The following is a 220,433-nucleotide window of genomic DNA, read 5'->3' as shown; positions in this document are numbered from 1 at the left end:
ACACTACTGTTGCATGTAGCTGCGGTTTGCTACGTAGCATAGATACCGCAGCCGCCGCACGGGGCCGTGTCGAGCCCGCTGCCAAAGCGCAAGCGGCTCGCTGTGAGCAACCACGTTTGGCGCATCGTAGGTGACAAAAGGAAATTGTAGCGTCTATATGAGCATCCAAAATCAAACTTGAAATGCGCGCCACAGTGACATTCAGTAAGCGGAGCGCTGCGGGAACGCCCCACTATACCGAAGTCTTCGCAGTGCAAGGCACTGAAGAAGAAGCGGGAGCACCGCAAGATGGATCAGAGGCGTGTTTCCCTTGATTGCCAAAAACTCCGCTTCTGCTGAACTCATAGAAATACTTTTCTTGCTGCAAAGTATCGCTGAAATAGGCCAGTTTAACTTCAAGTGCATTTCTCGACTTGATAAAAGCTGTTCCAGGGCACTTTCAAAGTTGCAAAACTGATTTATGAAATGTAAAAGTACTAAACCACGGAAAACACACTGATCACACATTTCGCGACAAATTTCTCCTAGAAACTGCAGATTTATATGCCACGGACAAAGCTTGCGCCACCGGTGGCGCTTGCTGGACTGCACACGGTGCATATAGGCAGTCACAGACACGTATAAATTCGAGGAATCGCAGTCACACAATCGGGGTTCAACAGTGACTCTGTGTCCTTCCCTGCTTGTTTTGATGTATGCATCGTTTCCTTTAAGGTGTATCAAACAAGGGAAAGGTTGCCTTGCTCTTAATCTTCTTATACTAGTTTATGGTTTCTGCCGGAAAATAACAGCCGCCTAACTTATTCCGGCTACAAATGTTTATTTGCGTTTAGCACCATAGAGTTTAACGTCTTCCTTTTTCAAATAACATTGGCCTGTAGACGAGGAAAGCAAAAATATCCAGGCAATTAAAGTCTTACAGAAGAGAACCAATAGGTGATTGATGAATTTTCCGTGCTGAATATATCCTGGCCGGTCACAAATATTATTTCGCTGACAACGCCTCCTCACTTACATTCGTCTTCTCGCAGCTGCACAGGGCGATCCGTCTCGAGCACAGTGGTGAGACCCATGGAGCTTCTGGCCAGCACTCGAAAGCAATGCTCAGAACGCAAGTCCAGATCGCGGATAACGTAGCTGGTGATGTCGGCATCCAGAATGACAACAGGCACCCAGTCCTGGTCGGAAGGGTCCCTCTTCTCGACGATGTACGACAGCGCCCGGATGGCGCCCCGTGCGGGTGGTCCCCAGTGTAGTGTTACAGTATCCGGTGGTATCACGTTGATGCCCCAAGGTTCGTCGTCGGTATCGGTTATGCCAGAGTCTGCAAGGGTCATAGGGGTGGAGGCGTAACCACAATTTCCTGTAAATCCCTGCGCCTTTTTCATGTAGATCTGAGCATTACATTAATAATAAACGCAGCTGTTCTTGATCTCGCAAAAAAAAAAAGAAAACATTATGAGTGACCAACGCCCGTTGCTGTACAAGAATGCCTTAAGCGTGCTTCGGAAGGTAGTTATTTATGGCAATATTTTGCACTATGTGTTATCAGTACCTGCTCTCCGTAACATCGTTTCTTGCCCGTACGCGGGAGCCAACTAGTACTTTGAGCGCCAACTCCTAAAGGACCAGTTCACAACCCCTGTGCAGCGTCTCAAACGGCATCATCTGTGTCGTCGATCAGAGGCGCGAAGTCTCAACGAGAGCGTCTCAAAACGCTGGCTGTCACTAGAGGAGAATACCAGAACGCTCTCATTTTCACCCGACCAACCTGTGGCACCGCACGGTACCACCACATCGTATACCAGTACCCGTGCCAGCGCATCAGACCGGCGCCGTTACCAACGGCGCTACCTTTATCACCGATACCACCTCACAATGGTACCGTAGCACCGTGCGGTTTTTAACGCTGTGTTAAAGTGCGCTATCTTCGGAATCAGGCCACAATAACGCGCTCTATAGTCTCAAGGAATCGCGGTTAGTTTTGAAAGAATGCTAAACACATTAAAACGATATCAGGATGCTCAAATAAGGCCGTCACACTAGAAACCGAAACATGCTAGCACGTTTTTAAAACAGCGTTCTTGCACACCAACACTATTCGCGTTTACAGCACGGATATACGCCGAGCGCAAATGACAAATGAATATGTCTTTTTTTTCTCTGCCTGCCATACGTTACCGCATTGTGTAAAAGCTGCCTTGCAACTTGCTTCGTTTCCTACAGCTCGATAATTCCCTACGATAATTCCCTACAGCTAGATAATTGTAGCACCTTCTCAGCTCAGCTGGGGTGCAAAAAAAGATAGAACAATCAGCAGTCAAATTTTGAAATCGCCCCAACCTCACTCTTCTTGCATATATTGTCGGGAACCACCGCCAGCGAACACGCGGCTGAGAAGAGCATTTGGTGCTTCTTCCATCTCTCTTCTTACCGTGCAAGTCGGCCGATGAGGATGGCTCGGAATGATCCGCCATGTCTGATTTTTCGTCTTCTATGCTCCCGTCGGAGGAGGCTACATCGACGGGACCGTTCTTTGTCAGTTGCATGTTGTTGTCTCGTGCCCTCGAAGCCCAGATGCCCATCCGGCAGCCACCGGAAGCCACATCAGCACTCCGACGTCGTGGCTCCACGCATTCTTTCAACTGAGTTCTCTACTGTGGTCCTATACAAAAAAAAAATTAATTTCAGCAGAGTGACATCCACAGAGGCGTTTATAAATGCGCAAGGAAATGCCCCTGGCGTGCCACATGGCATGATAAACGATTTTTGCGCCAGAACCACACACACAAGAAAGGAGAGAACACGGACAACACGGAGACTAAACGAGTTTTGGTGCAAAAGTAATTTATTATTTCGGATAACCAACTAGCCCAGCGTTTCTCCTCTAAAACACATAACATGCTCGATACAAATCGATCTTAAATCCGCTAGCGTGTCAATGGCTTGTAAACTTAGGACACTGCTTTGAGGCTAAATTATGCAGTAAGTGGGTTGTAATTTCCGTTACCATGATTTCATTTACTGAAAGCTATATTATGTTGCAAATACTCCATGTGCTCAAGGGGCTTTACTTAGAAAACATGTGTTAGGAAACGTACGAGGGAACACTCTCAGGTAACTAAGATGTGCATGCCATCAGTCACAGAAGAAAGCAGTGGAAAGAAAATTTCGAATAATCAGTACCTTATCTCTCCTTCGCTTTACTATCGCAGTTTGCTATGACTAGGGGCACTGCTTACTAAAGTGCTACTTGCAGCTCGTCGGATGAGACAAGCAAATAAACCAAATTTAACGGAGGTCCACATTCAATTCATGATTTCCCAGGCAGAGAATGTTCTTGCACAATATAACGCGTTATCTCCCAGTCGAAAAAGAAAGAAGAAACTAGTGATCTGTTTGATTGGTTGTGTTTGACACTTTCAGACAAATGCGGATCGCAAAAAAAAAGAAATCGTTGGCATATACATATTTATGCTTTTCACGTAATTCTACGAACTGCATGGCGTGGATAATCTCCACAAACGTCGATCATGAAACATTCCTCGTGACGTTTTCGCAATACATCGCTACTCAAGATATTATGTGAACAACACATGGTTAACACGATCTGAAGTGTTCACATGTGTAAAAATCTGCTCCCACATTCCACAAGCACACCCATTTCGGTACCTGTAACATTACGGCCTTAAAAAATGTGGAGAATAAAAATTCGTCAGAACTAATCTCACGATCACTGTCGACGGTAATGCGCTAGCATTGAATCAATATAGCCATACAACGTAGGGCCACCGTCGAAAGGAGTGCGAGTTATGTATGAGGTGTGTATTGCAGCGCTACTCCTCTTTCGCGCTTATTTCTGAACCCGCTGCGCCATCTAGTGAGGCTGCCGAGAACGCCACCGTGACCTCCGAGACGAGAAGCGGGCTGCGCCGGGGCTTGCGAACGGTGAGATTTTTTCCCTCGCTTGCCGCACAGTCAGTGGCGCAGATTCAGTCACACAGGTTGGCGAGACGTTCATGAAGAGCAGTAAATACCCAGTGCAGTCATGGCACAGCTCGCTAAATCGTTGACGTGAAAGGCGTTAATTGAAAACCAGCCTCTACCCAGTGCATTTATAGTGCAGCCTGCTAATGCGTCGAGCTTCTGTCCTTGAGTAGCCCATGGGAGGTGGGTTCTATTTCACTCAACATCAGATAAATTTAAGATATCTTGTTCATCATCGTAGAGGCAGCACATGAATTCGCAGTGGCGTATACCTAGTAACCCAAGGTTGCATTAAAGAGGTTCGCTGAACACCAGCACTGACCGATGCCCCATATCCACTGCTCCAAGTCGGCGTCAAGGAGTTCCTCGGACTGCGATGCCTACACGCTTCCGCGTCTACAGTGACTCATGCCGGCGTCGAAGAGCTTCGTTAAAGAGAGGCATGTATGTATGTACCCAAGTTGATCCGATGGCTAGTTTCGAACCCTGATACCGTAGCACACCAGCCCGATGCTCTTACCATTCGACCATAGGCTACCCAGTGACCCAAGGAAAACGGTTAGATACAAAGATCGATGGACCCCGTAAAGTGATTGTGAAGTACCATAACGATGCTAAAAAGTTAAAATTTTATTCATTACGGTATTGTATTCTATTGGTTATGCTTGCACTGAGGCTTCTGGCGACAATATTCATGAACGAAGGGCACCATCCTGAGGGACCGCTACTAGTCCAGTGCATTCTCCCTCGCGCACTCTCTCCCTCTTTTTCTGACATACAGTGTAGGGTAGGAAACCAGACACTCATCTTGTTGACCTCCCTGCCTTTCCTATCCTTGCTCTCTCTCTCTCCTTCTCTTGTGTGGTGAATTCATTCATTTATTACAGCGGGCCTCATTGGCCCTGCTATAAGTTGGAAATAAACCTAAGCGCGACTCAACAATTTTAGCACAAGTAATTAATACTATATGACATTTGACATACATAATGCGGCAGCACTTCAAGACTGAAAACGCTCGGGTAGTTTAGTGCCGCTCAATTCTGGCACTGTCGCTGATCTAACTGCACTAACCACCAATAAAAAAACAGGCAGACTCAACTCCAGTTGACATCTGCCTCACGCTAAACATTGTTGGTGTGAATGGCTCATTAATCATGTATGTGCAGATATCAAGAGTGGTTTTCGATGTATAAATATTAGTATTAAAGAGCAGCATGCTATACGTAGAAATGATATTATTTGATGTGAACTATAAACAGGCTGAATACTATATCCACTTATTTACATGCAGTGAATCATACATATATTATTTGGCAAAATCTTCAACGGTGATTTATAGTGTCGTGCCGCACTCGTGATGTTTCTGATGCATCAGTTTTATCCAGTGAAAAGTGTGGATCGAAATGCGCCAAGCGTCTCAACGTGGTGGCTTGCAAAGCTGGCTTGCTACGCCGCCTGTCGAAACATGCGTCCATGGCACGGTGCAGTCAATGGAGTTTCGGCGTTGCACGCCAGGTACATATGAAACATTGCCTGGAACTCGTCAAGAAAGCTTCACTTTAGAAAAAATGGCCAATGCTTTTTTTTTAGATTTTGATTGCGCCTTGAGTACGCGATTTCAGTTTATGCTGCTGCCTCAGCAAATGGCATATCAGTTCTGCAGAAAGCCGCAATGTGGAGGAAATTTATTTTTCTGAAAAACCCGTGTGGGTTTCCTTCGCAGCTTGGTGCTACAGTCGGGTGGATGACATTTTTTTTTTCTTTCAGACCTTAGCATATAAATGATGAAACGAAAACAACGGAGCCAAAAAAAAAAAAAGAAACGCTTTCTCTGAGCATACATTATTGTTCTAAAAGCGAACCACCACTCTAAGGCTGATCCATCTGGTGCTATTTATCCCTGGTTGTCGAGTTTTCCGGTTAAACACGAGCTCGCGCATTCGATATCCGGCCACGAGTGCCGCGTTTCAACATCAGCGGGATACAGAAACGCTTGTGTACACTGCTTCGGATGCAGGTTAAAGAACGGTGTCGAAGTGGTTGAAATTGGAACGAGGCTCTTACTAGGACGTATCGTACCACCCAACCTAGCTTTGGGATGGTAAACCATTTTCTTTAATTTCCCCATCCTACATTTTTACCGGAGCAGACGCCACACCTATTCGGAAAGTGCAAACTCGTTTCCCGCTACCGACATTATGCACCCTTTACAAAACGTTTCCCCAAGTCCCCACTGCTCACATTGCCAGGGCTATCCTAATACAGACCATTAACTGTGGCCTTGCTCCTAGACTCATCACCCACTACAGGACATATATACTGCCCTCCGAGTCCGACTCCACGCCTTGAGCAAATGGATCGCTCTGCATGCGAGCTCACGACCATTACAGAGGAGCCTTCTTGACCAGGAATACTCCACCACTATGTAGACTCCGAACCTGGAGCAAAACAAATATTTCTCTTTCTTTCTCTAAGTTATGGTGCAGGAAATCTGTTGTTAAAGTTGTATTAAAGAAATTCTTGTAGTGTATGAAGAAATCGCATTTCAATTCCATATTATAATACGAAGAGATAAGCAAAAGCTGCAGCCTCCAAAATAAGAATTCGGAGCAATAAGTGGACCATTTGGAGAGCAACTTCTGTTACTTTATCGCTGACTTAAGCTTACAAACCTACAGCGCGCAGAACGGAAGTCCTTGCACGATTTATTTTGACTGACGTTGTCCTGGAGGCGACCTAGAATCAAATATAACCGCGCGACTTCCGGGATAGTGCTCGAAAAGTCGTGCACTCACTCGTTTGTATCACTAGCGTTAGGCATCGTTTGACACTTCGCGCTTTCGGAAGACACATTGAAGATGAGGAATACTGTGACATGCCAACGTCAAGAAATTCAATTTTTATGAAAGCGCTCTATTTGAATTCGACTGTCAAGTCGCAGTGCACGGATTATGCATGGACTTTTTTTCACCAGGAAAAGAATGACAATTAGATGTGCAGGCGAGAAACTTTTACTGTATACTGCCATCGCCTACAAAAGTAGGCTATCATCAAGTTACGGGCTCCACACTGCTCCTTTGGTCTTTTTGAAAAAAATTACAACAGCCATTTCGGTATGGAGGCTGCAACAAACTTCCGATCCTTCTGCAACTGCGGCTGGCTACAGCATCTCCTATTATCGGCGTGTAGTAACGGGTTATATTATGTCAAAGTTAATTTATGCAGTCGTATTTTCGGGAAACGACTACATAAACTACCGAGCTGAGCCATAACTGCCGTCCCCTTTCTGTGTGGCCGCAGAATACTTGTCAGGAATTTCTCTCGCAGTTATTGATAGAGTAAATGTTACTCGCATATACTGAAAAAAAAATTTTTTTTTGCCCAGAAGTGCTCCTCAGAGGCCTTCATAAGGAAAAGACAGCAGAGCAAAAGGTGACTTACCCCGCGGTTAAGCCGGCGTCTCCGGGTCACATAAAAAAAAGAAGCAATTCGCCAGGCCGAGTCGGGGACCATGTGTTTGGGGCGTGGACTGTGACGCTCAGAGTCACATGGGTCCCAAACGCTAGCGACGTAACGGTCACGTGACCGCACCCTTTCTCGACCGCAGGGAGGGTTTCTATTTTTGAAAACAAGCCGGGTCTCGGATTTTGAGAGACGCGGCGAGGCAGGCAGGAGGCAACCGAGCTTGGACCCCGAGGAGCTTGGCTGCTCGTCGACGCCGCTGCAGAGTCGACAAGTCGCGGGTGAAAAAAGCGAAAGTCGGCAAGGAAGCATCGCTCCTCCGGGAGCTGGATGTATTTTGGGCGCCGGCCAGAGTCCGTCCTCGACCCCATTCCGGGTCGCGACGAGCGGTTCGCCACTGGCGCAACCATTGTATTTCGCCCTCGCTCAGTCGCGTACAGCCTTCCGGCTGAATGGAATGACGCAGACTCGTATAGCTCGAGCAAGACTTTTACGCAAGCGCATCGACTTAAGGACGAAGCGATGGACAAAGTCAAGGCCTGTCTCTCAAGGTTTAGGCCAGACGTGCCGTAGAGCACAAAACGGGAATTTAAATAAACCTGGGAAGTACTTCCGCGCCACTCGGGACAACCGATGAAACTTCAGCCGTTGCAGATGATTTAAGATACCAAGCGCTACCTCAAAAAAGAAAACAACAAAAAATAGTCAGAGAAAGAAATTGAGCAGCACTTTGGTATGCTTAGTATCCAAGGAAGCTTAAGCGTAATGCCGCATTGGTGCTGTACCCCTACAGGCAGTGATTCCTTTAAGCCATTTTACGTCGTTCAGGTTCCCAAGTGCTCAACGCCTTGCTAGGGATAGACCAAGAGAAGAGTGCCCAAGGGTAAATCAAAGCAAGAAGCACAGAAATTGTGTACTTCGCGCCGCTAACGTAGCACTACCTGTAACTTCCGAGCCTTTGGTTCTGTTTGCTCAGTTCACGACTCCACTGGTGAATGGCGACCTTCAATGCCATTATAAAGAGCTAATCATCACCGCAGCGAGCGAATAAGGTCTGATTCTAGCCAACAGACTGCGCTCGAATATCGTGAAATAAGGTACAGCGGAGTTGAATGTTCTCGGCCACTGTTACAGGCCTGCCACCAACCAGGTTTCAAGATATTACGAAAAGCAAGGAATGTAAATAAGAGCAAAGGACAAGATGCGACAAACTCGGGGTGACACGTTTTAATTATGCCACAACTATTGGCGAATACAATAAATAAATAAATAAATAAATAAATGGAAGAAAGAGGTTGAGCAGAACAAAAAATGCGGTTTGCGTCCCTACACTGGGGGAATGAAAAGCCAGGAAGCTAAGAATATAGACACACCTACGCACATATACCAAGCACTTGAAAACGATCACAGCACAGGATAACAATAAACACTGGTAATTGCTAAAATCGCTTGTGCAAGTTTGCTGGCCCTAAGAATTGTAAGAACACTTTCGAAGCCCTCTGTTGGAATGGATATAACAAGGCTGATTTTGATGGCTGCGGTCACGCGGAGACATTTGAGCCCGTTTTGTGCCATTCTCCTCGGTACAGTGTACAGAGGCGATTGCTCGCAGATACGCTAGTTTGCATTGATGACAGACCATTGTCAGAAGATCTCATTTTGGAATGCTTACCTCAAAACGGAGAACTTCGAATATCGCAATTGTAGCTGAGCTGTAACTGTAGCTGTAACAACCATGAACGTTCACCAACTAGCCCCCTTCATTGCTTTACTAAAAGCTATAGCTAGCTTGTGAACGCAGACAGTATGGCAGGCAAACAGGCAACGATCATACACGCGCTCTGGGAATAACAGGTTACAATGTCGGCTAAAGCTAGTGTTTCTGAATGTAACTACATTTGAGCCGCTCCTTGCATCGTGCTACATGTACCATGCTTACACACTGTGATAAAATGCAGCGACTACAACTCCTAAATGCACAATAGTCAAATAGTCATGACAAGCAGCCCCTTCGTACTAAAAATGAGCGGTTATGAGACAGACTTTTGCACTTATTTGGTCAAATACACGCATTGTAAATGAACAAAACACACGCAGAACACCAGTTCTTTGTGACCGCGGCTAAGAACACAGCCAAGTCAACTGACCATACAAGCACTATTTGATGATAAGTCTTGTCTGGCAGAGGAATTCACATCTGTACATCAGTTCTAAGCGAGAAGAGCTAACAGTAAAGACCTTGGCTCGACGTGGAGATTGGGCTTATTAGGTCGGCATAGGTGTTCGGACGCACTATTTCTTGACGCGCGCTCTACGGGCCACGAACGGACGTCGAGGCACCCGCGGGAGTGGCGGCCTGTCCACGTACTCTTCGGCGTCCTCGGCAACGTCCGCAGGCTCGAGAAAGTCGCTGCCGCGGCCGCTGCGCTCCAAGGAGCCGGCGTGAGTCGGAACAGCGACAGGCAGCCGGGGGTCGGCCTTCTGGGAGGCGTTGCGCGCAGCAAGTGCCGCAACAGCTGCCGCCTCAGGTCGGTGGGTCGTGGCGTCGAGTTCCGCCGAGACACGACGCACTTCGAACATCGCCCCGATGATGAAGAGGAAGCAAAACAGCGTCATGCCGATGGCGCCACGACGACTGAACGACGGCACGATGCCATCCAGGTCTTCGGACACGAGGAAGAACGTCCACTCGCCGAGCATGATTTCGTCAACCTTTAGACTTCCGTCTCGCAGTGTTTGTGCCGTGTTCTAGATGGCTCTTAAAGATGATGGTGCTGATGATGATCATGCATTCGGCCTCATCTTTTCCGCATACAGTGAGGACTGAATTGATTGATTGACTGAAAACTTTATTATTCCACCGAGCTGGGGTGCCCGCATCTTACCCTACACGCAGGTAGTGGGGGAGGACGAAGGACGGGGAGTCATCGCGGCTTCAACGGCAAGAAGGACTGCTCGACGCTGGTCGTCTTCAGCCTCGCTCTGGAGCAAGGCCTCCCAGGATTCTCTACTGTCAATCTTTTCCTTGGCCCCTGGGGACTAAAGCCACTTTACCGCGTGACTGACTCAGCATCAGTCTATTTTATGTGAAATTCAGTTCAGAGCGGCCTGAGCTTGTTGTTGCTGTTGTTGCCTCAAAACATGGCTTGCACCCACGATGGGGATTGGCCGCACTGGATGGAATGAAACGTACACCGAACAACATACTAAAAAGGGAAAAGGCGAACACTCAGAACGAAGCATTTGGCAATTAACAGGTAACACAGACTTTGAAATTACCTATACATAAACTATTTTTGTTCTATGTTTATTTAAACTCAAAAACTAAGAAATAATATTAATAATAATACAAAATGTCCCAGAGTCGGCACCATAGCAGAGTAACTTTCCGGATGCCTGAATGAACTTGTGCAGAGTACTAATCATCGAACCATGACATGTGCCTATTTGGCGGGCACTGAAAGACAATATGTCTGGTGTTGTAAGTGCTAAACCCAGTTTACTAGTTGGAAATATGAGGAACATTCTGCTGAGGGAGGAGAAGCGGCGGCGAGAAAAAAAAAAAGAAATGGTCAATAGTTTCTGGTTCATTGAAGCAGAGGTTAGTTATGGGTAAACCAGATCTATGACGGTAAAAATTTACGTGGGGAACTCTACAGCGTAAGCTTGATAACGTCACCTCGCATTGGCGTGAAAGGCATTTGCTCGTGTTCCACCGAAATTTTAGATGTCGAAAATAATCTGCGGAAAGTATGTAGGATTCATTACAATTCAAGAATAACAGGCGTTTAAACGAAGCCCTTGTTATAAAAGAGAAATCAGAGAGAGACAGAGAGAGAGAGAGAGAGAGAGAAAATTCATTGTCAAGGTTGAGTCGAGTTTTTTTTTTCCCAGCGGTGTGGGCTAGCATGGCGTCTGCATCGCTGCGACGCTATCAGCCCATTCCGCCAACCGTATCTGGTCTTCCGGGTTGGAAGTTTTCCTCTTCATCTCTCACTCTTCGTGTGAAGGAGCTCGCCTAAAGAGTTATCGCGAGGGAGGCTTCTTTTGGCATCCCCACAAGATGTGACCTTGGTCCGCCAAGGGGCAGTTACAATGTGAAGAACATTTAAGAGCGGACCATTTAGCGATGACGATGCGAGCGAGTGAACTGACTCATTTAAGAAGATTCCACTATGCCGGGGACCCAGACAAAGCGCACTTCAGACAAATTGTCTGGTACAAAAGTCGAAAATAATGAAACGGATTGAGATATAAGGTCAAATGGGACCGTCTTTACTCTGTAGAATATATGGCCGGTACAACCAGAACGTAAGGTTCGCCCCACTACGTCGTCTCTTTCGTCTTCTTGGTGATCGTCGCCTTTGTCCCTCTCGTGACACCGTGACATTATACTCAGCAGGTGTGACCGATTATCAGAAGTTAAATGCGTACAGACCGAAAACGCGCCTCAAACCATTATTTCTTTAAATTTATGTGGACCCAATTTTCGGATGGCAGAATAATTGCCAAGAATTCAGCAAGGCACATTGGAGTGCAGTCAGTGAGACGGAGAGCAAAATACCAGAATTCAAGCGGGTTATAAAATATGCTAACATCGGCCTTCTCTAAATTTTGTGTGGCGTCCGCAGAAATTATCAAGTGAGAGGGAAACTGATTACGATGGTATTGAAGGAGACCTGTCCTGTCCTGTCCTGTCCTGCCTAATCTTCTTCCACCTTTGACAGCATGTTTTATGCCCTGCATTTATTTTCTCGATAGTGGGCTATACAGGAAATATAATTGGCTGGCGAACGATAAAAGTCTCATTCTTGAACTTACGAAACAGAATCACTAACTGTAAGTAGCTAAAGGCGAGCGCTACCAATAATCACAACTGCCTTTGCATCGTGTTCAACAAACAGTTTGTGAGCCAAAGCTGTTCGTAATAGCAACAACCACACAATTGTCGCAACAAACCTAATATTAGTGTAGATGACTGGCCAATGAAATGGTCTGCGTACACTCAACAGCTTATTGCATTCGATCCCTGACTTCATTGTGTGTGTGGGGGACTGTGTGAATATTTTTTCATTCGCTGTCGGCTTCTTAAGTTGGTGTTCGTATAAAACATCATAGCACATTTTTCGGTAGAAAAAGTAAGAAAAAAAATGGCGACGCAATCAACCTTGCAGATGATTGGTAACGTCAACGCGATTAACATTCTTTCTTACGATTGGTGCGTAATTAGCTATCATACGTGATGAGGACTCTTATGATGATGGCACTAACGACACAGATACAAAATTCGGCAATACGTTCAAGTGCAGTGTGTTTATTCGTGCCTGAGTTGGGCTTTCTTGACTTGCTTGCAGCAGTGGCCAGTTAGTACACTCCGCACAGCGCATCAAAGCCGCGTTGGCGCTCTCCGGTAAGTGCCTTCTTCGGTCAAGGCATGCCCGGCCTTCGCCGCGGGGACTGCACGGCGTGACGCTTGCTTGCTTGATTGCTCATCCGTCCACGGCGCTTACCCACGGCAGAGGAGTGGCCAAAAAGCCGGTGGTTAATATGAAGGAAGGAGGGCAGAAAAAACTCAGGAGAACGTGAAGGCTCGGTAACATAGGAGTCTTTTGAAATAATGAGGAAAGAGACTAGTTTTAGACACTGAAATAAAGGTTTAAAAATATTTTGATGTAACGCGCATATTTGGCGGTTTTAGAACAAATGTGAATATATGATTGGCAATTCGGTGAATTATCCAATTGTCGATTCAGTAGAATCAACATGGTATCCTCTTTGTATCACAGAGGTATTCGTAAATGGTCCTGCAGGCATTCCCGCGGCCCAATACTAAAGCCCCGAAAGAGAGAATGTTTTGAAAATTTAGAGGAATACCTAATTAACGGCATGAACGTTCGAAATGCTTTTACTTGCAACTTGGACTGTTCTTCCTCTTCGAGCTGACGCTGATGCTTGCGGGTAGAGTCATCTTCTACCTCTATAAGTTCCCACTGCTGCTTGCGGCAGTGGCCAGTTTGGCCAATGTACACTTAGTACAGCGGAGCAGAATCTCGTAGATTTCTTATGGGGCATAGCAAATGAATGTGAATATGTGTTACGCTAATCGCATTACCACCGAGAGTCGTCTTTTTCCTCTTCAATCTCCCACTGCTGCTTGCGGGACCTAAGTTGAGGTAAAGAGATTGATTGAAGTGCGTCACATACCCAGTGTCACATACCTAGTGTCCCGAGTTGGTCCGACGATGGATTTCGAACCCGGTTCCCTGATCGTAACAGCGCGATGTTCACCCCATCAGTGACCCTAGTTGACTGAAAATCGGTTAGAGACGTAGACACCAGAAAGTGCGTGCAGTACCCCAAGATTGCTGATCTCATTAAAATTAACCTGGAGAATGCCACTACGACGCCCCTCGTAGCCCACTACACAGGTTCGAGACGTCAAGCCATACAATTTTTAAAGAGCAAAAGCAAACGCATATTTCTTGGAGAAATTTGGAGGACGCTCAAGCTTCGCCTTTAAGAGTGGAACGTGCTAAATTTCAAAGGCTGCTTGTCACGCTTCCCGGCAACCGCAGCTTTCTTGTGGTTGCGCGGAGGCGAGCGCGATAGCGTCGTTGCAAGGAACCGAGCGGGCCGCGCCGCTCGGAAAAGGGGTTTGTGTTTGAGTTTCTGCGTAACAGAATTATGTTTTCTGGTATATTCAAATTGAACTCTGACGATATCATGTCTGTAGGTTGCGTTTAGGTCGTACTTTACGATTTTTCTGGCGTATTTTACTTTGAGGAGTTCAATGAGTTCAGTAACGCCTCCGCGCCACGCGGAGGGCCTGCGTGGTTGTGGTTCGGAATGATTTTACGGCAAGCGATGTCCGATGCCGACATTTGATTTTTTTCCTTTTTCTTTTTTTGCTACGCAGGGCCCTTAACGCTATCATGTTAATATATTCATTGGAGGAAAAAGAATCAAGCTCGAGGCCCTCATGCTCACGCACCGCACGCCTGTTCGGTGCTCGCGCAGCTCAAGCAGGACGTGCGCATTCGTTTTGCCGAGCCTTGCTTGCGTCGAGCATTACAGCGTCCAGATACGCGCAGAATGTCTTCGTCGCAGAAGGTCAGCTCGAGTTCCGTGAAGAAACACGCCTGTGCCGCGGCGAAGGAGGCTCCCGCGTGGACCGATGCTTCGAGGATACAGCTCGGCTCTGTCAAGATCTGCTGCTTGTTGTTAGTCCTAACAGTAATGACTGTGGCGCTGTACTTGGTCACAATGCCACCTTCAGATAGGCAGGTAAGCGCCTCCGAGTTGTCTGCGAGCTAGTGTTAAATGAAAGAAAAGGTTATTTATGCAGTAACGGACAAAGTAACCTGAGCTGCAGTTTGGCAGCAGTTCCACTTGCACACCTATCAACGCTGAAGCGTGTTTTCGCCCAGCTTCGAGTGCAGGGAAACCGCACCTTACTGTACGAGCAAGTAGGGCAATACTTGTTTACTGCTGACGCTTTTAGCATTTTTTATGTATATAAGTATATTGACGTTCTTACTTCACAAAGTGCTGCCTTAGAATTAACTAGAAGGCCTCTATAATTGTGGTACCTTTGAGGCAGGGTCTTCCGATGGAGTCTTACCGTGTTACCACGAGTTCCCTATCGGCTTGCTGTCCCTGGTGTTTGTGAATTCATGTTTGAATCCCCACAAGTTCTTTGATGCTACCTTGCTCTGCTGATACTACATTCGCTAACTCACTCACTCACTCACTCACTCACTCACTCACTCACTCACTCACTCACTCACTCACTCACTCACTCACTCACTCACTCACTCACTCACTCACTCACTCACTCACTCACTCACTCACTCACTCACTCACTCACTCACTCACTCACTCACTCACTCACTCACTCACTCACTCACTCACTCACTCACTCACTCAGTCGCACGACCTTTCAATCGCCCACTCTCCCTGTCACGCACTCACTAGACATTTCTGCAGGCAGGCTGCGCGGCATTGCCGGCTGCAGCGTTCTCGTAACGTCCTAGGCCCTTTGCAATTTGCGGGCACCGCAGCAGCACGCTCATTTGCAGGATCGCGCGATAGCCACGCTGATTGACGAGGACGACGAAGCAGTCAGCAAGGACAGGGGCAGCGTGAAGTTGCGGCCCGCGATACGTAGTCCTCCGCCAGCCAGAGACGAGCGGCCGGCATCGACCAGGCGCATTTCCACCATCGAGGCCGCGGAATCCGAAACTAGCAGCGACGTCGGCGTGGCCGATAATGCAACGGAGCGGATGGATGCACCACAGATTATTATCCAGGCGAAGGTGGGCCGCGTTTCTCTGACGCGGAGACAATAGTACGACTTGAGCTTCTTGTCATTTGTTTTGAATGGACTGCACTTTTTTCGCGTTCAAACAATCACGTTAGATGTCAACGTGGGAGTTCTGTTGGAGCCCATTAATTGTTCGCTGGAATGCATTTCTTTTTCTTGTAGAAAACTTGCAGGGCAAGAAGCAATTACTGAACTAGCGCATGTAATCATAGGACAACTATTCTTGACTGAAAGAGGGCATGAAAGCTATAGGAAAAGCAGACAAAGGGATCAGCGCTGGCCCAACAAGAGAAGCCCTATCTTAACCGCAACTCTTAATCGAAGTGAGGTTGCGACTGCGTGATAGTAAGACCGATTTATGTAAGGAGAACGTATACACACGGGTTTCCGCTAGAGAATGTACGTTGGCAATCGTTTTCTTTTGCAGCCGCATGGCCCCTGCACGGAAAAGGCCCAGTTTGGCTTGTGCACGAATGAGAACCACCACGAATTTTTCTTTGACACCGAGAAGCGAAAGTGCCGTTCCAAAGCCCGGCAGCTGCCTCCCTCTTGCCTTGCTGGTCAGAACCGGTTCAAGTCCTTCAGAGATTGCAGGCTCGCTTGCCTGGACCAGGTACGGACGGATCCGTGGGCTTTGCCATTTTTATCATCGTTGCAGCCGATTCATAGCTCTTCATCATCCTCATGGCAAGGGAGAGAAAACATTTTTCCCACGAGGATGTTAGTGAAAATACATTTTTACTTTCACGCAGTGAATGTGCATATGGAGAGGACGCTGGGTATTTTTCATAACGTTTCAGTGTTACGTTTGCTGCTGTTGCAGTTGCAATTTTCACCACAGTCTATATGCGCTGTAGTACGGCGGCACCACAACACGTACTCCGGCGGCGGGAATGTTTGTTTTTGTTAAAGGGAAGCCTAACAGGAATTTGTTGAGTCTGCTGTTTTATGCGCTTTAGAGTTACGGAAACCAACAAAATGCCTTGCGCGCAGCGTAACCCATATTCACGAACAGCTGTAATCTGCGTCTTAGAAATTGTATTGCGTTCATGTATTAGTTTCCGACCTCTCGCATAAAAAAAAATTAATATCGCCCCGAGTCTATCGGCCAAGCAAATAATGAAAATCTAGAAAAGATTCGTGCCGTCTCTACTAGGTATTAGCAAGAGATCATCATTGTTTTTGTTTCCTGGTGCAACCAAACATTTTCCCTGCGCTCTGCTTTCTTCTTATGCAAACTCAACTGACGTACTCTGCTGCGTTCGTTTCCGTAATCTTCCGCTTGTAACCAGGTGCAAATTATAAGAAGCGAGCTACTATATGTAATACCTGCTGAAATATATCACGTGGCCCTCCGTTTACTATAGCCTTAAGGAAGCTTTATTGCCCTAAACTGTCACGTACACATGCACAGGCCTACTTCAACCTCTGTACACTATTCTCGCATACAACTTATGTTAGCTCACAGCACAGACTGCGCAGAATCATTCTCCATTCTCCATATTAGTGACATAACCCTAAAGCTTCCACTAGCCAGCCACATTGTATAGTGGAAGTTGGCCCCCATCCAAAATATCCCGCACAAAAATCGCCGAAAGCTCAAGAATGTGCCTATATTTCAGGTGCCCGAACAAAAGTGCACCGCTGAGCCGGTGTATCAGAGGTGCACCGCAGAGGACATCGCGCGGCAGTGGTGGTACCTCAAGGATGGGAGGTGTCATTCGTGGAAGTTCCCGAATTCCAACTGCGTGTCGCCCAGGTATGACGAGCACGCACGTATACTATCGCGCCGAGACGAACGACGCGAAGGGAGCAAAATAATAGAATCTTTCAATGGGATCTTCCATCTCACATTTGCTCGCGTTTTCGGTGGTGTCACTTCTTCAGAAAGGCTGTTTTGCTGCCGGTGCGCATGTAGCCGCTTCTTGTGCCATGATCGCAGATTGTATTTCCTAATGATATTGAGCGTCAGACACGCTTATTACCTCTCGATAAAAAACAAAAGTAAACAGTGGTGAACACAGTATACAAGGAAAAAGAAAACGACGTAACAAAGCTGAATATTTACACCTTTGTTTATCATGTTCACCGCTGTTCTCAGTTTTTTTAAGCATGGGCCAACTGGCTCTGCTCTCTACGCTATTATCTCTCGTCCGCTTTTTATTTAATTTCTTATAGAGTATACCATAATGGATTTCGTAAAACGTTAAAAATCATAAAAATAAACTCTGGCTTAAACGAAAAAACCAGTCAAAAACACAAAGGACAAGAGGAGAGATTCACACCACAACGACTCGTTGTGGTGTGAACCTCTCCTCTTGGCCTTTGTGTTTTTGACTGGTTTTTTTCGTTCAAGTATGTACCAACTGGCCCAGATCTCAACCCTTCTGTAAACACTGGCGTTCAGCGTGGCAGAACTCCGATATGATTATGAGGCGCGCCGTAGTGCGGGACTCTGGATTAATTTTGAACAGCTGGGCTTAACTTGCACGCAATGCAAGGTATACTAGAGCGTTTATTGCACTTCGCCCCCTCGAAACGTCATTGCCACGCCGGGATTCGATCCCGCGCCCTCGGGCTTAGTAGCGCATAACCAAAGCCAGTACGCCACCACGGCGGGTCACGTAACAAAGTATTAATGTCACATAAATGTGAATGCCAATAACACCGCGCGAACTGATAAGGTCACAAATGTTAGGGTTTTGTATGCTTGATTTATACGGTAACGTCTCTCACATTTTATCATTTGATTGCAATGTTACTAAAACAAAAAGACGCCATGCCTCACCAGCTAGCGGCTTACTAATCGCGTGGTGTAACATTTCCAACGTGATGTCTCTGTTTTCGCAGCTTGTAGATAGCCAGTAGGAAAGAACGAGCATTTTTTTTTTTTCGTTTCAGCAGGCGATAATGTGGTTATTGCGTTCCGCTTGGTTTATAATTAGCTCTCTTTTTTTACTGTTTCTCATTTCATAGTGCATCAGGTATAGAGGGCAAAGCTTCAGTGAGGCCACTTTATGTTCGATTCTTCAGCAGTTGGCTGTTTAGGCGTCGTACCCATTCTCACAGTATGCACAGTGCAGCCTTCATTGAGATGACTTCGAACGATGTATTAAGTGTGTGTACCGAATGCTCTGGTGACGATTTCAGCTAAGTGTGCAGTAGAGGTAAATAAATTACTTTGCTGGTGACAAAATGCTTGCTGTCCGGCACAACATATTATGCGATAATTCGTACTCAATCAAGATTCACTAAAATATTTTAATTACATTACGGAATATGTTGCAATTGTGGAATTAAACACAGTTTGTGCTGAATACATGTCCACTTAGCAGATGTCCCGAGATTATCACAATGCGGAGAGTTCAATATACTAAACGAAGTCAATTGTGCAGTAACAGCCATTGCCTTATACTGTCAATAACGTAAAAGAGTTGGAGTGCATTGCAGTGGAATACCTAATTGTTACAGCAGAATATGGACAGTCCGCCATGCTAGCTTAGTAACAATGGCGTTGCGCCGCGGAGATTGAGGTCGGTGTTTTGATCCCGGCCAACGCAGCCGCATAACAGGGGGAGGGGAGGGGGGGGGGGAGCGAAATGAAAAAACGCGCGCGTACTTAGATTCAAGTCAACGTTAAAGAATTCCAGGTAGTCAAATTAATCCGGAGTCCGCCACTACGGTATACCTCATACTCAGACCATTGTTCTGGCGCATAATACCCCAGCACTTAAATTTCAGATTATCTATAGGCCTGCATTCACAAAAAAAAGTTCTTACGAGCCGTACTTATGCGAGTAAATTTTACTCATTCGTGGTTTCCGGCGAGAGAGCTGACCGGCGAATGCTAAACAGCACTCGTGAACAAAAATTTTCGTGAATCCGTTCCCTAATGTGTGCCAGCAATACTGTGTCGCCGTTGAACTATCTCGTTACCTCTTTTCCACGCTTGCGAAGGACTTGTTGAAGCGCACGGCACCGTATTCGCGCGGCAACCCAAACGGGAGATGATTAGCTAGCCGCGCGCATGTCTCGTAGCACTGTAATCTCTACATTCCATTTCGGCAGGCTGGCACTGTTCGAGCGCCAGGAGGACTGCCACAACCTGTGCGTAGCGGGGAAGCCCATCGCTCGACACCCGTCCTGCAGCGAGACGCCCGTGCAGCACGTCTGCACCGCGCTCCATATGGTCTACCCGGTGCTGGCTAGGTCCACCCACAAAAGGTTTGCAGGCTTGCTCGTGCCATTTCTATACGCGCAGATCGTTCGACGCACGCGCCACTGGTGTCGGCCTTGCCGAGTGCGCTCGAGGAGGAGGCAGCCATCCACCGTAAAGTTATGCGTCGCTGCTCGTGTGTCTCTGATCCACGCTTTCGGAGGGAAATAAGCAACAGCTGTCATATGTACGGGGTGGCCGAACCCTCAAGGCACGTCGAAAAAAAGAAATAATTGTGTGATGGGGCGCGCAAACACTTGCAAGGACTCGCCGGCGACACGCTTTTACTCAATCCCCGCGAGGCCTTATGCGCGGGTGCGATGGCAGCAATGGATCGCCGCCGATCGGCGGGAAACTTGTTCCCACACGCTTTCTTGCTGACGCCACTGTGTTAGTTGCACTCGATGACGTTTACATGGGTAAGCGACGAAGTTTTATTACGGCACACCCATGTTTTGGTTCGGTTTGTCCGCCGCGCATCATCCAGGTTAAAGGCATTTGACTTATATGTCCCGAATACAACTTGCCGCTTCTACCATATTTCGCTTCTTTGCTGCGTTGTGTGTTGAAAGTGCTGAGGCTTGCAAGCACCGGTTTTGTTGGTTTTATGCGACCCGTTAAATCGTCGCACCAGCTGTCACCCAGTGCAGGTTCTCGGTGGTATGCGTGGCTTCGCGCATGTTGCAATGTTGCTAGTTGCCTTATGCAAAACAGTTGTTGTGAACTGAAGGCACCGGCCACGGTGCTGCTGAAACTTGAGGAAGACAAGCAGCGTTTGCTCGCCCGCTTCGCTATGGCTTGTTTAGTCCTACCGATGCAAAGCTACATCAGTTCATTTATTTTCACTACGAGATTTATGTCTCGCCTCTTTGTAGTGCGATTAAGTCCCGATTTGTTTTATCAGAATGGCTACAGGCAAGTGCTTTTTTTAACAATTTGATTCTTTTCGCCCGCTGACATCTTCGCTATTGTAAATACTTAAAGAATGTTTCCTACAATTTGTATAGCTCAGGACGAGAATTGCTGTTAGATGCTGCATATATGGTATTGCTGTTCGATTTTCTCAGATAAGTTTTCTCCATGTGTGCTGCATGAGCACACTTACTACGCAGAGTGCTTTGTTTGTGTCACAACTAAGTCTCTTTTTCGTGTGCGTTTTGTAATCATTAAAATTTTTTTAGATGTATTTTCCGGTGGAAGAGGCTAAACGCTATATGATTACGAGGCACGCCGTATAGTGGGGGACTCTGGATTAATTTTGACAACCTGGGATTTTTTTACCGCGCAGCCAGTGCACGGTACACGGGCGTTGCTGCATTTAGCTCCCATCGAAATGCGGCCGCCATGGCCGGGATTCGATTTCATGCTCTCGGGCTTGGCAGGGCAATGCTAAATGTTGCCATGCAGCCTGCATGCAAGCGCTAGTTTTAGGTTTCTTTAAATGAAGCGGGTGAAACGTTTATTGTTCAGTAATGACTCCATTGACTAAATATAAAGATAGTATTATGTAGGTGTATGTGGGCGGGGATAGCTTAAGTATATTAAGACGTGGTAATCGACGCGGCACATTCACAAATGCTAGCTTTACGTTTACTCAGGCTAAGTACTCAGGCAAGAAAACTCAGGCTACATACTGATGCATGTGTCTTACAAACGCATGTCTTAGGCTGGTCTAGTCTATATTGCACGTTCTTTCAACGGCGATTTGACGATTTTATAGAACGCTACAAAAACGTCACCAATGCCCATAAACATGCGACAATCACATATTTATGTGATTTCCACCTATCAAGTTGCAGTTAGCACCATTGGTAACATCTGTAGCAAGGAAGCGGACTATTTTCGTGTTGGCAGAGTTGCCTTCTGTGAGAAAAATTAATGTTTCAGGACTTCTTCCCGATACGACATGTGGAAAACAGGCGGTAAATTCACAAAGCGCTTCGTTTCTAAAACTGTTCGTGAAGCTGCTTTCGCTTATGTTATCTGTTGCGATTGACCGATGCATGTTCTCTAGAACACTAGTTTGTTCATAACTTGAAAACTGAGTTTGTGCAGTGAAAGTATCAAGACATAACTTAGCACAACTATTTAATTTTGGTATCGTCGAACCAGCTTTTATACATGCAGACTTGTTATCCACATCGGGGATTACCATTCGGAAACTGTATTTCTTTACCGCTAATATTTACACACTTTCCAGGAACAATCTGCCGACTAGCCCGTGAACGAATTCTGTTTCGGAACAGTTTCTAGAACACAGAATACGTGATTTCTAGCCTCGTGAATTCGACCCCTAAAGCCTTGCTCAGCACCATTTGGTAGCACGCCTGTAGAATTCCGCGGACTTGACGTTAAGAGCTAGATTGGAGTTACGAGAGGTGAGCCCTGTTTCATGTATGCGGATCCAAGATGTCAGCTTGCATTACAGTGCGTGAAACGTTAATTCATCCCTGCAGGCTCACCTGCGTCCAGACGGACCACTCGGAACCGAAGTGCCTGACGGGGCCCAATCGGTTCGAAACCAAGGAGGACTGCCAGAAAGCATGCCTGCAGGCGTGACCTTCTTGCTACGTCCGACTTCACTGATAAACTTTTTTGCGCGCTAAAGCTTTGAGCATATTGAACGAACTTTGACTGCCGAGTCTGTTGATTTTATACTTTAATCTTCGTTTATTTTTACGCGAGCTGACTGTCTAGGTTGCGCGTGTTCTGCAGCTGAGCCCAACCGGTAACTTGAACCGATCGTTTTGGTTGCACAAGTAGAACTCGTTTGGCGCGGTGGCGCTCAGCGTAGCCACGTCGATAGCAGTGGTGAGTTCGCTCACCCTACACTAAGGTGTATTACGCGTAATAATGTGAGGGCTGTTTAGCGCAACACATGATTGAAGTGCACGTTGCCGGATAGGCGATTTGCCATGAATCCACGACGGTGAGAATCGGTAAATTCCAGAGAAAATTCGAAGACTTTGCAAGTCTTCGTTTGAAGTATTGTGGAACAGAATGGCGAAAGTTCCATGCATCATTGCAATTCATTATTTCTGTAGCTTGGTTAACTGAAGAACAATATGATTAAAGAACACCACCCGTGCCTGTACTGCACAAAATCATCTCGCGCCATTTCCGTTGTCGCCTACCTCCCTGAACATTTGCCGATTTCATCAATACATTTCTTTTATAACCCCTTCTTGTATTTCCCTTTTCCTAAAATAACGAACACCGATTTCCTGCTCTTGGTCTATTCTCAGTCTATTTTTTATTCTCCATTTGCTTTTCTCAATTTAAGCTATAGAATACTATTTTGTGTTTTCTTTCCAATTCAGCATGCCTTTTCGCTTACCATTTGCATTTTCATTGTTCCTTGGGCTCAAGTCAAACGAGTCTGGTCAAATAATAAAGTTTATTCTCTCCCTCGTGTTGGCGCTGTCCGCAGTTCATGGGCACCGCTAATGAGGTAAAGTCGCTCTTACGAAGTGCTTGTGGTGAAATCCACCCGCATACAGGGCGCCCCATACGAGCCCCTGAAGAGCTCGACTTGGGACGGCGGTGGCATGCCGACACAAACGACACGAGTGTGGAAAAATTTAGCTTTATTTGCTCTTCATGACACTATTTGTAACAGTGAAGTCTCGCAGATGACAACGTGCTTATCGTCTCGCAAGTACAAAATATATAAAGCTACTCTTCCACTCGGCTCATCAAAACGCTCTACGGAAAACTCAACACAGCGACGTCACAAATGCACGACTTTGTTCACGCACACACATACACACGCACACAGCAGCGGCGCATCGTTAGTCCTCCGCCCCTACCCAGAGATGAGAATTAAACATCGTGTTGGCCGTTGTCTTGCTTCGTGGTGCGCGCGGTGGAAGCCATTATTTCCTTGTTTCTTTCCCCCGTCTTGGTTCGCAACATGGCACGTATAAGTACTCGTACGTTCGTCTTAAAAAGTGTGACCGGTATAAAAAAGCCTTTGGTGGTGAACACTATAGACGAAGCGAAAAAGCATGATTCTGGTGAAAAAAAAAAAAAAACTAGCTAGAAGGTAAATACGTGTTTGACGTAATGGTCTGTTTGTGACTCGTATTGTCTTGTCGCGTTTGTTCGAACGAAAGAGCGCGAGTAAAAGAAAAAAGAAAGGTGAAAATTGATGGTTGATGTTCACTAGCAGGACGCCACGAGGGAGTAGGGCACAGAGTTGCTGTTTTCTGTAAAGTAAGAACAGAAAAAGTACAGCAAATGTCAGTAGGGTAAGGCCAACACTTTGCATACACACGCTTTGCTAATGTACCTGGTGGTTATACGATGCTCAACTTTGCTTCCATTGGCAATAAATGAAGAGGCACAGTGAATCCACATTTTCACAGTGAACCCTCTTTTATTCAGCATGAAAGCTAATTGCCTTAGCAGGTAGTTAGCACAGGTTCGCCACTAGAGCAGGTGCTACGTGTATAGTGCTAGCTTTCAGTGTTTTCATTTTGTTACTGATTATCACGAAGCTAATAGTCTGTGGCACTTTTGCCTTACACCTTGAAACACTTTGCTGCACCACATCACGATTAATGTGATAATTACAAGTTACACGAGTATATGAAGCCTTTCTGCAATAGCAAGCCTGCATCGACACACTACAAATAATAAGTATACTCCTGATAGCATAACATCGGATTCGGATTCCAATATAAGTTCTCTGTCTCTCTCGTAATAGCAGGACAATAAGATAGAAAATGAAAAGGTAGTTAAGAAAAGAAAATATAGCGTCCCAATTTATTACGTGAGGTGTTCGCATATGACATATTCGTACATGCCTCACAAATTTGGTTCAGTGCACTTACCTTGCTCATAATAGTCGTAGACTTTAACTGTAGCGGGCTTGGCGTCTTCAATGGCAAACTCGCGGTGAAGGCGTACGTCGAAGCACTTGTTTTCTGACGTTATCTGAAAGAAATCATGTCATTTCTCAAAAATATTCTTTAGCATTCAAGGGTATAGTTTAAGTGGTACAGTCATTCCTGACTAATTGAGCATGGTGATGGCTACATTGTGGGAGGTCACGGTGAGCTGTCGTCTTATTCCATGTAGCCGATTAAATGTATATCAGAAAACTGGAAAGCTACTGAGATTAAAATAACCATACGTCCCGAGTATTCGTTCCGTTTTCTGTGTAATATGCGATAGAAACTAATCATCGATATACAAGCCGTTATCGTAATATAGTTATACTAGTTTATGTGAAGAGCGTTTTCTTTTGTAATACACCGATAGTTTTTCTTTCTTTTCAATAGTGTACAACAGGTAAGCCTCCTTACTGCTTTTTCTTTTCACCAAAATGTTACTAAGGCAAGAAATGTTGCCGACACATTTTTTTAACTTGCATATATTCATCTAAAGTGTAGAACTTACTTCTTCAAAGTAGAAGTTCACTTGATTCTTCTCAACTTCGTGCCTCTTCAGCTTGACGTCTTTCTCTCGGTATAGCTGCAGGGAAAACGATATCACGTTAGCGCGCTAAGCAGCGTTATTGCGTCACTAAGCAGCGTTATTGCGTCAGGTGGGGCGCCGAAATAACTACCGGGCCATAGAACTATTGCGAATCGCAGCCTTCTCAAGAGTTTGTTCAAATGTCGGAGGAGAATAAGAAGCTGTTCGAAACAGGCCCCTTTTTCTCTCGCCGAATGCCGTGTGCGGTGTTGTAGCTGTATCATTGAGGCATGACGCATAAATGATCCTTAGAACTTTTATTTCAAGAGTAAAAAGTTGGAGTGCGCGAACATCTGAATTTTCACATACAAATGGAACATTCTTCGCTATTTGATTCATATTCCATTCGATAATTCACATCTCGATACTGTCCAATGTTCGTTCCGTTCGAATACTCAACAGAAAAAAGCATTTCTAGTCTGCAGGGGGAAAGGCTGCTGCCGGAAAACCTTGGTTATTTCGCAGACAAACCAGTTTCTGAACAGATGCATGGAGGAGACTGCTTATACGCAATTCTTCCCAGTTGGTAAATAAGCATGTCTCGCCTTAAGCAGCTACACATTTCCTTTCTCGGTTTGGGCAAAGAAATTAACCATTTGGTCAGCACCAAATCATTTTGGCCGCTATAGCATTGGGCTGCTAAGCACGAGGTCGCGGGATCAAACCTTGGCCGCGGTGGTCGCATGTCGATGAGCACAAAGTGCAAAAATCCTCGTGTGCCGTGCGTTGGGTTCACGTTAAGGGTCCGCAACTGGTCGAAATTTCCCGAGTGACCCGCTACAGTGTGCCTCATAAGATCGTCGTTTTGGCACGTAAACCTCCAGAATCTGATAATACAAATAATTTGGTAGGCCTCGTCACGTTTGTGTTCCTAAAAATATAGTGCAGTGCATGCTTTAGTATTGTACTTAGCTCCTTTAACGAGCACGACACTATATTACATGCGTGTGGTGGCGTGTAGCTTTTGTTATTAGTGTCATTACAATGGTGCTCCAGATACCACACCTTTCCTTTGTTTCTCATTTACAAGTTTATCAGTTGAGTAATACAGCAGATAAGTGCATTAGATGTATCAAGTAACGTAAAGTTACGCAGATCAATCGCAAATGTTGGAATCTCTGTGAAGCGAAGCTTCTGTAGAGTGGTTACTGAAATGCTACAGAGCTAAATGTTATCCTTACACTTCCTCTTTATTGTAATCTATGCAAAGTGTAAATAATGCGCGTGGTTTACGTTTATGCACCGTACAGGCCTCAACTGAAATCTCGTGCAACGTTTATATTCATGTGCTACAGCGTCCACAAGCTAGGCCCAGTGCAAAGAGCAGTTTATGCGAATGCAGACTCTGAGCCGTCGACGTCTTGATGTCACTAGGACTAAGGTGACCTTTCTTGGTGGATGAATGGTGAAGACAGATCTATGAAAGAATTACGACGCGAAAGACTGGGATAAGGTTGAGCACTACTGTTCCCGTTTTATTTCTGCATCCACTTCATAGCCTAAAGGAAGCTGGCACGCGTGGTCATCCATGCTCTAGCGCGAACGCGGTCTTGTGAGCACGTGCTATGCGACGTGAGGCACGTGCCTATTGGGAAAGAGAGCAGCCACGCTCAGGAAAGTTTGGGAGGGTTCGCCGAGAATGCTTCGTTTCAATAAGGCCTTTGTCGCCCAAGAGACTACACGAAACATTCATATTTAAGGTTGTTTAGAAATTACAAATACCGGTATTCGACTCAATATTCGCAGGTCGTTTTCCAAAATTTTTGTATTCGATTCGATAAAAAAAAAATTTCGCTATTCGAATACCCCTAATAAGAAGTTGAGCATATACCATGCTCTCTCACTGTGCCATTGGGATACACACTATAAATGCGTACTGACGTCAATATGGCGTTTTCAATTTGTTTCATAGAATATTACGCACGCTGTCAATAATTAGCGATTCCGACTCAATATTCCCAAACGGCCACAAAATTAAGTTAGTGTTCTATATTTCCTAGATAACTGTTCGCTTTTCAAGTATGCTTTACCTTAACGCATGCTACAACGAAGCGACGTCAAGTGTATTTGTTTTTTGGCTCTTGAAGCGAAATCCGTCAACCAAGCTCCTATGACGTGCGCGAGTCGCAAAGTTACCAGCAACTGTAGTTCAGCTCAAAGAAGAAAGGGGTGGAGGGGAGCGGGAGGCATACATTGTTCTTGCTGCTGCTGGCTATTTGTTTGCTGCAGAAGTAGTGCGAGTGACGTGGAACCACCCACACGTGGTGTGTCATCTCAGTCCTAGCCTGAGTGGATCCTTTGACGAGAAGAGCTCGCGTGCCTTTGTTTTAATTCTCAGCTGTTCTCGTGGGACTCGGCCCACTGACCAAGCGCGAAAAGGAATAGAATTGGAATAGAATCGTCACAGTATCCCGAACCAGAGGACAACACGAATTCGCCCAAGGTGTCTCCATCACTGCTGCACGTTCAAGGTACATTAAGCAAGTGCAAATACTTACGCTGTAAATGTGGTCCTCATCAGGGATGTAGCCGGACACAAGCTTGAGCTCCAGTACTGCCATGTTAGAGGGCTGCTCGCCATCGTACCTGAGAAAAAAAAATTATAAAAGGTTCATCAAGCAAAATTGCCATGTTTTGGCGGAAGGCGTTTCATTGCGCGGGCAAGAGAAGAAAATGAATAAATTTGAATACAAGTAGCTATTGATAACTAAAACTTTATTTATTTTTATCCTTTAAATGGAAAGTCCATGTAGTGGCAATAATCCTACCTGAGGCAAATTTTGAGTTTGTGGTCGTTGCAGTCTGATGCCTCCTGGGTCGGAGTGGCAGTAAGTTCAAAGCCTTCGCTCTTGGGTGGAGTGTGGACGTTGTACTTCAGTGTAGTCTGGAAAGGGGCAAAAGCCAACAGAAAATGTAAGTGCGTTAGACCATGTAGCATTGAAGTTAGCTCTGGAAAACTGACAGTTTTACAGAGCCTAATCTAATCTACAACTGCAAAACAAACTTATATTTTTTTGTTTCGATCGTAATAACGATTTGACTACTACTAATGCCATCGCTAGCTGTTTGCGTCTTTCGCTACTCGGATACTTTTGAAGCGAACCGAGTTTTGCGTTTTCGCTGGTATACCAGCACTCAGCGACCTTTGCTTGCTGAATAACATCGACCACTACAGTTATCCACAAGTATTACGAACGCATGTGGATGAGTTCATATGTACTGATGGCGTGCTGCTTTTTCGACGCCGATATAAAAAAATAAGAAAACTGAAAATGGGCAAACTGTTATTGCCTTTCGTACACATTTTATGGGCCTCTGTACTAGACCAGTTCTTTGGTAGACTTGCAATATTTTGCTATTGTAAGTTTTGGTAAGCAAGAGAACGTTATTCTAAGTAGACTGTAACTGTTCATTCCCAGCTATTCTGTCAAGCAATATTGTTAGTAAAACGTGGTCTGGAAACGTACCGCATTGTTTTGATTTTACTGCGCATTTTAATGTGCAACTGAAAAGGCTCCGTAACGTAACAAAGCACTAGAAAGTTCTCAGGCGGACAGACATAGAACGATGATCTGACTCACCGACACCAAAGCGCATCCGGGGCCCGTCGCTTCGGAAGTAAGCTTGTTGGGCAAGTTCACGACCTTCTTCTCCTGTACAACCAGCTTGGTGTCCTCCTTCAGGTCGTAGGACTCGCTAACGTCATTGCCATCGACTTTAACTGTGATGTCCACGGGGTCCTTGCTGACAAAAGTGGCGAACGCAGAGAGAGCCTGGAGACCGAGGACCGTGTCCTGGAATGCCCAAAACATGTCTATGCTGAAACCTTGCTCCCACTGTCAGACGCTGATATACTCCACAGACAATAAGTGCGGTAACGAGCACGCGATATTATGTGAAATTAAATACGAACGTACTACGGCTAGGATATATGACGAAGATAGATCCTTAAAGCGCCTACATCTTGAGCGCAGCCCAAAGGGATAGAGAGTAACTAACGTCAAGTGACATGTAATCGGCTCTCATGGTCTCGCGTTAAGAGAGTTAATTCTGATGCCATTCGGCTGTAGAAATACATCATCATCATCATCATCACCATCATCATCATCATCATCATCATCAGCCTGGTTAAGCCCACTGCAGGGCAGAGGCCTCTCCCATACTTCTCCAACTACCCCGGTCATGTACTAATTGTGTCCATGTCGTCCCTGCAAACTTCTTAATCTTCCCTCCTCATTACATGTCCTGCCCATGCCCATTTCTTTTTCTTGATTTCAACTAAGATGTCATTAACTCGCGTTTGTTCCCTCACCCAATCTGCTCTTTTCTTATCCCTTAACGTTACACCCATCATTCTTATTTCCATAGCTCGTTGCGTCGTCCTTAATTTAAGTAGAACCCTTTCCGTAAGCCTCCAGCTTTCTGCTTCGTACGTGAGCACTGGTAAGACACAGCTGTTATACACTTTTCTCTTGAGGGATAATGGCAACCTGCTGTTCATGATCATTCTACATTCATACATTCATATGTTCTACATTCATATGAATATGAATGTAGAACTACATACTGTCGTAAAAAATGATAAATATTCCGATAAGGTTACTCATCTATATTTGCAAATTATGGATTACAAGGTACGGAGAAACAATACGTAAAACACGACAACACACACTATAGTGTTGTGCTTTTCATATGTAGTCTCTTTCCGCGTCGCCCCAAAACAATGTATACTAAACATCACCAATATGCCCAGCGACAAGCCCTTTCGAGCAATAACTGCAAATTTTACGTAAAGCCAATTCATATTGGAGTGGTCTCGAAGACAGCCAGCCCTTGCACACAGTTGGTGAGCTGGGCGCCTAGCTGCAATGGCATGTTGTAGGTTTATCGATAGTTGCTCCCAGAACCGTAGCACTCTCTTTGATTGAACGCGAACAGCAACAATCCGCAATATCGCAACTCTATGTATCTCAGTCCCAAGAAGAACCCATCTCTTGAAGGTACATTGGACCTTACGCGAAAGTCCGCAGGAGCAAGAATACCACGCACTTCAATCAATATACCCAAGGCAGAGTTCGAAGGGCTGCGGAATGTAAATTTTGCATGCCAGCCACTACGGTATGTCTCCTTTGTTCTTAAAATCGAGGTGGTTGCAAATCTTGGTTTTACCACCGATGCATGTGTGCCGAAACGTTCTTGCAATCTATTTCGTGAGCTCCACTCGCGCCCTTATTACAGCCTTAAAGAGAACATCCAGTGTAAGTCAGCGGAGCAGGTGCCCCCAGTGATCGCTTTCAATCCTTTTCGTGTTTCCTGTAGTTTCACATGAAACGAAATAAATCGATAGCATAGTGAACAGGAGAGGCGAAAGGCGGATACCTGCGTAGACGGGAAGCCTCCGCGGCTGTTTCTCTTGGTTGCCATCCAGCGAACAATCGGTTGCGCCTTGTTAAGGTTCTCTTGAGGGTTGAGCTTGAGGTACGCGAGCACCGCGTACGCCGCCGTCTCCACATCGGCCGACACTGAAGGGCCCTTCTTGCCGGCGTTGCTCCAGTATGTGAGACCACCTGCGTAACGAAAGACGTGTGATTTATTCGTCACAGCAACAAAGACCCGCTACGTAATTAGACAGCTGCACGTAACACTGACCTAAGTGGTCCAATACGGCACAGATTACTTCTAGAATCCGCGCAGTAGACGACACATGGAACATATATTGAACGTTATTAATTTATAAAGCCATTTCTATAAAAGAAGGAGTGCATTTGATTGATATATACCCTGTTTCATCAACGCTATTAGTGACACACGTAAACTGTGTCCGGTGTTTTAAATCCAACTTGCAACCTTTATAAGAGTAAGTGCATGAAATTCCACGCGTTATCTTTTATGATACCAGATTATTTGATCAGGAGAAAACAAAGTGAAATATGAAGGGAAGGGAATGACGATACTCGCCTGAGTCATCAGGCTCACTACTCTGCTCATGCTTTGAGTCAGAAACACAATGGAAATTAAAAGCTGGCAAAACGCCTGCCTTCCCAAATGTTTGTTCAGCTCAAAGTTAATCTTTGAACACGAACTCACCCTTATGAACAGCAATAGATTCCAGCTTTTCCAGGTACTCCTTGGCAGACTCGTGTCCCGCCAGAGCAGCGGCGTAGGCAGAGAGCGCCAGGTTATGGGCGCTCGGGTCGCGTTGAGCGCTGATGCAGCGAAGCGCAGACTCCACGACCTGTGCGTCGGCAAGGCCGCCCTCTAGCAGAGCTGTCAATACGTACGCCGTAAGTGCACCTGGAGCAGTCGAGTTCACCTTGCCCTGCGCCAGAAGTGTGAAAAACGATAGAAAAAACGTTACAGGTGCACCTCTTTCGCACATGAAATCAGTTCTCACAAAGTTTAATAGAATTCGCAAGTACCACCCTACCCCTCTCGTTTTTTTTGTTTGTTTCCTGTTACTTACGCTGACGGGCGAAAAAAGATTGTTACAGGTGCCTTCATAGTTTACACATTTGAGTACGCCTGAGGAAAACTGAAGCTTGAGTCACTCGGTGTTTGGCGCGATATAGCTGAACCGTTAGTTCATTAAAGAAAAGAAGCACCCTTAAAAAGTAGAGGTGTCAATCGCGGTTTGTGTTTTAGCAGTGTTGCACTGTTAGTAGCTATCACTCAAGAACTACGAGGCCTTTCAAGCTAGAGTAAAAAAAGATGTGAAAGGGTAAACTTTGATGTTAAGGAACGTCCTTTTTTTTTCTTTCTTTGGCGATGTGAATATCATTTTGCGACACCATTTTTTGGTCTACCTGTTTTCATTTATCGTGCTGTGTTTGATGACAGTTTCGAAGGGGGCACTAAATACAGGAATAATTAGGTTGGTCATAACATCTACGACGAGCCTCATGCGGCACTTCACCATGATCTCGCGCTTTACCATTCGAATTCGTTCGACGTAAATCATAAGATGGCACAGCTGCCTTAGCTAAGCCTTTCTCACTTCGCGTTGCCGCCAGTATCAAATTTCGCTGTCTCGAAGGCCTTCGTAGTGTTGTTCTCATAACAAGCTGTCGTGTTCTCATTTACAATTTCTCATTTGACTATCTATCAGGCTACTGCTCCTCTCCCGCCTCCCCCTACTTTCTACCATCGCTACATGCTGGGCTATTCTCGCTGCGGAAGATGCTAACCAAGCCCGCCTGTCTAAAGTCAACAAACCTCTCTGCGAGTGGCAAATGGCAATGGACGAAGTAAGGCAAATACAGAAGCTGAGAATAGAAAACCAAAGTAGACGCCGATGGTATTGCTCTTGGTAAGCTAGGCGCCGGATCATCAGCCGTATATGAGAGACGTAGTTTATGAATATATGTATAAGCAGACTGCGTTCAGTGTAGACGTGTGCGGAAACAGACGATGCGGATGCAGCTTTTCCGTTCTGTCATAATGCCTACGCAAGAAAAGCTGGAGTGCTGACGAGGCGATACTTAGTGTAGCCGTGTGCGGAAACAGACGACGCGGATGCAGCTGTTCCGCTCTGTCATATGCCTACGTAAGAAAAGCTGGGGTGCTAACGGGACGATACGTCGCTCTTGTATATTTCGAAGGAAGAGAAACGCCGCTAAGTTGACGTCACTGCCCCGAAAGGCACAGCAGATTTTCTCTATTTGCGAACAACAAATTTCACAAGACATCTCAGTACGTGTGGAGAGTCGTATCGATCTTACCTTGAGGCCAGAGCTGAGAACAGTGCCGACGTTCTGGAAGCAGCCGTTGGTCTTCTGTTTAGTGATAATCCACTTAATGCTCTCGTTGAGGTTTCCGGCGTCAATAGATATGTAGTTCTCGGCCTGCTTGAATGATTTCACCACGAACGCCGTAAGGAACATGCTGCCAGATGAATCACTGTTTCCAAAGGCACTGTACGAGCCGTCATAATGCTTGTATTTCTGCTGGCGTTGATAACCTGAAGAAAGAGAATTCTCATTCGCTGGGTGCGGGAGGTGGTGTCAGCTAAATTCATATTCGGCGAAAATACCGCAGGTGTACTAGAACCTCCCATAATACACCACACTGCCATCTAAGCCTAAACGATGACATATACATATTTGTATCAACTGCCGAGTCATAACTTTCAGCTGAGTCACAAGGCAGAACATGTAGCGGCCAAGCTTGCCAGGCCTGAACAGACGTCACCATGACTACAAATCACTTTCCACTAATCAAACACTGCTCTGGATCAAATTGAGGCGACAGTTTAAACAAAGATTTTTGCAAAAAACATAATCAAACACGCCTTCCTTGTGAATTCCTCAAGGTTGTATTTTGCCAGTCTTTGCTATAAAACTAATTAACACTCCGCTATTACGACTGCCATCTCATCTTAATGAACGCGACCAAAATATTAAAATATTAGCATGAACCACTCAAGCTTCGCAGTAAAGCAGTTTTCCTTTTACCCCTAATGCTACGGACGTCACAGACACTGTCATGCTGCTAGAGTAAATATATCTCTAACACGGAAATACCATTCAGTTTACAGTTCATAGCATACTTAATCTCGTGAAGGATCGAGTGTAGCTCTATACGCTAAAAACGTACCAGTTAAGTAATAAAAGTACAATACGTTAAAAAGAGCTTATTACCTGTCTTGAGGTTGTTCACGGCTTTCCTCTCGATCTCTTTCTGGTTCTTTCCGGTAGCCTTCAGATAGTCGAGTACGTAGACGTTGGGCGTGAACTTCACCATGTTCTGCTCTCCGCATCCTGTGGGCACTTGCACCAGCGAGTCCAGGTTCTTAATGGCAGGACCCATAATGTCTCCTGCCGTTTCGAAAACGAAGTACTGAGCATTAGAAGTGTGGATATATTGCTTTTCAACACATGGAGCAATGTGTGTCTCTTGGAGAACTAGAATTTAGGATAAAGGAAGATTTGAAGCTTTGTGTTTGTAAACGCTCGCCAACTGCTTTAGACCCATGTACTTACGCAGGGCATCAACAGTGCAGCACACAGTGCAGCAAGTGAGGCCAGTCGCTGGCGCAAAATTTACAGCCATCGCGTCAGTTGCTGCCCTGTAAGTTTATTAGACGTTGTGTAATACGTTAAAATGGATTTTCGGTCATACGCGGCGCGTTTCAAAGCACTACAGACACCGCGTGCAAACGAATAGTCATGCGTATTCTTTTCCCCATATTTTGCTGGCTTAGTGAATAACACCGAAACAATTATTGCGTAAGAAGTAAACTTAAAAATTGTTGAATCGAACTTGTTCTACGATGCTCTACAAGTTTATTTGGTAGTTTTCTCTATACTTAAGGGTTGCTAAAACGATTAACTACTCTTTACTAATTGCGCAATGAAAAACAACACAAAAATAGTATGACTTGCTCTATATAGTCGTCATGAACATAGCTTTAGTCGCGTGCTTCCATAGTGCGCATAAATACTCTATAATAGTGACTATACAGTTAGCCAAGACACTATATATAAGCTGCGGCCGTAGTCTCAGTTGACCAATTTTATGAAGACTTCCGCTTTTGGAATAACGCTACATCTGGAGGCTACGTTTCATCGGAGTGACGGACATGCTGCCTACTGGCTTAGCCAATACACGGAAAGCAATATGCCCGAAAGTGATAAATGCAGAACACTGGCGCGTGAAATGCTGTAACATAAAATTATTAAAATCTGTCTTCATTAAAATCTCCTGACGTCAAATTTACGTAACCGCCGACGTAAGCATCGAGCGGTAACCGGCAACGCTTTTTGAACAACCCAATCAAACGCTCTCCTTGTTCGTAGGAGGTCACCTTTGTTTTATTTCAAAGCGAATAGCGTTGCCTACCTTCACAGGTGTTTTTTTATCTAATTGGCTGACAAGAGGCGAGGAGCACGCACAAATGGAGAGCATTTCGGTGGGGCCGAGCGACCGCAGTGAAAGCAGATAAACGAATGAGGAGCGTGGTGCCCGCGTCCGCGATTTGCCTGCTTCCGCGTGCTAGGCTTGCAGTGGCTGGTTGAAAACAATGCCGCTAAAATGATCCTCAGCGAAGAGGAGTAGACAAAGTAATGTCGTATACGTGCCAAAGGGAATCGACAACGTTATATTGCCACGTAAAAAAATTGTACGCAAATAAATCCGTTTTTCCCAGCAACTCCAAGCAGCCAGTGTCCAAGCGATGAGTAAGCAGACGATTCCTTTCGGAATGGGGCAGTCTTCGGCCATTCCTAAAGAAGTTTAGTTTTGTTCTGCATATTAATGCATCCTAATGCGCTCACGTCGCTTTGACGTGGTGAGGTTTCGTGATTTTGTGATGTTGAGTGACAGAAAGGTGAAGTGGGCGCAGCCCGAACACTCTTGACCAATAGCTGAAGGCTAATAGCGGAAAAAAAAAACCGTCGCGTAGGAAATAAATATTTTCTTTTTGTTCGGTTAATACATGCATAACCAGTGTGCATATGTCATATCAGATGAGGAGTTTTCGCGGTTTTCGTAACATCGCATTACAGGCTAGAGCACTGCACGGGCCCGATTTTCCAGCCTGGGCATGGCCCGGGCTCGCTTTATGAAGCCCGAGCCCAGCCCGGGCCTGGCCCGGGCCCGGGCCGATAATTCCAAGCCTTGGCCCACCCCGGGCCCATGTTACTTAGCCCGGACCCGGCCGGGCTTACGGCCCGGGCCGGGCGTTCATTACTAAGCTTAGCCAGGGCTCGCGTCTACATGATCAGGCCAGGCCTGTAAGTAAAAAAATATCTTTTTTTGCTTACATGTTGTACCGCATGTGTCAGCCTTAGCTTCTCGGAGTCTAATCAGCTGCAGTGTATAAGTAATAAAGGCCGACATTTTTCTTTCTCCGATGGGAACATCAGTGATCTGTTCTGTTGCCTGCGCTGTTATTCTTGCGCTGGCGCACATGCATTTAACTGGTCGTATGATATGATACCTGTGAGGTCATTTAGCATGCGAATAAATATGTATAGCTATACAAACAGGCGAATTCACGAGCATACAGCATAAAATAAACGCGCATGTAGAAAGAGTCACGCCTTGCGTTAGCGCTAAATTAACGTAATAGTAACGAGAGTTGTAATAGTGCAATCGCAAAAGCGGTAAGAGTGAAATGGTATGAAGAGCCAGTTTTGGATAATTAGTTTTTCCATATGCGGAAACACTGTTAGAGTTTGTGGAAAAGAAATAAATTGGAGCTTGTACGTTTTTCTACTTTCTTTGCTAATGTATACAAGAGCCAGCTCTTTGCATAAGTGACCAGCTTGGCACCGAATGCCTTAGACCATGCAATGCATAATGTTCGCCTGTACTCGAAGGCACGACTTATACCCTTTAATGAGCGTGCCCGAGTCCAGTCTGGGCCCGTGGCTTCAAGCCCGATGCCGGCCCTGGCCCGCCGAAAAAACGCTTCGGACGACCCGGGCCCGAGCAGTGCTCTATTACAGACAGACGAAGCGGCGTTAGCCCAAAACATTTTTGACCACTTATGTAGGGTTGATTGCATAAATGGAATAAAAAAGTTTGAAATAGCTTTACGGTATAGCACCCCTGTCTGCGCTAAGACGACATTTAAGCAGCGGGAAGGACCATTAGCTCTGCATACCAAGAAGAATAAATTGTAAATAAAACAAAGAAGGGTTGATTGGAAGACTGAATTTTTTTAGATAGAACCCAGACAGAAAAGCAATACTATTCCTCATAGGTGAAGTACTTGTGGGATTAAGCGGGGAATAGCTTCTAGCCACAACGCCACAAGTACGAGCAATGGTTTTGGGTGATTTATGTGAGGTAAGACAATCTCGCGGCACCGTGACATACAGCCCATTCAGATTAGCTGTTTAGATATTTTTCCGCAGAGGAAGCAGTCGCAGCACACGATACATTGAGAACACAGAGCACAACAGAGCTTCCTTTTCTCACCTGTCACAGAAACGTAGGCGCGGGCCGATCCCTCCACTAAATCTTCAGGAAGGACCAAGTCAAACTCGTTCTTCGCGCCCTCTTCTCCAGCATCTGCACAAGAGTGAATCGGATTGTAGAATTAAAGCTAATGCACCGTAACTTTCTACTTCGTTCTTTCATGCGCCTTCGCAAAATCAGCATTGAAAGCACAGGGTTCCTGCAATAGTTTTCAAACATGACACATTACCTTCTTGGTCAATGGATATCTCTAGCTCGGACATCTAGGCCAAATATTGTCAATGTACTCGTGTCTGAAGGGTTATATCAGGAACGCTCGATTAAAACGCATGATTGAGCGTTTTATGAAGTGGCTGTCACTGTAGTTTTGTTTAAAGCAACGCGTTTGCTTCTTGGAATACCAGCCACTTTGCGTGTCTAGTATTATGCGCTTATAAAAACGAACGCTCGTGTCTTCATGACTGAGCGGTACCTCAAAACACAGAAAAAATATCATTCTCTGATTGGGAGCCTGCATGCAAGCATTTACATGGTGGCGAAAAATGATACCATGGGACTTCGATTTCCCGTTTGCACCACGCCACCTGGTCTCGAAGTCATGCCGATACGAACGCTATACCAGCTCAGCCCGATTATGTATACAGCTTGGTGCCCGTCGTTCCGAGTATGGGCACAACACCGAGTGCAGTTCGACTAAAAGTGCAGCGGCTGCACCATACACCCGCACGGCGCAGGACATGAGGCTGGCAATAACAGAAACTTCTCGGCTCGACCACCGATCTCAGGATAAGCCTATCACTTGTAGGCTCAGCAGCAAATCCTGGTCAGACCTGGCGTTGATTGTGTATGATAATAAATGGTAACTCCTCCATCGTCAACAGCGTAGCAATTGCAGCAATTGATTGCCGATGACATCGTTCATGCAAAACGCATTAAATACATTTTCTTGAAAGAGATTCGTGAGGAGGTACCATTTATGATTATACAGAATCAACACGTTTCAATAAATGTCTTGCAGAAACCTTTCAATATATCAAGAAAAATGAAAGAAAAAGAAGTCTCACCTTTAGGGCATACGAAGACACTCTGAGTCTCTTCCTTCTCGAAACCTTCAGCCTACACAAGAGAAAGAAAGTTTTCTAATTATTCTGAATGTCTACTAGAACATAAACAAGATGCACAAGAATGATGTGCCCTGAAGGCAACGGACAAACAGTTTTCGTACTCATTTCCGTATCAAGCTCTCTCTGATAATAAATGTCTCTGGGCCGTCCGGCAAGCCGAAGATGCCGCTCGAGTCCAAGGACTTCGAGCTGTCACCTGAGGCCACCACAGCAAGAACTGCCGGACTATTCTTTAATAAAGTTTCTTCTTCTTCTAAGTAACTAAGTGCTGTAAAGGCGAAACTAACATTATTTGCTACTATTTTCCAATTCCTATCAAGCGAATTATGTAAGCCAGTTTTTAGCGACAGTCGCGATGCCAGATATGCAGATATAAGTGTCTAGCAATCAGGACGCTACATTGACAAATCACCATATAAGTCGTCACCATAAGAATCAGTTATTTAAGTCCTCTACGTCTCACCTCAGCGCTTTAGCAATGCGTGTACAATAATGTGATGGCAATTCAGCGAGGACGACGTTCGGACGAATAATTTAGCGATCCTTAAGTCAACGTCAAGACAGGTCCCATCATCATTAGGAGCTTGAGCTCATCTTGCAGAACTCTAGCACGAACATAAATAAATTAAGCACGTATGCGCAACACAAACAGGAAGGACCAATTCAACAAACTTGTTTGAACATATATAACGACCGTAAAGACCGTGCCGGTTATTAAACACTACTCTGTAAATCTATAGCAGTGGCGCCGCGCTCAGCTTGGTACCTCACGTGAAGAAAGAAAGAAAAGAAAAGAAACAGCGAAAAAATAAGCAATTAAGCAGCATTTTGGTAGTAGTAATGGCCGATACACACCTCACATATTGTACCCTTTATGCACTTAAACTTTTTTATCTAACGTTATTCTCGCGTGAAACTATCGTCCTACGTATTTACCTTCAATTAGCAAAGTTGTTGAAAAGTTATTACTTAACCGCAGTAAAAGCTACCTTAACAAATCTAGCTTGCTGAAATCTTGTCAGTTCGGTTTTCGATCAGGAAGCCCGACTAACTTGGCTTTGCTAAGATTAACTGATTATACTAAACCTTCACGTGATCTAGGATACTTTATTGGCTCGGTCTTTATAGACTTTACTAAAGCCTTTAATACAGTAAACAAAAGTGTTTTGTTCACTAAACTGCAGTTTACTTAAATTTCTGAACGAGCACCTAATATGTTAAAAAGCTATCTATTTAATCGTGAATAAACAGTTTGCACAGGCGGGGTTCTCTCTGAAAGCAAAATTATTAAAAATGCGTTCGATTTTCGGTACACTATTATTTTGCACTTATAAGAATGATTACGCGAATGCGTTAATTATACACTACCTATAAGCATGTAGACGATACGACTGTCGCCCTCTCAGATAAATCATTACTTTCACTGACTTTGGAACTAAACAGTGACCTGTCTAAAATTACAGATTGGTGTAACGCCAATTTCCTAATTATAAACACTACGAAAACGCAATTCATGATATTTAAGTCATCGCAGAGACATTTTACCTTGCTCTCCGACCATAAACCTCAGTGGGTGTGATATTCCTGTCTCCACTTGTGTCTCCTTCTTCGCCATTAAATTAGATCCCCATCTTAAGTTTACTAACCGCATTGCGCACATCAAACTAAACACAACATTTGGCATCAGAGCACTACTCAAATCCCGTGCATTTTTTTCCCCAAAGATGCATGATTATCTTTATACTTTGCTTTCATTCATAGTCATAACATTTATGGTATCACTTCATGGGGCCATACTTATCAGTGTCATCTTTCATCCATTCAGCACCTTCAATGTCAGGCTATTCGCATTATAACCCGAAGCTATTTACAGCATCCTCAAAACTACGAAGAGGGGGGGGGGGAGGAAAGAAAAGCAGAAGGCAGGGAGGTTAACTAGTATAACGTCTGGTTGGCTACCCTACACCGGGGGAATGGGAAAGGGGAAAGCAAAGATGACAGGGAGAGAGAGGAGGGAAGGAAAACTATGAAAAAACAGCATTCTTCAAGTTACAGTTACAGTTAAACTATCATTAGCGATATTATATTTCAAGTTACTAACTAAACAAATTTCCTACAACTTTATTAGTTCTGATCTACTTCTTAATCCTAATAACACAAGATTTGCAGCACAAGGAAGTTTCCTGTTACCTTTATCTCATACTAATTACGGAAAGATGGCTTCTTCTTTTTGTGCACTTAGACTTTGGCACAGGTTACCATATGCCATTAAATTGTCATCTAACTTGTACTCATTTAAAAACCAACGTAAGAATTATTTGCTGTCTGATTAAAGTTGTATAATGATATATTGCTAATCTGTAGCTGTGTAATTAGCTATGATTGTGTATGCCTCCTATTGAATTGATTTCCTATGTGTCCTCATTCAGTTTCTCGCTTATTCTTTCTTGCGTATTCACTTTTTTGTTTCCTTGCTCTGTAACCCGCTTTATTTTTTTTTATGCGCCAATTAATCTAGGGGCCCAGTAGAGTCTCTCACTATGGGACCCTTGTCTGTACATAATTTCTGGTAACTAGTTGTATGAACAAATAACAAACAAACTGAAAGCCCCTACTCTCTCTTTCGATGGATATATTTATGAACATAGTTTATACGCATGGTATGTGTATACCTGAGTAGAATCAGTGGACCATTCTTGATATACATATATTTGATTATAACAGTTCTAGTTATCGTCAAATAACACAACCAGAACGAAGCACATAGCCACAGGGAACAATACGTGAGACCAAGGTAGCCGTAAGAAACGGCGATATCGTACTTTCACCGGCACACCAATTCCTTTTGAATTGCTTGAGGTAGTGGGGAAAGAGAAAAACAACAAATAAATACAGAGGTGATAAGGGGGTACTTTTGATGCAAAACACATGTTCCACGCGTATTCTTCGGGTTTATTATGGTATCTCACTCTTGTTGACTGTTACGTTATATCCGTTTCATGTCCTTACGATGAAGTCTTTCCAGCTTCGACAACCCGCAGACTGAGAAGTGACCGGCACTTGCCTCAATGATGAGCGGCCTGGTGACGGCATCCCTGGCCACCACCTTCTCCGTGGGCTGCTCTCCGCAGGTGGTGTCGCTGTTCGATCCGGCCGCCGACACAGTCAGGTTCACCTCTCCGATGGTCTGCGGCCTGATCTGGAACTTGTGCACCTGGCTCTTGCTGCCGCACACACAGAGGGTTGTCTCCGACTCGCCCTCGATGTGGTAGTCAGCGGACTCGGCCAACTTCAGGTCAACCTACCGAGGAGATGGAGAAAGCAGCATGTGAGGCTAGTAATGTAGCCATCAATATCTTGTTAACATTGATAAGCCTGTTGCTTCATTATATTCGCTGACAACGTATTTTGGTTACTGCGGCGTTAATTCAATCTAGTACAACGTACGTAAACCCAGTTTAAATACCAGTTCCGGCAACTTTAGAAGCTGTTGCATTGGCGCCTGCTAAAAAACATTTATCGGTGCCGAAATGCTCGTGTACATGTCTAGTGTTATTTGCTGTGCGCCTGCGTCGGTGTTGAAGTTCTGCACGATATGTACTTTAAAGCTCATGTCCAGGGGTGCTTGGAGAACAACACCCAGTGATATTTTTGATTTCTTCGCGTAGGCATCAGTCAAGCACCGCAAAAGCACCAAGTGTAGTTAAGTTGGCCTTAAAAATGTGAGTGATATAGAGGCACTCACGAACAGCACATTCACATCGCCCATTCAAGAAAGAGCCTATTCTTTCACGAAAAAAATAAAAAGCAAATGCAGTTCTGCCCATAATGCAAAGGGATGACGCTATAGCGGGCGATACATAATACGTAGTAAGCCTTACACTGTTTCGTGCAGTGTTGGAGCGAACATGAGCATGTGCGAGCGAGTAATATCATTTCAAGAAGTAAAATAAATTTGAGTGGTATTCCCTGGTGAAAGTTGCGCTTCCCAGTGGTGAAGTGGAAAAACTCGGCTTTCTTCTGTCGTCTTACCAATCCAGTCTTAGCCGCTAGTGGCTACTAAAACAACTCTTTAGTTTCTTATTGCTGCATTCATTCGCCTTTTATAAAATTATATTTCGGCTTTCACATTAATAAGCCTCACGCTATCCTTGAGTAAAAGAAGACGACGTCTGCGCCATCCAGTAAGCGTGAGAACAAGCCGAGCGCTAGAAGATGACTAATGAAGACGAAGCAGACGTGCTCAATTTGCCGTTAAATAAAGAAGAAAACTTCACTTAGGACCGCTTCCACAACTGGGAATGTGCGGTGCTATAGTACACGAAGAAGCAGATCACAAAAACGCGATTTTGTAACGATGCCTTGCGCTCCATTCTATGCCACTCTTATCATCCACAGTTCACGGCTGGCCGATCCTATTGATAATGCGGGCAGAGCGTCGCTTTGACCACTGATGAAAGGCGAAAAGTGCGACAAGGAATAGCACCGGAAAAGGCATCGCTACACAATCGCAATCCTGCTATATCCACTGCACAGAAGTAGAGCAGGCGTTAGCCAATCACGGCAGCTGCTGGCACGACCTCGCTCTCCAGGGTCAATATTCTCCGCAGCCGTAGTATAGGTGTGAGGTAGAATTCTGGACTGCCGGGATTGTCCAGAACGCCGCTTAGGGATGCTGCACGCGAGGTCATTTGCATTAAGACGACAGCTGTTATAACATGGCTAATTACATGCGGCATTACTTTGTTGCACGCCTAATACTGGCTCAGGAAGGTTCGTTTAATAGGATCGAAACAATTAAATAACTCGGTCACCTCTTCTGGAGCCTACTATAGCGGGAATGCAAATTGCGCGATGACTTGCAGACACATTCTCGGCAAGCAACGTGCTTCGCGAACAATGAATGGCAATGCACGCGTAAGTGTCACGCGCAGACCCAAGGGGTGTGTGTATCTTTGATTGCCAATGCGTACGTAGACAAATAGTTGTTCTCGATACTCCCTATAGTGAGGTGGCTTTCGGGGCGCGATACATGCCAGCTGCACTCACCGGTAGGCACTTTTCGAGGTAGTTGAACACGGAAACCTTGACGGGCACAAGCTCCCCGCGCACCACTGAATATGGCAGGTTGAAGGAAGCGAAGAAAGGCTGGAACGCCTTGATCTTTGCCGGGTCCGAGACGCCGATGCCATCCTCAGAGTTGATGCACACGGTGCTGCCCACCCACTCGGTGATGGTGTGCGGAATCTTCTCCTTGAAGCTCAGTTCGCCGTGCTCGCTGCAAAAGTGCAACGAGTTTCTTGAACACAGCGGTAGAGGAGGACAGTATAGGTCTGTGCGCAAAATAAGTACGTCAATGCCTAGTACAGCCTCTTCATGCGCCAATTAATTATGTCCACAAGGAAGTCCACTGCATCTTCAGAATTACGAGAAACGTACAGATGGGGAAGGGATTAATAATTTTCAGGTTGTTCAGTGAGTTTAATCAAGTTTACAGAATCTGGGCATCTCGCGAAAAATCTTTCAGGCGCGTCAGACATGAGAACGTTAAATATTTCATGTATAGCGTAATTGGAAAGCACCCATCCGGCCACTTGACAAATATGTCTGATGCGAAAAATTGTGAGAAAAGAAAAAAAATATAAACCCACTAGATGCCGACATGCTGTCATCGAGAGTAGCCCCCCTGCCGCCACTTTGAAACTCGTTTCACTAGAACAGTTCGCACATAATAGTCGAGCTTGCGACATGTTTTAAACGTGATCATATTCATTAGCGCTATTGCTTTTGATGCACTATCTTGGCGTGTACATTTGTGCACACGGCGCTTGAAGAAGATAGACTAGTTGTTTTTTTTTTTTTGCACAGGCACGTTCATTAGTAGAACAAAATAAGAAGAAAGCGATTCAAATCTTTGTTTTCATTCATAAATTAGTATTTGTGTCGTGCGTGTTTGCGCTGTCATATGCGCCAACCTGCGCACATGCCAGTGATATTCCATACATACCAACATTTTCGCAGCCAGTGCAATATGTATTCGCATTATTACAAGTCCCCAGAACAGAATGAATACAGGATAAATGCATTTTCCTGCGTCGTATATGGCCACCTACATGAAACGACCACATTAGAGCGAACCCTCCGAGTATAAGCCCAGTGGCAACCGGGCGGTTGCGCGGCTGACCTCGAGATCGTGGGTTCAAATAATTTATCCTGGTCCTTAGATGAATTTACTACGAATTTACGGCAGCACGAAAACTCGCTTACACAGCGTCGTTATCTTTGATGTATCACTTGCTGAAATTGCCATACATATATACGTAGATTTTTTTTTCTTAATATTATTGCTGCTACCTGAAAAGGACTAGTCATCACCAGTATTGGTCACCACATCCATTTGTTTTATTTCTATTTTAATGAAAAAAATAAAGAAATAACAATAGGGAGGGTAAACAGACGGGGACTCACTCGAGTTCCTTGAGTTCCCACAGCCAAGTCTCCGGAAAGTAGGTGCGCACCTCCACTGCCGACTTTGCCGGGATGTTGCCCGACGGAGCACTCTGCGCCACGGAGTCCAAGGCGACGGGAACACCGGGCAAGCCACCTACAACGCGATTGGAAAAGCCGACCGCGGATGGAGGCAGAGGACCCGCCGCAAATGCAAGCGGCCTCGGCGCGGGCCCTACGCGACGGGCAACGAGTACGCGCAGCCCCCGTTTCGACGAGGGACACAGAGAGAGAGAGAAAGGAAGAAACGGAAGGAGGGGGGGTGGAACAAAAGAGAACAAAACGAGAACCCAGTCAGCACAGCCAGCCAATGGCCGCGCGACGCCCAGACAGACACTTAGGGAGGTGCTCGGGTCTATTCATTACAGGCAAAGCACACCGCTCAGCAATTTAGGCCTAAGCGTTGTGACGTCGACTGCAATCTTAGGAGCATTTGTGCCCATGGGAGGGCTTTCCAGAAAACTTTTAAAACGGAATGGAAGATCTTCGATATTCGAGGTCTTTGTTGTGAGTTACGCGTCGTGCTTTTTTCCTTAGTTCTCGTTAAATTGCTATGTAATAATTTAATTCATTCATTCATTGCTTTTCCGTGTTCAAGCGTCCGACATTCTGCGATGCAGCAAATGTTTCAGCCAACTCACAAATGTTATCACCTTCTCTCCAGTCCAATGTGTCTTTGAATATTTGATTAGATGATGTGAGCTGTAAGAAAAGTAAATTACAGCACTAACTACTAACTCGAGTTTAGGCAGCGCAGTTACTACAAAAAATAATATATTGAACATGAGCATTTGCTGCAAATTATTAGCGAAGTTTAACCGCAAGTAGGCCTACGATCGAACTAGCTAGCAGTGCTTACGCTTCATGTATTGTGCTTAAAAACTACGGCCTAACAAATTTCGTCGACCTACAGTACGCTGGCCAATAATGGAGCTTTCGCTTACTTAGTTTGCAAAAATCAGCTGCCATTTCTTGAAAGAAAACGTCACAGCTCTTCCTCATTGAGCATTAGGACTTGCTCGTTCCTTCTTTTTTCTTTTCAATCCTGTGCGCTCACTTTCTTCTTTTTTTTTTCACACCCACGCGATCGAACTTTGTTTCTGTTTTGTTCGCACTAAATTTCTTTACTTAGGCTAGGGTTGTTAGATACACAGTTTGTGTATAACGTTTACTTCTTTTTTGCAGCACCGTCATTCTTTCGCTAAGTCGGTCCACGCGTGTTAGCGTGAGTCGGACAGAGCAGATGCCACCAGGAAAACTGGAAGGTAAACAAACACCACCTGAAACACTTAACAGCCTGATCGGCCCTGGGTTTCTATGCGAGAGCACCTCCCTAAACGAGGCCGCGCGTCGCGCGGCGCTCTACAGAATCGTGTATCCACTCAAATGCTTGCGTGTTAGCCGCGGGAACCGGGGGGACCTGCGGTACCAGCCACCTGAGGACAGGAGAAGACAGACCAGAAAAGATGGCGCGACGAATGCTACGTCGCCACCTTTTTTTTTTTTTTTTACAGTGCGTGGCGAAGGAGACGCCGGCATACTGGCCGCGACACACGCAACGAGGTCCCACGATACCGGGTGTTAGGCAAGGCCAGCAGTGCAAACAGCAGGCAAGGTCGCGACGTGTGTATACGGGCAGTTATACGGTTGTTTAGTATATATGTGCTTATGATCATTCACCTTTCTGCGTAGCCCTGAATGGGACAGCTGTCGGCACTAGAGGTCGTTGCCACGGGTGAAGGGAGAAGCAAGAAAAAAAAGGACGAGAGCTAAATTCGTTATCTTAATTTTTTTTTTCTTGATTGGCTTTTAAAAAAGTTGCAGACGTGAATACAAGTGTTTGACAAGCACGGGCAAAAAAAAAAAAAAAAAAGATAACCACCACCACCGTCTCCACCTGTGTATTAAATTCAAAGCTTTCACCTGTGGTCGTTAGAGGCCAGGGAGTGCTTGTCGCCATTGCTTGAAGAAAAAGAGAGGTAGTGTGAACGTACGCCTACCGTTAAGCTGCCGCAGTTTCCACACAAAGCAATGTTTACTTGCTACGTAACTAATTTCGTATTAGCTTTACTGGAGCGTTTGTCAGTAGCTATTAATTTATTTTCTTTTTTTTAAATGAAAATGATACTGAGGGCGCTACAGGAACCTACGTGTAATGACATTGTCCGCAGTGCTTCAAACTGCGTATTGTGTAAATATGGTATGCATGTTAAGCGAAGCATTTTGCTCCCGCTCTTGCGTAAGCTAAGCAAAGCTCAGCGGAAGCTAGTTTTAGTTTTCCATTATATTGCAAGGACAATCTTTTGTCACCTCTATGGCGGGCTCCGCTACTCCGCAGGACTGATGACATTGCAAAGAGGAGAAAAAAGTAGAAGAACATATTGTTGACTGAAACGCTTTACGAATGCTCATAGCGCATCACAATAAATAGCCTTGCGCACTGATATTCGTCGAAGGGCACTTTCCCTGACACTTTTTTTTCTTTACGCTGCAGTTTAGAATTCTCTAAAGATGTATATAAAACATAAATACAGAGCTATCAACTTTTTGCGTATCCGTCCACATTTGGCACCTCAATCGCGCAATCGGTATTCCGAAGTGAGCTCAACTCCAGATTTAGAGAAGGAAGAATACTAGGTATATAATGTAAAACCTTGTTCATTGAAAATGGAAGGACAGGGCTGTAAAAATGAAAAGAAATTAGATTAGGCGTGAAATGCTTAGATGTGCATGACGACTTAGTCGCCAACCTCAACGACAATATTGTAGGCTTAAATATTTTGTTGTCTTGTTTACGCTACATTTGTTTGGCTTGCTGGCTCAATAATAATTTCAGCTGTAATTGAGGAGTCTTTATGATCACGGTTTTTCTCACTGATGCTTATTTGACAGCTATAAGCGCCGTCCCATGACACACATCATGTTTAAGTGCAATATTTCCTCTATTCCGATTAGTGACGACAAAATAAACATCTCATCGTCATATAAAAATAAGCTGAACCTTCTGTTTAACATAAGCGACATCATAAGTCGCTTAAAAAATGAATTATGCGAAACAGTGGTATTTCGCAAATATATATATATATATATATATATATATATATATATATATATAACCTTTAAGGCATCCAGAGTCGTCGGTCATAACTCATGACTGAAATGAATAAGGAAGCGTCCGGATGTTGATGTTTGAGGTGTCGGGTCATTGACCTGTCATCACTCCTCACCTGCTATGTCTAGCTGCTCATCGTCGTACTCCTCGGCATCCTGGACACCTATAGGAAAGTTGCTACGATTTACATATCTTCTACAAATGTAAGGCGAAAGCTCTAGAAGCCGCTAACTTCAGCCATCCAGCAGTACAGCTTCTACGCGTATTATTTTCTATCGAAGCAGTAGCTGGCTCGCAGCAGTAGCTTGCATCATGCGGTTCGGCAACGTCATTCACTTCTCCCGAGTACTTGATGTCATGGATATTAAGTAACAGAAACAGGACAATAACGTTCACACGGCTAAGAGCACATGTGGATTTCGAGCACTGGTGGGTTCGAATCGTTTTCAGTGGTGCAGATTTCTTATTTCTTTCGATTTCTCTCTCTTTCTCTCTCACTTTCTCATCTCTTTCTTATTGTAATGCGGTTAGCATTATTCGGATGCTTCACGCATTTTCTGGGATCATTGTCTGTAACCGTTTCGCAGTCAGCTTGGGTCACTGATTAGTCCATAGTCTAATGGACTATGGTCTTCGAGTATGTTACACTCGGTATGTGGTGCTTTTCAATGACAAAAGAAAAAAGTACTTTGGAATTTCTCTGCTGCAGGGCAGAAGTAAATCCGCGTCATGTGTATTTAGATAATCTTGTACATTTAGAGACCCGCCACTCGCCGTACTTCACGGTGGTGCCGCCAGAAGGCGCAGCGTGTCCGAAGGGATGCGCTGGAGAGCAGCCCGGCTGCACACACTCTTCATCAATGACGCGTTCCAGCGGTGGCAACACCGTGTGTCACTACGTTCCTTCAGTGCTAATCGCATTAACCTCGACATTCATCGTGAGACAGGTACTGCCGATTTTTTTTTCTTCTGCGTGTGTGTGTCCAGGATGTAACGCTTTTCTAAAAATGATTCCGAATATCATTCTGCTAATAGTTAATGTCGTGCCTATCGAGCGCGCACATAAGCATTTCATGCTTAAAGTAAAGTGGTACACCTCCAGTTTCTAGAAAAAAAAAAAGAAAGAAAGTTCGCTGTAGACTGTTTACGGACGGTCGCTGATTCTTATAGTCAAGGGAGACGGCAAACAGTTACGCATGGGAAAGTGTTCGGTAGAAATATGCGCAAACGCTACCGCAAGCTGTAAAAAACGCGTCAGGGAGGGGGGTCTAGATGCTACTGTGGAGCTGACGAGCAGATTTTAAAAAAGACTTGTGGGCGGGCAAGTTGCTGCGGTTTACTGTACGCTCTTCTCAACAGCGCGAAGCGCACTACACATAGATAACGGAACACCCACACAAGCGCCCGTTCCATGCGTGTTGTCATGCTTTCCCCGGTTGAAGAGAATGAGCAGCGGTTCACAAGCAGACAAAGCTGTCAAGAGGAAAAGCAGCTTTGCGACAAGGATTGGCTGCAGAGGAGATGACGGGGACAGATAGATGAAAGAGCAGAAAGGAACCACAGAAAGATAGGCTTGATGAGAAAAACCTGCTTGAAACAACGAGTAGTCTGAATCAACAGGGGCAGAATTTTTCGACCGTATCGGGAGTTAAGTGAGCCTGCCCCACATGGACTGGCGTCTAGTTGCAACATACATGGATTGTTGTTGTTTCCGGCAAGTTTCCTCGAGAATCACAGAAGATGATGGGCATAAGAGAGAGAAAAAAAAGGATGTGCTACTAACCAGAGTAGGCAACTTCGTAGGAATGGTAGGAGACCCGCACTAAATGAACCAAGACCAGGAAACGATAAGGAAGGGATTAGGGGAAGACATGCAAGAAAAAAAAAAAGAAAAAGATGTTGTCAGTGACTGAGGGTTGTGAACGCTGTAAGGCAGCTGAGAAAAAGAAATCGGTCACTAAAACAGGAGGAAAGTGAAATTGGTGATCACGTGCTGCTCCAGGGGAAAAAGCGTGCTTGCTAGTAAAGCGAAAGTAATCGGAAAGGGACCTACTCGCTGGCGCTGCGAGGGCATATGGTGGTCTGTCGTAGATGTTCTTTCTGCACGGCCTTGTTTCGAGCGTCAGATCTGACATGACCACCACTCCAGATTCCTGGAATGCAAGAGACGCGGCAAAAGAATTCTCGCTTTAGAAGTCTGACAAGTAATGCTCGCATAAGGTTCGCGCTGTCTGTTTTAAAAACACTTGACATCACACATTGATGCAAGAACATTACATCGTATAGAACTTCAATCCTTGCAAAAGCGACTAAGAACGCGCTACCAAGAGTTGTGCAATTTCGCCTCATGCGTTAGCGCTGCACATTAGCAGTAATTAGACTTACGTCAAAAGCTGTGATGGAATCGACGTATTCAACATTCGAAGACCTCGGTCCGTTCCAGATGTTCCGCTTGTATTGCTGTGGGTTCTTCGCCACTGAATAACAAAAGAAACAATGACACTGCAGTGAAAAACTGTTTCATTCTTTAATTCAGTGGTTTACAATACATAAATCACCCGCCATGGTGGCTTAACGGCTTTGGTGTTGCGCTGCTAAACACGAGGTCGTGGGATCGAATCCCGGCCGCGGCGACCGCATTTCGATGGGGGTGAAATGCAAAAACGCCCGTGTCCTGTGAATTGGGGCAGATTAAAGATCCCCAGGCAGTCAAAATGAACCCAGTATTACCCGCTACGGCGTGCTCTAATGGGGGATTCCAAATCATCGTTTTGGCACGTAAAACCCAAGAATTCATTGATTGAATACATAAATCATAGCGTGATATAGTAAACTGCATAGCTTCGAAATGTGCCGCTGGCCCTGATAAATTCACACTGTATGAAATTACTCGCGTGTAAACTCACCCGCAGACCTCAATGCGAACATATTTACTGTTGTTAATTGGTGTCATAGTGGACAGTACGCACGTGACGAAACGTTTTATGTGTTTCTTGCGACGTTTTTTTAGCGCTCCGCCCATGTTCTAAAAATAGTCGAATCAGTTTTCCTTTCTTTAATAATTTCTTCGTCTAAAACAAGATACCTCTTTCTTCCAGTCTGTGGTATATTTTCTAATGAAGATAGCTTGAAGAAAATGAGCGCTGCAGGTCAGACTTCTTATTTATCGTGGCTAAATGCGCTGCTTAAAGACGTAACAAGGGACAGGTTAACGACAAGAATAAAGACAAGGTGAAGCATGGTTTAGCAATGGTACTAATTTAGTAGGTGCTAAATTCTCAATAACGTTGTGTATCACGACTTACGTTGCTTTCGGCAATAGTCGTAGGACGCCTGCTTCGGCCACGTGTATCGGGTGATGTCCAAACGCTTCAAGATGTCGTATACCTAGGTACATGTGGAAAATATTCACTAGTTACACGCATTGCCACGCCAAAAGGCGCAGTGTGGCACTTTAGCAAGACAGATTACGCCGAGCACACATTTTATTGCCATTCCGTGCGCACCATTAGTTAAATGGTGTCCAGAGAATACGCCAGAGCGCCCGTAACTTGGTGCGATTGACCTTGTGACATGTAGTTGTGACACGCACTTTGAAGCGACGCCTTCAGTTGTACTTTTGCATATTTTGCAAATGCATCAGGAAGAAGTCCCTGAAGAATATGCTTCGTGTGCATGTTACAGCTAGCAGCCGGTTTATTTTGTTTTTTCGTTCTTTTCCAGAAAGCCTCCTGCACTTTACTACTAAAAAGTAAACGAAAATCACGCACATTGCAAGCAACATTCAGACTTTGCAAGATTACGGTAGCGATAAATGAAAGCCATTAGCAGTGGCTTTTTTATGTAGAGTTACTGCTTATTGCAGTAAAGACCCTCCCAAAACTTGTGAAATGACGAAAAAAAAAGAATAAATAGAGGCTGGAGTCAACCAGGTTCACACTGCTGGTGTTCCCAAATGATTACTCACTTTGTCCTTGGTCAGTTGATTATCCTGCTTCAGAAGGTGAACACTCTTGTCTACGACGCCCACACCGCAATAGGAACGGGGAGAGCCATTCACGTGGATCGCGGCAGAAGTCGCTGGTTGGACTGTGTCTGAGCCGAATCTCATAGTTACCTGTCGGGAAAGATAACATCGACCAGTCGCGAAAGTTGCCCCGCATAAAACACCTACAGTTGGGTAAGAAAAGTTGTTTTATGGTCATATGTATTTAAGCGAAGCTTCTGTGCTTTGTCCGGAGATTGGCTTTGTTACAGTAAAGAAAAGATTGCAGAAAAAAAGAACATTAAATGCCATGCGCAGGCATATAGTTAAGTGACAAGTAAAAAAGGGAGTAAAACCGAGTTTAGTACGAAAACGAATGACATACAAAGGAGTAACAAGATAAAAGAAAGAATAATAAAATAATCTAGAGAAAATATAGGCTATTATTACAACTTCATCAATATTATTATGAATGCCTAAGTTGATTTTGTTACATGAGCAACTAAATGGAAGTGATTCTAGAACGTCATAACATTATGCGTCTGCTTTGAGGATGAAGCTCGCTTTGGTGAATAGAAGCTTGGTGCTAAGAGCCTCACTATAGTACTTAGTTTCACCACTGACTATAAGTCCGGTATAAGAAAGCCTTGACGGAGACTAACGTTGTTCTGGAGGCACTTTTCCACTTCGAACTGCTCGGCGTCCGCGATGACTTCAGCGTCGGGACGAATGTAGAAAACCAGCACTTTAACTCGCGGTACGTAGCTGAAGTCCGGTTCGAGTTCAAACTCGAAGCTGCCAGTTGACGCGGAGCCCTCTGCCATATTGCTGGGAAGGGTCTCGTTCAAGTCTTCCTCCACCAAGAAGCTGGCGTCAACTGGAACCACCTCGTCGGGCTTGAAGGCGACATCCTCGACCTTGTCCTTGAGTATCTTGCCGCGAGCCATGACCTGCGGAACAAGAAGCAGTTTTGTCTCGCATCGAGTCGTGTGGTCGCGCCAAGGATCAGTTGCGTTCAGCCCATTCAAGAAATGTGATAAAAAATATATATATATCACGCAGATCTAACCCACATGGCGGAATCTGAGAAGCAAAGCTTTCGTGAAGCGGTTAAACAAATGCCCCATGCAACTGATCTTATTCTGCACAACGTATTGCACCATAGCAATCATCTGCCTGCCAATGAAGACGACAAGACGCGTAGAACGCCCAGCACGTGACCCACATGAACGCGTATTATACTGTCTCCGAGATTGCCCCCCTCCCCCCCCCCCCTTTGCCATGACTCTGCATATAGGGTCGGTGCGCCGGCTAGAGCGGGCCGATCCTAGAGACAGTGCAACAGTAAACTGCGCTTTACTAGGGGACAGCCCAACGAAGCTGACGCGCGAAAACTCGAACCTTAAGAAATTAAGCACCCAAACGTTTGCTTTATCAAAGGAATTGCGCGCTTGATGACGTATACTTGTTGCAATGAGGATAGTTAGTTATCATTTGTTTCATAACTGAGTAATACCGTAGAAAGGACACTTGAAATGGTTGTACAGATTGTAGTAGTATCTTGCGTGCGAACTATTCGGCAGGGCAGCAGTAACTAGCTGCGGTCAGAAGGGTCCGGGAGGGTTCACCAATAAAACTTAGCTTTACAAAGAAAGAAGCTTACACAAGTAAACATATTCCGCTGTTAACGCTTGGAAAGGATACGTCTTACTCCTTGGCACCGCTCAGACACCCCAAGGCATGAGGAATATTCACGACTGCGGCAATATCCACATCCACAACGCCGTTGCGTTCGCGTTTTACTTATACCTGTTTTGCCCCCGGTGGTTCAAGTGTGAACTGTGTTAGCGTTAAGCTACAACTTGCACAATCATACAATCACACACAGTCACACTTGAACTCAACAGTGTTATTGTAACTGTAAGCCCTGAGGAAGCACTGAGGAGATTTTGGCACTTTGCAATATATTCTTTTTTCATCCCAACCTGAATTCACACAACACGAACACGCAGTTCTGCAATAATACAAACACTTCACATTTCATAAACACGAGGGTGAGCACTCTGACGCGAAGATCGTCGGCTAAGAAGAGCAAGAGAGGCCGTCTCGACAGCCAGACATCTCCAAAAGAAGAAAAATTGAGATGAATCAAACATATAAAATATCGTGGCAACAGCAAACAAGAAAAAAACATGTCAAAAAGAAAGATAGAAAGCAAGCAAAGAGAGAGAAAATAACTAAAAACGACGCAAACACAGAGAAGAAGGCAGGTCTCCGATATCAGAGTTGTAGAGCTTGAGCACTGGCTCAAAGTCCCAGAAAAACATTAATTTCCGACGAAGACGTGCTGCCGTCAAGCCTCCACTCATTTTGTTTTTTTTCTTTATGTCTTTAAAAGTCACGGCTCCCATCGCACAGAGTTTTCGGGGTACGAAGCACGTAGCGCGCATTGCTATTGCGCTTCTACCTGCTCGAAAGAGTCTTTTGCCTCACCTGGAAGTGGAACTGCTTCTGGGTGTCGGGTTCGCCCGTGTATCGCAGGCGCACGGAGTATTTTCCCGCGCAGGGAATGGGGCCCTTGGACGGCTCGACCTGGATGAAGTTGTTGCTCGCCGAGTACCAGGCCTGGAGGTAGAGCGTGCTCTTGGGCTGGTTGATCTTCACGCCGTACGTGTCGTACTTCACAGTCTCGTAGTTCATCGCCACCGCCTGCGCGAAGCAATGAAGAGAAGTTAAAGGTGGGGAGAAGTGTACGTGGCATGAAGGTAATAATGAGGTGACACGAAAACCTCGTGTGCGAGCGTTGGGCACGTAGGCCGCTCATCGCGAGAGAAGTGGGCTACCCATTCAAATATATATATATATATATATATATATATATATATATATATATATCGTCCGAATTTCGGAAATTTGTGAACCGGCGTCTCACTCGGTACTTCTGCAGACAATTGCTTCTGACCCGCAGCTAGTGTGGTCGTCAACCGATGATCTCTCTGAACTGTCTTGTCATTACATGAGTGTCTGCGGACCGTAGCTTGCGAAAACCTAATATAATGTAGGTTGTGAAAAGCTTAGTGCTCCTATATGAGGCAGCACGCAGGATGCCCTGTTAACGAAGTGAATCATTGCCGCGAACTACTCAACATATCAAAACGATCAATGCAACTAGCACTTCTTGGTTTTCGGCATGTCAAAACAAAAGGGTTTATCATATCTGTCGCAATATCTGAGCAGACATACACTCATATGAATATGAGTCATCACGACGCAGCTGTGAAGCTAGCGCTTTGTTTCTGGCGCCACATACCGTTTTATGGCTTATGGAAAGCCGGTTGATAATCTAATCGGATAACAAATATAGGGTGGACGGTTGGCAACCGACCTCGACGCTGATGGTGACCACGCTGGCCTTGAGCGGCGGAATGGTGAACTTGATGATGCCAGACTCGTCCGAGGTGTAGTTCTTGCAGCTGAGTCGGCGGTCCGTGCGCCACCAGCGCGGCTTAATCTCCTCAGACTGTGACAGCAAACAAAGCTGCACGAGCTCTCCGCCCACAGGAACGCCGTCGGGCTTCTTCACTAGAAGCTGCGAACACGGAAAGCGAGATGGTTACATTAATGCAAAACGGTCCCCAAGCACTCTGCGGGGTGACTGCAGACAGCGTCTACAAGACGCTCAAGAAAATAAACGCGAACACTATGGCAGGAAATATCTCGAAGAGCATAACACTCTAGCCGCGATATCTGGCTGCAAAAATGCGCTCTTAGACTTTGTTTCCACGCATGTCTTGTCCATCTAAAGTAAGCCTTATAACGGCAAAGCATGAGGTTCCGAGCCCACCTTCGTGATGGGCAAGATGAAGGAAAGCGTGCATTCACTGCAACAAACTCGTCTTCCCACACATTCCGTGCGCATCAATGCATATGAGTATACAATGGTTATTGATCTTGAGATAAGGAGTACCCGACAGTGTATTCGCACGCCAATATCTCGTTGTCATGTCGAAAATAAAACTAAAGAGCACTAAATAAACACTCCGCGCGCTCGGAAGGTAATGTGAACCATGAAAAAATTAGGTGAATCAATAAAAGATTAGGTAGAGAAAGGGAGAGGTGGGGCCCATTGGTTCCGAGAGACTTGTATACATAATAGTTTGTCTTTCCTTCGCTTTCCATCATTTATTACTCCCCGATATGTACACATCCACCTCTCTCTCTGCACCTTCTAGATTATTTTACCTCAAATGACGTTATATGGTAGAGCACATGAAAACACCCCATTTCTTATTTATATCTTGTGCTGGTAAGTCACCGACAGACAGGCAATATTTATCGCCAGGTATTTCAATAGCTCGCTTCGTGCTTTGCAAATGCACCCAGATTTAGCGCAGAATGTCCAGGTGATAGCATCACTCAGCCACTTTGCAACACGCCAAAGCAAGTGCACCAATGCAGGCAAGTCTTGCAGACGAACGACGTAACCCTTACCAAGAAAACTTGGACAAAACGACGGTAATTGTTCGGCTTTCGCAAAAACGTACAAGCGTTCCCACCAATAACTAAATATAACTGAAGCACTCTGCAACGAACGACGTCCATTACACCGTGAAACGAATGTCTTACGCGTAACTTATATGCTTAAGGATTTGAACTTATATAATGAGCATGATATCACTGGACAGTTTGCCTATCAGTCCACTGTAAGACATCCCGCTGAGGCACTCACCCTGCCGTAGAAGGGCATGGTAGGCTTGAAGTAATTCTTTCCGTGTTCTCCTTCCAAAAAGTTGAGCTCGAGAGGGTTGAAACTGCGACTGATGAAGTTCGTCTTGTTCATCGTCACACCAGTTCCGGTCTCATTCACTTGTGCCACGAGCGAGATGCGCTTGTAGATCTCGTAGTTCTCGTTGAAACGAAGTAGCGTCGTGTTAACCGTCATGTCGTAGCAGCCGTTGATCTGCACCACGTGGCAAAATTCAATAAATAAACAAATAAATAAATAAACATAACCGTATATCACAGTTAGGAAGCAATTACGCGATCATTCTTGCAATGCGCGCGGCCGCTTACAATCACGCGGGAACATGAACACGAAGCACTCAGCATTTCTCCCATGTCATACACGTGACCATCTTCTTTAACGATTTATTGAATGACGCGAGGCTCATCAGCAGAGTGTTCGATTTGTTTAACATCTATCGAGAGGTTAGGCAGCGTTCGTATTCTACGGCATCGTGAGGGTAGGTAGATGTTGACGACACTGTTGACAACAGCTGGCTACCTACTTACCTCACTCGCCATCCCAGAGAATGTTTAGCATAAAGGTAACACTCATCTTTCATTTAAGTTTGCGTGCGTATTCGTAACGCGAGCAGGTGCACGCATTATGAGAGCACCTCGAGTCATGTGCTAGCAGTAGTGCTTGCATGCGCACGCTCTACACTCTCCACTATGCACTGTCTTGGAAAATGGTCTATATACGTCCATGCAACCGTAGGCATGTATTGTAAGTAACCTTACCTACTAAAACTGACTTGAACGTAAATCAACAAGATGGCGGTGTCGAATCTACTTGATTCTCAATTTCGGTGCGGTGTGCATCACTTTCACAGAGAAGTGGTTCTTGTGGGGAAAGGAGGAAAGGCTGGCACTATCTTCTGCAACCCTTGCGGGATCACGGCTCAGCGCCAGCAGGGGGATGGATATGGGAGTGAAGGAGATAGAAGGAGGGAGAGCAGATTCGACTCACGCCTCCTATTTCGTTTCTACCTGGCTAGCTCAAAGCATTGAAGCAACTTACGGGTCCCGTGTGGTTGATCTTGGGGTAATCGTCCTTCTCCCAGCTGTAGCGCTCATACGTCACGTTCACTGTCAACGTCCCATCGACAGGCTGGCCAAAGGTGTAGCTGTGAGGCAAAAAAAAACGTGCTCAATTAATTCAAAGTAATTATCTAATGAACGCAATAGTGTAACCCTATGTGTTAGGTTCACCATTGCCGTCCTGAGTATGCTTTCCCGCAGTACAAAAGTTGCTATTTTTCCTTGTCGTTGTTAGTACGCTAATTAGTATTAGTATGATCTATTACTATTAGCAATAGTATTAGAATATTAGAGTATTAGTATGATCTATTAAGGAGTTATGCTGCATTTTGGCTACTTTTATTATGCTTCACCACAAAACGCAATTTGTTCTAACTGCATCGCCGTTATGCAGCTTTGTACTGCGGCAAAGGACACTCGGCATTGCAGAACGCATACAACATTTTTGCCAAAAGTCCCGTCAAACTTCACTCGTTTTTTCTTCCTTTCTTTTTCAGCTGTAACTTTCGTTCAATGTGTAAATAGTCCAGATGTCCAAAGGAAACGAGCAAGTAAAACCAAAGCGAATAAAAAAGCTCGAGCAGTTCATAAACAGTTCGCCACATTTCGATAGCTCCCAGATATTTATTGCCTTTCCCATAAGTATGGCAGCAGCTTCAAAGTTACAAGACAACAGTGGATACCTTCGGTTATCGTTCCATGCACTATTATGCTGTTACCTCCATCAGAATGTCCATTCACAGTTTGATAGAAGGCCGACCTAAGATACCAAACTTTCAGAAATATTGCTGCTGTGAAGGCGTCATGAAAACTCGAGAATCAAAGAATCATTTTCCGCGTTATCTGGTGATAACAGCCGATCTCTTGCGAGGCTGTGGCGATACTGTTGCGTAGCTTTACCGGCTCACGAAATGACGTTGAGATTCGCATATTATAAAGCAATGTTTTTGGGAATGCGATGGCATATATAGTTTCTGGAATATAACCGCTTTAGGGGAAAGCAAAAGAAGAGAAAAGAAAAACCTGCGAGATAACAAGCTTTTTCACTCAAGTCTGAAAGACGAATGACGAAGCTGTTGTGTACTAACGCGGCTGCTTCCGCAGCAACTTGCCTTTTCCCATTAGACTTTCACTTTTTACGAGCGCGGCGCAGTTCGCCAGTGAGCCTTAGCGGCCCGTGTTGTTCCAGAATTTGCATAGAAATTGAATGCCGCGAACGAAGCGAATGCAATTCGTGGGTGGCCGCGCTACAAGACCTGTCTTTGTGCGAATACTTATTGTCTGCGTGCATTGTGCGTATTCGGCAATAATTTGCATGTTCAAGCTACCATGAATCTTCTTTCGCTTGCGCTTACTTCCTGTTGCTGCATTTTTTTACAGTTCCTACATTCTTCGTCGCCTACGTTTCGGTATTTCGTCTTTATAGGATACGAAGTCGTAAGTCAGAGTAACGGATTTCTTAGTGTGTTTGCAGAACCAGCAATTTTTGCCTATTTTACTCGGTTACACGGGTACAACGAGAAACGTGGATTCTACAAACTCCGTTACTGGAACAACGTAGATAATTGGATATGAATTTAAAGAAAAGCGTGAGCGAACGATGGTTCTTTATTAATTATGAACAGCTGCATTACTCAGGAGCTTATTTCAATCAAGCCTCAACAAAACAAAAAATTAATTACAGGTCCTCGCTTCTTTGAGGAATTTCACACAGTGCATTATTCCGAGGTTGCTGAGTTTAACATATTGGATGCGAATTACTTCGGTATGTGCTGTTAAATCTCCGAACTAGAAGTGCAGTGTTTACATGGTGTCCATTAAACGTGTCGAATAATCTGGCAGCGCTTGCAGATTTGGTCACATATTAAATTAAAGAGTCGTGAACGCCACATTCAGCCTTCGCATGAGGTGATTGGAAGAGACCGCAAGGCGTCACCCAAAATTCCCGTGACACTGTCAGCGCCATCTATATGGAAGTATAAATAACTGATTTGTGCGCCTGCATTATTTCTCGAGAGATGGCCATGGCACGCCGCTTTAAAGTTGCACCCGAAGGGCTGGATCTACATTTCTTCAACCCCACAAAGCGTTTAGTCAGGTGGTTAGCGCTTTATAAATATTTCAAAATCTGTCATATCAAATGTAAAGCGCGTTCTTTAAACTGCCAAAAAAATCACGTCATTGGGAGCGTAATACAACTCATGCTGCGAGTGACGACTTACGATAAGCCGAACGCCATTACAACAAACACGTTTACAACTTACTAAAAGACTTGTGCAATGAAGGAGACAACATGGGGCCTGGCCAGCTCTGTGGCCGCCAGCATAATGAATAATGTTGCCTGTTCAACGAAATTATCTGCTCGTACCTGGATAATTTTGGTCCTTTTAGAGCGAAGTTTGCTCCAACGCACCCACACGGCCTCTGTTTCAACTTGGCGCTAGATATTCTGACAGACATGCAAGTCTATATACAGTTAGTCAGTGATTCGAAGAATAATGACAAGAATTGCTTTGTAAAGAATCAGTGATCGCGATTCGAGGTGCTTTTGTGGCATTCGACCCCGTTCAGCTGTTTGCGCCATTGTCTGGAGTAAACACTGAGCGCAATTCCGCCTTCGACAATATCAGGTTGGCGTTCTAAAAAAAGAAAAAAAAAATGAATCTGATTTCTATTTTAGAAACACTTACTACAGTATGTATCGGCAGCTTTATTTCGCCTCATTTCGTGTAATTGAAGCGATATTTATAACGAAATGACCTGTATAACGAAGAATATTCCGGGTCCCGCTTTAGTCGTTCGAAAGGCGCGTTTGACAACTTCAGAAGAAAAGAAAAAGAAAGATAAGCATTTCTTCTGATCAGAATAATGTCATAAAAATGTCCTCATCGCCTGCCCCATCATGTAAGTTGAAGTTTACTATTTTACTAATGCCGCCGTTCATCGCCGAAACAACCACTCTGAACGTGACGTTCCGCTTATAGCACTGGAAATGGAAAACCGAAGCTTCAGAATTTTCCAGGCGACTAAGCTGATCCTATAGCTTGTAACTGAAACTCTGAACAGCTTACCGTCCCCACCGATCATCGGCTCAGAAAGCAGTGAAGGCACTTTTGTGCTTTCTAAGAACCTGTGGTTTGTACGAGCGCCTTTGACTCTGGAGTACTGTTCGTTAACGTCTCTGTATCCACCCTCTCTCCCCTTCTCTTCCCCTTCTCCCTTCCCCCAGCGTAGGGAAACCAACCGGAATATTGACTGGTTAACATCCCGGACTTTCTTATATGCCTCTCTCTCTCTCTCTCTCTCTGTGAACAGCTTGACTGTCATATTATGTGCCCGCGAAAATAAAACTCGCACCCCAAGTTCTAACGTGCCTCTCTAATAGATGCATAGAATACACATAATGTAATAATTAGCACGTCGCTTTTGGTCGCAGCTCAGAAGTTAAGAAGAATAGTGTAGGCCATATCTTGGGAAGTATATGCAGTAAACGGCAATGTCAAGCAGTGACGATTCGACTTTGCCGTGGAATAATTGATGCGTCACTTTAAGTGACAAAATCACGTGTCTGCAGCCTCCTGTTTTATCAACCATTACGTCTTACCACACTGCTCCTATGATAATCTAAGCCCGCCCTCAGTGTCACTAAAGAGAAGAACCTGTGCTGGACGAGTACGCTTTCGGTATAATTGATAAGAAATGCACGTCTTTATATTACTTCGAACGACAAAAAAAAAATAATAGTAACAGCGCGGCATCCATTCTAAACTTGTGGTACTGAGAATTCAAACGGAAGAACATAATAAGCGGACTCACTGGGCGCAAATCTTCCACGTGATTTCCTTGGCATCAGCGAGAACGTAGGATGGCGGCTTTATGGTGACCTCGAACTTTGGCAACACTGCAATAAAATTGAATATTGTAGATTACGTTTTAACCACTCTCTAATGAGCAACAGTTAAACACAGAAGAAAAAGAAACACTTTACGGTGGGTAGAAGCGCGCAACAAAAGCTCATCGAGCGTCGACTGGGCACGATCGAATACTGTTGTCACTCCCCCCCCCCCCTCCCCACACTTATAGATATATATACATATATATATAAACGAGAAGAAAGGGAGTTAAGCGAGGGGCATGATGAAAATTCATTTCCATTAATTTATCGTTTCTTTATTTCATTTATTAAGCACAAGTAATTTCCCCTATGTTGTACCTGGTGTCAGTGTTTGTTGGCTTCTTATGATATGACTATATATATATATATATATATATATATATATATATATATATATGTAGTTGGTAAATGAATTAAATATCGCCGGGAAAGGGCATGCATGTGTTTGTGGCTGTTACGTAAGTGGTCAACATGTACTGGGACTCACCGTATTCGTTAACTTCGAAGTGCTGTCTCACAGTTTGTGTGGGAAGTTCGACGACGATCTGCCACAGACCCAACTCAGGCTCTTCTGTGAGCTGGAAATCTCGCTGAACGATGCCTATGTAAAGAAGAAATATGATACGTATGTAATGGTCTCTAAGCAGCATTGAGTTTTGGACTAGCACCACGTAGCAAAGATGACTTGAACGAGAACGCACGAAACGCGAAAGGTATATTTTGACAAAGATAGAAAGAAAGATAAAAATAAGAGCAAGAGAATGGTGGGAACAAAAACGCATAAATAATAGTGCACGACACAATATTACATAACTGAAAACATAGCTTTCAGTTGTTTTTGTTGCTATTGGTGTTGTTCTTGCTGCTGTCGCTGTTGTTTAATACCGCTTTTGTCTTTTAATACTACTCACAATGTATTGCGCGATAATAATTGAGACGATCATGATACTGACAGAAACTTTAGCGCCAAGAAAGGAAGAAAGCACTTTCTGACTGTTGCTGCAACACACACACAGAAAGAAAGGGTCGAATCACAAGAATTGCGCAAAGTAACGTGGATGATTCACATAGACTTCTACTGATGACGCGGAGAGCACTGTTCCCCAACAGTGCACAAAGATGTAGCCTTATTTGACACAGATATTTTGTATCGTCTTCATAAACATCATCAAAGGTTTTGGCTGTTGGTTGTTGAAATCTGAATCATCAAATGACATGCGTCTTTTCTCTAGTGTGCATGTTCTTCCTTCTATTGTGTTGATGCTGCTATCATCACATCAACTCCCCAAAAAAGCTTAAAGTGTACCAGGATCTCAACAACATCAGCTCCGCTTACCTTTTTCAAAAGAGACATCGTTCCACTGAGCTATCCTAACGTCGCTGGGGCTCGTGACATAAATGGTAGCCTAAAGGGAGAAAGAAAGCAGAATACACGATTGAACGTTTTCCTTTTTGTCTGTTTTTACCAAAGTGCTAACTTAGGGAAAAAAAGTCCTTCCTAAAGAATTGTGCCACAGACAAGAAATTACTACCGCTAGCTAAAAGAAAGCGTTCCATATAGGGGTGCATGAATTATAATATTCTAGCGCTTACCTTGACATCCGTGACAGGCTTCAGCTCGTTATTGATAGGCAGGACACGGAATTGAACTGAAAGGCAAATTTCATCGTTAGATTATGTAACTGTTTTTTCCCCGCGCCAAGACAGCTGGAAATTAATCAAGCTCCACACGCGCGGTTTGCACATCACCCTGTAATAGATGCGTCTGTAATATTATACTTAGAAATATGCGCTCACCAAATTTCAAAAAAAAAAGAGATCACATCTTCGAGTGGACTAAAAACTGCACAAACATGAACAACTACGCAATCAGGATATTAGTGCTCGCGAATTCCTGCACTGAATATTGAAGGTTCCACAACGCAAAATACATAGCAGCTTTAAACTACCAAAAGTTCAGCTATCGTACGCCAAAACGGCAGAATTTTCTTTTGGATACATTTATAGTAAAGATGAAGGTACAGCCACCATTTAGCATATATACGGAAGCTCTTTAACTGTGTATCCCGAAGCGCAACTTCAAGCCCAACCAGCTTATAAGAAAACTGCATGAGCGTTTAACATCACACCGCATTATGTGCGCCTTTATCAGAACGTACTTCGTGAACACGAAAGCTTTACTATCTGTACAATGACAGCAGCATTCTCCTCAGCAGCTAGGCATAGGAACCAAGCCGAATGCCCTAATATAAGACACTATGGTCAGAAGTAAAAATAAACACATTAACAAAAAAGGCAGGCACATAGGGAAAAAACACTGCTCTTACCTTTCTGCCCCGGTTTGTATAGTGCCTTATCCGACTGAACAAGAACAGTGTTTTTGGACTTCTGGAAGTCAATCTCCTTCCGGTCGCCGAAGACATAGCTTCCGAAAGTTCCATTTACTTCTATCTTTGCTTGACTGTCGAGATGCTCGGGCACTCGGAACGGTAGAAAGGCACTTTCACCTGCACACAACAAGATTTGGCGGAGCATGTTTCAGACGGTGTTGTCGTGGGTGAGCGTGTCTTGAGTGTGAAAACAGTATATACTTCTTTGACGTGCAATATGGCTACTACCGTGTTCCCCTGTAGTATAGCTATAATGTAGACGGAGAAAATCGTGCAGCAGGCACGTCGCGGTGAAAGGGTCTCGACGCAGGAGAGCACTTTCCGGGAATGGAATTCACGTGTCGGATATTCAGCGGGACAGGAAATATCGAATCTGTCGCTGCGGCGTGCCTTGGCTTATAGGCGACATCTATAGCCTGTGAGTAAACCGGCTCAAAATTCCCGTGAAACATCACAGTCATGAACGTAAGTGACGTAGCTATACCTGGAAAGTACTGGTTACTTAGTTTTAAGAGTATATTAATACACAGGTTTGGGCCTTTAGGGCTTCATAATAAGATCATCCTGGGAATGTGAGGTACCGGTACTAACGTTATGCATTTAAGAAATTTCGGTGTGAAGCATTCCCTAAAAACGCTCGAAAAGTCGCAATTCCATGTTCTAATAGTGTATTCACCTTATCATAAGTAATGGTTGACAGTGCAAGCAGCACTCGCCGTTGAGACTAACAGTTATTTCTGAGCATTATTTCCGTTTATTCGTTGACGTTGCCGCTCTGCGACAAACCGAAAATGCTATTGCATCAGCTTGCTACGGCTGCAAGCATATTGCCTTCGTCTTTTTTTCTTTTTAATACATCATTAAAGCGCACAGAAATGCCACCTCACCGCAGTCACAAAAACCAGCCAAAGCCAACCAGAGGTGGCAAAGGCCAATCAAAGAATGCGCGGATGACTTCCACAAGTGCCTGCTCACACTGCTTAACCTTTTTCGAATTTACCAACATACTTGCCAACACATTAGCCATCATATTGGTCAACATACGCTGTTAGAAACAAAAAGAGATGTTGCTGGCTGTGACTGGTTGCAGCTACAAGAACAATCGACAGTGTGCTGGCGATAAGTTTAGCCGGGCTTTCCTGTCGTTGAATTCCTTCGTTTTCCCTTTCTTCTTTCCTCTTTGCAATGCACCTGTTCGAACCTGTGCTATGAAGTAATCTACCGGTTCTGTTGCTCTGTTTCAATACAGAGACAAGCAAAATCGGCGCAGCATGTCAGCTCGCGCGACTTCTGGCTGCTCATTACCTTTCGCTGACGAGCTCGCGAAGCGATTGAAATAGGGAACACCGCGTGCATTTAACCGGATTCTCTACAACAGCTTCTAACATGAGAAAATTCTGAATTGTGCGTCGAGAACATGCGGCAGGCGTGTCTATATATTGTACAGCGCATTGGTGCTACTAGCGAATCCTACGTCTATCCCCGGTGAAGCCGCATCTACCCTATTGCCTCACGCATCACCCCGTGACCAGCGAGGACGTCTGTCATTCAATCACTTGCGTCATAAGAGGGACTCTAAACGCAAGTACTAAGTCGACTTGGATTGTTCAAATACAATTACAGAAACCTCGCAGTGCTTGTTTTGTGTCAAGAATAGATTTAGTTTAAGGGTAAAATTCCGTCTGAAGGGTCCGCCTGCCTTTAGCGCAATTCAAATATCCTTCCCCCGATCGGCGAGTGGTGATGTCGCATACGCCATCGCCGCCCTTTACTCCCGTCGGTGAGTAAAACGGTGCCCGACAGACGGCGCTACCATCTTTTATTTATTTATTTATTTATTTATTTTTTTGCGCAGAACACCACTGAGAAACCGGGCCAAGACCAAGGCTCCGATTCGCAGCCACAGCTGCTCTATTTGGAGTGGCGTGGACCATTCGGGAATCTCGCGACGTCACATGGACGCGGTATTCTCTTCCACTTGCAGTCTGTACGAGTTTCGCGAACCAGCAAAACTAGTGCAGCACCGTGCGATAACGAAACTATGGATACGCGAGAGGACGGGCGACGCAGACAGGAGAAAACAAAACCTCAAGACCGCCCGCGTCGTTGTCAAGAGTAAATTCAATCAGCTTTCTTTATTGAAATAGAATTGTACAAGTAGCATTTTCTTTCGTCTTATAATGCAATACAATTATCTTTATATTAGGAGTGTTAGAGTACTAGTGAAAGAAACATAATAAGGAGTGTCTTCGTCACCGGCTAGTACTTGAATGTCCCGGGGGAGTCTCTATTGGTACCTTGCATTTACCTCAATTTCTCAGTTACAAAGGCTCTGGCCACGATAATATTGACTCCTTAGGTTTTCCCGAGCACTAATCTATCATTTTAGCTTGACTTAATATTTGCCTTTAGTGTCGCTCTAATGCTTTGCGATTGTAGAGGGCCTTAGCGACAAAAAAGTGCAATTGGATCAATGCGATCAGCTGCCGCTTCGAGTTGCACCCACCATGTTTCTTTAGGGCGACATATTGTTGTTCGAACTGTTGGCCAATAAATCGTCGATATTTTTCTCGCAACCAAAGTTTGTCTTTTGGTGGGACAGTGCCACCGACAGAACGTTTCTGGTGAGGTTGTGGACTGTGTTGGTCAGTTTTATTGCTCATTGTGTAATGTTTCTAAATGATTTATTGCATTAATGTGGTGGATGCGCACGTACCTATATTTATGCACACTTCCTATAAGGAATAAACAGCAATAACTAAGAATTGTGAAATATCTGTTACCACGTGCATGCCTGGAATAGATATAGATGACAGCGAAAACAGCCTGTAATTTTGTATGTGTTATCAGCTGTAAAAAGACAATATTTTCGAACATTATTGAGTACCTAAAGAAAAAAAAAACTAGTACATAGCGTCCATCGCAGCGTGTATGACAAGCTTAAGAAATATTCACGTCTTTGTTCTATCTTTCTATAAGTGCCGACTACTAAGCTTTTGCTTTTTTTGCCATGCCGGCGGAACGTCCGGTCACCAGAGAATCCTGAGAGATTAATGCTTGCATAGTGAATACTTCCTGAAGCCTCGCTTCATAGCGGCGTGAATAAAAGCAGGTGTACCGTGCATCAAACGAGCTACCAGAAAGAGATGGATTAATGTGGACGTTCTGCTGACGCTGACACTAATAGATTCACCAAAATGCGCTTAAGCAGTCGGCAATAACAACAGCGTTTTGTGAAAAAAGAAAAGAAAGGATAAGTAAGGTGAGTACCCAATAAAATAATTTCTGACATACTAACACTTCTTAACATAATGCTTCCGAACCTAATGAATGCCAAACTTCAGACGAGCCAGTCAACAAGAAAGAAAGAAAGAGAAGAGACGTGACTACACAAAAAGGAGCATGTCATAAAAGCACCCTCTTACTCATTATAAAATTTATTTGCATATTGCTGTGCGCACCAGCAGTAAGCCTTTTTCAGAGTTTTTTTTTCCATTACTGGGGAATGTATTTTTAATCTCTTACAAAGGCTGGCTAAAACGAGCACTAAGCCCTCAGTGCCTCGGCGAATATATGGGTGTTCCGACGAGCCAGATTAAATCTCCTAAAAAGAAACCTACAACATCTAAAGATAATAAAGAGACGGGCTTCCTTGCGCCAGCCATAGTTTATGCAGTAGGTGAAATATCGCCCACGCCAGCCTTGTACCTCCGAAAGCCCATCCCTTCCCTGTCTCTCTCTTTCCGTCCTGAACCATACGTAAGTTTACTCTCTTGCTTCGGAGTAGGATCATCGTTTATTAAAACTGCTGCCGTAGTTCAGGCGCTTGATATATTTCGGGGCAAGCTTCTGTGGCGTAATTGAGATGTAGGCGAGGTCGCATGGGAGAAAGTGTCGGCTCGCTGTACGGGTTGCAACATGTAGAGTCGTCGTATACGTAAGATATTGTGTGACAAAGTCTCGTTTCTATCCGGTTATTCGTCTTCAAGTTTACCGGATCTTCTGCACGACATTTCGTTGTTTAGGATGTCGCGTTAACCAGTAACTTGCGGCATTAAGCATTCCCTAAGATACTACAAATGAAAAATTCCGCGATGCGCACAGGTGTGGAGGGTACAGGAGCCGCTGCTGCTTTTTCAAAACACGTTTGTTTAGTAAAGTACGCGTAAAAAGAAAAGAAAAGAAGAAGAAAGAATACTCTCTAATACAGCATCAGCGTCGCAGATGTTTGGCATGATAAATTAAGGGAGAAGACAAAGGGCCCAGCACACAGTTGGACCAGAGTAGCAAGCTGGGGAAAGCCCGTAGTGCTTTGAGGACAAGGCGATTCCTGCTTCGGTCTCCGTGCGGGAAGCAGAGAGTGCCCGCAAACGTGGGCGCTCGAGGTGTCCAATTTTTCCTCCGGAATGTGCAAAGCGGCGTCCGTGTTCTTTCCGCAGACCTGTACGTCGACATGATTTAGAGGAGAAACGGATATATTATACCGTAATTTCCGCACTACAGCCCACAGCAGGAAATTGAGGCCAGCAAAAAATATTCGTCGTCCTGCTCCATTTCTTCTGCGCATCATACGTACCACACAATAGGGAAATTTTCTTTCCTGTAGGGTAGAATGAAAGAAAGAACGAATTTTGAAAGTCCAGGTTCTCTCCAACCTTATAGCTAGCGATATTGAAACCCAAAAGATACTGAGCTGTAGTCTGCTCCAGTAGATATGCCGCGGCCTGTAATTCGAAAAATACGGTAGTTGGAGTATCTTGGTGATGTAAGCACTTTTAGGCACGGTTGACGATTGCGTTGGGTCCTGTTTTTGAAGCCACCTCCGCTTTTAGTCTGCAGCGCTAATGTATTTTTTTTAGACAATACTAAGATAGTGTAATTGAGACCTAAGCGGCAACCATGTTATACTGGGGGCGCAAATGTGAAAGATAAAGAGTAATAAATTTTCAAACAAACAGTTACTGTTAACGGAACAGGAATGCGAGTTGATTATTCGTGGCGTGCTAAGTACTTGTCGCGTGCAAGAAAGTAGTACGTGGCCTTTTTCTTTCCATTTTAAGAAGAAAGCAGTTACATTACTTTTTCTATAGTGGTGTAGAACTCAAACTGCTTCATTTCACATTGATCAATCAAGTACAAGACGTTTTGCGTTCTGTTGTTGACGAGTTATTGGTGACGACGGTCTGCGCAGTGAAGCAATTCTCGGGAGTCTGTCCAAAGCCATCTTGTGTAAAAGTTCCCGAAACCTTCTAGTTATTCCGCAAAACGACGTAGCACCAGAACCGACTTCGTCAAGGAAAAAGCAGACCGCGCTTTTATCAAACACTTCTTACACGCTCAGTGCTTATCCAGCCAGCCTTCTTTATTTGCTGTTGTATTATTTCTTTAAATAAAGGTAGGTTTTAAAGGCAGGGGGTTGGGGGAGGGGGAAGAGGAGTACCAAAATCCGACACCTGACAACAAAGGCGATTATAGCTCGTCCATAAATTGAAAAAAAAAAAGAAAATTAAACACAGAAAGGAAAGACATGGTACGCATTAATCCTATCATCTCCGCGTTTGTAGTGGACCGAAGAGGCGTAATAGGTGCCAAGCAAGCAGCATTTTGAGTACTCCGAAGAAAAAAACAACACAGAAAAAAAAGAAAAAAAAAAACAAGGCACGGAGGGGCTGTTTGGAGTAAACGCTGGAGAATCACACAAAGACGGCACTCGAGTTCATCGCTGCGTTCCGCAAAGTAGAGCCACTTCAGAGGAAGCTTCTCGGTAATCAGGAAGCGGAGCAAAGCGAACTTGTGAGGACCGAGGCAGTGCGTGACACAAAGAATTCCGCCAGTCCGCCGTTTTCTGAGCGTTGTCTTCGCATTTATTGTTTGCTTGCCTTCTTTCGTGCGCGCGAGTGGGCTTATATCCCGATAATTTTGGTTCAGACAGACATTTGTTTGTTAGTTCAACGTAATTAGACCACACACACTACTCGCAATACACGCTCTTTCGTTATGTCACGTGGCGCCATCTCTTGAACCTTCTTGTAACACACGCAACTGATTGTTACAGCGTACCTCGCACAGTGACTTCTGCTCTGCAAAGCGAACGTGAACAGGCGCATGCGGCCTGGTAAATCTATAGCTAACTCTCCCAACTGAAAACCGATGGTTCTCTCACGTTCTCGGAGGAATTCTCGTAATTCGAGGCACAAGGATCACAAGGACGTCTCTTATTTGCCGCTTGTCTCGATGACACACTATATTGCCGTCGCAAACACACACGCCTGACAAACACTTCTTGCTCAACGCTAAGACAGAATGAAAGAAAACAAAAAGAAAAGCAATGAAACGAGATCCTGGCCTTTCCGAAAACGCAACATCGCTTCAGTCTGGAGCGCAAATGTGCTCTGTGCCACAGACATATCCGGGCAAAGCATCGTATTATGCGATATACTCCGCTTAAAGAGAACCCGAAGAGACCGAAAGCAGATTTCCGTTTATCAGAAATATCGCTGACGCGAAGGACGCAAAAATCAGGAAAAACCATATTGTTTCAAAAGCGTCGAGTGTTTTAATCTCACTGCGGCGAGAAAATAAAAAGACATTGTTGTATTCTTATTTTAATATCAGAGCTTCTTTCTCACACGGTATTTGTGCATACAATCTCGCTTTTTGGCTATCGCCATCTAGACGCAGAAAGAAGGCGAAATCTAGGCAACATGAACGCCGCAAAGCTGCCACCAATGCCGCGACAGCGCAACTATCTGATGGATTAGATTTCATTGACTATTTGGCATCACCATTTGACCTGTTTGTACACCTACGCTTGTGTCATATGACCTACGACGGCCGATGAGGTAGCTGCAATTATGAGCCTAAATGTTATGGGTCTAGGGGTTTAAGGGGTGTTCACAAAAAGAAGCGTATCATTTAAAGGAAGTTTCATAACATTGCTCCTATGGGTGGCCAACCAAATTTGGCACTTTAGTCCCGTGTATCCGGTCTTTTTGTTTAAACGAGTTTCGTTTAACCGTAGTCCACTTTGTAAAACAAACGAAGAAGCGATGTCTGTGTCGTTTTAGACAGTATGTACATAATATAGCTTTCTCTCTCTCAATGAATCTGGTGCAATATGCAGCCTGTAGAAAAGGACACATATAATAAATGTAGGCTTAACTAACGTTCCAACCGAGTCATAACCTTTATTAGTGTAAGAGAATGGTAAATCCAGTCAAGTTGGCTTACATTTCACGGAGAACGTAACGAGAGATTACAGGAAAGGTGCGGTACAATAAACTGCTGAATACGTCATACTGAGGAAAATTTTCATTTGCGCGAAATCTGAAATCACAGGCTCAAATACCAGTGTCAGTACAGATCCACGAATTTTGGACATTACCTCTTCGGCTATCCGTCAAACTCCACGGTATTGCACCAGCGTAGTTAAGTCAATGGGCAACATTTTCAAGAAAAATAAATTTGATGTGGCTGGGCAAAGTTCAAGAAATTTCAGTTAGCAACGTCGAAAATGCACGCCTTTTTATTAACATGTGTATTTGCGACACTTTGCCATAACGCCTTTGCTATGTTAGAGCAGAATTTTGGTCAGGATTAAAACGCTGCCACAACACAGCAGGAAAGTTAAGAATAAGTGCTGTAAATACGCATGTTATTAGAAGGGCGTACTCTGTCGATGTGGCCAACTAAACGTTGTTGAATTCTGGTGGCGTCTTGAAATATCATTTTTAAAAATGATGCGCTAGTGCATTGTGGTGAAGTTTGAGAAATGGTTGGATGGGCAACGTCCAAAATTTCTGGGCATGAAGCGATAGTTTTGATGAGGCGAGCGCCGATGGAAATTCAAGTTATAGTGGGTGAAAGTTGCAGGAGATAATAAAAAGAATAAACAATTGAAAAGATACCACTGAAAGCAAACAGTGCCAGAACACTAAAAGAATACATGTGGTAATGTTATGGCTTCGAATAGGTTGCCTTTAAATGATATAAATTTAAAATCAAGCGCGTATAACTTCCGCTGGAGAGAGGTGGAGTGGGAGTACGGGGATGAGCTGTTTTTGGTTGTATTTATTTATTTATTTATTTATTTATTTATTTATTTATTTATTCATTCATTCATTCATTCATTCTGCAGCCCTGTTATAGGGCTATAACAGGAGTGAGAAAGAAGTAGAGGACCGTGACTTAGCATAAAGAAGGCAAATACAAAAAAATAAGTGAAGCTTAGTTAATATAAGCAAGCGATCACATTAAAAAAAAATGCAGGTAAAGTCAATGACATGTTTGAATTGTACTGTCCTATGTTTAATAAAAACTTATTTAATGACAAGGAACGAAGGAGTACAAGACGCGGAATTACAATGTTCTAGAGTGCGCGGGAAAAAAAGGAAAGAGAAAATATTTTTGAACGAGTCAGTGTGAGATAAAAAAAGGAGAGCATCAGGTTCATAGGATAAAAACTGTGAGTACAACTTTCTTTAGCAAGTATGGACATGACTGCAATCGCAAAATACAGAAACGGAGTTTACGGCGACATGCAGAAACTTTAGAAATTCAATATTATAAAGCGACAAAAGTGGCTCGATGTTGAGGGACTGCAGTGCCTGTCAAAAAACTACGACCGTAATTACGGCAGATGAAACAAATAGGCTTTCTTGTTACAAATTACCTTGTACACGCATTGATGCGAAACACTTGGAACGTCCTTTTTCTTTTCTGCGAGACTGTAGTTTTTATAGACGTGAACCCCCATGAGGAAAGTATAAGAGACTGCACTAGCAAGAATAAGACAAGCATGGCATAGCACTGTGATGGAAAGGGTAATCGAGCGCACCGTTCTTGATGTCGTACTCTTGTTCCGCCAGGACGACGCTGTCGTTATTGTACTTGAGGAGCCGGACGGTGACCTTGCCATCTTCTTTGACGTCGGTGAGCGTTAGTCGAAACAGGGCGTCCGTTTCGCTACGCAATATTTTAGGCGCCGTGAAGATGTAGCCGCTGTTTAAGGAAAGAGAGAGAGAGAGAGAGAGAATGAAAGAAAAAGAAAAAGAAAGAAAGCGGTTCATTCAGCTAATTAAAAGCAGGTGACACGTACAAAACAGATTTAGTAACTATCGGCATTACATTGACACATAATAGGTATTTTCTTCAATTATTAAGGTCAGTTTTGGATGTATATTTGATAGTTGAGTCTGGACCAATCCTTCTGTTTTTCTGTCGAGACATTGTGTTACTGTGTTTCTGCTTTTTTATCTTTCATCTTCAGTGGCGATCTTCAGTGGCGATCAGTGGTGCAAAAAGAAGGCATTTGCATTGGTTGTTGTAATGCACCGTTCTTAAGCGATATATGTTTAGCCTATACTGACAAGCGTATTGCATCATCTCTCGACACTGCTATGCTTGCAAATATATTTAGACACGTTGATGATTACTTTGTTTTGCTAAAAAAAACGTGCCACATATAAGGAGGGAGGGGGGGTTAGAGCAAAAAATTATGCCCTTCACATGTTTGCGACTTGTGGTGAAAATCTCGAATTCACATCTAAGATGCCAAGTGAGGGTCGCTTGCAGTTTCTGGATCTGCATGTTGTATTAAATGATCAATTTTGCTGGCAATACCGACGTCGCTCGAAAAAACCCAATACTTAGTTACAATTCGGCTCATTCAAAAATTGTAAACAGAGGAAAGAGGAACGTTAAGGACCTTGTTTACGTACCTTCACTACTGCAATCCTTAGTTGAGCTCAAAGAACGCATTAGTTCTGCAGTGCAGACAATTGACAGGACTATGCTACAAAATGTATGGAATGAGCTCGATTATCGTCTGGACGTGTGTCGTGTCACCAAAGGGGCACGTATTGAACATTTATAGAGGGTGTATAAACTTGGTGAGTTTGTGGTTCTCTTCATATATGTTTTGTGTGTGTACGTGTAATACGTTTGAAAATATAGCCTTTTCAAAACGAATGACTCAGTTATGCTAGCCCTGTCACTTATTTATCGACATAGTGCGTGATTCTACATCCACTTCACTGTCATTTCTTTAACAAAATGCAGTTCCCATTGCCAAGCAATGTTCACACATATCTGCATAATACGGCGCGGGGTGCTTACTTCAACAAGAAATTAAATGAAGTTACTTTGCTGATGGGTACGTCTTCGTAAAAAGTGTAATGCCAATGATGGTTTCTCCTGATTTAACACCAATGTACTCAACATTAGGGCTTCGGAGAAAAGTGTTATGTTAACGCACCCCCCTCTCTGCCTGCCCACACAAAGGCACGTAGAAACGAACGAACGCTAAAATAATGACACTCTCTATTTCTTACTGTTCCTACAGAAACAGAAGGGATAATCGCGCTCCCGAACACAGAAGCGCCATCGTTGCCTCTGAGCATCAAATGAGCTATGGAGTTACACAGTGCCTATTTCCTCTTCGTGACACAGCTTACTGTGAAACGAGTGTCGACTCCTCCAGGTTGTTACTTCTGCATTATGAAACGGGTGAGCATACATTACATTCAGTGAGCCCAACAATGTTTAGGTACTTCACCGAAAAAGCCTTCATTGCGCTTCACGTATGATGGGTGCCACATTCCATTCAATAATCACAAGCGTCAAGTAATACAGTAGTAATGAGCTTGTTTGTTGGATGCGTGGCGGAGCTCCTCGTCAAGTTTATCGTAGTGCTTACCCATCAGCAAGATGCGACGCAACCGCGCCGAGGAATAAAACCAAGGCGCCCCACTGCATTTCTGGCTTTGGAGTCCTTCAGCTGCCGTCACCTGCGAAGATTAAGAAGAGAAGGAGTTATTGTTGGGCTTAGTGCTGTACATCACACATATACTCGGCCATTAGGTGTCACATACTGGAGTATATGCTGCCCACTGGCATTTGCCCGATTAAAGGCATCAACGAGCCACTCGAACGCCATAGCTCAGTTTCTGTAACGCTCCTAGTCAAGCCAATATTTTCTTCGTACATTTGTCCAACTCGGTCACGGAAGGTAACGGCGTATGGGTTAGTTGCCGCTCTATCGACGGGGTCCACAATGTTAGGCGATACGCGGTTTTTTTTACATTGAAGTGGGAAATGGGCTATTGGCCTGAGAGGGCCACTGGATGCGGCAATAGCGAGCAATGGGTCCAGGACGGCTGCAGCTGAAACAGATAGGCTTATCGTCGGCTGTTCTCCATTCTGACGGATTTCTGGAACCATGAACGGCGTACGGTCCGCTACAAGGCCTGTCCGCGGAGGCTAGGGGGCCGTCAAGAGTGTTCATGGCGCACATAGTAGAGAGGAGGCTAAGGTACGCAAATCCCTGGCGAACAACAACCTGGACCAAGGAAACAGCTGGCATCAAGGTGTCGGATACCGTGGCATACCGTGGGTTTATACGAAGCTGGATAGGCAGCCTCGAGTTGTCGGGGGACGATGCCCGTCACGTTGTCTGATGTGGATGGTTAACGAGGAATTGCCTCGCAGGACGAAGTTGCGGTGGCATCGGTAGACGCTCGAACTGAGGCGAGATGCGCCGGCATTTCGCTTGCTCTAGGCGACAGCACTTTTTGATTATACTCTCAACGGTGGTCACGTTGGTGAAGAAGAGCAGATTGAACACGTCGTCTGCAATACCATTCAAAATGCGGGCGACCTTGTCAGCCTCGGATATCTCTGGTCAGGTCGCACACATAAGGCCAGCCCGTCCTGTATGTACAAGTAAGGCTCAGTGGGTGGACGTCTGGGCACATACTGCCAGTTGTTTATTGGCGGCAAGCTGTGGACCAAACGGGTTGCCGAAAAGGTCGCGGGGCTGCTGCTTGAAAGTGTCCCAGCAGGGGATATCGTCCTCGTGGGTCCGAAACCAGTCGCGAGGGGTTCCGCCTAGGTGAGTGAGTGAGTGAAACAACTTTATTTGGTCCACTATAGACGTAAGCAAACTCAACGTCACCTGGCTAGGCCCACTCGGGGACCATCAGGTGAAACCTGACGGCCCTCTCGCGAGCCCTCTGGACTGCCAGGATTTGAGAGGTCTGATCCTGGGCCCTAATTAGCTTCATCATCTCCTCTTGGGTGAAAGGAGGACCGGCAGAGGCGCAGCCCCACAGGACATGTTCGAAGTCCGCATAATCACCACACAGAACGCAGTCTGGGCTTGGGAACCGTTCGGGGTACATTGTGTGTAGCGCCGCGGGGCTCGGGTAAGTGCTTGTTTGCAGAAGTCGGAGAGTGACTGCCTGGCCCCTGCAAAGCGAGGAGTGCGGCAAAGGCAGGAGCAGGAGGCCTAGGTAAAAAATTCTTTTTCCAACTAATAAATGGTCACTACAATATCGACACGTCTCACATTATCACCTATACAATAGGTTACGCTACCAGACAGCGACACTCACTAGTTGTAACTCCATTTACAACACTTGTCAACTGCTTAAAATCTTCATTTTTTCCTACAACTATAGTAGATTGGAATAATCTGGCCGATAAAACTGTAACACAGGTCTCATTATCACTTTTCGAGACATATCATTAATAAAAAATTTTTTTTTTTTTGCATTTGCTGAGATCGTTAGTGATGGCACTGTTTGACTGTATGATTGGGAAAGATCGCTGAAGTAACCTTGAAGCGCCTGTTCTGGCGCTGGCGCCTGTTTTTTGCGCTTGTGTGAAGCGCTTGTGTGAAGAATTTTTTTAGTGCAGTTCCCCATTTTTTTATTTATTTTGTTTTGTAAACTTACTCGTGTACCATGCTGCTAAGATCTTGTTTAAGATCGCAGTATTTATAAATAAATAAATAGAATATGACGTTGGCCAGCATAATAGTTGGATCCCAGCTATTCTATTTGCTGACGCGCTCGTACAAGGTGAGCCACTCATCCACGTCAACGCTGTTTGCCCATTACAAGGTCCCGGGACCGCGGGTCTCTGAGAGGGCGATCAACTGGGTGGTGGTGGTAGACGTAGCTGCCGGCGACGTGTCATCAACTGGCGGCATGGTGATAGATTCGATGTGGCGTCCGCTGCGAAGCTCTGTCATCGGAAATGCCCAGTACACCACACACAAAAAAAAAATGTTACGTGGAAGCAGATCAGATAAACTATTTTCACGTTGTATTTACAAGGGGTAGCAATCACTGGTCAACATAGAAGCCAGCATGAAGCAAGGCACGTCGGGGTCCTCAGATCCGCCAGAGGTTGCTTATGGCTACGGCCCATTAAATCTAACTGAACACATCATCTTCTTCGAATAGCGCGTATCAACATTGTGTTGAATAAAGGCGCTTGTTCTCTGGACAGTTAAGTGCAGTTTTGTGTGCTTTAAGATAATGCGCTTATAGTTTTGGGACGGCATTAATGGGAAGGAGGAAAATACTACTTTTCACAGACAACGCGAAGTGGGCTATCTGAAATCACTCAGCGATGTTATAGACGCAAAAATGAAGGGTACAGTGGAAAATACCCACATAATCAGGGTCAGAAAATAGGATTATGTTCTTCCTGGCCGTGTGAACCCATGCGCAAAAAAAATTTCGCTGAACGACTTGCAGGCTCCTCAATACCAAAAAATGAAAAAAAAACACAAGAAAAAAAAACAGGAGGAACTGGCTATAACCTCAAAGGCACTTCGCACCAGCGGTGGCGAGCGGACTTAGAAATCTAATTTATAACGCTCTGTCGCGGCGTGTGTAGGTGCGGTTGCCGGGCACCTCGGCGTCAAATCCTGTTTCCGTATTGCGCTCGGGTGACAAAGCCCTTGTAAACCCCTGGAAAGCAATGGGTAGCTGCTGCGGCTAAAGAAGCACTGTAGGAGCCTCCTTTGTGGCGCCTGGACAGAGGATGAAACCAGCCGTGACAAAAACAAAGGTGGCAGGAAGTGTCGGCGCCGTTGTTCATTGCGTATCTACACGTTTTTCGAAGAGCATTGGAAGCGGATGCTATAGCCCGTACCATCGTCGCTCTTTCAACATCGTCCCATAGGCGCCTGGCCTGATTACATTGCTGTACCTGCATGACAGCGTAAAGCTGTGGCCGGAAGAAAAGAAAAAAAAACATGACGCGAAGGGCGGTTGCATTAGCGAGCCATCTTTGCTCGGCGCAGGTCACTAATGGCCCGCCTTGTTCTGTATGGCTACGTGCCCGACTGGATTGATCATCGACACACCTGTGATAATGGCTGGTCGCGCTGTTTGCGCGTATATACGCTACAATGAGACGACACTGTAATGGATGGAAGGTGAAAACAAAGAAGGGGTCAGCTTGAATAGAATTCCTTATGTGTCCATGCTATAAGATCTGACGGGTGCTGAACACGCCTTTAACACTCAGTTTTACATCCCTGTTCTTCGTTTCGTTGCTTTGCGATTCGTTGTGTATCCCTCCCTCTCTCTGTCTATTTGGCTCGAGTGAATGGTGCTAAAACTCGGGTGACTAGTTCGCCTGCATACGATGGCAGGTTAGCCTTTACTTCATGCAGCCTATTAATACTACGAATGAAGATATTTCTTCGAAAATATCAATACCTTAGGTTTATATTACATTTTACTGCTCTCTGACAGATATATCTGTCATGTAATTCTAAGCTTGTTATATTTGGCCAGTGGTTCTGTAGTATACGCTATGTATGCGTACTTTTGCCTCGTCCAGTCGTCTTCGAAGCTGGGAATTTCCGACAATTTTAAGTATTTTTATTCACTTACGTAACTGACCTGTGGGGATGGGGGGTAGATGAGAGGGATGGAGGGGGAAGGTAGAGGGGTATATAGTTATATTCTGTGGATTCATGGACTCAACTGCAGAACCTTGTAAAAATAATGTCTGGCTGCATTTCGACACATTTTGTGGCAGCATTTTGTTTGGCAAACGACGAGGAACAACCGGCGCCATAAAGCCTCGAACCACTACTATTACATCATGTCATTAAAGAAAATTTGCGGCCTCTCGCAGACAGCAACTTTTTGTATTGTCTGCATGTTTATTTAGCACAGTGAAGGCGTGTTTGCTACGTGTCAAACAGCCCGCGGCAGCAATTTCCCAGCCAGCTATAGTGTAGTCATCTATTCAACTCAAGCTTTAACTGTGGTAAAGCTCGTTTCTTGAATGGTGGTACAGCTCTTATACGAAAAACTAACACGTTCTCATGTAAAAAGCTTAGTTAACTCGAAACTTAAGAATAAGAAAATTATAACCATTCCGCTGTGTCAACATGGAATGGCAGCGAAAGCTGACAACAATCAGAGCTCTCAAACGAAAAGCAAAGTGCCTTCACTGCCATTCCATTTTCACAGAGTGGAATGGTTGTCATTTGTTCGTTCAGCATCGTGGGAACGTTCTTCGTTTGTGGTCGTTTCGCGCCGACGTCGTTTACATTGTCGTTGCTGTTCCCTCCAGCGCTCCTCGTACGCATGTTGTTCTTTGGATGTACGAACTATACGTGTCCGCCCCATCGATTCCGATGCCTCTGGTGCTTATATACTGCGGTAACCTTGACAAAACGCTATTTTCCACGGCGTGTGTTCTAATCTGTACCGCATTTCGAGATCTGCGCCGCCGCACTGCACCCGTACGTGATCACACACAAAGCAAACAATGAAACCCATTGTGTATGAGTTTGTTAGAAATCGTTAAGTCCTTTCCTGCTGCCAGACGCCAAAAAAACTACGGTAGGTTAGTCATGTGCAGCTTTCGCTGTAAAACTTTATTCACTGATGCCTTCAGTCAGGCTCACACAGCCCACTTATATACAGAAGTGCCGAACTGGCCAGACGGAGTATATATTTCAATACTGAGCAAAGAGGGCCATCGGCTATACAAAAGATTGATTAACTCTCAGACCTCGTCGAGGAGAGCAGGTGAAAGGTTCAGTGCGAATACATATCACCAAGTGGACGCCTGCCAATACAGGCTGAAAAACCACTGCAAGCCAAATGAGGAAAGATGGCAAAAAGGTAGACATAATTTTCTGAATGATTTGTCGCGAAAAGACTCACGGCTACCCGCTGACGCTAAAATTGCATTTTTCTACAGCAAAGCTTGTTGGGCGAGTTAGGGCTCAGATTGCATGGAACAGACGGCGCGTAGAAAGTGGACAAAAGCAAAAGCAGAGCGCGAACAAACGCCGAATGGTTTATTTTGAGCGAAAAAACGTTATATTTTTACAAAAGTATGCGCATGCGCATCTTCCATACGAGAAATGACGTGACATGACGCGGTGTCGAATTACAGATACGACAAAAAATTTAAAAAATAATAAAAAATAATAAAAATAAAAAAAACATATTTCGCGGCATACAAACACTTTTGTTCGTGCCTGTTAGTGTTCTTGTCCTGTTTTTCCGCACCGGCAAAGTCCACGGCCGGATTTTTTTTTCTCATTACGGGAAAGTTTCTCGCCTGTGTATGGATGCACGAAACCACTTTCCATCCTTTACGGACACAGTAGGATCGTTTTTTGATCGCGTCGGCCGGTCGCCATGGAAACCGTGCCTCCAATAGAAGGCCGTCCAACGAGTACAATCGAGAGTCTCAACGTCTACGCACAAAAACAAAGGAATCGCCCAGCGTCGACCTATGTCCCGCAGGCCTCTAACGATTCGTGCATTGGCGCGATTCGGTGCAGCTGCGCGCCCACATTTCCTGTATACAGAGCGGGCGCGACGCCATGCTACCCGCCGGCTGTGCGGCAAAAGACCCGCGAAAGAAGAGAGCAAATCAGCCAAATAAGAGGAGGAAAGCGATGTGTCGGAGTAAAGGGCGACCGAGCTCTTAATTATGCACGTCCCTTCGTGGCGATCCTGCAACATTTCCGTTCCGGCCTGCGGCGATGCGATGGGTCCCTAACTCGCCCATCAGCCTTTCGGAAGTGGAAACCGCACCGCAGTGCAGAAAGAGGGCGGGTGAGGGAGAGGTACTTTCGTCCATGCATGCATGAGGTGACGAGCAGAGAAGGCAGGAAGCCGGGAACGGGCAGGGGAAAAACAAAATATGTGTGTCAAAGCTTCACAGGTAGATTTTGTGGTTCTCGAGCGCTCGACGATTTGTTTGCTTATCGCTTACTCGCACGACCAGCTCCGCCCGAGAGTTCTTTTTTTCCCTCTCCTTTGAAGTAGGGAGGAGTCGGTTTTCCTATTCGCAAGGCCTTGGGGCGACAGGTGCTGAACTAGGGGTTTAGGGAAAAAAGAACCATAGCGCGGAACGGGAGCGTTGTGTGTTGGGCAGAAATTAAGTTGGAGTTCCTTTCAAAGTTTTCAAAATAAAACATGTTTCGTGGTGCGATATTCTTTAACCGTACTGTTGTAAATTTTCATATGGCGACAAAATAGACCATGCTTTCAAACAGCCTCTGGCCATTCCAACACGCTCTCTTCAACGGTATGTCGGTTGTTTATTGTTCAGCAAGAATAACAATACAAAATAGGGGTCACTATACAATATGTGAGTGGGCTTTAACTTCCCAAATCAATTCTGGTGCTATAGGAGACGTTGCAGTGCAAAGCTAAGGGTTGAATTTGATCACCTCGAGTTCATTAAAGGACCCCGAATCTACGTATACAAATGTTGTATATCACCTCCATCGAAATGCTGTCGCCGAGGTCGGGAACCCAACCCGCGACTTCGTGCTCGGGTTCTGAACACTACGGTCGCGTGAGCCACCGCGGTTAGTGGAGAACGCAGATCCTGAAATATGAAATGCTCGGGATGTCTACTGGCAAAAAAATAAAAAAAGGGGGGGAGGGGGGAAGAATGGTTTCCGCGCCCACGTTTTATAGGCAGAAATTGTATTCTATAGAGGTACTAGTAATAAAGCTTCATCTGGGAAGCATGGCCGAGTTCCTTTGTGGTTGATATTTATTATGGTGTAAAGCGGGAAAGCTTTGCCTCTTGGGCGGATGTGGCTCATGGTAAATGCTTATTTCCGTGCTAATATTAAGGCTAGCTGGTGGAAAAGATGGAAGAGAGAGAGAGAGAGAAACAACTTCATGTAGTCGCCTGCAGAACGACACCATGACTAAATGGCACCGTGACGCGGGCCCTGACGTCTTCTCAGCGGGTGGTCTCTACTCAACTCCAGCGCGTGTTAGTCCCGCGGTCGGTCGCCCTGAGGGGCAACGATGGAAGAAGTTGCCCGCCATTACGCCATTCCCCCTACACACACGAACAAGAACCCAACACAATACCGCGGTTAGTTCATGCCAAAAACGTGAAAGCGAAGGAGCTGACACTCCATGAACGACTAAGAGTGACTAAAATTTAAAAATGCCTACGAAAGGACGACGAAAAGGAGACAAAAAAAAAGAAGAAGAGAGGTGAAGGTGAAGACATATAAACACTGGCTTTGGCGCAGGCCTCTCATTTGAATATTACAAACATTCAAACACATTTGCGCGCTTCTTCTGAAGTGGGCACCTATGTTAATTCCCAAGATATTCTTGCTGCCAGGAGCAATCTTGCAGAAACAGAACACCCCGTTCCTGTCAACCTCATTGGCCCAAAGCTTAAGCAAAATGTTGGCCCATGCATAGAAAATAATACCTACGAAGGCCTCCTGACTGCCGCCACTCTCGGCTCGGACATTTTCTGTATGTCATTACCGAAAAGTGACCTAAGAGCTTCCCTCTCAGGAAAAAAAAAAGGAAACTAAAATATAAGAGTTGTGTACAATATGCACAAGCAAAGAAAGAACTGGGAACAGTAGAGTGGACAGCGAACGTAAAAAACTGTACAAAAGAAAATATTCACTTCGTCCTTACCCCCACAGTGCCATCTTCAAAACGCACTGCTCTAGGCGCCTGGACACATTACACTAGCGCAAAGGGGCAAGCGCAACACTGCATAGAAAACCCAATTAGCCGGAGATGCAAGGTGGCCCGTCGAGCGAGCCCTCAGCTCGCGTCCTTATGCTATTTGCCCTCCAACGCAATTACGAGCTCAGGCTTCGCAAGGAAGCGGTGCCCCCTTATCCAAGGAAAAAAAGAAAGCAAAAGCAAGGCGAGATGCATATTTCTACCTGCCTCTTCAAAGGGAGAAGTAGGGTTCCCTGAAGTGCTCCTCCGCACACGTACTAGGTGCATACAATCACCTGCATGCACTGAGAGGTGCTCGTTTCTTTTGAAAGCTAGTAAAAGGCGAAACGCCTTTCTTTACCGGGCGGAATTATACCGAACGCGTATACATTACATCACCAAAGCGGCGAACACAGTATCTAAGGCATTCTGTGCTGGCGTGGAAACAGCGAAGCCAACACGCGAGAAGCGTGCACCCCAGAGGTCAGCGGACTGGTGCCGATTGATAAAGAGCGTGCATTGTTTTTTTTCTATTTTTTTTTTTCATCCGGAGTGATGCGATACGAGTTTCTGACCCATGGCCTTTAATATGCCTCGGTTACTCCCGCACTTATCACTGTTTGTCGGCGAACTCGTCATACACGCCATTAGCCTCTCTTTTCCTCTTTCATTATGGAGCAGGCAAGTCTAGAAGCTTTCGCAAGACGTTTGACAATGACCCCCCCCCATCCGATTTCAAGGACTTCCCTTTCTTACACAACCCGATCATTCTTCCCGCGGGCAGGTCAAGCGAACCTGACCCCTTTGATGTTGCCTAACGACGTCTTTTTTTCCTCTCTTTCTTTTCGTTTTCTTCTTGTGCTTTTTTTTTTGTCTTTTTGAACTTCAACAGTAAACACACTAAACGCGGTAACAATAATTCCGGTATACGAGAGAAGACAAAACGGAAGCATCGTGAAACTACCACTAGCGCGAATCAAAGTTCGTCACTGAAGGCACCGCCAGACGGCGTATCACTGGAGTGGGCCCTCTTGTTATGCAAAGTGCGTGCGCCCCTTCAAGTACTAGCTAGCAGATCGACGTTATAGAGTCGTTTCGCAACTTCCTTCCGCAATGGCTACAGCTATGGTAGGAAGTGCGGAAGCACACTTCATTTTTTATCTTTTCTTTCGCTTTCTTTCTTTTCCTTCTTTTGCTAGTTCGTATTGTTCCCTTCTACGTCGAGAACCTCCCGTACCTCAGCGATATTGAATATTCGAAGCATCTGCGCGCATAACGGATACTGTTTCGTCAATGGTCGCAAAAGAACACTGTATTAAGGCAGTCAATGCACTTACATGGCAACCTGGACGATGCCCGTCAAAGTGAGAGAGAGAGAGGGAGGTGAAAGGCATGGTGGCGATCTATATTGCTACGAATATAGGCTATCCATGCAGAGCAAACATGTTTACTTGATTTCCTCGTCTTTCTCTTTTAGCCACCGAGCGGATAGCACAGGAAACGAATCAGACTTCCCTCGTAGAATATATCAACAATTACAGCTTCTAGTGCGCTTCTTACTGCACCTCCTAGTTAAAAAACCATTCCCATTCCCCTCCCCCTAGATGGAGACGAAACTACCGATAGAGGATGGAGCATCCGTATGTAAAATATAAGACATTTTCACACCCACTTCCGCCCCACAAGCAAGTGGGTGAGGTTGGGGCGTGGTTTACAAGTGCTCTTAAGAAAAACCGCGGGGCATTGCGTCCTAGCAAAGTACTATCACCACGACTAAAGTTGCAACATTTCACCTGCACCACACTCTTAGGTGCTATTTAATACCAAATGATCGCAACACCGATGATTAAACTTACATATGTTATGCAATGCATTATGTTTTTTTACCATATTTTCAAAATTCTAAACGATATCTGCTGGAATGATTAAGTATTCGTTGTGGCAGACGCACCCTCTGCGTGGTAATGAAATAAAAATTAAAAGGAAGGTAGAAGTGGCTGAGCTTTGACGCGCGCGCATGCAGTAACTTGATGTGACAAAGAAGGCTTAGGAACAGCAAGAACACGCTTCTTTGACCTCGTTCGTATTTAGTCGTATAAAGCGATTAAAACGCGAGCGTGTGAATATTTAGATCGTTCAATATTCACACCCTTGCAACACAAATGTGCCGAAAGAAACAGTTCTTTTCTTTTTTTCTCTCGCATAACTCGCGCAGCGAGAGAACAGAGATGCACGAAAAAAAAAAAATTACGGCGGTACCCACCTCACGATGAATGCCGACGTTAACGCAATTAGTATTGGAGCAATGTAGCGACACACCCTATTGCCAAATTCTTCACTTCTGTGTTGCCGACTTCTTCAGTCTTCTGTTACCGACAGCTTCTTCACTGCTGTGTAGCCAACATTGCTCGCTTAATGTACGCTCTGGTCTTATTCTGTTCACTACACTTCTTCCTTCACACGTGCTGCTTTTGATGCCGACTTTCTCACTTCTCTGCAGCTAGCTTCTTCACTTCTTGTCCCTTGTTCTGATAGTATATCCGGGCCCCCTACCTACTGGCACCTTCCGAGTTGCACACAGTCAGTGGCGTAAGCTGTTTGTTCTTGCACCTGTGGTGGTGGTGGTAGGCTGTACCAACAGGCTGGTTTAGCCTGGCGATCAAAGCCAGCAGTCGCTCCGCCCTGGTGTATCTTATAACACCCGGTTGTGGCACCATGCACCAAGAAAGAGAGAAATTATACTTTTTTTTTACCCCTAGAGATAACGCGCTTTGATAAATAACTGAGATTCCCGAAAAAAGTGGGTGACGGAAAAGTCCTGCACCCTATTTAAATAGCATATCTTAGGCCGAGAACAGAACGAAAAGCTTCCCAAATTGCGAATACGAAATCGTCGCGCTTACCCATCGTTATCTCCAGTAATGCGACAATGTAGCTAGCTGCACTGCATTATATTTATTTATTTATTTATTTATTTATTTATTTATTTATTTATTTATTTATTTTTGCGTGTTCCTCATTGCAACGGGCGTAACATCGTATGCTAGCATAACACAGACACAAGACAATACATCACAGTTATATGGCTTAAGAACGACTCGGAAATAACTAATACTATAAGTATTAATTACATAAATTAACACCACAGAGAGGAAGTCACTGAGCATGTGCTGATGGGCTAGTTGGTTAAGCATGATTACAAAGACGGCACCGTGTTGTTTTATTCGGCGCCGTCTTTGTAATTACCACAGAGAGAATGAAAAGCGGGCTATCAGTTGTCTCCTAAAAGCGGCACCCCAACCAGTCGCTTTTAGAGGACTTAAGAAAGGAAGAGAGAACGAAGACGTTGATAAAACAAGAAAAATAAGAGAGAGGAAGGAACAGCGCATCACACACTCACACACTGACACGCCGAGTACGAGCACTAGAGACGAGTATCTAGCCCCGTAGTTGACAAAGATCCCAGCACAGCTATGCGAGCCTCATACAAAGTTGACGCACGGCCTTTCAGAAAAACTATATAATTAAGCGCTGTTCGGGCAAATTTACGCAGTTGGAACTTCCTCAGCAGCACACAGCAACAAATGTGGGAAGTGGGACATTCCAACAGCAAGAGCTTAAGCGTTTCGCTGTGGCGTCCACAAGACAGGTATGAAGGGCTCGGCGCACCTTCGTGTCGTTCGAGGTGATGTGCGACACTAACACACTCGATTCGTAACTCCAGCACTAGAGACCCCTGGTCGTGTCTTAAGGACGATGCGTTTAACTACTGAAGCATTCAGGTAAATAAAACTATAGCCTATAGCTGGTTCCTTATGCAGTATTCTTTTTCTTCCAGTGTATGTTCACTTTTGAGCTCTTTTGCGCTTTCCTAACCGCTTTGTTGCCCGCCGATGGCTGCCTTCCTGAATTGTTTCTCATAAGCCCCTAACGCAATGGCTGTTCACTAGTACGATAGTACTTTGTTGGAGCCGGAACTGAGTGCTAATAACGACGCCAATCTTTCATTTTTTCTTCTTTTCTTATCTCATTCGAGTTCAATCTCTTAGCAGGCAGTTTCTAAATGGATGTCAATTAGCATGCACGCAGCGATATTGTATTGTTCTGAAAACCCGTGCGCTACATATCGCTCTATTTCTTTTTTTTTCCCCGCGTGCGTATCAACCTCACGACCGCTTTTCTTTATTTTTTTTTACGCTCTTCGTTTCTGTCTCTCTTGTCTCGACAGGCAAGTACGCTGCATCCTCTCGCACCACTGATTTTTGCCCGGGTGGCTCGCGCGCATTGTCTCTTGCCAGAGTTCATACAGAAGAGCGTTCCCTTTGTTATTTCGGATCCCCTGGAGATACGCCTCCGGGATCAGATTGCGCGAAAAGAGAGCACTTTGCGCCTTCGATTTTAATGCACAGTATGTACATTTACTTATATTTCTGCAAACCGCATTCGTATTCCGCGAGAAATACAGCGCAAAAAGAAATATTCGTTATCATTTTTCTTTTTCTATTTCTTTTTTGTAAACGAGTCTCCGTCCCTCGAGTACACGTGCCTCGCAACAATGAAGCGACTGCGATTTTAATTTGACTCTCGTTCACTTAACAATGGCGCGAATTTGATTTAATAAGACCGTGCCGGCCAAAATGCACGCGACGACGCCAGCAGTAACACTTAATTACGCAAAGTACAATCGCTCGTGCGAATGCAAGTGACAGCCGGGTGAAACGGAAAGGAGGCTGCCGCCGTACAGTGGTTCTCGAATCTTCAACTGACAAGCGAGCGAATGAGTGCTAGTGCAGATAACAGACCTTCGGACTATACAAATTATCCGATGCCCATTAATGGCCTCCACTGCAACAACAGTCGCGTACTCGCAGAACACGATGGATAATAACGAGCATCAGTCTCGCCAAACTTTACCGCTAAAAGAAGAGCTGCTTTCGTGCCTCCAGCTCTTCTATTTTTAATCGTAAGACAAAGAAAATGACTTGGTGCAACTACAGTCATTGTTTACATTTAAAGTCACTAGGTAAATTACAGGGCACACACTTCGCGGTCCTCGTTGAACGCCGACGCCACGATCCCTCGAACGCTTAAACGCAGCGAAGGAAGGTGCATTCATACTAAAAGTTGCCTTCCGAAAAAAAGAAAAATTGAAACTTTTTTTTTTTTTCCGTCGCGAGAAAACTAACGCGGCGCAATTACCTGAGATCCCCAAGTGTACGCGTTAGCAATTTTATTGCCTTCCCTCACGCCTTGAAAACTCCACGCTGCGCACGCGAAAGGTATTTGGGTAGTGTAAACAAAGGAAAAGTAAATGGGAAAAGAAATGTCTTCGGCGAAGCCGTTAACGCAAAGCCTTGTTGAGCGTTCTGTAATATGTTTGCACGAATGTTGGGTGCTGCCTTGAGGCGAGCGCCCTGGGCGAAAAAGGAATCCGCACGTTTTTTGAAATGTGTGAAATCCTTCTTCGATTGAAATATTTTCAACCATGCGCGCCTGAGCGCTTTCGCCCGCCTTGAAGGCCGGTTGCGTGCGTGTTGCGAGAGAATAACGCAGAAATCCAAACTAGGTCAAAAATGCCGTCATTGCGGCTTGAAAGCCAGGACAGAGTGTGCTGTAGAAAAAAGAAAAACAAGAAATTAAGACAGAAGAAGGATGACGTGGGAAAAGCAGCGGGAAGCCAGCTATTCACGGCAAGGGTGAAGGTGTAGGCTGTTTGGATGTCGTTTGCTCAACGGGGCCGCATCACGCCGTACGTAGACGCGCGGAGCAGTGGAGACTTTCCACAAAGAAGACAAAGAACGTCGATCAAGCGGAAAATCAGAGAGATTGAGATAATCTCATGGTTCGCGGCAATGGAAAAGAGACCGGCTATGAGTAACTAGTTAATAGGAAAAAAATAGAAACAGTTTATGATAACTCAAAGGGAAGCAAGATCAAGATGCACTAGAATGCCAACTTACTCGCGTTGATACAGATACAGCGAGACACAGCAAGGGAGAAGAAGCATGTGCTTGCTCTGTGGTAAAGCTAGGGAAACGATGGAGCATGTTTTATTAGAATGTGAAGATATCTACCCAGCGGTCGATTTAGGCACCTCTGGCCTCCTTGGAGCCCTTGCGTTCAGCGAGAGCAGGGGGAAATTAAACATGTCCGCACTAGAGATGAGTAAGAGGCGATTTTCTTTTTTTTTAACATAGGTAGGACATTAGACAATATAATAAGAAAAGCTTGGTGGCGCAACCCACCGCCTTTAAAGGTTACGCTGATAGCATAGCATAGCATAGCATCCGTCCGTCCGTCCGTCCGTCCGTCCGTCCGTCCGTCCATCCATCCATCCATCCATCAGATGCACCTGCTCAGAAACAGCACTAAATTGGAAGAAGTAAGACGGAACAGTGGGACTGCAAAAATTGCCACGTTGAATATGGAGAAGTACTTGACGTCGCTCGTTAAATCAGGAAGTTCGGAAAATCGAGTAAGGGATCTTTTGGTCCGTCGAAATATAAAATTGTTACGCAGCGACACCCAAAAGGTCCCGCGGCATTGTAGTTACCGTTAACCCACGCCTGCGCGTGTAAACATTCCTCGATGGCGGACCAACTACGCCGCCCTTAGCGCCATCTGGTACGTGAGAACGCTAGCGACTGCTGAGTCCGTTGTTCCGTGCGTAGGGGCGGCGTGCAGCCTCGTCAAAATAACGCTAGGGCCGTGGCTTCGATGGTCAGATGTTTTAACACGATATCGTTAGAACCAAATGCATTACTTCGATACGGGAGTGGTATTAAAGTAAGCTTTCTCGCTTTCTTTTTACCACCGGTCAGCCGTAATGTTCATCATGGACTCAATGTTGCTGATAACAATAAGCGTACGAACTTATGCAGTTATGAGCGTGCATCAGGCATGGGTCTGCATCATATAAATCAATGTCTCACTATTTCTCTCTCACACTATTATGTTGCAATATATGACGTATGTATTAGATGAAAGGCGTCGTGTATTTGAATCTACTTGGCAGGGAACGACCGGGGTGGCACGTTCCTGCGACTAGCGCCCACGGCGTTTACCACAGGCGGCCGCGACCCAAATATAGCAAACGTCGCATACCAAACGCACAAAGATGCACAAATATTACGTGTTATTTGACCTAATATTACGTCCACAAGTTGTAGTTGTAATATATGACGTAGTTATCCCATGGAAGCTTCGCAGATATAGAAAGAGAAAAGAAAAATTTAGAAGAACAAGCAAGTCGTTTCAAAATGCACTAAGCAAGACTTCTACGACCCAACTGCTTGCTGAGCGTTGCTTGCTAAGTATGAAACGCAGCACAGGCTCTCAATGTTATCCGCAGAAACGGCACAACGTTATGCGAAACTGCGAATAAAGCGACCGCGCGCTCTCGCCGCAGCAGAGTCCAATCTGCACACTCTCGACTCGGAGCTCCGGAAAATATTTTTGCTCCGGAAGAAGCCGAAACCACCGAGCAGCGAGAAAAACTGGACGCACAGCCGCTGTCAAAGCTGATTTGTTGTTTCGAAAGTGCGGCGCCCGCTGATATGAGGGAGTAAAACGCAGAAAGCAAACCAAAGGCGGGCGTATACCCCGGGTCTCGCCAATAGGAACATCGGTCCCAGAACAGAACATCGGTCCAATTTCGGGGGAAGAGAAAGAAGCGAGGCGTGTACGTTTCGGTCTAACGTCCCGGCAGTCTTTTGTCTTTTTTGAGCTCGCCAAACTCACGTCATAGTGCAGGACAAACTCACTGGACAGGATGAGATTTCGAATATAACTACGTCTGTCCTGCGGCTGTGTCCATCTTCTTGCTGTTCTTTCTCGTTTTGTTTGCTTTCTTTACAAGACTGACACGGTGCAGCGGCCGAGAAGACGACCCAAAGCGTGGGGACAAATATCCAAACACCGGCGAAGCATGTGTTCCCTGCGTAGCGTCCTTTCTCAATACCGAGCGTGGCGACCGAATGATAAGTCGCCAGAACCTCTATCGTTCCTGGTCGCCGCAACAAGCCCTGGTAAAGTGCTTTCGTTGCTTTTGCCGTTCGTTTTGTCTATACGGCAACGCGTCCTAGCGAAGTCACTGCTATATAAAACGGCACTCGCGGACCGTGCGCCATCGGTGCGTGCAGGCCTCATTGAAATACAATTGTTCGCGGATCACGGAAGGCACTGGCCGAAGGCTTCGGTCATGCGCAACAACGCATCCGGGGCACTTGTAAAAGGAAAGTACGAAAATGGCGCGCGATTTCTTCGTAAGGAGCTATCGTTGCACAAGATTACGCTTGTGCGGTAATTCTGGTCCCACTGGCCCCATTAGTGGTTTGTCCGTGATATGCATAGGCACACTTGAGAAACAAAACACGAGTTGCTCGTACGTGCTTTTTTGTGTATTCGCCAGTTATTGGAAACTCGTCGTGGGAAGATCGCCCATATTTTCTGCAAACAATGTGCCTTGACTTCCTTTTATCAACTTTTAACCATTCTCAATAACATCTTCCTAAAACGTCTATATATAGCAACTTTGGTAAGCCCTTGGCTTTCTGCCTTTGTGTGATTAGCGTTTGTGTTTTCTTTGAAAGATTATTTGTGAGACTCACGCGAAGTAAACAAATTCATAAAAGCTGCATCCCGCGGGCTCACCATCTATAACGACAAGGCCGGACAGTAGTTTGCGCAAGTTGAAGAATATTTACCTAACACTTCAGAATATATTTCAATACCCTATTCATGTCAGTAGTCAAAAACTTCCCATCGTGCACAGGAAGCACGACATTGTGCACCGTTCCTGAAATTATGGTGCATGAGTTTTATTTTTGTTTGCTCTCTACAACATTGTCTCAGTATTAATACCCTTTATACAGCGTCCATTAAAGCTATATGAACAGTGTCAAATTTTAATAACATAATAGCAGTAAGTCGAATCTCTCCGCGGTGGCTAGAATTAGAGTCATCAGCTTTGAATGCTTTAATAACCTTCTTTACTGAAAGTTATATTGTATCTATGTATTAACACTTAGTATGTTCTTGTGTGTTGGTTTGTTTATTTTGTATTATTCTATTTAGTTTTATTTACCGGTGTTCAATTGCAGAAAGTGCAGAATGCATGCCGCTTTGTCACAGATTGTTGGATACTGAGTGTTTGGGCATGTTTAGAAAATGTGCTTTATTGCAGGAATGTTTCGTCATATTACGGTCCAAAGTCGCTCGCTCGCTCACTCGCTCCCTCACTCACTCACTCACTCACTCACTCACTCACTCACTCACTCACTCACTCACTCACTCACTCACTCACTCACTCACTCACTCACTCACTCACTCACTCACTCACTCACTCAAACTAGAATGGAAGGAGCAGGGAATAGCTACCGACACAAACAAGCACCGCTGCGATCCGCACAGCGACGTTTACCTGCACCCCATAAGTGTGCTGAAGAAGAGGAAGAACCAGAAACTCATTACTTAAGATGTCTTCCTTAAAGTTTTCAAAGCTAGTCTTATAGGATCATCGTTCCGTGAAGCTCGTCAAGTTAAGCTATATACCAACAAACCAACTACAGCTCATCCGTTGCGGGTGGTTGAAACGCGGCAGCAGTATACAAGCCGGTTCTAACTCTATCTCCATTCAGCTAACGCCGGCAAAACTTGCTTTGTGGCCATCGAATTGATTGCGGCACCTGCCTGCTGGTATTTCAGAATAAATGCAGAAAATAAAATGGCAAGGAAGCACAAGACTCAGTCACCGGTCTTTTACGTACACAACGAAAAAAAAAAATCTGGAATAGCGCACCTTTTTCATATTTATTTTGTTTGTCCGCTTTTTCGTACCTTTTTCTATTCTGTCCCCGACGGCCTCCGCGATGCGGCAGCCTTTCGCGAAACCACGAGAGTAGCCAATGGTGAAAAACTAGGACAGTATAAAGAAGCAGAATGGAACAAGCGCCAAGTCGAATCCCCAAGAACACTAACGTCCACTTTTCTTTTGTTCTTTTTTTCCTTCCCCGAAATGTCCAGGCCGCCGTCTCGCACTGTGCCCGTTCGTTCGAAAGACAGTCGAACACCGCTTTATACGTCTTGCTTCGCTTCTTCATTGCTTGCTCCCTGCACCAAAGAATCCACTTAAGTGGTCTTTACAGCTTCGAGCAAGGAGAAAAAAATGTCCATGTGATGCACATGTACCTCACTATCTTTCTCTCTGCGCTCTAGAACCTATGTTCCGTTATCCTTTTATCTGATTCAGGGACCACTTCAATGCGCATAGGACTTTAAAACGCACGCGCAAATATAACGGAGAGCTCATATTATACGCCCCAAAACATTTAAAATTCGCGCTTCGGTCGTGCATGTCGCAAAGGAAAGAAATGAGGAGAACAGAGCGCAGGAGCGCGTCACGTGTTCTGAATCGCTTCTCAATACAGCATGGCTAATAGTGGCACTGTGGAACGCCGCAAAATTAAAGGAAGAAAAAAAAAAACAGGAGTGGAGGGACGGTTCGAGATCAGAATCCGGTAGCTTCCACATGATCATAACCGTATACGTGCGTCTTAGCCGCATTTAGATCTTACCACGAGTGATTTCCCCCTGCGATGAGGCAGAAAAGGAGAAACGCAAAACAGCGCTAGAGCAGAAGTTGTTTAAAGAACCCGAATCCTTCTAAACGTGGTCGTCGCAATATATATATATATATATATATATATATATATATATATATATATATATATATATATATATATATATATATATATATGTGTGTGTGTATATATATATTGTGGGGTCTTGGGGTCTCACTGGAGTACCCCGACCACCGCGGGTTCGAGCTTAGCGAGCCACAGGGCCGCGTCAGCCGTCAGCCTCTAGCGCCGCTGCGCGCGAGCTCAGGCCACCAGGGGCTACCGAGCGACGCACGCAAGAACACAGTATTGCCCTAAATTGACGGAAACTGTTTATTGTCTCCAACGGCACCCAACACTGCACGAACGCCCGGTCCCGGGACGGCGGGGAACCAAAGGGGTCCCGCACCAAGGGCGAAAAATACAGTTAGGGGCGCCTGTAGCACGTCGCTGCGAGAGCACAGGCTCAAGCTGGGACGCGCCGCTAGGAAAAGTCCCGGCGGCTATGCTACTCGCTCTCGCGATAACCGATGGGTCAACTCGGGAGAGCTCGGGCAATCTCCTTCGGCTTGGGCCTCCGATGAGTGCGGCTCGGCGTGGTACGACCTCGCGCGAGCACTAGGCACCCGTTCTTCGGCTTAGCGTCTGGATAGGAACAACACGAGGTACGCGCTCCCCGCACGGGCAAAGGCACCGTGCGTGAGCTCAGTCCTAGTCACAAAGGTGTCGGCGGACGAGAGGAAGCATGTACGTACCGGGCGCTGTCCCAAGGAGCAAGAGGGTCGCTACCGTCACGGCAGTAGCCACCAGGGGCCGCTCCGTGACGTCACTAGCTCCGCCCTCACCGCGAACCACCGCAAGTGGAGCGCCACCGCCAAAACTGGTTCGGAGCAAGGACGACGTGGCAAAAAGGATTGCAGACATGGGTGAAATGCGCCCGCGCAATGGCGCGTCGAATTCCCCAAATCCCCACATCCTCCTCTCCTTAATTGCCCCCCTACCAGTCTGGCGAAGAAACTGGTAGGGGCTAATGCACCAAAGACAACTGAGCCTTTCATGCACTAGCTAATTGCTACCTCAGCCCAGCAAGCACTATGCGTACAAAAAAACATACATACAATGATAATGGAAAAATAATAAATAAAAGATCATACACTCTAAAATACAAGAAAATGACGCCGCGAAGGGGGGAAGGAATATTAACAAAAGAGTCTGCTGCTAGCGCGGGGCAATGTCCAGGGGTGCGAAGAGAACGCGGCGCGTATAGTTCTGTGGCTAGGGCGGTGGCCGAAGTCGCGGGAGCTGCGAGCGTAGGCTTGATTGCAGGCCACGTTAACGCAGGAACGGGCTTACCGTTGTTCCGTCGAAGTTGCCGGCGAGCCCGATGAGTGCCGCTTTCGTGGTGGTGGTGGTCCCGAACTCCACGTGGACGGGGCAGGACACTGCCAGGTCAGCTGGCCACGCCGCCGTATGCAGGATGGATGAGCAGCCACAGCGGCGGTTGCAGGGCGTTCGCACGGCGTCGGCGACTGCAGAGAGCCGAGCTCCTGGCGTGATGTCATAGGGTCCCGTCCACCATCGGTATCCGCGGCGATCCGTTGGAGTTGGTGCGGCAACGAGCAACGGCCTCCACGCACGCACGCACGCACGCACGCACGCACGCACGCACACACACACACACACACACACACACACACACACGCGCACACTCTCCTCGTGGTACCGCGCATCACTCCTCAACGTCCGCCATGCCGCCCGTTGTTCGCAACGCGCCGCGCCGATCCAGGGCAACGTGACCATTGCCACCCCCCGCGCTGCACGACACGCCAATTACACACGACACGACACAACATGACCCCCTTCTTGGCAAAAAAAGGTAAAAAAAAAAGCGAAAACGAGAAGAGAGAAAAAAAAAACACAGAAGAAAACAAGAATGGTCAAAGTCCATGTACAAGTTACAAAACAAAATGAACTATACAACTGGACACTTAGAACATTAACACAATAATTACACTCAGCATGCGTACCCAAAAATAAAAATAAAAATGCACACTGCTACAACACACTGCTAACAACATTAGCAGAAAGCTGGGCTGGGGCCAGCTTCTTTTCGTGCACTGGCCGCAAAGAAGCTAACCCACTGAGGCTAAGCAATATTACTGAGGGCCTTCGGCGGCGGAAAGAGTCCGCCGTCAGACGCGATATCACACAGGTGACCGTTTCCTCAGGTTGTACCGGTGCGTGGTCCGAATGCGGTCCTTCGCGCCGGGTGTGCCCTGTTGCTTGCGCGTGGTGCCACTGGGCACCGGCGCGAGCTCGTCGGACCGCGACGCAAAGGCTTTCAGGTCGGCGATATGGGCACGGCTGAGTTTTCCCGAAGGGGAATCCTTCAGCAAGTACGCGAGCGGGGACCAAACTTTCTCTACTCGGTACGGACCAAGCCACTTAGGAGCGAGTGAGGCTGAGAACCCCTTGCTCGCGTCGCTAAGAGCGTGGTTGCGCTTCAGGACTAAATCACCTACCTTAAATGAAAGATGGCGATGCTTCCGGTCGTACTGAGCCTTCTGCTGGGCCCTGGCCGAAGTCAAACTCTGCCTTGCTCTACAGAGAGCCCGACAAAGCCTGTCCCGAAGTGCTGAAGCGTACGCAGAACAGTCTGCCGGCGCCTCCTCATCCCCGAGCTGACATTGAATGACACTGGTCACCGGATTTGCCAGCTCCCTTCCAAAATTGAGGAAAGCGGGAGAGAAACCAGTCGAGCGATTCTCGGCGGTTCGGATTGCGAACGCGAGCTCACTCAAGTGGTCTGCCCAATCCTTTTGACTTACGGCAAAGGCCGCCAACATTGGTTTGAGGGTTCTATTGACCCTCTCCGTCAAATTGGACTGGGGATGGTAGGGCGACGTGGTGCAGTGATTAATTCCCAGGGAACGGCACGTAGCACCAAACACCCGAGCAGTGAAATAGGACGCGTTGTCCGTAATTAGTCTTTTCGGAAAGCCGAACCGACAAAAAACTTCCTGTAGCCTCTCCAGCACCGCTCGCGCGGTCACTTTTCGAAGCGGAAACAACTCCACCCACTTCGAAAAATGATCGACGACTACCATCAGGTGTGTGAACCCCCGCTTACTCCTGGGGAAAGGCCCCATAAGATCGCAGGTGGCCACTTGCCACGGACGCTCACTGTCAATTGGTTTCATCAACCCGGGCGGCTTGCCACCCCTTGATTTCACCGTTTGACAGACATGGCAGGAACGGCAATAGCGAAAAATGTCACGCTTGATGCCAGACCAGGTCACAGTTTGGCTTAGTTTCGCAAAAACTTTGGAGCCACTCAAATGACCGGCCAAGGGTTCGTCATGAGATGATCGCAACAGTGCGCTTCTCAGACTCTTGGGGATAACCACCTTAAACGGGTCCACAGCCTCGTCATCGGTGGCTATGTATTTCAGCAGGAGCCCATCGGGATCTAGCAAATATGAATCCGCGGGGGACCCAGCGACACACGCTGGTTCCGGTCCCCCTGCGCCCGCCGCACTACCAGCAGCGTCTCGGCGCTCCGTCTCCCTGAGACCGTCACTCACTCCGCGACAAAACGGATCAATTTGCTGGGCCTTCAGTAGCTCTTGCCTGCTGAATGCGATTCCAATTCTCCCAAAGGGGAGTCTGGTCTCGTCCCCACTCAGGACTGCAGCCAACGGCGTCGTGGGTTCGCTTTCGAGAAGCTCCCCCGCTCGCTCGTTTTGCGGCGCGCTGCTTGCCTGGAGAGCGGAATGACAGGTTTGCCCGCTTGCGGACTCACCTCCCTCTGCGCTCGTTGCGCCCCCGACGCTTGCTGGCGCAAAGGCACCGGCAGTGGCTGTAACACCTGGAGGAATGCTCTTGGTGGACAATGGGGCACGGGATAGCGCGTCAGCTACCACGTTCGTGCTCCCCTTTCGATACTGCACTGAAAAGTCATAATGCTGTATCAGGAGAGCCCAACGCGCCAGCCGGCCCGCAGGCTCACGGAGCCGCATCAGCCAACTGAGCGCACTGTGGTCCGTCTGCACTACGAATTTCGTCCCATCAAGGTAAACATAACATCGAACTTACGTAGTGCAAACACGATAGCGAGGCACTCCTTCTCGGTCACGGAATAGTTCCTCTCTGCCGGAATCAAGGAGCGGCTGGCAAAGGCCAACGGCTGCAACACACCATCGTATTCCTGTAGGAGGACTGCTCCTAAACCCAGATCGCTCGCGTCGGTCTGGACAACGAACGGTCTGGTCAGGTCGGGGAGTCTGAGCTGCGCTGTCTCCGCAATGGCGCTAGACAGTTGGCGAAAGGCCTGCTGCTGCTCAGGTCCCCACTGCCACGCGGCCGACTTACCCAAGAGCTTGCTCAAGGGTGCCTGCACTCGGGCACAGGACGGAATGAATGACCGGTAAAAGTTGGCCATTCCCAAAAAGCGGCGAAGGCCACGTACGTCCTTGGGCGCAGGGAAATCGAGGATTGCGCGAAGTTTCTCCCGGTCCGGCTCAATGGAGCCTCCGCCCAGCGTAAACCCCAGTAACTGAACTCGGGTTTGCGCTAGTTGGGCTTTCGCAGGATTCAAAGTCATCCCGGCGGCCCTCACCCTCTCGAGCACATCGGCAACATGGGCCAAGTGTTCTTCGAAGGTTCGTGAATAAATCACGATGTCGTCGAGGTAGCACATGCAGTATGACCACTTTGCTTCCCCGAGGACGCGGTCCATGAGTCTCTGAAAGGTCGCAGGACCGTTGCATAGACCAAAGGGCATACGAGTAAACTCAAATAACCCTCTGTGGGACGTGAACGCGGTCTTGCACCGGTCACGCTGATCCATCCGGACCTGTAGGTAACCTTTGGAGGCATCCAGCGTAGTAAAGTACCTCGCACTGCCCAAGGTTCCTACGATGGAGTTAATCGTGGGGAGCGGATAGGCATCCTTACGAGTCACTCCGTGCAGACGGCGGTAGTCTACGCACAGGCGATGACTGCCATCTTTCTTAGGCACCAACACAATTGGAGACGCCCAGGCGCTGTACGAGCGGCGGATAATGTCGGCCGATAGCATCTCGTCCAGCAAGCCATCGATCACCTGCCTCTTGGCCAGGCTGACGGGCCGGGGGTTACACTTCAAAGGAAGCGCGTCTCCAGTTTCGATCGCGTGGCTCGCCAAATCGGTACAGCCAGGTTGATCGGTGAAGAGCTCTTCGTGCTGGCATAACAGTGCCGACAAACGAGCCTTCTGTGTATCATCCAAATGAACCGCACAGGCGGCCAGAGGATGTGGTGCCCCTTCATGCCGTGTCGCTCGCTCCCTATGGGGACTTTGAGTCGACAAGCGCATAGCGCAGGGGCCTGCCCCCGAATTCTGCGCGCGACGCGGTTCGTGCCGTGCCTCTCGTTCCCAAAGGGGAGTCTTAGCAGGCGAGCGCACAGCTCGAGGGCTTGCCCCCGAACTCGGCGCGCGGCACGTTTCCGACGCCCCATCTGCACAGGCAAGATCGGACGCCGGCGGGCTGATGAACGGCTTTAGCAACGTGAACGGTCCGTCGCGATAGCCGCCATTCGCAATGTCCACAACGATTCCTGTTTTAAGGAGAAAGTCCCTTCCGAGAATCACCGGAACACTGAGCCCGGGGAGATGAACGAAACGCGTGCGTCTCATTCGCTCTCCCCACCTGACAGTCAGCCTTGCGGCGCCCGCCGAATGGGCCACGCCTTTCGCAAGATTGAATGTCGTTCGGCAGTCCCGCAAGCGCACTGAGTGCTTCTGCAAGTGGGATAACACCTGTTCGCCGAACAACGAAGTGCTTGCGCCCGTGTCCAGCAGCGCAGGAAATTCGCGGCCGACAATGGTCACCGGAATAAAGGGCGCGTGCGCCCCAGCAACACAACCTGCTCGGTACGTCGAGGGGACAAGCAAGGTTTCGGTCACTCGTGCCTTCACGAGCGACCCGCGCTCCCGTTTCCCGACCTCGCAGGAGGCCTGGGCGCGGTGCAGTCCCTTGCTATATGCCCTCGTTGTTGGCAGCGAAAACAGCGCACTCCGCCGCGGTACCTTTCCCGAGACGGAGCGGCCTCAGCTCCCTGCCGGGGTCGACTCGCTGCATGACCAAAGGGCCTGTTGTCACGAGCGTCCGCATCTGCGATGCGTTGGGTCGAAGAGCGTCCCTGCGCATGCATTTCGGGTAGTGCTGCAGCACAGGCTGCCCGCCTCCCGTACGTGTAGGGATCTAGAGCGCGCGCGCTCAGCTCCCATGCACACCCGCTTATAGCCGCAAAGGCAGCTTGGCCGGGCTGTTGCCGTTGGGGGAGGGGCACAGGCCCTCCCCACGCGCAGCGTGGCTCAAGGGCCTCGCTGGCGGGCGGCGGTGGGCGATAGGCTCGCGCGGCGAGAATGTCGCCTTGTGTGCGCTTTGCCTCGGCGGCCAATTCTTCTAAATCTCGGAAGCGGCCGCCGCGCAGGTACGCCGAAAAGGTCGGATGTGCCTGCCTGATCACCCGTTCGACGCGTTCCTCGTTCGAAGCTTTGGGCTCGGCGACTAAGAACAGGTCTTGCATCGCGCGTACGTACTCCTGAAGCGACTCGTCAGGAGCTTGTGTACGTAGCTCAAGCTCTCGCCGCATCCTACTCTGGTAGTCAGCGGGTAGGAATTCGCGCAGGAATGCCACGCGGAACTCCTCGAGGGTTGTTGCACGGTATCCGGAAAGCCGGTACCACCTAGCCGCCGTGTCAGTAAGTGCTACGGGAACGACGCGTTCCAGCACCTCCTGATCCTCCAAACGATTTGCCATCTGGTAGCGTACCAGGGAGTCACAATAATCCCTGGCACTGAGCAGGTCACCGTATCCGCTGTAAGTCGGGACTGCCAACCGTACAGCGGGGTGCGCGCATTTCGGTACAGCCGAAAGCGCCTTAACTGCCCCCGAGAGTGACTGAATCATTTCAGCGGCGTTTTGCAACAGCGTCTGTGCGCCTGCTCCAAAGGGAACCGTTGGCGCGTTAGCGGCGTGGCCGAGCAAGGGTGAACAGTCGTCCAGCTCGATTAGCGGCGCGGTTTCCACAGGGATACCGGCCGCGGCGCCGCCAGCCCCAGAGCAAAACGGGCTCCTAGCGGGGTGCGCCTGCTGTCGTTCACAGCCGCCACTTAAGGCAGCTATACGTGAATTGCTTAAGCCGCTTGCAGCCAGCGTCGACAAAACAGGTGCGCGCTTGAAGGTTGCGCCACTGGGCACAACCGAATGCACTACAAAGGGAGACGAGTGAGCGAAATTCGTGGCTGCAGCATTGTAATCCCCACAGGGGGCCGTGGCAGGCCACTGGTTTTGGCTGCTCATTTGAGGAGCAGCCACCAGGCAAACATCGGAGAGGGCTAAGGCCCCGTTTCCGTGCTGCGCTCCGTAAACTCCACAGGGAGCCGATCGAGAGCGCTGCGACATCGCACTGCCCTGCATTCCGAAGGGAATCGTGGCAGACGAATGTGCTGGTGTGCACTGTTCGGGGAGGGCTCTGGCCCCGTTCCCAAACAACGCTACTGCTCCAATGGGAGCTGGTACGTAGCGCCTCGTGTTGTCGTCCCCACAGGGGGCTGCGACAGGTGAGGGTGCATAAGTTCGCTGCTCAAGGGGAGCACTGGCCCCGTTATCGAGCAACGCGGCGTCTGCTCGCGGTAACAAAGGGCAAAAGTCACCTAACAAATGACAAAGGTCACTAGGCCTAGCAGACATAACGCGGCGAGTACAATATGCAAAGGCGTACTGACTCGGCTAAGCACAGACAAAAGCTTAATGAGCCTTTGAATACGCGTTGGGCGCCAGTGTGGGGTCTTAGGGTCTCGCAGGAGTACCGACCACCGCGGGTTCGAGCTTAGCGAGCCACAGGGCCGCGTCAGCCGTCAGCCTCTAGCGCCGCTGCGCGCGAGCTCAGGCCACCAGGGGCTACCGAGCGACGCACGCAAGAACACAGTATTGCCCTAAATTGACGGAAACTGTTTATTGTCTCCAACGGCACCCAACACTGCACGAACGCCCGGTCCCGGGACGGCGGGGAACCAAAGGGGTCCCGCACCAAGGGCGAAAAATACAGTTAGGGGCGCCTGTAGCACGTCGCTGCGAGAGCACAGGCTCAAGCTGGGACGCGCCGCTAGGAAAAGTCCCGGCGGCTATGCTACTCGCTCTCGCGATAACCGATGGGTCAACTCGGGAGAGCTCGGGCAATCTCCTTCGGCTTGGGCCTCCGATGAGTGCGGCTCGGCGTGGTACGACCTCGCGCGAGCACTAGGCACCCGTTCTTCGGCTTAGCGTCTGGATAGGAACAACACGAGGTACGCGCTCCCCGCACGGGCAAAGGCACCGTGCGTGAGCTCAGTCCTAGTCACAAAGGTGTCGGCGGACGAGAGGAAGCATGTACGTACCGGGCGCTGTCCCAAGGAGCAAGAGGGTCGCTACCGTCACGGCAGTAGCCACCAGGGGCCGCTCCGTGACGTCACTAGCTCCGCCCTCACCGCGAACCACCGCAAGTGGAGCGCCACCGCCAAAACTGGTTCGGAGCAAGGACGACGTGGCAAAAAGGATTGCAGACATGGGTGAAATGCGCCCGCGCAATGGCGCGTCGAATTCCCCAAATCCCCATAATATATTTATAGTGAAAGAAGAAAGGACAAATAGTCTAATCACAAGCCATTCCCTTTACAGCAAGAAAGAAAACTTGGTGCGCAAACCTTTCTTTTTTTGCCTGCAGGAGAAAACATGGTCGACTCGAATGAAGCAAGGCGCGAGGTGCACAAGATAAGGTTTTTTACGACGTCGTCAGAGTGCGGATATTCAACTGTGCCCCCGAGATGCGAAGAATTAAAAGCTCTTGGGCCACGCTCGAACCAACCAGCCTTCCAGCAGTCTGTCTATTTGAACGAACATATGACGGCTTGTCGTCGACGATGCTGCCTCTAGCGTCTGAGTGAAAAAAATCGCAGTTCCGCGCGAAAGAAGTGCAGATTGCGATAGCAACAAAGTAGATAGCTGTACGAAGCCAGGATAATAGTTCTGTCGGCCGTATAAACTCGTAAACAATTGCTTACTATCTAAATTAACAATGATAGAATGTGTAAGCGGGACTCAAAGACGACGTAGAAAGAAACAGACACACATAGACAGCGTTGTCTTTGTGTGCCTGCTTCTTTCGTGTACGTCCTTGTTCAGTCGCGCTTACATATTCTATCATGGATTCAAACCAACTAGCCTGTCAACGTGTTTTGACTATATCAACCAGCATGGTGTCACTCGCGCACATGTAAACATGAACAAATCTCGCTCAGTGACAGCGCAAACTGTCTGTGAAAACGCTGGAGTTAGGAATCGTGGCAGCAGCCTCTAGCCAATTGACCTCCGTGCATCTGTCGCTTCAACGCGAACGAAACGTCGAAAGCACAGCACGTGCTACCGGCACTACGCGCGCTCTGCAAACAACGCAGATCGCTTTGAAGATGGGGGCCGCGTGGGCGCGCACTTTTGGCATGTCGCAGATTGCTTTCAAGACACACGAGTGCCGGCAACGCGTCCCTACGGCGTCCGCCAAAGGCGTCTACTACGGCGTCCGCGATTAGCGTGGCCAACACCGTAGTAGATGCCGCGGTTGTCTCCACTCTGTACAGAGTGGCAGGCGAGGAGGACATCGAGCCATCCTGGCCGCCGCCGTAGATGAACGCCCCTCCCTTCTCGCCTGAGCCCCCCTGCCTCGCGCGCCACAGGAGAGGGCACGCATCCGGGCCGCATTCCTTGCTCGCGCACGCGAGATTTAACCACGTTCGCCGGCTCACCCTCACATGCTTTCACCCATACGGAACCTCACGGCGACGGCGACGGCCGAAATGTGCTTGGAGTGTCCATATAATTGCTATCGCAATAAAGACAAATGAGATGGCGCATTGATGAGCATGCATTCTACGAGAATTAACCATTGGAACTTTGTTGACGTTAGTACATAGAACCAGCGGTGTCCTACACCACGGGCATCTTTCTTGTGCGCACGCGCGTTTGTGTGTGTGTGTGTGTGTGTGTGTGTTTGTGTGAATTCGTCACCTCTATTTTTCTTCTTTATTTCTTTCTCGTATTCATCCTAGTCTGTCTGCCACTTCTTTCTTTTTTCCCTTGAATGTCCCTCATTTTATCATTTCTGTCTCGTAATAAGCTCTCTTCAAGACTGCAAGTATTACTGTAGGCTTTATGCCCAGTCGTAATGCTGGCGAGGGCTTACTGTCAGGAACTATAAAAGGTCACGTTCTTTCAATCAGGCATCATGAGGCAATGAGGTACAAACGAATGCTTTCCATATCAGATCTCGGTTATTGATAGCTGTTTAGAAGCAGCTGAGTTTCGCGCGGTATTCCCGCCTTATGCCGGGCGCATGCACTGCTACTTTTCTATAGTGGTGGAAAGCGACATTTTATCATATGCAAAAGAAAAAGAGGCGTTTTCATATACTCTAGTTAAAGCAATGTGCTACAAATAAAAACTATAGACACGGTTAGTAATTCTCATGGATATCTCTTCTTCTGCTGGTTTCTCTTGCACCCTGGAGACAGTTACTGCGTTTCACGAAGTCCTAATAGTCCAAAAATTGCATATTCCACGTTCCGGAAATTAACGGCACAAAACAGACATGAACATGGGTTTATGGTTTTTTATGTTTTGACGCACTTGTGTTTTCCACGCAATGACGCACTGATGTTTTCCACGTGTGTTTCTACAAGTCGACAGGATGGCTCCTAATGCTCATGCACAATCGTTTAGTTCACATGTTGGCCTGTGTATATAAATGTGACTTTCCTCAAAATAAACTTCAATTGCAAGTCAGCGCCAGTGACGTGTTCTTCTTTTCCTTCGTTCGTGTCTGTTTTGCGCTGTTAATTTCCGAAACATGAATCACCACAAGCTCGCCCAAGTTTCTCTTCTAATGCATATTCCACGCAATTTTTTTATGCACCCGGTCACCGCAGCGAAATTTAAAGGTACCTTCCTGGGAATTCCTCAATGTGCGGTTTGTCTGGCGCTTTCACCTTCTGTGCCGTCATCATAACAGTGGAGTTTTTCCGTTTTAGAAGCTGGACTTTGCACGCGACTTTGACTACGTGGTTACACTAGCGCTTTTGTTTGTTCTTCCTTGGAGCACAAGGTGGTAGCGGTAAGGTATATTGCATGCAAATCGAACAAACCTCTGCTTACTGCACTTGGAGTTCGCTTTTAGAAGTTGATGTATATAGGTTACATTCCAGCTGTTGCCGTCCTCACTAAGTCTTGCCAGGCACAGTCTGTCACTCTTCATAATGTTATAAAGCTAGGTACAGCAAAACTTTGCACGAATGATCCAACGAAAACGTAGCACGGCACCCTTCCAGTTCGAGCCTGGTGACCTCCCTTATGGAGCCACGATCTCAGCACTGGCTGCGCGTGCTCGGACACGTCCTCCACACCTCGCGGCACCAGCATGCTGTGCAAGCATTGAATTATGTGGTATTACGGAAGGTAGTGATTACGATAACGAAAGTACCCGCCGTGGTTGCTCAGTGGCTATGGTGTTAGGCTGCTGAGCACGAGGTCGCGGGATGGTATCCCGGCCACGGCGGCCGCATTTCGGTGGGGGCGAAATGCGAAAGCACCCGTGTACTTAGATTTAGGTGCACGTTAAAGAACCCCAGGTGGTCAAAATTTCCAGAGACTTCCACTACGGCGTGCCTCATAATCAGAAAGTGGTTTTGGCACGTAAAACCCCGTAATTTGAGTTTTTTTTTTTTTTTTTTTTTACGATAACGAAAGATAAGAAGGCCCGTCCCACTCAAGAATAGTGGGAGGAGACAAGAAAGAAGAGCCCGTTGCGCTTTCAGGACGCGAACAATTACGACGGTTGTCATACCCGACTATCCACTCTCTATATGAAGCGGCCGAAGTCGGCGATACGCGGGCAGCTCATGCCGCTTGACTGTTAATTAGCGAGGTGATTGCGTCAGGCTCAGGTAACGTGGCAAAGCCATACAAAGTATTAAAGAAAGAAAAAAGCGAATCGGGCAGTAGCCCTTTTATGCCCCTTCTGAACAAGTCGCATGTTTCACTCGGCAAAATGTATGTTTTCGCAGGAGCAATACATAAACGCTACATGGCTTAAGCGTTAATCGACTAGCCTTCTTAAAGCGCTCCGGTAGATAGACAAAATTCAGAGGCGGCTAGATGCATTAAATGTTTCGTACAATACATTCAGAAAGATGAGCTAAGGGTTACGCTTCGGAAGGAAACGCCAGAAACACGAAGGAAAAAATCCTTTCTGCCCTTCGCGAAAGAACGACGTGGGCAATTGCAATAAATGAAAGCCGGCGCACTTGGGATCTAAGAAAGAGGAAGAAAAAGCTATTGTTTCTTGAGGCCCACAATTTCTCTATACAACAATTTATGGCCCCATTAAGGTAACAATCGATTACCGAAACGCTGGCGGCTGTTTACGCCGACGGCCGCGGACGTGGCGCAAAGTCGATCGTCGCGCTTTCGCAGCACTACGCAACACTCTGTGCTCTTACACGTCCGGTATTACTTCCATGGAAATCTTCAATTATCCGGATGAACTGGTCTTTCGAATTAAAGGTACTTAGGAGACTTGCAGGCGCCTCTTCGCAAACATTCGTGTTCAGTAGCGCAACCGTAGTTTTCGAGAAACATCGTCCTCAGTGACCGATTTATAACACTACGGTGTGTCCTGCTCTGTGTGCTGCTGCGTGCGCGCAGTGTTCATTATCTTTTTCTGACCCTGTTTTCCTCTTTTTACTCCCCTTTCGAATACCCCCACTGCAGGGTAGCAAACCGCACGCTCGTCTGGCTCATCTTCCTGCCTTTGCTTTCCTTGCTCTCTCTCTCTCTCTCTCGTGTTCAGTAATTTTAAGCATGTAACTTTTCTGTAATTAGGACAGGCTGGTTTAGCGCTGGTTTTAATGTTGTGTTCAACCAACAGTTTTCTCGATACCTGCAGTTTATTCTTTATCGAGGCCGAACCAACGTTAGTAACCAAATCAAACTGATCATATTGTTCCGGAACCATTTGTAAAACGGGACCGTGCGCGGGAAAATGATGAAGCAGTGACACACCATTTTCTAGAGCGGCTTTCGTATCACCTTGCACGTCTGCCACTGCACCTTTACATGTAAATACTTTCTATATACATTTGGGCCATACGATTTCTTCCCGCGACAATATCAACGGAATGTTGCGTTGTCGTGAAAAACGATGTGAACTCAACGAGGCTGTGGGTAAGAAGTTCTCTTCTCAGAAACAGTAAGACAATTTTCGAAATTCCCACTTTCCAATGCAGCGCCAGTGCATTGCTTCTTCCTCTTTCGCGCTGTCCTTTATATGAAAGTATTGAAGGACGTTTGTTCGCTGTCATTATAACATGATAATACAATAAAACAACAAGTCATTTAGCACATGTGAAGCACGAAGTGAACTCTTCAGTTCACTTAAGCGAACATCGAAAGTAGGCCTCCAGCGGACAGTGCCCGTTTCTGACCATGCGTTACCTTCTTTTTTTTTTCCTGCTCTCGTGCGCACCCAGACACATTTCACGAGGATATGCAAAATAGGAGTTTGTATGCAGTCGGTCTCAACCCGCACGAAGATGTGTAAATGCAAATGCGAACTGACATTTCCTTTGACATTTTGCCAGAGGGGAAAAGCGAAAGAAAAAATAAAAGGTACGAGTGGACCCCAAGACAGAGCATGCAAATAAAAAGAAAGAATCCATCTAAGAAATAGGTCACGCTTTCTCTCCTCTGTTGACTGTCATTCTTGAATATATTAAGCCAGTACGCAAATCCATGAGTTTACTTCACCACGCCATAACATATCCGGATATGATAAAAAAATAAAAATACAAGACATCCGGACTTGGGAATGCGCAACCTACAGACGCTATTTGTTTCTTCGGTGTTCCTTTGTCTTTTACAAAATCGGAATGCTAGACAAAATATATATATATATATATATATATATATTTTGCTCGCATTGCTAATATTGCTCGGCTTGGGCCTATTACGTATAGAAGCGCTACGCTTCCCTTTGTCGTGGCTGCTTACGGGCAAATTTGTCATAATGATTCCTCCAACATTCAGTATGAAGCAGCTTTGTCGATTTACGGCATATATCTGTACTGATGCATGTTGTGTTGTGCCAGCAGGAAGATATGTTTCACTTTAGTTTATCATGACGCTTATAAGGACACGATGCCATAACTTTACGCTGAGATAGGCATCTACAAAGGCTTGCCACTCAAACAAAAAAAAAACAAAAAAAAACGAAAGGACCCGTGATCAAAATAAACTTGTTCTATCATACTGAGCTTCAATAGTGGCACAAAGTATAGAAATAGATGCACAGAATCAACGAAAGAAAGGCGCGGCCAATGCATTTTGCAAAGGCGGTGTTGCGCCCTTTAAACTTAAGCAGGATGTTCAATTAACTCTTTAGGTAAGAGCCAGTTTTTGGAGTCCTGCTACTTTCAGTAACAATGCCCATTCCTTTCCCATTTCCGAGGGTTAGCTGCGTTGTGGTCGTTCTTTAGCTACGCTGACATTTTTGCGCATAAATCTATATTACCTTTCCATGCACCAATTGAACGTTTACACACTTATGGTCCACGCATGCCCAGTGGCATTTAGATGAACGCGAAATGCAAGAACTCTCGTGTACTTAGATTTATGCGCACGCTAAATATCCCCAAGTGGTCAAATCTAAACCAGAGTCATCTACCACTGTACAGTGTGCCTCACATTCATATCGTACCTTTGGCACAAAAAACCTAGAATTCACTTATTTTTTTTTTTTTCAGCCGTACACGCACGCTTGCGACGTGCGAAATGCATTACTTTATTTTTAAAATTTTCATGTCGCTTTAAGTATACCTGCGGGGGTTGCAGGACTCGGACGACGCCTCTTCTGGCTCGGAATGTAACAGTTCTTACCAGGAAGACATTTTCAACCGGCAATGGAGGCAACGCAGTAAGTTGGTTAGCAGTGAGTTCAGCGCTCGATTCCTATTTGAGAAGCTAAACAGAAATATCAGGCTACCGAATTACAGTTCAAAAAAAGCTTTAAACGGTTGGTTGTGAAGAAACATAACTTAAGCATGCTGCTCTTGACACTCTCATCGGACAAAAGTGCTCCTTTCGTTACTGAACGGCGGTTCAGACTGGACGCAAAGCCAAGACCAAAATTGCTGACGTAATTCTGCGCGGGACGCAACATGGCGCAGAGGGTAACATATGAAAATCAGATGCGTTGATGCAATTATTCTAGCAGCATTAAAAGTTATGCACTGTTGTGGACAGCAGTGAACAGAAATATGGCTGCAACGTCCGTTAGAGTCTCAACTTCGTCGCCGTAGAAAAAGAAAAACTTGCATTCTATTATTGGTTCGCGACCATATATTCTTTTTTTAAGAAAACGAAATACCGCGTGGATTCTGGCAGGCATGCCTGGGTCGTGTTACACTTACAAATCTGGTATGGCATCACGTCGAATACCTCAATGATGCTGCCACTGTATAAGACTATGGTTCTCTGACGAGTAGTATGAGTATTCTCAACCACGGAACAACATTTACCTTTCACCAAGTTGCGTCTTAATGAGCAAGATGTGCCGTGGCGCGGTGTCGCAAGTGGTTACAGACATTAATTGGCGGAAACGAGCTCTGGTCGCAACGTGGGAATTGTCTAGGACCACAACTCTGAACAACTTGACTGCATAGAGCCCTGACGCTGACACGAGCTCGTTCGTGATCGCGGATCACCGATTGTCTTCATGGTGGTTGCCGATTGGCGGTACGGCCCATCGAAGTGTGGAAAGCCCTGCCGAGGATTCCACCGAATGACAGTGCGATCTGTGCGCGGGCCGTCTGTCGAACGCATCTGAAGTTACGGACGATGGAAGAACATTATGTGCGGCTGACGTACATGACTTTGATGCGTAAACTAATATATAGGATAAAGCCTTACATGGCCCACACGTTAGAACCATCACCTGTCAAGAGCTAGCTGCCTGAGACGAATTAATAAAGTTAAAGAGCTCAAAGTCTCCACTTCGCCATCTTTAAATCATAGCTCTTTAATGACGTTTTCTGTATTCTTTTTTTTTTGTTAGAGTTCCCGCTAGCTTCGTGTTAATGTTAAAGAAAAGAATGAGATGGCTGTTAATTAATTGGTTCTGCTACAGGAAAACTTCGTTTCTTGCCTAACATATGTCGCACTCCAAATGAAGATGAGACAGCTGAAGTAAGCGCGGCGCGCTTGCTTCAGCTGTCTTGATGATAATTATAAGGAGCGTCAACACCATAACGATTACATGGGATGCGACCCTCCAATACGAACCCAGAGCACGGCATGATAAAGCTCCTCTACTTCGAATAGGCGGACAGTTTCACTTATACTTGTTGGCTCTCGCACCTTGTTTACATAAAGTCAGCATATATACGAGCGCCACACGGCGAAGAGATGCGAAGCGAGCAATCGTTACCAGGGACAAACTATGCAAGACACCTCTGTGCGTCGCGCTACCAACGAGATACGATACGTAGGGAAGCACGCGCGCGTTCCGGCATGGACCACCATTAAAGGTTTTTCGCATTGGCTGCCGTAATTTCGGTAGGCGGTATAGCATGGGAGGCACGCCATATAGTGCTCCCTCACGAATGAATGCCTAACGACCGCCGGAGACGGGAAGTCGTTCGTGTATTCCTCACTGTTTTATTCATAGCCGCAATCTCGCCTTTGCGCGCTCGCGTCCTAATTAGCTGCGAGCCCCGTAGCGGGATCACAGTGCGATCCCGCGCCGTCTTCTATGTCTGCCGAACAACGCAGTGCCGGCACTCTCGCATTGTGAAATAGCCGGCGGCACGTAAAACCCGAAAAGTGGTTCTGGGCGACCGCCGGCAACTTTTGCCCGCAGATGTGTGGCAGCGTGACCGATGTCAAATGTTTGTAATGTTGACCAACCACCTATTTATGCGCCAGAAGGGATAGCCCTGGCACAGTTTTTCTTCCGGTGGCAAAATGAGTGTTGTATATGAACTCGCCCCTTTCGACATTAATACGGCTGTGGAACCAGCTACCAAATAAGAGTAGTTGCAATCTCAAATCAGGCAAAGCTTCGTAGTGATGTTGAGCAATACATGATCGCGCGACGAATGTTTTGCGCTTTCTAAATAAGTCAATAGGGCTTGCTAACAATATTTACCCTTTGTTTTTGATAGAGGCTTGTATCCATTCTTTGTTACGTTTTGCTCATGCATCTCGAGCGTAGGCAACGAACTTTTGACCATTAAAATAATCGTAAATGACGACGATGACGACGACGACGACGACGACGACGACGACGACGACGACGACGACGACGACGACGACGATGATGATGATGATGATGATGATGATGATGATGATGATGCAATAGGGTAACGACGAGGAGCAGGCTGCGGACCGTAACCGAGTGAGGGAGGAGGAATGATCCGATTTGCAATGCCAAAAAAAAAAAGAAAGCGTAGTTACCTAATCAGCGTTCCACTCGGATGATAATCTTCAAATATAGGAAACAAGCTCTAGGGAACTAGACGCAAAGGAGGCACGGAGCGGGCATTAGCAAGCAAATAACATTTTATTGAAATCAAAAAAGAAGAAAAGGTGTACGTCCGACGGGGACGAAAACTTTGCTGGAGGGGAGTGCAAGATTAAAGGGCCGAAGAAAAGAGTTAATTGCAAAGCCGCGTTCGTCCACCGCCGCCAGCTGCGCGTTGTCACTGATTTATCGTCTACTTTCCTTCTGCACGCTTTAACAAAAGGATCGAGTGGGGCGGAGGGAATAGAAACCCTCACTTCTACCAGGCGCTCACTCTCATACACTGTGTCGCATTTTTATTTCATTTCTTTTGCCCTCTGACTATTCGGCCATTTTTCTAAACGGAACATTTCGTGGAGAATATATAGCGGGAGAGTTTTCTGTTGTGACGTTGCAGTGTTGTAAGACAAATCATGTGACATGAGTGAGTGAGTGAGTGAGTGAATAAACTTTATTGTAGGTCCGGCGAGGACGCGAACTCGTCGCGCACCCGGCTAGTCCCACGTCGGGACCGGCAGGTCTAGCCCACCGGCCCGGTCGCGGGCACGCTGGACGGCCAGGATTTGCTTTTCTAGAGCGGGGCTACGCAAAAGCGAGTCCCACTCCTCCTTGATGAACTTGGGGTATGTCGACCCACACTCCCACAGCATGTGCGCTAGAGTAGAGGTCTGCCCGCAGGAGGGGCAGGCGTCGTCGCGATACACGTCCGGGTAAGCCTCGTGGAGAACGGACAGACACGGATACGTACTGGTCTGCAGAAGCCTAAGCGAAACGGCTTGCGCGCTATTCAACTTGGGGTGAGGGGGTGGAAAGACCCTTCTAGACATGTAGAAGAATTTAATAAGCTCGTTGTGAGTAGCGGGAGCGTCCCTGTGGCCGTAGGGAGGAGGGGAGTCGGTGCTTCTTGAAGAGGAAGCGCGGTCGGTGAGGTCACGCGCAGCCTCGTGAGCAGACTCATTGAGGTTCGGGGGAGCACCCTCGACCGACCCTACGTGAGCTGGAAACCAGTGGATGGAATGATGCGTGAGAGCATCTCGGCTCGAGCTGCTAAGAAGACGAGCAGCTTGCTTGGCGATGCAACCCTTCTGAAAAGCCCTAACTGCAGTTTTGGAATCGCTATATATCTCGGATCCACGACCGTCTAGCAGGGCGAGGGCGATGGCGGCTTGCTCGGCGACACCGGGGTCTGAAGTGCGAATGGAGGCGCAGTTGGAAATCTTGCCGCTGGAGTCGACCACAACGATGGCAAAGGTCTTCCCATCGCTGTACTCCGCGGCGTCGACGAAGCCTGCTCTAATGTCTCGTTGCTTGATCTGTTTGAAGATGGCTGCTGCTCTGGCCTTGCGTCTGCCCTCGTTATGGACGGGATGGACGTTTCGGGGCACAGGGGCCACTTCGAGCTTGTCTCGAATGCACCTGGGGATCGGGGTACTGACCATCGGGAATCCCGCAGGTTGGTAACCCAGCTCTTCGAGGATGTGTCTACCTGCCGCTGTGGTGCTCAAGCGAGTGAGTTGCGCGCGTTCTTGGGCTTCGGCAATCTCCTCGGCAGTGTTATGCACCCCCAGCCTAAGAAGATCCTCGGTATGGGTCCTGATGGGTAGCCCGAGAGCCCTCTTGACCACTTTGCGGATGAGAGCGTTGAGTTTGTCTCGCTCCGCTCTGAGCCAGTTATGCATAGAAATTGTGTACGTAAAGTGACATAGTACGAATGCATTGATAAGCCTGAGGAGATTGTTTTCCTTCATTCCTCGGTGCCGGTTTGCTTTTCTGCGAACGAGGCGGAAAGCGTTGTCCGTCTTTGCGATGATCTTGCGGAGAGCCGTTCCGTTCCCGCCGTTGAATTCGACAAACATGCCCAGGACCCGAATAACGTCAACCCTGGGTATCACCCCCCCGTCACAAGTGCGAAGACTGATGCTGCTTTCGGAGACTGGCTTCCAATCTTTGGGTCTGCCTCCCTTCTCTTTTCTGTAAAGCAGAAGCTCCGACTTGGCGGGGGAGCATCGAAGTCCGGTGGGGCGGAGATACTCCTCGATCACGTCTATCGCCTCCTGCATGGATTCTTCGACTCTGCCCTCGCAGCCGCTGGAGCACCATAAGGTGATGTCGTCGGCGTATATGGTGTGCTTGACGCCCTCTACGCGTGCCAACCTCTCGGAAAGACCAATCATACAGATGTTGAACAGGGTGAGTGAGATGACGGCGCCCTGAGGAGTGCCCCGCCCTCCGAGGGGCAAATCGTTGGAGCGGAAGTCCCCAATGCGAAGCTTGGCCTTCCTGTCCGTTAGGAAAGAGCTGACGTAGCTATGGAATCTGGAGCCGAGACCCAGATCTGAAATGGTCTTTACGATGAAGCTGTGGAGCACGTTGTCGAAAGCTTTCTCCAGGTCCAGACCGAGCAAAGCCTTGACGTCTCTGGAACGGCCATCCACAATCTGATGCTTTATTAGGCGCATTGCATCCTGCGTCGAGAGTCCGGCGCGGAAGCCGATCATGTTGTACGTGTAAACCTCGTTGTCTTCGAGGTACCCGTTCACCCTGTTGAGGACGACGCGCTCCATGACCTTGCCGACGCAGGAGGTTAGAGAAATCGGCCTGAGGTTCTCGATGTTCGGGGCCTTGCCGGGCTTGGGAATGAGCACCGTGCAGGCCATCTTCCATTCTGCAGGAACAACGCCGCTATTCCAGGACTCGTTGATTTTGTCGGTCAGGAAGACGATCGACGTGTCCTCGAGGTTTCTCAACATTCTGTTAGTGACTCCGTCTGGACCCGGCGCAGACTTGCGGTTGAGCGCGAAAATGGCCTGTCTAACCTCGGCAATGGAGAAGTCTTCGTCGAGCTCGGGGCGTGGAGGGCCTCGGTAGTCTGGGAGTTGGGTCACTGGATCTCCGTCGCGACGGACGGGCAAGTACTTCTGTACCAGTTTTGCGACGAGCTCATCGACCGTGTGAGACCTGGTGGCCTCGTGAAGGGCCCTGGCCAACGTATGCCTCTGATTTGACTTTGAACCGCTTTCGTCGAGAAGGTGCTTCAGCATACCCCAGGATTTGCCGTTGCGCATCTGTCCGTCGATGGATTCGCAGAGCTCGTCCCACTGCTGCTGGCATAGCGCCTTGCAGTGGTCATCGATGACCTTGTTGAGCTCCGAGATCTTTTTTCGGAGTCTGCGATTGAGCCTTTGACCCTTCCATCGGCGGAGCAGGGCGTTTTTGGCCTCGATCAGGTGGGCAAGTCTGCTGTCCGTCCGCTCGACGTCGAGATCGGTTTCCACTTTCTTGGTAGCCGCGGAAGCGTCGTTCCGGACGCCTTCGCACCATTCTTCGAGGGTGGCGGGTGCCCTGGCTCTGCTGGGTTCTTCGCGAATCTTGCGAAAGTGGTCCCAATCGATGAACGTGAATTCCTTGATCCTACTCCGAGACACCTTGAAGTTGGTCTCGAGAATGTAGTGGTCGCTGCCGAACTCCATGGCGGTGTTCTCCCAGCCCACGTCCTCAACGTTCCTGACGAACGCTAGGTCAGGTGTCGAGTCCCGGGTGACGGAGTTGCCGATGCGAGTAGGAAAATTCTTGTCAGTGACCAGAGTGAGGTCCATCTCGTTGGCGTCTTGCCACAGGTTGCGCCCCTTGGTAGTGTCGTAGACGTAACCCCAGATGCCGTACGGTGCGTTGAAGTCACCGACGACGACCAAGGGTCGAGGGCCGGCCAAGTCGGTCGCTTTCTTGAGGATGGTCTTGAACTGCTGACGCGAGTCCCTGGGGTTGCTGTAGATATTGAGGACGAACACGCTGTTTCTGCGCTGATTCTGGTGTGGAACGTCGAGCAGGATCTCAACCATGACATATTCAATTCTACCACACCCCAGCTTGAGGTCGTGGGTGAGATGAGTCAGCCTTTTATCAATCAAGGTGCAAATCCCTCGCCCCCCGGGCAGGCCCGACACGGCCCTGTAGCCCTGGAGCGAGGCGGCGGAGACTAATGTTTCCTGGAGAGCAATGACTTGAGGTTTGACAGCGAAGGACCTGAAGAACTGCTGCAGAGGGGATTTTTTGTTAGAATATCCCCTGCAGTTCCATTGCCAAATGCGAAAACTCTCTTTGGACCTATCCATTATGGCGGACCGGATGGACCACCACCTAACGGGGCAGTTAGGGCTGTGCAAAGACTGGGACCTCCTGACGCCGCCCTGGTTGGATATTGAAGTCTAGCTTCCTTTAGTATGGCGGGAACGGTGAGCGGTTGTACGGCGGAGGCGGGTGTAGCCATTCGCGCCTCAATGGCGTCTATGCGATCAGCGAGAGCTCCGAGGCCCCTGTTGGGGTCTCCGAGTGCAACCTGAATTTGACGAACGTTATCGGTGAGACAATTGACGCTAGCAGTCACCTGTTTGAGGCCATCTGCCAGCCCAAAGAGAGATTGCTTAATCTCGCTGACTTCTGAGGACATCGCTCCCGATTCACCTGTTTGTTTTACTACTGCTCTGCGTTTGGAGGACGTCGCAGTACCGTCTACTGGGGCTGGGATTGGAGTCTCTGTGGCCCTGTCTGGCGCACCGTTATCAGACGCATTCGTAACGAGTTTCCGAATCTCTGCCATTTCGTTAACTAGCCTCTTGATCATGCTCTTGAGGTCGTCGTTCTCTTTTCGTAAGCGAATGACTTCCGCGTCCCTAGCTCGCTCTGGGTGTGCGTCGTTACGAGGTGCCTGAGCAGCTTCTATATTGGCACCGGGCTTGGGACGTGCCAGATCGGCCCAAAGGAGGGTCGGCTGCTTCCCCAAACGTGTGGAGGCCGGCTGAGGTCCAGATGCTGGCTGGGTTCTGCAACCTGGGCGGCCCCTAGAGCCGGATCTGGATCGTGATCGGACTCTGGATCTTGACATCGACCTGGCCCTGGAGACGGAGCGGCTCCTGGTGCGACCCCTGGAGCGGCCACGAGACTTGGATCTCCCCCTGGACCGGGAGCGGATGCGACCGTATTGGCGTTCAGGCGATGCTTGCCGGGCTTGATTCGCGCCCTCCATGGGCGGGAAATGTTCGGCGTTGAGGGCGCGGGAGCGTTCCCCCCGTCTGCGCCTGACGAGATATGGCGTCTGAAATCGTCGCTTGCACTCCTTGGCGGCGGTAAGGTGGTCGCCACCGCACAGCTTGCATTTGGGATCGCACCTATGCTGGGCGTCAGGGTTTGCTTCTCCGCATCGTCTGCAGATGGCGTCGTTGGGCGAAGGGCAGACGTCGGAGCGGTGCCCGAGCCTGCCGCAGCTGTAACACACGTCCATTTGCTTGCGAAATAAAGTGCACCTGACGATAGTGCCGCCGTAGGAGACAAAATTTGGCACTCGGTACCCCTCGAACAGGACCACCACGGTGCCGGTGTTCTTGATTCTTTTGGCGCCCAGCGCCGTGGGATTTCTCGGGTTTACGAGTTTTTTGTCGAGCACCGCGGGCCCGTCGGTAAGGGAGACGCCTCGGATGACGCCCTTGCACGTGTAGTGGGGGGCGGCCTCGTAGGCGCTCACCTCGAAACGTTGACCGGCGACGGAGATGCCTTCGATGCCGACGTAGCGTGCAGCGTTGTCCCGGTTTGGTGTGCTGATCACCATTATGTTTTGTTGAAAGTTGGGACACATCGTGTCCGTGTCTCGCGACGCCGGATCGAGCCCGGCAGCCTGCCATATGGCGTCGGCGACCGCGGTAGGTCCACACTTGCTGATACACAGGCCTCCCCTGGGCCGCACGACGATCTTTGCCTCTTCTTTGGGCAGCGGAGGCATCCTGGCCCCTCGAATTATCTTACTTTTAATGCCCGCGCGGTCGGCGGGACGCCGAGCGTTGGAACCGGCGTTATGCTGAACGTCGGCCGCACTGGCATTCGCCGCATTTCTCTTGCTCCTTAAAGAACGTCTGGCGGCAACGAGCTGCCACCCGGAGTCTTTAGTGAAATCCTCGGGGGATAAAAACTGCCCTTCCACCTCACACTCCATCACAAATTCCGTGGAAAAAGCCTCTGACGAGAAGAGGTGGGCGAGCGATGCCTCGCCTCGCGAACCCTAACACGGTTAGGCTCAGCACACAGTGATGGCGTAGTCGAAAGAAAAACGGGAATAAATGTCACAAAAGTCCACCCACCCACAAAAGTCGGGTATCGGCGTGTTCCTCGTGACTTCACAGATCCGGAAATGTGGAAAGTTCAGGGGTACACACTCGAAAAACATCCGAAAACGATGGCAAAAAGCGGGAGCCGAGCGAACCACGTCAGGTGTGGCTCAAACCCACTGCTCAAAACCCATCATGTGACATGCCAATGACAAAGTCTTTCAGAAGCTTATAGGAACGTTCTGTGTGCGCCGGTAGACAGCAGTTGCAACTTGAGATACGGAGGAATGCAGCGGAAAAGAAAACAAAAACCAGTCATGAATGTTCGTTTTTAGGTTCTTATATTTCGAAGTAACATATGATAGCTTTGTAAGCAAATAACTTGATATTTTGAAAAGATGTATTAACAAAACTTAACAGAATTTTTAAAACGTGCCTGTGACGCCCTGGTTTAGTCGAGCACTGGATTACTCGGAGAGGGCACATTACTTAGACTTGATTCAAAACGCATAAGTGACTAATCAGCAAACTGTTACTGATTAATTTGAGAACTAATTACTTCAGGAGGTTGTTTGCAATTTACGAACTGGAGCCGTTGCGTTCGCGTGGCATATTCAATTAGAAAGAATTCTGAAGTTGGCATTAGTTTCCTTATATGAGCGTCTCCTGTGATTCATTACAGGATATTTATAATCGAGCTCACTTAGTAAATAATGCCTTTGACGCAAACGTCCAGTCATTCTCTGCAATCTACTATATATACGCAATAATAAAAAAAATAATACATGGCTAGCTATTAAAAACAATGGACAGGAAATCAGCGCAAGTTACCTTTGGTGCTACTGTACTTCTGCGCAAGCCAGCCTTGTACGGGTTATGCAGGACTTGGCAGGACCTGTTGAAAGAACATAATCATGGTTCCGATTAGAAAATAGGGACATCAGACTGGTAGCATTGCGTAAAAAATAAGATGCGGAAACCGAATAAATGCCGAGGAAACTATTGTTATACTACCACTCGCGCGTGACTTTACGGATCCGTTTAACACTCTCGTAAAGAAGATGCTTTCCACGACGAATATTATTGAGGCCTCAAAAGTCTAATAAATTTTATGCCTCGCTTCTCAAAGACTCTTTCTCAGAGGAACCTCAGACAATAGCACTATGAATTCACACCATAGTAAGCTCAAGGGAATGTAGTGTCCCTTTAACACTACTGAACTGATAGTAAGTGAGGATTATGAGATGTTTTACATGTAAACTTTAGAGTAAGTTTTAGCTGACGAGCTTAACAAAGATCAGAAAGACCAGTCTTGTGTTTACACACTAGCGCTTTTAAAGCAATTGGATCCGACGTCGCCTGGGAACAGGGTCCGAAAATTTTGGTTCCCCTAAGGGCACGCTTGTCAGTCTTCTCGAGCGGGGTTCTGAGGACTTTTCGTTTGTTCGCTGAACCGCGAAAATTTTCTCATGCGGCTAACTGATGACAATAAGTTTTTTTCCGCATGGACAACACCAGGCGCCAATGCCGAGAAGTAAAGCGTGAACGTCTCAAGCACACTGCTGTGTTAACATGAGAGAAAGACAAACAAGCTCGACGAGAGCAAAATACCGGGACGCTGAACGTACATAGTCGATGCGGATGTGAAAAAACACAAAGGAAAGCGCACACAGAGAACGACGCTTGTAGTGTTGAGCAAACAGAACAAGTGTTTGCGCCTCTTGCCGGAAACAAGAGGGGAAGAACGCAGAACAGCCCCTTTCGCTTCCTAACACGGAAATAATATTTACACGCGCACAAGAACGGAGTCAGAGAGCGAAGGCGACGGCGAAGAGTTCCTCTTCGGTGTGGCTGTCAGTGCATTTGTAAGCTTTGTAATCATCGTCGAAATTTTCCCGGGAAATGGACTTCCTCTCGAGGCATTAGGAGCAGCATCTGCGGGTTTATTATCCTCTTGCTTTTATTTCGAGAAAGATGTGGGCGTTGCCAGGAAAGGACGTCAAACAATATGTGAATGAAAGTCTAAATTTTGTGCATAGTCACAAAGATCAGCCGCTAAAATGACCTATTAAAAGGTACACCACGTGATGATGATCACAGCGCAGATCACGGTAAATTAGCAAGCAGCCGAGCAATATCGGAAGAGAAAGTTAGCTACAGTACAACGTTGCGTTTATCAGTGGCACGCAACTGAATAGCAAGGAAATTTAAAAGAAACCAGCTCTTTGCAAGATGCAGCCCTGTAACTCTTATCTCCACAGTGTGCAACGTATGACGGAAAGAAACCGTTTATAATAAAAAACATCAGCAAGGGCACAAAGTAAAGGAACGATTAACGAAGATTCAGCGTTGTAGAAATAGAAAAAATATACCAACAGAAAAATATGAGCAGTCCTTATTTAGCATCGTGCCTCCGACGAGGTGCGTCTACCATGGAGACGGATTTCGCGCAATATACACTCGCACAAATAATGGCGCATAATTTCCCTAAAACTGTGGGCAAGCATTGGGAAGACCGTTCCTACCAAGATCGCTTTGTAAGAACCAATGCCGTATAGAATCAGTCGGGTTAGCGAACAAATTCTGCCTGTCATTATAATTTAAATGCAGGTTATCTGAATTCAAGTGCTATATCAGACACTTGCTGGCAGCTAGGAGCTTGTCAGCACGCTGCTAGAGGTTCTGGACAGATGGACAGACAGACAGGATTACGCGTCTACACAGATGTACCCTTCTATGCAAAGGTATAAGGGTTTCCCATCCCCTGCCGTCTCTGGCTTTGACCTCGGTATATGCGACCTCGTATATGTGACAAAGACGCCTTCGTTGTTAGTGCTCGAGGCGTACGACTGAATCTTAAGCACGAATTACGTCGAATGATTCCAAGACGCGGTTCGAAAAATTCTGGAGGTGTGTGTTACTTCTGCACGTGGCAGGACATCCGATGTATACGGAGAGATATCTACGGAGAAGACAAAATCCTGGAAAAAGAAGAACATGCACGCTGAAGTATTTGTCGCTTTTGACGGCAGCACATCACCCATTTGTGTGCGTTAGAGAGAGGGAGAGAGAAAGGAGATAAAGACAACGGGAGGGTTTCTTTTATGCCATCAAGCAGCGCAGCCTGTCATCAGGTTTCCGCGTTCTTGATTGTTTTGCACCAGGCACGCACAAGGTAGACGTACACGCGGATGAGCTTTCACGCGCAGCTTGCTGGAAATTCTAGTTGGGAAGGTTCGGCCGTAAAAGCTAAGGCACGTTGGAGTTTCTCTCTCGTTCTGCTTATCTCAAGATTCCTCGAAATCGCAGCTTTCTGAATCTATCTTTTTCGTTTATTTTGCCTTTTGCGATAGCATTTATATGGACACTCCAGGTGCATTTTGCCGTCGCCGTCGCCGTAATGTTCTGTATAAAGTCCAATGGCAATAACACCGTCGCCGCGCGTCTTATGCTGTATGTGCGAGTCAAAGCACGCGAGGGAAGTCGACGATCGTGGCTCAATCAGGCACGCGCGAAAGAAGAAAACGAAGAGCAAACGCGCCGTCTTCCGTCGCGCGAAAGGCAGGCCGTGGAGGGATGGGAGGGAGGGAGGGAGGGGGGGCGCATTATGCTACGGCAGCAAGTGCGCATTTGCGACCGGGCGCAAGAAGAACTGACGATCGCGGCTCAATCTCGCGCGCGATATATGGATGAGAGCGGGGAGGCAGCGCGAGAGGGAGGCGGGGGGGGGGGGGGGCGGCGTCGACTTCGCCAATAAGCGCGTGCATTGCCCGGCCGCATTCGGTCGCCCGCGCCGTTTCTTGAAAGGGTTCTGCCGACGGCACGTACCTTTTTCCGCGCTGTGTTCTCGCCACTCTTGCGTTGAAGCGATAGACCGCACGAAGATCAGTTCGCTCGCTGCTGCTGCCTCGCTTGCTCACACCAGTGGTTTGACAGCGAGTGTCCGCGCTCATGGAATGTGATGTACTCCTGTTTGCTTGTGCGCGCTGACACCATGCTCATTAATTCAGTTAGTAAGCGAATGTTTCCAAGTTTATACGGCTGATAAAACTGCTATCCTTACTTCGTGTAGCTGTCTACTAATTTGCACTCGTAATCGATCCATCGTATTTCGGGCGATACTGCGACTTTTTATTTGTCTGGCGAATGTACACGCCGAAGATTCTGCGATGGAGCAAACGATGAACAAGTCTATTTTAATGCTTTGTCACGCTCCTTAATTTTTTTCCTCATGAGAAATGTTTTTCATCATCATCAGCAGCAGCAGCCCATTTTATGTCCGCTGCAGGACGAAGGCCTCTCCCTGCGATTTCCAATTACCCCGGTCCTGCGCCAACCGATTCCAGCTAGCGCCCGCGAATTTCCTAATTTTATCGCCCCACCTAGACTTCTGCCACTCTCGACTACGCTTCCCTTCTCTTGACACCCATTCTAAAACCCTAATGGTCCAACGGTTATCTAACCTGCGCATTACATGACCTGCCCAGCTCCATTATTTATCTCTTAATGTCAATTAGAACATCGGCTATACCCGTTTTCTCTCTGATCCAAACCGCTCTCTTTCTGTCTCTTGCCGTTATGCTTGCATTGTTCGTTTCATCGCTCTTTGCGCGGTCCTTATATTGTTCAGAAGTTTCTTTATCAGCCTCCTAGTCTCTACCCCTTATGTTAACACCAGTAAAGTGCCCTGATTGTACACCTTTCTTTTCAATGATAATGATAAGCTTGCAGTCAAGAGTTGCCAATGTCTGCCGAAAGCTCTCCAACCCATTTTATTCTTCTGTAAATTTTCTTCTCATGATCAAGGTTCCTTGTGAGTAATTGACTTAGGTAAACGTACTCTTTCACAGAATCTAGAGGCTGACTGACGATCCTGAACTCTCGTTCCCTTGTCCGGCTATTCTTTGTTATCTTTGTCTTCTGCATATTAATCTGCAACCCCGCTCTTACACTCTCTCTATTAAGGTCATCAATCATTTGTGGTAACTCGTCTCCAGTGTTGCAGAGCACGACAATGTCATCTGCAAACCGAAGGTTGCTCAGATATTCGCCGTTTATCCTTACTAGCCTTCCCAGTTTAATAGCTTGAATACTTGTTAGAAGCACGCATTGAATAGCATTGGAAAGACTATCTCCTTGTCTGACCCTTTTCTTTATAGGTATCTTCCTACTTTTCTTGTGTAGAATTAAGGTACCTGTAAAATTTCTGTAGATATTTTCCAAGATATTTACCTAAGCGGCCTGTACTCCTTGATTACGTAATGCCTCTATGACTGCTGGTATCTGTACTGAATCAAATTAATTTTCGTAATGTATGAAAGCCATATAGAGAGGCTGATTGTATTCTATGGATTTTTCGATTACCTGATTAATGACATGGACGTGATCCATTGTAGAGTACGCCTTCCTGAAGCCAGCATATTCCCTTGGTTGACTTAAGTCCAGTGTTTCCCTTATTCTATTGAAAGTTATCTTAGGGAATATTTTATTTAATACTGAGAGTATGCTAATTGGCCTATAATTTTTCATTTCTTGAACGTCTCCCTTTTTGTGGATTAGTATGGTGTTTGTATTCTTCCAGTTCTCTGGGACCCTTGAAGTCGATAGACTCTTCATGTAGAGAGCCGCCAATTTTCAAACATTATGTCTCGTCCATATTTGATTAAATCGAGTGTTGTTTCATCTTCTCCTGTCACTTTTTCTCGTCTTATGTCTTGCAAAGGCCTTCTAACCTCGTCGCTAGTTATAGGAGGAGCCTTTGTAGCCTGTTCATTACTACTTCCAATGGAGGCATTGTGGCTGCTCTGGATATCGTACAGGACATGTAGTGCAGAATTCTTCCGCTGTTTCTACTATATCTTCGAAATCGCTGATGATGTTACCCTGCTTATCTTTCAGTAGATTCATTTTTCCGAACAATCTTTCCCTTTCTTTTTTTCTTTTCTTTTTTCCCTCAGCACTATTCGAGAACGGGAGCGCCCAACCTCTTGACGAAACTGGTTGTGGGGACGAATATTGATTCTTGAAACTTACATTCAACCAATTCGTCGTTAAGAAAGGAAACTTCGCTTAAAATTAGTTACGCGTCACATAAGACGATTAGACTGACAGAATGATTGATAGGACTTCTTTCTCATTTTCACAAGCTTTATCACTGCAGGTCGCCTTTCAGCGCATGCCACATTGGGCCCGTCCATCGTATTTTCCCGCACCTTGATCATCCTTTTAAAGTGCAGCCAGTTCTGGCGCGCACTAATTTCTTGAGTCGCTCGCCCATCTTTCTCGTGATATATCACTGGAGTGTGCTTCCAAATGAAATCGTATCCACTCTAAGTCATGATGATTTCCTGGCAAAACTAAAACACTATTTTAATGTACTCACGTTGCATTCTCTTGCTCATTCATTATAGGCATCACTGTGTTCTAGGGCTCTTTTTCTTATTTTACGTTTCTTTCCTCACCATATTTTGATGATTCTTACACAAATGGCTTTGTTTAGGTTAGCACCAAGTTCATTGTACTGAATAAATTTTCTCTGGTTTTGTTCTTTCATTGTTACATGGAGTATATTACTAGCATGTGTACCTATATTAGCAAGCTTTTTTCTTGTTTGAAGTAACCAAGTAACGTTGATTTTGTATAACACCGATTTTAATGCTATAGGTATCTTCAACGTTTAGGATGTGTCATTGTAGCGCTGTTCCTGTTTTCTTTTTCTCCCTTGTTTGTCCAATTGTGTTCTTGTCTTTATTTTAACATGCATTATTTGTATAAATGTTTGTACTGTAACTATCACTGATTTATTGTAACATCTCTATGCAATGCCCGTATATGCCTTTAGAGTAATATAATAAAAATAAGCAATGACGAAGAAGACGCGCATATTCGTGTTTTTTTTCTTTTTTCATATATAGGGACACTAAAACAATACTGACAGAAATACTGAGAATACTAACCATGACGGCGTCTTTCATTTTTCAACGGGGTTAGAAAAAAAAGAACAGCTATCACGTTCTGCCACACACACACACACACACACACACACACACACACACACACACACACACACACACACGCACACACACACGCACACGCACACACACACACACACGCACACGCACACGCACCCACACACGCACACGCACGCGCAAGCTGACAATATATTCTGGTTAATGTGCACGCAGTTGATATACAGCATGTAAATAGCAGCGCTGCAACATACTATTGCACTTTGCAGCACCATGCATATAGCATAACACCTGTCGTCACCAAGTCGTCATTTCTTTTCTAGGAATCTGAGGCCTACATTTTTCCTCATTCTGCGCGGGCTCAAACAGCTTTCGAAAAGAAAACAAATAAAAGAATCATGCATTATCCTTTCCAGCTTCTAGTAATACGGTTGTCCCAGACAGAGATTTCCCATGCCGCAGAATGGTGATTTAAACCCGAACCGCTCCCTGCCTTTTTCTTCTTCCCTTTTCTTTCTCTCTCTACATCCGAACCCGACTGCCATATCTATGTATGTGCGCATGCATTATGCACACAGCACGGTGCATGACATGTCTATACTGCACTCTTAACGCCACAGGAAGCATGAAATGGCCTTCTGAGCTTTGTACCAGTGATAGTGATATACTCAGAACACGGCCGGCACCTTTATGGCCAACGTGCTCTGAATATCACGCGCTCTAAAGATTCGATTCTCTCGTCTATTGTGGGGTCGGGTGTTACCGCAGCCCACCGTGAGGAGAGCGACGATGAGAAAGCGTCCGCAGTCATCCGTAACGCCGAGTACCCCCGGGCTTCTATAAGAAAACTAATCAACGCGACAACTTGTTATTGGCCTAGTTGGTTGATACTTGATGAAGACAATGTATCGCAACTAAATATGAACACAAAGAACAGACCGAACACCACGGGCGCTATACGCGATGCAGGCTGCAGCTCATGCAAGCGACGACATTGAGCCTGGTGCGACATCATGCAAGGGTTCGGGATACCTCCGCACTATAGCTCAGTGGCTACGCACACGCATATACAATCGCCGGTCCTGTCTTGCAGTGTATACACTGTGCGTGCACAGTCCATGCGTTCGTTTGCGCGAGGCGCATGACACGTTTGTGGTAAACGCAGTCAGTTAGAGGACGCAGGGAACACGGGGAGAAATGATACAGCCGAAACGGAGTCTTTGAGCCGTGAGCGAGATGACAACGAAATCCTTCGCCTTGAAACAAACGGGACAGTATACAGCGTCGCCCTAACAAGGCTATTGTTCTCACTTCGTGCCTCTACCGTACGCCGCTGCCAGACGCGCCGATAGCGACGCATTAGGAAGCGCTAACGACTCCTTCGGGCAGCGTTGCGACGCCGAGGCCGGCGGAACTGCCCCGGGATCACGTCCGGCGTCTTCGGCGCATCGCGTCCGCCACCGCAGCTGGAACCGATGGATCCGCCAGTGATTCATGACGAAGAAATAGCCGCCTGCCGGGCAATCGGAGCGTGCGAAGGAAATTGCGTAGCGCGGTCAGATCTGCAGCCCCGAAGCCAACCCGAGAACAGGCACGCCAGCAACGCTCGTTAGCCGGCGCAAAAAAAAAGAAAGAAAAAAAAAAGGCGCGACATGTCTTTCTGCGCTGCTTTTCTTTGGCCCGGTTCTAGGCGCACTCGTATACGCTTATACTATGGCCCACGCGCGCAATGTCGCAAGCATTACAATAGCTAGTGGTGATTTGTTATATTGTAAGAGAATCATATAGGAATTAAATAAGCTTGAGGTCACGGGTTCGACCCTTGCCGCCGCACCCATACACCCATAAGGTCGTAATGCAAGAACGTTAGTGTACCGTGTAATGAGCGTACGCTAAGGAATCCCAAGTGGTCGAAATTAATCTGGAGTCCCCTACTACAGCGTGACTCACAGTGAGATTGCTGTTTTGGAAGTTAAAGTCCAGGAACTTAATAATTAATTGAAATAATGTCAAATCTGTATGTAATGTGCTGCCGAAGTACGTCTTTGAATTTATTCATGTGACTGGCACAAAATCCTATCCCCTCGCCTTTTTTGCTTGTATTTAAATCACATAAATATTGAGGGAGCAAAAGAAGGAGATTGTATATTGAATCATGTCGCAACAACAACCAAAACAACTATCTCGTACAAACAGCCGCTTATATAAGGCGTCTACATGAAGCTTGGTCGCAGCTATAACAACTATAGCGGCAGCTATATAATACGAAAATTGTTTTCCGCAAGCACGTCGACATTTTTTTTCCAGGCACATACGGATCACCTCACGCCACCCATGAAAACGCAGGGAAACGGCGCTGCAAACGAAACTGCTGAGCATGGAGGGACAAATGCCCGGCTCTGAAAGCTAAGGCTGCTACCCTCAAAGGAGCTATATAACATGAGATGACCTGCTCTAAAATTCTAGTTGTGGAAACTGTCTTAATAAATAAAACAGCAAAACTGACTCTGGATGTCGTTATTCACATGACGCGCTAGACGAGGAAGCACTCACTCAAAAAGAGCCGAAAGGCTAGTTGGTAAAGGGAAACTAGAATCGAGAAGACTTTACGTCCAGCGTCTGGCGTCATCTCCCGACATAGAGCAATGGGACATAATAAACTACTCGAACCCGACCCCAACCTCCACCCCACTGGAAACCATGCGCACCGTATTGCTTCGCTGTATATTTATTGTACCTGTAGCCGGAAGACCAGACAGTCAGGACGGTCAGACGTTCGAAGGACAAGACCAGACGTCACTGTATAAGGACATGTTTTTATGGCAATGCGAAACCCATCTCCTGCCAATTCTTCCGCGCATTCGAAGCGTCGAGCTCACGCAAGCTCCAATTGAAAAGAAGAAATTCGAGTACAACAATGCCAGAATGGGAGTGGGACGAAGCAAGTATAAGCAGTCCAGGATTGTGCCAGATACTAACAACGCGCACAAAAAGCCATAGTCAGCACATAAACAGGCCCGATGCGCAACGGTTATCACTTTATCGCGCGCATCGTCGCCACGCCCATCATCTCTCGCGTCCTCGGGTCAGTATGTGTTTGCGCGAATCTCTCTCTCTCTCTCTCTCTCTCTCTATATATATATATATATATATATATATATATATGTCGGGCCCTAGACTGCCAAACCTGATAAATGAAAGACAGCGTGCCGAAAAATAGAGATAGAAACACAGTTGTTGCCAGCTAGCTGCGTCAAAGTTTTCTTTATCAGTTTTCTCTGCTGAGTTTGCAGGAAGCCGAGCAGTCGTCGTGATTCTTCTGTTACCTATATAAGCAGCGCTCTCCTCACGCCTTCCTCATCACACCCCACCACTTCGTGCGTTCCTCAGGATTGCAGCCAATGCCACAATACCGCGCCCCCTTTCTCCCTCTATCTGAGCCGCTCCAGCGACGACTTTTGCTGTTCGGTGCGTTCTGCGCGAACCTATAATCTCTACTGTGCCTGAACTGTTATAGCTATTCTACTTTCGCGTCAGCGCGCAGATTCCTCGCAAAAGGTATACAGGCACGAAGTAAAATATATAGATAGAAAAGGGGAAAAAAAGAAGGAACATCAAATAGAGGCAGTGTATTGATTCGATTCGAGGAAGCGGGTGCGGAGATGAAACGCCAATAACAGAAAACGCGCCTGTGACGGAAGTCCATCTGCAGAAAGAGAAATGGCACCGGTTCCGCGGTCAATATTTCTATTTCCCACCTCCGCAGCACAGCGAACGCTGTTTGGCAGCCCTATACCACCTCCTATAAATTTCTTTACTTTTCCCTCCACCTGGCTGCTTGCAAGACGAGATAGCTCTCATGGGCCCGTTTGCTTTATTCATAAACCGCATACCTGGCTTTGTTTTCTTTATGTTTGTTTTCACATACACGAACTTCGATAATGAAGCCCTCTGTATTTCGCTTTCATGAAAGCTGAACGCGAAATCACGTAGGCGCTCAAAATATCGTCTGTATTTGTTTGTAATGGCGCTCCAGATTTTCATCCAAGAGATCAATGACGTAATTACGAGGATGAACGCACTTATTACTTTTGAAGCATTCATTTTTGTTCAGTAAGTACACTCTTTGCCCCGTGTTTAGCCCTTACGCGAGTTTTTCGTGATGGTTACGATGAACCCAGTGATGGCGTAACCGATCCAACCTTCCTGCAATATTGCTGTCGGGTACTGGAAATACGAATAAGTCAATAAGTGTGCTTTCGATGCACGAAGTATTTTTTGAAAAATGTCTCAGGCCTGTATGTAATTTAGAGCCCAGCTCTTAGGCACCCGTTTCTGCAGCAAGCGTCGGCGTCGGCGTTGTCCCTCGGCGTCCTCGTAACCGAGCGAACGAGCACGGCGAACGATGAGAAAGCGAACGCGGAGCGCAGCGGGGGATGAAATACGAAGCTTCTTGAACTGAGCAGTTCGTTAAGATAATGCTCAGTCAAGTGTTCTTCAACTATACATATATCTGGTAACGGCTTTCGAAGCTTCGTAAACTGCACTGGAGATAACAGGAACAGCTTATTAACACCACGGACCAATCAGAGACACAAAGTAACTGGTCTGTACCAGCTATATAACATAAATGAAGGTAAACGATGTGACTATAGAAATGACTCCACGCAGATGGTGAAAGCAAACGCAGAAGGCGCATGAGAATAGCCTCGAATTTTTTACTTGTTCTGAAGCCCGCATGCACCTGCTACAGATCTGTTAGTGAGAGTGCAGTCACGGTTGGACAGAATTGCTGAATTACCGCGGAGACATTCCGGTAATAATGAAGAGAAAAAAAGGCTACCATCAGCTTTGTTGTTTCGTTATTTGTGAACGTGCGTATGCGCTTGTCTGTATTCTAGTATGTGAAGCTTACACATGTGCTGTGGGTTAATATTGCACCTACAAGCTGTCGCACGCACTGAAAACAATAAAAATGAAGCCAGCGTAGCAAGCCCCCCTGCGGTCACAAGCCATAAAGAACAATAATAATCATTAAAAAGAAAGCATAGACAGCAGAAAGTGATTGAAGCAGCCCCCGGATGGCATATACACGGGCGAGTGTATAGATGGCGGAGGCGATTGAAGCACCCCGTGATCTGCAGAAGCGATCCTAAAGTACACGATCAGGAAGGGCCGGAACTGTCCTCCTTTCGGCCGCTCCCGCGAGAAGCAGAGCGCCGCGCACCAGAAATCTTTGTCGGTGCGTCGCTGAGTGGCCCGCCCCGCGCGGACATTAAGCGGATAGCAGCAGTACGGCATTTAGGAGCACACCGTCCTGCCGGGCGACATTCGGGGCGACGGACTGAGGCAAGAGAGAGCGGCGCATTATTCATTTCCCGCGCGCACCCGCGCACTTAGCGAAGAGAAAGAGCTTCGCAAATTGAATAATCTCCGCCGCCGTATCCCGATGGAGCCCGGCAGCACCAAAACAAAGCCCTAAAGAATGGGCCCTTATTTTTCTTTCTTTTATTTTTCTTGTCTTCTCCCTCACCCGCATGGTGGCGACGATTTATTTACCGCCTCGGACCGAGCCAGCAGAGACCGTTTGTCCCCGACGGCCGGCGCTATACTGAATGTAGAGTGGTATAAATGGCGCTCTATTTATACGCCCTCTGTGCGCGCACTGCCGAATAAGTACTGGCTCGATCTGCACGTCTACACGCAGGACGCATGGGCCATATTTGGGCCCGTTCGGGGTAGCGACGGCCCGCGAGACGAAACGAATAATGCCAGCGGTGGGCGTGTAAACAAACGGAAGTGTATCGACGTGCTTCCTGTGGCAGTGGGCGTTCCCCAGCGTTTAGTGTTTTCCTTTCGTTATATAGTGTGTACACAGTGAAGTCAAGGAACCGAGCGTGCGCTTGGTATAGGAAGCGAATGCGGCAATATGGCTCTGTAGAAGACAACACTTCAGCTGAGAGACTACGGCGTGAAGGATCTGCTATAATAAGGCCTCCATCGATCGGGTATGCGCATGCAATAAACAGCGCGGGCTGGGACGGTTGTGAATCGACACTAGAGAGCATACATATTTGGGCTATAAATAGGATAAGTCGTTAATCAGCCCACTGAAGGGAAGTGGTGGCCGCACTACCTGGATATTGAAAGAATATAGGCCCACGGCTTGCGCTAACCGTGGCGCCCGTGTCCTGCGACGTTGGGAGTTTCAAGAAAGTTTTAAGGTGGGATTATTGTCGGTTGACAGAATAGGAACGGTTAACGGCAGGATGACACAGTGTTCCCTGGAGACGTTTGAAATGAGCGGTAGCTCTGCACGCGTATTATGGCGCTGGCATACTTATAGACAGATTAAGTAAGGCCAGGGAGCGTTTAATCTTACAGTGGCGAGTGCTGCTTTACGACGGGAGAGACGAAGAGATATATAAGCTCGAGAATTAAGACCACGCAATAAGATTGCGAGCGCTGTTAAGTAGAAAAAGAAATGCTTTTTACTTTTAGATATATATTCAGTACGATTTGTTTACCTCTTTTTTCAATTACTAGATTGTTAGATGACTGTGAATGGTCGGAATAAAAATACCTGGAAATTGAAATATTACACACCTGTGAATGAGGGTGCTAGTCACATTTGACAAACCAGATCACCATGGCGTCCTTAAGAACGTGTGTTTTGTTTCATGCCCCTCCTTATCCTTAAGGGTGTAATTCTAATGCACATGTTCGTCATGATCTGTGGGGCCTCCTCACAATGTAATAAAACCAGGATTTGGGCGTACGCAATCTGAGAAAACTGCCTCATTCAGGGAAATTATACGTGAAGCCAACGCTGAGCTTTAGGGCAATAATACCATGAGCGTACCATGGTAGCGACAGAACTCTCGAAAGCGAAATGTTGTAGTCCTTACAGAAGACACACCAGTATTTCAGATTGATGCGTTGGCGGTGTCCCATGTTATGCTCTAACGTAAGAAGTGAGACAGCGACGCGCTTCACTTGTACTCGGCGACAACACACAGAAGGTCATTCGACGATGCCGCTCAGTATACATATATAAAGCCTCCGTTTACATCCATGTTTGCGAGGGATATTTACGAACGCTGTCCAGCTCAGGCCTCTCAGTTTTGATATATACCAGTGCTCTACTTTGCCACAAAGCGAGACGACACGAAACGAGGCAACTACTAATGGAGTTTTCGCTTCCTCTAAGCCTCCGTATTCCAGATCTCCTTGGTGTAGAACGCGATCCGTTTGCAAGCGATGGGAATGAAAACACTACAAGTCGGGAAAAAAAGCTCGACGAAGCCACGATACTCGTCCGCTTTAGATGGCGCATCGTGCTCCGTTCTGCAGATGGACGCTTTCACGCAGAGAGCGCCTTAGACTGTTGGCACACATGCCAACGAGAGTTTCTATCTTCAATGACCCTCAATATCTTAACCTGAGAAAAGGGACATTTCATCGCTCTTTTATAGCCCGAGCGCTGCTCTGCCGATTCGTCCCAGACGAGGAGTAACTTTCTTTGCGTGTGTGTTAGCTGTATACGATGCAGTCTTTCCTAACTTCCCTCTTTTCAAACGACACAAATGTCAACTTGCTCGTTTCTTTTTCCACATTTTTTTTTCTTTCCGTGTAGTCTATGACTCGCTAAGGAGTTTTTAGAAATCGACATCTCGCTTTATTTTGCAGTCTGTTGCATTCTGCCTTTCTGCCCTTCGTCCACTTTCGTGAAGGCGGCCGCTTCCGCCGCGAGGGGGAATTAGTAAGGCTGCATTATTAGATTTACTCTAGGCAAAATACGACTTCCAGCTTCCCCATGTGCCCATATCATCATCACGCGTAAATCTTTCTCGTCCGTAAAGACCACCTACGGTGCGCGTATAGCGCATTCTTTGCCGGCAGAACTCGAGCTCAGCGAGAATAAGTCTCTTCCTTTTAGAAGCTGCAGACGCCACCACCACTTCATGCGCGTCCTACAATGTAAATCAAACTTATCTAGAGCCGTCAAGCCGGCCAACTTGGTCAGCGTCACTCGCGAGAAAAAGGGCAAGCCGACGCCGCGACATGGCCATGCACGCATGCGCTCTCCTAGGGTTCGTAATTAACGCATCTTGAACGGCCAGCATGTATACCACTAAAGGCGACGCCTGCGTGCTTGACAACCCTTACAAAAATTTTTCTAGAAAGTCTATAGACAGTCTAAAGACGTCTATAACTGTCTGTAGACTTTCTATAAAAATTTTTGTAAGTGATAATTATAGAGCGAAAAGAAAAAAAGAAACACAGCACGAAAGAAAAATGGGGTGGAAATGGGACAAGTGCTGGCGTAGTCGGCAGCCTGCCGCTAAAGAACTCTATAAACTCTATTACTCTATAGACTCTATAAACAAGTGTGATTCACACTCCACAAGAAAGAGAGAGAAAGAGAGAATAAACTTTTTACAGAACCACACGAGATATTCTAGTTGTTGTCTTCAGTCACGCTAATCTCCGCTTTGTCTCCACATAACGCGGATATAGACACCGGTAGCTCAGGTATTACGTGTCATTTTACTGCAACGTCAGTTAAACGCTTAAAATTGGCTTTGCTATGTTAGTCCGTGCTCTCCGGTTGGTCGTCTTCTTCTCCTGGTGCGTATAGCCACGGCGGTGTCGTGATGCTTCGGCACTTGGCAATTTGCGCGGATTTTCTGTACATCACACAGTCTGTAAGAGTAGTGACGTATTAGCATTTACTTAGCAGGCCGCATCAGGCAATACTGCACCGGACAAACTCGATGTTTCATGCATCACAAAGAAGTTGTTCTTGGGATTATAGCAATGTCTGCTGTACAGAGTCTGCTGCTGGTCCCACTAGATGTGTTTTCAGCCACGGGAATCGCTCAAGGCTGTCATCTAGAAGAAATAATATTTCGCAGAGCACGCCAGCAAAAACAGACACGTTACCGACAACCTCATTCTCGAAATTCCTTCTCTAGCTCGGCGCAAATCTTGTTTTTTGCGCCGTGTTCGGCGAGACTCGCAGCGAGAGGACGCGGTACACCGGGAATGCGCACCTTCTAATATTGATCTTGCATTCTCGCGTTTGAGCCTTCGCATTGCTCAATATACTTGGAAGCTTAAGTGTACAAATTCTTCTTCGTTCGAGTGAGTACTGTATAAATCGGTCGTGTTGTCATGTATTCGAGACCTGTGTCCCGGCTTCCAACGTAAAGTGGCTTCGATCGCTTTGCGTTTTGCTGCATTATGACGTGCTAGCTGTGAGGTACTGCGTATTTCAGCTAAGCCATTTTATAACTAAAAAGAAAGCAGGAATTTTCGCTTTAACGTCCTGAAGCGCCGCACCGAGTTATCAGCAATGACGTAGTGGAGAGCTCAGGGACGGGGGTTCCCTAACGTGCATCTAATTATCTAATTATCAGTACACGAGCGTTTTTTGACCCAATCAAATGCGGCCGCCGCAGACGAGCTCGAACCCGCGACACCGAGCTCACCAGCGCTACGCCACATCCATTAAGCTATACAGAGGCAGGTAATGGGCCACAAATGTTATCCATATAGCCATAAGGTAACGCACACCGCGACTCCGGTTCGCTATGCGTATAGCTGTAGAATGTAATTTGAAGCTTCTACACGCATCATTACAGCCACCATTGCGCTTAGCCAGAACAACAAACACACATCTATATAACCGCTCAACTTTATCAGACGTAGGCTGCGAGGAGCAAATATTTAATGCTTTAGTAGAGACACCTGAAGCTATAGCGCATTGAAGCCACCCTTACCACAAATATCCAGCAACCTCCGCAGGAGAAAAGAAAATGGCTTGTAAGGCATGTTCGTGTTTAACATATACCTTCTACTTTCGGTGGCTGGAATTCAACAAAACACCCACACATAAAAAAAAAAAATGTTCCAACACCGCGAACCACTCATGATACACGTTACACATTACCGTCATTGGTAATTGACTGACGTCAACTTTGACATTACTTGCTGTCTAGCTTCTTCATCAAAATCGACTCTGAACAGGAATTGTCCTGTGTAATTCGCTTATCTATTATTTGTGCCTGCTTCATTGTGTTGCACTTGTGTCGTTAATATATTGACTGCACTAATTATTAGGCTAATTTCTGTATCCAATAAGAAATTACTGTGTTTCTGCTCCTGCTGCATTGGCATAGGGTGCCGAGACCCTTGTCAAGCTGTGCTCCCCTCTTGTCTTATTTCCTCTCATAGAATAAATAAATTTGAATGTACTGTAGGAATACCCTTAGAAGAAACTTCTCGCACTTCAAAAGAGTATGCGTCCCAAGTAATCAACTGTGGGGTTCCTCTTATTGATTCGTTTTCCTCCTCAAATGTCGTTCATCTCACATCATTTGTTCTCTAATGTCTCCAGAATCGACTTTTTTTTTTCATTCATCAGCATCGGTGTTACTTAAACTCCTGCAACGCTTTGAAGTGCGTATATTTTTGCTCGCATTACATAATGGTCGCGCACGCGTGTGCTTTGGTCCGCACCAGTCAGTCAACTGTGCGTAACCGACAGAAGCACTTCGGGTGTTCCGACGAGCTCGCTAAACCTCGAGAAGCCTGGCGCGTTTCGCGCCCGAGTCACCGCACACAAATCGAAAGCCATTTGCTCCCCATGCCACGCTTGTTCGCTCCGATCCGCACATTGCCCATTCGAGACGGTGCGCCGAGGAAGGCTTACCGTGCTACAACTGGCAGCGCAATCGAAGTTAGCCAACGCCAAAAGCTTGCCGTGACCGCACTTTGATGGAAATGCATCTCGCTCGCCGGTGTGTTCCCTGAGGACGATAACGGCACGGCGCCGAGGCGCAGAATCGGCATCTTGGCTCCGCAGATGCGGGCCAACAGCGCACACGATAGAAAAATACAACAGAGAATGAGGAGCAAGGAAAGCGAACCTGCGAGCGCGCCTAGGGATGTAGCTATATAACGCCGCGTCCAGCAAAACCGTGCAATGAGCTGGAAGCTGGAGCGAGCTTTGAGCCATCTGAAGGCCTAATTTGGAGAGCTTGTCTGAGTTGTAGCACCGCCTGATTCGTCAATTCGTCATTCACGACAGCGAAGGATACGTAAGCATAAGGCGCTTCCCAGTAACTAAGCGCTAAGAATTGAGCGCACTTGTGCATCATTCGACTCTGGATTGGTTGAAGAAGGACCGGCTTGCGCAGTACTGCACGGTATTAGGAATGCGGAGTGCAGCGTCCGCAAAGCGTGTGCTTGCGAGAAAGAAACGCAAAAAAAGGGGGCCAGGGTGCGCGAGCGGGGCACTGGAAACCAGTGGAGGAGGGCGCTTGGGAAGGGGGCGATGCTAGAAGGTACCAGAAGCAAACTGGCCGTAAGAACAATTCTTGGTCAGCAGCTCGAGCAGAAACAAGAACGAAGCGACGCCGGCTGCCGCTGCCTCTCTTTTTCCGATTGCCTCAATCAATCTGTGCGTGCGCGGCTACGGACAGAGCCGGCACGCAGGCGGCGCGCAAGACAAACAACCGAACGACGGTGGAGTACAGGGCGCGCTGCGCGCCGATGGTCGCAGTTGCAGATCTCGCTTCGAGGCAGCCCGCCGGCAAGGCGTATGTGTGTGGGCGCGAGTTGGTGCTGCCCCGCCGTCTGGCGGCCAAGCTGACCGGCGGGTGGGGGGTGGGTGATGTTGGTATTGTCTGCTGCTTGTCTCGGCGTGCGTGAGTTTCTATACGTGCTGTTTCTGCTACAGAACGAAGAATAAAAGAAACAACGAATAAGGTACTGAGAGGGGTGGAGGAATCCTTCGCACCGTACGGCACTGCGCCGATATAGAATGAGCGCCGTGGAAGGAGAGGGGGCAGAAAAGAGACAGCAGTAAGACCGACAATAAAAACTGCCTTGCTTGGAAGAGCCAGGGAAAACGCACGCCGACGCCCGACGGTCCGCGCCGGCGAGAAAGAGAAAACAGAAGCCTGACAGATCGTGTACTTGCGTTTCTTTCCCTGCCGCCGCCGCTGCTGGTGCCGCCTTCTGCGGAGTCGACCGGTTCTCACGGCGATCTCGGCAGCCCATGACTTCATTCCCGCACGTTTTTTTTATTAGTTTTCTTCCGCTCATTTGTTGCACGGTTGCCTCTTCTTATCTCCATCAAGAACCTCCTAGCTATCCTATCACTTCGTCAAGCTACGACGTGTTACCTGCTCGCGCAGCCTTGTTTATATCTTCGAAAATGACGGAGTGCAGGACCCCAAGACCTTTCAAAGAAGGAGTGAAGTAAGGAAAACGAGTGAAATATTTAACTAATGCAGCATGCGTATGTATTTGACTGATGAAATGGATTTTCCGTACAAGCTACCTGTCATTACGCCTCCAGTGACCACGAAAACCCTCTGGGAGCCAGCTGCTATTTGTCTATAGAGGCGAAAGAAAGTAAAGAGGCACGTGCTCCCATAATTTCCCGTTAGGTATATCGAACATATGTCACAAGAAAACACCGCGTGTCGCAAGTGGATCGGTTTATAACGGATTAATACATCTGACAGATTCTCTGGGTTCTTGTGGGGACAACAGACGTAATTTCAAGTCAATTCAACCTCACACCCTATCTAAAGGTTAGTTCTACGAATATAAGCTTTTGAGTTTCTCTCTTTGTTTCTATAGTACAACCACTGCATGGATACCTGGTAAGAAGGGTATCGCTCACTGGAATACGAGGGTCTGCTGCCGCTGCGTTCGCGGGTTAGTATTCACGCTTTCGAATCATTTCGCAAACGGCATGCGTCTTTCATGGATCTCCCTGTATCTCTAAACAACAAACAAATACGAAAGCCAACTGCACCTTAAGCAGCAGCATCAGGAAACTTCGGCAGACTGAGCCGAGCACGTCAGAGAGACACCAATTCGCGGCTGTTGCAGGCTTCAGCCCGAAATAAAAGCGAGGACAAGCCGAATCACTTCAGAACGACGGCGAAGATGGGACGACGGCGCAGGGAAACGATGCCAGAGTTCAAGCGTTTCCAAAATTGCGCAGCGCAAAAACCGCGTGCTCCCTTCGGTCCCATTCAGTCGCTGCAGCGCCGACCGTTTGTGATAACCGTTTCTATTTGTTTTTTCCTTTCAAAGAAATCGGCAAAGCAGGACTGCCAAACTCCATGGCGTCGCCGCCGCGACAGAGGGAAATAGATTGCTGGATTCTATGCGCCATGGCTTGCACGATACTTGGCGCTTCTTATGTCCTAAAGGTCTCCGCAACACTCTTTGCGCTTGATCATTCTAGGCCCCCCTTTTTTTTTGAGGCATTCCCGCGATTCGCCGAAGTGTGATCGAACAAACTTTCACTCCTTCGCGTCTCGAGTTACTCTTGCATTCGGAGTCACAAGCCCTGAAGAAAGTTTGACTATGATGGATTTGCAGGCCGAGAAAAGGGGACCAGAAAAGCGTCGCAGACTTGTTTGCTCTTCGAAGGCTGGTGGACTTTCTCGCTTTATTTTGCAGCCTCTCTAAGTTGCACTATTCGGCTGCGCCGAGTATGCGGCGCGGGAGCTGGTTGCAACGAACGGAGGAATTTCTCTCGCGGAAAGTGGAAAGTTTTAAGGAACGCGAGAAGGCACCGCGATCGTTTGCCACGAAACATAAACAGTGTCCAAACAGAAAGGAATGATACTGTTTTCAAAAGACAAAAAGAAAGAAAAAAAAAATAAAAGGCGAAAGGCAGGGAACGATGCGTCGCTGAAAAAATTGATATACGGGTTATAAGGTGTCATTGTGAGCACTTCTACGCAGTCATGTATATATGATCTGCGTTGGCATTCTTTCATTGAAATCCAAAGGTATGCATTGATATCGCGATCTTTCAGCAAGTTCTCCTCCTCCTTTATTTTTCTTTTTTTTGTGGTGTCTGTACCGTTGTTGTAAAGGATTGCTTGTTGTGCGCTGCTTTTCCTTCACTTTACCATTTCCTTGCTTCTTCCTGGCGTAAGCATCAGAATAACGTATTGAGCTATGCGGCTCAATTCTATAACAGAGTGAGCGCAACATAACGGACTGCTGAGGTACAACAAATCGGGTTTCGTGTCGTCATACTGTCGTCGTCACCTTGATGCACGCACGCACGCACGCACACACACACACACACACACACGCACGCACGCACGCACACACACACACACACGCACGCACGCACACGCACGCACGCACACGCACGCACACACGCACACACACACGCACGCACACACGCACACACACACACACGCACACTCGCACACACACACACGCACACACGCACGCACACACACACGCACACACACGCGCGCGCACACACACACACACGCACACACGCACACACGCACACACACACACGTCCTTGTTGAAGAGATTCAGTGATCGCGTATGTGAGAGGCAAGTGCTACTTACAGGAACCTCCCGGTAAAATAGGTACACACGCGCTCCCGATCTTGTGCTCTGCCATTACGGGACCTCAAAGCTTGGAAAGGGATGTTGGTCCCCAACCCAAAGGCGTCCCCGCCTCTACATGTGCATTTGGGGCACCACATTGGAAATTGCCGCTATGGGAGTGCCCCAAACCTTCTTTACTTGTGCTCACGAGGATTTCGACGGAAATTCAGGGCGCAGGCTCCTTTCCCAAGCGTATCACCGTGAAGAAAGCCGAACACCAGGCCGGGGTACACTTGTGCCATTTGCCCTGCGGCGGTGGGAATCGAAACCACAACCTCCCGCAGCCGAGGTGGGTGCTCTACGACTAGGCCACAGCTGCGGTCGCACACACACCTGCTAGCCTTACACAAACACGTAGCGAGAATTGGGAGAGTTGGAATATGTGGGTGATAATGTTAACAAACATTTTCGTCAATCTGGTAACGTCTTGGAGGGCCACAAACTATGCTGGATAGCCAGCTACGCATAATATGCTTCGCATAACTACGATAGCATCCGCACAGGAACTTATCCGCGACCATTCCATATATAACTGCGTTCGCCAGTTTTCAGTACATCATAAGTTCACTCTCTTTAATATCTTAGGATGCTTGTCACAAACTAAAATAGGAAACAAAGTCAAAGCGTTTCGTGTGTGTGTGATCTGACGCACTGCGTTTTCAAGGGACGCAACTTTATCTATCAGCGCTCGTTTTCGCACACAGTATTTGACTTGACGAGACAAGAAACGAAAGGACGAACGTCATGCGTACAGTGATAGAGAAAGATCTCCTGTTCTCCCCTCAGCCATAACCCCATAGGCATGCAAGCACCGAACGATGCTCCCAGTCGGGCTCTACAGTTCCCAGACTCCAGACAAAAGGGAGCGCGTCTCTGTCGGCGACGGAAGAGAAAAAAAAGTTGGACGAAAATAGCGCACGAGAAAGCAGGAATATTACGAGCAAGCGTGTGCCTCAGCGACAGCATTGTTTCGCTCGTGACGGGCCGCGCCTTCCGTTGACAGCTATGCGGCGGCATATCTCGCGTATACGCGCACTCCTGCCCAGATCCGACGCGACTGCTTTGTTCGAATGCATCGGCAGCCAGCCGTTTCCATGGTAAAGCGGAGAATGGGGAAGGGACGCGTTTCCTCAAAGGAACAATATGACAGCCTCCTTTTTTTTTGCTTTTTTTATGCGACGATCAGCTAAATCTATCCGACTGGTGCGCCGACTTCGAGGTTTGAAGTTACTAGCGGCGCACAGTTGGTACATTCGCAGGCTGAATGTCGTATAAAACTAATGCTCGCACAAAAACTCAGTAAGCATTTAGTGTGATGAAACTTTCACTGACTATAGCGGTTATGCACTGACGTCATTGAAGTCGCCATATTGCAGATCAGGCAGCACGGTGAAAAGCTGTGCCTTGACTATACCTCTTATCTCCAGCAGCACAGTGGAATGGAAGCTGTGCATAGGGCCGTATAACATAAAGCTGTTCCATTCTGACTTTATTCCAGTCTCCTGGCTTCAAATTTAGCATCGGGCGGTGATCCGCAGCGTTGTTTGAACAGTCCAATCAAAGGCTCTCCTCGTTTATATATGGTCACTTTTGTTTGCTTTGAAAGCAAATAGCATTGCCTACCGTGACAGGTTTTTCTTATCGAGTTGTCTTACGAGAGGTGAGGAGCGCGCAAAAGTGAATGGGGTTTCGGTAGGTCAAACTTAGTGTTCTAGCGCTGCGAAAGTAGATAATTGCTCGAGGAGTGCCATGCTGGCATCTGTGATTGGTCTGTCTCTCCTTGCTTAGCTAGTGGTAGTTGTGAAATCACGGCGGCGTGGAACGGAAGGTTAAAAATATACCACAAACGCGGATCCTCAGTGAAGAAGAGTTGGCATAGCGATATCGTACATCTGCCTAAAGAGCTCGACAACGTTATAATGGCACCGAAAATTATTTATTATTATTATAGCCGAGAAATCAATCCTCCACGGCAGCTCCGGGTAGCTAGCGCCAGAGCGATCTGTGGGTATCCATTTTCTGTTCCTTTCGGAACGGGGCAGTCTATCTGTTCCGGAAAAACATCAGTTTTGTTAGGCATATTAATAAATCGTTAGTGCATACAGGTCAGTTGCTACAACACTTTTGTGACTTCGCGTGGCAGACAGGCGATGTGGGCGCAGTCCGACAACTTCTAACCATTAGGGTAGGGGTCATGGTGAAAAAGGCGCGGAATCGTAAGGCATTTTCTAAAATTTTGTTTGGCCTAAGCGTTCATAATAATGTGTATGCGTCATATTAGATGAGGAATTTTCTCGGTTTTCATGACACTGCACTACAGACAGGCGTAGTGTGGGTGGCCAGAAACATTTTGACCACTCGTGGAGGGCTAGTGACAGAAATAGAATAGAAACAGATTGGAATAGTTTTACTGTATCGCGCCCTAGAACTGCAAAATGACGTGCATGACGCCATGTGAATACTCCGTATACATTTCGGGCACCGCATTCCTAAAATAAATCGCGAAATCTGTTTGTAATTTTTCAGCTAATTCTGACATTTATCTAACGCTATCATTACGCAGGGAAAGCGCCAGTTGTTGGTAGCAGCTCTTTCGCGGAAATGGCTTTGGGCATCTTTGAGAGCTCGGACTACTCACAAACGCAAGAACAGTGCGCAAAACACCACAGTGATACTATAAGAGACGCTCAGCCGGAGCAATTGCCGGCCTTGATCGCCAGGCTAAACCCACCTGTTGGTACAACTCATCACCAACACGACCAGATCTGGCACCGGGTGTGACAGTGAAAGCGCGAGCGTGACCGAATGATATCCCCAGTGGACTTTCTCCTCTTCTTTTAATCTTTCCGTCCCCTTTTCCTTTTCCCCAGTGTAGAGTAACCAACCGGGCTCAGTCCTGCTTAACCTCCCTACCTTTCATTTATCATTTGCTCTCTCTCTTGAAACTGATATCAGCATCATAGTTTCTACTTTTATTCTTGTGCTTTTTGCAACGTTTTGTGCATATCTATCAATTTCACAGAAGATGAGCAGTCGGCGCAACTAACACGCGATTTCAAGTAAGTCAACAATAGTAAAAAAATAATTACACTTTGCAACATAACAGTTGAGTTAATTTGATCCGCCGTGGTTGCTTAGTGGCTATGGCGTTGTGCTGCTAAGCATGAGGCTGCGGGATGGGATCCCGGCCGTGGCGGCCGCATTTCGATGGGGGAAAAGCAACAAACGCGTGTGTACCGTGCATAGGGTGCACGTTAAAGAACACCAGGTGGCCGAAATTAATCCGGACTCCCACACTACAGCGTGCCCCATAATCAGATCGCGGTTTTGGAACAGAGACTCCATAATAATAATAATAATAATAATAATAATAATAATAATAATAATAATAATAATAATAATAATAATAATAATAACTTCCGTTAATTTGTGAATGAACGCATGTACCGCATTGGCAGCTGCGCCACATTATAACCATTGAGATAATTATGAGAAGTAGCAATCACACTTCTGAAATAACAACCTAAGTGAAGAAAAAAAGAATCTTTCAGAAAGTGTCGATGGCAACCTCCAGTAAATGTGCTCGTTTCGGTTACTCGAAGTTTCGAATTTAGAACCCAGCGATAAAAATTTTCCTCTCCTTCTCGTCTAATATACTCGTAACTTTAGTTTTTATGGTCCTGCGAACGGTCGCACACCCTTGCATCATAAGTAACAGGTAAAAAATAAACCACCTAAACAAACGGCCTCCCGAAAGCATGCAAAGCTCGCATAGTTTAGAGCACTCCCAAATCAAAGTGAGTCCTGATTACTCGCTCATATTTCCTTCCGCCTCTGTAAGTTCCATGAAGCAAACGCAGCAGAACAAGCGCAATACGAAAAAGAAAAGCGAAAATTGCGGCAAATTTTTCTGAAAAAGCGACACAACAAGAAGAAGCGCGCATTTTCTCTTTACAGGAAGCGGGGAATAGGATAAACGAGTTATCAACTTTGCGCCATTGCCTCTGAGCTCGCGCGACCCTCGTCGCAAAAAAGAAGAAAAAGATCACGTTGATGACGCCCAGCCTAACGGGCAGAACACTCTGCTGCTATGCTGCATGCGACACGCAGGCGGCGCAAGAGCACCTACAGACAGCGTCCTCGATCAAGGCGCAACGACAGGCGTTTAAAGAAAAAGAGACGAATTTTGGAAATAACGCCCATCCCCTCTTTCCCACTACACTTTCTTTTGGCAAACATGCACTTGATTCGAGGAATGCAAACAGATCGTTAGATTCTCTTTCTTCCTTTCTTTCTTTCTTTCTTTCTTTCTTTCTTTCTTATTGCTGGTGTTGCTGGGTTTGATATCTCATTTCATACCGAAAGCTCCTGCGCACCAACAAAAACCGTATTGCCTTTCCAGGGTTTCACGTGCCTCTTATTTTTACGTTGAATCTCGATAGATTATGGGCCTTTGTACGAGGTCCCACACTTTATTTTTACGCACAGGGCATGTTTATTTTTTTATTATTGTTGATTTCTTTCTGTCTCCATGTGTGCCTCTCATTCGAAATGTATAGGAAAATAGCGAATCATTGCGAATACACTGATGGCAAACCTCGTTTGAGATATGCCTTTGAAGTGAAGCGTCTCAATTCGGAGATTAATTTCGAGGGTTGCAAAACTCGTCTTTCACATACCACTGCGTTTCGTTCTCGCAATATGCGTTTTTAGCCGGCGCTTTAACCATCTTCCTGGCTGGATGCCTTAAAGAGTCTCGCTAAAATACTCGTACTTTATATTTTCATGCTAGTGTCATTGATTTGCTTTCACTTTGCGGGTGCCTTTCTTTTTTTTTTATTTCGCATACATGCTCGCTCTCATACATCCTTCATCGTATATGTCACCTGAGTAGCATGAACATGTAACGCCCGTATGGGCTTATCGCTGCATAACATGATACATAATGTTACAGAGACGTAAGGGAATCTCTCCATAACGTTGTGACGTAGGTGCGCTTATAATGCTAATCTATACGGTTTCACAACTTACAGTGAACGCTGGAAGCCTAAAAACCTAAAATGAGCGCAGTTTGTTGCTTGTTTATGCAGCATATTAATGTCGCAAGGAACCCGGAGTTTCTGGTTCCTCATTTCATTCGGCTCTGATCTATGCCTGCTACCGTGGGCCTTTAAGTAAGAACTTCGCCAAACTGTGCTCTCTCTATCTCATCTATCTTTCTTAATCCCCTTACCCCTTCCCCTAGTGCAGGGTAGCAAACTGGACGTGCGTCTGGTTAACATCCCTGCCTTTCCTGCCTTCTATTTCTCTTTCTCTCTCTAGCACACCTACTTTAATCCAGTAAAGCACTTTTCAAGGAAGTCCCGCTTTCCTCAAAAAAGAAACAGCATATATTCATCAGGGTACTCCGCCAGGTCATTCGTCCCAGAAAACGCGGCCATACCCGCGGGCTGCGCCAATGCAACGTCGCCTTCAGGAATTGAATGCCGATAGCATTAATTATCTTCATGCCGGGAACACGGGCCGTGAACACCGCATCGCGAGAGCATGACGTGTGTGGATCGGCGTGCAGCCAACTCCGCGGCGGCGGCGGCGATGGCAAGGCGCGTCCCGCCAGATGCTAATGGCTTCCGATTAGCCGCCGGGTCACGCGAAGCGGGCGTAGAATTTAATGAGGTTTCAAAAGTTGATGCACGGCGACGGTTGAGCTAGCCGATGACCCTAGGCATTAGCCTGTCTTTGTCGCAGTATTGCTTCAGCCGTTTGCCAAACGTGGTGCTATAACACGGCATACTGTACGTGCTTACCTGCGCTGAATTTACACACTGCAATGAATTTTCGGCCTTCTGGTCGGGAGGAATTAGAATTTTATGTCGTCAATAAGAGAACTTTTTTTTTATCGATTCGTCCAGGTCTGTCGCCGTTCGGGAACCTTTGAGAAGCTGGCCAGATTTGCTCTGATAGGTAAACGCGGATCGTGTCGGTTCTGACCAGTTGACCTCGTAAACTGAGAGATCGTGCCCTGGCTTGAACAGCGCTTACAATAAGCAAATATGACGCCTTAATATGCGCTACAATTATTTATATAGGGCAAATCTGGATATGAGCTCACGCATGCACGTTATTTTGTAAAACCAAACAGTCTTCGCTAACCTAGTGCAAATTCGAAAAGGTTGGAACAAGAAATGGCAGACAGTGGTTGGGTTAAAGACAGCCAACAAACAAACCAAGTAAATGAAATTCGCTGAGCAGGAAACTGTATGAAGCTGTGTCATCGTTGCCGTGAGTAAATGTTTCTGGTTTTCCCGTGTGGTCAGGGTGTCTTATGTGCAGTTCATTACAGGCACGATTACTGCCGCTAGAAAGCAGCGAAACTATGAAGAAACGCACGCGCGCTCGTCGTGCTGCCTGCGTGCTTTCTTGTTGTCCTAAACTCTCTCATGGTCTGCACCTTCTGAGGAAATTTTCATCATCAATAGAGAGAGCATCGTGGCGCGGAGGCAGTGACCGGAATGGGGCACATCAGTCATGCCTGCAAAATTATTCGAGCATGCTGGGGCCGCCAGCTACAATGCGGAACGCCGCATGCCGGCACTTCCTGAAGTACTACAGCGGAGCAAGCTGCAATGTGGACGCGAAATAATGGAGAAATATTGAATCTCCCTTTTTCATCGTGAATTGAGCATGCTGTTGAAACAGATCTCCTGTCATTTCAGCAAAATAACCTATCTATCTATCTTCCGGTTAACCTACCTGACTTTCGTACCTCATTTATCTTTCTCTCACACCTTGCTTGATCAGCTCTCTGAGTGCGTAAAATTTATTTATTTATTTATTTATTTATTTATTTATTTATTTGTTAAACTGGGCAATATTCCTGTCCCATCGTCCACGGCTTCTTGTACTCGTGTGCGTAATTTTTTATACGTCTTTATGCTTTTTGACTGTTTTAACTGTCGCTCTATAATTTTCGAGAAGAAAGGGGGTTAACCAAGGGGCCCGATTTTTATTAGCCATATCATAAGCAGCCGACAAACACTGACACCAAGGACAGCATAGGGGAAATTGCTTGTACTTAATAAATGAAATAAAGAAACGATAAACCAATGGAAATGAAAGTGGATGAAAAGACAACTCGCCACGGGTGGGGAACGCAGGTGGGAAACCGCAGGTGGGGAGCGAAGGTTGTGGGATCGCTCCCCACCTGCGGCGAGTTGTTTTTTCATCCACTTTCATTTCCATTAATTTATCGTTTCTTTATTTCATTCATTAAGCACAAGTAATTTCCCCTATGTTGTCCTTGGTGTCAGTGTTTGTCGGCTTCTTATGTTATGGCTCTATATTTTGTGGTTTCAGTTTGTTTCCCGTGCAACGTGTTTCCCGGTCCATCTACAATCGCTAGCCACTCCTTCAAGATGATGTCCAAAATACCTTGCTGCAAAGTAATCCCGCACGTGAACTAATAACGCACGCATTCTGCATCAGATCGGCCTGTGTAAATATTTGCCAGTTGTCGAAAAATGTCCATAAACTCTCTTGCCTATACCTGTGTCGCGTGGCTTGTTCTTAAGCGTGGCCTGCATTTTCGGCGCATCGAAATTGCGTTTCGAAGCTCGAGGCTGGGTTTTCACTAGACTCAAAACGATCTTAGCAAATGCGCGCCGCTTCGACACTCGCGACTGGTCCAGGTAGCCTCACACGTACACACATCAGCGTTCGCAAATAGTTAGTAAGAAGCGTCTGGCACGAACGATGGTTGCCGCTGCGTCTCGAAAAGTTGTGCTGATAACGAAACACGACGAAGAGAAAAAAATGTTGAAGTATATGAAAACAAGTTCAAAGCACGTGCTGCGCCTTGCAATTGAGCGCACACAATGGCTGTGGCGGATGCACATTTCCGCTCTCAGGTACGCACAGTTTTGCACACGGTTTCATGACCAGTTACATGGTCTGGCGCGAGATCATTTGTATAGTGCGCGCCCTGGACGTGCTGCCCACAAACGAAAACTTAAACATATTGCTGGTACGGCCGTTTAATCAGGAAGCATGGCGAGAGTTGCAATAATAATGCACCCACGCAAATAAAAAAATAGTGTTCAACATTGTACAAGGCTGTTGCCAAGACGTCTGACAATTTTATCTCAATTCTCCTTATTTAAATTATTTTTTTAACATAAGTTCACTCTGCCGGGAACACGAAACCCGAGAAAAAAACGTAATTATAGCTGAGTCGCTTTCCTAGCCACGAATGCGCTTTTTGGTTTGCCGATTTCTTGCCATGTACTTTGCGGCGCTTGCCGTGATTTTTACGAAGCGCATTTCCTGTACTGTACATAAGCAGCTCGCACGTCACCAACTTTCAGTGCTGTTTTGGTGGAATGCAAAGTCTCGTGCATTTGACTTCTTCCAGTGAAGGTGTTATTCGCGGTTCTCTCAAAACGGCGCCTCGGTGTTTTTGCGCAGCTTAGGGGTCTAAAGGGGTCATTTACCCATCAAGAAGTAAGATGGAATAAATCTCCATTAACTACGTCAAAGAAACGTTCTCTCCTTTTTTTTTTCTTTCTCTTTTCCCCTGTGGGCTGGCAGACAGAGGGAGAGAAAATCAGAAAACATCAGAAGCAGCTATAGATCGTATAAGCAGCTCGCTTATTTGTCTTGGTGTTTCAGGCGGACCCTCGGCTTAGCGACCGCGGTTCCACTTTTCGGCGTATCTCAGTTTTCCGTGGCGAAGAGGTGCCAGTCGTAACGGCCGTTTATCACACACGAGCACCAACGACTTCCGCCTGCAAGGCCGGAAGTGGCGAGTGGACTTTTCCGGACCAGAGTGTCTGTAATGCGGTCGCTGCATAGACGACGCCTTGACCCGTTAATGTCTCTGCTTCTTGGAATATAGGCGTACACAGAGGGGGCAGAAGAATTACGGCGGCGTTAGTAATCGCCATGCGAACTAAGTATCAGGGGAGAGAAGTGCAAGAATATATCGCCTGACATAAATTTCCTTCTGTTCTGCTCTGTTAGCCACGAAAGCTTTTTTTTTTATTATTTGATGGTTGCCTTTGCCGCTTATCAGAACTATGGCACAATCGTGCGATCCCCGTTGTTTGCTTCCGACGTTACAGGCTTAAATAGAGAGAGATGCTGGCTTTAAAAAGAAACTGAAAGTGTTAGCCATGTCATGTTACTCCAGGTGCTTGGTAAAAATTATAGTATATATACACATTAGTCAGATAAGCAGCACATGTGGTTCAACTCCATAACGCACTGTTCCTGGGTCTCCTACGCTACAGCTTGCCTGTATGAGGTGGGACCGGTAAGACCAACCTCCGAGCCCTCCATTCTGTACAAGCTCAACCTCTCCGAATTTGTCTAGGCCTTCCCAGGTCTGCATCAACGGCAGTAACAATAGCCATCGCGCATGACCACCCAATTAATACATATATTCATGTCGACTCTTTAAATATGCACATCAGGCCCTTCGCCCGACTTCCATCGCATCATCTCGCCTCCCTTCCTGCCGTTCGACCTCATTCATCGTTTAGCAGAATTATTGCCGCCAACCATGGAAGTTTACCGCCAAACTTCACACCTGCAGCACGACCATCTCTACCGCTGTGGTGCCTGCATCCACTCCAGGCCCTTCTTGGCATCGCTGGGATCAAAAAGAAAACGGAGATGTCATCTTTCGCCCTAAAACAACCCGTGCTTTCATTCCTACATGACAAATACAACGAACGCACCCACGTTTACACGGACGGTTCTGTATCTTTCAAAAGTTCAGCTGCAGCAATGGTACATCCTGTTCAATTTGTCACGATCAAATTCAAGACGTCTCACGTTGCATCATCGAAGGCTGCAGAACTCGCAGCTATCCGTGCTACTCTGGACTTTATTGGTCCCAAATCACCACATTCACGGTCCATCTTTTGTGATTCAAAGGCAGCTCTCCAGTGTCTGCTGTCCCCTTTAAACCATGGACCTAATGTGCAATTAGTCGCAGACATCCGACTACTCCACCATTACGCAATCGACAAGAGACACAACATCATCTACCAGTGGATACCGGGTCACTGCGGAATTTCGGGAAATCACAGTGCGGATGACGCTGCCCGGTCGGCCCACGATAGTGCCCAAATTATACCCATGCCGCTGTCAAGAACAGATGCAACCACAAGTCTTCGCTCCCTCGCACGCGAGCTTACGCAAACTCTGTGGAACACCAGTGAATTCACGAACGCACGTCTTCACAAATTGTATCCAAGTTTGTAACTCCGTCTTCCACCAGGGTTGCCACGAGCGGAAGCAACACTTTTATGCCGCCTATGACTCGGCGTGGCATTCACGAACTCCTATTTCTTCCGCATTGCAATGGCCGCCAGGCCTGCTTGCGACACCTGCGGCTGCGACGAGACAATCGCGCACCTCCTCTGTGACTGTTCACGTTACAATGTGCCAAGAAAAGTGCTCGTGACCACGCTCGAAAAACTGGTTAATCGCCCCTTCACAGAAGAGAAAGTTCTAGGACACTGGTCCAGACGGGTTTCGGCACTCAAGGCCTTAAGGACTTTCCTGATATTTTTAAGGGCCTGTGAATTGCGCGACCGCCTTTGACTATTGTTGCGCGTAACATCGCGTTACTGCGTTAATTTTCTTGTTTCTTTTTCTCTTCTTTCTCCTTTTATTCCCTTTACCCCTTTCCCGAGCACAGGGTAGCCAGCTAGTATTTACACTGGCTAACCTCCCTGTCTTTCCTTCCCTTTTGTATCCCTCTCTCTAAGCAGCACATGCACCCACAAATACGCAAGTTCGCAATGAATGTATTCACAAAGTTTTCTTAAACTCTAGAAGGACCATTATGAGCGAATTATATTGAGCTGCATTTGTTAGTTGCGTTTCTGCAATACTCAACCATCACCCCCAGCCCCCGTCACACCTCCCCCCCCCCACCCCTCCCCAAAAAATAAAGAAAGTCACTCTAGCCATTTGCTTCGATTGATAAGCAAGAAAAAAGAAAAAAAACGAAACGCGAGAACGAAATACGAGTGTCGACGACGCTTCAAAGTTCCTGCACCAGCTCGTTGTGACGTGATGAACTTTAACAGCGTATAGTCTGGCCTAGTTCATCCTTCAGCGCTAAAGATGGACTGCATTGCATTCTAAAAGAGCCAAACACTGAGTTATAGGAAAGCTTTATGAACACTTAGAAATTCCTTTCTTATTGTCGCTGAGGTTTCGGCGCGATAGTGAACAATGTGATGCTATGCTTTCATTGTCAGGCTCTTCTAATAATTGCGATAATGCGAGAAATGAACGAGAATAAATTTTTGAACAAAAACTTAAACACATGAAAATGATCTCGTGTTTCTCTTTAGTTTCCCCTTAAATGGTCGTGCTACGAGCTAGTTATGTTTTTATTTGAATTAAGTTTATCTGGTTTGCTTTCCTTGTTTGGCTTCGTTATGTTTGTTTCTGACCAAAAATAACAGCGCAAGTGCGGGAAAGTGGCTTTCCGCATCGAAAAACAGTCGCGCAAACGTGAAATTGTGACGTAGCCTTTCAGCCCTTACTCCAATAACAGATCAATACTCCAGGGACGTTACTCGTCTTGAGTCTTGACATGAAAAAGTACAGCGTCAGCAGGTTGCCCCCACGGCCGACACGCATCTGCATATATCACCGCATGAACGACTGAACGCAAAAGCGCAACTTCAATGCTCAAGTTGGAAAAAAATGAGGAAAAAAGAAACTGAATCATTCTCAATAACTTTGCAGTCATGGCGAATTTTGCAGAGAAAGAGAAACGTCTGGTCAGCGCATACAAGGATGTCAAAGGTGACCCTGCGCACGCACGACCCTTTAGTTCTACGACCCTTTCATTCGTTTCCCTTGCCTATACAACGAAAATGGCTGCTGTCTTGAAAAATAAAGCAAAGAAAGATTTTGGGTGGGGGATAAGACATCGGGAAGAGGATGGCAAGAAGGGGAGCAAAAAAAAAAAAAAAATAGAGGCGCGTCCAACTCACCGCGCATATTGCGGCAACAACAATCCCCCCGACAAACCTCAACGCTTCCTTCTGGTCTCGTCGGCCCTTGCGCCCTCTTCACGGTCATAGCTGCTGCACTTTCGCGGTGCACGGGTTTTGAGTCATCTTTATTTCGCGCGAGCTTCAGCTTATTTCCTGCCCTTTATGCTCGGTCCGTCTATGCCATTCCCACCGCGCACGAATACGTTTCCAACAGCGCGCACTGCGTGATCGCGAGCCTCCCAGTTATAGGAAGCGTCGGCTCTGGGGGCGCGACCAGAATACGTGAACGCGCGTCGATGCCCGGTGGCGAGGGACACGAAGCTGCCACGCTCTGCTCAAAACTCCTCTCCTCGCGTCTCGACGAGTTCACCGAACGCTATATGCGCGGCGACGACGACGTGCAACCCGGTCGGTATAGTCTCGGCCGGGGCGCCGGACTTTCGACCCTAGCAGCTTGCGGGGAAGTACCGGCCTGCGTGCAAACGGCGGGGGGAGGAGGAGCAGCGAGAGACCACGCGTTTCCCAGGCACGTTCTATGCAAATTCGTCGGGCTTACCTTGGCAAACACTCAGACGCCAACTCCCCCAACGCATCCCCCCCGCCCCCCTTTCCCGAAATCCAAGTCCTTCTTTCTATCCAGAAGTACGCGCAAACGTTAACGATAGACGCACACATACGCACACACCGAGCAAGCGCGTACGCACGCATGCATGCACGCAATCTGTCTCCCTCTCAGGCATCCCTTCCCCGCCCCGGCTTCTGTATTGCTACCGACTTGAATTTTCTCACGAAATCACCACGCCGACAATTGGCAATTGGAACAACATGTAATGTCGACAAATAGAAAGAAGAAAGTGCGCAGTGATTAGCTATTGCGGGCAATTTGTTCGTTGTTCTGCTAACAGGATAAGCTTTTTCCGGCCCCTTTCTTAACTTCTTTCTTTGCTTTAGTCAAGCTCGAGAAGTGTTGAGCCGTGTCTGCAAATTTGCAAACAGCTTTGAGGGAGAGCACGGGCGAACAGGTCACTTAACATGCGTCGCACGATGTGTCCTCGTTCGCCTAGCTGTAGTTGTGAAAAAAGCTCGAGGTATTCAAATGACTTTGCCTCCGTCAGTGCAACCACATCACTTAAGGATGAACAAGAAAAGAAAAGAAAAGCTAAACAGCTGGATCACACTGATGACTTCTTCCACAAAACGTGCAACTGTAAGCGGAAAAGTACGCAAGGATGTGACTCTTAGATAAACTGGAAAATACCATCGGAAGAAAGGCGCATTTACTGGGTTCATTCAGAAACGCGGTTTATATTCAGCTCATCATACTGCGTTTATGCATGGTTGTTAAGGCTTCCTGCTCCTTTTTCAAAGCTAAAGTTAACGAACTATGTTATAAATAGTTACAAAGTACTTTTTTTCTTGAGGAATAAACTTGCGCTAGGAACGCGTCGACATTGTTGATTTTCTATCGTTCAACGCGATCAATAGTGTTAATATATGTTGAGCGCTGGTTCAGATCAATGAAAAACGCATGAAACTGCATACATATTGAAGAAAGTATCTCAGGCCATATGCGTAGCACCAAGGTAAGAACCACGCTTTTACTTATCGCTAGGTTTGAATTCGTTAACCTATACTTAGGGTTCCTTGTTTTTGTAAAAGAAAGTATAAAGGAATATATATATATATATATATATATATATATATACATATATATATATATATATATATATAGATAGATAGATAGAGAGAGAGAGAGAGAGAGAGAGAGAGAGAGAGATAAATGAAGGAAGGAGGCAGGAAGAATAACACGAGCATATATCATTTGCTTAGCAAATTTGGTAAAGTGGAAAGAGAAGTAAGTTGAGAAAACAGAAAGAAAGGAGAATGTGTAAATGAACAAACTAAGCCTGTGCGGGCTTTGCGCCACAGTCTATCAAGGCGCCAAATGACATGACGTGCAGTGGCAGTGGCAGATGCAGACACCTAGAGGTACGACGTCACACAGGGTAGGCTGGTGTCCACATAATTTTGGCTATATATAGAGAGATAAGGATAAATACTTCGTTATATCGGATGAATGGAAAAGCAGGTTGGTTGACCAGTGGTAGTTATGGTTAACTAACGCGCCCGAGGTGAGTGGTTGGGAGAGTAGAAAAAGAAAGGGGAAGAGCACGAAGAATGTAAAACGCACATTAAGTCATGCAGATATCGAGGGGACGCTCGCTTCTATATATATATATATATATATATATATATTGTCGCCTTTAATTGGCGCCGGCTACTCCTTTTCCCACATGGATTCAAAAAAGCAGAATCAATCATAACAAAAACATCGAAATTATAACATAAATTCCGGTAACATAAGTACACTAATGTCAAACTATAACTCAAAGACAACGCCAAATAAAAAAAATACAAAGTCCAGTCACGTAGGTAGAGTAATGCCACACTAAAACTGAAAGTCAACTCAGAAGCACAGCAACACAAGTCCAGTCACATATGCGCACTAAAGTAAACACAAAGTCCGGTCATTTAGCTCACTTTCTGGCATGTCCATGGACAGTGTCCAGGGACAATTGCCACACTAAAGAAAGGGCATGGAGCTGCACCAAAACTCAGAGACTGGCTTTCTAAATGTGGACAATAAATTCCTTTAAAAAGTTCTGCTGTTTCTGCACAAAAAATTGCCTACGTGCATGAATTTATGTATTTTGTGCTCTGTAACAACCCTTGCTTAAGAATAAGTTTTAAGAGAACATAAAATTTGCAACCAAAATTACGAGCAGCCCATAATTGTGTAGTTTTTCAAATAATCGTACAACGAACCCCTTGTTTCTTGCCAAATGCGCATTGTTGCCCTCTTCTACATCCAGCATGTAGTTTTGCGTCTCGTGAGAACCTTCTACCTCTAGCATATCTCTAGCGAAAGCCTGAAGCTTGTTCTGTGAATTTGTAGCAATACCTGTTATTGTAAAAAAAAAGAGAAAACGTCTTTTATGTGTGATTTCAGAGCTTTTTTTAGTTTTGAACGCTTACACAAAATAACTATCAAGATACGTGGTACGTTGAAAAAAACATATTCGCTGTTAATAGCTCGGTTACAGTTGTCATATTGGATCTAAGAAGCAACGTCCAAAATATTACTGTAGGTGTAAATGCGTGTAAGCATATGACGTGTATCTGCATCGGTCTGCGATTCCTGTATTTAAATTTTCGCTAAATGTTACAAAACACTACTTTCTTCTCTCGCCCCCCCCTCTCTCTCTCTCTCTTAGCGCTGATCTTAGTGGCATGGATGATGGACTAACGCGTCCTGTGCGTCCCGAGCTACAAAGGTGATTTAGCTTTTCAGCCAGAGACTCCGTCTCAACAAGATATTTTACTTAATTCTGTGTGTCGCGTGTTTTGTGTGTGTTATGTGTCTGTGTTAGTTCCACTGCGAATAATTTTATTCATTGTCGCATTCACAGGGAGCAGCATGCTAGGCGTACCACGAGCGAAACAGCTCCAGTTTTAAATAAAGAGCCTCTCTGGCCTTCTTTTGTTATTTAATTCCTGGCCTGATTCTGTCATGTTTATTTTTTATACCTTTACTTCTTTACTGGGTAGCCATATTATATTACAATGGCTCAACTACGTGTCTTTCCATCATTTTACCTCCTTCTCCTTGAAAAAGTAGTTCGCCACTTTCGTCTCATTGTTAATTTCTCGTTTCGTATGCTGCGCACAGCTTTACGGTACTGAAATTGTATTTAAAGAACACCCAGATACATGCAACATTCCACGTTACATACGAAGACTGCGTCATGATGTTTCGCAAATTCGGGTTATCTGAGCTGGGCGCCCACATTGCTATACAGGCCTAAACAGCTAACCGGCTATTTCCCCATCCCTTTGGCAGCCTGTTTTGTCTGCAGCTCCGATGCCCAACTCTCGTTTCCATCGTCGAGCGTGAAAACAGGCTCTATAGAGTCGACCGTTGCCCATATATGACGCGAGCAGCAGAAGGGCGCGAACGCGTCATCGGACATCGATCTGCGGACACGGCGTCCGGCAAAAGCAATCTGATGATTGCTAAGGCTTTACCTCATTCTTTTTCTTTTATTTTGTTGTATTCTGAACAGAAGCACATCGCTTTGGGGAGATTAAATTAGTTGTTTAAGGAGTACAAACTTGCGAACTAGTTGCACCTACACTGCACCATCTGAAAGGCACGCAAAGGAAATGAGCAGCTAACAACAAACATAGAAACTTCCTTTTTTTCATTTCTACGAGCAACGGATGGAAACTTTTTGTACAGTCAAAGAGCAACGCGTAAGGAGAAAAAAAAAACGGAAGAAGTGCTTCATTTTAACGTCCAAGGTTACAGCTGCGACCTGGCTTCTAGCTGGTTACAGCACGAAAGCTCCTCATTATTTCGGTCGTGTGGCCCTTCAAGAAAAAGAGAGGCGATGTGCACGCATGTAGCTCTATTCGAAATCCGGGTGAACCACCTGGTGACCAGAACCGCAATATTAGATTCTACGACAGCGTGACTGTTATACCGAGACCGCGGCATCTCGGGCATGGAAGAGAAGAGGCGGTGAAAGTAAATGCCGCAACGAAAAAAGAAAAAAAAAAGAAAACGCTCGTTCTTCCGTGAAACACCAAATTAAAAGACTCATTTCTGCGTGATTTGGTTTCTAAATGTAAATTAACCCCTTTCCCCAAAGCTAAATTCTTTGGCGCACGCCACAGTGTGCACGAATAAAAGCAACTGCACTTTCCGGTTTGACGTGGCATGGTCACGAAATGAAGCCCGAAAAAAGGAGTTCGAATGGGCTGACAAAATTTAACTCGGAAAACGATGTCCTTGCCCCGTCCTGGCGTTTGGTTATCATCGCTGCCAACGGTAAAATCAAACCTTTCGTGTGGTTTGATCACACACGCCCGACAATGCGTCGATAATATGTTTACGTCAAAGTTTTTCCCGCCAACTTGCTGATGCGCGCTTCGTATACAGCGGATAGGCAGGTTGAGCGGCAATCTACCTACCGTGGCTCGGGATGCGGATCACATATTTAGGGATTTAGATGCCCTCTCGCAATTGACGAAAGCAAGTAAAGGTGGTGTGCTCGAATGTAGGCCTGTTAATTCGGCGTGTTATAGAAGAACTGCTTGCTTTTTAGTACATGCGACGCATGCGACTCAAGCTGCCGCAGGATATAATCATTACAGTGCGTGACCGTTCATGTTTATACGATCGTTAGAATAGACTGTAAGCGGTGTTTAGTTCCTAAAAATTGCAAGTACTAATCTGAAGGCCGTGTTCTTATCCCGAGTTAGTTTCAGCTCCTTATATATATATATATATATTGACGCCGGCTGTTCTTTTTTACATAGAAATGCATTCAATTGAAGGGTACAGCTGCGAAAATATTACATAAGAACACACTCAAACCTGAAGTCAGCTCCTATAAATATGTCAGAAACTGTCTTCAACTCATGCATTATAATAATAATAACAATAATAATAATAATAATAATAATAATAATAATAATAATAGGTTGTCGTATATTATTGTCCAACTTCATTTATGAAATTCATCCATACTCTTAATTTCGTTTCTTTTTCTTTTCTTGCTGTAGAACGCACAGAAATGAACTAGCTGAAATATTTTCTGCCTCAGTCACTCCAAAGCAACCGATCTGTAAAAACATAGAAGATTTCGAGTTAAAAAAAAAGTGTGCGTAGTTGGTGCCCAGCGTCACCGCTGCAACACTGAACGCTTCTCGAAATGCCAAAACCGTTACCCACGAATCTAATTTACAAGCAAACAACATCCACCGGACGCGTCAATAAACCGCATGAGTCGCTATTGGTTTTACGACTCTTATAACGCCACGTAAAATTTTTACAGACTGCGGCTAAAACCAGCCGTTAGGGCTACGAAACGGCGCGATGAACCACGAGGCCGCACGTTTCCCTCGCTTCAATACGTGCTCACTGACTCAGCAGGCGCAGTTGTTAATCGTGCGAGCGCGCGGTTTTATTAGTTTTGCGCCCACTCCTGCCCTGACATCTCTCCGATTTGCTTCGTATCGCCACTCCAGCCTTCTTCTCATACAATTCAGACATCTACGCAGCACTAGAGGGTTTCGTAGGAAGACGCATGAATATGTTGCTTGCTGAAGCAGGCTCATTTTCTTCATCTGTTTCCCTTGGGTCAACATATCAGTGCTCCTGCGTAATATCACCCTAAGTCGGTTCGATCTCCACTCCTCACGGCGTCTTACTTTGGTAAACCCGAGCGTGACAATCAGCGAAATTAAAATTTGACGGCGATCGAAGGGAACCACGACACATCCAGGTCTAAATACGATGTTTTATGTTCAGGCCTACAACTGTGACCCCTTTGACAGCAGCACTGACATTATCAGTTCATAAAGGAAACGTGGTGACTGTACAAAGCCCGAGAACGCTGTCAAGGATGAGTAACTTAAGTTTATGTCTCGAAATTTCACGTAACCAACGAGGTACAATGCTGTTTTGTGGCGCCAAATTTCCGAAGAACGCCCAGCGCCAACTTCAGAAGGCCTAATAACAACCCTAAGTGCAGCTCGCAAAGCTTAAGGTGAACTCTGAAATAAATGCAAACGAATATTTAAGAAAGTATCCTATTAGAACAGCGAGGAATAGCTGTTTGTTGAGAGACATTGAGTGACAAACCGTGATAAACTTGTGCATGGAAATTTTAATTCTTGACTTGCTCCTTTCTTCATAATTGAGCTGTGACACCGCGTTCACCAAACGTATGTGATATCACCTTTGAATACATATTTTGGCGTTCCTTTCTGCTTTCTATCTCTATATTGCTTCTCGCAATGACCGACCTCTGCCACGAAAATTCTAGATTATAGCGTGCCGCTTTAATTCGCTCTCCTATAAGTCTCAACATTTTACTCCATCACTCAGATATGAAACTGCTCGACAATTCTTCACTTCCCCCTTCCATTTACTATATACCGATCTTGCACCTGTCGTTCCCATTGGCGAGCGCAGACCACCCGCGAGTCTCTAGCGCTAACCACGTTTCCAGTTGCCATGTCAAGGAAGAAGACCGAGCGGATGAAAAGAAAAGAAAAGAAAGAAAGAAAGAAAGAAAGAAAGAAAGAAAGAAAGAAAGACCAATAGACGAAGCCTTGTGTACACGGCAAAAGCTGCACGACAGAAAGACCGACGCCGTTGCTCACTCGAGTTCCCTGCGTGTCGCAAACGTCGCCCTCTCGGCTTTTTCTAATGGAACGGTGGCTCCTGGCATCAGCAGCAACGGGACACCGGGCGCGAAAGACAAATGAATGATTGACACGCGAGAGGAAAGTGCATTAGGAGCTCGCAACCCTCTTTATGCCCTTGCTCTTCTTCTCCCACTCTGTACCCGTACGTGCGTGCCGAGTTTCCGAAATGGCCCGAGTGGGCAATAGAAACAAAACGACCACTCTGAGAAGGCAGCGGGCGGGCACCGAGCAAGCTCAACTGCGCGAAGACAGCCTGCCGGCCTTACTGACGGAGAGAAACGATAAATGCCTTCCTCATCCGTTACAGGTTGCCTAAAGGCTTAGAGGACGTGTATGTGCGTCTCTAAGAGAGAGAGAGAGCGAGAGCAAGCACGTGTGCGAGAGCTGTCGTATACGAAGAGGCGACGAAACGTAAAGAAAAAGTTGCTGCGCTGCAGCGATGTCCGGTTGTCAGCCTTACCAAAGGAGACGGGAGCATTGTCCTATATATGTACTGGCGACGTGTCTTGCGAGCAGACAGGCCTCGTACATGGGAAGTCAGTGCAGCTTATGCGGTTTGTCGGGTTTGTCGGTCACTAATCTTACACAGCTGTTGACGAGTCCCGCTTGCCAATTTCCGTAACAACGCTTACCGATTCCCGTACCGTTCGCGCCAAAATTGTTTTACTCGCTACAATCTCGTCTCGCCACGATCCCCGCGCCCTTTCTGTAGCACGTATACTATAGTGTGCCATGCATGCAGTGTTCGCAGGTGTTTTTCGTGCCTTTAGTTCTGCTAGTCTTGCTAAGAGAAGTACCCGGTGCCAATAAAGGCACGCTCCTGCCCTTTAACATATCAATATAAAAAAAAGGAGTGAGGAAGGGTGGAGATCACTCGTGACTGAAACCATGGCGCAAAGATTCAGGGGAACTCCCGTCTTCATCGCTGCTTTCGCTCGCCTGTGTGGTGAGCAGCGTAATACTCCGGATATACCGTAGAGTCCCTGCATAGATGCCTCGTATCCACAAAGCCCCTAAGGGCCCGAGCAGGCGATATGTATGCTGCGCCGGCGCGTAGTAGATATTTATATACAACCGGGTATGCGCGAGATGAGCTGATGCCGCAGCGCTAACGACCTTGCGCGTTTTCGAGACCCGCTAGCTCCCGGAAGGCGTGCTTTCTCTCGCGCGCTGTGGGACCGGCATAACGAGAAAAAGCGCCTTTGTTTTCGCCGCAAGAGGTTTGCTTTGTCTCAAGTGAGGAAATTGGCTTTCCTCTTTCTTCGCTCGAAGCACAAAGCGAAGTTACGCTAGGGAGGTGCAGAAGCGCCGTGGATCGTCTGGGAGTGAATATTAGATGCACTCGGAATCATGCATAAAGTAAGTGGATAGGCGTACATGCGCGGTGCTTATATACAACATACATAGACAGCAAGTAACGTGGGTACAATGTGGGGAAATTGCACTACGGCATAGTTGTGTGGAAAAAAAAGTAGATAGGTATAACAAATAAATCTAGAATTGTAGGACGCCTCTCTGCTGAAATAGTAGGCGTTTCAAAGAGTGCCGCATACTCATGAGTAAGCCCGTATGACTGCGAACTAAAAACATCATTCTGAAGGAAATGGCCAAAGGCGCCAATGAAATTACCCTTGCCAACGTAACAAAAGCTTTTTAAAGCTTTATTCACCATTGTTTCAACGTGGTGTTGAAGACGGATCTAATATAGACACCTGAAATAAGCATCTCCGCGATCCCCTTTCTTCTGATTAGGCAGGCAGGAATACGGAAATTGCAAACGCCCTGACATTTCGAACAATGAACCCTTGTAATCACGAAATAATTTTTATTTACTGGTGAAATTGCTGCTAAGCTGGCTTACCTGCTTTCAGACACTCACGTGCGTGTTCCTTCGAGCAAAATAAAAAGAGAATAGAAGGTTCGATTGGTTTCCATGTGTAATAGTAGACAATATACATGTAGGTGGCCATGCAAGAAATATTTTATCACGTCTGTCTCAGGTCTCACCAACAACGGCGCATTCTTTGAGACCAAGAACTGCGTGATAGCGATAAATAAATAAATAAATAAATAAATAAATAAATAAATATGGTTTGAGGCCGGCTTTGATATAAAATTAACTTCTGCTAATCCATCTCTACCATAACTGGTTGCAACATAACAGGTTGCTTAGGAACACTTGTATCGTCACTTTCTTTCCATATTTTTGAATTCCACACTAATTTCTTTGAAGACAGGCTGCACCCACGAACTTTACATCCTCAAATTCAGGCGATATCCATGACCTCTGATAAAGCGTACATTGCACGACAACTTCTATACAGAAAGCTGAGACAAGCTTTTGCGAAAGGAAGCAACAAAGGCCAGACTCGCCGAACCTTTGGGACGCACCAAACCCAATTGTCTGCCGTGGTTTGACCGTGGTTTGTTTCTTCCAGTCTACAGCAGACACTGTGCAAAAAACATCACCTGTGACTGCCCCGAGTATGTGGCCTGGAACCCTCTTTCCGGACAGCGCGCCCTGCTTCTTTTATGGTACCCTTGTTTTTGTGGCTTGTATGCGTCTAGCTGTGCACAGGTGCAAAACAAGAATGCTGCGGTATCACTTTCAATCAAGCAGGGGGCTCTCGCGCCCTTGCTTGTACATTAGTGATCTCTTGCGCTTCGCGGTGTTGTATAGCAAGGAATCTATTGTGAGGATTGTTATCCTCTGCGACCGGTAGAAATGCGCATGTAAAGCAATCGTAAAAGTTTATGCTTTTTGTTTTCATGGTCTTCCACAAAGAAAAGCTCATTATTTTCCCGTCAGTTCTCGATTGTAATTATTGTCTTCTTTGTCCAGGCTAGTGAGAAATTGTCCTTTGATAAGTGCGTGAAATGCAACACTTAACTCCTTTTTGCACAGTATATTTACTGAGCCACTTAGAACAGCTACACTTCCTGCCGATCGGTTATGCGCAAAAGTGACCCCCATTCATAAAGAAGGAAAGAAGCCGGCCCATATCAATAACAAGTTACTGTTGCAAACTGATGGAGCACGTCATTAGCAAAGCAATCACGACTTATTTAGAACGAAATAACCTGTTATATTCAATGCAACACTGCTTTAGAAAAGGACTTTCGGCTGCAACCCAACTTTTCTCGAAGGCATATTATCGCGTCGTACATCCCAAGCTAATTGAGAAGCTTGGGTCCATTTGTATAGACACGAAAGTAATAACATGGATGAGTGCGTATCTGTCGAATCATACGCCTTCTCTCACCAATAATAACATTAAATCAGGTTTGCTTGACGTGTACTCAGCTGTACCACAGGGGTCAGTACAGCGCCGTTGTGTTTCTCATATGTGTCAACGATGTTGCTAGCGTTGAGTATGGCGTCATAGTGCGGCTATTTGCCTGCGATATCGTGTTCTACACCTGTGTGCGCGGTACAGATGACCAGAGGCAACTAAACTCCTCACTACATAATATCGCTTGATGGCGCGAAATGTGGGGTACGAAAATTAACATCACTAAAACAAATTACGTGAGCTAAGCCATAAGAGTTCGTTGATCACACTTGATTATACCTTGATGTATTCTGATATAAATCGAACAGACGCTATAACATATTTAGGTACAACCATTACACATACGCCAAATAGGGACGTTCACATAGAAAATATGTGCGCAAAGGCTTTGATAACATTCGGGTTTTTGCGAAGCAAGTTTGCTGCGCGGCACCTGTTTCTGTCAAGCTAACAGCCTACAAAACTTTAGTGCGAGCAATCCTAGAGAAATGTAATTTAGTTTGGAACCCTCATGAAGTACACCTTGTGGATAGCATCCAAAATAAATCACTACGATTAGTTTATTCTAAGTATTCTCACCAAGATAGCGTGAGTGTTCTTCGGAATGTAGCAGGAATACCTACACTTGCTTGTCGACGACATGGGGCTGCAATAAAGTTAATTTTCATGCTTCATCACGGCTAGGTCAACATCGATAAACACGAGCACCTAAAACCACCCCATCATCACTCCAGTAGAAACTACCATGGTAACCAACTGAGGCCATACGTCAAACGCTGCAACACATTGAAATTCTCTTTCTCATTTTGTTTTGTTTTCCGGGAAGTCTCCGCTGGACCTTACAGGGTACCGGCCGACTGCATTTGCGAGTTGCATGGGTAAGGTGATGGAGAGGATGTTGCTGACAGGTATATATAATGGTACCTCGAGTACTATAATATATACCGTTAGGCTATGGCTCGTTTTCGGCGTGGACGGTCTTCAATTGACAGCGTCATCGATCTCGTGACCTCCGTGCAGCAACAAAAAGTTATGAAGCGCCTCTCTGTGGCGCTCTTCTTAGACGTAAAAGGTGCCTACGACAACGTAACCCATGAAGCCATTCTTCAAGCTCTTGAAGCTGCAGAACTCGGAGGCCACTTCTTTAGGTGAATTAGGAGGTATCTCTCACGGAGATCTGTGTTTGTCCTTAGAGAAGAATGCCCGACAAATAGACATACCTTCAGCTGTGGTGTCACACAAGGCGGGGTGTTGAGCCCCACTCTTTTCAATCTCGTTCTAGTGGGACTCGCCAAAACGCTGCCACAGGCTGCTAATGTCTCGCTATACGCTGACCATGCTTGCATCTGGACGTCGGGCGTGACAAGGCCACAAGTGCGCGACAGAATACAAAAAGCGGCAACCCTCACAGCGACATACTTTCGCCGACAAGGTCTGAAGATTTCTACAAAAAATGTGCACTAGTGGCATTTACACGAAAAACGATGTATTTCTACCCTGTGTGCATTGAGGGCCGGTCAATTGCGTGCAAGAAAGCTCATAGGTTCTTAGGCGTTATTGTGGATTGTGACCTCACCTGGAATCCCCCATGACGCATACATGAAGAAAAAACTAATTTGTATTGCGAATGTATTCATATTCATAGCTGGAAGATCGTGGGTAACGTGCGTTAGCTCCCTGTTGCACGGCACTTTCTCTCGGATTTTTGCGATACAGTCTTCCTGTTTTGTCCAACACATGCAAGATTAATCTCCTTGTGCTACGGAGCATACAAACCCAAGGACTTCGGAGATGTCCTGGGCTCTCGAAATGTTCTTCGACAACTGCAACAATTGTCATTGCAGAGGAGCACCCAATCACTACTCATATCGTCGGTGAGACGCTAAGAACGCACATTCCACACCTTTCACGGTTATCATCCCACCATTTAGCCGATTTGCCAAGACCACAGGCTACATTATGTGGTATTGTGGCGAGACACCATGACTCGATACCATCTGGCTTCAAGCCTGCGAAATGTCAAACATTGGCATTGTGGTGTCTCCGGCAAATTCACGTGTTCCACTCAATTCCAGGGATTGCTAAGAAGGCAGACTTGTCACCGCTATACCAGAAGCAATTGTCTCTGCTTGTCGCCAACGAGTTATCTTGACTACATACAGATTTACGGGGATGGTTCCACCAATTCCAACAGCTCTACGGCAGCAGTAGTTATTGCATCGGGCAACGTCCCTTTGCAATTTAAAATAGGCACAATACCACATCTACAGCAGCAGAACTTGCTGCTCTTCAAGGTACACTCAATGAAGGAGTCCAGCATCCATAAATCATTAGGCCATTTTCTGCGATTCTAAAGCAGCCCTACAAACACTGCAGTTTGATTGACGTCATGGGTTACACGAGCAGCTATAGTGCATGAAATAAGGCACGCTCGTCATGACGCGTTTGAGAATGGCCACGACATTATTTGAATGGTTGCCGAGCCATTGCGGAATTGTTGGCAATGACAGCGCAGATGAAGCTGCGCATTCGGCCCACCAAAAACATCAGCGGTTTCCTATACCACATTCAAAAACTGATGCTGCGCGGCAGCTTCAATCACTTGTTTGCCACATTGCCACATCACGCTCCTACGATAGAATTCAGCGGGTTTCACCGACTCACGCTTGCATTTTCTCGGCCCTAACTTTACTGTGTCGCATGTGGTTGGGCATCGCATTTTCCAATGCCGATTTCTTCCTAATAGGGATGGCCAGCAGTGTGGCCTGCAACCTGTGCGGGTGCGATGAGACTCTAGAACACCTTCTGCGTCACTGCTCATCCTTTGACTCTCAACGACGTACTCTACAAGGTGAACTCAAGCTGCTAGATAATAGAACATTCTAGGAAGAGAAGATCCTTGGACCATGGCCTATGCATTCTTGCATGCAGAAAGCCGGAAAAGCCCTTGTGCACTTCGTGAAGGATACTCGATTGTACGAACACCTGTGACAGCCAACGCACCTCAGCGACTGACTCTGAATGACTGACAATTGTTTTTCTTTTCTCTATTCATCATGCTTTCCCTTCCCCCTCCCGAATTGCAGGGTAGCCAACCTGGCACGCACCTTATTAACCTCCCTACCTTTCCCTATTCGTTTCTCTTTCTCTCTCTCTTTTCTCGGAGATATATAGATATACGGAACGCAATGCCGCGGGACGTTCTCGAAAGGGACTCTGTATACAACTTCGTGGCTAAAGCAGAATCTTACTTCCTCCCATAGTAAGAATAGTGATATGTACTGTTTTACTTGTATGTTTAGTAAGCATGATAGTAAGTGCCTGTATCTTGTCACAATTTGACGTTCATTGTTCAGTTACCGTAGCTTACTGATTTATTTATTATACATGTTGTTTGTTGTTGTTGTGTTATACAAATATGTGTGCCATCTGTGCTTCTGTGTTCACTTTACATCCCACTTCCTGTAACAACCTGTGCAAAGCTGACAGTATCTGTAAAATAATAAAAATAAATAAACCAGACAACAAATATACAAAGGCAGAAAGCACAAGAACATTTCTTGCGATTTCAGTTTTACATACGCGGATGAATGCAACGAAGCTTTAATCAATATTGCTAAACCGTACGTGCTCATGTAAAAAAGAAAGAAAGAAAAATCTTTTCGCATTGACTCATAAAGAACTAAAAGAGGTTCTAAATATAGCAGGTCATTAGGTCGCCTTCTGTGAGGAACTTAATTTATGCTTCCCGCAGCGACTGCCCCATCTTGATGAGGGCGAAATGCAGAAATGATCTCTCATTGCGATATCTGCGCTTAGGTAACTCCTGAGAAGGTTCGACGGCAATTAAGATCCACTCCATCGAGCGTGCTTAATGGCATAGTTAAACAAAACAAGCTTGTGCTTATAAAAAAAAGGAAAAAAAGAAAGAAAGTTCATTTTAATGCCTCAAACAGGCATATAATTGAATGCCGTGGAGACTCATCATGAATTGCGAACTCCGGAGCGCACTGCCGAAATGCCATAAAATGGCAGCTGTTTTGCATTGTCAGTGTATTCCTTTCGTTCGTGAGCCAGCAATAAAGCGTACGACACGATCTGGAGCTTCACTTTTCGAAGTTATTTTTGTCATCTGTATTTTTTTTTTTTTCATATAGTCCACAAGAGCTTTTCATATATGAACAAATGCGCCACCGTTTGAAACGAACTCTGAGTATGAATTCGACTTTTGCTGCACGTAAAAAGAAAAGATTCTCTTGCCTCGGTGCATCAGTGGGTCGGCGCGTGTGTTAGCGCTTGCATAATAAAACGTGGAAACAGCTGAGGATGCAGTTATTCGAAGCTGATGTGCCTGCTGAGCCTGCACTGTAGAGTATTTCATCCTTCACAGCGCACGCTCCATTCCAACCCGCCCACTTTAACGGGAGAACAGTGACCACCGAACGAACAGGCCGGAGAAAGCAATAGTTAAGAAGCAGCGTCGAGGAAATAAAGCAGCTGGCATCTCTTTCTCCTCATCTGATAAGAGAATACAGGGTAAAACAACGTAACCCAAACGAGAGACTGGTGAAGCCACCTTCCGCAAAACATCATAATGGCGCGCACGCTCGTGCGCGGCGCATCGTCAAGGCGCGTCGGGAGACGAGCTCGCTTTTGAGCGAGGAAAGGAATTTCCCTCCAAATGAATTTGAGCGCATACGGCGGGTGCAGCGCAAGGAAAGCGGGAAGCAATCTGTGGCACAGTGAAGGAAGAGGGCGAGCCTTTAGGTGAGAATGATTATAAGAGAGAAGGGCAAGGGAGGTTGAATGGCGTGCTTTCCACGGCCGCGGGATAGTTTAATTGCGAGCCCCTGCTCGGAAAGAATCCTGCAAACAACGCGGTGCGGGAGGACGAAGAGCTTGGCAACCGCACAACAAGCCTGCTGTGCAGTGAAAGCCGCTAGCCCGCATTGGGAGACGACGCGCTACCGGGTTCCAGCCTCCTCCCCCCTCCACTCCCCTGTATCCCCTCCCCCCATCTCACCCTGAGCAGCAGTTAGGCATCCTCTTGCGTCGAATGTGAATGTGGGAAATGCCGTCGCGGAGTGGACGGATGACCATCGCCACATGCGAAGATCGCGCGCCATTTCGACATTGTACCTTTAGTGCAACTGCGCCAAGCGCTAGACGTAAGGAGTCGAACAGTTTACACAACCCAACAAAACGACGCATACTAGGTTGCGTTTGTACGCACCGATTCATTACGGTCTCAGTTGTTGTACGTTAGGTGATGTTAGTACCGTAGGAAAATAGGCCACCGAAAGGTAGGCTATCCCGAACATTAAAAATAAACTCCAGAGACCAAGGAAGGCAAGATAAAACAAAACAAACGAAATAAATCCTTTCAGCGCAACAATGCGTTAAGGTGTTCCACCAACCAGCCCAACGTCAAGCTATTCTGAGTGAAGTACCGAAACTGCAGGAGCATACCTTACCTCTATGGTTCTTTGTCAGTGCCAGAAAATTTAGTATTCCGTAGGTTCACAACCAAAATTTGCCTCGAGCTGTGAAGCGTTCTCAGCCCGAGGAGGAACACTACCTGCGTGCTGCTTGCAATAAATGCGCTACTCGTTGATTTTCTTTCTTCTGGGGGAAAGAAGGAGGAGAGAGGGGGACACTGGATTCAAAACCCGCTACTAGTATTAACGTGTATGTGTTTGTTCTTCATAGTTCTGTGTTTTTTGCCGACAGGGTGTGTTTGTTCGCGTATATAGTTTTAGATACAGACTCGCTTGCGATAGTCCCATAACCAGGCTCCGACATCTGCAGCTTCCATAAAGAAGCACAGCACCAGAGAGAGAGAGAGAGAAAGAGAGACGAAATAAAACAGAAGGGCAGCGCGGTCATCCAAAACGAAGAATCCGGCTTGCATACTGGTTAACGGTGGTGGGGAAATTAGATAAGGAGAAAGCAAGGAAGAGATGAGAGCACAGATAGACAGAGAGAGAAAGGCAAAGGAAAGACAGGGAGGTTAACCAGAGATTATCTCCGGTTGGCTACCCTGTACTGAGGGAGGGGCAAGGGGAGAGCACAGACAAGCGATCAAGTCAATTACGATCGCCGCAGACTATCCCAGCACAAGATCCCACGCAGCACAGTGAAAACCAGTTCAGGTTAAAGCCGTTTGTGCAGGCCTGTAGTCCTAAATAAACTGTCGCAGTGCCTTCGTCACCCTCAGCATGCGATTTCTTACGGCATCACTATTCCAAAATTGTTTAGTATGATGATGGTCTGTGATCAAAGAGAGCTGACACGGTTGCGAGTGAACGCCTCTGTACGCTGTAATGAGCACATGCAGTCATACAGAACGTTTAGAAAGGCCTCCTCGCGACGAGTAACGGCACGGTGCGTTAGCAGAGTATCAGAGAGAGCGATATGCGCGTGCGAATCGTGGTTCAGCAAGGAGAATACTACGGGTGCGCTGCCCTGTCCGGCTTTTCCAACTGAAGTATCTTCAAAGAGGGTCACCGATATTTATCCTTGCTTCACAAATGCAAAGTCACTCGTTAACGTTTCGTGTCTTTCTTGTTCAGGGTGAATAGCAAAACAGACACTACGTATGGTGAACACGACGTTCATAAGGAATGCTCGATCACCCAAGTTCTTCAACGCTGCAAACACTTCGCGCTGTAAACAATTAGCGCAGCCCTGTTTAACGAATCAGCACTAATCATATCGAAGTAATCCGGTCTTCCATCTCTTAATTAGCCTGAGAAAAGTTGGCAGCCACCGTTCCTTTCCCGTTCGAGAAAAAAAAAGGCAGTAATAACGTAGGACATAGACCGTGAAAAGGACAGTCTTTTCTAGGCCACTTCAATACGGCTTCGCAAAATTCTACGTTTGTGCCTGCAATGCGAGGCCTGCGCACGTTCCAAGCCCTCGTCTACAGACATGCGTGTGCCGATATGAGCGCAGTAGAAAGCGGGGCGTATGAGCATTACACCGCAATACCTCGCAGGGCCCTCGACGGTTCAAAAAGCGTGCGGCCGCCGTCATCGCGTGGACAACCTTCGCCGCCTCGGTATTGTGTGGCCGCAGCGAAGAGCGCGAGCCATCGCGGCGCTTTCTCTAGTTTCGCCTTCATTAAGGAGGCATTCGCGGCGCGAAGGCCTGCATCTTTCATGGGCGCTGGCACAAAGACGGAGCTCCTGCAGTGGCAGCGACAAAGCGAGGCGGAAACCGCAAAGCGCCCCGCGCCATCTACGCCCGCCGTGCCGTGCAAGAGCGACCGGCCCGCCGGAGAACGACATTACAGCGTCGTTTGCAAGGAAATAGGGGCTATGGGAGAGAGAGGGAAGGCGCCGGTCCTGCAGAAAACGAAGATAACGAAGACAAAGAAATTGACGATATAAAGAATTAGAGAAGAAAGTACAAGAAATGACGCCTTTCACGCACGCACCCGCACACAGACAGACAGATACACACGCACAAAAAAAAAAAAAAAAAAGAAAAGGAAACCTTTATCGAACTACAGATGAAAGCAAAATAAGCCTTTGAGGGCGTCCAGCGTCAAGTAAAAAAATTAATAAAAATAAGAACGAAGCCTATAAGGAGAACGTTGGAGAAAGATGTGAACAACGACTTGTTCATTAAGTGCTTTTAAGTAGCTTGGTGGGAAAAGAAGACTGCGCGTATAAAGGACGCCCGCTAAAGCATTCGAGAAAAGAGACGTTGCTGGCTGTGTAGACAGAATTGAGGAAGATTAAGAAATAAAAAAAAAACAATGATAAGAACTAAACGTACTGTTAGGGAGGATCGCGCCAATTTTAACACAGAGAGCGGTGAACGTAGAAAAAAAGAAAGGTAAATTTGATGAAAACACGAATCGGCGAGCCGTCTGCACATGGCTCGGTCCGTTCCGTAAAAGAAAAGAACAATGCCTTAGAAACAAAGGACAAAGATTAGTGCGAGAGCTTAAGAACTCCGGAAAGAATGACACAGTGGATCCAGACCCCGCAAAAAGAAAAATGGCGTTGCCCTCCTTGTTAAGAGATAAAAAAAATGAAAATAAGATAAGAAGAATGCCCAGGAACACGAAAGTGTCCGCGTACACAAAACTGAGCGTGTAATCGGGCGTACCAGCCGCCGACCGTGACAAGGGCCGGTCAAGTGACTAACTAAATGAATGGCCGTCCTCGGGAATTGTCGTGGTCAGTGTATCAGGTTAAAACGGCCGAAGATGACAATCAATTCAAAAAGCTCGCGGAGGCTCAGATTAGAATGTGGAAACGATAAAGCGACGCTACATATTATAAAGCAAATAATAAACGAGACAAAGAAAGAACTCTTAACAATCTCTGCATGCCTCGTGCCCACAGTCATGCTCCTTGACTAATTATTTACATTAATTTCTCTAATCATAACTATAAACTAGCTGCGCTACATATTGTTTTTCTTTCCTTCTTTCTTTCTTTCTTTCTTTCTTTCTTGGGGAACTGACTCAAGGAAATAATGGGCGTCATTTATTGTGCCGTACGAATAGAGTTTCAAGGACATAGTGTCTTACATATTCAGTTAACGCACTTCTGTGCCTTTGGCCATTATCTTGACACTGACGGCGCTTTATGTGTACTCCTTGACATTCCAGTAAAGTGCTGGCTGGATCTCTACGAGGATAGCGAAACTCCGCCAGCAGTTAATGTAAAAGGACATGCAACTCCTGTCGTTTACATTCCTCCTTCATGGTGACTGTAGGCTGGACCATTCCGGTTAGGCTGTGATTGCTGCCGCTCTTGCTTCACCAGGTCTAAGTAAAGATTGAAGCATAGTTTCTCATAGCATGCTTGCATATAAGCGCAAGAGGGGCCCCGTTTTCGAAACGAAAGGTGCAAAGCAAAGGTTCCCTGCAATAATCCTTGCACTCTTCTGTTCTCTCTCCTTCTATATAGGTCTTCTTCTCCAGCCAAGAGGTCGTAAGCAGCAGGCCTGAGTGTCTTAAGCCATATATTTACGAAGCTGGATGTTACATGCCGTGATATGTTACGTATATTTGAATAAAGAGACGTTCACATTCAACCGCGTAAATATCTCATCTGAACCACGGTTTTCTGTGCACTCCGTGCTTTCACGCATGATACCGTTGCTGAAAACCTGCCGGCCATTCCTTATACAGGAAGTGTTGATCTTGCTTGCGGTTGCGTAGTTTTCTTCGTGGCATTGTCACTGTGACCAAGACACAAAAGGACGGTGCGAAGCCAAAGTCTCTACACCACAGTCACTTCTCTCTCCTTTCTCCTTTGACCAGGTATACGGCTTTCAATAAAATTGCTGCTTAATGTGCCAGCCAACGTTGGCTAAGCGCAGTGCACAAGGAAATGGTCAGAAAAAGGCCAGCGTTGCAAGCACCACTCTCGTTAGCCACGCTGGGCGACTAGCAGGCGTACATCAGTCTGACGGTAATTTATATGATCTTGTGAAACACTGTTTGCCCTAAGCTGCCGGAACATTCCGTTCGATCCATAGAGACGATTCAAATCACACTGTGGTGCATTATAGTTATCTTGCTGCTGACAAATAACTTTTCAAACATTTCACCCTAAAAAAAATTTTTCCGCTCAAAACAGTTTGTGTGGCGGGGAGATCTAAAGCTACTTTCACATAATTTGCTGCCAGCGGAGGAATTTGAAGGCATATTACAAAAATCTGAAACTAGCTCAGCTAGCACGCCTTCCACTTCTCTTTCTGATACTCGTTCTCTCTCTCTTTTGAGCGAAAAAGACAAAAACTTTTGACCTCGCATTCGCGTTTTCTTTTTCACGGCATGTCTGTTGACATGGCGAAATCTCATAACTTATGCTGCCATCCTAAAGAGCTGGTATTGAAGAAGCGAAGCTTCAAATTTGTGAGCCTGAAGTATGGCATTCGGGCAGTTTAAGAGTGCTTTCCTGCCTATTTAAAGAAACGAGTGCAGTAAAAAGCTTCAAAAAAAGAAAGGACTGACTCGATCCTTGTGTTCGCACTTTAGGTGGGCTGTAATGAGCGCAGCCAAGTAATGATCGCCACAGCGGGATCCGAGGGTGGAAGCGCTCTTCCACCACATCTATTAAAAGCTAAATGCTGTGTCGTTTACTCTGATCAGCGTCGGCGACAGCACTGCGAAAGACTGAAATCTAGCGGGGCCCTTTTGTAGCAGGAGCTCTGACTGAACTAACATCAACATCCATACAGTTGTTCTTAAGCGCAAACACGCACAAATGGGAGCTCCGAGAGACAGAACACGCAGTGAGCAGAGACAAAGCAGTGGCACGGTATGCGAGCCCTATGCGTTGCGGTTGGCTCCAGGGGATCGTCACTAAGCTGCCTCTGCCGCGTACTGCACACAACCAGCGCGATAATAATCAAGCCCCTGCGCAGATCCCCTAACGCGTGCCGCGCGAGGCCCTTTCTTCCGAGGGCCGACATAGAGAAGAGAGCGGGAAAGAGCGAGAGAACAACTAAGCCGACGTCGGGTGCTTCCTAGCTGCCGACACCGCAAGGCCGAAAGAGCAGCCAGCTGTCGCCATATCCGCAGCGGCTCGCCGCCGAGCTTCTTTGATTAAAGGCCGCCAGGGCCATGGAGCTGCACCCGGTGTAGTCCATATAAGCGCATGTTTTGACTCTCGCCAGAGAGAAGAGGAGGGTTACAAGAACGGCAAAGGGAACCAGTAGATGAGGAAGGATGCCACGGTGGAGCATCGTCCTCGGGCTCGCGTTGGTATACGGAGGCGCACGCCACAGGAACGACACGGGGAGAGAGAGAGAGAGAGCAGAGGAGAATGGCAAATAGACGAGCTTGCGCGAGTCTTCCCGTGGGTACCGAGAGACGTGTGCGCAAGCGTGTCTGCAACACACAAACACCGAGCCGGCTAAATTACACGCTTCAGCGAAGAAAGGAAGTGCCGTGTAAGAGCGAGCACGTTGTACGGTTCCAAGCAGTGCGCGCGACACCCGCTTCTGTCGCGCTGTCCCCTGGAGAGGCAACGTACTGCGCCGGCGTTGGAAGCGCTTTGTGTGTCGTTTAGACGAAAGCTACTGCTGCTGCTGGTGGTAAATTTAATTTGGGGCGCTGGAAAAGCGGAAGGGATGAGTGAGGCGTCGGTGGTGCTTCCCGTGTAATTGCGGAGACGGTGAGCGATTTTTCAAGAAAGGTCACGAAGCAAAGGGCTGTGCGTAGCAAATGAACATAAAATGCATAGGAAGGCTTTCAAGAAAAGTACAGGAGTCACAGAGAAAGACCGTTTCACGAGTGAACGGAATGTGCACTAGTGCCAGCACAGCTGAACAGATGCCCCGAGCAACGGGTAAGCATGCCACTGCCCTTCTCTTTTCGTGCGCAGCGCTGACAGTTAATGGGGAAAGAGCGCCCCGAGCGCGTGTTGATACACTGAGCGAGCGGGATGTATGGGAAGAAAAATGGGAGTTGAAGCACATCCCGGCTCGCCCGCCTGACACCCACAGTTCCCCTTCGGAATGACTGTGGAGTGCTGCCCTGCAGGGCACGTGCGTTATCTCTGTGTGTGTTATTTTAATTGCTTTCTTTCGTCTGACACTCTTTGTCGTCGCTCGACTTCATCTGTTCCTCCCCTGTTGAGTCGCAGTGTCTTCAGTTTAATCGACTTTGGAACGGCATCACACTCGAGACAGAGCCCGTACAGCGCGTGGGAGCATAATTGCGCCGCCAAATCAGTCACTGCGTCACTCGTGTCTTTTTTTTCTGTCTTTCTTTCTTTTGTGTCTCGATAAGGAAAGCAGGGGCCGTGTACATGAAGCTTTTCCTATACCGAGATGTGAAGGCCTTAGTGGCTTTTACCCACTAGCCTATGACGTGGTGCCCAATTTCTATGGACCACCAAACAATTTCATGCACAACATCTCACCGATTCCTAGGCGTTATTATTGACAGGGACCTTTCATGGAGCCCCCACATTTCATACCTGAAGAAGAGGCTTACCTCTATCGCCTATATATACTACGGTTTCTTGCCGGTAAAACGTGGGGCACATCCGTAGCATCTCCGCTTCAACTATACAGGACGATCTCTCTAGGATACTTGGGATATAGCACACCAGTGCTATGCAATGCTAACAGACCTAACATCCGTGTCCTACAGAGAATTCAAGGCCAAGCCCTTCAATATGCATGTCTAGGGCTAACTGAATGTGCTTCGATCGCAGCAACAATTGAACTCGCGAGAGACGACCAAAAAAGACTTATATTGACCCTTTTCGCCGAGCAGGTTGTTCTATAGAAACGAGATGGCGCTTTCGGCGGCGCACCGCACGTCGCCTCAGCGACAGCGCGCGAATACGAAACCATTACTGCTTCCATCTTGCTTCTGTGCGATCAGCTGTCGGAAATGCAACTTAGTTTTCGCTAACGTACTGTGCTCCAATCATGCTGAATTGAATCATGTGGATTGAAGACATGTGCAGTAGTTGGCTGCAAAAATAGTGACTGGCATATTAAGAAATGGGATGAATCTGTGTAGCCAAGTTCGCGGGCCGTTGCTGCAACTGTCCGTACGTGTTACTGGCACTTCGAAATGCACGACGTTATTCGAGGATACAGAAGTATGCTCATCCGCCAGCGTTATATGGTTAACCTTCAAAGAAAATGCTTCAGTCCCGGAATGTCGGCAGGAGTGAGTACCGCTGGTTAAACAATGACAAAGGGAGTAGAGCCGCTTCCTGTCACTGTACATTTCGCGCACAGTATCCATACACATCTACCCCAATTGGCACGGGAACTTACGCCCACTCTATCGCCTACGTGTCATTAAGTGAATTGGCGCACACTTGAATACATGCACACCATAAACTCACAAGATATGACAGATTACACGGAGAGCGCACGAATGGTCGAAGCTGAATGTTTTGTGACAGTCCACAAGAGTAATCGAGTTACAAGCGATAATACATTTTTGCTACCAGGTATTACAATGTACGAAACCGCCACGTTTCAAGCCTTGCGCGCAGCAAGAACAAATCTATCGGAACTAAGCACACCCGCGAGCGATTAGGCAGGAATAATTAGATAGTGACCGCACCAAGGAAATTTTCTGAGTGAAAAATGTGACAACCCGCTGCTTCAAAATATTTGCTAAATAAAGAACGAAGTGCAATACACACTAATCCTGAATCAATTACTGAGCGGGAAGTTTGGATAGCTGGGAATACATATTCAGCCTCGCTTTTAAAACAAGCACCATGTACGCTGCTCGCGCCGTTTGGACATAGCTTAATCAGCTTCCAAAGCACTTTTGCATATTCTCTGAAGCTGTGGCCAAAGCTTCGTGTCGTTCTCCAAATCACCGTGTACGATATCTCCCTAAACAGAAATTTCCTAAGCCGCACCTGCGTTATCCACGCCAATTGCAAACGCGGAGCCTACGGAGGCAGTTGAGGTAAACAATGGACGCGTCACGACATGATCAAACATGGCAGCACCCACGGGATCGCTGCGACAAGGGTCAATAGCTATCGACGCACTCTGTCCGCATGTTCGCCATATATCCCAAGTTTCTGACCATCATCTCGCTCACTTGCCTTAGAAAAGACACAAGGAAGCATTTTCCAGCTCAGTTGCGGCATACCTGCACTTTTTGTCATTGGGATACTCGTCCACAACAATAACGCCATCCCCTCTGCGGAGCTTGAAAAAGCTTCCTACGTGCCTTGTTGTTCCAGGAATTGCGAAGAAGAATATCCTGATTACCGCAGCTCTCAAGCAGATCGCATAAGCACTTTCGCATTGTTCGTACGCTAACCGAATCCGTGTTTACACGGACGGTTCGGTCTCGAAAAGTTCGACGGTTGCCATTGTTACACCATCTCAATCGGTCGTCATCAAGTTTAAAACTTGACACGTCACGACGTCTACATGCTCCGAACTGGCCGCTCCTCGCGCTGCCGCGGAATACGTTGAAAAAGAACCGCCCATCACATGGGCCATACTTTGTGATGCTAAAGCAGCCCTACAAAGCTTGTGAGGTTTACGACGTTGTAATTATGACCAGCTGGTGACCCATGTGAACGAAATTTGCCATTGCGCTTCTGAAACAGGACATGATATAGTATTTCAGCGGCTTCCGGGGCATTGTGGCATCGTTGATAATCATCTTGCCGATGAAGCTCCCCGAAATGCCCAGGCTGGAGCACCGACACTACTTATATCTTTACCGAGAGTACACGCTGCAAGAGAGCTTCGAACTCTCGCGCGTACCATCACGTTGAGTTACTGACATACACAGCAGAACTCTAACCGTCGATTATACAGCCTCAACCCATCACTGAAACTGAAATTACCAGCAAACCTTTCACGAGCAACGCTGCTGTGTCGGCTGTGGGCAGGAGTAGCATTCGCTAACTCCTACAACTATCGTATGGGAATGGCGTACTCAACGATATGCGTTAAGTGCAAGTGCAAGAGACTATCAATCATCTTCTGTGCAAATGATCTCGCTTCTATAATCAACGTCAGACTCTCCAGTGTGCCTTAAATAGACTAGAGGATATGCCATTTACACATTTACAGAAGTGGGTTGACTTCTGTAAATAAGGTTGACCAGACGTGGCCTACGTTCAACCTTTCTACGCCAAAGAGTGGTTTTCTGTGCCAAAGCGTGGTTTCTCTCCGTGTTCCTTTGTGTGAGTTGACCCGACGTGGACTACGTTCACCCTTTCTACGCCAAAGAGCGGTTTGTCTCCGTGTTCTTCTGTGGGGGTTGACCCGACATGTCCTGAGAAGGCCTGCTACCATGGAGCAAGAGAGACTGAGGTTGCCCGGATGGTGGAGGGTATACAAGAAGGCCAGCTAGACGCCACCTGGAGACACATCATCTCTGCCCTTGCGTGCAGGAGCACGCGCGCTGGACGTTTCTGTTCTTTTTGTCCCAGAGCGCACCCCTCACCCGTAACGATGTACCAAAGCTCTGTTATTATGTTTAAATTACATCGTCTTCCCTTCCAAACTCCCTCCGGTGGTCAACCTGGTTTGAGCTCCAAGCATACACTGTTGAAGGTCGTCGAAACCCCATCCCCGTAACAACTGGTGGATGCCACAACACTCGCTATAGCCTCCCTGTACACTGTGGGCAGGATTGATCATATACAAGAACACAAACGTTAGCAGCAGTTAAATCAAATCTTGCCTTCGTAACGGCCACTGCAAAGCTAATTTAGCTTGCATATCCGCGTTCGTTCAGTCGGCGTAACTTTGTTTTCGTGTTTATGCGCTTGGGAATCTCTTTCTGTCCTTTCTTTTTTTCTTTTAACCCCAACCCCTCCTTCTTTTTTGCATCTCTACCTGTGCTATACACCGGCAGCCGCATATAACGTGCATGGATAGAACCACGACTCCAAGTATCATTAAAGCCTAGCTCACTTTCTCGTTTCATTCCGACGAACAAGGCGCTTCTAAATCTCTTTTAAGGGTGGCACCTATTGTTAGAAACAGTGTGTCTCTCACCTTGGGTCAGAGAGACAGCTTCCTACCATGGGAAGCAAGAGAAGAGAAATTCTTAACTCGCCGCAAAGCGTCAGTTGTATACAACAAAGACGCGCGACGCAAGCGCGCCTGAACCCGGCCTTTTTTAGGGAGATTTGACTTAAAGCTGCGCAGAAGTGCTACCATCGTGCTTCGATATAGCAAAAAAGAAAGAACAAGGAAGTACCAGTGAGACTGGCTAGTATCCTTCGTGACACACACACAAAAACAGAAAAAACAAAGTTGAAGCTAAAGAGTTGACCGCAGAACTTAGTTGTAGAGTTTCGTGCCTGTCCCAGCTGACCACTCTTCCTCTCAGGCGGGCGGCAGGAGACGTAGCGGAAGGGACGCGTCGTTTGGAAAGTTTTGGCGCGCTTCAAAGAAAAAAGACAACAAATAGTAAAAAAAATAAAAAGGCAGACTTTACTGAACTTAGAGCTGCCAAGGGACGGAAGGGGAAAGAAGGCAAGTACTATAGAGCGGTATATTAGGAACGCGTAGGGAAGAATTTGCTCTTTCGTTTTTCTTTTTCTTTCTGCCATGCCATTCCAGTAGAAAAGGCAGCGAAGCAACCGTTCTTCCTTTCAAGTCTTCCCTTCGTTTTTAATACTTTAGGGTGCGGCAGGTCGTGCGCAGCGTGAAGTCAGCCAGTCGGTTGGCTGCGTCGTCTACGCCGCGCTAATAGGACGCGCGTCCATGGCAGGCAGTGTACATGGCGCGGCGTCGCGCCGGAGCATTATATGCGGGACTGGAAAGGAGGCAGCGCTAGCGCGACAGCTCATATAATTAGGCCTAACGAAAAGCGTTGGTGGTTGTCTGGCATTGGCTCGTTGGTCTTTTGTTCTACGCTTCTCGCGTACCTCGGCGTGAAGCGTGCCGCGGCTGTTCTCTAAACTTTTGGAGAAGGACTCTGGTTCGGAAAATGGAGAAACCGCGCTATCTTGAGTTGAACGCGGTCCCCTAGTTTCTTTTCCCCCCCTCTGTCTACTGATTGAACTGAATATGGAAAGAGCAATCTTGCAGAGGCACAGCACTGGCCCCGGAATGCGGAGGAGCTCTGGAGGGCTGTCCAAGATTACTTTGCATATAGGTTCATGCTGTACTTTAGCGTGTACCAGGGAGCAAACTCTTATGACTCGATTTCATGATGCCCAAATGGGTGCCTTAACCGGGTACAATCCAACTTTAGAAACTTGTGTTATGCGCAGCCCCAATTTTTCCGAAATAAACTTGACTTGCCTGGAGATGACGGGTAGAATAGATTGCACTGTACGTGAAGGCTCCCATTGACCTACGCGCCTCTGCCAAACGTGAAAACTCGACAACCTAGGCGTGCTAAAAATCAAAACAAACCCTCCGCGTTGAAAAAAAAAAATAAGCAAGAAAACCTTACTCAGCACGAATTACGCCCGAATCCGTTGTCACGTGAGTCATTTCGTTTCTTCTTTTTTTTACAACTAATTGTCACACTGCGAAGAGAATATCGAAGGTATAGGCACTTATGTGTGCCACCATCATCTTTAATATGCTTGTCAATAGGAGAAAAAGAGGAGAGGGAGTCGTAATGACATGGAAGCGTTCCCTTAGTGTCTCCGGAGCATGCAGGCAGTGTTATTCATCAAGAAAATGAAAAGCCTTCTTCATAAATGAAAAATATTTTGTCTCGCCATCCTTTTCCGGTGTACATTCGCTCCGTCAAAGCCAAGCTGGCAAAATAATGTCCATACCGGGAATTGAAAGAAGCGCCTCCCCAAGTGTAGGGTAGCCAACCGGGCACGTCCTTGGTTAACCACCCTACCTTTCCTTTTTCGTTTCTCTCTCTCTTTAAGTTCATCGCTCACACTTGCTGGCGGTCCGCCGTACTGTTTGCCTCTGTACACGATGCCCACTGCAGCTTGATCTTGTAACGCTATCTACATACCAAGTTATCTTTTTTCCCCAATTCGTTATTGCTGCTGGGACAAAAAAAAAAAAAAAAAAAATCCGAGGACACTTAAGCACTTCTTACGAGTTAAAAAAAAATTAAATTATGGGGTTTTACGTGCCAAAACCACTTTCTGATTATGAGGCACGCCGTAGTGGGGGACTCCGGAAATTTCGACCACCTGAGGTTCTTTAACGTGCACCTAAATCTAAGTACACGGGTGTTTTCGCATTTCGCCCCCATCGAAATGCGGCCGCCGTGGCCGGGATTCGATCCCGCGACCTCGTGCTCAGCAGCCCAACACCATAGCCACTGAGCAACCACGGCGGGTTTCTTACGAGTTGTGAATGCGAAAGCATTAATGTCCAATTGAACAGCGCTGAGCGGCCTTTCGAGTTATGAACCCTTTGCGGGGTAAGCGAGCGCGTTGAGACGCTTGTTCATCGCCTCCTTGATATCGCAAGGATTGCGCATTTCAATCCGTGACGTCATGCTACCTTGCTCGACTTCTATAGTATCTAATGGGGACGCTGCTGAGCAAGCTGCAGTGATTTTGACGTCACCGCTTTCGCCTCACCGGGCTTGGCAATGAAAATTTCGGTCCAAGTCGCATGATGTTATAAAGCAGAGAGCACGGGCCTGCCATCTGTGAGGCCCTGCTTTAGCTCAGTGGGTAAGACGCTCGGCTTCCGAGGGTGGGGCCATAGGTTCGGAATTCTCCTACCGCCAACGTTTTCCCTTTCGAATTTAGTCTCTTTCTTGAACATTTATTTCTTTATACTGATTACCGAGGCGAAGCTAGAACGCAGGCGAGAGCGCGCGCAGACGAGGATTGCGAGGGTGACGTGGCGTCGCGGTGATGCTTCCTCCTCCCCTCACGCAACATCTGGAGCGGCAGCAGCTGTTTCCTTTCGCCCACTATGCTCGATTCAGGCGCACGTGATGTAGCGCCGCAGCCAATGGGAATTTAAGCGTCGTTTCGCTGCTACAGACGGCGGCTTTCTTGCTCAATGGACCATATTTGATGCTTTCGTATCAAAAGATAATCCTGACAGAAAGTGTAGCTGCTTTCAGTCTTTTCTCTTCGAGCAATACGTTCCAGGTGTTGCACAACAACATAAACCGGCAGTTTTGCTGCTTATTTGTGAAAAGGCTTTAGAAATACAGCTCTGTACAACTGAAGCGTGAAACGCACAGATATGCCTCATGTTTTCCCGCACATGAATCTCGGCACATGGGCAATCGACGACAGTGTTGTTCTTCGGGTACGCGCAGTGCGGGCTCCAGGAAAAACTTCGGTCGATTATGACACCCAAAAGTCGATGAGTGTTTTCACAGTTAATATTGTCTCTATTCATGGAGACTAGGCCAACGAGAATTCGCATAAAGTTATACAGCTGTTAATTACTTTATTACCACAGCTGCGAGTGATAGAAATGCTCCTCTATAATGTAGACGCGTTAGTTCTTTATGGAAGCGTGTGTTTACGTCGAAAATAAAGTGCCTACCCAATGCACCTCGAAAAGTAAGGGAAATTTGAGTTTTACGAAATAAAACGTGCCGAGAGGGTTATATGAATGGGCCATAGCCACTTCACATTATTGTATGCCGTGCCAGGAAAGGCACTGGGGAGTATTTGTTACTTACAGGTGTAAAAACAATTTCTACATACTTTGTTATTTCTTTTCGAGAAAATTTATGAATTAGGAGAAGAAGCGTAGCCAGCGCCATCTAACAGGCACTAACATTTGATTGACAACAACTAACAATAAGAAAAGACACTGAGGTCACCATGAATCCCGTAAATAATTGTTTGTGCGATTGCGGTAAATGTCAGATATAAATATATCATTCATTCATTCATTCATTCATTCATTCATTCATTATTCAAGACACTTTATGCAAATTGCCTTGGGAGGCTGTTATGCTGGAAAAACCTGCTGTCTTTTCAATTAAATTTTCTGTCCGCTAAAGAAGGGCTCGTAAAATTTGCTTGACAAGCCATCAAGTCTCCGCTAATGTGTCATTACTTGAACTAGGAAGGAACAGCGCCAATTAAGACAATCACGAGAGGGAGAACGACACAGGACAGCGGCATTACTCGTAACATGTTTTCTGCCTGAGTCATTCATGATAATTTTAGGTGTATTCAATGTTTATTGATGCACATGATCCGCGTACATTGATCCCTCTTCGCAGCAACATGCACGTCTGTCCAACACGAATGGGCCAGAGAATGCGAAACTACATGCATTCCCAGGCAAGGGGACCGAGCGACTTCTGACACAAATCTCGTTGTCACAGCACCGAGTTATATAGACGTCCTTGGTCCATTATCGGCGCTCGAGAGGAAGAAAGAAAGAGAGAGAGAGAGAGAGAGAGAAAAGGACAGAGACAACGACAAGCTATGCGATTTGTAAAGTTGCGTGTTCTCTCTCTAGCTCAAACATGCATCTATAATAAGACATGCGTCTTGTGTAATAAGGATACATAGTCGCAAGCAATGTACCGGATTTGGCGGCTCAATCGAAAGCTTTCGGGCCGTCCGGCTGACCGCTGCTCATGGTCACGGTGCATTGCTCACTAATTTGGTACCGCAATAATCAGCCGATAGCCGGAACTAATCCTCCCGCGCAATGTGGGGCCTCGCTGGATTCGGCCTTAGAGAAGTTAATCTTCTAAGGGGGCAGAAACCTTGATGAGGCAAGTGCCGAAGAAAGGCTACTCCCACGAAGGGAGCAAAGTAAAAATTACATTAAAAAAAAAGGAAAGGATGAAAGGAAAGCTGCGCTGTCAGGAACGACTTCGGCCGAGGCTGCGGAGAGAAGCAAAACCGACGTGGCCCACATTGTGCAACCGATTCTCCAGCCCGCGCGATACGGGAGCGTCAGGCGGCGGAAATCCAGGCAAAGCGGTCGAGGCACGCGCTCGTGTCACATGTGGAAACTCGAAGGCTCGTCCAGCTAATGGGATCCGAGGGATTCGCGGGAAATCCCGCGAGCCGACGCAACCACGTCCCGTGGCTCAAGCGGAATGGAATCGAAAAGCCAGCGCCAGAAGAATAGACAAGAGAGCTGCCGCCGCCGCCGCTAGCTGTGCAATACCGCGTTGCAGTTGGCTGGAAGGCAAACCGAACGGCAGGAGGGCGTTCGCGAAAGACTCCAAATTCGGGCCCGCTCTTGATCCTGGGCCTTTCTGTTACCGGCGCGCCGATCCCCCCGCGTCTGGTTTCCCACTTTCTTTAGAAGAGTGGCGTTCTATACCGCCTAACTAATTGGTATATACCGCACGTACGTCTTTTTCACTGCGCTGCCAGCCCTGCGCGCCTTTTTTTCGCTCCCTGTTTCCCTCTTGCTGTACGGTACGAATCCAATTCACGAAACAGCCATGCGAAAGATCAAAGTTCGCGTCGAGGATGCGAAGGCCTTCCTTGTACGCACGCTACCTCTTCTTTCTTTTACCAAGTGATACTTACCCTTTGTAATAAATAAAAATGATAGAACACGAGCCCCCGCAATGGGGTACCAAGTGCGCTATCTCCATTTCTCCGGTTTCTTTGAACACGGGAAAGAAAGAATCACGCCGTCCTAAAGGTCACGTGCCAGAGCGTGGGCACCAGAGAAGTGACGTAATAACAAGCCATCTGTACGTAGACGATATTAATTAGATCACTTAAGCGTTGCCATCTCGATCTCCTAAACGTGAAAACGAGTTCTATTGAGCACTGTGCAGCAAAGTGCGCCGCAAGAGCACGTCTACAAGCAGCAAAGTAGTTGAACAACACGTTGTGGTGAGGCTATGTATACCAACGCTGTGACTTAAAATGACTGCGTTCATCAATGAGAACACGTCCTCGCTAATAGCGCTAAGTTTGAAACACGGCGTGCTTATAATCGGAACGGATATGGTATGTTTACAAAAGGCGCGAACTGTTTACGTGGAAGAAAAGATATGAATCGATATAGAAGCTTCCCGCAGTATCGATGCAGGCACTACGGAGTGCCTGGGGATACTGTTTGGACGGCGAGATTAGGTGCCTTGGGGGAAACAACGATATCGATAATTCAGCGGCCGTCGTCGTCTGAGAGCCCAAAATTAGGAAGATCACGCAGCGGCTGTTACGAAGTAAGTGTGCGGCGCGCGTAATGACATGATGGCGAGTAACGGCGCAATCAACGAGTGACGCATATGTATCTATATATGTACGACGAGTGGTTGTTCTTATCAAAGTGGCCTTCGTGAAGCCAAATATAGGCCTCGGGACTCTAACCTGTGGGGAATCTTCGCTCGCATGCTTTACGACTGTGCGCATGAAATCTCTCGCACTTTTTCTCCCGTGAGACTTCATTGAACATGACGTTTCAAGCACCAAAAATACCTAGCGATGTTTAACCAAAAGTGACGTGGTAAGACCTAAAATACGGGATAACGAATGAAGGAGAATGAAATACTTTCAATGAAATGTAGTAGCCGCTTCATGCTACTCTGGAAAGGGTATAGCGAACAGAAATGCCATACAAGGAAGAGAGCGGGAAAAGCAAAGTAAAAGGCATGAAAATATATGACCATTGTAGCAGCTGAGTAAAATGTGATGGTGTTGATGTAAATAGGCTAGAGCTTGCCAATTAAGAGAGAGAAAGAAATATATATATATATATATATATATATATATATATATATATATATATATATATATATATATATAAAATGAATTCTGGAGAGATTTATTTTGAGGCATGGCTGAGGAGTTGACGTCTTGAAGGAATGAGAAACGTATATATAAAGCTTCAGGAACCAGCGTGCCTGAATAAGCTGGAATGTTTCAGTGACTGCGGAGTTTGCTGCTGAATGCTATGGAAATCTAATTATTCACGGCCGCTGCGCCCCGTGTTCTGATGGGATAATGGAACATTTCTGACACCGAAATATTAAGAAGCAACTTATTACAATGGGCAAGTAGGTGATAAATGCGGCGCGATTCATTTACTTAGTTCTGCTTCATTACAGAAGCCCAGCAGCCACGTCAAAAGTGCGAATCTGAGATGGAGCAGCTAGCTACCCGACAACCAAACTCAAGTCTTGATCCGCCCACAGCATAAACGCCGAAAAGTAAAATTTAGTTATATTTAACTCTGCGCCGACCGTTTTTGAAATGCAAATGCCGATACTATACGAAGCGAGCAGCATGAATTTGAAGTAAAGCAGTTGTCGCTGGTTAGATGGACGCTAGCTGGTCCTAGCTGCAATCGGAACATCGTTGTATGCTAAGAGCATAGCATAACGCGGCTGTTTGATTTGATCTAACGCAGCTGGCGCTTCGCCTTAATCAGATGCCACAGGCGAGATAAGTTATCGCACCAATAATTTGGCGTGCCGTGTGTGCGAAACGCATCTATATCTTCTCGTATACCGAGCCTGTGTCTTTAATCCGTCGCATAAGAGCTTCCTGTCCTCGTGGCGGCTGCTATCCTAAAGCTGGCGCAGGTGAACGAACGGCGACCGCACGCATTCCGCAGAGAGGCTCTCGGACATGAAGGCGAGGAGCGTGCAAGATGCTCGATTACGATGGAGAAGCTGGCTTCAAGCTTGACCGCAAGAAACCGGACAGCCGATGCTCAATGTCACCCTCTTATCGGGCGCCGACGGTTAAAAGAAGCCCAGCGCAGGTTCTATGCAGGGTGGCCAAAACTGGTCCCTCGAGAACAACCTACCTGAGACGAAGATAAATAACAACTGCGCCGACTAAGCGTGCAACGTGCTCTGGCATTGAAGCAACGAAAAGTTAACTTTGTACGTAAAAAAAAAAGACAACGCAGAGAAAGAGAGAGAAGAAGCGGAGAACTGGCTTCAAGCAAAAGAGAGAAAGATTGAGAGGCAAGCAGACGGGCGCTTAGGAAACGCAACACTGGTACGTCGTTGATATAGGGGGCCACCAAGACGAGAGCATCGTGTAACCTCTATCAATGGAAGCGCCTTGGCGACTTGAAGGAGGAGGGAGCGGGGTACGTTACCCCAGGGATCGGGGCCAGCGTCGGCGGCGGCCTTCGTGGCTGCGCTGCGCGTCTCCTATCGCCCGAGAGGGAGGAGGAGAGAAGACGCCTCGTGCGATGCGGAGAAGGGATGACGGGCTGCACTGCAGCACCCCGGGGGTTTACCGTGGGCCTCTCTCTCCCTTCCTCTGCAACCCGCCTTTGCGAAAGCGATAGGAGCGCGCACGACGATAGATCCGGCCTGTTTTTCGGCGGCCCTTTTCCTTCGACTCTTTTTCTCGTTCCAAGTCTCGGTCTTGAAGTGCCCCTTGCGTGAGAAGACGTCGCCGCGAAATGTGTTTTTGGTTGAACAGAAAAAAAGGAGAGAGAATTTTTTGAAAGTGAACTAAGGAAAGACATGAGGACGAGGACGATTGATGCTTGCTTTTCTCATCCTCAGCGCACGCATAACCCTGACTCGCAAAGCGTTCGGTGCGACCGTGTATGCAACGAAGGTGATTCGCAAGGAAGAAACCTTCAAGATACAGGGAAGAAAAAAAAAAAGAAAGAAGAGTTCTTGAAAGACGTCGTGCTCAAAACTTCAAACGAACGGACAATTCTCTGCAGATGGAGGTCCGGGGACAAAGAGAACGCAACACGAAAGGATATGTGTTGGGACCCAATGCTGATGGATCTAGGATGTCGTAGTAATCTCTTTTTCTTTCTTTCTTTTCTTAGAGGGGGAGGGGGCATGCGGTTGGCAACGTGGGGCAGTACTAACGTATATCGGTAGCCATAAGTCGACGAAATATGCAAAAGGGCCAGCGCGAACTATCAGGGTCATGGAAAGCACATGTGACTGCAGAGGTATTATGTATATATCACACCCCAACTTTGCACAACAATGAAACTAACCGAAATTTAAAAACAAGCAAGCCCATGCTTACTTAAGTGAGAACTGGTCACCTGTTAGCTTGAGCTCAATGATCTTAATTTTACGTGCCAATTACTTTTGATTATAGCCGTGAAGCGGCCAATTGCGGGAGGATTATCAACGCAGGCGGAGTGTTTTTAATTGAGTGGATGCTATTAGCTTTGCTGATATTTGATTAAAAAAGTGGCGTGGTAGCTAGATACTAGACTTGTGGGGTACTTGAAAGCACACATCTGCAAAACTCTCAACCCTTTGCTTATAGTAACGATTCTAACTAACGCAGTATTGTAATTCAGACATTCTTAGGTGATGTCATTCCAAATTGAAAAAGTGAAAAACGACGAGCTGTGCTGTCTTGGCAGGCAGGCTTCACCTCAATACGCACCCAGCTCTGTGGGGAAGCCTAGTATACGGCGACGATAACGGAGAGTAGTCATTTGCAGTGAGAAAGTATGAGAACTCTTCCAGAGAGTGAGATAACCTGTGCTGTACTTGAAAAGGTTTACATGTACATGCATTATCCTAACTAAACAGCACTAACGCGTTGTTAATGATTGTTTCACGCCGCTTTCTTGTGACAACCCCGCAGCCGCTGCCAAGCACAACGCTTTGCTTATCACACTTCAAGAAAACTCAGCCTGTTAGTTCTTTGCGGAAAAAAAGTTTATTGCATTTTGTATATTCTTTGAATATTTACCTGATAATTTTTTTCAAAGCAGATAACAGATAAACTAAAAGCACTGGACGACACGGATTTGCGGGTATCTTTCTGTTCGTCTTTTGCTGGAGATGTTCACAAGGTAAAAAAGAAGGCAGTCTTTCTATAAAAATATTACGTGAGCGAGATTAAGCGGGTGTCCAGCTGAATGTGATGTCTCAATCATCAATTCAAAGTACAAGCTTGACTATTGGGGCTCTGCATAGAAGTTGCTTGCAGAGTTTTAAACATTTGAGCAGCATAATTATTTGGCAATTTCTCCTTAAATCAAATTTATCTCTTAAAGTTATCCACAGTGGTTGCTTTTTGTAGTCAATAAAGTAGCTGACTTGCACCCGGCAACTTATTCTACTGTTCCTTTCCGGAGCGCCTTCGGCACTCGTGACACTTTCCGAAACACGAGTGGCCTCAAAGGGGTTAAAGCAACAACAACAAAATGAAAGGTTAATGGTCTTCTTCGAAAGAAAACCCAAGAGATATAACTGAAAAGCAAAGGCTGCAACAAAACACTTTAACACAACGAAACGCTATTGCACTAAGCTGTATGCGTGCTTACGCGTCTCTCTACAGCCTTTATTTTTTCTGCGCCGTTTGGTGCTTGGGCTCCCGTAAGCTCTGTGCGCATAAGGAAAAGAACTCCACAAGGGAACTGCATTCGCGATTTTTTCTTTCTAGTGTATCAAGTTTACTTAAAAGGAGTGTAGTAAGCGCCTGTTGCAAGTGCCAACATCTGTTGACAATCACCTAAAAGGATGCGTCAGTCTATATTGCTGTCAAACACAAGTGTGGACAGTCGTAAACAGCGCGAATGCCTCACAGCTAGCAATCTCCGGATCCTTCCCACATGAACGCGACCAACAGTCAAGGGGTGCGCATCCAGCGGCACGTCGAAAACTTTCTCGAAGATCCACTGCGAACGTAGGCGACCGCGCGGAATAACGCCTCCACCGGCGCAGCCTTTCCGCGACGACGACCACGTGCGCGCATATTTTGATTGCAGCCCGGCCGGCCACGCGCGCGAACGCAAAGCAGCGCCCACGCTCCCCCACTCCTCTCACCGGCGCTGGGCCGCGGAAACAACACCCTCTCGAAAAGCTTGCGGGGACGAGCCACGGCCAAGTAGAGTTTCGAAAGAAAGGCTTTCAGAATGACAACACTTACGGCTCGATTCTTGGCCGTTGTGGCCCGGAAAGGTTCTTTTCTCTCCGAAGGTCTCGCAGCACGCGCCGGAAAAGAAGAAACACACACAACACGCGCGTGCTCTCGGCGGCGCTGGCGGTGCTTGCGAAAAAAGTCCTCCGACGAGTCTACGGCGGGGGTTTTCTCCGTCAGGTCGCGTGAACAGCCCAGGCCCGCACTGATCCGGCGTCTGCTCGCCGGTTGACTGTAATAACAAGCAGGCCGGATGCGAGAGAGAGTTGAGAAGGGGGGGACGAATAGAGTCACGTGACCCCCTCCGGCGGCACCAATGGCGGCCGTCCTGCAATCGACCGCTGACGTCACGCCGACCGTCGTCGTCGTCGGTGGCGGTAGAGCGTAGTGGCGGGGCGTTTGTGAAGCCAAGAAAGGGTAAAAAAATTGAAAAGCCAAGACACGTTGCGGGGGTGGGGGGGGGGGGGGGGGGGGGGCGACTCTTGCCTACTTTGGCGTGCAACTACATCGGAGAAGTAGAGACGGTACGCTTCCAAGGAGGCAGTACAAGCTGAGGGTGACGTTATCGGCTCGAAACTTTCATTTCACTTCGTGGACTGGTTCGAGAAGTTGTAGAAACTTGGGCGCAAGATCTCCCTTCTTCCTTTTCATTTATTCAGGAGTTTAGTTCCCTTGTTTCAATACCGGCTTCAGGTCTGTTGGTAGGCCGCTTTCACGGAGTCGCCTTTACTCATTATGCTTGTTGTTAGAAGCATATGCGCAAATGGCATCGTCTTCTTAAAAAAAAAATTATTAATAATGTATTCTTTCCAAACAGACATTCGCCAAGCATTCCGAGATCTTAAAGATAACTGCAGACGACAGTTATGAATGCGTATCAACGGTCGATAGGAAACCTACGATAGTGGTGCATCAGTGCTTGTCACTGTGTTGTTACATAGACAGGCCTGTCACTGGGATTCCCCCGGCGTTCTTTTATTTTTTTATTTATGCAACAAGCCTATAAAAAATTCGGGTGGACGTTTATCTTTAACGAAAGATTTGCGGGAGAGATTTCGGTGCGAAATTGACATGCGCAAGGTAACATAGCTATTCGTTACTCCATTAGTTACGCATTGCGCTTCCTCATTCAATACTTTTTACTTCGTGACGCTTCAGGTGAAGTCCTCAGCAGTGAACTGTTCTTACATCCAGAAAACCGCATTAATGAACTTCTGGGGTTTTACGTGCCACAATGACGACCTGATCATAAGGCACGCCATAGTGGAGAACTACAGATTATCTTTGACTACCCGGGGTTCTTTAACGTGCATCCAATGCACGATACCCAAACGTTTCCACATTCAGTCCAGATCGGGATGTGGCAGCGGCAGCCGGTAACGAGAACGCGATCCCGTGTTCAGTAGCGCAGGCAGAACTTACAAATGCAAGTTGTTATTTGATAGGGAGATGCTACAGGAAGGGCGTCTCGACAGGTGTGGTAGAGAATGAACTGCTCATTAGTATTATCACATAAAATTCTGTCAATAAGTGCTCATCAACAGCATTTTAGAAGAACGATTTAGATTGCATTACTTTTGAAACATCGTCGTTAAGAACATAGCTTAGAATACACAATATATTGCAGTATTTATCACGTAGAACACGACCCCGTCTTGAAATCTGGTGGTTATCTGACGGCATGGTGAAAACAGCGGGTCACAAGGTCCCGAATGTTAAGAGAAGATTGTTGCTGCACTATGCAATTACACGCAGCTGTGAAAAGCACGAGAGTTCGTAGTCAGAAAGGGAGATAAATAACTAAGCATTTGCATGATAATCGACCAGAGGCTGAACTTTGGTAGGCACAACCACATGCAGCTAATACACAGTGAAGCCAAGGAATGTATAGAGAAAACTTCATGTGGCTTTAAGTAAAATATAAAAATCATAAGGAAAAGGAAGACGAAAGTCGAGGCAAAAAACAATTTGCCGCTGGTAGTTAGACGCCCTTACGATAGTCCTGATATACGTAACCAGTCATTAATTGAGAATGATTCTTCATATATATTAACCAGTACGTACACACCTGTTATTGTCAGGAAGTCGTTTTATAAGGTCCAAATTTTAAGTGATCAGATCTGTCGTTTATGGAGAAATTAAATTCATTCAAGATTTTTTTTCGGAGAGAATGGCCGCATAATAATTTCAGTAGCGCCGTTGACACACGCACCAGTGCAGTACAGTCCAATGCGAGCAAAGCATTGGCCGTTACTGTTGCTAATCGTAATGAAGCAGTCTTGACTTCCTTAATGCTGCAGTGTTGCGTAAACTAAATATTGACAATATGGAGTCGTCAGGCAAATCATCGTACTGGTAAGCTCGACGCTAATAATGGAAAATGCGGCCGTATCTTGTTATGGGTCTTTTTTATTTCCCATGCCATTTGCCCTTCATTGTTGGTGTGCAGGAAACCGGCGTTTCAGTATCGCCGGGGTAGTTCGACTGGTGGCACCAAGGATGCCAACAAAGTTGGGGGAAAGTAGGCTGGAAATTTCCGGACATTGCAAACATACATGCGCGGTTCGTAGGTACGCTGAAATCATCGTAACAGCTGAAGTTTCAAACAGAAGACCGAGCGTCCTTACTCTCGAGGGTGCCGCTCTACCAGCAATGCAGACAGTCAACGTCACTCGCACAAATGTCGCTACGCCAAACGCACTGCTTGCGCCGTTATTAACCATGGTATCTAATTTCGGCAAATTATCCGATGTGGAACGCGCTATGGTAGTGCCCCATCGGTAATGCGCCAGGTTTCAAAAAAAAAAAAAAAATGGAAGAAGGGAAGAAAAAATAAAAGAAGGTGGGTCTCGTGACGTGAACTTGACGTGCTCCCACGGGTCTAGTATGGGAGAAGGCAGCAGCGAAGGAATGGGGGTGCTTGCGGACACTAGTCAAGGCAGAGAGAGAGTGCGTGTGTCTTTGCAGTGACTCTCGCCTCCTGGCAGTATGGCGAGGCGCCATTTCAATTTTAAAACCAAAGCTTATTTTTGCAAACCTCGCCGGGTTTCGGGACCATGGGCGCTTCGGCCTGGCTGTTCTCTCGCCGAATAGGCCATCCAATCACAGCGGAGTACGCGAGCCGCGCGCTCCCCGCTGTGTTCCTTGCAGCACCAGTAGGTGGCGCCCACCTCCACGCATCGGCAGCAGTACGATGTAGATAGGGAAGATGTCAAAGATATTTATGCAAGAATGCTAGAAGGAAGAGCATTGATTGCATACCTGAGTAACTGAAACAGGCTAGATGACGATTTGACCTACCCTGTTTCGAAGGGGATGCCAATAAATAGTCATCAGTCATCATCACCGCGGCGGGCGACAGAGAAAGAGAGAGAGAAAGCAAATAAACTTTTATTATCGAGGTTTAGTGGAGTGTTCTTTCCCAGTATAGTGGGCTAGCGTGGCGTCTGCTTCGCCGCGACGCTGTCAGCCAACTCCGCCAACTGTATCTAGTCTAACGGGTTGTCGGTTTTTCAATCAATCAATCAATCAATCAATCAATCAATCAATCAATCAATCAATCAATCAATCAATCAATCAATCAATCAATCAATCAATCAATCAATCAATCAATTTTTATTTTCGTCTTTCATCATCACTTCACCGCCGTCAATATAATTTTTGTCTTCATCTCCCACTCTTCTGGTGTAGGAGCTCGCCTAAAGAGTTCTTTCGGGGGAGGGTTCGTTTGGTATCGCCATAGGATGTGATCTCGGTCTGCCATGGGGCAGTTACAATGTTTGCAGTTTGGTGGATATTCACTACCGGTCTTTGCAGTTAGTCTTTTTCGGACTAAGTACAGATCCAGTCTGTACTCTCCTGAGGTTAGTGGCCTGTATTCTTATCAGTGTCACACGCGGGGATGAATATATTCGCCTCGATTCACGGTAATAGCTGGCCATTTAGTTAAAGGTGTTAGCACCTTTATGGAAAAAAAATAATAAACCGCCGGAAAGCTCTCCTTCGCGCATACGCCGCTGCACGGTAGAGACGAAATAAGCGCTTCTTGCCGATAGAATGGATTCGAATGGCGCTACGTACGTATGCGCATGCTGCCTCTGAAACTTAGAACGATAGAAAGTTGAGCTAGTTGGTAAGGATTCATTATGCAAAAAAAGAGGTGAGGCGTGCAGACAGGACACAAGAGTAAAGAAGTAGACAACACGAACGCCGACTATCAACTGAAGGGAGCACTGAGGCGAAAAAAGAAAGTAGACACAAAACTCATCTGCGCAAGCTCAGGAATGGTATCACCACGTTTCAGCCGGGTACATGTGTCGGTCTACGTGAGAGATAACTGTCAAGGCACTTAATCTCTTCCTTATGTAAGGTGATCGAAGGCTGACTCACGCACGCACTTCCACCTTTATAGATTTGCCATGCCTCTACCATAAGACGCGTATCTTCATTCCTATGCCTGTACAATATTGACGCGAATGGTGTGGAACTTTGTGGAAGGCACGCGGGTCCCAACGATTAGTCTGGAACATTCGACGATTCTGTATAAAAGCCGACGCGCTTGACCCGCTGATCAGATTTTCGACGATCGCCGACTGTGTTCGCCGCTTTCGTTGTGCTATAAGTGTAGCCTGTTTTGTGGGCACAGGTTCGCCCAATAAAATCTAGTTTTGCCTTTCACAGTATTGCCACTGTGTTCTTAACGTCACCACCACGTGACATCTGGTGGAGGTGCTTTTCGTTCATGTACCGGACGCCCCCGACAAGCCGTGATCCAAGCCCGGACCGCAAAGAGCACACCAACGTAGTCCCGGAGCATCGAGCAAGCCGCCGTCTTCAACAGCTGCCCCCGGAGCACGGACTTCTACCTGAGAAGACCAAGAAGATTGTGGACAAGGCAACCCCAATGGCAGCCCCAGCGTCCCCCATCGTGCTGCAGCAGCCCAGGGAACCTCCGACGTTCCGCGGATCAACATTTGAGGACCCGGAAACCTGGCTCGAGACGTATGAGAGGGTCGCTAGGTTTAACACTTGGGACAGCGACGACAAGCTGCGGCATGTCTATTTCGCACTGGAAGACGCCGCCAGGACCTGGTTCGAAAATCGAGAAGCCACCTTAACGACGTGGGACCTGTTCCGAAGCGGCTTCTTGCAAACGTTTACAAGCGTCGTGCGAAAAGAGCGAGCCCAAGCACTACTAGAAACCAGAGTGCAGCTGCCAAACGAGACGATCGCGATCTTCACGGAAGAGATGGCCCGTCTTTTCCGGCACGCCGACCCGGAAATGTCAGAAGAGAAAAAAGTCCGCTTCCTGATGCGGGGCGTCAAGCAAGAACTTTTCGCAGGACTTATTCGTAACCCGCCGAAGACCGTAGCTGAGTTTTCGGCAGAGGCATCGACGATCGAGAAAACTCTGGAGATGCGCACCCGGCAATATAACCGCCAGGGGCTCACGCCGCAGTACGCCATCCAAGGACTGGATTCCGGCGACCTTCAGGAGACCATCAGGGCCATTGTGCGCGAAGAACTGCGCAAGGTCCTGCCTTCGTCGCAGCCCCAAGTGGCTTCGATCGCCGACATCGTCAAAGAAGAGGTGCACCGATCGCTTGGAGTTCCCGAGCTGCAACCACAATTACCGCAGCCCCAGCCAGAAGCGATGACATACGCCGCCGTCGCACGCCGTCAAGGTCCCCCTCCGCGATCACGCCAGGGCCCTGCAACGACTCAATTCCGTCGTCCGCCGCCACCGCCGCCAGCACGCCCACCCGTCGCCCAGCGTACCTACGCGAGGAAGACGGACATTTGGCGAGCCCCCGACCACCGCCCGCTCTGCTATCACTGCGGAGAAGCCGGCCATGTGTACCGCCGATGCCCATACCGCGACCTGGGATTGCGAGGGTTCGCCGTCGACGCACCGCGCCCTCGGGAAGGTCAACGCCCTCGTGACATCGCCGACTACCTCGCCGCTACTCAGTGGAGCCCTCGACTACCGTCCCGTTCGCCGTCACCAGGCCGCTACTTGTCGCCACAGCGCCGACCATACACTGGCCCAGCCCGGGGTCGGTCCGTCAGCCCATATCCGGAAAACTAAAAGCAGCAACCGATGGAGGTGCGGTTGCTGTTCGTCGAACTGACGAAGATCCTCCGCCGCCGACGAAGACGCCGAAAAGACTACCTCGACGACATAACAACGACGTCACACCGCCGTCCCGACGAAGTCTGGCAGGAAAGAACACGCCGACGAAAGACCACTTGACGACGCCACGTACCAACCACAGGTCAACTCGACGCAGCCGTGATCCGACGCTGAGGCCTAACTGTAACGCAAGACAAAGAACCACCGACCTCGACGTGCTTCTCGACGGCCACGCAGTTACCGCCTTAGTAGACACAGGAGCCGATTACTCCGTCACGAGTGGACCCATCGCAGCCCAATTGAAGAAAGTTAAGACTGCATGGGAAGGCCCGTTAATTCGGACCGCTGGAGGACACCTCATCACGCCGAGTGGAATCTGCACGGCAAGAATTACCATTCATGACCGGACTTACCCCGCCACCTTCGTTATCCTGCAACAGTGTTCACGAGACGTCATTCTCGGCATGGACTTCCTGAACCAACACGGCGCAATCATCGACCTGAAGTCGAAGTCAATAACGCTGTCGGAAGATCAAGCGATACCGCCGGAGAGCCCTCGTAGTCGCCACGCCTTGAGTGTGCTCGAAGATCAAGTGAGCATCCCGCCTCGCTCCAGCATTGTTATTTCGGTCGGCACCGAAACACCCACTGACGTAGAAGGCGTCATCGAAGGCGACCAACGTTTGCTGCTCGACCGTGAAATTTGCGTCGCAAGAGGGATCGCTCGCCTGCACGGAGGAAACACGAAAGTGTTGCTGACAAACTTCAGCCAGGAGTTCAAGCACATCAACAAGGGCACGGCGATCGCATACATCGAGGAAATTCAGGAAACCAGCGATGGCTTTGTCATCTCGGATTCTGTTGCATCTACCCCGACGACCGTGGTTCCCGAGCCAGACTTCGACATAAATCCAAGTCTCCCCGTGATTAAGCAGCAACAGCTCAGAAGTCTGCTTCGACGATACAAAGACTGCTTTTCGACGTCATCGAGGATTCGACAAACACCAGTCGCAAAGCATCGCATAATAACCGAAGAGTGCGCTCGACCACTACGCCAGAGCCCTTACCGAGTTTCGACGCGAGAACGCGAAGCTATACGACAACAAGTCGACGAAATGCTGCGCGACGACATCATCCAGCCGTCGAAAAGCCCGTGGGCGTCTCCAGTTGTTTTAGTGAAGAAAAAGGACGGAACCCTACGCTTCTGCGTCGATTATCGTCGACTGAACAAAATCACGAAGAAAGACGTATACCCCCTCCCACGGATAGACGACACATTGGATCGGCTCTGCAGTGCTAAATACTTCTCATCGATGGACCTCAAGTCTGGCTACTGGCAAATAGAAGTCGACGAAAGGGATCGCGAAAAGACCGCCTTCATCACGCCAGACGGCCTCTATGAATTCAAGGTTATGCCATTTGGACTGTGCTCGGCGCCTGCAACGTTCCAGCGCGTGATGGACACGGTGTTAGCAGGATTGAAGTGGCAGACGTGTCTTGTTTACTTGGATGACGTCGTTGTCTTCGCCGGAAATTTCGACGATCACCTTAAGCGGCTCGCGACGGTATTAGAGGCAATCAAGTCATCAGGGCTCACTCTGAAGCCGGAAAAGTGTCGCTTCGCTTACGATGAGCTTCTATTCCTAGGCCACGTCATCAGCAAATCTGGAGTACGCCCTGACCCGCAGAAGACAGCTGCCATCGCAAAGTTCCCGCAGCCAATCGACAAGAAGGCAGTGCGCAGATTTCTTGGCATGTGTGCCTACTATAGGCGCTTTGTCAAGGACTTTTCACGTATCGCTGAGCCACTGACACAGCTAACTAAATGTGACGTCGAGTTCAAGTGGGAAACGCCGCAGGCCGACGCATTTCAAGAACTCAAACGACGCATGCAGTCGCCGCCCGTACTTGCGCACTTCGACGAGCACGCCGATACCGAAATCCACACTGACGCCAGTAGCCTAGGCCTCGGTGCCGTGCTAGTCCAGAGAAAAGATGGTCATGAACACGTGATAGCTTACGCTAGCCGATCGTTGTCAAAAGCGGAAGGCAATTATTCTACGACTGAAAAGGAATGCCTCGCCATCATTTGGGCTACAGCAAAATTTCGCCCTTACCTCTATGGCAGGCCATTCAAAGTCGTCAGCGACCATCACGCGTTGTGTTGGTTAGCTAACTTAAAGGACCCTTCAGGACGGCTGGCCCGGTGGAGCCTCAGACTACAAGAATATGACGTCACGGTAATATACAAGTCCGGAAGAAAACACTCCGACGCCGACTGCTTATCACGTGCCCCCATCGATCCCCCGCCGCAAGACGACGAGGACGACGACGCCTTTCTTGGAATAATAAGCGCGGAAGACTTCACTAAACAGCAGCGAGCAGACCCGGAGTTAAAAGGCCTCGTCGAATACTTGGAAGGGAACACCGACGTTATCCCTAGGGCATTTAAGCGCGGGTTGTCTTCGTTCACGCTACAAAACAACCTGCTCGTGAAGAAGAACTTCTCACCAGTCCGCGCCAGCTACCTTCTTGTTGTACCGTCAGCGCTGCGTCCAGAAGTACTGCACGCCCTACACGACGACCCAACCGCTGGGCACCTCGGATTCTCCCGGACGCTGTCGAGGATACAGGAAAGGTATTACTGGCCGCGTCTGACCGCCGACGTCGCCCGTTACGTCAAGACATGCCGAGACTGTCAGCGGCGCAAGACACCACCGACAAGGCCAGCAGGGTTACTACAGCCGATCGAACCTCCTCATCGACCATTCCAGCAGATTGGGATGGATTTGTTGGGGCCGTTTCCGACGTCAACATCCGGGAATAAGTGGATCGTCGTGGCGACGGACTATCTCACCCGCTTTGCTGAAACTAAAGCTCTACCGAAAGGCAGCGCAGCCGAAGTGGCGAAATTTTTCGTCGAGAACATCCTGCTGCGACATGGTGCCCCAGAAATCCTCATCACCGACAGAGGAACGGCTTTTACTGCAGAGCTCACCCAAGCCATTCTGCAGTACAGCCAGACAAGTCATAGGAGGACAACTGCCTACCATCCGCAGACGAATGGTCTCACGGAGCGCCTGAACAAGACCCTCGCCGACATGCTAGCAATGTACGTCGACGTCGAACACAAGACCTGGGATGCCGTCCTGCCATACGTAACATTCGCTTACAACACGGCGGTGCAAGAAACAACACAGATCACGCCGTTTAAGCTGGTTTACGGCAGGAATCCGACGACGACGCTCGACGCCATGCTGCCGCACGTCACTGACGAGGAAAATCTTGACGTCGCTAGCTATCTCCAGCGCGCCGAAGAAGCCCGACAGCTCGCCCGCCTGCGGATCAAGAACAAGCAGAGGACCGACAGCCGACACTACAACCTCCGACGACGCTTTGTCGAGTACCAGCCCGGTGACCGCGTTTGGGTTTGGACCCCTATACGCCGACGAGGACTGAGCGAGAAGCTCTTGCGTCGCTATTTCGGACCGTACAAGATCATCCGACGTATTGGCGCACTGGACTATGAGGTCGTGCCAGACGGCATTTCGCTGTCACAGCGACGCCGCTCACGACCTGAAGTTGTCCACGTTGTGCGACTCAAGCCGTACCACCAGCGTTGACGAACTTTGGGACTTCGCGTAACTGACCTTTGGACTTGCTTTATTTTCGTTGTTTTGTTAATTATGTTTAATAAGTGTCCTTTTGTGTTTCGCTCTTATATTTGTAGCATCGGGACGATGCTTTTTAAGAGGGGGGTATTGACACGTGTACTTATATTTATCGGGTGACCACGTTTCGCCGTCTAACAAATCTTATCGCACAGCGCGGGACGCGCTTACATGTATCCGAAGTTTCTGGAAAGTTATCGATGCTTCTATCCGCAGTCTGTTGTCGCGGAACCTTGTGTTATCTGATTTATTCGCCTGACGCGAATGGTGTAGAACTTTGTGGAAGGCACGCGGGTCCCAACGATTAGTCTGGAACATTCGACGATTCTGTATAAAAGCCGACGCGCTTGACCCGCTGATCAGATTTTCGACGATCGCCGACTGTGTTCGCCGCTTTCGTTGTGCTATAAGTGTAGCCTGTTTTGTGGGCACAGGTTCGCCCAATAAAATCTAGTTTTGCCTTTCACAGTATTGCCACTGTGTTCTTAACGTCACCACCACGTGACAATATCACGCATTCATCTAACTCTGGCGTGCAGTTACAATCTTGGCAATGCAGGGAAAGATTAGAAGGCGATCCACCGGTTAACGACATATTATGCTGCATTAGCCTTTGATTCATACACCGCCCCTTTTGCCTTACGTAGAACTGGCCCCAGCTAAGGGGAATTTTATAAACCACACCCATACGACAGTCAGTAAACCTGTTGTTCTTATTGTGCTTCACTGGACAGATATCTGTTCTTTTTTTACCTTTTACCTGCTCCCTTTTCCTCTGCGTGGCAGCGCATATCTTACCTAGCTTATTGGGAGCAGTGAAAGCAACATTAACACCATATCTACTTGCAACTTTTTTAAGCCTGTGTGACACTGAATGAATGTACGGAATATCCACTACTCTTTTTTTTTGCTATTACTGCTTTCTGTAATCACGTCCGTCCCCCTCGAAACCGACTTCTTTAGGCGCTCAGCCACAGTGGCCACTGCTACACTGGGATAACCTGCTTCTAATAGGCGCCGGACCTACGCATTAAAACTGGCGCTCATTTTGTGCATGCAGGATCTGGTGAAATAAGACTTAAGGCACGACATGGCAATTCCGTTTTTGACTACATTGGAATGCTTGGATTGAAAGTTTAGCAACGGCTTCGAAGGTCTTGTGGAGTACTGCCAACAAACGTGATTTTGTTCGAAGACCAAGGAAATGTCAAGAAACCAAATCGCGCGTCGCTCAGGAAATTCCTTGGTAAACTTTAATCCTCCTCCATAAAGTTACTTACTGGGGTAGCAGCGGAATCGCTCACTTACTCACTTACTGGGGTAGCAGCGGAATCGAACTTTTCCCTATTGCAGAAAATCAGGTAATCGTCAACGTAACGAAATATCTTGATAACGCTATCACCTAAGGCTTTCTCTAAGCAGCTGTCAACTTTACTCAGGTAAATATTGCTAAGAATAGCGGCAGCCTTTGAGCCAATACAAATGCCTGATTTCTGCAGAAAAACGCCATCTCTCCACCCAATCATCGTCGACTTCAAGTACATTGAAAGAATTTCTAGAAAAGCTCCCGTGGAAACACCGCATCTGTCCGTTGCGCGGCCCTGGGAGACGGACGCCATTGGAACCGCCCCTACGCCGTTTGGAATAGGTTAGCCGTGCAACACGCGGACTTCCTGTGGAGGATGAAACTTCCGAAGCTTCAACAAAGTAAGAGGAAACACCTTTCTCATAATTCACCGTCGAATAACGTACTGGTCCTTGGAGACGCCACCGTAAGTGATACCCATAGAAAAACCACTGCTTTGGGTCCTAAGCACTGTATTAAGCCTAACATAAAACCCGCTGACGTTTTAAGCATGCCGCGCTGCATAACGAGGTTCGTCCCGGAGGAAGAACGCTCGCGCTGTATTTCAGATTGCATTGCTAGCATTGAACAATCAAATTCTCACTTTAAGACGTTTGACCATGTCCGCCCGTTAGTTAATTACCTTGTGGAGCATAAAATTCGACCAGTAATATCTGACAAGGAAGGTTATTTCGTAATTATGCCAGATGACATGTTTTCAGAGAAGGCGATTTCAGCCATAGAAAAGTGTTTACAGCCAGTAGAACTTAAGCCTTCGGCAGTTAGCAACGTGCGGTTGACCTCCTGTCAAGACATAATTTTGATAGGGTAGTCTCTAATGTCAAGATAGCAAAATCCCTCACATTAGAACTGTTTTTTTTCGGCGAAGACTCATAAGCAAGAAATTCCGTTTCGTCATAGAAAGGGACGTGGCAGGTCTGTGTCGCTAGTTACCTACAGAACTGCTTAGCTTTACTAGTTTTTTCAGACCCCTTTTGCTTGCGGAATTCTCAGGCACTAGTTCAGTATTTAAGAGAGGAAAATCCTGGTGATTGTACAGCTTTTAGTATGGATATCGAAGAGCTGTATTATTCCTTGCCGCATGACGGGTTGCTAAATTCCGTAACTGAGTGCATTAAAGAACAAGTGCAAGAGTCGGCTTTTATTCACAGATGCGGTGTTTCCACGGGAGCTTTTCTAGAAATTCTTTCAATGTACTTAAGTCCACGCTGATTGGGTAGAGAGATGGCGTTTTTCCGCAGAAATGAGGCATTTGTATTGGCTCAAAGGTTGCCCCAATTCTTAGCAATATTTACCTGAGTAAGGTTGACAGCTGCTTAGAGAAAGCCTTAGGTGATAGCTTTATCAAGATACTTCGTTGCGTTGATCATTACCTGATTTTCTGCAACAGGCAAGAATTTGATTCCGCTGCTACCTCAGTAAGTGAGCAATTTAAACTTTATAGAGGAGGATTAAAGTTTACCAAGGAATTTCCTGAGCGACGCGTGATTCAGTTTCTGGACATTTCCTTGGTCTTCGAACAAAATCACGTTTGTTGGCAGTACTCCCCAAGACCTTCGAAGCCGTTGCTAAACTTTCAATCCAAGCATTCCAAAGTAGTCAAAAACGGAATTTCCATGTCGTAACTTAAGTCTTCTCTCACCGGATCCTGCATGCACAAAATCAGCGCCAGTTTTAATGCGCAGGTCCAGCGGCTATTACAAGCAGGTTATCCTAGTGTAGCAGTGGCCACGGTGGCTGAGCGCCTAAAGAAGTCGGTTTCTAGGGGGACGGACGTGATTACAGAAAGCAGTAATAGCAAAAAAAGAGTAGTGGCTACTCCGTACATTCATTCAGCGTCGCACAGGCTTAAAAAAGTTGCAAGTAGATATGATGTTAATGTTGCTTTCACTGCTCCCAATAAGCTAGGTAAGATATGCGCTGCCGCGCAGAGGAAAAAGGAGCAGGTAAAAGGCAAAAAAAGAACAGATATTTGTCCAGTGAAGCACCATAAGAACAACAGGTTTACTGACTGTCGTATGGGTGTGGTTTATAAAATCCCCCATAGCTGTGGCCAGTTCTACGTAGGGCAAGCGGGGCGGTGTATAAATCAGAGGCTAATGGAGCATAAAAGGTCGTTAAGTGGTGGATCGCCTTCTAATCTTTCCCTGCATTGCCAAGATTGTAAATGCACGCCAGAGTTATATGAATGCGTGACATTGTACAGGCATAGGAATGAAGATACGCGTCTTATGGTAGAGGCATGGCATAACTATAAAGGTGGAAGTGCGTGCGTGAGTCAGCCTTGGATTACCTTACATAAGGAAGAGATTAAGTGCCTTAACAGTTATCTCTCACGTAGACGACGCACCTGTACCCGACTGACACGTGGTGTTACCATTCCTGAGCTTGCGCAGATGAGTTTTGTGTGTTCTTTGTTTTTTCGCCTCACTGCTCCCTTCAAATTATAGTTGGCATTCGTGTTGTCCACATCTCCACTCTTGTGTCCTGTCTGCACGCCTCACCTCTTTTTCTGCCTCTGAAACCATAATGCGCTTGAGGCGTCCATCGTACTCGCTTGTCGTCAGCAACGCCGCTTAACAAAAGGCTCGGTATAATTTGTGTGTGCCCGGGCTTTCGCGTGCGTGTTGTGTGCACTTCTTTCGACTCGTTATGCACCCACAGAAAGCTTCACTCTGTGTTCGTAGATTCCAACTCGTTGGATCTGCTGCATTTGTTTTCTATCTGCTCTAACAATGCACCATGCAATTTGCAAATTTATTTTGGTAAAATACTCCCTAGAAGCTTTGCTTACAAGTTTCAGCGCACTAGCTCAGGTCGACCTCTCTGTCTTTCCTATCAACAAATTTTATTCTATAATATTCTATATAATAACCAAATTTCCAATTGGGCTTGGTGAAGCGTCCTTTAAGAGGCGCGTGCAATGGCTTGGGCCATCTCGAGCAGACCGCCTTCGTCATCGCGACGCTGCAAGCACTATACACTACACTACGCACGATTTCCAAGACATTTCGAGGCCCGCTGCGCCGCACTCTATCGGAGTTTTTTTTTTTTTTTTTTTTTTTTACGGAAAGCACTTCCTACAGTTTTACCTGTATTTATCGAAAATTTGTGCATCCAATAACATTGCGCTCGTCGCCGATGTCAGAAAAGAAACACAAGACACAATGAAGAGGACACCAACGCAATTTGCGCTTCTCCAGCCGTTTCGTATGCCTACTGTGCTAAGCCAAGTTTTCTGTCAAGACCATTTACCTACTATCCTGTCCTCTATACGCAGCGCTTTCGCTATTCGGGAAAAAACACACGGCGACGTTACAGTGTTGCGCGCACAACACTGTCGCGCAACGACAGACGAGTATTCCTGCGACGCGCGGCTGAGTTCAGGGACATCAGCTGGTTTTTGCTGAGCGCCGGTGAAGCGGAACCCTCCCGCCCCGAGCGCAGTATGACGCGCCGCTCGTGAAATCAGCCGGTGCGAGAGGGCGACGAAGTGAGAACGCGTGGAGGGTTGAGAGGGCGACCCGGAACGACCGGCGTGGCGTGAGCGTCAGCGACGTTGAGATGACCTACGTCACGTGTTTTGCTACGTGTCGCGTCTGGTTTTTTGGTCGTCCCTCGCTTTGGGATGCAACAGACTGCTCCGCGAAGCCGGTCCGGTGGGAAACGTCACGCGGTTGCGCCAAGGGTGCCCTCAAAAGAGTTCGCGACGTTCCAAATCTACGCAAAAGGGGCGGAGTCGCCGGATGCGATTGCGTTCTCGCCCGCTGAGGACTGACTTCATCATCGTAACGGTCGCGGTGCAACGCGGGGACGGTATAGAGTAGAAAACATGTGGCCGCAGCGAGATGCAACGCGGTGTCAGTCGGCGACGGCGCCACCTTCTGATACGCGAGTACGTACGCATTTGCTGGTACTGATCAGAGTGAACCATTGTTGGCCTGCAGTTGCTCTAAATGAGAGCAACTTGTTTAGGCACTCTTGTTTCCTCATTGCCAAGTGACTGATGTTCTGCGGAAATGCATGGCGGGGCTTCCTTAAGGGTGAACTACTGTTCCCCAAAGATGCGTTCGCAGGGCGGTCTTCTGACCTTCGTCGTTACTATACATTTTTCCAGGAGGTCTGCTTTCAGACATAGGAAAAAAAAACATTATAAATAGGAATGTAGCATCGCATCGTGCAGTAAGCCCAGTAAGGCTCTATAATGTGAGTCATCTTCTATAATGTGAGTCTTCCGGATGTGTACCCGCGGACGAAGCTCCTTGCTTGCTCACCTCTAACGAAAGCTGCCTTCTGCTCTTCTTACCCAAATATCAGTCCGTATGGGATAAATTTAGCGGGCTGTCAGCTTGAAATAACGTAACCCTCACGTAAGAAGCATCAAGGCCATAGTGACCCGCACCCTTATCTACTTTACGATAGATGCGCTACGCTTCCATAGGTTCCGCAACCGTTTAGTTGGCAACCACATCGCAGCTCACACGTAAAATGATTAAAAGAAGGGCATGGCCTCCGGTTACGCTGGCAAGACACTCTATCTACTACTCTGGTCTATGGGAATCTTTAAAGCGCTTTGAATTTAACATTTCACATTTCATTCATTCAATGCTTGTAGTATTTTATCTCTTTCTTTCTTTTTCCCGCTTCTTTTTCTTTTAACGAAGTAGGTAGAGCCACTGATCAAACTAAATAGAAGTCACTATATTTGGCTCTATACGGTTTTGATAAAGACCCAGCTTTTTCAACTTCGCCCTCTGTGCGGTTGTTACTCACAACACTGTGGGTAACCACGTGCGCTGCCCCACAACGTCCAACTTCGCGAAACAAAGCACAACTATCTCAAGAAAATGAATCGAATCGTGGGAAATATTATAAAGGCAAAATACAAGAAAAAAAAATTGGCAATACTCCTTTAACAGATTTAAAACAATAAAATTAACTACACATGCGGCCAATCTTGTGACACCGCTGCTCAGTATCCACCTCCACCAGCGCATTTATTAAGACGAAAGCCTTAAGTGGCTCGTACCCCCGATTTTCTGGAAAATGCGGCGTGCGGTACAGAAAGTCATGTGAGCTCGGCTCGCGCAGACAGGCGCTCGTGCCACTGCTCGCACGTTCGTCTTCTTCTTCTTCCATAGCTGGTTCAGATGGTGCTAATCATGCCAAAATAAGGTGAAGTTAATTAGGATAGAGTTAATTCAGGCACTCGAACCCACGAGCTTTAGTGTTAAGGCGAAGGTATTTAAGGCACAGTTAAATAATATATAGTTAATTAAGGCACTCGGACCCACGACTGTATGGATTAACTAGGGCGAAGTTAATTAAGGCAGAGTTAATGAAGATAACTTCTGTAAAGGCACTGTAACTCACTGCCTTTGGTGGAAGAAAACAAGTGATAAGCAGCAACAATGGATTCGAATGAGAATGTCAAGCAATTTAATGAATCTCACTTGAGCGCCAAGGCTTTCACGTTCACCCTCTTTGGCGTATGCTAAAGTGCCTGCCCACTTAATGAAAATAAATTTATCGGGGGGAGGGGAGCGCGGTGCTTTTTCACTGCCGCTATGGACATGGCAGTCGATTATAACACATCTGACCCAGCTGCGAATGCCACCAGCCATGGCCAGCAAATCGGCATTTGTTTCTTCAGATTGTCGCAGGTGACGAACACATATGACGCACATTCAGCGCTGAAAGATTGAATGGCGCAGTTACCGACCGTTCCAATACCCCCTCCTGATATTTCGCTTCTTTAGTGACAGCTGACGTGGCATCCGGAAGGACAGCCTCTCATTTTTGTAAATGAAGATGATGTGATTGGCAGCCATTGTCAGCCGGAAGTTATGAGAAAATGAGATGTTTGCTTGACAGCATTCATTGAACAGCTGCAACGTTTCTAGCTTGGCTTGGTCTTCTTACGATCACCTTAAAATTGACCCTAATTTTGCGTCTTGTAATGTTGCCATCATGAATGACATTGTTTTGGACGTTCTTGCAGCCGTCAGAGGGTTGCAAGGTGCAAGTGCAGCTTTTGCGCAGTAATACCGGTGCAAATAAGAAATATGACGCGTTTACCACGTGTTATGAGTTCCCCCAGGTTTGAGCACTTCTGTTCAAAGGAGACAGGGCTTTGCTGACATTTTAATGTGCTACATATGCCTCCATCTGCCTAGTTCAAGTTGCGTTGTTGCTGGATCGCACGTTACTGAAGCGACTTATTGTTGTTGGATCCTTATTATACCTCAAACATGTCTACAGATGTAGTAGTGGCCTGGAAGAGCATTGGTTCGAATAAATTATAACAAAACTACAGTTGGACACCGTGTGGTAGAATTCATAGGGCAATGTAGCAAATAAAAAATAGATGTTTCAGGATAGGTACAAACCCACATTGCGTTGTGATCCTAAGATGCATTTAGACGTACTTCGACTTATAACATATGGCTATATAAAGCACTTTGGTGAAATTATCCTGTATTCTGTTAATTATGCTTGCTGGGTCTCGGTAACGATGAGTCATCTTCCAAATGCATTCTTGCTTACCGGCTCGCTCCGGGATGACGGCTTGAGTCTTGTCTCAGTTTACACCGTACATGGCTTGGAGTTTCTGCGCTTTCTTTAGGGGGCATCGCCGTCTACAGCTGTTTATATTTCATACCATATCTTGTAATACCAGACACCGCGGTAAAGGAACATGTACAGGTCGCGAATCATAACTGGTTTTTATACTGCTCATGCAGATCCCTGTATATAAGCCAGAATATAAGAGGCAGCTGGACGAACCGTTCCATTATTAACTTTTCCATCGATGGTGACAGCTCAATCATGTCATGCCTGGGCCACTGCCGACAGCGCTATAAATGTTTACAATGGTTTATTTAAAAAACTAATAATTATAGGAGCACAAACCTAACGAAAAAATTAAAAGACAGGGCACCATCGGGGGCGTCGTGAAAAACTTGTAACAAGGCAATTCACCAATCATTAGAAACCATCCCATCCTTTATATGACGGCGCATCTCGTCGGGCGTATGTACGACAGAATCGCCTAACGATCTCAGAAAGTGTATAGGCTATGCGCTCGAAACCAGTGTTTCAGGTGAGTTCAGAGGAAGCGAAAGCTTTTTTCAACCTGGTGATCAACGAGAGCGAGAGTGAAGCCATCACAACTCACGCTTAAGTGCATGGGAACCATAGGTGCCACCATGTTTGACAACGCTACTTACTTCGCGCACGTTTACGTATGTGAAACTCGCCAAATAGCGAATACCTTAACAGCGCGTACGTACAAAGACATGATAATGTACGAAGCCTGCTCACTAAGGACACTGCTATTATTCTGCGCACGTAATGCGTTGAAGTTTTCTTGCAAACGCTGTTGCAAAACGGTCTATTACTCACAACAGCAGTTATATGCTCCAAAGTGGGTATTGTCTCTCTGGCCGGCCTTTTCCTGTACAGCGACGACGATGGCGGCCCTGGTTGTCACCATGTTGTCACCGTTATGGCGTCCTTGTCAGGCCAGATCTTCATCCCCAGCTTTAACCTGGTTATAGGGCGAAGCAATAAAAAAAAGAAACATTGATTACTGCCGCAACTGCATGTCTCACACTGCAGACGATGAAAGCCATAGCAAATCGGCCAACAGAGCACGGCATTTAGAGTCACAAAGAATGCTCGGTGAGTGGAACTCTGTCCTACACAAATATACAGGGTGTTTCAGCTAATTTTAGCCTGAGTTTAAAAGTATGCCGATGCACTCAAAGACGACACGACCATATGCATGTTGCTCACTTTTGTATGTAGTGGGTCATGCATTCTTTTGTATTTTGCTTAATTAGATAATTAGTCAAGATTAATTACCTTCTGAAGCAACGAAGCTAGGAAAAAAAATTCCAGTTAGAAAGTTGCAGTGCGGTTTGCAAATCATCCGAATAAACAGTTTCTGTCTTTCTATCTATTAGGTATTAGTGCTTTTCAGCTTACTGCGGATGCGCGCGAAATACAAGAACACCACATTATATGACCGCAAGCGAGCATAGCATTTAGCCGGGTGTGCTGCCGCTGCGTCTGCTTATTGCTATCGTGAGCCGCCGCGAGGGAAGCACATCGCTACCGTAAATCGCGCAGCCAATGCCAATGACACACGCACACGCACGCACACGCACGCACACGCACGCACACGCACACACACGCGCACACACACACACACACACACACACACACACACACACACACACACACACACACACACACACACACACACACACACACACACACACACACACACACACACACACACACACACACACACACACACACACACACACACACACACACACACACACACACACACACACACACACACACACACACACACACACACACACACACACACACACACACACACACACACACACACACACACACACACACACACACACACACACACACACACACACACACACACACACACACACACACACACACACACACACACACACACACACACACACACACACACACACACACACACACACACACACACACACACACACACACACACACACACACACACACACACACACACACACACACACACACACACACACACACACACACACACACACACACACACACACACACACACACACACACACACACACACACACACACACACACACACACACACACACACACACACACACACACACACACACACACACACACACACACACACACACACACACACACACACACACACACACACACACACACACACACACACACACACACACACACACACACACACACACACACACACACACACACACACACACACACACACACACACACACACACACACACACACACACACACACACACACACACACACACACACACACACACACACACACACACACACACACACACACACACACACACACACACACACACACACACACACACACACACACACACACACACACACACACACACACACACACACACACACACACACACACACACACACACACACACACACACACACACACACACACACACACACACACACACACACACACACACACACACACACACACACACACACACACACACACACACTTTGTTGCTTATATATGATTACAAATATTCTTACAATATGATTACAAATACTCCTGTATCTGCCAGGTAAATCAATTTCATAATTATCATAAACGTTATACTTCACCCTGATTTACTTTTCCGCTTAGGTTGTTCTCCCTCCCCTTCCTTTACCCGCCGGCTTCTTGGTCAAGCCCCCGTAATGATTAAGCGCCACAAGTGAGGAGCAAGCAAACAGGCAAGCGTGTCCCGGAGCCAGAAAAAGATTGGCACGCCAGAAATCGCCGGCGCCATCGCTTGTCGCACGGCCAATTCGACCGTCCGGCATAGCTATCGTTGTTGCCGCTGTGTCCCTCCTGGCTGTCGCTTGACGACTACAATAAACCTCGTCACAAAAAGTTGGGTGTTTTTTTTTTGCAGGGAAGCTGTATACCTCTACTGTTCAAGGAAATTCTCGTGTCACAAGCAAAAGCATACGTGGGCCGATCCCGAAAATAGTGCAATGCCGGGCCGACCCATGGCGGAGGTGAAGCAGGCATTAAGAACTCCCCATACGTGGGCAGATCACGAAGCTAGTGCAATGCCGGGCCGACCAGCGGCGGAGGTGCAGTTCGCCATTAAGGGGCCCAAATACACAGCTTCACTGGTCATCCTTGTTCACAGAGTGGAAGGGCATTGAGTTTTTTTCAGGGGCCGGCGATGTCAGCTACCGCAGTAATTGGCTGCTTTGCAGCATTAATCGTTGAAGCCTACTGAAATTCTTTTGTCATCTAGGAAACTTCTACGAGGAGATTGTAGTAATCTGCACTTGCCGAATAGAAGAAAAAGATCAAAATGACCAGATTTACAGAAATGGAACGGTTCGCTATCAAAGCTTTACACAATGTATTCAACAGGAATTGGTAAGAACTTTCTGCATCAAGATAGGCATGGATTGGTTAATATATATTAATCATCCGGTTAGATTTGATGTTTGGTGCTCCTAGTAAAAGCTTTGCATGATGATAGTTCACTACTTTCTCTTTTTTTGTATGTGTGTGTTGGGGGGGGGGGGGCATTTATCGTAAACCTTAATCTATTTTGACTGCAATGTCTGCAGGAAGGATTTTTGCTGAATTCTTAGGCTCATAATATGCTGGCTGAGGGGTGACGCCCCATAAGAACTACTACGCTTGAGTGCAATCGTCCCTTCCGTCTCGCCAAAAACAAATGAGCTTGCCAAAACAGTGAGTCTGCCTTGTCTCCTTTTCACGTCGTTGTCTTTCGTTCTCGTCGCACGAACCGTATAATTATTCTTGAGAGGTTCAAGCCGGTTGTGAAACTCTGTACAATTAAGCATAAGCCTACACGTCACGCTAAACCGCTCTGTAGGAGGACATGTTCACGGGCAATTTAGTGCTTAATTTAAGTATATATAACCACGGCATCTGCATTGTGTCCTTAAAAATTACCCGCTCATAGTTTCTTTGGCAATACAGAACACGGGAAAGCCCGTTGATATAAACCATCAGTCAGGCAAGACAGGCCCACTGTGTATATAGTTGAGCCTCGCCCTACTAGCCCGCGGCAAAAGCGTGTGCCCAGAAAGGATATATGTATATATATATATATATATATATATATATATATATATATATATATATATATCTAGAAATGCTGTTTCCTGTTTAGGAACTTTCGTCTCAGCCAAAAAGAGAGTTTTGCGTCATCCTGCACCCCTCCCCCTCCCTTCATTTCTTTTCTCTTCTTTATTTTCTGTTCTACGGAAGGAAAATTCTCGTTTCACCCACTTTTATTACACTTTACATTAATATTGCGATAACAGTTACACCGACCATAGGCGCGCATTCATGCCGCTGGCGTTGTCAAGTGGCCCCGCTGACGGCGGCAGGTTAGACGGCCTCCACAGACGCGGAGTGCGTTTGGCTGCAAAAGTGACGAATAGAAGTGGGTACATTGCCAAGGCTACGCTCAGTCACAGGGGCAGCGTTTGTCATTCGCTGCTGGTATAAAGAGTGTGAGCATGCACGCCATAGACGCGCTAGCGTTCCCCCTGAGTGGATGTGTGTGTGCTCTGACCTGAAGAAGCAGGTTAAAAGAAGGCTGCGGCACACCGACAACAGAAGTAAAAGTGGACAATACGCACTCGTCTTGTGCACTTCTAGTTCTGTTGTGCGTGTGTTTATAGCACAATAACCCCCTATTACAAGATGAATGGGAAATATAGCAACTTTCAGAGACATGGTCGTTGCATGGTCTACAACCATCGCATCGGACTTAATGGTACGCCATTTAGTCGCTTGGTAACCTCGACTGTGAAAGGAGACGAGGTTACCGTACTAGACATGAGAAGCCTTTCGTTAAGTGTTCCAGAAGTGCGCTTTATGACATCCCGATGTCTTTAGGTAAAATGTATATCGACGAAACTGAACCTTGCGTGAACGGTCGCATATGGAAGCATGCGTAAAATGTTAGCAAGAAAGAGGACAAGGGCGCACATATGGCGCCCCAAGTTACTGCGTGTGGTTGCGAGGCTCGCTTTGCGCAGACTACGATTCTCGGCAGCAGCGCTAACGCTTTTTTCTAGACTTTATTGGAAGCTCTCTTTACCAAAAAGGAGAGAGATACCTGTATAAGTGTGTCGTCGATCGAACTTGACAACTCCGAGTTCGACTTCTTGCGCAACGCCCCTTTGATCTACACATATTCCACCTGCGATGTTTCTGTATTTTGATTGTGCGCATGCGTGACAACGTGACATGTATGTGAAAATCTTCCCACTGTTTAACATTTGAGAGTGTAGCGCTTATTTTTTCTTCCCGTGTTATCTTTGCGGTAATTATTCTCGTCAGCAATGTTACCTCAAAAATTAATTCTTCTAGAGTAGCTGCAGTGCAACGCTAAACCCTGCTATCGCTTTCAATACTTTGCCACTTCGGGCGGAATGCTGCTTATTACGATAACAATTACAAGAACATTTGAGGCGCGTTCGCGACGTCGCCGTTGGATTTGTCGTGCTTTCTCGCCGTCGCCGACGTATGCAAGCCACGGTGTAAGAATATTATATTCTTACACCGTGATGCATGCGCTGCTAGCGCGCAGAGGGTTACAGGCTTTTCAGAGACGTGGGGTGCGTTTACCCGCAAAAGCGACGAACCAACAGCAACTCACCGTTGCACAGCCCTCAATCAGCCTTGCCATAACCAGAGCAGCGTTCCGCCTTCCGCTGCTGGCTTGAGCGCTGTGCTCACACACATCGTTCTTGCTGAAAATCACACCGTTGCGCATACACTGTATGGCTTGAACGGAAAGGACAGCCATGGTAAATTATACATACATGTATATATATATATATATATATATATATATATATATATTCCTTTCTCTAGGCGTGGATGAACGCCGATGCTTCCTCTGCGGTCTCATTTTGTGATCCTTCGAGGTGTGACACCTGCAGCGCCATTCACGGCCGGTGCTGATCACGCCAACTATCTAAGACGCCTTCAGCGCAACGCTAAACCTTGCTATAGTTTTCACTCCTTCGCCAAAGGGAAACATTGTCCAATTTTCGTTTCTTCATTTTTATTGCGATAGCAATTATATGAACGCTCCAGGCGCATTTCTGCCGTCGCCGTCGTCGTGAGGTTCCGCATGAGTGAAAACGTGTGAGGGTGAGCCGGCGAACATGGTTCAATCTCGCGTGCGCAAGCGAGAAACGCGGCCCAGATGCGTGCCCTCTCCTGTGGCGCGCGAGGCAGAGGGGTGACACGAGGGAGGACGGGCGTTCTTCTCCGGCGGCTGCTACGGTGCATTGTTGCCATCCTCGCCCTACGCTCCGTACAGAGTGGAGACAACCGCAGCGTCTACTACCGCGTTGGCCACGCGAATCGCAGACGTCGTAATAGACGCTTTCGCGGATGCCGTATAGACGCGTTGCCGGCACTCGTGGGTCTTGAAAGCGATCTGCGACGGGGCTAAAGTGCACTTTAGTCCCCAGCAATTTAGTTAGTAAGCGAATGTTTACAAGTTTATGCGGCCGATAAAACTACTATCCTTACTTTGTACAGCCATCTACTAATTTGCTTTCGCAATCGGTGCTTCGCCTTTCGGGCGGAACTGCGAATTCTTAAAATTTAATTTCTTTTTTTTTTGCTCTTTCTGGCTACATTGTCTCTTCCTTCGTATGGTTGTCGCTAACAAGAAACTAAGCCCCTTGGATCGCCTCTCTTGAACACTCTTGACGAAATAGTAGGCGTTCGTCGTAACTTGGGACCACGGAGTGCATAAGGGGAGGCTTTCCAGAGAAAGAATCCTTTGATCATCCATCTATTTTGCCGCCCATGATGACTGAGGCATGCGTGTGCGGGTACCGCTTAACATGGGATGTAACAGCAACGTTACAGTGGTAACACTGTATAAGAGGCTCATGAATTGGCTCCTCTTGGCATTACTAGGATGGCTAGCATTACCTGAAAAGACGTATTGACACGCGGCTGCGTTAATGTGGAGCCTGCGTGACCCTCTTTTGGCCAGCGATTTAAATTTGGGACAAATATTCTACAGTGCCAACATGTGAAAAGTCCACGTCCACACACTTTGCCGACCCGCACGTAAGGCTTTCATGCATGAGGTGCTCAAGCAGATTTTTTGAGCTGAAGTAAAGTTTAGCAATGGCTATGCTTAGTATAAAATTCCTCGCAGGGTGATTACCATACAACCTTTGCTTTTGCGTTCCGTCGCCAACCTCGGTAACACGTACGTTCATTCCGTGCAGGCGAAACAAGCTTGCCAAGGCGCGCGCCTTACAAACGGCCACCCCTGACCTGCAAACAACAAGACACGCCACTCGATGGCCTCGACGTCGGGTAGTTGGCGAACTTCCCACTGTCTTATTTTAGAAGGACGCTTTCTTCGCACGTGCGCCTCTACTGCAATCCACGATTCCGTCGCTGCTTGCGTGCGAAAGAACCTCGGCACCTGCTGCTGTGTCGGATTACCAAGAGACTGGCTGATGATCAACGCCTCGAACAAACTTGCAACACAACGCACCCACATTTGCATACTGACGTCCTAGAGGCAGTAAAAGCAGATATAATCGAGACAGAGAAACCGGAGCACTAAAGTATTTCCTGCTTCGCTGCAAACAAAGACTCTTCATATTTAGAGATACTGGTCTGAGTGATAAAAAATAAGAGTTATAATAATTTGACATGCTGTCTGATTTCTCTTCCCTAAAACCTTACGCTGGCTGAAACAAAACTATCAGAATGTCGTTGGTATACAAACCAAGCCAGTTTAACGAAGTAACACAGTCTGGTTAAATAGCCTGTCTTCATGTCAAGATTTTCTTTTTTTTTTTACGTTTCGCTTAGATTCGGTAGGTTACATTGAGCTGAAAAAGCCCACTTTTGTGGCTTAGTGGCTGCGGCGCTACGCTGCTAATCGCGAGGTTAGGGTTCCATTCCTGACTGCGGCGGCCGCATTTCGATGTGAACGAAAGGAAAGTAACGCTCCTGTATCGTGCATTGGGTGCCCATTAAAGTACCCCAGGTAGTCAAAGTTAATCCGCAGTCTCCGACTACGGTGTGCCTGGTAATCAGATCGTTGTTTTGGCTAACACCCGAGAATATAGTTTCTTTTTCGTTTTTTTTTTTTGTTTTTTGCACAGAAAAATGAAGTGTGTGTGCGTGTGCTCTTTTAGTAAAGCGAAAGTGTTTTTGGCTGTTCTTCGAAGTTTGGGGCTCGTCGTCGTTTCGTCATACATACAGTGTGTTCCAGCTAACTTTAGCCAAGCTGTTAAAAGAAAGAAATAAAAAAAAAAGACGCCGTGAACGATGTGATTATAAATCCCGAGATGTTCGTTCGTCGCAGGGAACATGAGCGAGCACCGTACATCTTATAACTGTATCTTGCGCCGCGTTTCCTACTTTATTTTTTTCTGACGGCAGCCTGGCTAACCTTAGCTGGGACACCCTATATACAGGGCGTCGCAACAGTCATGCACCAAAATTTAAAAATATGCACATGCCACCTAGCTGGACAGAACCAAGATTATGTTGTTTGCCGTCGCTTGGAGATACTCGGATTATGTTATTTTACATTGCGCCTAAGTACATAATTAGTCTTATGTAATTAATCAACTTCTCAAATATGATATTTAGATGAAAAGTGTCAAAGAGAAAATTGTAGAGTAACATGAAAAACCCTGATACAGCTTTATGTTGCTCGATACATTCTACATAAAAGTGTTTTTCCGAGCGTGAAAGGAGTCCGCGAATACACGCAAAGTGCCTCGAGCGGCCAGTCGCGCGGTAATGTTGTGTGTATTCGCGGATCAATAAAAGAAAGAAACCTTCGCGCCCACTCCATCTAAGCTTCGTCAGCTACTCGCTGTAGCAACGCTCGCAAAGATGTGTCTGGTAGAAATCCAACGATGATGGGATGAAATATTCTTATACAGTACATAGATTGTGGCCTCGAGATTAACTAGTACACAATGCCAATGCTTTCGTACTTCCGCGGGCACGCCGAGATCAGCAGAAACCACGTTCTTAACATAACCCGCTTAGACCAAGCTCCCACTCGATCACAGGTCTTGGGCAAGCAGACACGAAGTAGTGTTGGCACTGAAGGATAAGTTGGTGTTTGCCTTCGGAACAGTTCCCGTTAATTTGTTTAGTTCTGTTTAGAAAGACAAAAAGAAATACTTTTCGCAAACCTCCTTATTTTGAATATACTTAGGATGCGAAGACACGTGAAGAGCTCGAGCATTCCGAAAAGCGCCCACTTGCACGCTTTATTTTGATTTAAACGTGCAGCTTTTGTCAAAAGAAACAAAACCTCTATAGGAGCGTAATGTTGCGGAGTGCCACATGCGTCATACTGCACCCATGAAACTCTAGGCTCGAAGTAGCTGTTGAAGGTGACAACAAAAGTTCCCTGCTTTCTAGACAGCTTTTCGGAAAAACAGTATAAAGAGGAGGCCGTGTAGATACCCAAGAGTGAGCTACTACCATGTGGCGTAATGTCTTCGTTTCTTTTGACAAGGACTCTACTTATAAAAGTCTAAATCTTCATGCCCCATTTAATCATCGTTTCTGCATTGTTAGAAACTGTGTGTTAAAATGCTCAGTAGTTTAGAAATTGTTGAAAAAGCTATCGATTATAAATGTCAAAATATGCGAATAGCTTATGTTAGGACCACGGAAATCACATCAATACACTAGCAATAATTACTAAGTGTACTGCCGACGTAGATAACGGTAATTAATGATGGGGCACAAATTATTCATCGCCATGCGTAGCAAATAGCATGAGAGCGCGACGAAGATGGCGCGATGATTCGACGGCTCGGCGACGATGGAATGACGACTGTGGAAGTGATGATGGAGCGACGATGGCGGCATGTCATACTCATCTGACAAAATCGTGCAAATCCCACGCATTGTGGGAAACGTTCTCACCGAAGCTGTCGTGAGCCGCAATACAAAATTGCGCATCTCGACAAGAAATGCGCAGCGATTTTGGCAACGAACGCGCTCCGCAATCGACAGCGCAGATGACAGAAAAACGCATCACAGCCCCACCACCGACCATGCCACCTGAACCATCAGACGCCAGAAAGAGCTAGTTGACATTCGCCGACGCACACGCCTTAACAACTCGGTTGCGCGAGAGTGCATGCCTTCAGCGGCCAAAGTCCACCCATCGACCATAAGAACGGGCGAGAGAACCAAGGAAATATATTTTATTGCCATAGCTATTATATGGACATTCCAGGTGCATTTCTGCCGTCGCCGTCACCGTTGCCATCGCCGTGAGGTTACGTATAAAATCCAAGGGCGATAAAATCGTCGCCGCGCGCCGTGTGCTGCATGTGTGGGTGAAACATGCGAGAGTTAGCCGGTGATCATAGCTTAATCTCGCGCACGCAAGGAAGGGAAGCGGGGCGGAAGCGCGCTGTCCACCGTCGCGCGCACCAATCCGGGGAGAGGGTAGGGAGGGGGTAGGGTGCATTCTACTCCGGGCGGCCCGGGCGGCTGCGCGCGCCCAGCCGGGCCACTCTATCATGAAAGCCATCTGCGACAGGGACAGAGCCCAGCCGCGCGCTGTTTTCGCGGGGCCTAGCTCGTGTTCATGCGAGACGCAGCACAAAGGTCAATTCGCTCGCTGCTGCTGCCGTGCTTCCTCACTCCAACGTTTTGACAGAGAGTTACCGCGGTCATCGAATGAGATGTGTTTATGTTTGCTTGTGCGCGTTTGACACCATGCTTCGGCGCTATAACGTAAATCTATTCCAAGCTTTTCTATTCCAATACTGCAATCAGCCCTCCGGGATTAGTCAAAAACTTTTTGGACCACCTCCACTTCACCTGTCTGTCACGCGATGTCACGAAAACCGCGATAGCTCTCCATCTGATATGTGTCCACACTCATTATGCCTGATTTGACCGAACAAAAAAAAAATAGCTAGTTCTGATTCGACGGCTTTTCGTCATATGCCCTCGGCTATTGGCCCAAAGTTTTCGGGTGGCAACCACTTCACCTGCCTGTCACGGGACGTCACAAAAAGACAAAAACTCACCGCGTTAAAGTGACGTGTACGCGTTAAAAATGCATTAATATGCTGAACAATACTGAATTTTCTTTTGAATAGCCACAGGCTCCCCGTTCCGAAAGGAATAAAAGATGGCTGCCGCCGATTGCTCAGGCACTGGCTGCTCGTACCTGCCGGAGAGCATGGGTTTATTTGCATATAATAAAACTTTTTGCGTGGCCGTGTAACGTTTTCGAGCACTTTCGGCACGTTTACGACCTCGTTCTGCCAACTCCTCCTTGCTGAGGATCCGGTTTCGCGACATTCTTAACCTTCCGTTGCATGCCGCCGCGATTTTCGACCAACCACCGCAAGCTAAGTAAGGGAAAGCAGACCAATCGCAGATGCCGGCACCATCCTCTTCATCTGGTTATTGATTTTCAGTGCAGTGGCTCGGCCCCATCGAATCCCTCTCTACTTGAGCGTGCTCTTCGTCTCTTGTCAGCCAATTAGATAAGACAAGCCGGTGTAGCCGATGTTATTCGTTTTTCAAGCAAATAAGAGTGACCTCTTATGAACCAGGAGAGCATTTGGTTCGTCTGTTCAGACAACCCTGCGGGTGACCACCCTATGCTTGCGTCGGCGGTTACGCAGATTTGACGTCAGGAGATTGGAATAAAAACTTATTGGAATAGTTTTACGTTGTAGGGCCTCTTGTTATTTTAGTTAGTATGCCTATGTTTAAAAGTGTACGCGGAAGACAAAACTACTATCCTTGCTTCGTACAGCTGGCTGACCACTAATTTGCAATGGCAATCGATGCTTCGCCTTTTAGGCGACACTGCCGCCTTTACAAATCAATCTGGCGATAATTGCAGACAAAAGCTGTGTTTCCGCTCTGTAGGGTAAAAGAAAACTAAATAAAGATTAGCACACTGCATCCTCCTACCTCTTCCGAATGCGTCAGTGTAGTATTGCAATCATAAGAAAATGTCTGTTCAAGAAATGAGCAGGTGGTGAGCGTAGCGGTAAGTAGGTGTACCTCAGCAAAACCAGGGCAGTGTTTGCTCCGCTAAAGTGTCTCAGACAAACGAAGGTGCCGAACAGCAGCGGAAAAGAGAGCCAATATATATATATATATATTGGCACTTCGGTACACTCTTCCGTGCAAGTATATATATTGTCATATAAGAAGCCAACAAAACACTGACACCAAGGACAACATAGGGGAACTTACTTGTGCTTAATAAATGAAATAAAGCAACGATAAATAAATGGAAACTAAAGTGGATGAAAAAACAACTTGCCGCAAGTGGGAACCGAACCCACAACCTTAGAATTTCGCGTGCGATGCTCTACCAATTGAGCTACCGCGGCGCTGTTTCCCCATGCACTTTCTTGGGTATTTATGTTTCCTAGTAGAACCCTGGTAGTGTTAGCCAGCGCCACCACTGACCACTGACAGACCTTGGCGGCGGACGTGGAACGTCCTCTTTGCCGCAGGCGTCACGAGAACGTGATCTTTTTGTATATATATATATATATATATATATATATATATATATATATATATATATATATATATATATATATATATATATATATATATGGTGAATAGGGCAGTTGGAAGTTGGACGAATGCTTTCATGGCCTTACGTAATTCGACTTGTTTCGAACATAGGGCCCAAGATAAAAGGGCTAAAGTCAGGCACTTTGAACCTTGCGATGACCCTGCCATTAGTGCACAGCTTATTGGCGTCACGACGCAATGGAAATTAAGCTTGGGAATTACAAGACAAGCAGCGATAGTTAAAAGAATTCCATTGAAACAAGTATAGTATATGACCAAGCGATAAGGATGTGGGCGAAACAACAACGCGATCAACATTCTTACGCTAGAGTCTCTGAGAAGTCCTTAAGCAGGTTCTAAATATGTTATGATCGTAAGAGCTCTCAACATCGCTAATTAAGTAAGTTGCAAAGTACTTATGCTGCAGATGCTTCTTCACGGGCAAACACAGCAAGCCTCAGGTTTATTTACCCAGAAGCTAAGTGAGGTTTAAAAACTATGGCATATCAATGCACAGAGCTGGCGTGATAAAGCAATCGAAGAGGGAGATAAAGGGGGAGCGAAAGGTGAACATGCGTAGCGCGGAAGAAATATTAAAAGCGCTTGAAAAGCTACTAAAACAAAATGTCGTAGAATAAACACGGTGTCGCAGAAGAAAGCGCGACTCCACAGGCTGTCCGGATAAATTGAGGAAGCGCTCCGCATCCTGAAATGCATTCTGACGTGACGATCGGTCATACTTGTGCTTGATGTGCTCCGACAGCCTCCGATCGTTCAAATCACCTAGTGTGGAAAGAAAGAAATAATACTTGCTTTTGAGCTTTATAAAGAAGAGGACAGTTACATGAAGTATGATCGATGATTCCCTCCGGAGTTACTAGTGCGGCATGCTATTTCCTAAGTTACGTAGGCATGTTCCACACAAAGACTTCGCAATGGCTTGCAAGCACATAAAGTTCATATTCCACTGTACGTTCTTCTTCAACGTGTTCGTTGCTGATAACGTTGCAGTGATTTGGTGGCCACTGAAACTTTGTTTACTGCTCCATCATAGCCAGATGGTCCGCTAACGCACTGTTTAACTTCAAACGCTTATCGCTCATGGAGACCGTTCCAGCAGGCTGCGCATCATTGAATCACTACCTTCAAAACACGGGTTTAACTAACGGCAAGAATTCTCTCCACGAGAGCTTCTGCAAGCTCAGAAAATGAAGTTATTCTCAGAGCATTAATACAGAACTGGTTTCAAATGTCTGCACACGCAATGTAATCCATTCGAGCAAGCGACAGAGTGGGACATACAAAGCGGACTTCGCTCTATATACTCTATCATTATTGGGGTGGTCAATCAAGAGCAAAAGAAAAAAATAGAAGACAAATTGTCTACGCCACATCTATAGCGCCGGGGCAATAATAAGGCAGTATCAAGTTGCATCAATAAGTATTGGTAACACCCACAACATGTGGTTAAGCAACTTACGTGGTAGCATCACGTCGCAACGTCGCGTTCATGGATGCCCGTTATCGTATAGGTAGTTACCGTAGGGCGCAGCGTTTGCGTTCCACTTCGGCTGGCTGCACAAGCCGTGCCAGAAAACAGAAGTATTTGGGTACCAGACCAGCGTAAACTTTCCGCGAGGCGTAGACTCGCAGACGACAAATCTATAAACAAACGCAATGATATAAAACTCCGCCTTGAACTACGAAGGCAATTTTGTGGTCAAGTTCGCACGCAGGAAGAGTGCACGGAAGCGGCTCCAAGAGCTCGCCAGTATCCAACTCGTCTAATGGCTTTGCGCGCGAGTCAAATCCACGCGACCTCGAAGGAAGTGGAAAGCTCGAAAAAAAAAAAAAAACACTCTATCGATGGTTCGCGCCTGTACGGGAATCGCACGACGCCCGGCTCTGTCTGCGGTTCGTGTAATGAGCTTAGCGCTTTCCGGTCGAGGCGAAAACGACGTGTACTATACTGCCGGCGAGGAAGTCGGCTGTCGGCCGGCTGCCGGTCGTTTACGAAGCACGCCGATCACGCCAGCATTTCCTCCGTCGGGCAGGAAAAACGCAGCCTCAGCTCTCGGCTCCACAAGGATGCGCTGTTGGAAGCACTCAGAGCGCCAGTCGAGAAGAGAAAGGTCGTTTGGACGCCGGGCTGCTCCTCTGGGACTGCTTTTGTATGCGGTTGTATATACAGGGACTGCGCGGTATATACGCAGGAAGTGGAGAGGTCTGAGCGAAACACGTTCCATGTGAAGCCGCTGTACCTACGGAATTGGTTCCGTGGGGTCAACCACTGAGGGAAGAGGAGAACGAGAACTGAACTATATATGTCGTGATAACTATACTGACGATCCGGCGTGATTAGTTTACATTCTATAAAACACACCTGCCGCTCGCTGGATGGGTAGCGTTAGCGAGTTGTAGTCTAGGACCATAACATAATCGACTTCTTAGTTTTTCCATCTCGTAGG

General features: G+C 46.8%; 2 protein-coding genes across 9 annotated transcripts; one reads left to right on the top strand and one right to left on the bottom strand.

Moving 5' to 3' along the window:
• The first annotated feature begins 13,801 nt into the window (after positions 1–13,801).
• LOC126542333 (uncharacterized) lies at positions 13,802–24,127 on the top strand. The gene is made up of 6 exons (XM_050189357.3): positions 13,802–14,733; positions 15,528–15,764; positions 16,200–16,385; positions 17,395–17,531; positions 19,841–19,996; positions 22,445–24,127. Exons 1-6 carry the CDS (start codon positions 14,542–14,544, stop codon positions 22,545–22,547), a joined length of 1,011 nt encoding a protein of 336 aa, XP_050045314.2. The 5' UTR covers positions 13,802–14,541; the 3' UTR covers positions 22,548–24,127.
• On the bottom strand, positions 23,559–187,802 carry LOC126542334 (pregnancy zone protein-like). 8 transcript variants are annotated; one of them, XM_050189361.3, is made up of 35 exons: positions 187,591–187,802; positions 118,202–118,265; positions 74,924–75,014; positions 73,064–73,227; positions 64,165–64,344; positions 63,431–63,486; positions 63,174–63,243; positions 62,325–62,438; positions 61,759–61,843; positions 57,923–58,028; positions 56,849–57,079; positions 55,505–55,708; positions 54,613–54,828; positions 52,782–53,069; positions 52,102–52,251; positions 51,440–51,521; positions 50,520–50,611; positions 50,188–50,287; positions 48,250–48,297; positions 47,333–47,362; positions 44,984–45,119; positions 43,565–43,793; positions 41,580–41,816; positions 38,456–38,507; positions 37,392–37,484; positions 34,106–34,282; positions 33,188–33,426; positions 31,557–31,788; positions 30,849–31,036; positions 29,051–29,263; positions 28,238–28,353; positions 27,968–28,055; positions 25,392–25,466; positions 24,824–24,926; positions 23,559–24,196 (listed from the first exon to the last, which is right to left on the bottom strand). In XM_050189361.3, the coding sequence occupies exons 3-35, from the start codon at positions 74,980–74,982 to the stop codon at positions 24,153–24,155; spliced, it is 4,497 nt and encodes a 1,498-aa protein (XP_050045318.2). In that variant the 5' UTR covers positions 74,983–75,014; positions 118,202–118,265; positions 187,591–187,802; the 3' UTR covers positions 23,559–24,152. The 8 variants fall into 8 exon arrangements, with proteins under 8 accessions (XP_050045318.2, XP_050045319.2, XP_050045321.2 ...); XM_050189362.3 differs by lacking the exons at positions 47,333–47,362; positions 48,250–48,297 and adding exons at positions 46,703–46,738; positions 46,946–46,984; XM_050189364.3 differs by lacking the exons at positions 47,333–47,362; positions 48,250–48,297 and adding an exon at positions 49,918–49,956.
• Positions 187,803–220,433: the final 32,631 nt, after the last annotated feature.

The sequence above is a fragment of the Dermacentor andersoni genome, chromosome 2, assembly GCF_023375885.2.
Source record: "Dermacentor andersoni chromosome 2, qqDerAnde1_hic_scaffold, whole genome shotgun sequence".
Lineage (NCBI taxonomy): Eukaryota > Metazoa > Arthropoda > Arachnida > Ixodida > Ixodidae > Dermacentor > Dermacentor andersoni.
The sequence above is the reverse complement of the archived record's forward strand: the minus strand, read 5'-3'. Positions and strand labels throughout refer to the sequence as shown.

Bases quoted from the DNA above. Each gene is read 5' to 3' on its own strand.
- LOC126542333 (XM_050189357.3), top strand. From the start codon at position 14,542: ATGTCTTCGTCGCAGAAGGTCAGCTCGAGTTCCGTGAAGAAACACGCC. The intron at 14,734-15,527 runs GTAAGCGCCTCC...GCTCATTTGCAG, and splicing joins TGCCACCTTCAGATAGGCAG to GATCGCGCGATAGCCACGCT. The intron at 17,532-19,840 runs GTATGACGAGCA...CCATTTCGGCAG, and splicing joins TCCAACTGCGTGTCGCCCAG to GCTGGCACTGTTCGAGCGCC.
- LOC126542334 (XM_050189361.3), bottom strand. From the start codon at position 74,982: ATGCAGTGGGGCGCCTTGGTTTTATTCCTCGGCGCGGTTGCGTCGCAT. The intron at 37,485-38,455 runs GTGAGACTTCTT...ACTCTTGTGCAG, and splicing joins TGTCTTCGTATGCCCTAAAG to ATGCTGGAGAAGAGGGCGCG. The intron at 34,283-37,391 runs GTGAGAAAAGGA...TCGAAACGGCAG, and splicing joins CGCCTACGTTTCTGTGACAG to GAGACATTATGGGTCCTGCC.